We start from the raw sequence: 288358 nt of genomic DNA on the forward strand, positions 1-288358 counted from the left end.
CTGTTCCTCCTCCACGCACTCTCCCTGTAGTGCGTGCATCTAGCCCGGTGCCTCCAGTTCCGGCCCCACGCACTAAGCTACCAGTGCGTCTCCAGAGCCCTGTACACACTATATATTCTCCCCCTACTAATCCTGATGTGCTTGTCCTCAGCCCGGCGTCACCAGTGCCGGTACCACGCATCAGGGGTAGAGTAGGCTTTGAGGATACAGTGTGCCCTGTCCCTGCTCCCCGCACTAGTAGGAAGGTGCTTGTCATTAGCACGGTGCCTCCAGTTCCGGCACCACGCACCAGGTCTACAGTGCGCCATATCCGGCCAGAGCCATCCGTCTCCCCAGCGCCATCTGAGCCATCCGTCTCCCCAGCGACATCTGAGCCATCCGTCTCTCCAGCGCCATCTGAGCCATCCGTCTCCCCAGCGCCATCTGAGCCATCCGTCTCCCCAGCGCCATCTGAGCCATCCGTCTCCCCAGCGCCATCTGAGCCATCCGTCTGCCAGGAGCCTGCAAAGCCGCCCGTCTGCCATGAGCCTGCAAAGCCGCCCGTCTGCCATGAGCCTACAGAGCCGTCAGCCAGACAGGAGCCGCTAGAGCCATCAGCCAGACAGGAGCCGCTAGAGCCGTCAGCCAGACAGGATCTGCCAGAGCCGCCAACCAGACAGGATCTGCCAGAGCCGCCAACCAGACAGGATCTGCCAGAGCCGCCAACCAGACAGGATCTGCCAGAGCCGCCAACCAGACAGGATCTGCCAGAGCCGCCAACCAGACAGGATCTGCCAGAGCCGCCAACCAGACAGGATCTGCCAGAGCCGCCAGCGAGCCATGAGCAGCCAGAGCCGTCAGAGAGCCATGAGCAGCCAGAGCCGTCAGAGAGCCATGAGCAGCCAGAGCCGTCAGAGAGCCATGAGCAGCCAGAGCCGTCAGAGAGCCATGAGCAGCCAGAGCCGTCAGTGAGCCATGAGCAGCCAGAGCCGTCAGAGAGCCATGAGCAGCCAGAGCCGTCAGAGCGCCATGAGCGTCGAGAGCCGTCAGCCTGCCATGAGCGTCGAGAGCCGTCAGCCTGCCATGAGCGTCGAGAGCCGTCAGCCTGCCATGAGCGTCGAGAGCCGTCAGCCTGCCATGAGCGTCGAGAGCCGTCAGCCTGCCATGAGCGTCGAGAGCCGTCAGCCTGCCATGAGCGTCGAGAGCCGTCAGCCTGCCATGAGCGTCGAGAGCCGTCAGCCTGCCATGAGCGTCAAGAGCCGTCAGCCTGCCATGAGCGTAGAGAGCCGTCAGTCTGCCATGAGCGTCGAGAGCCGTCAGCCAGCATGGACCTGCCAGAGCCGTCCAAACAGGACCTGCCAGAGTCCTTCAGCCGGGATCTGCCCCTTGTCCCGGTGTTGCCCCTTGTCCCGGTGCTGCCCCTTGTCCCGGTGCTGCCCCTTGTCCCGGTGCTGCCCCTTGTCCCGGTGCTGCCCCTTGTCCCGGTGCTGCCCCTTGTCCCGGTGCTGCCCCTTGTCCCGGTGCTGCCCCTTGTCCCGGTGCTGCCCCTTATTCCAGTGATGGTCCTTATCCTGGTGCTGCCCCTTGTTCTGGTGCTGCCCCTTGTCCCGGTGCTACCCCTTGTCCCGGTGCTGCCCCTTGTCCTGGTGCTAGCTGTTTATTTAGGGGAAGGTAGTGTTAGGGTGGGCATTAGAAGGGGTAGAAAGAAGAGGGGAGTGACTATGGTGGTACGGGGACAGCGTCCTGAACCGGAACCACCACCGTGGTCAACTGCCCACCCGGACCCCCCCCTGGACTTTGTGCTGGTGCGCCCGGCGTTCGCACCTTGGGGGGGGGGTACTGTAACAGTCCTGACCTATTTATGTTAGTTTTTATGTGTTTATGGTCAGGGCATGTGTTTTGGGTGGGCAGTCTATGTTACCTGTTTCTATGTTGGTTTCGGTTTGCCTGGTATGGCTCTTGATTAGAGGCAGGTGGTTTGCATTTTCCTCTAATCAAGAGTCATATTTAGGTAGGGCATTATCACTGTGTGTTTGTGGGTGATTGTCTCCTGTGTCTGTGTTATGTCTTACACCATACGGGATTGTTTCGGTTGTTCGTTTCGTTTTCGGTTTATGTAGTCTGTTCCTGTGTCAGCGTGCTTCGTGTATATGTAAGTTCGGTTGTTCAGGTCTGTCTACATCGTTTTGTTATTTTGTTAGTTATATCCAGTATAGTTCGTTTTCGTCTTTGTCTATTTTGTTTATTTAATAAATCATTATGTGTTCAAACTTCGCTGCGCCTTGGTTCCCTCAATACTCCTCCTTTTCGGTTGAAGAGGAGGAGGATTATCGTAACAATATTTCAGATTTTCTAAGTGTCTTACAGCGAAAACACAATAAATCGTTATATTAGCATAGCACATAGCACATAGCAGCCCAGCATTGATTCTAGCCAAAGTGAGCGATAACGTCAACATCGCCAAAAATATATTAATTTTTTCACTAACCTTCTCAGAATTCTTCAGATGACACTCCTGTAACATCATATTACACAATCCATATAGAGTTTGATCGAAAATGTTTATATTTAGCCACCAAAATCATGGTTAGACAATGTGAAATGTAGCTCAGCTGGTCAGAAAATGTCCTTGCGCCACTTAGACAGTGATCTACTCTTATACATAAATACTCATAAACGTGACTAAAAAATATAGGGTGGACAGGGATTGATAGACAATTTAATTCTTAATACAATTGCGGAATTACATTTTTTAATTTATCCTTACTTTTCAATACAGTTTGCGCCAAGCGAAGCTACGTCAAAAAACATGGCGTCCTAAGCCACTAAAATGTTTCGACAGAAACACGATTTATCATAATAAAAATGTCCTACTTTGAGCTGTTCTTCCATCAGTATCTTGGGCAAAGGATCCTTTCTTGGGAGTAATCGTCTTTTGGTGGAAAGCTGTCCTCTTGCCATGTGGAAATGCCAACTGCGTTCGGGATGAACTGAAAAGCGTGCCCAGCTATTCACATCGTTTCAAAAATAAATGTCCCAAAATCGCACTAAACGGATATAAATTGCTATAAAACGCTTTAAATTAACTACCTTATGATGTTTTTAACTCCTATAACGAGTGAAAAGATGACCGGAGAAATATAACAGGCTAAACAGGAGCGGGTCGGTGTCCTCCACGCGCGTTACGCACCAAGAATAGACTTGCTAGCTACAGGGTTTTTTAATTTATAGGGCCTGTGAACGCGCAATCGACCCCATTGGAATCGTCATCACGTAAAGGCATCCAGGGGAAGACGTAAGAAGTGTCCGTATAGTCATAGCAATAACAGTGCCCTTTTAACTGACTTCAGAACAGTGGCCAACATTTCTGAAATCTGACTCCATGTCAGGGAAATTGCTGTAGAATGGGCTCTGTTCCACTTAGAGACTAAATTTCAACTCCTATAGAAACTATAGACTGTTTTCTATCCAATAATAATAATAATATGCATATTGTACGATCAAGGATTTTGTGGGAAGCCGTTTCAAAAATTACCCAATTAGCATAAATAGTCTCAACAGCGCCCCCATCCTCAACAGGTTTAACAACACTGAGCCTTTTTCTAAAACGTTTTGTGAGATTGGAGAACACATTGGGAGGGATCTTAGACCATTCCTTCATACATAATCTTTCCAGATCCTTGATATCCTTCATCTGCTCGTATGGACTGCTCTCTTCAATTCAAACCACATGTTTCAATGGGGTTCAAGTCTGGAGACTGAGACGTATGGACTGCCCTCTTCATTTCAAACCACATGTTTTCAATGGGGTTCAAGTCTGGAGACTGAGATTTTTATGGACTGCCCTCTTCATTTCAAACCACATGTTTTTAATGGGGTCCGAAGACTGAGAGGACCATTGTAAAATGTTGATTTTTATGTCAATTAGCCATTTATTTATGGATTTTTATTAGTGCTTGGGGTTATTGTCTTGCTGGAAGATCCACTTTTCGGCCAAGTGTCAGTCTACTGGCGGAGGCAACTAGGTTTTTGTCTAAAATGTCCTGGTACTTGGTCAAGTTCATGATGCCGTTGGCCTTAACAGGGGCCCCAGGACCAGTGGAAGCAAAATAGCCCCATAACATCAAAGATCCACTAGCATATTTTACCATAGGTATGGGGTACTTTCTGCATATGCTTCCACTGGTGTGTGTGGCCAAAGAGCTCTATTTTTAGACAAAACCTTTATAACAGGTACATTTTATGTATGTACAGGTAACTTGCCAATATAATGTAAATGAGGGATACAAAGTATATTAAAAAAAGGCGCTTCCACACAGGTGTGGTTCCTGAGTTGATTAAGCAATTAACAACACATCATGCTTAGGGTCATGTATAAAAATGCTGGGCAGGCCATTATTTTGGCTACCATGGCTATGCCGCAGTGCATTAGTGGTCACTGAATGGTTTGATGAGCGTTAAAACGATGTAAGCCATATGCCATGGCCATGTCAGTCACCAGATCTCAACTCAATTGAACAATTATGGGAGATTCTGGAGTGGCACCTGAGACAGCGTTTTCAAACACCACCAACAAAACACCAAATGATGGAATCACTCCAATAGATTTCCAGACACTTGTAGAATCTATCTCATGGTGCGTTGAATCTGTTCTGGCTTGTGGTGGCCCAATGCACTATTAAGACACTTTATGTTGGTGTTTCCTTTATTTTGGCAGGTAGTGCAAATTGGAAATAATTCAGACCCCTTGACTTTTTCATTTCCCCCCCCCTAATCAATCTACACACAATACCCCATAATGACAAATCAAAAACAGGTTTTTAGAAATGTTTGCTAATTTATAAAAAAAAAGTATTCAGGCCTTTTACTAAGCACTTGGTTAAAGCCCAATTGGCAGCGATTACAGCCCTGAGTCTTCTTGGGTATGACGCTACAAGCTTGGCACACCTGTATTTGGGGAGTTTCTCCCATTCTTCCTTGCAGATCCTCTCAAGCTCTGTCAGGTGGGATGGGGAGCGTTGCTGCACAGATATTTTCAGGTCTCTCCAGAGATGTTAGATCGGGTTCAAGTCCGGGCTCTGGCTGGGCCACTCAAGGACATTCAGAGACTTGTCCCGAAGCCACTCCTGCATTGTCTTGGCTATGTGCTTAGGGTCGTTGTCCTGTTGGAAGGTGAACCTTCGCCCGTCTGAGGTCCTGAGCAATCTGTAGCAGGTTTTCATCAAGGACCTCTCTGTACATATTTGGTCTGGGCTGATAAATCCACACTCAACAAGCTGGAGACTCTATAGGGATCCTGGCCACACAGTGCTGTACTGCGCTCCCTCTTTCTAAGGCCAGAGTGGGTCTAGAGAAGGAGGTGGAGGTAGAGGTATAAGAGGGGCATAAGAGGGACAAACTGTATACAACTACTGTATACAAAATAATAACTTATATTAATGAGACAATTGTTGCATTTGTGATCTTGAATCTACTGTACTGTATGATGCCACAACTATGATTCAATATTATACAAGATCAAGTTTATGTACAATTCTGATGAGATGCTCTCAGGAATTCTTAGTTCTACATCATCCATTTTTGGATTTATAAATTATTGATATATACCCATTGATTCTTGAAGAATATAACTTATAAACGTCTCATGAGCTTAGTTAAACCCCATCAGGACCCAAAATACGAACTTGTTTTACTCCAATGTCTGTGAACACTATTAATGTAAACAAACACTGTATAGCTTCACAGCATGGTTAAACTATACTCATGGATGGTCAGTCCTTGCATCCATGCCCTTTCATCCAAGGACATTTCTAAGTGACCCCAAACTTTTTAACAGTAGTATATGTCTATGAATTTGAGAGTGGTTACATTTCTTAAGGCCCATCCCTCAGCTTTTTACCAAAACACAGGCGGGGACCGGCTTTGTTGTTGTTTCAATGAAGGATTCTAGCTTTAAAGAGCGACTACTTTTAAAAAGCAACAAATCCCTTTGAAAATGGCCTATGTGGCATCGATATGAGTCAGTAACAGTTATTCTCGTGCCAAAATTGACTACAAAGTGTAAATAGGATAATTATGGTCATAAAGTTGAACTTTAACTTTATTTTCTTGCTTATCGTTAAACAGTCTTTGGTGTGCTTATCAAAGCACAAGGACTTTTTTCCCCACTCCTATCAATATTATTTTGATTATTAAGTCATACAAAAGTGTTATATTGAGTGAAGTTTAAAATGCATTATGTCATTGCTAAATGTGTAATGTGAAATATTCCCAGCTAGTACAGTGGATCTGGGCCGATTCCGGCTGAGAGTCGGGGCACTCGGCTGAGTCAAACTCGGCTGACATCATGTGGCCCGAGTCTAGGCCGCCTTTGGCAGTATTACTTATGGCTAGGATGCGGGGGATTGAGCTCCGGCCGATTCCGGTGTGAGTTATCTGACCCAAATGTATTACTTTGGGCTCGGGCTGATTGGGGCTACTCTCTGGCAGATGATTGCATGGGCTGCTTTATATAATTAACATTAGATTATTTCTCCATATCTTCTCGTTGTTTCTGTGATCAAAAAATACAATTAACATTTAAATGAAATTCTGCATAGTATTATAGTATTTTCATACTTTGTGCAAGGCAATTGATATGCACAAAAAAAATTGTGGCTGGAGCCTCCTGAGTGGCGCAGTGGTCTAAGACACTGTGTCACAGTGCAAACTGTGCTCCTACAGATGCTGGTTCGAGACCCGTGCCGGCCGTGACCGGGAGACCCATGAGGTGACGCGCAATTGGCCCAGCGTCGTCCGAGTTAGGGGAGGGTTTGGCCGGCCGGGATGTCCTTGTCCCATCGCACTGTAGCGACTCCTGTGGCGGGCCAAGCACATGCACGCTGACACGGTCACCAGGTGTATGGTGTTTCCTCTGACACAATAGTTTTTTTTGTGTGGATGGGTACAATTTGTATGTATAAAATAGTAATATTTAAAATGACTAAATCGGGTAATTTTGTATACATTTATTTAAATTTGCATCGGGGGGGATTCTGTTAAGATGCCGGCTGAATTCTGGTAGACGGAAACGTCCCGATGTACTTGGGCCGATTCTGGGCAGTCATTCATTTTGATTCCGGGCCGAATATGACACCCGATTCCAGGCTGATTCAATCAGTTCGGCCCCCTGGGAAGAGGGGCGCTTCTGGGCCGATTCCTCATTGCTAGCTGGGTTAACATTTAAAAATGTACACCAAAAAACCCATTTTGATTAATACATTATTTAATCAGTCGCCTTCCTGCAATCTTTGCAAGAGGGAGGGAATCTGACATAATTGGTCCTCAACTTGCAGCTTAGTAATTTCCTTCAGGGTAAGTGGGAGTTAGCCGTGAGTTAGCCTGCCACGGAGCAGGTTAGTTCCGAAGGATTCGTTACCATAGAAATTTACCTGGCTAAAGGGTGAGACACTTTCGTATGACCGGTTATCCCGAGTTGAACTCAACTGACCAAAGTTACCTCGCTAACTCCTCAAACCTCCTTCGTAGGACACCCCTCTGGTTTATGTTGAGTACTCGAAACAGTACAGTAACATCATTTCACAAAAACCCGATTCACAAGCTGGAGATTATCTGCCAGTAACTTTACAATTCTGAAAATATGTTTATTCATAATAACCACAGCATAACCTCACATCTGCAAATACAGAGTGCTGAGATGGTTTGGCTTAGGGTTGGTGTCAAAGCTGTGAATATTCTAGTCATTCTACAACAATGCCTGTGCACATGCGAGTGTGTCTGTGTGTCTATGTGCGCATGTCTTGTTCTTAAAGATACTCTTTGACATGCTTGTGTGTGTGTTTGAAAGGCATCTGCTGCCAGGATAGAGAAAGGAAGGGCTTTTTATCTGGGCTGTGAATGTGAGTGCACTTCTGGATCTGCAGCAGTCCTCACTCGCTCAGCAAAGAGTCCCCAAAGCAGAGCATAGGTCAGGGGTCAGGAGGACACAGTGAGCATAGACATGAGGGGAAAAGCTAAGACAGACATACAATGGGATATGCAAGCGATGTACTCTGATGTTTTCCTGTTGGATTTGAAACCGGGGTGCTGCTCTGACGCAATACGTGTACAGTAAATGTGCCAACCGTACGTGCCACCTCCCTTGTAGATGTTGACGTTAGCATCTTGTGTGTGAGGTTAGAGTCAGGTTTTGATGTGTCAAGAGTTATAGTATTGAATCAATAGTAGGGTGTCTTTTTTTGAAAGGTCCAATGCAGCTGTTTTTATCTCTATATCAAATAATTCCTTGGTAACAATTAAGTCCCTTCTGTGATTGTTTTCGATTAATATGGTCAAAAAGAAACCAAAAGAATCTCAGCAAAAGAAACGTCCCTTTTTCAGGAAAACGTCTTTCAAAGAAAATTCATAAAAATCCAAATGACTTCACAGATCTTCATTGTAGAGGGTTTAAACACTGTTTCCCATGCACCCGTGGAACGGTGGTTAAGACACTAACAGTTTACAGACGGCAGGCAATTAAGGTCACAGTTATGAAAATTTAGGACTAAAGAGGCCTTTCTACTGACTCTGAAAAACACCAAAAGAAAGATGCCCTGGGTCCCTGTTCATCTGTGTGAACGTGCCTTAGGCCTGCTGCAAGGAGACATGAGGACTGCAGATGTGGCCAGGGAAATAAATTGCATTGTCCGTACTGTGAGACGCCTAAGACAGCGCTACAGGGAGACAGGACAGACAGCTGATCGTCCTTAGCGGCAGACCACGAGTAACAACACCTGCATAGGATCGGTATATCCGAACATCACACCTGCGGGACAGGTACAGGATGGCAACAACAACTGCCCGAGTTACACCAGGAACGCACAATCCCTCCATCAGTGCTCAGACTGTCCTCAATAGGCTGAGAGTGGCTGGACTGAGGGCTTGTAGGCCTGTTGTAAGACAGGTCCTCACCTCACCCACCGACTGGGGAGCCAGGCCCAGCCAATCAGAATCAGTTTTCCGCAACAAAAGGGCTTTATTACAGACATAAGTACTCCTCAGTTTCATCGGCTGTCCAGGTGGCTGTTCTCAGACGATCCGGAAGGTGAAGAAGCTGGATGTGGAGGTCCTGGGCTAGCGTGGTTACCGGTTGTGAGGCCAGATGGATGAACTGCCAAATTCTATAAAACAACATTACCTTTTCTGGCAAAAGCTCTGGTGGGCATTCCTGCAGTCAGCATGCCAATTGCACACTCCCTCAAAACTTGAGTTGTTATCTGTGGCATGGTGTTGTGGGACAAAGCTTCACATTTAGAGTCGCCTTTATTTATCACCAGTACAAGGTGCACCTGTGTAATGATCATGCTGTTCAATCAGCTTCTTGATATGCCACACCTGTCAGGTGGATGGATTATCTTGGCAAAGGAGAGCGGATGTAAATAGATTTGCGCCCCAAAGAATTTAGAAATAAGCTTTTTGTGTGTATGGAACATTTCTGGGATCAGCTCATTAAACATGGGACCAACACTTTACTTTACTTTTTTTTTTTTAACCTTTCTTTAACTAGGCAAGTCAATGACCGCCTTCCAAAAGGCAAAAAGCCTCCTACGGGGACGGGGGCTGGGATTAAAAATTAAAATAAATAAATAAAACTCAACTCCACATAAAGAGAGACCTAAGACAACAACATAGCATGGCAGCAACACATGACAACACAGCATGGTAGCAACACAACATGGCAGCAGCACAACATGGTAGCAGCCCAAAACAGGGTACAAACATTATTGGGTACAGACAACAGCACAAAGGGCAAAACGGTAGAGATAACAATACATCACGCAAATCAGCCACAACTGATTATTTGTGAGGATAACATCAGGGGGAGTAGCCTTTTCTGTGTGTTTGGGATTGGTAATAATCTGAGAAAGATTTAGGGAGTCCCATTGCTTTAGTACTTGGTCAGGTGGTTTAAGCATGTCCCAGTTTAGGTCATCTAGCATGACAAATTCAGATTTAGTGTAAGGTGCCATGAGAGAACTTAGGGCAGGTAGGGTACAGGCCGGTGCTGATGGAGGACAATAAGACCCAGCAACAGTCAACGAAGAGCTATTTGAAAGTTTAATGCTTAAAACCAGCAAATCAAATTGTTTTAGGGACAGACTTGGTGGAGACAACCGCGCACTGAAGGTGATCCTTGGTAAAGATTGCAACTACCCCACCTTTGGAAGATCTGTCTTGCCGAAAAGGGTTATAACAATAAAGGTTAACATCAGTGTTCAGAACACTCTTTCTTAAACACGTCTTAGTAATGACCAACACATCTGGATTGAGGCTGTGAACCCACCCTTTCAATTGATCCATTTGAGGTAATATGTTTCTAGTGTTAACGAGCAGAAAACCCAGGCTTTTACGAGAGCAGAAATCAGTGAAACAGATAGAGTACAAGTCGGGAATTGGGGCTAGCAACTGTAGATGGGCCATGGTGTACATGCACATTTCCAGATATCATCAACAGTAATACAATCAAGGCACGGCAGAGGACAGGGGAAGCTCTGCAGTGTTGTATATTTTTGTTCAGTATATAATTCCTCTTTTATATTGTTTTTTCAGTGTCCATGGATCTCATTGGCATCGGCTAATTCGATCTTTACTTTATAGAGAAGAACAGTTACTTAGGGACAATGGAATCTACATTGTATTGTGGGGGAAGGAGTATTGACTAACTTTACGATAAGGTGGACTTGGGCATCACTATATGTAACCTAGTGTGCTTATCAGTTTTTTCCACATCTGCCTCTCCTCAGGGCACTGGGCTCTCATTCAATTGGAAATGTTTCCTGCAGCTTGCTTAGGGATTCATCAGCGCTTGTGAACTACATTCTCTGTGTTCCCTTCCATACCCGCCAATACTGCCGGGAATCGGAGTTGAGACTTGATTCCTTTTTCCTCCAGTGACTGTCTGATCGGAATTAATTGCTGGTGTTTTTTCCTGTCTGGCAGACAGGTCCTGAACAAATCGAATGACTGGTCCTGGCCCTGGATCTCCTTTCCCCCCTGTGCCCTCGGAATGTTGACTTTGCTCTGATAGTTCCATAGTTTAAAGATTACCATGCCAGGGCATCGCTCCAGATCCTCTGGCGACACATCTACGCAAGGCTCCTCCGATATCAGCTTGATCAAGTGGCTGGAAAGGTCCCATTTTTCCTCGTCCTCCGGTGAGGACAACATTCTCATATTATCTTGTCTCTCCCTATTTTCTAGCTGATCGAGTTCATCTTGTTAAGTTTGCACCTGTTTCCAGAAGGACAATTTTGTTGTCTTGTTCGTCCACGTTCCTGCCCTGTATATGGATATCTGACATGATAGACTCTACTTTCCTTTTGGGTAAATCTACTGTTTTTTAAATTTTTATATTTATTTATTTAAAAAATTATGTATATTATACCCCTTTGTCTCCCGAATTTTGTGGTATCATATTGATAGTTACAGTCTCGTCCCATCGCTGCAACTCCCGTACGATTCAGGAGAGGCGAAGGTCGTGAGCCGTGCGTCCTCCAAAACACAACCCAGCCAAGCCACAGTGCTTCTTGAGCGGGCCCGGCCCGCTACAGGAGTCACTAGTGCGTGATGGGACAAAAACATCCCTGCCGGCCAAACCCTCCCCTAACCCGGACGACGCTGGGCCAATTGTGCGTCACCCCAAGGGTCCCCCGGTCGCGGGAGATTGTAACAGTTTGTTTGTTTGTTGTGGTGAGCATTGAGAGAAGTTTAGCTATGTATTCCTGGATGTCCTTCAGCTGTTCGTTGCTCTCATTTACATCTGGAAGTTTTCTTTGTCTTTTCCTCTTCGGGAAGCCATGGAGTGTTGGGTTCTAGTCTCAGCATTGCTTTACTCACAGATTGGTTCGCTGTTGTGTATAACCGACCGCTCACTCTCTCCTGGTTACTTGTGGATATAATGATCTAAAGTCTTAATTAAAGGCTTAATTTAAACTATGTTGTCTGGCTTGTACATATTATCAGTTTTGACAGTACAAAACAGCGCTTCTATCTCCCTATGTTTCCCATCGGTATGAGCTTGCGCATGTCATGTGTAGCTTTCTCATGTTTGATTTTAGATGTTATCACATTAACTTTAAATAAGATCACATGTGAGCATTTGAAATTCATATGTTTTTCTGTAAGGGTTAAACGTTTTTATGGATGGATATTTACCCATTGTCACGTTCCTGACCTATTTCTGTTAGTTTGTTATATGTGTTAGTTGGTCAGGACGTGAGTTTGGGTGGGCATTCTATGTTTTCTGTTTCTATGTTGGTTTATGGGTTGCCTGGTATGGCTCTTAATTAGAGGCAGGTGTTTGGCGTTCCTCTAATTAAGAGTCATATTTAGGTAGGTGTTTTCACAGTGTTCGTTGTGGGTGATTGTCTCCTGTGTTTGTGTATGTCGTTACGCCACACGGGACTGGTTTCGGTTTGTTTGTTCAGTGTCATTTATGTGTAGGCTTTTTTCCCTGTTCGTGCGTTCTCGTGTGTTATGTGAGTCCGTCGTTCAGATCTGTCTACACCGTTTATTTGTTTTGTTAGTTTATTAGTCAAGTTCGTGTTTTCGTGTTTTTCCTTTAATAAATCATGTCTACAAACTCAGTTGCATTTTGGTTCGATCCCTGCTCCTCCTCTTCTGATGAAGAGGAGGAGGAAAGCCGTTACACCCATGTTCATTTGATCTGTTTGGAAGCCTTTGTTTATATACACTATATGACCAAAAGTATTTAGACACCTGCTTGTCGAGCATCTCATTCCAAAATCATGGCATTAATATGGAGTTGGTTGCTGCTATAACAGCCTCCACTCTTCTAGGATGGCTTTCCAATACATGTTGGAACATTGCTGCGGGGACTTGCTTCCATTCAGCCACAAGAACATTAGTGTGGTTGTGCACTGATGTTGGACGATTAGGCCTGGCTCGCTGTCGGCGTTCCAATTCATCACAAAGGTGTTCGATGGAGTTGAGGTCTTGGCTCTGTGCAGGCCAGTCAAGTTCGTCCACACCGATATCGACAAACCATTTCTGTATGGACCTCGCGTTGTGTAATGGGACATTTCCATGCTGAAACAGGAAAGGGCTTTCCCCAAACTGTTGCCACTAATTAGGAATAACAGAATTGTCTAGAATGTCATTGTATGCTGTCGCGTTAAGCCCGAACCATGAAAAACAGCCCCAGACCATTATTCTTCCTCCACCAAACTTTACAGTTGGCACTATGCATTCGGGCAGGTAGCATTCTCCTGTCATTCGGCAAACCCAGATTCATCTGTCGGACTGCAAGATGGTGAAGCATGATTCATCACTCCAGAGAACGCGTTTCCACTGCTCCACAGTTTAATGACGGCAAGCTTTACACCACTCCAGCCAACGCTTGGCATTGCGCATGGTGATCTTAGGCTTATGTGCGGCTGCTCGGCTATGGAAACCCATTTCCCGAAGCTCCCGACGAACAGTCCTTGTGCTGACGTTGCTTCCAGAGGCAGTTTGGAAATCGGTAGTGAGTGTTGGAACCGAGGACAGACAATTTTTACGGGTTATGCACTTCAGCACTCGGCGGTCCCGTTCTGTGAGCTTGTGTGGCCTACCACTTCGCGGCTGAGAGGTTGTTGCTCCTAAACGTTTCCACTTCACAATAACAGCACTTACAGTTGACCGGGGCCTCCAGTATTTATGCTGCAGTAGTTTATGTGTCGGGGGGCTAGGGTCAGTCTGTTATATCTGGAGTATTTCTCCTGTGTGAATTTAAGTGTGCTCTCTCTAATTCTCTCTCTTTTTCTTTCTTTCTTTCTTTCTCTCTCTCTCTCGGAGGACCATGCCTCAGGACTACCTGGCCTGATGACTCCTTGCTGTCCCCAGTCCACCTGGCCATGCTGCTGCTCCAGTTTCAACTGTTCTGCCTGCGGCTATGGAACCCTGACCTGTTCACCGGACGTGCTACCTGTCCCAGACATGCTGTTTTCAACTCTCTAGAGACAGCAGGAGTGGTAGAGATACTCTGAATGATCATCTATGAAAAGCCAACTGACATTTACTCCTGAGGTGCTGACCTGTTGCACCCTCGACAACTACTGTGATTATTATTATTTCACCCTGCTGGTCATCTATGAACATTTGAACATCTTGGCCATGTCCTGTTATAATCTCCACCTGGCACAGCCAGAAGTGGACTGGCCACCCCTCATAGCCTGGTTCCTCTCTAGGTTTCTTCCTAGGTTTTGGCCTTTCTAGGAAGTTTTTCCTAGCCACCGTGCTTCTACACTGGGTTTCTGTACAGCACTTTGTGACATCAGCTGATGTAAGAAGGGCTTTATAAATAACTTTGATTTGCCCGGGGAAGCTCTAGCAGGGCGGAAATTTCTTGAACTATTTGTTGGAAAGGTGGCATCCTATGACGGTCGGTGCCACGTTGAAAGTCACGGAGCTCTTCAGTACGGCCCATTCTACTGCCAATGTTTGTCTATAGAGATTGCATGGCCGTGTGCTCGATTTTATACACCTGTCAGCAACTGGTTTCGCTGAAATAGCCAAATCCACTAATTTGAAAGGGTGTCCACATTCTTATGTATATATAGTGTAGATATAAGACACCAAGTATTCAGTAATATGCTGTAATATGCAAATGCCTACAACCACCCTGCTTGCTCTAATCCCTTGTAGTTACAATAAAATACTGTAGAAAACAATTCTTATAGTTTAATAGTAACTCTTACTGGCATCAAGTTACTGTGAATATCTCAGTATTGTATTGGCACTATCCAGAAACAATCAGAGATATATCATAAGATTTCTTGTTGTAATTACAATTATTTTGAAGACCAATATATCCTTAACGACAACAACATTTTCAGTAACAGAAACGTTTTACTTGCTATGACTGTCATATGTGTTTTATTATCAACCTTGTTTAAATGCACTGACTAAGTTGCTAAGGACAAAAGCGCCTGCTAAATGCCCAAAATGTAAGTGTGTAAATTTGAACTTGCAAAGAACACTGGGTAATATGTTGCTGCATGGGTAATTCCAGTACTGCAAATTAGATTACAGTAATATTTATGGTACCGTAAAATGGATCACCATAAAATGTATTACAGTAGCTGGACTATACAATAAATTACGGTAATTTACTGGCCAATTGCTACCAGTAAATTACTGTACATTTTTACAGGAAATGTTTTACAGTGTAGATTGATCACTTAGTTTAGATGTTGAAATCAAGTGGCCTACCTACAGTGCCTTCAGAAAGTATTCATGCCCCTTAACTTTTTCTACAATTTGTTGTGTTACAGCCTGAATTTAAAATGGAATACATTGAGATGTTGTGTCACTGGCCTACACACAATACCCCATAATGCCAATATAATTATATTTTTAGAAATGTTTACAAATTAATAAAAAATGAAAAGCTGAAATGTCTTGAGTCAATAAGTATTCAACCCCTTTGTTATGGCAAGCGTTAATAAGTTCAGGGGTAAAAATGTGCTTAAAAGGTCACATAATAAGTTGCATAGACTCTGTGTGCAATAATAGTGTTTAACATTCTTTTTGAATGACTACCTCATCTCTGTACTGCACACGTACAATTATCCGTAAGGTCTTTCAGTCCAGCAGTTGAATCATACACAGATTCAACCACAAAGACCAGGGAGGTTTTCCAATACCTGTCACGATCGTCGTAATGAGGCAGAGTGGACCAAGGCGCAGCGTGATAGAAAGACATCTTCTTTATTATGAAGACGAAACAAACAAACAAAAACAACAAACAGATGACCGTGAAGCTATTCAAACAAATAGTGCTGACACTAAACACTACACATAGACAATTACCCACAAAACCCTACTGCCTATGGCTGCCTTAAATATGGCTCCCAATCAGAGACAATGAATGACAGCTGTCTCTGATTGAGAACCATTCAGGCAACCATAAACTCTGACGGCTCGGGACAGACGGGCAGCTCTGACGGCTCGGGACAGACGGGCAACTCTGACGGCTCGGGACAGATGGGCAGCTCTGACGGCTCGGGACAGACGGGCAGCTCTGACGGCTCTGGGCAGACAGACAGTGCAGGCGGCACTGGGCAGACGGCAGACTCTGGCCGGCTGAGGCGCACAGTAGGCCTGGTGCGTGGTACCGGAACTGGAGGTACCGGGCTAAGGACACGCACCTCAAGGCTAGTGCGGGGAGCAGCAACAGGACGCACAGGACTCCGGAGACGCACAGGAGGCATGGTGCGTGGTGCCGGAACTGGTGGTACCGGGCTGGAGACACGCACCATAGGGCTAGTGCGTGGAGGAGGAACAGGGCTCTGGAGACGCAAAGGAGGCTTGGTGCGTGGTGCTGGAACTGGTGGTACCGGGCTGAAGACACGCACCATAGGGCTAGTGCATGGAGGAGGAACAGGGTTCTGGAGACGCACAGGAGGCTTGGTGCGTGGTGTCGGAACTGGTGGTACCGGGCTGGAGACACACACCATAGGGCTAGTGCGTGGAGGAGGAACAGGGCTCTGGAGACGCACAGGAAGCCTGGTGCGTGGTGTTGGCACTGGTGGTACTGGGCTGGGGCGGGGAGGTGGCGCCGGATATACCAGACCGTGCAGGCGTACTGGCTGCCTTGAGCACCGAGCCTGCCCAACCTTACCTGGTTGTATGCTCCCCGTAGCCCGGGCTGTGTTGGCGAACCGGGGACACCATGCGTAAGGCTGGTGCCATGTATGCCGGCCTGAGGAGACGCACTGGAGACCAGACGCGTTGAGCCGGCTTCATGGCACCTTTCTCAATACCCAATCTAGCCCTGCCAGTGCAGGGAGGTGGAATAACCCGCACCAGGCTATGCACACGTACAGGAGACACCGTGCGCTCTACCGCATAACACGGTGTCTGCCCGTACTCTCGCTCTCCACGGTAAGATCGGGAAGTTGGCGCAGGTCTCCTACCTGACTTCGCCACATTACCCTTTAGCCACCCCCCAATAAATTTTTGTGCTTGACTTACAGGCTTCCTACCGCGTCGTCGTGCTGCCTCCATTCACCGGTATCCCTCCTCACACTGCTCCAGAGAATCCCAGGCGGGCTCCGGCATTCTCCCTGGGTCGATCGCCCACCTGTCGATTTCCTCCCAGGTTGTATAGCCCAGATCCTTCTCCTGCTTCCGTGCTGCCTCCTTATACCGCCGCCTCTCTGCTTTCGCTGCCTCCAGCTCAACTTTGGGGCGGCGATATTCTCCCGGTTGTGCCCAGGGTCCTCCGCTGTCCAGAATTTCCTCCCAATTCCTGTAATCCTGCGTTTGCTGCTGCTGCCTTGAATCACGCTGCTTGGTCCTTGTTTGGTGGGTATTTCTGTCATGATCGTCGTAATGAGGCAAAGTGGACCAAGGCGCAGCGTGATAGAAAGACATCTTCTTTATTATGAAGACGAAACAAACGAACAAAAACAACAAACAGACGACCGTGAAGCTATTTAAACAAATAGTGCTGACACTAAACACTACACATAGACAATTACCCACAAAAGCCTACTGCCTATGGCTGCCTTAAATATGGCTCCCAATCAGAGTCAATGAATGACAGCTGTCTCTGATTGAGAACCATTCAGGCAACCATAGACTTACCTAGACACCAACACTCAACACAAACCCATACACTCTACCAAAACCCCCTATACCATACAACCACCCCAGACGAGACAACTATACACAAACATCCCCCCTGTCACACCCTGACCTAACCAAAATATTACAGAAAACAAAGCTAACTAAGGCCAGGGCGTGACAATACCTCGCAAAGAATGGCACCTATTGGTAGATGGGTAAAAAAAATGCAGACATTGAATATCCCTTTGAGCACGGTGAAGTTATTAATTACACTTTGGATGGTGGATCAATACACCCTGTCTCTACAAAGATACAGGCGTCCTTCCTAACTCAGAGAGGATGGAAACCGCTTAGGGATTTCACCATGAGGCCAATGATGACTTTAAAACAGTTACAGAGATGAATGGCTGTGATAGGAGAAAACTGAGGATGGATCAACAACATTGTAGTTACTCCACAATAATAACCTAAATGACAGAGTGAAAAGAAGAAATGTACAGAATAAAATAATATAACAAAAAAATCACATTGTTTGCAATAAGGCACTAAAGTAAAACTGCAAAAAATATGTCAAAGAAATGTACTTTATGTCCAGAATACAATGCGTTATGTTTGGGGCAAATCCAACAAAACACATCACTGAGTACCACTCCTCATATTTTTAAGCATGGTGGTGGTTGCATTATGTTATGGGTATGCTTTTCATCGGCAAGGACATGGGGGGAGACAAGGGATACAAAGAAACGGAATAGAGCAAAGCACAGGCAAAATACTAGAGGAAAACCTGGTTCAGTCTGCTTTCCAACAAGACACTGGGAGACAAATTCACCTTTCAGCAGAACAATAACCTAAAACACAAGGACAAATCTACACTGGAGTTGCTTACCAAGACGACATTGAATGTTCCTGAGTGGCCTGGCTACAGTTTTGACTTAAATCGTCTTGAAAATCTATGGAAAGACTTGAAATAGGCTGTCTAGCAATGATCAACAACCAACTTGGCAGAGCTTGAAGAATAAAAAAATAACAATGTGCAAATATTGTACAATCCAGGTGTACAAAGCCCTTAGAGACTTACCCAGAAAGACTCACAGCTGTAATCGCTGCCAAAGATAATTGTAACATGTATAGACTCAGGGGTGTGAATACTTATGTAAATGAGATTGTTCTGTATTTCATTTTTTATAAATTAGCAAAAATGTCTAAAAACATGTTTTCACTTTGTCATTTTGGGGAGTGTAGATAGGTGAGAAAACAATATATTTAATCCATTTTGAATTCAGGCTGTAACACAACAAAGTGGAATAAGTCAAGTGGTATGAATACTTTCTGAAGGCACTGTACCTGGATAAGAAGATGCTTATTTTTCAGAAGAATAACGAGTTGCCAATTCCTTATATACATTTTTTTTTAAAGCTCATTACAAATGCATAAAACACAGAGTAAACAGCTAGCGCATAACACTCTGTCGCTAAAATGCCGCTAGCGGTAGGTTGTGGTACCTTAATGCAGTGCTGACAGAAACTCAGCATTTTTCAATGTTAATCAATGTTAATTGATACTCCCATTTAGTAGTCTGCTCTGTGTGCAATTTTGGGAACTAAGACATAAAGAGTAGGGTTGTGCCGAGTAGTCGGACAAAACGAGTATCATAATGGCTATGGGTAATTGTCCTGATACGGTTATGATCGGAGTATGTTTTCCTAATATCTTTCAATCAAGTGCAAGGTGCTACGTGGTCTAAATAACTCTAGTTAACCAGTCTGTAAAGAGAAGGGTGGGGTGTACGTTGATCCTGCTGCTCTGATTAGATAGGGCGAAGCTGTATTTCTCCATCCACTCGCTTTGCTTCATTCACCCGATCACTTCTCCTTGCATGTTTTGGTCGGTTCATTTAGATTGCTGCTGGATCCTGTTAGCCTGCTACTATGATAAATAGTAGTGAGGACGTTTGCCTCAAGCTATCCATGTGCATAGCATCTAACAAACGGGGTGAGGGTAGGGAAAAAAGATGAAACACTGATTCGCATTCTGACTGAGTGACAGCAAACTTGTCTGCCCGCTGTTGAGATCTGCACCTTTTTTGCTCTATAACTGTGCAGTATTTTGTCAACATTTAGCCTACTTAAGCATATTAAAACACTTCTGTGCTTTCTGTTCACGAGTATCATCCGATCCAATCCGACTATCAACTGTCGATCTACAGATACGATTACGAATACGAGCCTGGCCAGTCACACCCCTAATAAAGAGGGTATCATTAGAAAGGTTAAGTTCTCCATAATCGTAAAATAATGACAAGGGGAGGGGCTTGGTGTGTGTGTGGGTGTGGTAATACTGATGACTTGTCGCCACAGATGGTTTGCTTACATAGCAGGTTAGGATAACTAACATAGTTGGTTAGGAAAATTCAAGTGACAGGTAAGGTGAATTAACGTGGCAGGTTAGGAGCGCTAACACAGCAGGTTAGGTGAATTAACATAGCAGGTTAGGAAAAGGGTTAGGGTTAGGCTTAGCTGGGCCCACCAGAGATGAAACCTCTCTCATCGTCACTCCACGCCTGAATCTATTCTACCACGCCCAGAATTCTGCTCCTTTTATTCTCTGTTCCCAACGCACTAGACAACCAGTTCTTATAGCCTTTAGCCGTACCCTTATCCTACTCCTCCTCTGTTCCTCTGGTGATGTAGAGGTTAACCCAGGCCCTGTAGACCCCAGTACCACACCTATTCCCCAGGCGCTATCATTTGTTGACTTCTGTAACCGTTAACACCTTGGTTTCATGCATGTTAACATCAGAAGTTTGTTTTATTCACTGCTTAAGCACACTCCGCCAACCCTGATGTCCTAGCCGTGTCTGAATCCTGGCTTGGGAAGGCCACCAAAAATTCTGAAATTTCCATCCCCAACTACAACATTTTACGCCAAGACAGAACTGCCAAAGGGGGAGGGGTCGCAATCTACTGCAGAGATAGTCTGCAGAGTTCTGTCATGCTATCCAGGTCTGTGCCCAAACAGTTCGAGCTCCTACTTTTAAAAATCCACCTTTCCAGAAATAAGTCTCTCATTGTTGTTGCTTGCTATAGACTCCCCTCAGCCCCCAGTTGTGCCATGGACTCTATATGCGAATTGATTGCCCCCCATTTATCTTCAGAGTTCGTACTGTTAATTGACCTGAACTGGGATATGCTTACCACCCCGGCCGTCCTACAATCTAAGCTAGATGCCCTCAATCTCACACAAATGATCAAGGAACCTACCAGGTACAACCCCAAATCCATAAACACGGGCACCCTCATAGATATAATCCTGACCAAAATGTCCTCTAAATACACCTCTGCTGTCTTCAAGCAAGATCTCAGCGATCACTGCCTCATTGCCTGCATCCGTAATTGGTCCGCAGTCAAACCACCACCCCTCATCACTGTCAAACACTCCCCAAAACACTTCAGCGAGCTGGCCCAGGTATCCTGTAAGGATATTGACCACATCCTGTCAGTAGAGGATGCCTGGTTATTCTATAAAAGTGCTTTCATTAAAATCTTAAATAAGTATGCCCCATTCAAAAAATGTAGCCCTTGGTTCACTCCAGACTTGACTGACCTTGACCAGCACAAAAACATCCTGTCGCGTACTGCATTAGCATCGAATAGCCCCCGCGATATGCAACTTTTCAGGGAAGTTAGGAACCAATATACATAGTCAGTTAGGAAAGCAAAGGCTAGCTTTTCAAACAGAAATCTGCATCCTGTAGCACAAATTCCCAAAAGTTTTAGGACACTGTAAAGTCCATGGAGAATAAGAGCACCTCTTCCCGGCTGCCCACTGCACTGAGGCTAGGAAACACTGTCACCACCGATAAATCCACGATAATCGAGAATTTCAAATCAGCATTTTTCTACGGATGGCCATGCCTTCCACCTGGCTACCCCTACCCCGGCCAACAGCTCTGCACCCCCCGCAGCAACTTGCCAAAGCTCCTCCCGCGTCTCCTTCACCCAAATCCAGATAGCTGATGTTCTGAAAGAGCTGAAAATCTGGACCCGTACAAATCAGCTGGACAAGACAATCTGGACCCTTGTTGCAATCCCTATTACTAGCCTGTTCAAACTCTTTCGTATCGTCTGAGATCCCTAAAGATTGGAAAGCTGCCGTGGTCATCCCCCCCTTCTAAGGGGAAGGCATTCTAGACCCTTTCTAAAGTCTTCGACTTTAACAAACAGATCACCTACCATTTTGAATCCCACCGTACCTTCTCCGCTATGCAATCTGGTTTCAGAGCTGGTCATGGGTGCACCTCTGCCACGCTCAAGGTCCTAAACGATATCATAACCGCCATCGATAAAAGACAGTACTGTGCAGCCGTCTTCATCGACCTGGCTAAGGCTTTCGACTCTGTCAATCACCACATTCTTATCGGCAGACTCAACAGCCTTGGTTTCTCAAATGACTGCCTCGCATGGTTCACCAACTATTTCTCAGATAGAGTTCAGTGTGTCAAATCGGAGGGCCTGTTGTCCAAACCTCTGGCAGTCTCTATGGGGGTGCCACAGGGTTCAATTCTCGGGCCGACTCTTCTCCGTATTTATCAATGATAGCGCTCTTGCTGCTGGTGATTCTCTGATCCACCTCTACACAGACGACACCATTCTGTATACTTCTGGCCCTTCTTTGGACACTGTTAACAAACCTCCAGACGAGCTTCAATGCCATACATCACTCCTTTGTGGCCTCCAACTGCTCTTAAATGCAAGTAAAACTAAATGCATGCTTTTCAACCCATCGCTGCCCGCACCCGCCAACGACTTGCATCACTACTCTGGACGGTTCTGACTTAGAATATGTGGACAACTACAAATACCTAGGTGTCTGGCTAGACTGTAAACTCTCCTTCCAGACTCACATTAAGCATCTCCAATCCCAAATTTGATCTAGAATCAGCTTCCTATTTCGCAACAAAGTCTCCTTCACTCATGCTGCTAAATATATCCTCGTAAAACTGACTATCCTACCGATCCTTGACTACGGCGATGTCATTACAAAATAACCTCCAACACCCTACTCAGCAAACTGGATGTAGTCTATCACAGTGCCATCGTTTTGTCACCAAAGCCCCATGTACTATCCAGGTCATCTATAAGTCTTTGCTAGGTAAAGCCCCGCCTTATCTCATCTCACTGGTCATCATAGCAACATCCACCCGTAGCACGTGCTCCAGCAGGTATATTTTACCGGTCATCTCCAAAGCCAACTCCTCCTTTGGCCACCTTTCCTACCAGTTCTCTGCTGCCAATGACTGAAACGAATTGCAAAAATCACTGAAGCTGGAGACTTATATCTCCCTCAGTGTTAATGCTAAATTGTAATTATTTCGCCACTATGGCCTATTTATTGCCTTACCTCCCTAATCTTACTACATTTACACACACTGTATATAGATTTTTCTTTTTTCTATTGTGTTATTGACTGTACGTTTGTTTATTCCATGTGTAACTCTGTGTTGTTGCTTTTGTCGCACTGCTTTGCTTTAGTTTGGCCAGGTCGCAGTTGTAAATGAGAACTTGTTCTCAACTGGCCTACCTGGTTAAATAAAGGTGAAAAAAAGCTACAATGCTGCAGTTGTCAAGTACTGTTGTCCCCGACGCGCCCACTAGATAGAGCTGTAGGCATACTTAATCTAGCTACAATGGTAGAAACGTAAAGAAGCCATCTGTACAACGCGATATATCGCCAAGCCCTATTTTATACCTGTTCAAACAACACACTCCAGGTGGCAGTATGCACCCTTTCAGTTTGTTTACCAACTCATAGAAGAAGAATATTGACTACTACAAAATGGAGATGGCCTCAATGGCACTGATGGTGCAATGAACCTTGTCCCCAAGCTATACTGAACAAAAATGTAAATGCAACATGCAACAATTTCAAAGATTTTACTGATAAATTAATTAGGCCCTAAACTATGGATTTTTTCATGACTGGGAATATAGATATGCATTTGCTGGTCACAGTGGCGTGGATCAGAAAACCAGTCGGTATCTGGTCAGTGTGACTACCATTGCGTCATGCAGAGTGACACATCTCGCTCGCATAGAGTTGATCAGGCTGTTGATTGTGGTCTGTGGAATGTTGTCCCACTCCTCTTCAATGGCTGTGTGAAGTTGCTGGATATTGGTGGGAACTGGAACACGCTGTCATACAGGTCGATCCAGAGCATCCCAAACATGCTCAATGAGTGACATGTTTGGTGAGTATGCAGCCCATGGAAGAACTGGGACATTTTCAGCTTCCAGTAATTGTGTACAGATTCTTGCGATATGGGGCTGTGCATTATCATGCTGAAACATGAGGTGATGGCGGCTGATGAATGACAAGACAATGGGCCTCCGGATCTTGGCATGGGATCTCTGTGCATTAAAATTGCCATTGATAAAATTCAATTGTGTTCATTGTCCGTAGCTTATGCCTGCCCATACCATAACCCCATCGTCACCATAGGGCCCTCTGTTCACAACGTTGGCATCAGCAAACCGCTCGCCCACACTACGCCATACACGTACGTCCCTTACGGAAAAAAAGATTGCAGTTAGAGTGCAGTATAGCTACAGTTCAACTGCAGTACACTGCAGTTATTCTGCAAATACTGCATCTAAAACCATTTTTTTATCGCAGGAATTTTGCAGTGTAACTGCAGTTAGAGTGCAGTTATTCTGCAATTACTACTTCCAAAATTCCACAGTCGACTGCAGTTACTGCACTTTTACTGCAGTTTCAAAATGGCAATAATTTTTTGTAAGGGGTGGTCTGCGGTTGTGAGGCCCGGTTAGACATACTAACAAATTCTCTAAAACAACATTGGAGGCGGCTTATGGTAGAGAATTTAACATTAAATTATCTACCAACAGTTCTGGAGTCATTCCTGCAGTCAGCATGGCAATTACATGCTCCCTCAAAACTTGAGACATCTGTGGCATTGTGTTGTGTGACAAAAACTGCACATATTAGAGTGGCCTTTTATTGTCCCCATCACAAGGTGCATCTGTGTAATGATCATGCTGTTTAATCAACTTCTTGATATGCCACACCTGTTAGGAGGATGGAATATCTTGGCAAATGAGAAATACTCACTAACATGTAAACACATTTGTGCACAATATTTGAGAGAAATAAGCTTTTTGTGCATATGGAACATTTCTGTGATCTTTTATTTCAGCTCATGAAACATGAGACATATCCTTTACATGTTTCATTTACATTTTTGTTCAGTGTAATTGTCCATTGGCGGAAGTGTCTGGTCAACAAGATTAATTAGGCTACAAACACACCTATCAACCCCTTTTGGTTTCAACCCCATCATAAAACTCCCCCTTTGGTTTCAACCCCATCATAAAACGAACTATTGTTATACTAAAAACTCCAGCAGCTATGATTAGTCATACTTACCGTAGCTCGAGACAACGCATAGGCTGTGCCTTTACTGGATATGCGCGAATTTACCTGCTTCCAGCAGCTATTATCAGTTGGGGAAAAAACTGCCTGTGAGATAACGTGGGAGGGGCAGAGACTCGGTAAAGGGACTGAGCTTTTGAATGACATGCAGTCATATTTTATTTGTGCAGCTAAGCGGAGGAAACAAATCCTTTAGGAAAAAGCTTTTTACGCAAACTGCTCCTCCTTCCCAAGCCTTTCCGATTGTGGTCCGACTCAAACTTAAGACTGCAAAGCAGAGGCTGAGGAAAATAGGAGCGAGTCACTTCACTTCAGCGCCACCAAAGTCTCTTTCACACAACTATTCTATTAATTTGGAGGTTACTTCGTGTCAATCAAAAATCGGCTCTACATTTTGAAGAGATCGGGGAGTCACGCATGACCACCGACCCTTGAAAAGGTGTATTTTCTATCTCAACGAAAGACCGACGGTTGGATGTCAAATGGTCCATAATAACTTGCAAAATACGCACTCACTTTTGGACAGACACATGGATTCGCTCGAAAACCCTGAACTGCAAGTATGCACAGTTGTTGTATTTTGTGATTTCTATGCATAGTTCGCATGTGTATGGTAATAAATAGCAGCAAATACCTAATTTCCATTTCGCTCGTCTTGGCGACAGTAACGCCATAAAGTAAACTCCAACCGGAAGTTGGTGGAGTCGGCGTTACGTCAGGTGGTATAACCTGCTAATAAGGACGAATGTTTTTCTGTGATGTGAAACAGCTAGGTTACAGTTGTTTCAGGCATGTTACACAGTTATAACTGTAATTTGGACAAGTTGTATTTAGTTTTTGCTGAAACCCATACTTTTTCAATAAACATTATTCAAAGACAACCACCGACTGTTTGCTTAAGGTGGCATCTCATTGAATCTCAACAAGGAAACAGTCAGTGGTGGAATTTAATTAATGTTTATTGAAAAATTATGTCTTTCAGCAAACAAAAAAAGAAAGGCACTGCGACTACAGAGGACAAATATAGTTACACTACAAGGTGGTCGTTTCATAATTGGCATTTTTTTGGGCTATCGATGTAGTCGGAGCTAGATTCCACAAAGCCTGGTTTCGGCTCCATGCCGTTGGTGAAGTTCATCAGAAACTTCCTTCACCATGGAGTGCCGTTTAGTCCGCTACACTAGCCTAGGGGTTGGTGTTGATCCAAAGTTTGTCTCCCAGCCATGCTTTGATTAAGTAAATAGATGGTCTTGACCAGGTCAGTGGTACAATGAGCAAATTGCTGGAAGTAGCCTACTGGAAGCTGCACTATTTCTACTTGCCTGTCTCTTTATGAATGTAATGAATTCAATTCAGAATTTTCAATGACTACTACTCTAAAAAAAAGGTAGCAAATATATGCACTATAAAATGGCATTCAGCATTGCCTAACATCGCTGTATATTGAGTGCCTACAGCAAAATGGGTATTTTCGAGTAAATAGACATACATATCCGGTTTCTAAGTAACCAACAGAATAGTTTTATTTTTATATTCATCCTTTACATGTCCTGTGGGAATGGGTGAGAATGAAAAAAAAAGCAGCTTTGGGATGGTTGGGTGTTTTTCAGTTGCTACTAGCAACATGAGCATCTCATCCCTGTAATACAGCACTGTATATTCCCGATAAGTCAAATCAAATCAAAATGTATTTGTGAGATGTCCCGAATACAACAGTGAAATGCTAACTTACAAGCCCTTAACCAAAAATTCAGTTTTAAGAAAAATATGTGTTAAGTAAAAAATAGATAAGTAAAAAATAACATAACAAATAATTAAGGAGCAACAGTAAAATAACAGTAGCGAGGCTATATACAGGGGGTACCGGTGCAGAGTCAATGTGCAGGGGCACAGGTTAGTCGAGGTAATTGAGGTAAACTATTGTTCAAACGTTTGGGGTGACTTAGAAATGTCCTTGTTTTTGAAAGAAAAGCACATTTTTTGTCCATTAAAATAACATAAAATTGATCAGAAATACAGTGTAGACATTGTTAATGTTGTAAATGACTATTGTAGCTGGAAACTACAGATTTTTTATGGAATATCTACATAGGTGTACAGAGGCCCATAATCAGCAACCATCACTCATGTATTCCAATGGCACGTTGTGTTAGCTAATCCAAGTTTATCATTTTAAAAGGGTAATTGATCATTAGAAAACCCTTTTGCAATTATGTTAGCACAGCTGAAACTGTTGTTCTGATTGAAGAAGCAATAAACTGGCCTTCTTTAGACGAGTCAAGTATCTGGATCATCAGCATTTGTGGGTTCGATTACAGGCTCAAATGGCCAGAAACAAAGAACTTTCTTCTGAAACTTGTCAGTCTATTCTTGTTCTGAGAAATGAAGGCTATTCCATGCGATAAATTGCCAAGAAACTGAAGATCTCATACAACGCTGTATACTACTCCTTTCACAGAACAACGCAAACTGGCTCTAACCAGAATAGAAAGAGAAGTGGGAGGCCCCGGTGCACAACTGGGCAATAGGACAAGTACATTAGAGTGTCTAGTTTGAGAAACAGACGCCTCACAAGTCCTCAACTTGAAGCTTCATTAAATAGTACCCGCAAAACACCAGTCTCAACGTCACCAGAATCTTTGATCATAGCACGGTGTTACCTGCTGATAATGGTCCTTTCGTGTTATTTGTCTGTTTTCTCCTTCTGCCGAAGTCACATGGAAAAGGAGCACGGAGAAAAGGCCGATTCAAAGGATCAGACGGCAGCACCTCTTCAGATACAACAGCCAACAGCTTTGTGCGACAGGTAAGGGAAGCAGTAGCACATTGTGTTCGGCTTATCTAAAGGGAAGACACATTCCATTTACAAGGCGTTTACCACCTGGGTATCTTGGAGGTCTATGCTTTTCTGTAAAGGCAGGGATTTCAATTGTGGGCAGTGAGAATCTGAGCTGAAGTGAGAGTGTGTGGTGTGAGAGTGATCTGACTGTGTCTGTTTTAGAGATGGGGCCGTGAGTGTAACCTTAATGGAATGAATGTGATGATATCTCAAAGCATATATGATTCAATAACCGTTCATCGGACACTTATCACATCATGTCTGCACTGGATGTTTACAGCATATACTGTAATTAGAACATTCCATTTCTATGGTTTATACATAGCCAGTATGTTCAGACTGGCGTAAGAGCAAAAAATGCAAAGTCATTGATATAAATCAACGCATGTTGCAATGAAAGCCCCCGTTATAAACATAGCTTGGGTTCAGTATGTTAACGGTCTCTGTGAACTGCAGGCGGCTCTTTAGCTTTGCAGTCAAAGTGCTTGAGAGTGGCTGCTGACCCTGTGGCCTGTTATAAAGCAGACCCTCTGAGCTACACAGTGTGTATGTGAAGCACTCACCGTGTCTGGTCTTTGTTGAGCAGCGGACCCGCAGGGACAGAGTGGGAGAGACCGGGTTAAGGACAGGCGCCTCTGCCGAAATATTTCTGCCTTTTTTTGGAGGAGATTAAGATCGCCTCCTCTTTGTCGCCATTCGAAGTGGATCGGACCAATATGGCACGTTTTGGAATTGCCACCTCCTTTCTCTCAGACAGTAAAGGTGTTTGAATTGAGGCTAGGAGATGATCGCATTTGCTTTTTCCATGTGGTCATATTGCACTGACAGCTGATCAGTGAGGACCTGCTGAGTAGATTAGGGGGTGGTGATGAAGGTCTTCTCGGCAGTGATATGTCATGCCCTTCTCCCTCGACCCCCCGGGAAGACTGGTCCTGTGAAGCTGTCACACGTCCATTCCCACAGTCCCCCTGGGCATTCCAACAGGCTCATTAGGCCCACCCCCTTTAACCTCTCTCAGTCATCGTGGCTAAACTCAATTAGACGGAGAGCAGCTACAGTAACTTACATCTGAGACACAACACTGCAGGAGATACGAGGATCTAAGTGGAAATTAGGATAGGGAAGAAGAAAGAAAAGTAGGAGAGGGAAAAGAAAAAAGAGAGCGACAGGAATGTTGCTCAGTACGAGGGGTCAGACAAGTAACTGAAGTACATCTGAGACACAACCCTACTGAGAGAGATACCCAGACATGATGTAGCAAGTAGGATGGGGAGTGAGAGGAAAGTAGAGAGAGAAAGAAAAAAAAACCCAGAAAGGTTCTAACAAGATCGGACGGGCAAAGCGAAGAGCAGACACACTATCCCCTTTGAGATGTTTGCTGGAAGAGGACCCCAGGAATAGCAGCCATTCCAGGAACTCTGTTAGGAACTAACATAAATACACAGTTTTGAATTGTTCTATCATAACAGTGGTTAAGCTGACCTTCTTTCCCTCCTCCTCACGCTCTCCATCTTGTTGGACATGATTATTTTCACTTCTCACACAAGTATGAGGCTGCCGTGTTTAAAACGTTAAACTAACACCATACTGGGAACTGGGTTTCAAATATGAGGAGGAAAATGTGTTGTTTCACTAGCCTATTCATCAAGCTGTCAAGTTCCTTTTTAATCTTCTCCGACATTTTTTTTTATTGTCTAATCATCTTCCCTCTTTGTTATCAGGACTCTCACCATGCTCAGCCCCAAATGTATACATATTGAAATTAGATATATTTTTAAGACTATAATAATAGTTTTAGGTACATTTTGTGATTTATGCCATATAAATATGATATCTGTGTGAGAATGACTCTCAAAATCATGGGGGGCCACCTGGAGGTCAAGGCGCCAGGGCACGTTCCCTGCGTGCCCAGTCGGTATTCGGCCATGATTACTTCAAGTTTAGTAAGCTGGCTAGACTAACTACCAATCAAAAAATTGTTAGCTGACATGGCTAATTGAGGGACTGTCAGTGACAGACATAACAAGAGAAAAACTGCTGATTCTCGAACAAACTTCTAAATTGCACCTAGTGTATCCTAAGCGACCCTTGCTTTTTTCACTTATGCCTGGAACTGGCCCTGACGTGGAAAATACATTGGATTTGAAAAAAGTTATCAACCAGTACTGTTTTCATCTATTATGAACAAAAATATAAGTGCAACATGCAACAATTTCAATGATTTTACTGAGTTACAGTTCATTTAAGGAAATCAGTCAATTGAAATAAATTCATTAGGCCCTAATCTATGGATTTCACATGACTGGGCAGGGGCGCAGCCATTGGTGGGCCTGGGAGGACACTTGGGAGCCAGGCCCAGCCAATCAGAATTAGTTTTTCCTCACAAAAGGGCTCTATAACAGACAGAAATACTCCTCAGTTTCATCAGCTGTCCGAGTGGCTGATCTTAGACGATCCCACAGATGAATAAGCCGGATGTGGTGGTCCTGGGCAGGCGTGGTTACACGTGGTCTGCGGTTGTGAGGCCGCTTGGACATACTGCCAAATTCTCTAAAACGAAGTTGGAGGCAGCTTTGTCACGATCGTGTTGACGTGAAAGAGAGGACCAAGGCGCAACATGACTTGAATACATCTTCTTTAATTATAACGACGAAGAATAACACGTAACACTTATACACACTAACAAAAACAACAAACGATCGTGAAACTTCAAACGCAAGTGCACACACAAACTACTTACGTCGACATATACATATACAATGACCCACAAACAGCTAAAGCCTATGGCAGCCTTAAATATGGCTCCCAATTAGAGACTACCGAAATCAGCTGTCTCTAATTGAGAACCCATTCCGGCCACCATAGACTTTCCTAGACAACTACACCCAACATAGACACAGCTAGACACATACACTCAACACAAAACCATAAACTACAACCAACACCCCCTCTACCATATAATACCCCAAAATACACACATACCCCATGTCACACCCTGACCTAACTAAAATAATAAATAAAACAAATAATACTAAGGCTAGGGCGTGACATAACCCCCCCCTTAAGGTGCGAACTCCGGACGCACCAGCACATAGTCTAGGGGAGGGTCTGGGTGGGCTTCCTTCCACGGCGGCGGCTCCGGCACTGGTCGTGGTCCCCACCCCACCATAGTCATAAGGGGCAGCACCGGGATAAGGGGCAGCACCGGGATAAGGGGCAGCACCAGGATAAGGGGCAGCACCAGGATAAGGGGCAGCACCAGGATAAGGGGCAGCACCAGGATAAGGGGCAGCACCAGGATAAGGGGCAGATCCTGGCTGGATGACGGCTCCGGCGGATCCTGGTTGGACGGCTCATGGCTGGCTGACAGATCTGGCTGCTCATGGCTAGCTGACGGATCCGGCTTCTCATGGCTGGCAGACGGATCTGGACGCTCATGGCTGGCTGACAGATTTGGACGCTCATGGCTGGCTGACGGCTCTGGCAGATCCTGTCTGGTTGGCGGCTCTGGCAGATCCTGTCTGGTTGGCGGCTCTGGCAGATCCTGTCTGGTTGGCGGCTCTGGCAGATCCTGTCTGGTTGGCGGCTCTGGCAGATCCTGTCTGGTTGGCGGCTCTGGCAGATCCTGTCTGGTTGGCGGCTCTGGCAGATCCTGTCTGGTTGGCGGCTCTGGCAGATCCTGTCTGGTTGGCGGCTCTGGCAGATCCTGACTGACGAATGGCTCTAGCGGCTCCTGACTGACTAATGGCTCAGACGGCTCCTGACTGACTAATGGCTCTAACGGCTCGGGACAGACGGGCAGCTCAGACGGCACTGGGCAGACGGATGGCTCAGACGGCACTGGGCAGACGGATGGCTCAGACGGCGCTGGGCAGACGGATGGCTCAGATGGCGCTGGGGAGACGGATGGCTCAGACGGCGCTGGGGAGACGGATGGCTCAGACGGCGCTGGGGAGACGGATGGCTCTGGCCGGATGAGGCGCACTGTAGGCCTGGTGCGTGGTGCCGGAACTGGAGGCACCGGGCTAAAGCCACGCACTTTCAGGCTAGTGCGGGGAGAAGGAACAGGGCATACTGGACCCTGGGGACCCACATTAGGCCTAGTGCGTGGGGCCGGAACTGGTGGTACCGGACTGGGGACACGCATCTCAGGGCTAGTGCGGGGAGCAGCAACAGGATGCACAGAACTCTGGAGACGCACAGGAGGCTTAGTGCTTGGTGCCGGAATTGGTGGTACCGGGCTGGAGACACGCACCATAGGACGAGTGCGTGGAGGAGGAACAGGGCTCTGGAGACACACTGGAAGCCTGTTACGTGGTGTAGGCACTGGTGGAACTGAACTGGGGCGGGGAGGTGGCGCCGGAAATACCGGACCGTGCAGGCGTACTGGTTCCCTTGAACACCGAGCCTGCCCAACCTTACCTGGTTGAATGCTCCCCGTCGCCCGACCAGTGCGGGAAGGTGGAATAACCCGCACCGGGCTATGTAGGCGAACCGGGGACACCATGCGTAAGGCTGGTGCCATGTATACCGGCCCGAGGAGACGCACTGGAGACCAGACGCGTTGAGCCGGTATCATGGCACCTGGCTCAATGCCCAATCTAGCCCTACCAGTGCGGGAAGGTGGAATAACCCGCACCGGGCTATGAACACGTACAGGAGACACCGTGCGCTCTACTGCGTAACACGGTGTCTGCCCGTACTCCCGCTCTCCACGGTAAGCCTGGGAAGTGGGCGCAGGTCTCCTACCTGCCCTCGGCCCACTACCTCTTAGCCTCCCCCCCCCCCCCCAAGAAATTTTTGGGTAGTACTCGCGGGTCTCCAGCCTTGCCTCCGTGCTGCCTCCTCATATCGCCTCCTCTCGGCTTTCGCTGCCTCCAGCTCTTCACGAGGGAGGCGATATTCTCCCGGTTGCGCCCAAGGTCCCTTACCATCTAAAATCTCCTCCCATGTCCATGAATCCTTAATGCCTTACATTTACATTTAAGTCATTTAGCAGACGCTCTTATCCAGAGCGACTTACAAATTGGTGCATTCACCTTATGACATCCAGTGGAACAGCCACTTTACAATAGTGCATCTAAATCTTTTAAGGGGGGGGGGGGGGCAGAAGGATTGCTTTATCCTATCCTAGGTATTCCTTGAAGAGGTGGGGTTTCAGGTGTCGATCCTGTTGCCGCTGGTCATGTTGCTTGATCCGGATTTGGTGGGTCATTCTGTCACGATCGTGTTGACGTGAAAGAGAGGACCAAGGCGCAACATGACTTGAATACATCTTCTATAATTATAACGACGAAGAATAACACGTAACACTTATACACACTAACAAAAACAACAAACGATCGTGAAACTTCAAACGCAAGTGCACACACAAACTACTTACGTCGACATATACATATACAATGACCCACAAACAGCTAAAGCCTATGGCAGCCTTAAATATGGCTCCCAATTAGAGACAACCGAAATCAGCTGTCTCTAATTGAGAACCCATTCCGGCCACCATAGACTTTCCTAGACAACTACACCCAACATAGACACAGCTAGACACATACACTCAACACAAAACCATAAACTACAACCAACACCCCCTCTACCATATAATACCCCAAAATACACACATACCCCATGTCACACCCTGACCTAACTAAAATAATAAATAAAACAAATAATAATAAGGCCAGGGCGTGACAAGCTTATGGTAGAGAAATGAACATTCAGTTCTCTGGCAACAGCTCTGTTGGACATTCTTGCAGTCAGCATGCCAATTGCACGCTCACTCAAAACTTGAGACATCTGTGGCATTGTGTTGTGTGACAAAACTGCACATTTTAGAGTGACCTTTTATTATCCACAGCACAAGGTGCACCTGTTTAATAAGCTTCTTGATATGCCACACCTTTCAGGTGGATGCATTATCTTGGCAAAGGAGAAATGCTGACTAACAGGGATGTAAACAAACTTGTGGACAACATTTTTTGAGAAATAAGCCTTTTGTGCGTATGGAACATTTCAGTGTAGCTTATTTACCATCTCAGTTGTTTTACTTGGCGCTGGAGAAAAATGTGTCTAGAGCCAAAAACATTGGTCAATTTATTGCGATATGGATTTTTATCTATATCGCCCAGCTCTAAAACAACGTTGATTCAACCATTGTGTGCCAAGTGGGGAGTCTCTCCTATTCCTTCCAAATGCTCATATTATTTTGGGTTGCGACTTGTCTGACGTTGGTTGAGTTGGTTGAGTGCCTTCTACTCTTCTCCCATCTCCCTCAACACCACACCTGTTGCAATGGTGACTCAATCCCAGCATTCACGTGGGCGAGTGTTCAGAGTGTTCAGTACATCGGAGGCTCATCCCGGTTACTGTGCGATCGATCCATTACCGCTCTCAACTCTCGTTCCTGCAGTCAAACTGTTTCTATAAGAACAGTATTCCTTGACACATTTTTACACAGAGAGAGGGCAGACAGAGAGAGTGGGCAAAATGAGAGAAGAGAGACAGAGAAAATGGCAATCATGGAGCACAAACAACATTGTAATTACCACCAATATTTATCTGTTTTGTTTATATTTCCTTGCTATTCGTACTTCAACTATTTGCACGTTGTTCAACCACTTTACACCGCTGATAAAATAACATTTCAAATGTCTTTATCTTTTTGAGTTTAATGTTTGCTGTTAATTTCAAATAGTTTTTTTAATTGCAGTTTTATTTTGTTTCTTCTCAATTTTGTTTGTTTATTTCACCTGCTTTGGCAATGTAAACAGTCAATGATGCATAAAACTAGATTTCTGATGCTATGTATTGGCCAATAAGAGGCTTTGAAGCCACCGGTTGGCCATATTGGAACTCTTCAGAATAAATGGAATTCTACAGTATTTCAATTAAATGTTTCAAGGACAAAATTACACGTATTCCAGTTTTTTGTTGTTGTAGTGGGGACAGTAACATTATACCTTAAGGATTTTTATATTAACAAATGTTATGTTTAGTTCACATATAATTGAAACGTATACATTAAGGTGACTGTAATAGAATAAATGTGGCAAAAACGAATGTAGACATTAATAAATGCATTTCTAAAGCTTCAAAAATCTATTTTACAACGGAGGAGGAGTACCAACATGGAGGCGCGTTGGCTTCAAAACAGTGCCGCTGTTCGTCATCTAGTGTATATATTATTGGTAAACATATGTTTACCATGCCAATAAAGCTACTTTTGAATTGACAGTGTGAGACAGAGAGAGAAGAGCGAGAGGGCAAAGAAAGAATGAAAGAGGTGCCCTGTGACTCTTACTGCCCATGGGGTTTACAGTATAGGATGGAGGAGGTGGAGAGCAGTGGCGGTCTGGATCACTCAGTCAGCAGTGGGAGTAGTAGTGGTGTGGTCACTATCTGCTTTAACTCACAGCCCAGCTCTGGGGGAAGAAGGAGTAGTTTCTATAGGACTAAACTGCGTTATGGACTACATAAATAAAGTGGAACCGAGCTGAATGTCATTGAGGGGACGGTAACTGATACTGTATAAATCGCAGGGATAAAAATTTGAAGGGCATCGCAGTCTAATTTGTTTGAGATTTTAGGCCCTTTGTCCGTCCAAAATGGAATGTTTCTCAGGATGCGTCCCAAATTTCATCCGATAACCTACAAAGTGCCCTATATAGTGCACTATGATGCACCCTATGGGCCCTGGTAATACTTTGTGCACTATGTAAGTAGGGAATAGGATGCCATTTGGGATGCTGATCCTCTCTCCATACGGATAGGAGTGGAGGTAGTGGTGGTGGGGTGTCTAAAAGGCAGGGTGTGGTGTGGTCGCAGGAAACCCCTTTTTCGTTATCTTGATTACAGACTTTTTTATTTTCTTTTCATCCGCCAGATTATGTTTTCTCCCATTAATGGGGGGAAGGGGTTACGTAAGCGACGTATTGGCTATTTTCCTTATCAGATCTGGCAACCCTAGGGGGTTTTAGGTAATGGATACCAGGGACACAGACAGGGCATGGCGTAACCTAGTCGCCTCTGTTCAGGCCACTGACAACCTTATAGACCTGAGCCCTGCTGACAATGTTTAGGGATACACCAAATGTGTAGAGAATGTACCAAAGTCTCCAACTGTACTTATTTTTTGTGATCTATGAGCCAAAGACAACTGACTCGAGCATGATGCTTCTTGTTGGTTACATATGCAGTGTTTATGTATTTATCATACTAATAGAATAACCATTTATTTTAAATGCACATGAATACTAAATAAATGGCTTAGGGAAGGACGGATGGGCTGGCTGCTGCAAGCCGGGTTTACGGTAGCACGTTGTTTCACTTGGCTCCTCTGACAGTTTAAGCTACAGGCACAGAACAGCAAGACTGCCATCAGGTGGTAAGAAATAAAGAGAGTTATATGTCCATCATGACTATGAGCTAATGACTGTCAGTCAGTGTTTGCATGCATGTTTGACCTATCCTTAGAGTTGAAGTTATATGAATAGGCAGCGGCCATTTTAGCATTTATGTCTTGGTGGGGCAAACCAACAAAACATGTGGAATGCATGGCAGAAAAAGCCACCACACAACACAACCCTAAACAATACATTAATTGCACTATAATGGTGACAAACGGTGCCCACACACTGTTATGGTCCACATAAAGCTGTCTCAACAGCAGAGTCCCAACAGCAGTCCCAACACCTTACCACTGCTACATCAGCAGAGCCATGTCTGGCAGCGAACAGTTAATTCAAAACAGCCCCTGAATGACCTGCCCTGAATGACAGGTCGCCACTGGGAATAGGTACTAAACTAACTAGGAGACAAAATTAAAATAGAAAATGTTTTGTTTCTGTTGCAGTATTAGAGTAGATTGTTTCTATGTTAATAGTATGGTCATTCAGGCCAATGAATTGCATAGAATCAGGGTAATATATCCAGGAGTAACCATGTTTTGTTTATCTGAGTGCAAAATATAAGATGGATGCCTGCACAATTCTCCTTCCTTCCTCTGTCCTGTCAGGAGAGGAAGCATTGGAGAACCGTGCCCTCTGTTACACGCAGGGCAGTTTTTATCTTCAGGCACCCGCTGTTTCAGGATGTGTGGGACCCAAATGGCACCCTATTCCCAATATAGTGCAGCATTTTTGACCAGAGCCGTATGGGATCATGTCAAAAGTAGTGTACTGTATAGGGAAGAGGGTGCTATTTGGGATGCATATTCAGTGATTGATTGAGAATGTCTGCAGGGCAGACATTGACTGAAACCTGCCAAGTCGCTTTGTACTTTCCTCAGAATAATAGACAATGACATCCTTGTATCTGAATCCTCTGTGTCCTTGTATTTTTTTATCATTGTGAATCATTACTTTGGATTTCTGATAAATAGTGGTGTGCTGGTATTTTCATTAAACCTTTGGCAGCTTGTAGTATTGATACATACAGTTGAAGTCGGAAGTTTACATACACTGTCAACGTCGTGTGTATAGGTGGCAGGGAAGTCAGGCGCAGGAGAGTTAAACGAAGTTTAAATGGAGACTTTTAATAAATGTCCACATGACATGCTCCAAACACGAGAATATACATAAATCAAATAAACATGGGTACGAGGACCCGTCGCACACCTATACACCAATAAATAACACTTGACATAAAACAATCTCTGACAAACACATGAGGGGAAACAGGGGGTTAAATACACAACAGGTAATGAATGGGATTGACAACAGGTGTGTGGGAAGACAAGACAAAACCAATGGAAAATGAAAAATGGATCGATGATGGCTAGAAGGCCGGTGACGTCGACCGCCGAACACCGCCCGGACAAGGAGAGGCAACGACTTCGGCCGAAGTCGTGACATACACTTAGGTTGGAGTCATTAAAACTAATTTTTTCGACCACTCCACAAATGTCTTTGTCACGTTCGTCGTATGGAGGAAGAGAGGAGGACCAAGGCACAGCGTGATATGAATACATCTTCTATTTATTATAACGAAGAACACGTAACCAAACTTTACAAAACAACAAAATGAACGTGACGCTATATAATAAACAGTGCAGACACAGGCAACTGACACATAGACAATAACCCACGAACTACCCAATGAATATGGCTGCCTAAATATGGTTCCCAATCAGAGACAACGATAAACAGCTGCCTCTAATTGAGAACCAATCTAGGCAACCATAGACATATAACACCTAGACTAGAAAACACCCATAGACATACAAAGCCCCTTAGACAGAACCAAAACACATATATCACCCATGTCACACCCTGACCTAAACAAAATAATAAAGAAAACAAAGATAACTAAGGTCAGGGCGTGACAGTCTTGTTAACGAGCTATAGTTTTGTCAAGTCGGTTAGGACATCTACTGTGTGCATGACACAAGTAATTTTTCCAACAATTGTTTACAGACAGATTATTTCACTTATAATTCACTGTATCACAATTCCAGTGGGTCAGAGGTTTACATACACTAAGTTGACTGTGCCTTTAAACAGCTTGGAAAATTCCAGAAAATGATGTCATGGCTTTAGAAGCTTCTGATAGGCTAATTGATATCATTTGAGTTAATTGGAGGTATACCTGTGGATATATTTCAAGGCCTACCTTCAAACTCAGTGCCTATTTGCTTGACATCATGGGAAAATCAAAAGAAATCAGCCAAGACCTCAGAATTATTTTTGTCCAACAATTGTTTACAGACAGATTATTTCACTTATAATTCACTTTATCACAATTGCAGTGGGTCAGAGGTTTACATACACTAAGTTGACTGTGCCTTTAAACAGCTTGGAAAATTCCAGAAAATGATGTCATGGCTTTAGAAGCTTCTGATAGGCTAATTGATATCATTTGAGTTAATTGGAGGGATACCTGTGGATATATTTCAAGGCCTACCTTCAAACTCAGTGCCTATTTGCTTGACATCATGGGAAAATCAAAAGAAATCAGCCAAGACCTCGGAATTGTTTTTGTAGACCTCCACAAGCCTGATTCATCCTTTTGAGAAATTTCCAAACGCATGAAGGTACCACGTTCATCTGTACAAACAATAGTACACAAGTATAAACACCACGCAGGGACCACGCAGCCGTCATACCGCTCAGGAAGGAGACGCGTTCTGTCTCCTAGAGATGAACGTACTTTGGCGCCTCTGGACTGACGGGCGGCTCCTGACTGAAGGGCGGCTCCTGACTGAAGGGCGGCTCAGGCGGCTCCTGACTGAAGGACGGCTCAGGCGGCTCCTGACTGAAGGGCGGCTCAGGCGGCTCCTGACTGAAGGACGGCTCAGGCGGCTCAGGACAGACTGGCGGCTCAGGCGGCTCAGGCGGCTCAGGACAGACGGGTGGCTCAGGACAGACGGGCGGCTCAGGCGGCTCAGGACAGACGGGCGGCTCTGGCAGCTCAAGACTGGCGGGCGGCTCTGGCAGCTCCGGACTGGAGGGCAAACCTGGAGGGAGAAGACGGAGAGACAGCCTGGTGCGTGGCGCTGCCACAGGACCCACCAGGCTGGAGAGACCTACAGGAGACCTGGTGCTTGGAGGAGGCACCGGAAGGACCGGGCTGTGGGGGAGCACTGGAGCTCTGGTGCGCAGCCTTAGCACCACTCCCCCAGGCTGGATGACTAATCTAGCCCGGACCTTCCAGAGTGCAGGCACAGGTTGAACCCGGGCTGTGGGTGAGCACTGGAGATCTAGTGCATACTACGTGCACCTCTCCCTTAGGCTCAACTCCCACATTCGCCCTGCACGAGCGGAGCGCAGGCATAGGACGCACTGTACCCTCCCAGCGCCCCGGAGACACAGCACGCAGAGCCGGCGCAGGATACCCTGGACCGAAACGGCGTACCGGAGACCAGACACGCTGAGCCTGCACAATACGCCCCGGCTGGATGCCCACACTCGCATGGCACTTGCGGGGGGCTGGCCTATAGCGCTCCGGGCTATGAACGCGTACTGGCGACACCGTGCGCTTCACCGCATAACACGGTGCCTGACCAGTAACGCGCTGCTTACGATAAGCACGGGGAGTTGGCTCAGGTCTATCGCCTGACTCCACCAATCTCCCCGTGTGCCCCCCCAATTTTTTTTTGGGGGGGGGGGCTGCCTCTCGTACCTGTTGCTCTACCGTGTTCTTTTTGCCAACTCCATTCTCCTGTATCCCTCCTCGCACTGTTCCAGAGAATCCCAGACGGGCTCCGGCACTCTCCCTGGGTCGACCGACCACCTCTCTATCTCCTCCCAAGTTGTCTCATAGTCCAGTTTGCACTGCTCCAATTTACCACGCTGCTTGGTCCGGTGTTGGTGGGTGATTCTGTAACGCTTGTCGTGGTTTGAAGAAGCGGAGGAAGTGTCCATATTGTTTTAATACGAAATAATGAACACTGAACAAAAACAATAAAACGACAAACGAACACTCCTGTACGGTGAAACAAAACACAGAACAGAAACTATAATCACCCACCAAACACAATGAAAAACAGGCTACCTAAATATCGCTCCCAATCAGAGACAACGACTGACACCTGCCTCTGATTGAGAACCATACTAGGCCCAACACATAGAAATCTACCAACAGAACAAAACATAGAAAACAACATAGAATGCCCACCCCAACTCACGCCCTGACCAAACTAAGATAAAGACATAACAAAGGAACTAAGGTCAGAACGTGACAGGGTGCTTTGCTGCAGGAGGGACTGTGTCACTTCACAAAATAGATGGCATCATGAGGGAGGAAAAGTATCTGGATATATTGAAGCAAAATCTTAAGACATCAGTCAGGAAGTTAAAGCTTGGTCGCAAATGGGTCTTCCAAATGGACAATGACCCCAAGCATACTTCCAAAGTTGTGGCAAAATGGGTTAAAGACAACAAAGTTAAGGTATTGGAATGGCTATCACAAAGCCCTGGCGTCACTCCTATAGATAATGTGTGGGCAGAACTGAAAAAGCGTCTGCGAGCAAGGAGGCCTACAAACCTGACTCAGTTACACCAGCTCTGTCAGGAGGAATGGAACAAAATTCACCCAACTTATTGTGGGAAGCTTGTGGAAGGCTACCCAAAACATTTGACCCAAGTTAAACAATTTAAAGGCATTGCTACCAAATGCTAATTGACGGTATGTAAACTTCTGACCCATTCTCTCTACTATTATTCTGACATTTCACATTCTTAAAATATAGTGGTGATCTTAACTGACCTAAGACAGGGAATTTTTACTAGGATTAAGTGCCAGGAAATGTGAAAAACTGAGTTTAAATGTATTTTGCTAAGGTGTACGTAAACTTCCGACTTCAACTGTAACTGGTGGCCTCGAGTGGTATAGTAGGTCCATGTCCTGTTAGGTCCATGTCCCTGAAAGATACTCTGCACCCTCAAAACGCTACTCATTTGCATGTGTTCTCATTCAGATAGTACAGATTGTGTTGCAGAGCGGTGTATCACGACCCTCAGCTATTTGTCATGGTCACTGTGTCAGCAGAGAGTGAGTGATGATCAATTCTCTGATAGAATGTGAAAGTACCCCCCTCTTCCTCCCCCCTCCTCTACCCTCCTCCCATTGCCTCTGAAAGGTCGAGAGGTCTCTGCCTGCAATGATGCTCCTCCATCAGAACAGTGACACCTGCTACACCTGCCACAGAATGAAGCATTGACGTGATTTATCAACGCATCGAGGAAAGAATGTGCCGTGTTTAATTCTGACGAGTGAGCTCTAAAAAGGTTTACCCAGTCCAGATAGGGGATTGATATGTATTGATTGATTACAATAGATGTGAAAGCATCACTGGAGGTTATCCATACGTACTGTTACAGTGCATTCGGAAAGTATTCAGACCCCTTCCCTTTTTGCTCGTTTTGTTACGTTACAGTCTTATTCTGAAAGAGATTAAATAAAAAAATACAGCATAATGACAAAGTGAAAACAGGTTTTTAGAAATTACTACAACTAATTACTAATACTACAAATAAAAAACTTAAATACATTATTTACATATGTATTCAGACCCTTTGCTATGAGACTGAGCTCAGGTGGATCCTGTTTCCATTGATCATCCTTGAGATGTTTTTACAACTTGATTGGAGTCCACCTGTGGTAAATTCCGTCCGGCCAAACTGAGCAATTGGGGGAGAAGAGCCTTGGTCAGGGAGGTGACCAAGAACCCGATGGCCACTCTGACAGAGCTCCAGAGTTCGTCTCTGGAGATGGGAGAACCTTCCAGAAGGGCAACCATCTCTGCAGCACTATACCAAGCCTTTATGGTAGAGTGGCCAGAGGGAAGCCACTCCTCAGTAAAAGACACATGACAGCCCGCTTGGAGTTTGCCAAAAGGCACCTAAAGGACTCTCAGACCATGAGAAAAAAGATTCTCTGGTTTGATGAAACGAAGATTGAACTCTTTGGCCTGAATGCCAAGGGTCACTTCTAGAGGAAACCTGGCACCATCCCTACGGTGAAGCATGGTGGTGGCAGCATTATGCTGTGGGGATATTTTTCAGAGGCAGGGATTGAGAGACTAGTCAGGATCAAGGGAAAGATGAACGGCGCAAAGTACAGAGAGATCCTTGATGAAAACCTGCTCCAAAGCGCTCAGGACCTCAGACTGGGGCAATGGGTCACCTTCCAACAGGACAACGACCCTAAGCACACAGCCAAGACAATGCAGGAGTGGCTTCGGGATAAGCCTTTGAATGTCCTTGAGTGGCCCAGCCAGAGCTCAGACTTGAACCCGATCGAACCTGAAAATATCTGTGCTGCGACGCTCCCCATCCAACCTGACAGAGCTTAAGAGGATCTACAATGAAGAATGGGAGAAACTCCCCAAATACAGGTCTTTCAAGCTTGTAGCGTCATACCGAAGAAGACTTTGTAATCGCTGCCAAAGGTGCTTCAACAAAGTACTGAGTAAAGTGTCTGAATACTTATGTAAATGTCAAATGTTTGTTTTATATTTTTAATACATTTACAAAAATAATTCTAAAAACCTGTTTTTACTTTGTCATTACGGGGTATGTGTGTAGATTGATGAGTGAAAAAAAAACAATGTAATCCATTTTAGAATAAGGCTGTAACGTAACAAAATGTGGGAAAAGTCAAGGGGTCTGAATACTTTCCGAATGCACTGTATAGAGAATACGGTACCATTTGGGACACAGACACATTTCTTTGGTCAAACTGGCCTGGCCTGTAGAGAACTGTGTTTGCCCCTTGTCCCAGACCAGCTCTCTAGCCTACGATTTGACAGTTGTTAGTAACATTGCGATTGTCCTTGTGACAAATGGCTCTTTGGAACCTGTGGCGCGTACTGGATGGAGCAGATTGAACAAGGAGAGGGGAGCGTCACAGAGAGATTATGGCTGTGTCTCAACTGGCACCATATATGTTATAGTGCTCTGGTCAAATGTAGTACTCTATAGCCTCCCGAGTGGTGCAGTGGTCAAAGGCTGTGACACTAGAGATCCTGGTTCGAGTCCAGGTGCTGTCGCAGCTGGCCCAGCGGTATCCGGGTTCGGGCAGGGTTTGCCGGCAGGGATGTCCTTGTTCCATCATGCTCTAGCGACTCCTGTGGCGGGCGAGGTTGGCTTCCGGGTTAAGCGGGCCTTGTGTCAAGAAGCAATGCAACTTGGTTGGGTTGTGTTTCTGTGGATGGACGGCTCTCGACCTTTGCCTCTCCTGAGTCCGTATGGGAGTACAGGCGATGAGACAAGACTGTAACTACCAATTGGGGAGAAAAAGGGTAAAAAAACGAAACAAAAAAGTAGTAGTGCACTATATTGGGAATAGGGTGCCATTGGAAAATGCGCCAGAGGGGATAGCTGCCGTTTTACGGGCTCCTAACCAACTATGCTATTTTGTTTGTTTTAATCACCTTGAACTGGACAAAGATTTTTTCTTTAATGAGCCCGACTCGAAGGATATACTGCTTCCTCAAGACCAGGCCCAAATCCTTGTCATTCACGTGAAGTAAAAACGGAAATATAGGGGGCGAAGATTGGGGTGCCTTGTGAGAATTTGTCAGTGAGTGGGTAACCCACCTCTACCATCCATTCTATTGGCCAACGTGCAATCACTGGAAAATAAACTGGATGATCTCCGTTCGAGATTATCCTACCAACGGGACATTACAAACAGTAATATTTTATGTTTCACCGAGTCGTGGCTGAACGACAACATATAGAGCTGTCTGGGTATTCCGTGCATCGGCAGGACAGAACAGCTACAGTATGTCTAGTAAGACGAGGGGTGGGGGGGTGTGTCTATTTGTCAGTCACAGCTGGTGCGCGATTTCTAATATTAAAGAAGTCTTGAGGTATTGCTCGCCTAAGGTAGAGTAACTCATGACAAACTGTAGACAACACTATCTACCAAGAGTGTTTTCATCTATATTATTCGTAGCCGTCTATTTACCACCACAAACCGATGCTGGCAATAAGACCGCACTCATCGAGCTGTGTAAGGCCATAACCAAAAAAGAAGATTATAATCCAGAAGCGGCGCTACTTGTGGCTGGGGCTATTAATGCAGGCAAACTTAGCTAATTTCTACCTGCATGTCACGTCCAACCAGAGGAAAAAAAACTATAGACCACCTTTACTCCACACACAGAGACGCATACAAAGCTCTCCCTCGCCGTCCATTTGGCAAATCTGACCATAATTTTATCCTCCTGATTCCTGCTTACAAGGAAAAACTAAAGCAGGAAGTACCATTGACTCGCTCAAAACGGAAGTGGTCAGATGACGCGGATGCTACGCTACAGGACTGTTTTGTTAGCACAGACTGGAATATGTTCCGGGATTCATCCAATGACATTGAGGAGTATAGCACCTCAATAAGTGCATCGACAACAACGTCCCCACAGTGACCGTGTGTACATATCCCAACCAGAAGCCATGGATTACAGGCAACATCCATACCGAGCTAAAGGCTAGAGCTGCCGTTTTCAAGGAGCGGCAACTAATCCGGATGCTTATAAGAAATCCCACTATGCCTTCAGATGAACCATCAAACAAGCAAAGCAACAATATATAACTAAGATTGAATCATACTACAACGGCTCTGACACTCGTCGGATGAGGCAGGACTTGCAAACTTTTACGGACTACAAAGGGAAACCCAGCCGCGAGCTGCCCAGTGACGCGAGTTTACCAGATGAGCTAAACGCCTTTAATGCTAGCTTCAAGGCAAGCAACACTGAAGCGTGCATGAGAGCATCAGCTGTTCCGGACAACTGTGTGATCATGCTCTCCGTAGCCGATGTGAGCAAGACCTTTAAACAGGTCAACATTCACAAGGCCGCGGGGCCAAATGGATTACCAGGATGTGTACTCAGAGCATGCGCTGGCCAACTGGCAAGTGTCTTCACTGACATTTTCAACCTCTCTCTGACCGAGTTTGTAATGCCCAAGAAAGCGGAGGTAAGCTGCCTAAATGACTAGCGCCCCATAGCACTCACGTCGGTAGCCCCAACAGATCCACAGATGACGCAATCTCAATCGTACGTCACACTGCCCTTTCCCACCTGGACAAAAGGAACACCTATGTGAGAATGCTGTTCATTGACTGCAGCTCAGCGTTCAACACCATAGCGCCCACAAAGTTCATCACTAAGCTAAGGACCCTGGGACTAAACACCTCCCTCTGCAACTGGAACCTGGACTTCCTGATGGGCCGCCACCAGGTGTAAGGGTAGGCTTAGTCCCCTTCTGGATTCCCTGTTCACCCACGACTGCATGGCCAAGCATGACTCAAGCACCATCATTAAGTTTGCTGACAACACAACAGTGGTAGGGCCTGATCACTGACAACGACGAGACTATAGGGAGGAGGTCAGAGACCTGGCCGTGTGGTGCCAGGATAACAACCTCTCCCTCAATGTGAGCAAGACAAAGGAGCTGATTGTGGACTACAGGAAAAGGAGTGTCGAACAGACCCCCATTAACATCGATGGGGCTGTAGTGGAGCGGGTCGAGAGTTCCAAGTTCCTTGGTGTCCACATCACCAACAAACTATCATGGTCCTAACACACCAAGACAGTCGTGAAGAAAAGATTTGTTATGGGTCCCCAGATCCTCAAAAAGTTCTACAGCTGCACCATCAAGAGCATCCTGACCGGTTACATCCCCACTTGGTATGGCAGCTACTCGGCATTTGACCATAAGCCACTACAGAGGGTAGTGCGTACAGCCCAGTACATCACTGGGGCCAAGTTTCCTGCCATCCAGGACCTATATACTATGTGGTGTCAAAAAAAATGTGAAAGACTCCTGTCACCCAAGTGATAGACTGTTCTCTATGCTAGCAGTACCGGAGCGCCAAGTCTAGGTGCAAAAGGCTCCTTAACAGCTTTTTCGCCCAAGCAATAAGACTGCTGAACAATCTTTCAAATGGCCACCTGTACTATTTACATTGACTCTAAGCGGGCTGTCATGTGCCTTTTCCTGAGGAGTGGCTTCCGTCAGACTACTCTACCATAAAGGCCTTATTGGTGGAGTGCTGCAAAGATGGTTGTCCTTCTGCAAGATTCTTTAGGAACTCTAAAGCTCAGTCAGAGTGACCATCGGTTTCTTGGTCACCTCTCTGACCAAGGCCCTTCTCCCCCAATTGCTCAGTTTGGTCTTGATGGTTCCAAACTTCTTTCATTCTTGGGGACCTTCAATGCTGCAGAAATGTTTTGGTACCCTTATCAAGATCTGTGCTCGACACAGTCTTGTCTCGGAGCTCTGCGGACAATTCCTTCGAACTCATGGCTTTTGCTCTGACATGCACTGTCAACTGTGAGACCATATATAGACAGGTGTGAGCCTTTCCAAATCATGTCCAATCAATTCAATTTACCACAGGTGGACTCCAAAAAGTTGTAGAAACATCTCAAGGAGGATCAATGAAAGCAGATGCACTTGAGCTCAATTTATGAACTCAAGTGCATACTTATGTAAATAAGGTATTTCAGTTTTTTTTATTATTATTATTTTTTTTAACTGTTTTGCTCTGTCATTGTGGGGTGTTTTGTGTAGATTGCTTAGGAATGTATTTTATTCCATCCATTTTAGAATAATGTGGTAACGTAACAAAATGTGGAAAAAGTAAAGGGGTCTGAATACTTTCCGAAGTCGCTGTATATTAGCGGCAGCAGTGGAGGAGAGGAGAGAGAGACACACCGTTAGTGGCTGCCCTTTCCCCGTGGAGCGGTGTAGGGGACACCCGTGTTCACCGCTGTCTGTTTTAGTCACAGCACAGCAGATGTCATCTCTGCATACAATTAATACATTCGCCTGTATTAGCGGAATCAAACAAAGAGCAACGTTGTGCTATAAGGACGGCAGACACTGAAGACACTTGTTGATGTTTTACTGCATCGTTCGGAGCTAGTAGCATAAGCATGTCACTGCGCCCGCTATAACACCTGCTAAACTGTGTGCGCGGCCAGTAAACTTTGATTTGATTTGATTTGGATTTGAAGTGACTCCCTGGCAGAAGGAATAAAAACACAAGAGGTTTCCTGTAGAATGAAGAGAGTCTGGAGAAATGCTGTTGCTTACCCCCCCGGAGAGGAAAAAGCAGAGCGAATGTACTCATAGATACCAGCCTTTGAGACGCCGACAGGGAGAGAATTCCCATCGATGTGAGGGAGAGAACGTAAAAGAGATGGTGAGAGATAGAGAGAGGGAGGGAACAAGCATGAGGGAGAGACAGATAGTAGAGGGAGTGAGAAATAAAGAAATAAAGTTGGTGTGTGCCGTCAGGGTTGATGGAGGCAGAGGGAGAGAACGTGAGGGTAAAGCTAATGTTATAAGCTGGTAGTGCCGGTGGCCAATTGAAATTCCTTCTGTGTCTCTTCAATGCAGCGAGGAGACAATGGTAAAGATAGGAGAAACGCACAGCAACAGTCTCTCTCTCTCCCTCTCCTTCCCTATCCCTCTGTTATGCCCCTTTCCTCTCTAAGCTCCTCTCTCCGTCTCCTTTCCTATCTTTCTGTTATGCCGCTCTCCTCTCGGGGGAAGGGTAGGTTGAGAGAGAGGGGGGGGGGAGGGGTAAGGAGATGGAAGGCTTGATCACAGCAGAGACACAGCAGTGAGTATATAAGGTCTGGACTTAATCATCTGTTAGGCGGAATGCGCTGGGCAGGGCAAGGGAGGAGGAGAGGAGAGAGGGGGGGGGGGGGGAGAGGAGCAATGAAGCCAGCGTTCCACTCAGTGCTCAGACATGACTGAGCCAGAGAATCTGTGACTGCTCTCTGCACCACAGGGAGAGAGAAAGAGAGGGAGTCCTGCTACTGCTGCTGCTCTCTGCACCAGACAAACAGACACAACAAGACAAACAGTCTCTGTTCTCACCAGCCAGCCCAGCAGCCAGCTCTCTGTCTGAGCCCCTGACCACTGCCCTCTCCCTGTCAGCAAAACACTTTCTACAGAAGAGAGAGAAAGAGGAAGAAGAGAGCGAACGAGCCCCGTTGACACTTTCCTGTCCATCCATCTGACTGAACCCAAGGTGGCAGAGAGGGAGACGTGGCGAAGGCGGCGCCCCCCCATCAGGAAGAACAGCGGTCAATAAAGGACACCGGTAGCTCCACCTCCGCGTCTGAGTCAGAACCCCTGTCTGCACCGTGTGTCCCCCAGGAGCCTCTACAGGACAGTGTCACAGTACACAAACCAGAACCAAGGGAGCCAGCCAGCCACAGCAGAGAGCTGAACAGCAGCAGCACTGCAGAGGATTTGGTTAAAGCTAGACAGAGGAGCAACCCCGGGGTGCTGAAGAGAACAAGGATTTAAGGTGGGGTAACTGGCAGTGCTGTAACAGACCTGTGCCTCACTCAGAGGCACTCTACTCTCTTTGCCTCTCTGCTGTGCTGTGGGACATGTGGGCGGGCTGGAGGGCTAAGGAGGCACTGAGTCGAATTCACCGGGGAAAATGCCCTGCCGAGAGTTAGATAGAGCTTGGGTCTGTCTGTGAGGATCTAAGTGCACGTGTGGAGGGGGAGGAGGGGGGCTCGGCGTGGATACGTCTCCTCTGCTCTCTATTGCTACTCCGTCCCTCCGTCTCCTTCCTTCGTTCCCTCTCTCTCTCGCTCTCTCTCCCTCCACCTCCGCCCCTCCTCTCCTGCTCCACCCTGCGGGCAGAGTGTAAAGCCATGGACCGAGGCTGAGTGGATGCTGCTGCCTGACACGGTGTTTGTGAGGCGGCTGCCGTCCGTTCCTGAACCCCACTGGTTCCCTTCATGCCGTGCTGTGGGCTGGGCCATCGCCGGAGAGCACAGCTTCCATACGTGAGTCTGCTGCCTAATTCTCTCAATTTAGGACAGAGACAGAGAGGGAACACCGGAGGCATACTGCATACTGCATGAGTCTTAGTAATGTTCTGCTGTTGTCAACGACAGATGCACTGAGGAAACGGTTCATGTAATGACTCTTTCTAGGAATACCTGTAGCTCGTTCAAAAGTCGTGTGTATGTACGCATGCGTGTGTGTGCATGCAGGCACATGCACCTGTTTTCGGAGTGTATGTATGTACATGTTTGCCTGAAAGAGTAAACACACACACATACACACACACACACACACCTGTTTATCTGCAACCTTGCCAGATTTCTCTGCACCCTGTCTGAGATTACACGGTCTTACCGAGACCATTTTTTCCCCTCTATCGACTCTTAGCGGACCGGCAGCTCTCTCTACAGAACTCCGCTGTTTGGCATCACGTGCGCCCAGCCAGCCAACCACACTAAGAGGCAGTCGATTGATCTTTTATCCCATGTTTATATGGGGATGGACGGAGAGAGCTTAGGATGCAGTCAGTGGGTGGCACAGAGCGATGTCCACATGGCTGCAGACTCCGGGCTCGTGCTTGGCTGACGGCAGAGTTTTTAATGGACTTTACAACGTTTATGTCATCTCTCTTCTTTGTGTGTGAGCGTCTGGGCTGTAATGCTGTCTGACAGATAGAATGGGTTTAAGGGGTACAGGCTTTTCTTTTGTACTTCAGCCTAATGGAGCGCAGTGGGAGAAACGTTCAAGGGTTCCTCCTCCCTGGGATTTATGTCTGCCGAAGTGGGGGAATGGCAGGGCAGCGGCAGACTTGGTCAACATGAGACGAGGTGCAACCAAAATGTTTAAATATCGGCCATTTGTGTTGCTTTTCTCCCACAATTTGACTTTGGGCTGGTTCACGTCTCTAACAGTATCCGCTTGTCATGGAATGAGTGTTTGGGTGGACTCATGCCAAGTTATAGACAGAAGAAATAGAAGTCTCTGGGCCTGAACAGTATACTCTGACACAGTAGCAACTGTTTTTGCCACACACACGGGGACACACACCATTTATAAAACAAGGACTGCAGAGATAACAGAGATCACCATTTTATTGCATGACTACTGTCACCACTAGATGCCCCTATAGCACCTTTCAGATTAGATGTTTTATACACACACACACACACACACACACACACACACACACACACACACACACACACACACACACACACACACACACACACACACACACACACACACACACACACACACACACACACACACACACACACACACACACACACACACATTTTACACATGCACCTAGTACCACAGCTTTTATGTTACTATAATCAACTCATGATGCAATAGTGCAGGAGTGACGTTTCATTGGGTTCACCTTTGTATGAATTATGATGTCACCCCAGATCTCAGACAGAGCTTGGTTGTTAATGTGAATAGAAAGTTCTTCGAATTGGCCTATAGTATGTCGTCCCGTTACGATGCTTTCACTGGTCCAAATCAGAGCCAATCATAGCTAAGTGCTTACAGTAGGCTACATACATAGAGTGTTCGTCCCAAATTACACCCTATTCCCTATTTAGTATAGTTTAGTCACTATATGGGGAATAGGGTATAATTTAGGACAAAGCCATAGAGGTTCTACATTAATTTCGATGGACAAATTTCTCCAGTCCAATCAGCATACAGCACATGCAATGTGCTCCCAGTACAGCTGATATATCAGACAACTTAAGTCTTTTTGCTGACATAATGGTTGTAAATTATCCACTGCAACGACAACAACAAAATCCTCATTACCGCTCTTCCTCAGTGGTCTCTGTCGAAGTCAATTTGACCATGTCTGAGCGGCATGCACACTCATGCTGCTGTGGTCTGGATTAACATTTACAAAAGAGTGGATTTTAATCTGAGTGATGAGTGGATTAGTGCATGACTGCAGGCAGGGTTTAGGCTTCCTGCCCTTGGACAGCTGGAGAGATGGCTGTTGTCCTCCTCCCTACTCTGCAGGATGCTCTGAGCAGAGGCCAAGAACTCTCTGTGTGTGGGATGCTTTTAAACGTGCTAAAGGCATTCCTTGTGGAACGGTGAAACGAATAAATAATGTCATGATTTCGTTTGTGTATACACTGAGTGTGCAAAACAGTCAATCAAATCAAATCAAATTTTATTGGTCACATACACATGGTTAGCAGATGTTAATGCGAGTGTAGCGAAATGCTTGTGCTTCTAGTTCTGACCGTGCAGTAAGTAATCTAACCTAACAATTTCACAACAACTACCTTATACACACAAGTGTAAAGGAATGAATAAGAATATGTACATAAAAATATATGAATGAGTGATGGCCGAACGGCATAGGCAAGATGCAGTAGATGGTATAGAGTATAGTATATACATATGAGAGGAGTAATGTAGGGTATATAAACATGATATAAAGTGGCATTGTTTAAAGTGGCTAGTGACACATTTATTACATAGTTTCTGTCTATAGGCTGGGAGCAACAGAATGGAGTCGTGGTCAGCTTTTCCAAAAGGAGGGCGGGGGAGGGCCTTATATGCGTTGCGGAAGTTAGAAAAACAAAGACTACAATCAATGCAGCCTCAGGATATGTGGTTTCCAGTTTACATCGAGTCAAATGAAGTTCTTTCAAGGTCGTCGATGTGTCTGCTTGGGGGGGAATATACACGACTGTGATTATGATCGAAGAGAATAATCACAGTCGTGTATATTCCCTCCCAAGCAGACCAGGAGCACCCCTCCCAAGCAGACCAGGAACACCTTCCTAATATTGCGTTGCATCCCCTTTTGCGGGTCATGTACTCTACAAGGTATTGAAAGCGTTCCACATGGATGCTGGCCCATGTTGACTCCAATGTTTCCCACAGTTGTGTCAAGTTTGGCTTGATGTCCTTTGGGTGGTGGACCATTCTTGATACACCTGGGAAACTGTTGAGCGTGAAAAACCCAGCAGCGTAGCAGTTCTTGACACAAACTGGTGCGCCTGGCACCTGCTACCATACCCTGTTCAAAGGCACTTACATATTTTGTCTTGCCCATTCACCCTCTGAATGGCACACAAACACAATCCATGTCTCAATTGTCTCAAGGCTTAAACATCCTTCTTTAACCCGTCTCCTCCCCTTCATCTACACTGATTGAAGTCGATTTAACAAGTGACATCAATAAGGGATCATTGCGTTCACCTGGATTCACCAGATCAGTCTATGTCATGGAAAGAGCTGGTGTTCGTAATGTTTTGTATATTCCGTGTACACTATGGCCAAAAGTATGAAGTATGTGGTGCATATGGTGTGGTAAGAGCCCGAGCACATTCGTGTGATTCTATCTGCTTTTGAACTCTGAGACTGCTTCCTTCCGTGACACACCACTCTTTCTATGACACTCCTCTCACATGTTTCCAATATGGAAGCCCAAACCGCTGTTTCACGTCGGAAATGGGGCGGAACACAATTCCGCTCGCGATGGATATTTAGAGCACGGAGGGAGACCTTGCTGAATGGAACTCGTTCTGACTCTGACAAGCAGCAGACTAAAGGAGCATGTCAGTCTCAGACACTCGGCACGGAAACTGGGCTAATTGAAGACAGCAGGCCCAGCCTAACTGTTTTGTTCGCTCTTACTGGTTCCCATCGTGCAACGGGACTGGAGAGTAGTGCATTTGTAGCCTGTATAAGAGCTTAGCAGCACATTCAGCGTAACAGTAGTCTGGGTACTGGTCTTTTTAGCTAGAATTCCACTCCTTGCCACTCCTGTCATTTGCCAAAGACATTGGCCTTTTGTCAATCTCAACGTTCAATATGCAGACAGATTTACGGCGCAGTCGCGCCGTAAATCAACGTTATGGAACGTAAGGGAACATGAGGTGTGTGCAAATTTGTCGCAATCTAGAATTATAATTTTAAGAACAACAATAAACAATACCGTTACGACCTGCTGCGGCCATTCCCTTGTGAGAAGGCAGTGTCAATGCAAGGCCATGTCGATCAAAGTGGCAAGAGAGGACTGTAAATGAGAGAAAGATAAATAATGACACGGAAAATATTAGCCTGCAAGATTCAATCGAGATAGGTTTGCTTCAGTTGCGTACCATTAATGAGTTGCTTACATTTCTGCAATGTTGTTAGGCTCATTTCACTTATATTATTTGTCCCTCCTACCTTGGAGTCCAGACAGGATACTTTAGGATACTTTCAGAATGGACATTTGTTTTCCCAATCTGCCCACTGTAATTATAAAAAAAAACATTCAATTGAGTCTATGATGGAAACCTAGTGGTTTCTATTCTAGGCACGAAGATATTTCAACATCATAAATTGAGGTAATATGATCATAATCATTATTTTTTCAATCCATAGTTGACGCCCCTCCTAATGAAAAGGCCATCCTGCTGTGAGCTGCTGGACAGTTGACGCCCCTCCTAATGAAAAAGCCATCCTGCTGTGAGCTGCTGGACAGCACACTTGCACTTGATGTGTTTATGGATGAGAACGTGAGAACGTGAAGTAGCTCAGAGGGGAATCGGTGATTGCCTGCTTTGCAATCTGTTCCCTACGTCAACAGCCAGGGTTTCATTCAATCGGCCTAGACAGTAGGCACTATACTTTTTGTATTTCATTTATTTTACTAAATTGACACGTTTAGCAATGTTCAACTTCAATTAATTGGCACGAAACATACATCAGACATGTTGTTTTATCTCTGGCTTGCATAGCAAATGTGGAGTCAGTCACCTAAATTCACTGTAGGAGGCTGGGCTTAATATATTGGCTAGCATACAAATGGTGGATTAATAGCCCAACCTACTGAATAAATGAAATTCTAACTTACACATATGTCTTCTCTGTTTCCTTCTTTCGCAATTCATCCATCTAACCTGGCATCTCCACTGGCCTCTCTCTCTTCCATCCAATGTGTATTCCCATTTATAGCTCTTGAACCAGTAGCCTAACCAAATGCGTGTCCCAGAAGTAGCAATAAACTATAATTTGGTCACTTATTTTGAACAAAAATATTTATTTGTGATCAAATTGGCTGGTGGTAAAAATGCAATAAACGGGAATCCTCTTTTCTCCTCGCGTCTAATGTTTATGTTTACAATGACATGTATTATGTCAGAATGCTCAGTGTTTCCTAACAGTCTCATTTGCATAAACATTGTCATTGGATGATAGCTCTGAGGGATATTGAATCAGGATCAAATCTCCTCGAGCTCATTCATGATAGAATGTTCATATTTGAAGATTGCCGATAGGCCAGCCTCTTTGGCGAATGACAGGAGTGGCAAGGAGTGGAATGTAATCGCTGAACAGAGACGGCAACCAAGCCAGCGTAGCAGCAACAGAGTAGAAACTACTCATAAGGCCTGTTTCCTGGACACAGTTTAAGCCTAGTCCTGGACTAAGGGAGAATTTCAAATCAAATCAAATTGTATTGGTCACATACACGTGGTGAGCAGATGTTATTGCGAGTGTCGTGAAATGCTTGTGCTTCTAGTTCCGACAGTGCAGTGATATCAAACAAGTAATCAAACAATTCCACAACAACTACCTAATACACACAAATCTAAAGGGAGGAATAATAATATATACATATAAATATATGGATGAGCATTGACAGAGTGGCATAGGCAAGATGCAATAGATGGTATAAAATACAGTATATACATATGAGATGAGTAATGCAAGATAGGTAAACATTATTAAAGTGGCATTATTAAAGTGACTAGTGATCCATTTATTAAAGTGGCTAATGCAGTCAAGTCTGTATGTAGGCAGCAGCCTCTCTGTGTTAGTAATGGCTGTTTAACAGTCTGATGGCCCTGTTTTTCAGTCTCCCGGTCCCAGCTTTGATGCACCTGTACTGACGTCGCCTTCTGGATAGTAGCGGAGTGAACAGGCAGTGGCTTGGGTGGTTGTTGTCCTTGATGATCTTTTTGGCCTTCCTGTGCCATCGAGTGTTGTAGGTGTCCTGTAGGGCAGTTAGTTTGCCACCGGTAATGCGTTGTGCAGACCGCACCACCCTCTGGAGAGCCTTGCGGTTGTGGGCGGTGCAGTTACTGTACCAGGTGGTGATACAGCCCGACAGGATGCTCTCAATTGTGCATCTGTAAAAGTTTGTGAGGGTTTTAGGTGACATTCCATTGAAAGTGTTTATTATTTCAGGGGCTTAATCTGTGTCTAGGAAACCGCCCCTTACTTTCTCATGGGAAGTGTGGGGTTTTGATACTGTAGGTGGTTTGATGTGTGTGCTTGTGCTTTTAAAGGGTGGCTGAACTTTCTGATTTGCCTCATTTTTGGATTTGGTTCATTAAGAAATGCTAGCGGCCATGACTGAATTCAAACGTGAGTTGGTTTTGTGTGTGTGCTTCTTAAGAGTTAGCCAAATTCTTTCGCCAATTAGCTTCAACTGGCTGATGTGCTCCCGTAGAAAAATTGGTTTGACTTTGGATAGCCTATCTCCGGGGCTAGTTAGGGACCGTTAATAAATTACACAATGTAAATGAGACAGAGCATTTAAAAAAATACTTCATTTTAACTGAAACTGCAGTTAAATTCATGAATGCTAGCTGTGAGCTAATCTCCTCTGGTGAGTGTGTGGCCTGGAATTCTCAGTTTTCCAGGCTATGTGATCAGAGCCCAGAGCCGGAACGTTGGGCCACTGTGGACACTTTGTCTGGAGCTGGGCTTTCTTGGCAGCGGATGTGCGTTCCTCCACTTTTCCAGAGTGGAGTAGGGAAACATCCAGTGAAACGGGACTCCTAACGGAATGTCTTAGTTTCACAGTTTTTACAGGCTTTTTACATAATCTATCATCTCACCCTCGGACTAGTGGAAACTGTGATATATGTCTGTGGAGGCCTTGTGTGTGTGTAACATACCTCACTAAGAGTGGGTGTGATGTGGACAGATCCTGGATCAGTGGGATCTGTCTGTAGGTGCTGCTTTGTAAATAGTGCTACAGGCCTGGGTCGTATACATTAGTGGACTAATTCATGTCGGCCTCTCGCCATGTTGGCTTGCTTCTGTTTGGTTCCTAATTAATACAATCCTGGAAACAGTGGAGTAATGATGATGGCGAAGTGGCACCACTCTCCTTTGGCTCGGCTTTTACGAGATTGATGCTGAATATGTATTCGCATACTGGTGGTGTCTGGTCGGGCTCTTGAAAGTTGTAATAGTAGAATGCACAAGGTGCAATTTCGAATTTGGGTAGAGCACCTTAGAGCTATTTATAGATGTTCACCAATGCTGGACGGGGGGCCCTGATTGAAAGTTTGGGAACCCCTGACATGATAACTTATGATGCATATGAAGTTATTTTTTATCCCCCCCTCAACTAATTTCAGGAATGTCTCTGACCACTAACACGGGACATTCGCTCACTGCTGTCAGTAGAAAGCATCTGTTTGGAAAATGAGAATGCAGCCACATTTTGTAGAGTTTGCACTTTCTGACATTTTTGATTGATCGTAGGCTATTTACCAGAATGTTGGCGGACTACATTTAGTTTAACTAGTAATTGAACTACATTTTGCAGTAGCTTGGTGGTAGTTGATCTAAATTCAAACCTTGGTGGTGTCCCAGTAGTTACACCGCTACATGGTAATTAACTACTGGAACTACACACTATATTTGCACACAAAAACAAAAAAAATATGGGTGAAGTACGCACACTTTATTTTCCCGACTCCGACCTGCCTGATTCTCACCAGAAACATTGTTTTTGTGTTGAGGCAAAATTACATATGACCCCCAAAGTGATCTGTCTTGCAATTTGTAGCCTATGGCATTTCAGATTTACATATGATCATTTTCCCTATTAGTAGTTTGGATGTAGTAAACTACTTTTTCAAAGTAACTTTCGTTAAGTAAACTATACTTTTTCTTACTGCTACACTAAAGCTACGCTTATCTTCTTCCAGTGTGAAGTAATTGGTAGCTTGGTATGCTATATTTTCAGAGTAGCTTCCCCAACACTGATCATAATGACATCCAATATGGGCTGATAAGCTGTAGAAGAAATAGTCATTGCCAGCTAGGGTTGGGTGCATATTAATAGTGCTACTACCAGCGTTTCATAAATGAATACAGTAGGCTAGGTGTGATGAAAGTGCAGACAATATACACTATGTACAAAACATGAGGATCACCTTCCTAATGCGTTGCACCCCCTTTTGCCCTCAGAACAGCCTTAATTCGTCGGGGCATGGACTCTACAAGGTGTCGAAAGCATTCCACACGGATGCTGGCCCATGTTGACTCCAATGCTTCACACTGTGGTGTCAAGTTGGCTGGATATCTTTTGGTTGGTGGACCATTCTTGATACACCTGGGAAAAACCCAGCAGCGTAGCAGTTCTTGGGCACGGCTCATGCTCATTTAATAACGGACACCTCAGACCGACTGAGCATCCACAAAAGGGAACAGATGTTTCTGAGCATCCAATTAAGGGTGGGGATGTAGAGGACTCCCTCTCCTCTCCTCCATGCACTGGGAGAGGTTCATTAACCCATATGGATACTTGAGCACAATTAATTAGTGACAGACGTTAGAAATGTATTGGGGCTACATAAAAACGTTACATAAAGGCTACCATTAAACCTGAACCCATACGTTTATGGGATGGGGTTTTAATTGTTTGCTCATGATTATGTACAGTAGGTCTAGGTTGTTTAGAAGGCATTATGGAAGGTGTGTGCGTGTGAGAGCGTGCACTTCCATGCGTGTCACTATAGAGGGTAACTTAAGACCCTACACTATCCAATCTAAATGACCTAACGCAAATCAGCAGTGATAGCTGCAAAACTCAGCGACAATCTTCTCAGTTAATCTGGATTGACATGTTGTATAAACAAATAGACAGACTGCAAAGGGAAAGAGAGAGGCGGGAGGTTGAGTGAGAGAAATTGTGAGCATGAAAGAGAAGAGAGGTTTATTGAGTAAGAGAAGGACTGAAAGTGAGAGAGCGGGGGGGAAAGAGTCAATAGAAAATTGAGATACCAGATTGTGGTCAGATAGTGGGAGGGAGGGAGTGTAATTGTGTGGATAGAGGATAAGAAAAGGGAAAGGACGAAGTGTTAGAAATGAAGAGGGAAGACAAAATAACATTTAATTCCCAGTGGTTTACCCCCTCCCCATTGGCTTGTCAGAGTACCTGTCTCTATGCTGGGGTGCCGTGACAACAGGTGCCAGCCAGGCGAGAGCACATCCAATACCTTAGAGAGATGTGGGAGGAGGGAGGAAGAGAAAGATTGAGGAAGGAGGAGAGAGAAAAGAGATGTGATCGAGGAGCTTCAGCAACACAATGTAGGATGAGGATCGACTTGAAAGAGAAGGAGCGATTACTTCAGAAAGAGAGAAGAAGAAAGATGTAAGAGACACAGAATTGTCAATAGATGTGGTGCAGATATGCAGATATGGTGTCTCATCCAGAGCGGACGCTCTCTCGACTCTCTAACCCTCTCAGGACTCTGGGAGTCGGGTTGCAAAATTCCAGTAATTTCCCCCAAATTCCCAGGGTTCACAGAAATTCTGGTTTTAGGATTCCAGATTTCCTGGTTTATTCCGGATTTTGGAAAACCTGGGAATTTTGGGAAAGGAATTTTGCAACCTTATCTGGGAGTGTTGCTGATCTCTGATCTGCCTGTCTGAGGAGAACTCCATAAAACCGTCTCTGTTACCAGCAGAATCAGTGTTTTCCTCATAATACTTCCATAAGCCTACCCGCGGGAGCCACCGGCAAAGACCTGATCAGCGATTGGACGTTTGCTCCGACCACAGCAGGAGGGCGGGTTTTAAACTTGCATTGCATATTCATAGCCAGTGTAAATACATAATCAGTCCAGGAGGTTACTCAGAACTACCGGAAGGAGTAAGAAGAAGAAGTATAACTTTTTGAAGGAATTATCTAAATTTTCTCAGGTTTTGATAATGGCAACAATGGCACCACTTGGAGAATCAGGAAGGTGTTGACACCTTGTTTTCTGTTTGCGGTACTGAGATTGGATCTGTCCGCCACTCCTGACAGATGTTGAAGTCGTCTAGAACGGACAAGGATTTGGATTTGACAGTTTGCAGAAAACCCATGGCTGAGTTCCGACGTGGCCCCTTGGCCCTTACCCCCGCCCCGCTCTCACCTGCCCACCGAACAGGCACCGACTGTGGGGCTAAGAGTCGCTGAGGAAGGGTTCCTCTCCCCATCCATGCTGCCAGGCTGCTCCTGTTGCCATGCTCAAACCACCCAAGAATAAAAATGTATCCTGGGTAAGTGGGGGTATGTGCAGGCGGTGCTCTGGGATGTATGGGGTAGCGGGGGGAGGGTGTGGTGGGGATGGTGATGCAAGGCACCTTACCCATCTCTGTGCTTTATCTAGGCACTCTTAAAACACATGTACAATCACTTGTTCTACATTTGCTCTGTCAGATATCGCATTGAATCATAGCAATAGGTAAAAATGGATATTTAGAAAGTGTTTAAATCTAGATTGTGAGAGAATGAATTGTAAGGACAGTGTTCATTGTTAATTTAGTGTTCATTCTAAAAGCGGTGCTTGAGAGTTTGTTATGGAACCTCTACATCTAAGCAGAAGTCAATTGTGTTTAAATGGTGTTGTAAAAAAATCATAAAGCAGATCGTTCAGCTCTTTTGTTATAAGGAACTGCAAGTTGTATGCATTTATTTTCCTACCTAACCTATTCAAAAAGCACTATTGCTGAAATCATAGTATTTGCATGTAGTCCTGTCCGTCCATCGCCAGCTGTTATCTAAGCATGTAGTACTAATGAAAAAAGCATTCCACAGTTGACATAGTTATCATTTAAGTCTTCTAGCCCAGATTATGGTGATGACAAGTAACAAGCAACAATAACATTTGTGCTTGGGATTTTTCAAGCATTTCTATAATCTTTGGACTTGACTTGATCTGAAGGAGAATGCTGAGATTCCCACTGGTTCCCCGGAGGCAGCTGATAGTGGCGGTACTAAAGCCTGGGATAGATAGCTGTGGTTTTGGTTTGCTCCTGAGCCCATCCAATGGCTATTTTAGGGGTGGGCTTAGAGATTTTGGAATTATATAACTACTACATACCCACTTTATCAGTCCACTACTTTGTCTTTTCATGACGGCCGATGTTTGCGACAGAGTGCAACTTGTCGACTTGAAAGTCAGTGACATTGTAGATACGTGTGTGTTTTTGTGGGGAAAAGCACTGGCGGTTAATGAGTTTACTCGAAAGGGAGGTGGAAAGTTTGCCATGAGCCTCATGGTGATCAAGTCATGCGATTCATGGGAATTCTGAGAAATGTTGCAACTTTGTGTACATCGATTGTTCCCAAACTTTGGAGGTCGCGTGAGCGGTCGGCAAACATTTTTTTATTTGTATTTATTTTCAAAGAACTCAGTCCGGCATGAAATTTAATATAGACAAATTCATGTGATTTAGTTTGATGCTATATGATAAGATACGATACGATGCACTAACATTTGCCGCAATTCACACGTTCATTTTCTATTCTAAAGGGAGCTCTCGAACTTGGCCTCTCTGAGCTGGTTCTGTCTGAGCTGACTTCCTTCCTAGCTGTGTGTGTGTGTGTGTGTGTGTGTGTGTGTGTGTGTGTGTGTGTGTGTGTGTGTGTGTGTGTGTGTGTGTGTGTGTGTGTGTGTGTGTGTGTGTGTGTGTGTGTGTGTGTGTGTGTGTGTGTGTCAATGCTGTATCTAGGCACCTGAGCTGAGGCATAAGGGAAACTTGGCATCTACCACCCCACTATCACATAAGGGGGGTAATGTTTGCTCTTTGTCCCCCCACTTTTGATCTGAAATCATCATCACCCACTAATTAGTTTGAGCTATTAATGTATCAATATTTATCTTTAAAAAATGTATCTTTAAATGATACAGCACAACTTTGGATTCCACTGAGTGAAATGTTCCTGCTGCTTTGACCTTAGAAAAAGTGATTGTCGATTGATTGTTGTCCTCGTTATGAAATGATCCTCTTTAGCCTGTTTATCTAAAAATGACCACTGATTGTTTAAAGCAAAATTACCGAAACTATTTCTGATGGTGAAACTGAACAATCAAAATCAAATCTTATTTAGCCTACTGACAGATCAACATATAGCCAAAGGAGAGTCATGTAGCAGGCGGTTGCTTAGGCTACTTCATTCCAGTAAAACATCACTTTTAACAGTGCATTTAATAACAATGACCTAGCAAATTACATTGGTTGTCACTCGACTGATAAAGCCTAATATTGCGCAAGCCATTTGGCAAACATTTGAACACTGAAGGTGACAGTGAACAGTTTGATTAGGCTACCGATATTGCCTGGGTTGTTCTGATGTTGCCTGGGTTGTTCTGATATTGCCTGGGTTGTTCTGATATTGCCTGGGTTGTTCTGATGTTGCCTGGGTTGTTCGGATATTGCCTGGGTTGTTCGGATATTGCCTGGGTTGTTCGGATATTGCCTGGGTTGTACTGATATTGCCTGGGTTGTACTGATATTGCCTGGGTTGTACTGATATTGCCTGGGTTGTTCGGATATTGCCTGGGTTGTACTGATATTGCCTGGGTTGTACTGATATTGCCTGGGTTGTACTGATATTGCCTGGGTTGTACTGATATTGCCTGGGTTGTACTGATATTGCCTGGGTTGTACTGATATTGCCTGGGTTGTTCGGATATTGCCTGGGTTGTACTGATATTGCCTGGGTTGTTCTGATATTGCCTGGGTTGTTCTGATATTGCCTGGGTTGTTCGGATATTGCCTGGGTTGTTCGGATATTGCCTGGGTTGTACTGATATTGCCTGGGTTGTTCTGATGTTGCCTGGGTTGTACTGATATTGCCTGGGTTGTTCGGATATTGCCTGGGTTGTTCTGATATTGCCTGGGATGTTCTGATGTTGCCTGGGTTGTTCTGATATTGCCTGGGTTGTTCTGATGTTGCCTGGGTTGTACCGATATTGCCTGGGTTGTACCGATATTGCCTGGGTTGTTCTGATATTGCCTGGGTTGTTCGGATATTGCCTGGGTTGTTCGGATATTGCCTGGGTTGTTCTGATGTTGCCTGGGATGTTTTGATGTTGCCTGGGTTGTTCTGATATTGCCTGGGTTGTTCTGATGTTGCCTGGGATGTTCTGATATTGCCTGGGTTGTTCTGATGTTGCCTGGGTTGTTCTGATATTGCCTGGGTTGTTCTGATATTGCCTGGGTTGTTCTGATATTGCCTGGGTTGTACTGATATTGCCTGGGTTGTTCTGATGTTGCCTGGGTTGTACTGATATTGCCTGGGTTGTTCTGATGTTGCCTGGGTTGTTCTGATGTTGCCTGGGTTGTTCTGATGTTGCCTGGGTTGTTCTGATATTGCCTGGGTTGTTCGGATATTGCCTGGGTTGTTCTGATGTTGCCTGGGATGTTCTGATATTGCCTGGGTTGTTCTGATATTTGCCTGGGTTGTTCTGATATTTGCCTGGGTTGTTCTGATGTTGCCTGGGATGTTCTGATATTGCCTGGGTTGTTCGGATATTGCCTGGGTTGTTCTGATGTTGCCTGGGTTGTTCTGATATTGCCTGGGTTGTTCTGATATTTGCCTGGGTTGTTCTGATGTTGCCTGGGATGTTCTGATATTGCCTGGGTTGTTCTGATATTTGCCTGGGTTGTTCTGATGTTGCCTGGGATGTTCTGATGTTGCCTGGGATGTTCTGATATTGCCTGGGTTGTTCGGATATTGCCTGGGTTGTTCTGATGTTGCCTGGGTTGTTCTGATATTGCCTGGGTTGTACTGATATTGCCTGGGTTGTTCGGCATGCAAAATGACTTGTTGATCAATGACTCAACAGTTACATGTTTAGTTTAACACTAAATAAGAAGACGTATCAGTTGTCACAAAAGATGAGAGGTATTTTCGGAAGGTAGACAGGAAGTCATATGAGCAAAAACAATTTGTGAACCGTCGATTCGTAACGTTTGAATGGATTTTCTGATAATGCATGCTGCGTTTGGATCGGTTTGGGGTCTCACGGACAGATGCACTCACATCTTAAACATTTGAACTCGAGGACCGATGCGTATCGGCGAATCGTTACATCGTTACATACGTGTTAGCTTGTTATTAGCTTACATTTAAATTGATTTACCTTAGGGATAGTCTTGCACTGTATTTGTGTGTGTATTACAATTGTTATCTGAATATGGATTTACAAAAATGTGTCTCTGTATTATGTTCGTGTGTGTGGGAGTGTCATTTCTGACTCTGGGCCAGTGCAGATGGATCAGGGGAGATTAGAGAGAGAGAGAGAGAGTGGTTTCACTCAGATGAAATCAACTAGTTGGGGAGGGGGGAGTGGCTTAGTCTGGTGCCCGTTTACCCACAGGCCTCTGTTTCATCAGACTCTTCCTTTCTTTCTCGCTCACTCCCCCCCCCCCTCTCTCTCTCTCACTCTTGCTCTCTCTCACTTTCTCAATTCAATTCAAAGGGCTTTATTGGCATGGGAAACATATGTTTCAATTGCCAAAGCAAATGGAATGGACAATAAACAAAAGGGTGATAAACAAGGGAAACATTAGTAAACATTACACTCACAATTTTTTTTTAAAGAATATAGACATTTCAAATGTTATATTATTGGCTATGTACAGTGTTGTAACAATGTGCAAGTAGTTGAAGTATGTAAAGGGAATAGAACTAAGCAGATAGATGTAGCTGGTATTTACAATGTTGTTTGTGCTCCACTGGTTGCCCTTTTCTCATGGCAACGGGCCACAAATCTTGCTGCTGTGATTGCACAGTGCGGTATTTTGCGTAAGAGGAATGGGAGTTTATCAATGTTTGATTTGTTTTCTAATTATTTGTAGGTCTGTTTGATCTGTGGGAAATGTGTCGCTAATGTGGTCACACATTTGGCCTCTCTCAATAGCAAGGCTATGCTCACTGAGTCTGTACAAAGTCAAGGATTTTCTTAATTTGTGGTCAGTCACGGTCGTCAGGTATTCTGCCACTGTGTACTCTCTGTTTAGGGCCAGATAGCATTTCAATTTGCTCTGTTTTTTGGTTGATTCTTTCTGGTAGGTCAAATATTTATCTTTTGGCTTTCTCATAATTTGGTTGGGTCCAAATGTGTTTCTGTCCTGAGGCTCTGTGGGGTCGGTTTGTGAACAGAGCCCCAGATCCAGCTGGCTGATGGGACTCTTCTCTTGGTTCATCTCTCTGTAGGTGAGGGCTTTGTGGTGGAATGTGTGGGCATTGCTTCCTTTTGGATGGTTGTAGAATTTAACAGCTCTTTTCTGGATTTTGATAACTTGCGTGTATAGTCCTAATTCTTCTCTGCATGAATTGTTTGGGATTTTGTATATTTTTGCAGAATTCTGCATGCAGAGTCTCAATTAGGTGTTTGTCCCATTTTGTGAATAATTGGTTGGTGAGTGGACCCCAGACCTCACAACCATAGAGGGCAATGGGTTCAATAACTGATTGAAGTATTTTTAGCCAAATCCTAATTGAGATGTTGAGTTTTATGTTCATTTTGATGGCATAGAAGGCCATTCTTGCCTTGTCTCTTAGATCATTCACAGCTTTGTGGAAGTTATCTTCCTTTTTTCTTAGGCGGAGGTAGGTGTAATTCTTTGTGTGCTCTAGAGCAACATAGTCTAGATAGAATTTGTATTTGTTGTCTTGGCTACTAGACCTTTTTTGGAACATCATTATTTTAGTCTTACTGAGATTCACTGTCAGGGCCCAAGTCTGACAGAATCTGGGCAGAAGATCTAGGTGCTGCTGTGGGCTCTCCTTGGTTGGGGACAGAATCACCAGATCATCGGCAAACAGTATACATTTGATTTCTGAGTCCAGTATGGTGAGGCCGGGTGCTGCAGACTGTTCTAGTGCCCTCGCCAATTCAGTGATATATATATTGAAGTGTGGGGCTCAAGCTACATCCTTGTCTCACAAAACGACTCCACTATGTAACTGTCTTAACAAAAGACTCCACTATGCAATTATCCATTTCAATAGAATGTCACTGTGCCAACTGTTGATAGACATAGCTGGTAAATTCGCTCTGGCCATCTACTCCAATTTTTGACCACGGGTAAGATAGTCTAGCTTGCTAAATTTTGAGATATTACACGTTTCTAATTTTGACAAAGTATTTTCGTTTCAAGTTAAAATGTACTGTTAGCTAGCTAGTTAACGTTACGTGTAGGATCGTATTATTCATATTTCAGATCCATTTGCTTTGCTAGTTATAGCCTAGTGTTAGCTAGCTAACATTGAACCTGGTTGGTTAGCTACCTGCAGATTCGTGCAGGGTAGTAACGTCATGATTTGGGATTATGATTCATTGCTTAGCTAGCAAAATACTGCGCTATGCAAGTGTCTGTTTTAATACGCCACCACGGCCTCCCGGGTGGCGCAGTGGTCTAGGGCACTGCATCGCAGTGCTAGCTGCGCCACCAGAGTCTCTGGGTTCGCGCCCAGGCTCTGTCGCAGCCGGCCGCAACCGGGAGGTCCGTGGGGCGACGCACAATTGGCATAGCGTCGTCCGGGTTAGGGAGGGTTTGGACAGTAGGGATATCCTTGTCTCAGTATGTAAAAATGTAATATGTAAAAAAAATTTTTTTTTTATGTAATAAAATGTATGCACTCTACTGTAAGTCGCTCTGGATAAGAGCGTCTGCTAAATGACTAAAATGTAAATGTTAATAGAATGTCACTGCAACAACTGTTAGCCAGTTAGCTTGGGTGCTTGACTGCTGCTGTTAGGACAGAATGCTCGCATCAACCCTTAAAGAGATTGGTGGAGCTAAAGCTTAAGAGGGTGTGAATGATGCTAAATGGGTGTAGACAAAGATGAGCTCTCTAGTAGGTACCAAAACAAACAGGGCCATTTCCTCAAAAGTGAGGTTACAAGTTGATCAACTTTCAAAGCAGAATTACTTTTCCATTGTTCCTTAACCTTTCACGAGCTTCAACCCCGGATCCGGGAGCACCCCCCCCCACTGATTAGCATCGCTAGCATAGCGTCACAATTAAATAGTAGCATCTAAATATCATTAAATCACAAGAAAGATAATGAAAGATGATGAAAGATACAGATCTTGTGAATAAAGCCACCATTTCAGATTTTTAAAATGTTTTACAGGGAAGACACAATATGTAAATCGATTAGCTAAACACGTTAGCAAAAGACACCATTTTTCTTTGTCCACCATTTTTTCTCTCCACCAGTAGCTATCACCAATTCGGCTAAACTAAGATATTGATAGCCACTAACCAAGAAAAAACCTCATCAGATGACAGTCTGATAACATATTTATGGTATAGAATAGGTTTTGTTAGAAAAATGTGCATATTTCAGGTATAAATCATAGTTTGCCATTGCAGCCACCATCACAAATCTCACCAAAGCGACTAGAATTACTACAGAGAGCAACTTGTATTACCAATTTACTCATCATAAAACATTTCTTAAAAATACACAGCACATAGCAATGGAAAGACAGATCTTGTGAATTCAGACAACATTTCAGATTTTCTAAGTGTTTTACGGCGAAAACACAATAAATCGTTATATTAGCATACCACATATGCAAACGTTACCCGAGCACTGATTCAAGCCAAAGAGAGCGATAACGTAAATATCGCCAACATATATTAATTTTTTCACTAACCTTCTCAGAATTCTTCCGATGACACTCCTGTAACATCATATTACAACATACATATAGAGTTTGTTCGAAAATGTGCATATTTAGCCACCAAAATCATGGTTAGACAATGACAAAGGTAGCCCAGCTGGTCAGAAAATGTTGTGCACCATATTAGACAGTGATCTAGTCTTATACATAAATACTCATAAACTTGACTAAAAAATATAGGGTGGACAGCGATTGATAGACAATTTAATTCTTAATACAATCGCGGAATTACATTTTTTAAATTATCCTTACTTTTCAATACAGGTTGCGCCAAGCGAAGCTATAACAAACAAAATGGCGGCATAAGCGTTTAACATTTTTCGACAGAAACACGATTTATCATAATAAATTGTTCTTACTATGAGCTGTTCTTCCATCAGAATCTTGGGCAATGAATGCTTTCTTGGGTCTAATCGTCTTTTGGTCGAAAGCTGTCCTCTTGCCATGTGGAAATGCCCACTAACGTCGGGCATGAACTGGAAACGTGCCCAGCGGTTCAAAATGTCTCAGAAAGAAATGCCTCAAAATCGCACTAAACGGATATATATTGTTATAAAACGGTTCAAATTAACTACCTTATGATGCTGTTAACACCTATAAAGAGTAGAAATATGACCGGAGAAATATTACTGGCTAAACTAAAGCTTGGAAGGAGGCGAGTCCGATGTCCTTAGCGCGCCACGCGCAGGCAGCCAAAGGAAGTTACTTCTGGTATTTGGTGATTTGTAGAGGCACTGATTGCGCAATCGACTCATCACGTACTGACACCCAGGGGAAGACGTACGCAGTGTCTGTTTCTCCATAGCATTTACAGTGACCTTTAAACTGACTCCAGATCAGTGGCCAAGATGTTTGAACTCTGACTCCCTATCATGAAAAGTGCTGTAGATTGAGTTCTGTTTCACTCAGAGACAAAATTCCAACGGCTATAGAAACTAGAGAGTGTTTTCTATCCAATAATAACAATAATATGCATATTGTACGAGCAAGAATTGAGTACTAGGCAGTTTAATCTGTAGAGCAAATTATTCTAATGCGAAACAGCACCCCCTATAGTTGCAAGAAGTTAAATGCAGTGTATTGTCACGTTCCTGACCTGTTTTCCGTTGTTTTTGTATTTGTTTAGTATGGTCAGGGCGTGAGCTGGGTGGGTAGTCTATGTTATGTGTTTCTATGTTGGGTTAAATGTGTTGCCTGATATGGTTCTCAATTAGGGGCAGGTGTTTGACGTTTCCTCTGATTGAGAACCAGGTTAAACCTGTTGGGGATGGGGGCGCTGTTTAGACTATTTATGCTAATTTGGCTAATTTTTTAAACGGCTTCCCACAAAATCCTTGATCGTACAATATGCATATTATTATTATTATTGGATAGAAAACAGTCTATAGTTTCTATAGGAGTTGAAATTTTGTCTCTAAGTGGAACAGAGCCCATTCTACAGCAATTTCCCTGACATGGAGTCAGATTTGAGAAATGTTGGCCACTTTTCTGAAGTCAGTTAAAAGGGCACTGTCGTTGCTATGACTATACGGACACTTCTTACGTCTTCCCCTGGATGCCTTTACGTGATGACGATTCCAATGGGGTCGATTGCGCGTTCACAGGCACTACAAATGAAAAAAACCTTTAGCTAGCAAGTCTTTTCTTGCTGCGTAACGCGCGTGGAAGACACCGACCCTCTCCTGTTCCAAGCGTTAGTTTAGCCTGTTATATTTCTCCGGTCATCTTTTCACTCGTTATAGGAGTTACAAACATCATAAAGTAGTTAATTTAAAGCGTTTTATAGCAATTTATATCCGTTTAGTGCGATTTTGGGACATTTATTTTTGCAACGATGTGAAAAGTTGGGCACGCTTTTCAGTTCATCGCGAACGCAGTTGACATTTCCACATGGCAAGAGGACAGCTTTCCACCAAAAGACGATTTCTCCCAAGAAAGGATCCTTTGCCCAAGATACTGATGGAAGAACAGCTCAAGGTAGGACATTTTTATTATGATAAATCGTGTTTCTATCGAAACATTTTAGTGGCTTAGGACGCCATGTTTTTTGACGTAGCTTCGCTTGGCGCAAACTGTATTGAAAAGTAAGGATAAATTAAAAAATGTAATAACGCAATTGTATTAAGAATTAAATTGTCTATCAATCCCTGTCCACCCTATATTTTTTAGTCACGTTTATGAGTATTTATGTATAAGAGTAGATCACTGTCTAAGTGGCGCAAGGACATTTTCTGACCAGCTTGTCTACATTTCACATTGTCTAACCATGATTTTGGTGGCTAAATATAAACATTTTCGATCAAACTGTATATGCATGTTGTAATGTGATGTTACAGGAGTGTCATCGGAAGAATTCTGAGAAGGTTAGTGAAAAAATTAATATCTTTTGGCGATGTTGACTTTTATCGCTCACTTTGGCTAGAATCAATGCTGGGCTGCTAATTGCTATGTGCTAAGCTAATATAACGATTTATTGTGTTTTCGCTGTAAGACACTTAGAAAATCTGAAATATTGTCTGTATTCACAGGATCTGTGTCTTTCGATTCGTGTATGCTGTGTATTTTTACGAAATGTTTGATGATTAGTAGTTAGGTAAACACGTTGCTCATTGTAATTATTCTAGTCCATTTGTGATGGTGGGTGCAATTGTAAACTATGCCATCTACCTGAAATATGCACTTTTTTCTAACAAAACCTATCCCATACCATAAATATGTTATCAGACTGTCATCTAATGAGTTTTTTTGTTGGTTAGGGGCTATAAATATCTTAGTTTAGCCGAATTGGTGATGGCTACTGGTGTTGGTGGACAAATAAAAGATGGTGGATTATGCTAATGTGTTTTTAGGTAATAGATGTACATCTTTACATATTGTGTCTTCCCTGTAAAACATTTTAAAAATCGGAAATGTTGACTGGATTCACAAGATCTGTGTCTTTCATTAGCTGTATTGGACTTTAATGTGTGAAAGTTAAATATTTTAAAAAAAATATTTGTTTTGAATTTCGCGGCACTGGTTTTTCAGTGGGGGGGGGGGGGGGGGTGTGCCGCTAGCGCCACGCTGATCCTAGACAGGTTTTAAGGTAGGCTGTTCACACCGTTTGTTTGTGGGTGATTGTCTTCCGTGTCAGTGTTTGTACCACACGGGACTGTTTCGTTTGTGTAGTCTGGTCCTGTACGTGCGTTCTTCGTTGTTTGTTAAGTTCCCATGTTCAGGTCGGTCTACGTCGTTTTTGTTATTTTGTAATTTATTCAAGTGTACTTCGTGTTTCGTCTTGTCTGAATAAATTCATCATGTCTTCACAACACGCTGCGTTTTTGTCCGATGCCTACACCTCCTCTTCAGAAGAAGAGGAGGAAATCAGACGTTACATGTATGATATACAATTTTGTAGTTCTGTGTCTCTGCTTTTATCCAATGTAAAAAAAACACAATTTCAAATGTTGCTACCTAAGACTGAATCAAGGCGGTCGGTCACAATTTTCATGTATATGTTTTTGCAATTGGTTCTTTGTTAAATGGCCAAAAAGGTTGGAGAAGTGGTTTATCCATACATCTCCGTTTTAGATAGATCGCTCTTTGTGTTGTTTGTTTAGTGTGTTCCAATTTCACAGAAATGATTTGAATCTATGGATTCTTCAATCACAATGAGCTGTTTTTTGTCATGCTGTTCTTTCTTCTTTCTTAGCGTATTTCTGTATTGTTTTAGTGTTTCACCAGATTGAAAGCTAAGGTTTTCTGTGTTTTTGGTTGGATAAGTTTCTCTCTCTCTCTCTCTCTGCAGGAGTCCAATGATGAGGCAGAGATTGGCTATGATAACACAACCTCTAAACTCAAAAACCTAAACCTCACTCATTAGGGGAAAACCTATTCAGTTGCCCAACTGAATGTGTCTTCTGCATTTAACCCAACCCCTCTGAATCAGAGAGGTGCGGGGGGCTGCCTTAATCAACATCCACGCCGCCCGGGGGAACAGTGGGTTAACTGCCTTGCTCAGGAGCCGACAGACAGATTTTTACCTCGTCAGCTCGGGGATTCGATCCAGAAACCTTCCAGTTACTGGCCCAATGCTCTAACCACTAGGCTACTAAACCATTCAATGATGTAATTTATTATCATTACTTGTAACCTTTGGATAAAATGATGTTGAGCGATTGGATGTGGTGAACTTGAGGCTATACTAGCTTTATAGCATATGCTTTCAGAAATGCACTCTTGTTTTGTGGTACGCAATGCTGTTAGTTCACACTCTTGTGTGTGCTTCTCCACTTAAAAGTGTGTGTGCATGTGTGCATAAACGTGGATGTATTTTCCCTCCAGAGGGAAAACACTGCTCCACTTTTCTTCTGCCCACCCATATGGTGTGTACATGCTGCTTTCTACATTCTACCCTCATGCTGCACCGGAAGGATATGGAACAGTGCAGTAACATTTGACTGACCAAGTTGATTCGGTCTGACGTAGGATTGGATACAAGTAGAGACTCAGAGATAGAAAATGGTATATCATACACTGCAGTTGAGGAACAATGGGAAAGTATTTCTGCTTTGAAAGTTGATAAACTTGAAAACTCACTTCTGAGAAAATGGCCCTTGAATATTTTGGTACCTGCTGGAGAGCTCTTCTTTGTCTACACCCATTCAGCATCGTTCACACCCTCTTCAGCCTTAGCCCCACCCATCTCTTTAAGGATTCACATGTGAGGCCATGTACTAAACAACCAAAGATTTCAAGACTGAAGGCTGGTTTATCCTACGTCTATCGACAGTGGTCGCAGTGACATCATGAACATTCTATTGTCGTCCGACATCAAACTTGTCGTTGTCGTTATGAAAAAGTATGAACACAAAAACTACAGGCTGCGTGACATCAGCAGCCTGGTGGTCCAAAATAACATAACTAGTGCATTTTAACACCGATAAACTCACCCGTTTAAAAATGAATTTAGTATATGTCAATCTAGCAAACCAGGCAACTAAAAGCAACTTTCTAAACAATGTTTTGCTTCCTTTATGTCGTGTTGACTTAATGTTAGCTAGTTAGCTATCTGGCTAGACAGTGCAAATAATGACCATATCCTATAGCAGACAACATCTTCACTTTAGCATATTTGTCTTCATTATTACAGGAAAATAAACTCACACCAAGATCATTATTTAGAAGTTAATGGCGAGCCAATTACAGAAAACAGCTTCTACAGGAGAATTGTAAAACTTGGACACTGTCTTGTTGTCCTAACGTTATATCCTAATTTGACTTTGGTGCAGATCATGATCTGCACATAACCGTCTCTCGTAAATACATACTATTTCAAAAAAAATCAAAGTTTATTTGTCACATGCACGGGATACAGAATGTGTAGTGAAATGGTTACCTGCATAGTGGAGTCTTTTGTTTAGACATGTAGCTAGCTAGCTAAACAATGAACCATAATCCCAAATCATAACATTACTACCCTGCATGAATCTGCAGGTAGCTAACCATCCAGGTTCAATGTTAGCTAGCTAGCTAACATTAGGCTATAACTAGCAATGCTAATGGCTCTGAGATACAAATAATATTACTACGCAGATCATACATGTAACATTAGCAAGCCAGCCAGCCAGCTAATGTTAGCTAGCTTGCTAACAGTACACTTTAACTTGAACTGAAAACAACTTTCTGACAAAATCAGAAACATATAATATCTGAAAATGTAGCTAGCTAGACATCTTACCAGTATACATGGATGGACACTTTTCTCTCTCTGTCACAGATGCCATTGTTGCCCTTAGCTTGAAGATTAAATCTGGAGACGTGTTAGTTTGTTGAAAAAAAGTGGCGTTAGAAATGATCGCTTACACATACTGACTAGCTCATGTTATAGACAGAAGCGTTGTACATCGCAGACCAATCCGAATGTCACGCTGGTATGAAGGAATCGGGCGACAGGCGCAGGAATGCGTAATAGGGGTTTTCATTGACCCAAATTACAGCGTGCCATAAAAAGGCACAGGGACGAAGACCAAACAAACACGTATACGAAGCACAGGGTTGACACCCAAACAAAAGAGCGAGGAGTACCTCGGATATATACACCGGGGAGAGACCCGTAATCATCTGGACATAACAAGTGGCACGAAAGCCAAAACAACACAGCACAGGGAAGACCAACGGACATTGTAACAATAATCAACAAGACTGTGGTGAACAAAGGGCACACTTATACAATCACTAATCAAGGAATTGGGGACCAGGTGTGCGTAATGACAGTTCCGGAGGGATCCGTGACATCGAACTCATCTCTCGGCATGTCCAGCCCTTCCATTATCTCAGCCAATCATGGCTAGAGGGAAGGTCCCTGGCTTTTTCTGTGTCTAAACCAACTAGTCTCATCATTTTATTTGTATTTACAGATGGCATACAAGTTTATGCAGAAGGCATTTTTGCCCAAAAAGTTTACGTTCAAATGCATCTCCTGTGAACTAGTGACGCGCGACATACGCTTGGTTTCCTGAAACGAGTCACATGTAATCTACTATTGGGTGGAGTCTGGTCAAGTTAGCAGGGAAATCTGAAGGTGATAGAAAATAGTAGACAATCTGGACAAATCGACAATCGAATCAGGTAGTCTTCAATAGAGTTGGGCCATCATCAAATCTGCCATCTTGCCAGATACGATTCACAGATGCATTCACAGATGAAACGACAGCAAATGAACGAGCCATCAACGATTGCTCATCCCTTTCTCTGACTGACCTGACCTTCAAACCCTACCTCCATTAAACTGCATTATTACATCATGACAAAAGTCAGTTGGTGTCAGTTACCCTGACCTTCATGGACAGATATGACGCAACACAATTAAATAGTGAGTTATAGGATCTCTATGTGATGCAATCTGAATAATAGTTACAATACAAATGCAGTGATGTTTTTGGTACCTAACACTAATGGCCAGCCACATCAATAGCGCGGGGTGTGCGTCAAGGCTTTACCCCTCATTGGCCAATCAGAACATGCTCCATGGCTAAATATGCGGTTGCTTCCTGTTGTGTATTTACGGTCTTTATTTATTGCGTTGTCATTAACTCCAATGTGAGTGTTAGTCCATTATAACCTAGTTGGTTAAATAGCCTACAGAAACAAAATAACAAAATGTATGTATGCCTGTCCCATATATGGTAGAAATGTTGAACATGTTTGCAGTCTACATTGTAAGAACCGTAAATGCATGGCTTCAATATGGAAATATATTGTTAAAAATAGCATTCACACTGATATAGGTGCTAGGCCTACTGTAAATTGCATTATGTCTGACATGTCTGAGCCAAGGACATGCCAAACATTGTCAATAAGTAAGATTAAATCTACTATTGATGAGGCTTAAACAAATTGGGATTAATTCTAATCAAATTCTAATCAAAATTTAACAACAACTTGTTTTAAATAGGCTATCTAAATACAGTTACAGGCACCATAATTGCTCCCCATAAGCATATACTGTGCCTTCAAAAGTATGTGTTGCAGCCTGAATTTAAAATTGATTACATTTAAAAGTTGTGTAATGTCAAAGTGGAATTATGTTTTTTTACAAGTTCATAAAAAACAAAAAGCTGAAATGTCTTGATTCAATATCCCTTTGTTATGGCAAGGCTAAATACGAGTAAAAAATATGCTAAACAAGTCACATAATAAGTTGAATGGACTCTCTCTCTGTGTTCAATAATAGTGTTTAACCTGATTTTTGAATGACTACCTCATCTCTGTACCCCACACATATATGCTGTCAGGTCCCTCAGTCGAGCAGTGAATTTCAAACACAGATTCAACCACAAAGACCAGGGAAGTTGTCCAATGCCTCGCAAAGAAGAGCACCTATTGGTAGATGAGTACACAAAAAGAAGACATTGAATATCCCTTTGAGCATGGTGAAGTTATTCATTAGACTTTGGATGGTGGATCAATACACCCTGTCTCTACAAAGATACAGGCATATCCAGTTGCCAGAGAGGAAGGAAACCCCTCAGGGATTTCACCCTGAGGCCAATGGTGACTTTAAAACAGTAACAGTTTAATGGCTGTGATAGCAGAAAACTTAGAATGGATCAAATCAAATCGAATTTTATTTGTCACATGCGCCAAGTACAGCAGGTGTAGACCTTACAGTGAACTGCTTACTTACAATCCCCAATTCTTAACAATGCAGTTAAAAAAAATATATAAAAAAAAGACAAATAAGAAATAAAAGTAACAAATCATTAAAAAGCATCAGTAAAATAACAATAGCGAGGCTATATACAGGGGGAACTGGTACAAAGTCAATGTTCGGGGGCACCGGTTAGTCGAGGTAATTGAGGTAATATGTACATGTAGGTAGAGTTATTAAAGAGACTATACATAGATAATAACAGAGAGTAGTAGCAGTGTAAAAGAGGGGGGGGGGGGGGTAGCCATTTGATTAGATGTTCAGGAGTCCTATGGCTTGGGGGTAGAAGCTGTTTAGAAGCCTCTTGTACCTAGACTTCGCGCTCCGGCACCGCTTGCTATGCAGTAGCAGAGAGAACAGTCTATGACTAGGGTGGCTGGAGTCTTTGACAATTTTTAGGGCCTTCCTCTGACACCGCCTGGTATAGAGGTCCTGGATGGCAGGAAGCTTGGCCCCAGGGACATACTGGGCCGTTCGCACTACCCTCTGTAGTGCCTTGCGGTCGAAGGCCGAGCAGTTACCATACCAGGCAGTGATGCAACCAGTCAGGATGCTCTCGATGGTGCAGCTGTAGAAGCTTTTGAGGATCTGAGGACCCATGCCAAATCTTCTCAGTCTCCTGAGTGGGAATAGGTTTTGTCGGGCCCTCTTCTCGACTGTCTTGGTGTGCATGGACCATGTTAGTTTGTTAGTGATGTGGACACCAAGGAACTTGAAGCTCTCAACCTGCTCCACTACAGCCCCATCAATGAGAATGGGGACGTGCTCGGTCCTCCTTTTCTTGTAGTCCACAATCATCTCCTTAGTCTTAATCACATTGAGGGAAATGTTGTTGTCCAAGCACCACACGGCCAGGTCTCTGTCCTCCTCCCTACAGGCTATCTCGTCGTTGTCAGTGGTCAGGCCTAACGTTGTTGTGTCATCTGCAAACTTAATGATGGTGTTGGAGTCGTGCCTGGCCGTGCAGTCATGAGTGAACAGGGAGTACAGGAGGGGACTGAGCACGCACCCCTGAGGGGCTCCCGTGTTGAGGATCAGTGTGGTGGATGTGTTGTTACCTACCCTTAACACCTGGGGGAGGCCCGTCAGGAAGTCCAGGATCCAGTTGCAGAGGGAGGTGTTTAGTCCCAGGGTCCTTAACTTAGTGATGAGCTTTGAGGGCACTATGGTGTTGAATGCTGAGCTGTAGTCAATGAATAGCATTCTCACATAGGTGTTCCTTTTGTCCAGGTGGGAAAGGGCAGTGATAGAGATTGCATCATCTGGGAATCTGTTAGGGCAGTATACAAATTGGAGTGGGTTTAGGGTTTCTGGGATAATGGTACTGATGTGAGCCATTACCAGCCTTTCAAAGCACTTCATGGCTACAGACGTGAGTGCTACAGGTTGGTAGGCATTTAGGCAGGATACCTAATTGTTCTTGGACACAGGGACTATGGTGGTCTGCTTGAAACGTGTTGGTATTACAGACTCAGACAGGTTGAAAATGTCAGTGAAGACACTTGCCAGTTGGTCAGCGCATGCTCGGAGTACCCGTCCTGGTAATCCGTCTGGCCCTGCAGCCTTGTGAATGTTGACCTGTTTAAAGATCTTACTCACATCGGCTGCGGAGAGCGTGATCACACAGTCGTCCGGAACAGCTGATGCTCTCATGCATGTTTCAGTGTTACTTGCCTTGAAGCGATCAACAGCATTATAGTTACTCCACAATACTAACCAAAATGACAGAGTGAAAAGAAGGAAGCCTGTACAGAATAAAAATATTCCAAAACATGGTATCCTGCTTGCAATAACCCACTGAAGTAAAACTGCAAAAACAATTGCAAAGAAATTAACTTCATGTCCTGATTACAAACCATTATGTTTGGGACAAATCCAACACATCACTGTAGCACTCTTCATATTTTCAAGCATGGTGGTGGCTGCATCATGTTATGAGTATATTGTCATCAGCAAGGATTTGGGAGTTTTGTAGGATAAAAAAAACGGAATAGAGCTAAGCCCAGGCAGTATCCTAGAGGAATCCCTGGTTAAGTCTGCTTTCCAACAGACACTGGGAAACACATTCACCTTTCAGCAGGACAATAACCTAAACACAAGGCCACATCTACACTGAAAAACAAATATTTAATCCATTTAGAATTGAGGCTGTAACACAACAAAATGTTGAATAAGTCAAGGGGTAGGAATACTTTCTGAAGGCACTGTAATATTAAGGTAGACAATCGAGGCGTTTTTTCCCCAGGAGCTGGACAAAGATCCAATATAAAGAGACTGGTCCCAAGTATAATGCAGGTGTGTGAATTATGAATCATGAAAAAGCATTAGGGGAAAAACCTCAAATATTTCAAGGGACTCTCAGTAGACCATTAAAAAGCCTTTATTCATGGGCTAATTTTGCTAATGCATGGCCAGGATACAAAGACGCTATGCGAAACTGCTAAACTATTATTGATTAAGGGGAGGGTCGGCTATGCTTGGTTTTTATTCAAATGAAACAAAATTGAAGGAAACCAATAGTTTTTTATGTTTCTAAATACAAGATTCACCAGCACAAAAGGCACATCTCTCTTTCCATGGGGCATTGTGTGTCGCGTCTGGATAGGGTGCGCTTCCTCTCTCAAAATCCATACCGTTACCAACTGCGTTACCGTTAAGACCTGCTTTTGGTGGGTATTAAAGGTTGTACAGTGCAGTCGGAAAGTATTCAGACCCCTTGACTTTTTCTACATTTTGTTGCGTACAGTTTTTTCCTCATCAATCTAAACACAATATCCCATAATAACATTATTTGCACTGACTGGCCTGCATAGAGCCCTGACCTCAACCCCATCGAACACCTTTGGGATGAATTGGAACGCCGACTGCGAGCCAGGCCTAATCGCCCAACATCAGTGCCTGACCTCACTAATGCTTTTGTGGCTGAATGGAAGCAAGTCCCAGCAGCAATATTCCAACATGAAGTGGAAAGCCTTCCCAGAATAGTGGAGGCTGTTATAGCAGCAAAGGGGGGACAACTCCATATTAATGCCCATGATTTTGGATTGAGATGTTCAACGAGCAGCAGTATATATACACCTGCTCTGAAAGGCCACAGAGTCTGTAACACAACCAAGCAAGGGGCACCACCAAGCAAGCGGCACCATGAAGACCAAGGAGCTCTCCAAACAGGTCAGGGACAAGGTTGTGGAGAAGTACAGTTCAGGGTTGGGTTATATAATTTTTATTTATTTAACATCCAATAGAGCACCATCAAATCCATTATTATAAAATGGAAAGAATATGGCACCACAACAAACCTGCCAAGAGAGGGCCGCCCACCAAAACTCACGGACCAGGCAAGGAGGGCATTAATCAGAGAGGCAACAAAGAGACCAAAGATAACCCTGAAGGAGCTGCAAAGCTCCACAGTGGAGATTGGATATCTGTCCATAGGACCACTTTAAGCCGTACACTCCACAGAGCTGGGCTTTACAGAAGAGTGGCCAGAAAAAAAGCCATTGCTTAAAGACAAAAATAAACAAACACGTTTGGTGTTCGCCAAAAGGCATGTGGGAGACTCCTCAAACATATGGAGAAGGTACTCTGGTCAGATGAGACTAAAAGTGAGCTTTTTGGCCATCAAGGAAAATGTTATGTCTGGCGCAAACCCAACACCTCTCATCACCCAGAGAACACCATCCTCACAGTGAAGCATGGTGGTGGCAGCATCATACTGTGGGGATGTTTTTCATCAGCAGGGACTGGGGAACTGGTCAGAATTGAAGGAATGATGGATGGTGCTAAATACAGGGATATTCTTGAGGAAAACCTGTTTCAGTCTTCCAGAAATTTGAGACTGGGATGGAGGTTCACCTTCCAGCAGGACAATGACCCTAAGCATACTGCTAAAGCAACACTCGAGTGGTTTAAGGGAAAACATTTAAATGTTTTGGAATGGCCTTGTCAAAGCCCAGACCTCAATCCAATTGAGAATCTGTGGTATGACTTAAAGATTGCTGTACACCAACGGAACCCATCCTACTTGAAGGAGCTGGAGCAGTTTTGCCTTGAATAATGGGCAAAAATCCCAGTGGCTAGATGTGCCAAGCTTATAGAGACATACCCCAAGAGACGTGCATCTGTAATTGCTGCAAAAGGTCGCTCTATAAAGTATTGACTTTGGGGGGGGTGAATAGTTATGCACACTCAAGTTTTCAGCTTTTTTGTCATTTCTTGTTTGTTTCACAATAAAAAAATATTTTGCATCTTCAAAGTGGTAGGCATGATGTGTCAATCAAATGATACAACCCCCCCAAAAATCAATTTTAATTCCAGGTTGTAAGAAAACAAAATAGGAAAAATGCCAAGAGGGGTGAATACTGTCGCAAGGCACTGTAGCTTCATCTCTTGTTGCTTATTTCTCGTGTTTATTTGTTATACTGTACTGAACAAAAATATAAAAGCAACATACAACAATTTCATATAAGGAAGGAAATCAGTCAATTAAAAGAAGTGTATTAGGTCCTATTCTAAGAATTTCACATTACTGGGAATAGAGATATGCATCTGTTGGTTACAGATACCTTATAAAAAGGTAGGTATGTGGATCAGAAAACCAGTCAGTGTCTGGTGTGATCACCATCTCTCTCATGCAGCGCGACACATCTCCTTTGCACAGAGTTGATCAGGCTGTTGACTGTGGCCTGTGAAATGTTTTTCCACTGCTCTTCAATGGATGTGCGAAGTTGATGGATATTGGTGGGAACTGGAACACGCTGTGGTACACGTCGATCGACTGTGCATCATGTGAAATCATGTGATTTTCCACATGTGAAAGCGTTTTTTTTTGCCGCTGTACTGTTTATTATTATTATTTATCCTGCTGACAGTCACTTTCTACAAATTTAATGTACAAATACTCCTGCGTATACAGTGCCTTGCAAAAGTATTCTTCCCCCTTGGCGTTTTTCCCTTTTTGTTGCATTACAACCTGTAATTTTAATGGATTTTTATAGTCTGGTGAGTATGCAGGCCATGGAATGACTTTTCAGCTTCCAGGAATTGTGTACAGATCCTTGTGGGATCGGGCCATGTGTTACCATGCTGAAACATGAGGTGATGGCGGAGGATGAATGGCACGACAATGGGCCACGGGATCTCGTCACGATAGCTCTGTGCATTCAAATTGACATAGATAAAATGCAATGGTGTTCGTTCTCCGTAGCTTATGCCTGCCCATACCATAACCCCACCGCCACCATGGAGCACTCTGTTCACAACGCTGACATCAGCAAATCACGTGGTCTGCGGGTGTGAGGCCGGTTGGACGTACTTCCAAATTCTCTAAAACGTCATTGGAGGTGGCTTATGGTAGAGAAATTAACAAACAAGGCAGCAGCTACTCTTCCTGGGGTCCAGCTAAATTTTTCAAAACATTACAATACATTCACAACATATTAAGTGTGTGTGTGTGTGTGTGTGTGTGTGTGTGTGTGTGTGTGTGTGTGTGTGTGTGTGTGTGTGTGTGTGTGTGTGTGTGTGTGTGTGTGTGAAGTAAGTCATCCCAGTGCAGGCCGGCGGTCAGCCTGAGGTCATAGTGTATCCTTCCAGCCCAGGCGACAGATGTCACAATATCAAATTAAAGCCTAATGCCCAGCGAGCTGAAGAAAAACACTCTGGAGCAAACCATTACACCGCTGATCCTCCCTCCCTCCACACTCTCTCTCTCTCTCTCTGTCCTGTCTGCCCAGCTCTGTGTGTGTGTGTTTGTGTGTATGGGTGTGTGCACGCACACTGAACAGAGGCGCCTGCCCTGCGGTGTGTGTGTGCATCTGCCCCAGAGATCCTCAGATGGGCTCCGTCAACATGAGGCATGTCATTTCCATTTGGAGACACTCCTGAGAACGGACCTTACCGTGGCTGACCCCATCCCCGTCTCATCCCCACTGGTACTATGGAAGCGAACTGCCCAGACAGCAGAGCATCCATAGTTTTGGGATTGGTCGATTGTTATAATGGAGAACCACTTGTCAGCAGAACGTTACGTTTGAGCGTTTCATTCCGATTTGACTGAGGGTAAATAGGTTGGGTATTTTTTATGTAAGGCGTCAGCTGCTTTTACCCATGGGTCATGGTACTCTGAACAAATCCAGGGGATTTGCATAATTCATTGCAGCCGCGCTGGAACAGAGAGGGGACACAGGTGTCTCTGGCAGTCTGGGACAACGAGCATGTCAAAGAAGCCTAAGGTAAAATAACAACAGCTATTCCAAATTGTATACGTCTATCTATGTTGGTGGGATGATTAATTTCTTACCGAGATAAGTAATTATGTTCTCTTTTGTTAGGTTTACATTACTACACACTACTACATTACTTTACTTTAGTACACACTTCTTTGTTTCATATGATTGTGTTTCAGTACCTAGCTTTTGTTTAGTTTGGCCTGGATGTATGCATGTGTGTGTGTGTGTGTGTGTGTGGTGCTAGAATGTGTGTAAACTCTATCTTTTAAATGCAATGGAAAACATTTTTGCAACAGACAAGGGAAATGATCATTTCTTATTGGACAAATCCATGTAGTCCCTCCTTGTGTCAGTCCGTTTTCGTTCGTTTGGTGCCTAATGAATACGACCCAGGTATGAATGAGACCTCTCTTTGGCTGAAAGATGAGCTGTAGGCTCATCTTTCCATTTCTATCTAGCTCGAAGTACTGGGCATTGTCTTATAGCTAAACCAAAGCCTTTTCATGGTTATTTCCATAACATCACCATTGGACTTGATATTATATTTTATATAATCCTCTATTATGCTTGTTTTATGCTAAATTGATCAAAAGTGTCTTTGCCAACCAAAACACCGATAAAACAGTGTTTGTCCTTCAAGAAGAAGGATGGCAGTGGTTTCTTTCTCTGTAAATCCTGGATTGGTGCAAGCCGCTTTTAATCTCCTTACCGAGAAGCAATCATTACAAAGTGAGAAGGGGATCAGATAGACATGGAGCAATTGCGCTCGTGGGTGTTGTGTATTATGTGGGGTGTTACTCTTCTACAGAGGCTAGAGTTTCACACTGCCGTGTATCATCTTCTGTGTCATTTATTTTTGCTTGATGCTTCCCATCCCCAACTAGGGTTGCTCGTCAGTCACCCCCCAGACACCCCACCCCATTCCGGCGACCAGAGAAAATACCACTCCCCATACCACCCCTTCCCCGTGGGACTGAAAGCAAAGAAAGTAAAAAATATTAAAATAGGTATATATACTGAACCAAAATATAAACGCAACATTTAAAGTATTGGTCCCATGTATTATGATCTGAAATAAAAGATACCAGAAATGTTCCATATGCACAAAAAGTGTATTTCTCTCAAATTTTGTACACCAATATGTTTACATCCCTGTTAAAGAGCATTTCGCCAAGATAATCCATCCACCTGACAGGTGTGGCATGTCAAGAAGCTGATTAAACAGCATGATCATTACACAGGTGCACCTTGTGCTGGGAACAATAAAAGGGCACTCTAAAATATGCAGTTTTGTCACACAACACAATGTCACAGATGTCTCAGGTTTTGAGGGAGTGTGCAATTGGCATGCTGACTGCAGGAATGTCCACCAGAGCTGTTGCCAGATAATTGAATGTTCATTTCTCAACCACAAGCTGCTTCCAACGTAATTTTAGAGAATTTGACAGTATGTCCAACCGGCCTCACACCCGCAGACCATGCCAGCCAAGGACCTCCACATCCGGCTTCTTTACAAGACATGCCACCAGAGGTCTCTTCACAGTCCCCATGTCCAGAAAAATATTACATAGAGCCATGAATACATGGAACTCTATTCCACATCAAGTAACTCATGCAAGCAGTAAAATGTGATTTAAAAATCTCATACAAATACACCTTATGGAATAGCAGGGACTGTAAAGCAACACAAACATAGGCACAGACATATGCATACACACACACACGATAACATACGCACTACACACGCATGGATTATGAGTTGTAGATATGTGGTAGTAGAGTAGGGGCCTGAGTACACACACTTAATGTGTTGTGAAATCTGTTGTGAATGTATTGTAAAGTTTTTATAACTGCCTTAATTTTGATGGACCCCAGGAAGAGTAGCTGCTGCCTTGTCAGATAAGTATTCAGTAAAGATTTAAAGGTTATGAACGAGTCTGCGTCTCTCACATGGATCGACAGACCATTCCATAAAAATGTAGTTCTGTTGGAGAAAGCTCTGCTTCCAGCTGTTTGCTTAGAAATTCTCGGAACAACAAGGAGGCCTGTGTCTTGTGACCGTAGTGTACGTGTAGGTATGTATGGCAGGACCAAATCGGAGAGATTTGTAGGTTAACAGTAAAACCTTGAAATCAGCCCTAGCCTTAAAAGGAAGCTAGCGCTGGAGTTATATGATCCAATTTTGGGGTTCTAGTCAAGATTATAGCAGCCGTACTTAGCACTAGTTGAAGTTTACTCAGTGCCTATTCCAGGTAGCTGGAGAGTAGAGCATTGCGGTAGTCTAATATTGACATGACAAAAGCATTGATTTGATTTTCTGCGTCATTTTTGGACCAAAATTCTCACATTTTTGCAATTTTACAAAGATGGATAAAAAGAGATCATGAGCCACAGTAAGGCCCGAGGCGTTTACAGTTTTATTTGAGAAGACTGTACAACCATAGAGATTCATTGTCAGATCAGACAGCAGATCTCTTTGTTTCTTGGGACCTAGAACTAGCATCTCTGTTTTGTCTGAGTTTAAAAGTAAAACATTTGCCAATGGCCACTTTCTTATTTCTGAAACACAGGCTTCCAGGGTAGCAATTTTGGGGCTTCACCATGTTTAATTGAAATGGAAAGCTGTGTGTCGACTGCATAGCAGTGAAAGTTGAAATTGTGTTTCCGAATGGCATCACCAAGAGGTAGCATATATAGCGAAAACAATAGTGGTCCTATAACAGAACATTTGAGGAACACCGGAACTTACCATCGATTTGTCAGAGGACAAACCATCCACAGAGACTAACTGATATCTATCCGACAGATAACATCTAAACCAGGCAAGAACTTGTCCGCATAGACCAATTAGCGTTTCCAATCTCTCCAAAATAATGTATTTTTTATTTAACTAGGCAAGTCAGTTAAGAACAACTTCTTATTAACAATGACGGCCTAGGAACAATGGGTTAACTGCCTTGTTCAGGGGAAGAACAACAGAGTTTTTACTTTGTCAGCTCGGGAATTCGATCTAGCAACCTTTCGGTTACTGGCCCAACACTCTAACTGCTAGGCTATCTGCAGCCCAATGTAGTGATCGATGGTGTCAAAAGTGGCACTAAGGTCCAGGAGCACAGAGAGGTAATTTACCACCTTCACGAGTGCGGCCTCAGTACTGTGATTGGGTCTAAAACCAGACTAGAGTTTTTCGTATACATTATTTGTCTTCAGGAAGGCAGTGAGTTGCTGAGTAACATCTTTTTCCCCCCAAAACTTTGAAGAATAGGAGATTCGATATTAGCCGATTAGTTTTTTTGATTTTCCTGTTCAAGGTTCGGCTTTTCCAGGAGAGACTGTATTATTGCTACTTTTAGTGAGTTTGATGCACATCCAGAGGATGGGGAGCCCTTTATTATGCTCAACATAGGAGGGCCAAGCACAGGAAGTAGCTCTTTCAGTAGTTTAATTAGAATAGGGTTCAGTAGACAGCTGGAAGGTTTAGAGGCCATGACAATATTCGTGAATGTGTCAAGAGATATATCAGAAAAAAACGTGATTAATCTGAGTACAAAAATAAGACGTTGGTAAACTTATTAAATACAGAGTTTGATTAAACGTTATTAAAAAGTAAAAAGCTAAACGTTTGGCAGGTAGCCAAGTAGCAACAAACAGCACAGGATCACGGAGTCAACACAGAAGTGTGACGGAAGTGACGATAGAGTTGAGTTTGTTGTTTCCCATTCATCTATTGATTGATTCCAAAATGTGAAATACACCTCAGGAGGAATACTGTCCCATCCAGGGGATTTCTGTTTATTCATGCTATCAAATGCCCTTTTGAGTTCATTGAGAGATATTTGGGCTACCGATGAGGTGGCTTCTTCTGTTGAGAGAGGAGGAGTTCTTAATTATTTTTGAAAGACATGTACAGTTCTTTATAGACGCGGGAGAATCTTTGATTTATTTGGGTTCTGATAGTAATTCCCCTTTTTCAGATAGTAATTCCAGATTCAATAGATGCTACATCAGCTAGTTGATCAGTACTGCGTAGCTTGTTGCCAGTAAACGACTAGGACGATTACCATGGAAGTAATGGTTGAGTCTAACTCGATGGATGGCAAATTCTGCTCTCTGTCTTATCAATAATTGAAGATCTGTCTTGACTTTGGAAAGAGTAATAGCTACAGTGCCTTGCAAAAGTATTCACCCCCCTTGGCTTTTTTCTATTTTGTTTTCTTACAACCTGGAGTTAAAATAGATTTTTTGGGGGGGGTTGTATCATTTGATTTACACAACATGCCTACCACTTTGAAGATGCAAAATATTTTTTGTTGTGAAACAAACAAGAAATATGACAAAAAAACGGAAAACTTGAGTGTGCATAACTATTCACCCCCCCCCCCCCCCCCTCCCAAGTCAATACTTTGTAGAGTCACCTTTTTCAGCAATTACAGCTGCAAGCCTCTTGGGGTATGTCTCTATAAGCTTGGCACATCTAGCCACTGGTATTTTTGCCAACTTTTCAAGGTAAAACTGCTCCAGCTCCTCCAAGTAGGACGGGTTCCACTGGTGTACAGCAATCTTTAAGTCATACCACAGATTCTCAATTGGATTGAGGTCTGGGCTTTGACTAGGCCATTCCAAGACATTTAAATGTTTTCCCTTAAACCACTCGGACCAGTCCCTGCCGATGAAAATCATCCCCACAGCATGATGCTGCCACCACCATGCTTCACTGTGAGGATGGTGTTCTCTGGGTGATGATAGGTGTTGGGTTTGCGCCAGACATAGCATTTTCATTGATGGCCCAAAAGCTCGATTTTAGTCTCATCTGACCAGAGAATCTTCTTCCATATGTTTGGGGAGTCTCCCACGCCTTTTGGCGAACACCAAACGTATTTGCTTATTTTTGTCTTTAAGCAATGGCTTTTTTTCTGGCCACTCTTCCGTAAAGCCCAGCTCTGTGGAGTGTACGGCTTAAAGTGGTCCTATGGACATATACTCCAATCTCCACTGTGGAGCTTTGCAGCTCCTTCAGGGTTATCTTTGGTCTCTTTGTTGCCTCTCTGATTAATGCCCTCCTTGCCTGGTCCGTGAGTTTGTGGGCGGCCCTCTCTTGGCAGGTTTGTTGTGGTGCCATCTTCTTTACATTTTTTTATAACGCATTTGATGGTGCTCTGGGGATTTTCAATTCAAACTTTCGTATTTTTTTTATAACCCAACCCTGATCTGTACTTCTCCACAAATTGGTTGCACCAGACCTTATTTAGGGGCTTCATAGCAAAGCGGGTGAATACATATGCACGCACCACTTTTCCGTTGAAATTTTAAAAATGTTTTTTTAAACAAGTTATTTTTTTCATTTCACTTCACCAATTTGGACTATTTTATGTATGTCCATTACATGAAATGCAAATAAAAATCCTTTAAAATGACAGGTTGTAATGCAACAAAATTGGAAAAATGCCATGGGGGATGAATACTTTTGCAAGGCACTGTACGTGGTCAGAAAATAGTGTTTGTTGAGAACGCTCTATTGCAGTTAACAACATTTGCAATTATGATTACTTCTTTCAATGTGATTTATTCAACCCAGTTGCAAATGCAGTTGCATTATTTTATGTAAAAGCTTTGGTGACATCCCATAGAATCTGGTGGTCATCGACTGAATTTGTATTGATCATTATGAATTAATTTGGTTAAATTTCAAATTTGTCACAGAATGTAGTATTTTATAGTAATGAAACGTTGAAACGCAATCTTGTGGCTCTTTTAGTAGATCGTAAGATTTGAAGTTGGTGAGTGTGGTGGTCAGACAGGCTCACATGTCAAAATTCTATTTTCTTGATTAAAGAAAATAGAGATGTAGATAATAGTATGAAATCTATGTGTGAGACTGTTTTATGCCTGTCCGAGTAGAAAGTGTACCTTTTTGCATTAAGATTATGTGCATCAATTATTTTGTATACACGAGAAAATATCTTTGCTCCGCGAAAGATGACAGATAAAACTTCACCGATGTCAACTGGATTGAAGCATTCATTTGATCAATCTATTACATGATTCTGTTGAGCAAGGGTTTATCTGGTCTTCTAGCGCAACATACTGTATAATGACAAAAGAGAAGCTACATGTATCTAATTATAGACACGTTGACCAACAAATAGCCTTCCAAAATGTTGGAAATTATAAGCAGAACAAACATATCTAAATCAGACAACAACAAAAAGTCCTGCACCCCCTGTCAAAAAAAAAATCATTATGCAGTTATTGACTGTGTCCTATATGCCATTTTCTATATTTGCGCGTTAAGGTTGGGTGCAGCCTCAGATTTTCACTTTATCACATATAGTCCAGCAGTTGCAGATGGGTTACTAGCAATTGCGGGCAGGTGCGGGTGAACAAACAGCTGACCCGCTCACCACTGGTGTGTGTGCATGTGTGTGCGTGCACAGGTGTGTGTGCTTACATTTTTGAGTGAGAGTGTGTGTATTTCACGTCATAGCACCATAACAGAGACAGTCCTCCCATTCATCCAGCTAATTAATGATGGCAGTGCCATGGCAACCTGCCCTCAAACTACTAGGAGGATAGGAGTGTGTCTGTCTGTCTGTCTGATGGTAGCATCTGTGTGTGTATGTGGGTGTGTGTGTGTGTGTGTGTGTGTGTGTGTGTGTGTGTGTGTGTGTGTCTGGCATGCATGTGTGAGTGTATTTGTTTGTTTGCGTGCCAGCCCGTGCCCGATTATATCGGGACAGCAGTCCCAACTAATTTACTGGCCGAAGAGTTTTTCCTACGAGTCCATGTGGGACAGCCGATGTGTTGATGTGTTCAGTAAGCGTAAAGTGACTCTGTGTTCAGTTCAGCACAGAGTCACTGCCACACTGGTGCAGTGATCTGCATAGCAGTCTATCGTCTGGGCTAGTCTGTGCTTGTGCTTAGGCAGTGTAAGTAGCCTAGTCTCTAGTCATTAAGCATTGGGGAACTCTCCTATCCGTGCTCATGATTCTGATTTCCCTTGGGATGCTGGACAAGCCTCCAGTAGAACCAAAGCCTCCAAGAACCAAACAGCTGGTTGTCAGGGTAAGATTTTCTTTCTGATTGTTGGACATTTCTGAGAACTCATAATGGACCTAGGTATTGAGCTTTGTATGGCATTTCTGGTTAGGGTCTATTCCATATTTAAATTCTGTCAATTCGGAAAGTAAACTGAAATTCCAATTCCATTGAAATGTATTGAGGATAATTGGAATTGGACCCGATCCAGTTTATGTATAGACGAGACATTCGCTAGAATAATACATGTGGTTTAGACAGCCTGTCAGGCGTGTTGAGTTCAAATGTTCTTACAGGAGGTGTGCTCTCCGTGTTTCTCTTCCTCTCCTCCCCTTCATAGTGTTTGTTCGAGAGGTAACAGATATTTTTTCGGTAGGCCTAATAAAGGGAATAGAGTTGTTTTGACAGCCCTTGCTGAATGCACAGTGCATCAATACACAAAAGTGATTTGGAAAATGGTATGTGTAATGTAAGTGTAATTTGACATTTTAAACTTTTTCCCGCTCTATTTGGTAAGATTGGACAGATGATGAGCTTTGGCATGCTATATGTGATATTTGTTACCAAGTTGAGTGTGATTGTGTAAGTTAGCGCTTATGCTAGCAGGATGCCTGGGGGAGTACTGAAACCGCAGCAGCACAGCTCTTCTGTGACTGAGAGCTGAGAGAGACAGTAGCACAGTGAGCAGCTGGGTCTCTCTCCATTTTCCATATATTTCTCTCTCTTTCTCCCTCTTTCACGCTCTTTCTTTTTCTGTTACTCCCTCTCTGCTAGGAAATTCTCTCTGAAACCATTTGTTCATGACATAGAAATGGAATTCTAGTTATGTGGTTCATGTATTGTGATGTCATAAAGGAAAGATCAAAGGAAGTTACAGTGATTCTGTATGTTTCAGTGAAGGGTGTAGGTTATGAATGTTTAAGCTTTAACCCTGTGACAGGTCGAAAAACATGAAACCTTTATGGCAATTTAGCTAGCTAGCTTGCACTTGCTAGCTAATTTGTCCTTTTTAGCTAGCTTGCTGTTGCTAGCTAATTTGTCCTGGGATATAAACATTGAGTCGTTATTTTACCTGAAATGCACAAGATCCTCTACTCCACCAATTAATCCACACATAAAACGGTCAAACAAATCGTTTCTAGTCATCTCTCATCCTTCCAGGCTTTTTCTTCTCTTTACTTTATATTGCAATTGGCAACTTTCATAAAGTGCATAAGGTGCATTACTGCCACTGACCTCGTTCGTCTTCAGTCACCCACGTGGGAATAACCAATGAGGAGATGGCACGTGGGTACCTGCTTCTATTAACCAATGAGGAGAGGGGAGAGGCAGGACTTGCAGCACGATCTGCGTCAGAAATAGAACTGATTTCTATTTTAGCCCTTGGCAATGCAGGCGCTCGTTGGCGCGCGCGAGCAGTGTGGGTGCAATAATTGACTAACATAGATTTCTAAATTGACAACACCGAACGTGACACGAGCGCTGTATTCATGCCTGTAAGTCCATATTATGGCAAGAACACCTCAAATAAGCAAAGAGAAATGACAGTCCATCGTTACTTTAAGACATGGTCAGTCAATACGGAAAATTTCAAGAACTTTTCAAGTTTTTTCAAGTTCAGTTGCAAAAACCATCAAGCACTATGATGAAACTAGCTCTCATGATGTCCGCCACAGGAAAGGAAGACCCAGAGTTACCTCTGCTGCAGAGGATAAGTTCACTAGAGTTGTACCTCAGATTGCAGCCCAAATAAATGCTTCACAGAGTTCAAGTAACAAACACATCTCAACATCAACTGTTCAGAGGAGACTGCGAGAAACATGGTCAAATTGCTGCAAAGAAACCACTACTAAAGGATACCGATAATAAGAAGAGACTGGCTTGGGCCAAGGAACATGAGACCGGTGGAAATCTGTCCTTTGGTCTGATGAGTCCAAATTTGATAATTTTTGGTTCCAACCGCTGTGTCTTTGTAAGACGCAGAGTAGGTGAACGGATGATCTCCGCATTTACATTTAAGTCATTTAGCAGACGCTCTTATCCAGAGCGACTTACAAATTGGTGCATTCACCTAATGACATCCAGTGGAGCAGCCACTTTACAATAGTGCATCTAAATCTTTTAAGGGGGGGGGGGGGGGCAGAAGGATTGCTTTATCCTATCCTAGGTATTCCTTGAAGAGGTGGGGTTTCAGGTGTCTCCGGAAGGTGGTGATTGACTCCGCTGTCCTGGCGTCGTGAGGGAGTTTGTTCCACCATTGGGGTGCCATGTGTGGTTCCCACCATGGCACCCGCATGTGTGGTTCCCACCATGAAGCATGGAGGAGGAGGTGTATTGGTGACACTGTCCGTTACTTATTTAGAATTCAAGTCACACTTAACCAGCATGGCTACCAGAGCATTCTGCAGCGATAAGCCATCCCATCTGGTTTGCGCTTAGTGGGACTATCATTTGTTTTTCAACAGGACAATGACCCAACACACCTCCAGGCTGTGTAAGGGCTATTTGACCAAGAAGGAGAGTGATGGAGTGCTGCATCAGATGACCTGGACTACACAATCACCCGACCTCAACCCAATTGAGATGGTTTGGGATGAGTTTGACCGCAGAGTGAAGGAAAAGCAGCCAACAAGTGCTCAGCATATGTGGGAACTCCTTCAAGACTGTTGGAAAAGCATTCCAGGTGAAGCTGGTTGAGAGAATGCCAAGAGTGTGGAAAGCTGTCATCAAGGCAAAGGGTGGCTACTTTGAAGAATCTAAAATATATTTATATTTGTTTAAAATGTTTTTGGTTACCGCATGATTCGATACGTGTTTTTTCATAGTTTTGATGTCTTCATTTTATTTGGAAAAATTTTGAAAATAGTAACCATAACCATTTTAGGGGGGTTTGTGGGGGGAGGTTCATTTCATTTGTCGGGGGTTTTCAAGTCCATGCGCGGTAGAAATGTGGGAAGGTATCGTGGGGGGGGGGGGGGGGGGGGGATATTAATATGATGGGGGATTTATCAATAAAAGCGGGGCAAATACAGGAGAAGTGTATAAGCTAAATAAAACCCCTGGGAAGGGAGGGTCTGAGCTGGCAACCCTGAGATACCATAGTTACAACCTGATGCTGTGTTCAAAACAACTTGGGAAAAATAGTTTTGACAGGTCATTCCAACTCGGAATTCCAACTCGGGAACTCTTTCTAGAGCTCAGACTTTCCGACCTGAAGATCACTGATCACAAGATCATTTTTCAGAGTGCCCAGTTGTCTTGAAAGCACCATAAGTCAGTCGAGTGAACTATCGCTTCACCTCTTTTTTGCTGTAACATCTTTGGTCTGACAGACACTTACGTGACAACCAGATTGCATTGTATGATGTCCACAAACATGGCGCCACACATAGCTGGCAAATAGCTTAGAATTTGCTCGTCATAATCAGTACAACCTTCAAAAAAGGATTTTACACACATCATATGTGTCCATTACAGTCTATGCAAGAATCGCCCTGCATGTGTTGTGTTGTAGAATATCCTAGCCTATTCATTGATGTTAGGCCCTGCTTTACTGAAGTTGCGAGACATTGCAAGACAAGATATTGCAATATACAGCATTCCATTGCAAGATACAGATAGTAAGAACCGTGCACTATACCTATCTGCCTGGTGGCCGACCTGCCTGTACTGTGTCCCTCCCCTCTCTCTCCCTCCCTTGCTAGCTTTATTGCACAGAGTGTAATCTTGGAGCATTTCATTTGTATAATAAGATTGTTGGCAAGATGAAACCACCTAGGAAGCAGTGCTAGAGATGAGAGCAAACTCTCCAATAATCTAATAGAGGCCTCTTCTAGTCCATTAGTATGACACCATTGGTATTGTTGACATTATAAAAACGTCCACTCTCATTTACTGGGATTGTACAGATTTACAACGGAAGAAAACAAATAGTTCATTATGATGTATTACATCATTGTGCAATTGGTCAATTAGAGCTCTTTGGACTTGTTTGGGTGGTTAAACAAGATAGATTTGATTTTGTATGTTCAGGCTCTGTATTCACAAATCGTCACAGAGTAGGAGTGCTGATCTAGGATCAGTTTAGCTTTTTAGATAATAATGAATACAATTACACGGAGAGGGGGGCCCTGATCCTAGATCATCACTCGTACTCTGAGACGCTTAATGTATATTGTCCCTAATTTTGGGATATTGAGTCAATATGTACACTTCTGAGGTCAAAGAGGGTGTACAGAAAACGCCTTCCATGATCTATACTGTAACTCATATTGATTACCGGTGTCTCATCCACAGTGGATGGTGACACAATCTTTTCCGGGTAGTTTATTTTTGGATGGAATGGCTGCCATGTAGAGGAATGCCACAGGGCATTGCCACCTGTCCACATGATTATTTTACCCAATGAGAGCAGCCGGAATCTGAGTGGGAATGTGAGTTTTCCACTTACCACACCTTCCAGTCAGTCACCTACTCTCTCAGCATCTGTCCCAAATGGCACCCTATTCCCTGTACCCTAATGCCCTGGTCAAAAGTAATGAACCGTATAGGGAATAGGCTACCATTTGGGACACAGGCTCGGTATTGATGCAGGTGTAGGCTAACTGGGACAAGTCTCCATCTATTGTACAGGTACTTTAGAGAGGATGACGCTATGCCAGTTTTTTTGTGAGAGTTCATATTTTGTAAATATTCACCATGAGCTGTGTGGGGCAACCCATAGTATAATGTATGCACACACTACTCACCTGGATAAAAGTGTCTGCCTTTTTCTTTTATGAGCTGTTGTGGAGAGACCTCGCTGTATGCATGTAATGCTTGTTTACTGTCACTGCATCAGTATGTGTGTGAATCAATAAGCCAAAGGTAACTAGGGTACTTGTTACCCGACACTGGCAGAGCGAGTGGGCAATTGATCTATTCAAAGTTTGGCTCAACTCACACAAATGATTGATATATGTCACGCATGCACGATCGCACTCACACACACACACAATCCACTAGTTAGTCAATCACAGAGAACTCACCCACATCCTCCTAATAAAAACCCAAGAATGACTCACATACATTTTTTTCTAATAATAAAAGAGAATGTACAGAATGAAAATAATTCTTTCTCCATCACATGAAAGGCACTGGGGCAAATTGTAATCCTAAATAAGCTACATGTTACATACTCTTAGATGTTTAGGGTAGGGAAATTCTTCCAAGAATCTTCCAACTGTGATTCTGGAACACCTGGGAATTTGTGGTAAATTATTGGAATATTGCAACGCTACAGATGTTACATGAGATGAGTATGAGAATGAAGCAGTCATTCACTCCAACAACAGGAATTAGGTAGCCTAGTGGTTAGGGTGTTGGACTAGTAACCGGAAGGTTTCAAAATCGAATCCCCGAGCTGACAAGGTAAAAATCTGTCGTTCTGCCCCTGAACAAGGCAGTTACTGTTCCTAGGCCGTCATTGAAAATAAGAATTTGTTCTTAACTGACTTGCCTAGTTAAATAAAGGTAAAATAAATCAAATATGGCTAAGAGTGAGGACTCACCTCCCAGATCACACCTCCAATCTACTGTCCTCACACTATGTGTGAACTGACCTTCCCTGCGTCCCTTATTGCCTTTATAGTGAGTGTACTATTTTTACCAGAGCCCATGTGGCTCTGGTAAAAGTAGTGCACTACATAGGGAATAGTGTGCCATTTGGGACACACCTGGTCCACCTGAGGGCAGATAGAGCCTAATTAGCCATGGCCCTGCTCTCCTCTCCAGCAGCAGAGTCACCCTCGCTCACCCCAGGTTACTATTAGTTCTGCTTGTGGGCCTCTGACCATGAGATGACTAGGGCAATATGTTGAGGTATGGCACTGTTTTAAGATAGATGTTTTAGATATAGGGCCTAAGTCTGGGGAACAGTGTCTAGTCGACGTGAGCAGACCTTTGTGGTGTTAGTGTGCACTAGCGAACGAAGACGATATCCAAATCTTAGATCTGGTATAACAGGAAGTGTTATTCCAAATATATAACCAGGTTACCAGGTGTGTTCTGTAGAGTACCTCAGGGTTTTTCCTGGCTCAAAAAGGGGCTTAGGTGGTGGTCATGGATCACTGTCCTGACAAGGCAACAGTCTCTAACTCTGATCCACGTGCCCACGTGCCCAGCACACACTCTGGATTATAATCCTTGTAAAGGGGTTAAAGCAGACCAAACGTGGTCACATAATCTAGTCGGATTTACCCACCAAACACGTGGTTCTCTCCATGGCTTTCAAACATCTGGACAATGCCAGGAGGCTGAGGAGGAGTGGTGTATCATGGGATTTGCTCATCTGGTGTCACACTTTATTGCTTTTTTAGGCCTAGCTACATGGTCTGTAACCTGATTTGATCTGTGCATAAATGTGAGAAGTAAGCATATGCGACCAGGTTTTGAATGTACATGTACCCAGGAGACAGCTACCTTACTGTAGGTCCAGGGCCAGGTCCTTCTTGACCTCTTGGTCGGCCAGTCCAAGCAGATTACTATTTGTTCAGATGGTGACAAAACATAAATAGGAAAAATACCAAATGCCAAATTATAGACTGAAAACAAACAAAAGTCAGATTTTCACAGATTTTCTAGCTGGGACACTGACTGCCAATCACCTAATTTGACTGTCAGCTATAGACTGAATACAATATTGTTTACTGACTACAATATCACCCACTCTTGTGATTCTTGCTAAATATTTCATAGGTATTTGTGTACTAGTATTGTTCTGTTAGACATTTACTGCATCGCTGGAGCTAGAAACCAGTATTTCAAGGGCTCCCAAGTTGCACAGCGTTCTAAGTCACTACATCTCAGTGCTAGAGGCTTCACTACAGACCCTGGATCGATCCCAGGCTGTATCACAACCGGGCGTGATCAGGAGTCCCATAGGGTAGCGCACAGTTGTCCCAGCATCGTCCGGGTTAGGGGAGGGTTTGGCCGGGGTCATTGTAAAATAAGAATTTATGACTTGCCTAGTTAAATACAATAAAAAATGTGTTTTTGCTGCACCTGCTTTAATATCTGCAAATCTGTTCATAAAACAAATACGCTTTAATTTGATGATTAAATACAAACTGTAATGGAACAATAATTAAATAGAACAATAGGATCTCTATCTGGTTTCGGATACATGTATGTTAGGAACATTTTGTACTCAATTGGTGTTTGTTAGAACTATGTTTTAACTGTGTTTTAACTCTGATGAAAGAAAGCAAGATATGCTATATATGCTAAAAATATTTCCTCCAATTCTTTGACAACCATCACACATTTCATTATCTTGATGATTGAAACATGTTCAAAGGACATTCACCCGTTTTTGTGTCCTATTCTAAATTGATGAAGCCTCTGGTAAATGGCATATTTTCAACATAGTAAAGATAATTATTTCCTGAAGTTTGGTTTCAGGAACATGTGTTGGGCATCTACGTGCATTATGGTAAGGTCTTTAATCTGCCTCTCCTAAAAGTGTAACCTATTCAAGACATAGCCGAACACATGTAATCTCTCAGGATCACACACACACACACACACACACACACACACACACACACACACACACACACACACACACACACACACACACACACACTAAAAGCTATTGCAGCTGCTTTTGTTGCATTCTGGAATTTTCAGGCCTGCCCTGTTGGCCAGAGTTCTTACTTCCTAGCTCTGTGTGTGTGTGTGTGTGTGTGTGTGTGTGTGTGTGTGTGTGTGTGTGTGTGTGTGTGTGTGTGTGTGTGTGTGTGTGTGTGTGTGTGTGTGTGTGTGTGTGTGTGTGTGTGTGTGTGTGTGTGTGTGTGTGTGTGTGTGTGTGTGTGTGTGTGTGAGGGAGGGATTCAGGGGGCGGGGGCTTGTTTTCGGGGACTGGAGAACGGTCACAGAGCACCGAAGGAGTGTTCTCCCAGCTTGAGAAAGACAGGACAGGACTGGGTCATACAAGGGCTGAAACTCCCAACTCTCTGTGGTTCACTTGACTGTAGTTTGAAAGAGGAAGAGCAAGAGGTCTCTCCTCTATGTAGTTTCAGTGGGTTTTACTGAAAGGAGACAAGGAGTACTGAGTTTGTCTGTCTGTGCTGGGACTGGGAGGAGATGGGCAGCAGTTGATGAGTTTTTCTTCCCGAGCTGGGCAGAGGAGAGCAGAGCAACAGCAGAGCCGGTTAGGGCAGGAATGTATCTCTCTGGCAGTGAGGAGTCCGACGTGGTAAGTCCTTTAAAGTCGTCACAACACAGACACGTACTGTAAACATACTTAGCCTACATATGCTGAATCTGTATGATGCACAGATTCTGCAATACTGATCTTGTTCTTTCTCACTCTCCTCTCTGAACAATGGAGGAGAGTTCTGGAATCTTGGAGAGTTTTGTTTTTAGACCAAATTCCAAAGGGCGTAATGTTAGGCTTCCTATTTTGTTTCCTTAGAACTTTTCCTGGAAGTCAGTTTGTTGCTTGAGAGTGTCGCGACTCTGGCTCTTATGTAGCGTGCAACGGAGGTCATTTTGCGGGTAGTTTGGGCATCTTGTCTGAATTTGCATCTCAACGTTACTAGCCAAAGGTGGAAAGCTGAGTCAGTTATTAATGGCTGGTGTATAAACACCTGGGACATGGGACATGCCTGGTCCTCCGGTTACAGAGACTGTTTAGTTAGTGAACGTAAAGCCTTTCAAAAGTCGCCCCTTTCTTTAACCGCCGCTGTTCAGAACTCCTTGTATTTTGTTTCTCTGCCTCTGCTTTCTAGCGGTACGGTTTGTTCATCCAAGTCTGTCTCACTGTAAAGATCTCCGTATCATATTAATTATAGTCTGACTGTATTTTTTTCATGAAGACTATTAAAGCAACATCGACGGTAATTTGATTTAAAGAAAACATGAACGGACCATTTCGAGGTTTACTACATAGTTTTGATTCGATGAGACTTTACTGACATCCTTTTAGTGCATGCAAAACTTCTGTCGTGAATTTCTTACACTCTAGTTCATTATGCTAACTCTTTGTTTGAAACCCGTTTACTTGAATGAACGTCAGTTAGTCAGCTACAGTGCATTCGGAAAGTATTCAGACCCCTTAACTTTTTCCACATTTTGTTACATTACAGCCTTATTCTAAAACTGATTAAATAGTTTGTTTTCCTCATCAATCTACACACAATAACCCATAATGAAAAGCAAAAACAGGTTTTTAGAAATGTTTGCAAAATGTATTTAAAATACAAAAACGGAAATATCACATTTACATATGTATTCCGACCCTTTACTCAGTACTTTGTTGAAGCACCTTTGGCAGCGATTACAGCCCTGAGTCTTCTTCGGTATGACGCTACAAGCTTGGCACACCAGTATTTGGGGAGTTTCTCCCATTGTTCTCTGCAGATCCTCTCAAGCTCTGTCAGGTTGGATGAGGAGCGTCGCTGTACAGCTATTTTCAGGTCTCTCCAGAGATGTTTCGATGGGGTTCAAGTCTGGGCTCTGGCTGGATATTCCGAGACTTGTCCCGAAGCCACTCATGCGTTGTCTTGGCTGTGTGCTTAGGGTCGTTGTCCTGTTGGAAGGTGAACCTTCGCCCCAGTCTGAGGTCCTGAGCGCTCTGGAGTAGGTTTTCATCAAGGATCTCTCTGTACTTTGCTCCATTCATCTTTCCTTCCATCCTGACTAGTTTCCCAGTCCCTACCGCTGAAAAACATGCTCAGTTTTTCCGGGCGGCCAACTCTAGGAAGAGTCTTGTTGCTTCCAAACTTCTTCTATTCAAGAATGATGTATGCCACTGTGTTCTTGGGGACCTTCAATGCAGCAGAAATGTATTAGTACCCTTCCCCAGATCTGTGCCTCGACACAATCCTGTGCACGTGTGTGTGTGCACGTTTGTGTGTTTTAGAAATGTCAGTACATGCGTGTGCGTTGTGTATATATTAAATGGTGTTTGATGTGTGTGAGTATACGGTGCTGAAAGCTGGCAGAACCCTCTGTCTGTTGATGACAGTCAGAAATAGACACTAAGTCAAATGTGATTTGTCACATGTGCCGAATACAACAAGATTACACCTTACCGTGAAATGCTTTCTTAACCAATTTGTTTGAAAAAATGTGCTTAATAAACTGAAGGATAAATAGTAACACAGTAAAACAACAATAATGAGGCTATGTACATGGGGGTACCAGTTCCGAGTCAATGTGTGGGGGTACGGGGTTAGTCGAGGTAGTTGAGGTAATATGTACATGTAGCTAGGGGTATAGCGTCTATGCATAGATAGTAAACAGAGAGTAGCAGCAATGTATGTGAAGAGTGTGAAGGAATGTGAATGTGTGTGTGAAGAGTGTGTGTGTGTGTGTGTGTGTGTGTGTGTGTGTGTGTGTGTGTGTGTGTGTGTGTGTGTGTGTGTGTGTGTGTGTGTGTGTGTGTGTGTGTGTGTGTGTGTGAGTGTGTGTGTGTGTGTGTGTGTGTGTGCGTGTGTGCGTGTGGGGTCATGTCACATAAACACACTGCCATCATGCGTTATCCTCTAATAACCCATCTTACTACAAATAGTAGCCTCACATAAGACATCATGCATCCCAAATGTCTGCCTATTCCCTATTTAGTGCACTACATTTTACCAGAGCCCTATGGGCTCATTATATTGGGAATGGGGTGCCATTTGGGATGCTGACATCAACTTCTGCACTACACTAATTAACTCTGTCCATGTGAAAGGTTGGCCTTAAAGGGCATTACTGACACTGGATCATCACTAAAAATCTATTACCGTTCTGTGCTACTTTGTTTTGCGTCTGTGTCTGTGCCTCTGTCTCTGTCTGTCCTTATGAGTCTGGGAGTGTGTGTCTGTGACAGATGCTGTTGTCTATCTTCCTGCTCCCTAGTTGACTATTTGGGGCGTAAGAGAGAGATGGAGACAGACAGGGGAGTACCTGAACAGCTGTCCTTTCCCAGTCTGCTGTTCCACTCAAACTGGCCTGCAAATACCAATGACACACATATTTTAGATATGTAGATGGGGGGACATATGAGAGGGATATAGCAGAGAAAGTGAGTGGTGGAATGGGGATCGAACCGCTGCCTCCGTGTGGAATATGTGTCCTGGGGATGTATCGCGTCAAATCGGCCTCTAGAGTCCATTGCGCGCATGATACCGCTGTCGTGCAAGATGAAGCAAACAGTTAGTCGAGAGCGTAGAGGATGGGTCCACAAAGAAACTTAGCCGAGATAGAAGAGCATGTCCCGTGAGCAGAACATAAAAACGTCTGAATCCAAAAATATAGAACTGCAAGCCAAGAAGCGTGGTTCAAATGTGAAAAAAAAAAATACATGTGAAAGCATCAAATTGTCTACTTTTCACTCTCAATTTCTCAAGTTGCACTCTCTCAAGTCTTAGCACCTTTGGGTTTTAAGTTCTCTTTTTTCTCGAATGTTTTTCAGGTTGGTGGGGGGCGGGCTGAGAGGCAGGTGCGTGTCTAGAAACCTTAGATTGGTCATTTTCACTGCGGTGATGGACGAACTAACAGATGCTTGCACATGGCCAGGGTGTGGACTAGATAGCATACTGCTTTTGTCAGATTAGACTTTTCGTAGCAGGTTAGGAGAATTTATGCAGCAGGTAAGGATAATTAATGTTGCAGGATAGGAGATTTAGGTTATTGTTAGGTAAAAGGTTAGGGTTAGAATGAGCTAAAATGAAAAAATGATATTTTAGACGTTCATTTGACAAGCTGTATCCCTTCTAGCCATGACCGTTGGCCAATCCAGTGTTGCATCTTGTGATTGGTTGTGTCTTTTTGGGTGCATGACATTAAACAGATGTGCGTCTGAGCTGTCTGTTTGTTGTAACTTTAATGTGTTACAGAGTTAATGTTTAAGTTAATTCATTGAGCTGTATCTAAAGATATTTCTTTACAGTTATTTACATATGTAATTGTATTGGTTAGTATTGAATTACGCTTTTGACTGCAAGTTCCAGAATGCCTTGCGACAGGATGTAGAGAGTGAACGCGCTAGTTAAGTGCAATTAACAGGTGATTGATGGCTCCTTTGCGCTAGCATCTTACTTGCATTGCTCTGTAGAATCTAAAGTTGTTAAATGTAACGTGATCAAGAATTATTACTAAAAGAAGCTTTCATATCAGACCCGACGTCCCGAGTCATTACTTTGAAGATAGTTATTCTATACTGTTTAGCTTGCTAGCCAGCTTGAACAGTAAACACCGAGCGACTTGGGAAACACAGCTTCAACTTCATACATAAGCATAAATTAATTAGCTATACTATACCTTGAGGTGAGTGGAATCTACTTGCTAAAGTAAGTTAGCTAGCTAATTGCTTGTTAGCAAGCAACGTTTGTCTGTAAGACGGAAAGCGGACAGTCGCCTCTAGTAGGCTGGACACATAATTTTTAACATTTTTAACAATGCTTTTTTCCGGATAAAAACTAGTTCATTGCATCCAGCCCATGTAAAGGTTGTCGTAGTCGTTCTCCTCCTCAGACGAGGAGGAGCATGGATCGGACCAAGATGCGTATTGGTAAGTATTCATGATTTAATGGCAAACCAACAAAACACTACAAATTAACAAAACAACAAACGTGACTAACCTGCAACAGACCTGTGTGGCCCAAACGCTGACACAAGAACAAACACCCACAAAACACCAGTGAAACCCTGGCTGCCTTAGTATGACTCCCAATCAGAGACAAACGATACACACCTGTCTCTGATTGAGAATCATTCCAGGCCGAACACAAAAACCCAACATAGAAATAGAAACCTAGACCAACCCACCCAACTCACGCCCTGACCAACTAAAACAAATACATAACAAAGGAAAACAGGTCAGGAACGTGACAGAACCCCCCCCCCCCCCCCCCCCTGAACTCCGGGCGCACCAGCACAAAGTCTAGGGGAGGGTCTGGGTGGGCGTCTGTCCACAGTGGCGGCTCTGGCGCTGGGCGAGGTCCCTACCCCACCATAGTCACTCCCCGCTTCCGTATCCCCCTCCCAATGACCACCCTCCAACTAAACCCACCTAAATGAAGGGGCAGCATCGGGATAAGGGGCAGCACCGGGATAAGGGACGGCAGCTCCTGGCTGAGGGACTCTGGCAGGTCCTGGCTGAGGGACTCTGGCAGGTCCTGGCTGAGGGACTCTGGCAGGTCCTGGCTGAGGGACTCTGGCAGGTCCTGGCTGAGGGACTCTGGCAGGTCCTGGCTGAGGGACTCTGGCAGGTCCTGGCTGAGGGACTCTGGCAGGTCCTGGCTGAGGGACTCTGGCTGGTCCTGGCTGGACGGCTCTGGCAGGTCCTGGCTGGACGGCTCTGGCAGGTCCTGGCTGGACGGCTCTGGCTGGTCCTGGCTGGACGGCTCTGGCTGATCCTGGCTGGACGGCTCTGGCTGATCCTGGCTGAACGGCTCTGGCTGATCCTGGCTGGACGGCTCTGGCTGGTCCTGGCTGGACGGCTCTGGCAGGTCCTGGCTGGACGGCTCTGGCTGGTCCTGACTGGACGGCTCTGGCTGGTCCTGGCTGGACGGCTCTGATGGCTCGGGACAGACCAGTTTCACAATATTACCATATGTCCCAGCTACTTGCTGTAGTTTTGAAGTAATCGCGAAAAAACAGGCCTTATTTTAGGGCATTTTTCACCCTGCCAGCTCCTATTAGTTCTATTGAGCACCGTGGCACCAACTTGCCTTCCGAACGTTCTATTCCCAGCTTATTGTTCTACGTCACAATGCCTGCTTTGCTATCGTTGGCAATGAGACCTGCCCACGTTGTTTGTAGATAAAATGTAAACAACAACAACAAATTCCTCATGGAACTCCTGAGGTCGTCCCGTTGTTTCCTTTAGGGAAATATATGTGTCACGTTCCTGACCTTATTTTCCTTTGTTTAACTTTGTTTAGTTGGTCAGGACGTGAGCTGGGTGGGTAGTCTATGTTATGTGTTTCATTGTGGGGTTAAATGTGTTGCCTGATATGGTTCTCAATTAGAGGCAGGTGTTTGACGTTTCCTCTGATTGAGAACCATATTAAGGTAGGCTGTTCTCACTGTTTGTTTGTGGGTGATTGTTCCTGTGTCTGTGTCCGTTGCACTACACGGGACTGTTTCTTTTGTTCATTCGTTTGGCTAGTCTTTCCTGTTCGTGCGTTCTTCGTGTCTTTATGTAAGTTCTTATTTTCAGGTCAGTCTACGTCGTTGGTTTGTTATTTTGTTAATTATCAAGTGTGGTTCGTGTCAGTGTTCGTCTTGTCAAATAAATTAATTATGTCTACATTCAACGCTGCATTTTGGTCCGACCCTTACCCTTACCTGCCATTACTTTTGAGTTCGCAATATTTCAATCTTCGTGTTGAAGTTGGTCAACATAGCATTTCAATGTTTGTGTTATTCTATCGCTGACACAATTATAATTCGATTTACAGTGATCAGCTAACTGGTTTGTGTTTTTTTGTGACGTTGACGTGATAGGTACTGTAGGTAGAAAGAGCAGTGGAACGGAGTCCTGCTTGAGTGAAATGGCAGACGACGAGTTTTTAGTTGTAAGAAATCCCGACGTCTTGTTAATATTGAAGTGTTTGAATAAATAACTTTTCAACAAACTCTATGACGACTTGAACTGATTTCATTTGACATGGACTTGTAAATCAGTTCCGTGCTAATACACGGTGAGCATCGGACATAAAAGTTATTGTCATATGCTGTCAGCATACACAATGTCTACAGTGCATCAACTCAAGTATTCAGTGGGTCAAAACAAGTATAAATGTGAAAATGTGAACTAATCTAACTGGACATAAACTGAAAATAAGTTGTTAGTGTAATTGGGGTTAATAAAATATGAACACCGTGGCATTGCTATCACTGCCACACTGGCAGTCACGAGTCATGACCGCAGTCAAATTCCATGGTAATTAGGCTTCTCCAAGCTCTAATGCTGCTGATTGTCATTAGTAGCCTTCCAAACTTGCTAACTGCCTGGTACTCAGCACTCTATTGTCCCTCTAATCACTCTGACATCAATGCAAATGTAATCAAAAATCGAATCAAACATTTCATGAGAGCCCAGGAGCTAATGTTGTGCAACATTTCTGTAGGCTATGCAATTCAGCGATAAAACAGAGTGATGGCCTCTATTAAAAAGAGGAGGATCGCATCAGCTTTCTATAGGTTAGGCCTACTATAGTTGCAATTGCGTGAGAAAACAGAGTGAAAACAGAGTTGCGCAACATTCCTGCTCTCCAGGACCTCTATACCAGGCGGTGTCAGAGAAAGACCCCAAAAATTGCCAAAGGCTCCAGCCACCCTAGTCATACAGTTCTCTCTATTACCGCACGGCAAGCGGAGCGCTAAGTCTAGGTCCAAGAGGCTTCTAAACAGCTACCCCCAAGCCATAAGACTCCTGAACATCTAATCAAATGGCTACCAAGACTATTTGCATTGCCCCCCCCCCCTTTACGCTGCTGCTACTCTGTTTATTATCTATGCATATTCACTTTAATAACTCTATCTACATGTGCATATTACCTCAATTACCTCGAGTAACCGGTGTTCCCCCGCACATTGACTCTGTACCGGTACCCTCTGCATATAGCCTCACTACTGTCATTCTACTGCTGCTCTTTAATTATTTGTTACTTTTATTTCTTTTTTTTTAAGGTATTTTTCTTAAAACAGCATTGTTGGATAAGGGCTTATAAGTAAGCAATTCACTGTAAGGTCTACACCTGTTGTATTCGGCGCATGTGACAAATAAAATGTTATTTGATGGCCTCTATTAAAAAGAGGAGGATCTCATCAGCTTTATATAGACTAGACCTACTTTATTTATTTCTCAACTTTCCTAATATTACGCACATTGCTTCTCTTTACAACAGGAGTATAGCCTACCTAGCTGGCATGAAAATTAACCACTGGAAAATTAACCATGTATTTTTTGACATGTACAGATCATTCGGAAAGTATTCAGACCTCTCCTCTTTTTCCACATTTTGTTATTTTACAGCCTTATTCTAAAATCAATTAAATATAAATGTTCCTCAATCTTCACACAATACGCCATAATGACAAAGCAAAAACAGGTTTTAGAATTTTTGCAAATGTATTAAAAACACCAATACAGAAATACCTTATTTACAAGTATTCAGACCCTTTGCTATGAGACTTGAAATTAAGCTCAGTTGCATGCTGTTTCCATTGTTGCATGACGTTTCTACAACTTGGAGTATACCTGTGGTAAATTCAATTGATTGGACATATAAGGTCCCACAGTTGACAGTGCAAGTCAGAGAAAAAACCAAGCCATGAGGTCGAAGGAATTGTCCGTAGAGCTCCGAGACAGGATTGTGTCGAGGCACAGATCTGGGGAAGGGTACCAAAAAATATCTGCAGCGTTGAAGGTTACCCAAGAACACAGTGGCCTACATCATTTTTAAATGGAAGAAGTTTGGAACCACCAAGACTCTTACTAGAGCTGGCCACCCAGCCAAACTAAGCAATTAGGGGAGAAGGGCCTTGGTCAGGGAGGTGACCAAGAACCCAATGGTCACTCTGAGAGAGCTCCAGAGTTCCTCTGTGGAGATGGGAGAACCTTCCAGACAGAAAAAAACATCTCTGCAGCACTCCACCAATGTGGTGTTTATGGGAGAGTGGCCTGACGAAAGCCACTTCTCAGTAAAATACACAACAGCATGCGTGGAGTTTGCGCGAAAGCACCTAAAGGACATGAGAAACAAGATTCTCTGGTCTGATGAAAGCAAGATTGAACTCTATGGCCTGAATGCCATGCGTCACGTCTGGAGGAAACCTGGCACCATCCCTATGGGGAATCATGGTGGTGGCAGTATCATGCTGTGGGGATGTTTTTCAGCGGCAGGGAATGGGAGACTAGTCAGGACCGAGGGAAAGATACAGAGAGATCCTTGATGAAAACCTGCTCCAGCGCACTCAGGAACTCAGACTGGGGCAAAAGTTCACCTTTGAACAGGACAAACACCCTAAGCACACAGCCAAGACAACGCAGGAGTGGCTTCAGGACAAGTCTCTGAATTTCCTTGAGTGACCCAGCCAGAGCCCGGACTTGAACCCGATCGAACATCTCTGGAGAGACTGGAAAATAGCTGTGCAGCGACGCTCCCCATCCAACCTGACAGAGCTTGAGAGGATCTGCAGAGAAGAATGGGAGAAACCCCCCAAATACAGGTGTGCCAAGCTTTTAGCATCATAACAAAGAAGACTCAGGGCTGTAATTGCTGCCCTAGGTGCTTCAATAAAGTACTGAGTAAAGGGTCTGAATACTTATGTAAATGTGATTTTTCCGGGGGGGTTTTTGTAATACATTTCTAAAATCTAGTTTTTGCTTTGTCATTATGGGGTATTGTGTGTAGATTGATGAGGAAATCAGGCATAACATAACAAAATGTGGAAAAAGTCAAGGGGTCTGAAAACTTTCCGAATGCACTGTATAAAGACAAGATTAATTAGACAGTGCAGTTGGATTAACAAGAATGTAAGCTTTCTGCCAATATCAGATATGTCTATGTCCTGGGAAATGTTCTTGTTACTTACAACCTCACGCTAATCGCATTAGCCTACGTTAGCTCAACTGTCCCATGGACGGGAAAGCGATCCTTAAGGCAAGAAACAGTGCATGCCTTCTTTTTTTTTCGACTTCTTCAAATCATAGTCGCACACCTTATGTTGCCTATCTCATAGGCCTATATGTTATGATAAGGTGTGTATCACAACTAAAGTGGCCAAATAACGTCTTAAAATTAAGCACATTAATCCGCTTTACAAGGGGTGTAGAGCCTAACTGGCATACATACGCAGCGTGTGAGTTTCAAGTTTGGGGAAGATAATGTTCACCATAAAAATGTACCTTTATAATAAAAGCATTACATGTGTAATCACATTTATGGTCACTTTTGATAATGGTGTTTTCCGGGCTAATAGAACATGTACTCTTTCTTTCAAGGTGATGTTGCAGTTGGTTGTACAGAAATGTACAGAGATGTACAGAAATGTGTCCCTGCTTATTTAAACATTTCGCAGCCAGTCTGTCAATCCAGGTGCCCGTTCTCTCCCACCAAATAGTGGATCAAATGATTTAGTTCAGCATGATCTGAAAGAGCAATATTCATTATATAACTGTAAATGTATTTTCAATGTAAGCAAAGTAATGTCATGAATGCTGTTCTGAATGCTTAACGTAATATCTCATATATACAATAATACCATTCATTTGTTTTATTCCATGAAGGAAATTAGGTATAATTTAATAATTGCAATTACATTATAATATGTAACAATTGAATGTAATAATATTGTAATATGTAATTACATTTTTTTTTTAATAAGAATAAACAAGCTCTAATCAGGAGAGCCTCTTTTACTAGGCTAGCCTTCCTTTCTGGAGAGCATTGGGCTGCCAGTGTTGCTAGCAGCATCACGTCTGTACCGTTTTTGGTTCTGGTTCATCAAAAACCATCTTCAACTTTGTTTCTTCCTCAGTTGGTGCAGGCAAATGTTGTGTTTAGGTTGAATGCGAGAAGTCTGATTTAGCTTCTTCCTGTCCCTGCTTTTAATTCATAGAAAAAGCAATGATGAAAGGACAACAAATCCAGCAGGGGCTGCCATCTTTTTCTATGTGCAAATCTAAATTATCTTCCCCAATCTTGAATATATATGCCAGTTAGGCTCTACACCCCTTGTAAAGCGGATTAATGTGCTTAATTTTAAGATGTTATTGGATTTGAATCATGGCAATGTGAATGCAAAGAGGACTGAGACCTCAACAGAGGATAAATAAACCAGCAAGAGGTCTGAGTCTTCATTCAAAGGCAAGAACAGTGTGAATGCAAAGAGAACCGAGTTCTTTCGCTTTTTTTTTTTTACCCTTAGAGTTCACTTTAAAGAGGACTTATTTTGGTTCTTTTAAAGAGGACTATATGTGAAAACACCCTCAGACTTGCTTTAAATGAGAATGTCATGTCTATAACATACATTTTATATGTGAATTTGGTCGGGTTGCCCAAAAAGTAACATATTGCAGCTTTAATAACGGGGAGCATAGAAATTGCGCACATAGACATGCTTTCAATACCAATGTCCGATCTATAAACACACATTTCTATGTGAATTTGGTCGGGTCGCCCAAAAAGTTACATATTATTTATACAAGTTTTTTGGGGAGATAAAATGTATCAACACTGGACATGCTAACTAGTTAAAATATCCCATTGGGGATCTAGCTAATGATTAGCACAATGGTAAACGCAGGTAGGCAACCCCATGCTTCAGCCTAGTTATTTATAGCCACTATACTGCATCAGATGCTGCAGGTGATAATACTTATTGCTAATAGCATACCTATCGGCATATATTTTTCCCCATTCATTTTGTAAGGAACAGATAGAGACAGAGTTCAATTGGAGTTGAAAAGTTTTAACATCTTAGCGTTGCATTCAAGGTGACGATCCATTTTAAGACTGCAGATGGATTAAAAGAAGCAACTATGGATAACATTTTAGCCAAATAAGTGATAACATACAATGTGGGACTGAGCCAAGCTGTATTAATCCACGCCACTCGTCAGTCAGTATGGCTCAGTATCGAACAGCCTGCTGTCATTTCATGCCCGACCCTCGTCGTGGGGAGCTATCCTCCTATTAGGTTTCACTTCATCCCTTACCTAACCTACTTGTACACATTCAGTATAGAACCATCCTCTGTATAGAACCATCTTTCTAACCAAAAAGACCGCAGGTGGTCAAAGTCAATAACATGTCATCCTCTCTGCGTGACAAATGTCCTCATAACAATGTCTCCATACAGCATCAAAGCCGTTAGAGGAACTCAGTACCACCAACGATTAAGTTACGGGGGTGATTGATAGAAGTCACGGTTACCTGCAGGAAGTCCCCAGAGTGCTGAGCATAGAAGAGACCTGAGGTACTTGAAACAGAATGGACTCCTGTATCTCCTATCTCTATCAACTAAGCAGAGAACAACTTCCTCACCACATAGAAGAAGGTTAGAGGTCATTCTCTCTCATTGTAACTGACAGAGTGTCTTTTTTAACCTTTATTTAACTAGGCAAGTCAGTTAAGAACAAATTCTTATTTACAATGACGGCTTACCCAGGCCAAACCTTAACCGGGACGACACTGGGCCAATTGTGCGCCGCCCTATGGGACTCCCAATCTCAGCCGGTTGTGATACTGCCTGGAATCGAACCAGGGTCTGTAGTGACGCCTCCAGCACTGAGATGCAGTGCCTTAGACCGCTGCGCCACTCGGGAGCCCCTAAAAACTCAAAGTATGCCATTAGCGGTTTCCAATATTGGCTATTTAGTTCGTAGTCTGATCTCTCTTGGCTCCACCTCACCCCATCTCAATCAAGGGCATCTTCCCCAGTGAAAGCCTTCCCTGTCTGTTCTCACCCTGCCTCTCACTCCTCTGCCACTCCCTCCCAGTCATGCTGGTCTTCCAAGTCCTCCATCTCTACTAACCCCTCGTTAACTGAGCTAGCAAGCTACAGTTGTCTTGGTTAAATCATACTGGTAGCTATTATGTAACTATTATGTAAAACGTTTGTTCGCGAGGTGCTAGCTCACGCTAACCTAGCTTGCTTAATCAGTAGCCTACTCTGATAACTACCTTATTTGACCCTGTAAAACAACACATACAATAAAACATCTTCTTCAATATTGACATCAGATTACAACACACACATGGCTGATATGGATACGTATTACATTACAGTGGTGTTACAACACACATGGCTGCGGGGGAGCAGAATGGGCCTAAACAGCAGGAGTACAGAGTGTAATTCACACTGTCCAGACTGCTAGGACAGACACTCACAGTACTGGCAGTCATTCTAATGGTCCTGGTGTTCTGGTGTTGTCTGCTACTCTGGTGAGGATGGACAGGGAAGGACTGGGACCAGAAAACAGCCCGGGCCCATATTTTTTACTCTCTTCTTACCCTCTCAGGGGGACCCGAGAGAGTACAAAATATGAGCCCGGGCTGTTTGCTAGTCCCAGTCCTTCCCTGTCCATCCTTACTAGAGATCATTCTTCACAAAAACACACATTTAGACAAGCCCACTGGGCTAAAGATGGAGCAGCCCATCCGACATTTGCCCAAACTGCACTATGCCAATCCATTTCTGAGGATGGAACTTGAGTCCTCTCATAACCAGCCCAGCGCTCATCAATCATCCACAGGTATGCCCCGCTACACCCAGCTCCTGCCACAATATTGATGATGCAAGCACTGTAAACGAGTGCGGCACACCCCCCATGGCCCTCCCCTCTCTCCCTAACCATATTCCCTTCATCAAACCATATCCCTTCATCAGCTCCTGCCTATTAAGAGTTGATTATTCCCTCTATGCTTTCTGTAGTGCCGTGTTCCTGCATGGTCCAGTGTGCTTCTAAGCCGGCTTTAACCATCCTGGGTTGTGACTGATATGGCAGAGTATATTCCCTACATAGCGCACTACTTTTGACCAGTGGATGGCACCCTACTGCCTATATAGTGCACTGCTTTTGAGCCCTATGCACCACATAGAGAATAGGGTGCTATTTGAGACACAGTCCTGCTACCTGAGACAGTGTGGTTTTATCGAAAGCCGGAGATACCAACACCTGGATGGGATGATGCACTTATTTAAGAGGAAATCGCTTGGCACGTGGAATGCTGGGTAAACACATTCCCCTGTTCCTCACAGTTCCCTGAGTGTCACCTTGAGGTCCAAGCAGCAAAATCCTGCTCCCCCTGCCAGAGAAGCCATTACTTCAGTGCTGACCGATCTCTCCCGCGCACTCACACCTCGACACACATATGGATTATGGAAACGCGCGCATGCATGCAGGAACGCACATACACACGCGCACATGTTCATTCACTCATTCTATCAATCTCTCAATTGCCCGCTCACATTTTCTTTTTTTTTCTCCCCTTTTATTTCTCATTTTCTCTCCCTCTCTCTTACACACACCCCCTTTTTTCTCTGCTTCCGGACTTCATTATCAGTTCGAGTGTTCTAACAGTGCATCTTTTGTCATGTCTTTCTTTGTGTGCCATTGTCTCTGTGCGGTAGAAGGAGAAAGTAGTCAGAGTGTATAGGATGATGATTTGATAGTCTTTCTGTTCCTGTCAGTGATGTGACATTTACAGGCAGATGGCTGTGAAGCAGCAACCTTTTGTTCCAGCTAAAGAATGAACACAGTTACAGGATGAGTCACAAACAAACCACTCGCTCTCTTCTTCCTGGGTATATCCCAAATGGCACCCTATTCCTTGTACAGTGCACTACTTTTGACCCGGATCTGGTCAAAAGTAGTGCACCGGGTCAAAAGTAGTGCACTATGTAGGGAATAGGGTTCCATTTGGGATGCTGGCCTGTATTCCTGAATGTCAACACTGCAGTCTGTCACAGGAGACTAGAAAAAAAAGCAACAATCCAAGATACGGACATCTGATTGATGGACCAGGAAAATATATTTTCAGAGATAAAGTCATTTCCATCTTCATAGTACTGGTTCTAGGAATAGGATTTTTATTTATTTTTTTATTATTTTTTTTTAGCCCTTTTTCTCCCCAATTTCCTGGTATCCCAATTGGTAGTTACAGTCTTGTCTCATCGCTGCAACTCCTGTACGGACTTGGGAGAGGCAAAGGTCGAGAACCATGCGTCTTACGAAACACGACCTAACCAAGCCGCACTGCTTCTTGACACAATGCCCGCTTAACCCGGAAGACAGCCACACCAACGTGTCAGAGGAAACACCGTACACCTGGCGTCCGTGTCAGCGTGCATGCGCCCGGCCCGCCACTGGAGTCGCTAGTGCTCGATGGGACAAGGACATCCCTGCCTTCCAAACCCTCCCCTAACCCGGACGACGCTGGGCCAATTTTGCGCCGCCCCATGGGTCTCCCGGTCACGGCCGGCTGCGGCAGAGCCTGAATCTATGGATTAATGGACCATTTTTTTAGCGGACATAAAATTGGCAGATAAAATTGAAATATTTAAAATACAATTACCTGCATCATTTCTAATATACCGTATATATATATATATATATATATATATATATATATAAAAAAGGTGATATATATTATTTAAAAAAAAAGTGATTAGAAATGATGCAGGTAATTGCAGGTAATTGTGCCAATTTTATGTCCACTAAAAAATATGTCCATGAATCCATAGATTCAGGCTCTGAATAATAAAAAGAATAATATAAATATATATACAGTTGAAGTCTGAAGTTTACATACACTTAGGTTGGAGTCATTAAAACTCGTTTTTCAACCACTCCACAAATTTCTTGTTAACAAACTATAGTTTTGGCAAGTCGGTTAGGACATCTACTTTGTGCATGACAGAAGTCATTTTTCCAACAAATGTTTACAGACAGATTATTTCACTTATAATTCACTCTATCACAATTCTAGTGGGTCAGAAGTTTACATACACTAAGTTGACTGTGCCTTTAAACAGCTTGGAAAATTCCAAGAAAATTATGTCATGGCTTTAGAAGCTTCTGAGAGGCTAATTGACATAATTTGAGTCAATTGGAGGTATACCTGTATATGTATTTCAAGGCCTACCTTCAAACTCAGTGCCTCTTTGCTTGACATGGGAAAATCAAAAGAAATCAGCCAAGACCTGGTTCATCCTTGGGAGCAATTTCCAAACGCCTGAAGGTACCACGTTTATTTGTACAAACAATAGTACGCAAGTATAAACACCATGGGACCATGATTTATACAGCCGTCATAGCGCTCAGATAGGAGACACGTTCTGTCTCCTAGAGATGAATGTACTTTGGTGCGAAAAGTGCAAATCGATCCAAGAACAACAGCAAAGGACCTTGTGAAGATGCTGGAGGAAACCGGTACAAAAGTATCTATATCCACAGTAAAACAAGTCCTATATCGACATTACCTGGAAGGCCGCTCAGCAAGGAAGAAGCCACTGCTCCAAAACCGCCATAAAAAAAGTCAGATTACGGTTTGCAACTGCACATGGAGACAAAAATCGTACTTTTTGGAGAAATGTCCTCTGGTCTGATGAAACAAAAATAGAACTGTTTGGCCATAATGACCATCGTTATGTTTGGAGGAAAAAGGGGGAGGCTTGCAAGCCGAAGAACACCATCCCAACCGGGAAGCACGGGGGTGGCAGCATCATGTGGGGGTGCTTTGCTGCAGGAGGGACTGGTGCACTTCACAAAGTAGATGGCATCATGAGGCAGGAAAAATATGTGGATACATTGAAGCAAAATCTCAAGACATCAGTCAGGAAGTTAAAGCTTGGTCGCAAATGGGTTTTCCAAATGGACAATGATCCCAAGCATAATTCCAAAGTTGTGGCAAAATGGCTTAAGGACAACAAAGTTAAGGTATTGGGGTGGCCATCAGAAAGCCCTGACCTCAATTCTACAGAACATTTGTAGGCAGAACTGAAAAAGCTTGTGCGAGCAAGTTGGCCTACAAACCTGACTCAGTTACACCAGCTCTGTCAGGAGGAACGGGCCAAAATTCACTCGACTTATTGTGGGAAGCTTGTGGAAGGCTACATGAAACGTTTGACCCAAGGTAAACAATTTAAAGGAAATGCTACCAAATACGAATTTAGTGTATGTAAACTTCTGACCCAGTGGGACTGTGATGAAAGAAATAAAAGCTGAAATAAATCATTCTCTCTACTATTATTCTGACATACTTCTTAAAATAAAAGTGGTGATCCTAACTGACCTAAGACAGGGAATTTTTACTAGGATTAAATGTTAGGAATTGTGAAAAACTGAGTTTAAATGTATTTGGCGAAGATGTATGTAAACTGCTGACTTCAACTGTATATATATATACCGGGGACGCTCTAGCAGGGCAGAAATTTGACAAACTGACTTGTTGGAAGGCTGGCATCCTATGACAGTGGCACGTTGAAAGTCAATGAGCTCTTCAGTAAGGCCATTCTACAGCCAATGTTTGTTATTGGAGATTGCATGGCTGTGTGCTCGATTTTATATGTCAGCAAAAGGTGTGTCTGAAATAGCCAAATCCATTAATTTGAAGGTGTGTCCACATACTTTTGTATATATAGAGTATATCTTTTGGTGGAGGAGGAATAATGGTCTGGGCTGTTATTCATGGTTCGGGCTAGTCCCCTTAGTTCCAGTGAAGGGAAATCTTAGCGCTACAGCACACAGTGACATTCTAGATGATTCTGTACTTTCAACTTTGTGGTAACAGTTTGGGTAGGCCCTTTCCTGTTTCAGCATGCCAATGCACAAAGCAAGGTCCATACAGAAATGGTTTGTCGAGATTGGTGGGAAAGAACTTGACTGGCCTGTACAGAGCCCTGACCTCAACACCATCGAACACCTTTGGGAAGAATTGGAACGCCGACTGCGAGCCAGGCCTAATCGCCCCAACATCAGTGCCCGACCTCACTAATGCTCTTGTGGCTGAATGAATGCAAGTCCCTGCAGCAATGTTCCAACATCTAGTGGAAAACCTTCCCAGAAGAGTGGAGGCTGTTATAGCAGCACATGGGGAACCAACTTATTAGAGCTGTTCTTGCCATAATATGGACTTGGTCTTTTACCAAATAGGGCTATCTTGTGTATACCACCCATACCTTGTTCCAACACAACTGATTGGCTCAAATGTATTAAGAAGGAAAGAAATTCTACAATAAACGTTTAACAAGACACACCTGTTAATTGAAATTGTCATCTTGTCATCTCCCGTCTGGATTACTGCAACTCGCTGCTGGCTGGGCTCCCTGCCTGTGCCATTAAACCCCTACAACTCATCCAGAACGCCGCAGCCCGTCTGGTGTTCAACCTTCCCAAGTTCTCTCACGTCACCCCGCTCCTCCGCTCTCTCCACTGGCTTCCAGTTGAAGCTCGCATCCGCTACAAGACCATGGTGCTTGCCTACGGAGCTGTGAGGGGAACGGCACCTCAGTACCTTCAGGCTCTGATCAGGCCCTACACCCAAACAAGGGCACTGCGTTCATCCACCTCTGGCCTGCTCGCCTCCCTACCACTGAGGAAGTACAGTTCCCGCTCAGCCCAGTCAAAACTGTTCGCTGCTCTGGCACCCCAATGGTGGAACAAACTCCCTCACGACGCCAGGACAGCGGAGTCAATCACCACCTTCCGGAGACACCTGAAACCCCACCTCTTCAAGGAATACCTAGGATAAAGCAATCCTTCTGCCCCCCCCCCCCCCCCCCTTAAAAGATCTGATGCACTATTGTAAAGTGGCTGTTCCACTGGATGTCATAAGGTGAATGCACCAATTTGTAAGTCGCTCTGGATAAGAGCGTCTGCTAAATGACTTAAATGTAAATGTAATGTAAATGAAATGCATTCCAGGTGACTACCTCATGAAGCTGGTTGAGGGAATGCCAAGAGTTTCCAAAGCTGTCATCAAGGCTACTTTGAAGAATCTCAAATATAAAGTATATTTGGATTTGTTTAACACTTTTTAGTTTACTACATGATTCCATATGCGTTATTTCATAGTTTTGATGTCTTCACTATTATTCTACAATGTAGACAATAGTAAAAATCCCTTGAATGAGTAGGTGTGCCCAAACCTTTGACTGGTACTGTATATATTTGTTTATTTATTATTGTGCCCCTACCCTCGTCTCCCCTGGTTGGAGAACTTGGTGGAAAATATTACAATTCCATATATATAAAGTTTATTTCCTAATCGCACTGGACTCCAAGTGTATCGGTCAACCAATCAACCACTCCAATTTTGATTCCAACTCTTAGATGTCCACAGACTAAGCCATCTTTCCTGTACACTAACATTTTACTATTTCCTTTTGCAATACATCTGTCTGTTTTGCGTACATCCAATCTAACCGTTGCAGATGATACATTGTAGCTTATCTCAGAGCATTCTTATATTCTTAACCTTGCAGGTAGGCTACATTAGTGATGCATGCTAAAAGTGAAACCCCATAAAAAATCTGTGCATTGTTATACATTCCTGCTGGCGTGACACATTATTCCGAGCGTATTAATGAGCAGAAAATGCCAGAGATGCACTTTTCCCTTCTGCTCTTCTCTTTCTGAGGAATACTGGGAGGGCTAGAAAGCCACCGACTGTCCCGCAAGAGAGGAGAGGAGAGGGGAGCGCAGTGCCGTGATGGGAAGGAGTTATAAGGTGGAGAGAGAGGGGGGAAGTTGGAGGGAGAGAGAGGGAGAATGCGGGCAATATAATGGGAAACTAGGGGAGGGGGAGACAGAGAGGAGAGAGAGGCAGTGGGATGGGGATGTGAGGGAGAATGGAGGATGAGTAGAAGTGAGAGAGAGAGAGAGACAGAGTGGAGAGAGAGGCAGTGGGATGGGGATGTGAGGGAGAATGGAAGATGAGTAGAAGTGAGAGCGAGAGACAGACAGAGTGGAGAGAGTGTGCTCGCAGAGGGCCAGGGAAAGGGGAATAGAGGGGGCTAAGGTGTGTGGAGAGGTGAACAAGGAGTGATGGACCATGATCAGTCTGGCTTCGGAAGACTAAATCATTTGACATATATTTTTTTTATCCTTTATTTAACAAAGCTTTATTTTCAATCATTTGATGTAACATGATGGTACCTCAACTCTATTTTTAAACGGCGTACACCTTTTAGAATAACCCCTATTTTCCAGGTAATCGCTACCAATGCTTATAACATAGAGAAAACAATTGCGATTCCCCAGTGATGTGTGTATGCCCTCTTCTGAAGGGAATGCTGACGTTGCCCTGGGACTGAGGCTACTACCTACCTCTGTACAGCCCAATAGCCGTTCGATGTATGTAATTAGCCTTAGTGATTTGTGCTGTTCTAATGCGTTGACCGTCATGTGACCGCCATATGTAGCGATGGCTTGGGGCTTTGCAGGCAGAGCAGCCCAGGGGGATCAATAAGTCCATTACAGCAGACCACAGGAGCACCGCCGTCCCCCCCCCACACACACACACACACACACACACACACACACACACACACACACACACACACACACACACACACACACACACACACACACACACACACACACACACACAGGGACCCTAACGCAACATTGACTCCATCGCCATACACACACACACACACACACACACACACACACACACACACACACACACACACACACACACACACACACACACACACACACACACACACACACACACACACACACACACACACACACACACACAAGACACATGATGCACGTATGCGCACAAAAACAAACCCACCCTTCCTCCACCCCTCTCTCCCTCACTCTCTCCCCACCCTCTCTCTCTCCTCAGGGTGGCTAGAGTGACCTCTCTATGCTCTGTTCTCTAAATTCTCAGTGTGTGAGTAGGACCTTAGGGCAGCTGTGTCATGAAGCCAGAGGCTCTCGCTGTCAGACTGAGTCCATGTCAACCTCCCTCACTGGCCACTGTGCCCAGTGTTCACAGATTGACACAAGCCCGGTCTGAGGGCCCCTTACTCTGGGCAGTGGCAGTGGGCACCTAGCTCTACATGGAAAACATCTGTGCCGCGCTCTGGAGGCGAGCAACACTTCCCATCACACTAGCTCACCCCGATTAGACAAGGTTCAAGCCATGTGTGACACACACAATGCCCTGGAAGGTCGCTTCACCGAAGACGATACACTCAGCGTCAGCAATAGCATTTGGTAGAGGCTTTCGCAACAGTACTGCCTGCTCTTATTTTCATGGAACCTGTTTCACTTGAGGTGCAGTGTAGTTAGGCAACAATATATTTGTTGTTGTTGTCATGAAACTGTATATTTTCTCAGCTGTTTTTACAAGTTATATTCGGTCCATCTAAACTAGCCTGGTCCCAGATCCGTTTGTGCTCTTGCCATCGCCATTGCTCATTGTCGAGCCAAACGTGATCACACAAACAGACTGGCACTCAGGCTACATTTGAAAGTATTCCATACAGTAGGCCAATTTGTAATGGATGTTATAATTGTACATAAAACTTGCTACTTGCATAGTCATTCCAATCTGTGTCTGTCCAAATCTGAATATGACTGTGGTAATTGCCTTTGTCGACAGGCTAATTGGTCTTAACGAGCTAAAATTATATTATTTTCTCCGCCAGCCTTTCTTTTCTTGTAGGACACAGCTAAATCAGCACGTCATCTTCAACACTAGGCTTCGTCCCAAAAAGCACCCTATTCCCTATATACTGTAGTATACTACTTTTGACCAGAGCACGATGGGCCCTGGTTGAAAGCAGTGCACTTAATAAGGAATAGGGTGCTTTTTGGGACGCACACCCAGAGCTGGTTGAGGTGACCCCTGGGCGGATGGAACTATGTCATTGATTGGTTATGATAAGCAGGACTGATACGCGTGTCATATCCATTGCTGTGCGGTTAGCGGTTAGCGTCCCCTAGGGGAATGACTGCTAGCCTTTAGACAGACCGCTAAACCCATCTCAGTGCTGACGTGCATGGTGGGGACCACTGACCTCTTCCTGCTCTCCTGACCTCTGCTGACCTCACTCAAGGTCACACAGTGTAACCCTGCTCTATAATGGGGTTGCCGACCTGTTAGTCCTGGATCAGTTTCACTGTGCTCTGACTCAACCAGTTACCATTAGAGAGACGTCATCCGTAATTATCACCCCTTTCTACATCACGCCGCAAGCCAACACCACTCTAGCACTCAACGACCTGTATGGGGCCACAAACAAGCAAGAAACCGCTCACCCAGAGGCAGCGTTTCTGGTGGGCGGAGACTTTAACGCAGGGAGACGTAAAACCCTCCTACCTCACATCAACCAACACGTCTCTTGCGCCACTAGGGGCTCTAAAACTCTAGACCACTTTAATTCTACCCACAGAAACGCATACAAGGCCCTCCCTCGTCCGCTCTTCGGCAAATCTGACCATGACTCCATTCTCCTGCTTCCTGTGTATAAACAACAGCTCAAACAGGATGTACCCGTGATGCGCTCAATACGGAAGAGGTTGGATGAAGCAGACGCAAGGCTACAAGACTGTATTGCTATTACAGACTGGGATATGTTTTGGGATATCCGCGCTGGGCTAAAGGCTGGAGCTACTGCTTACAAGGAACGGGACACTGACATGGAAGCATACAAGAAAGCCCGCAACGACCTCCGACGAGACATCAAACATGCAAAAGGACAATATAGGAGGAAGGTTGCATCCTACTACACCAGCTCAGACGCTCGTTGTATGTGACAGGGCTTGCAGACGATAACGGATTGCAAAGGGAAACCCAGCCATGAGTTGCCCAGCGATGCAGAACTCCCAAACTAGCTGAATGCCTCCTATGCCCGATTCGAGGCATATAAATAACACTGTGCCTTGAATGAAAGCCCCTGTTTTTCCGGATGACTGTGTGATCTCGCTCTCAAAGCATGCGCACACTAGCTGGCAAGTGTCTTCACAGACATGTTTAATCTATCCTTGTCTCAGTTCCCAAGAGCTCCAAGGTAACCTGCCTAAATGACTATCAGCCTGTGGCACTCACATCTGTAATTATGAAGTGCTTTGAAAGGATGGTCATAACACCATCATCCCGGGCACCCTGGACCCACTCTAATTCGCATACTGCCCCAACAGATTCACAGATGACACAATCTCAAATGCACTTCACACTTCCCTCTTCCACCTGGACAAGAGGGGAAATAGCTATGTGAAATTGCACAGGACTACAGCTATTCAACACTATAGTCTTCTCCAAACTCATCTCTAAGCTAGGGCTCTGTTCTTTATTTTACTCTTATTATTATCTATCCTGATGCCTAGTGACCCTGCCTTCATGTGCATATCTACTTCAAATACCTCGTACCTCTGCACATTGATATGGTACTGGTACTCCATGTATATAGCTCCACATTGATCTGGTACTGGTACTCTCTGTATATAGCTCCAGATAGATCTGGTACTGGTACTCTCTGTATATAGCTCCACATTGATCTTGTACTGGTACTCCCTGTATATAGCTCCACAGTGATATGATACTGGTACTCCCTGTACAGTTGAAGTCGGAAGTTTACCTCCCGCTTCGCCAAATATATTTAAACTCAGTTTTTAACAATTCCTGACATTTAATCCTGGTAATAATTCCCTGTCTTAGGTCAGTTAGGACCACCACTTTATTTTAGGAATGTGATATGTCAGAATAATAGTAGAGAATTATTTATTTCAGCTTTTATTTCTTTCATCACATTCCCAGTGAGTCAGAAGTTTACATACACTCAATTAGTATTTGGTAGCATTGCCTTTAAAATATTTTACATTTCGGTCAAACTTTTCGGGTTGCCTTCCACAAGCTTCCCACAATAAGTTGGGTGAATTTTGGCCCATTCCTCCTGACAGAGTCAGGTTTGTAGGCCTCCTTGCTCGCACACACTTTTTCAGTTCTGCCCACACATTTTCTATAGAATTGAGGTCTGTGATTTGTGGTGGCCACTCCAATACCTTGACTTTGTTGTCCTTAAGCCATTTTGCCACAACTTTGGAAGTATGCTTGGGGGTCATTGTCCATTTGGAAAACCCATTTGCGACCAAGATTTAACTTCCTGACTGATGTCTTGAGATGTTGCCTCAGTATATCCACATATTTTTTCTTCCTCATAATGCCATCTGATTTGTGAAGGGCACCAGTCCCTCCTGCAGCAAAGCATCCCCACAACATGATGCTGCCACCCCCGTGCTTCACTGTTGGGATGGTGTTCTTCGGCATGCAAGTCTCCCCCTTTTTCCACCAAACATAACGATGGTCATTATGGCCAAGCAGTTCTATTTTTGTTTCATCAGACCAGAGGACATTTCTCCAAAAAGTACGATCTTTGTCCCCATGTGCAGTTGCAAACTGTAGTCTGACTTTTTTATGGTGGTTTTGGAGCAGTGGCTTCTTCCTTGCTGAGCGGCCTTTCAGGTTCTGTCGATATAGGACTCGTTTTACTGTGGATACAGATACTTTTGTACCTGTTTCCTCCAGCATCTTCACAAGGTCCTTTGCTGTTGTTCTGGGATCGATTTGCACTTTTCGCACCAAAGTACGTTCATCTCTAGGAGACAAAACGCGTCTCCTTCCTGAGCGGAATGACGGCTGTGTGGTCCCATGGTGTTTATACTTGCGTACTATTGTATGTACAAATGAACATGGTACCTTCAGGCGTTTGGAAATTGATCCCAAGGAAGAACCAGACTTGTGGAGGTGTACAATTTTTTTCTGAGGTCTTGGCTGATTTCTTTTGATTTTCCCATGATGTCAAGCAAAGAGGCACTGAGTTTGAAGGTAGGCCTTGAAATACATCCACAGGTACACCTCCAATTGACTCAAATGATAGCAATTAGCCTATCAGAAGCTTCTAAAGCCTATCAGAAGCCTATCAGAAGCCTATCAGAAGCCATGACATCATTTTATGGAATTTTTCAAGTTGTTTAAAGGCACAGTCAACTTAGTGTATGTAAACTTCTGACCCACTGGAATTGTGATACAGTGAATTACGTTACGTTATTACGTTACGTTATAATTACGTTATAAGTGAAATAATCTGTCTGTAAACAATTGTTGGAAAAATGACTTCTGTCATGCACAAAGTAGATGTCCTAACTGACTTGCCAAAACTATAGTTTGTTAACAAGACATTTGTGGAGTGGTTGAAAAAATAGTTTTAATGACTCCAACCTAAGTGTATGTAAACTTCAGACTTCAACTGTATATAGCGCCATTCTTGTGTATTTTATTTGATTCCTCGTGTTGCTATTTTACTTTTAAACTCTGTATTGTTGGGAAGGGCTCGTAAGCATGCATTTCGTGGTAAAGTCTACACCAGTTGTATTCGGCACTTGTGACAAATACAATTTGATTTGATTTAAAATATATGTGCAACATTTCATGTTTGCATCTATGAATAGATCAATGCATAGGCCCTCTGTAGGCAAACAGGCCCTCTGTATTGGGCAGCGATAATCACAGCGGAGACACCCAAACAGATAAAGGAACTGTGAGGAGGAACAGGGGAAAACAGAGAACAAGCACGGAGGGAGGGGGAGCGATACGGAAGGGAGCCAGAGAGAGAGAGAGAGATGGAGAGAGAGAGAGGGGAAGAGAGTGAGAGACAGGCAGAACCACAGAAGTAGAAACAAAATGCAAGACATCCGTTGAGAGAAAGCGAGAGAGAGTGTGGGATATATATCTTTACAGGCTAAGGAGAGCTGAGATTGCATGCAGCAGGCACCACCTAAGTAGCAGCAGTAGCATTCAAATTAGCATCCTCACACTGATCATCCAGGATCCAGGCAGGCGTGCTCTTATCTGTCCCCGAGGAAGGAGCATGGCAGCCCAGCCTGTGGACGAAGGACAACAGGGCTGGGGCTGGAGCTGGGGGACTGAGGCATGAGAAGCAGGGGAGAGAAGCAGCATCGCGGCCGCCCAGCTCACACTGGCCAGGCGGCTTCAGCACCAACGCCGGCAGATAGACTAGGCTAGAGGAGAGGCAGGCAGCTGCTGAGATTGGAGAGCTCATGTGGACAGCGTAGCAGCACCATTAACGGTAGTTGGAGCATGACATGTATCAGTAGCTTTTGACCTAACAGTAGCAACAGCAGTAGCAGGAGCAAAGGTAGCACATCTGTTGCTGCAGTATTGGCAGCCACACCAAAGGTAGTCCTAACAAAGGTAGCTTTCACAGCAAAGGTAGCCATAGCTGTGGAGGTATTCGTAACAATAGCAGTCCAGGTATCTTTAGTCATAGTAGGGATACTTAACAGTGGCCCAGGACACTGAATGACAAGTGTGACTAATGAAGGCCACCTGGATTCGGCTGCTGAGCAGATCCAAGGGAGGTCGCGTCAAGAGCTCCGATGACTGTGTAAGCCGATTATTCAAGCATGCTTCCTTTATCTCCTGTTTTTGTGTGTGTGTGCACGTTTGTGTGTGCGTGAATGTATGTGTCTGTGGATGTGTGTACTGAATGTACATCGTGGCATGTACCTGTGCGTGCCTGTATAGGGGTCAGGGGGTGGTATTGTCATGCTGCGTTAGTGATGATAAGGGTTAGTGGGCTGTCCGTCATCACTGTCAGAGGCCTCATTATGTCATCACCTCTCTCTGACCCACTGTGCTGTAACTCTCTGGGTCAGACCCCTGCTTTACTCTGGACATAATGGAATGATGGATTTAACCGTGTCAGTCACCTGAGGATACAAGGATACATGAGTTTGGTGTGGTTGGTGTGGTTGTATGTTATACTGTAGCCTAGTCCATGTGTGTATGCGTGTGCGTGTGTGCGAGTGTTTGTGTGCGTGTGTGCGCAGGGTTGGGGAGTAACTGATTACCTAAAAACGCTAACAGTAATCAGTTACATTACCAGCACATATTTTGTCATGAGATTACAGATACTTTTGAAAAACTAGTGGTTGGGGAGTAACTGATTACCCAAAAAAAACGCTAACAGTAATCAGTTACATCACCAGCAAATATTTTGTAATGAGATTACAGATACTTTTGAAAAACTAGTGGTTGGGGAGTAACTGATTACCCAAAAAAACGCTAACAGTAATCAGTTACATCACCAGCAAATATTTTGTTAAAAGATTACAGATACTTTAGAAAAACTAGATTACCGTAATTGCTGGACTATTAAGCGCACCTGAATATAAGCCGCACCCACTGAATTTAATTTATTTATTTTTTTTGTACATAAATAAGCCGCACGTGTCTATAAGCCGCAGGTGCCTACCGGTACATTGAAACAAATGAACTTTACACAGCCTTTAAACGAAACACGGCTTGTAACAAAAATAAATAGGCTTTAACGAAACACGGCTTGTAACAAAAATAAATAGGCTTTAACGAAACAGGCTTGTAACATTTTTTTTTTTTTAAATAGCAGTAAACAATAGCCTACCAAGAAAGTCCTTGGTCACTATCTTCCTCCTGTGCACTGAAACCACTGAAGTCATCTCCTTTGGTGTCGGAGTTGAATAGCCTCAGAATTGCTTCATCCGATGTTGGATCGTTTTCATTGCGCTCTCCTCACTTTCATCCGGAGGCAAACTCATCCAAGCCTCATTTTCTAGTTCGGACCATCTGCTTTTCTTTCCTCTGAAAACTTTTGTTGTCTTTTTGCACTAAGTCAGTTTCTCACGCTGCTGTTTCCAACGTCTTATCATCGACTCATTAAGGCTCCTGTGCAGCAGCACTATTTCCTTCTCCAACAGCCAGATCGATCGCCTTCAAATTGAAAGCTGCATCATATGCATTTCTCCGTGTCTTTGCCATGATGAGGGTGACAAAATGACTACCGTAATCAGAATGATGGAAAGTTTGAGCGCGCTCGATTTACGTCACATTATGTGACGGTGCTCAGTTTTTTGGCGGCATGAATTTGTGAAAGCGGGAAAAATCCATAAATTAGCCGCGTCATTGTATAAAGCGCAAGGTTCATAGCGTGGGAAAAAAGTAGCGGTTTATAGTCCGGAAATTACGGTACTTCTTGGATTACTTTAACATTCAGAAAGGATGTTTGCAAATCAAATGTATTGACACCTTTCTGTTTTCTCAATGACATCCAATTCAGCATTGAAAAAAAGCACAACGTTTGTTCCGCCTGAACGAGTCTGACCACAAGCCAGAGACCACTCTAATGACACACCACATGTATTTGATGGATCCTTTTTGTCTTCTTCTAAGGGGAAAGTAATCCATAAGTAACTGAGAGTAATCATAGGTCACTAGTAACTGTAACGGATTACATTTGGAAAGTAACCTACACAACCATGTGCAGTTGGCTCGTGCGTGCTTACGTGTGCGACTATGTGTACACGTGTGTGCATAGCTACTGTGATGGTGAGGTGTGGGTACTGAAAGTATTTCTAGGTAGGCTTTAACGAACGAGGTAAGACACCGATATCCAAAGCATTAAGCAAAATGCATGAAACATAAGCAGTGTCTCAGATAAAGAGTCGAGAGTTATTTATAGACGGTGTCTCAGGTACAACGCAGGAGAGGAAACACGGATAGCTAATGAGCAGTGTCTCATCTACAGATGTAGGATCTTAATGTGAGCCAGTTTGCTACAGCAGTAAAATGATCCTGTAGCAACAGGAAATGTCAATTATTAAGTGGATTATAATTCATGGATATTTTTTCGTGGGGGTTACAGGATGCTTGGGTAGTTTTAAATCAGCCCGGTATAGTTTGAGGTTATTTATTTTTTATTTTGAACCCAGACAGAATGCATCACCCTTCCTTCTGTTCAAAAAGCCCCTCTGAGTCTGACAATAACAAAACAGGGCTATAAACATACTGGGCTGCCTGCCCGCGTTGTAGCTTTGCAGAGTGTGTGTGTATGTGTGTGTCTGAACGTGTGCGTGTGTTCCAGCTTGCCTGTGCCTGCCTGTGTCTGCCTGTGTGTATAAATTGTGTGGTTCCGACTGTGAAGCATGGAGGAGGAGGTGTTATGGTGTGGGTGTGCTTTGCTGGTGACACTGTCAGTGATTTATTTGGAATTCAAGGCACACTTAACCAGCATGGCTACCACAGCATTCTGCAGCAATACCCCTTCTCATCTGGTTTGCGCTTAGTGGGACTATCATTTGTTTTTCATCAGGACAATGACACAAAACACACCTCCAGGCTCAAGGAAAGTGATGGAGTGCTGCATCAGATGACCTGGCCTCCACAATCACCCGACCTCAACCCAATTGAGATGGGTTGTGATGAGTTGGACGCAGAGTGAAGGGAAAGCAGCTAACAAGTGGTCAGCATATGTGGGAACTCCTTCAAGACTATTGGAAAAGCACTCCTCATGAAGCTGGTTGAGAAAATGCCAAAAGTGTGCAAAGCTGTCATTAAGGCAAAGGGTGGCTACTTTGAAGAATCTCAAATATAAAATATGTTTTGATTTGTTTAACACTTTCTTGATTACTACATGATTCCATATGTGTTATTTCATAGTTTTGATGTCTTCACTATTATTCTACAATGTAGAAAATAGTAAAAATAAAGAAAACCCTTCAATGAGTAGGTGTGTCCAAATTTTTGACTGGTACTATATCTATATATATATTATTCTACAATGTAGAAAATAGTAAGAGAGGAGAGAGAGAGAGACAGAGAGAGAGAGGGAGCTCACGTCATGGAAGACAAACCTACAGCTATAGTACACTATAGTTACTGATGTGTCCTGAGGCTATGCGAGATAGTAGGTGTCCCGCTGCTTTATGAGAAGCAGGGGAATGTCCATTTTGAAACATGCATCCAATTAGCTATTGTGATTTCTTTCTGCCTCTCCTCCCTCTGGGTTTGAACATTGTGTGAATTAGACATGTGTGCCTGTTCACTAAGTTCACTAACTAGGCTCTGATGCTCTCCGAAGATTCATTGTACCTCTGGCGTTGAGTATGGTCTCATAGTGTTTTTTACTCGTTTTTGACAGAAACCCCTCTCCCCAAAAAATAGGTCTTCTGCTTGAGTTTCAGTGAGACACTGCTGAACAAGGCAGCAGTGTCCATTGGAAACTAGTTTACCAGGAATTGTCTTCAAATCTGGACCTTTCAAACTGTGATGCCTCACTGACAGCAGGGGCATGATGTATAGATTCTGTGACAGTGAGTGTTGGTGTGTCTGATGAGTGTGAGTCTGAAGAGTTCATCTCTTGTGTGATGTTGAGGTCTGAAGAGTAAGTCTGTTGTTTGATGTTGAGGGCTGAAGAGTAAGTCTGTTGTTTGATGTTGAGGGCTGAAGAGTAAGTCTGTTGTTTGATGTTAAGATCTGAAGAGTAAGTCTGTTGTTTGATGTTAAGATTTGAAGAGTAAGTCTGTTGTTTGATGTTGAGGTCTGAAGAGTAAGTCTGTTGTTTGATGTTGAGGGCTGAAGAGTAAGTCTGCTGTTTGATGTTGAGATCTGAAGAGTGAGTCTGTTGTTTGATGTTAAGATCTGAAGAGTAAGTCTGTTGTTTGATGTTGAGGGCTGAAGAGTAAGTCTGTTGTTTGATGTTGAGGGCTGAAGAGTAAGTCTGTTGTTTGATGTTAAGATCTGAAGAGAAAGTCTGTTGATTGATGTTGAGGTCTGAAGAGTAAGTCTGTTGTTTGATGTTAAGATCTGAAGAATAAGTCTGTTGTTTGATGTTGAGGGCTGAAGAGTAAGTATGTTGTTTGATGTTGAGATCTGAAGAGTAAGTCTGTTGTTTGATGTTAAGATCTGAAGAGTAAGTCTGTTGATTGATGTTGAGGTCTGAAGAGTAAGTCTGTTGTTTGATGTTGAGGGCTGAAGAGTAAGTCTGTTGTTTGATGTTGAGGGCTGAAGAGTGAGTCTGTTGTTTGATGTTGAGGTCTGAAGAGTAAGTCTGTTGTTTGATGTTGAGGGCTGAAGGTAAGTCTGTTGTTTGATGTTGAGGGCTAAAGAGTGAGTCTGTTGTTTGATGTTGAGGGCTGAAGAGTAAGTCTGTTGTTTGATGTTGAGATCTGAAGAGTGAGTCTGTTGTTTGATGTTGAGGGCTGAGGAGTAAGTCTGTTGTTTGATGTTGAGGTCTGAAGAGTAAGTCTGTTGTTTGATGTTGATATCTGAAGAGTCAGTCTTTTGTTTGATGTTAAAATCTGAAGAGTAAGTATGTTGTTTGATGTTGAGATCTGAAGAGTAAGTCTGTTGTGTGATGTTGAGGGCTGAAGAGTAAGTCTGTTGTTTGATGTTGAGGTCTGAAGAGTAAGTTTGTTGTTTGATGTTGAGGGCTGAAGAGTAAGTCTGTTGTTTGATGTTGAGGGCTGAAGAGTAAGTCTGTTGTTTGATGTTGAGGGCTGAAGAGTAAGTATATTGTTTGATGTTAAGATCTGAAGAGTAAGTCTGTTGTTTGATGTTGAGGGCTGAAGAGTAAGTCTGTTGTTTGATGTTAAGATCTGAAGAGTAAGTCTGTTGTTTGATGTTGAGGTCTGAACAGTAAGTCTGTTGTTTGATGTTGAGGGCTGAAGAGTAATTCTGTTGTTTGATGTTGAGGGCTGAGGAGTAAGTCTGTTGTTTGATGTTGAGGTCTGAAGAGTAAGTCTGTTGTTTGATGTTGAGGGCTGAAGAGTAAGTCTGTTGTTTGATGAGGGCTGAAGAGTAAGTCTGTTGTTTGATGTTGAGGTCTGAAGAGTAAGTATATTGTTTGATGTTAAGATCTGAAGAGTAAGTATATTGTTTGATGTTAAGATCTGAAGAGTAAGTCTGTTGTTTGATGTTGAGGGCTGAAGAGTAAGTATGTTGTTTGATGTTGAGGACTGAAGAGTAAGTCTGTTGTTTGATGTTAAGATCTGAAGAGTAAGTCTGTTGTTTGATGTTAAGATCTGAAGAGTAAGTCTGTTGATTGATGTTGAGGTCTGAAGAGTAAGTCTGTTGTTTGATGTTGAGGTCTGAAGAGTAAGTATATTGTTTGATGTTAAGATCTGAAGAGTAAGTATATTGTTTGATGTTAAGATCTGAAGAGTAAGTCTGTTGTTTGATGTTGAGGGCTGAAGAGTAAGTCTGTTGATTGATGTTGAGGTCTGAAGAGTAAGTCTGTTGTTTGATGTTAAGATCTGAAGAGTAAGTCTGTTGTTTGATGTTAAGATCTGAAGAGTAAGTCTGTTGATTGATGTTGAGGTCTGAACAGTAAGTCTGTTGTTTGATGTTGAGGGCTGAAGAGTTAGTCTCTGTTGTGTGTTATTGAGGTCGGATGCGTTAATCTGTCATGTATCTTTCCTTAATGTGTATGTCCCTCCACTCTGCAGGGTTCGGCGGACTCCTACACCAGCCGTCCATCAGACTCTGATGTTTCCCTGGAGGAGGATAAGGAGGCAGTGCGACGAGAGGCAGAGCGACAGGCTCAGGCACAGCTCGAGAAGGCCAAGGTACTACACACACTCTCTCTCTCTCTCTCTCTCTCTCTCTCTCTCTCTCTCTCTCTCTCTCTCTCTCTCTCTCTCTCTCTCTCTCTCTCTCTCTCTCTCTCTCTCTCTCTCTCTCTCTCTCTCTCTCTCTCTCTCTCTCTCTCTCTCTCTCTCTCTCTCTCTCTCTCTCTCTCTCTCTCTCTCTCTCTCTCTCTCTCTCTCTCTCTCTCTCTCTCTCTCTCTCTCTCTCTCTCTCTCTCATCAGTAGCCACTCACATGCCTTTGAGCCCCTCTGTCTGACTGCACAGCTCTAATCAGCTCTACAGGCTGTTCCCAAAACACACTCTGATAGCAAACCAACACTGTCTGTCTGCCCTCCTCCCCTCAATCACCTCAGAGCAATACCAAAGTGTCAGTGATACACTGGAGTCAGCAAAACTGAGAAAAACACAGAGGGAGAGTGACAGAGGGAGAGGGAGCAACATATATAGAGTGACAGAGGGATAGAGAGCAACATATATAGAGTGAAAGAGAGAGTGACAGCGGGAGAGAGAGCAACATGTATAGAGTGAAAGAGAGAGTGGCAGAGGGAGAAAGAGCAACATTTATAGAGTGACAGAGAGAGTGACAGAGAGAGAGGGAGCAACATATATAGAGTGAAAGAGAGAGTGACAGAGGGAGAGAGAGCAACATATATAGAGTGAAAGAGAGAGTGACAGAGGGAGAGAAAGCAACATATATAGAGTGGCAGAGAGAGTGACAGAGACGGAGCAACATACTGTATATAGAGTGAAAGAGAGAGTGATAGAGGGAGAGAGAGCAACATATATAGAGTGACAGAGAGAGTGACAGAGGGAGAGAGAGCAACATATATAGAGTGAAAGAGAGTGACAGAGAGAGAGCAACATATATAGAGTGAAAGAGAGTGACAGATGGAGAGAGAGCAACATTTATAGAGTGACAGAGAGAGTGACAGATGGAGAGGGAGCAACATATATAGAGTGACAGAGAGAGTGACAGAGAGAGAGGGAACAACATATATAGAGTGAAAGAGATAGTGACAGAGGGAGAGAGAGCAACATATATAGAGTGACAGAGGGAGAGAGAGCAACATATATAGAGTGAAAGAGAGAGTGGCAGAGGGAGAGAGAGCAACATATATAGAGTGACAGAGAGATTGACAGAGAGAGAGGGAGCAACATATATAGAGTGAAAGAGAGAGTGACAGAGGGAGAGAGAGCAACATATATAGAGTGAAAGAGAGAGTGACAGAGGGAGAGAAAGCAACATATATAGAGTGAAAGAGAGAGTGCCAGAGAGAGAGAGAGCAACATATATAGAGTGGCAGAGAGAGTGACAGAGACGGAGCAACATACTGTATATAGAGTGAAAGAGAGAGTGATAGAGGGAGAGAGAGCAACATATATAGAGTGACAGAGAGAGAGGGAGCAACATATAGAGTGAATAGAGATAGTGACCGAGGGAGAGAGCAACATATATAGAGTGAAAGAGAGAGTGACAGAGGGAGAGAGAGCAACATATATAGAGTGAAAGAGAGTGACAGAGAGAGAGCAACATATATAGAGTGAAAGAGAGTGACAGATGGAGAGAGAGCATCATTTATAGAGTGACAGAGAGAGTGACAGATGGAGAGGGAGCAACATATATAGAGTGACAGAGAGAGTGACAGAGAGAGAGGGAACAACATATATAAAGTGAAAGAGATAGTGACAGAGGGAGAGAGAGCAACATATATAGAGTGAAAGAGAGAGTGACAGAGGGAGAGAGAGCAACATATATAGAGTGAAAGAGAGAGTCGCAGAGGGAGAGAGAGCAACATTTATAGAGTGACAGAGAGAGTGACAGAGAGAGAGGGAGCAACATATATAGAGTGAAAGAGAGAGTGACAGAGGGAGAGAGAGCAACATATATAGAGTGAAAGAGAGAGTGACAGAGGGAGAGAAAGCAACATATATAGAGTGAAAGAGAGAGTGCCAGAGAGAGAGAGAGCAACATATATAGAGTGGCAGAGTGACAGAGACGGAGCAACATACTGTATATAGAGTGAAAGAGAGAGTGATAGAGGGAGAGAGCAACATATATAGAGTGACAGAGAGAGAGGGAGCAACATATAGAGTGAATAGAGATAGTGACCGAGGGAGAGAGCAACATATATAGAGTGAAAGAGAGAGTGACAGAGGGAGAGAGAGCAACATATATAGAGTGAAAGAGAGAGTGACAGAGAGAGAGGGAGCAACACATACATAGTGACAGAGGGAGAGAGAGCAACATATATAGAGTGACAGAGAGAGTGACAGAGGGAGAGAGAGCAACATATATATAGTGAAAGAGAGAGAGCAACATATATAGAGTGAAAGAGAGAGTGACAGAGGGAGAGAGCGCACCATATATAGAGTGAAAGAGAGAGTGACAGAGAGAGAAGAAGCAACACACACAGAATGACAGAGGGAGAGAGAGCAACATATATAGAGTGAAAGAGAGAGAGCAACATATATAGAGTGAAAGAGAGAGTGGCAGAGGGAGAGAGAGCAACATATATAGAGTGACAGAGAGAGTGACAGAGAGAGAGGGAGCAACATATATAGAGTGAAAGAGAGAGTGACAGAGGGAGAGAGAGCAACATATATAGAGTGAAAGAGGGTGACAGAGGGAGAGAAAGCAACATATAGAGTGAAAGAGAGAGTGCCAGAGAGAGAGAGAGCAACATATATAGAGTGGCAGAGAGAGTGACAGAGAGGGAGCAAGATACTGGATATAGAGTGAAAGAGAGAGTGGCAAAGGGAGAGAGAGCAACATATATAGAGTGACAGAGAGAGTGACAGAGAGAGAGGGAGCAACATATAGAGTGAAAGAGATAGTGACCGAGGGAGAGAGCAACATATATAGAGTGAAAGAGAGAGTGACAGAGGGAGAGAGAGCAACATATATAGAGTGAAAGAGAGAGTGACAGAGAGAGAGGGAGCAACACATACATAGTGACAGAGGGAGAGAGAGCAACATATATAGAGTGACAGAGAGAGTGACAGAGGGAGAGAGAGAGCAACATATATAGAGTGAAAGAGAGAGAGCAACATATATAGAGTGAAAGAGAGAGTGACAGAGGGAGAGAGCGCAACATATATAGAGTGAAAGAGAGAGTGACAGAGAGAGAAGAAGCAACACACACAGAGTGACAGCGGGAGAGGGAGCAACATATATAGAGTGACAGAGGGAGCGAGAGCAACATATATAGAGTGAAAGAGAGAGTGACAGCGGGAGAGAGAGCAACATGTATAGAGTGAAAGAGAGAGTGGCAGAGGGAGAAAGAGCAACATATATAGAGTGACAGAGGGAGAGAGAGCAACATATATAGAGTGAAAGAGAGAGTGACAGAGGGAGAGAGAGCAACATATATAGAGTGAAAGAGAGTGACAGAGAGAGCAACATATATAGAGTGAAAGAGAGTGACAGATGGAGAGAGAGCAACATATATAGAGTGAAAGAGAGAGTGACAGAGGGAGAGAGAGCAACATATATAGAGTGAAAGAGAGAGTGACAGAGGGAGAGAGAGCAACATATATAGAGTGAAAGAGAGTGACAGAGAGAGAGCAACATATATAGAGTGAAAGAGAGTGACAGATGGAGAGAGAGCAACATATATAGAGTGAAAGAGAGAGTGACAGAGGGAGAGAGAGCAACATATATAGAGTGAAAGAGAGAGTGACAGAGGGAGAGAGAGCAACATATATAGAGTGAAAGAGAGAGTGACAGAGAGAGAAGAAGCAACACACACAGAGTGACAGCGGGAGAGGGAGCAACATATATAGAGTGACAGAGGGAGCGAGAGCAACATATATAGAGTGAAAGAGAGAGTGACAGCGGGAGAGAGAGCAACATGTATAGAGTGAAAGAGAGAGTGGCAGAGGGAGAAAGAGCAACATATATAGAGTGACAGAGGGAGAGAGAGCAACATATATAGAGTGAAAGAGAGAGTGACAGAGGGAGAGAGAGCAACATATATAGAGTGAAAGAGAGTGACAGAGAGAGAGCAACATATATAGAGTGAAAGAGAGTGACAGATGGAGAGAGAGCAACATATATAGAGTGAAAGAGAGAGTGACAGAGGGAGAGAGAGCAACATATATAGAGTGAAAGAGAGAGTGACAGAGGGAGAGAGAGCAACATATATAGAGTGAAAGAGAGTGACAGAGAGAGAGCAACATATATAGAGTGAAAGAGAGTGACAGATGGAGAGAGAGCAACATATATAGAGTGAAAGAGAGAGTGACAGAGGGAGAGAGAGCAACATATATAGAGTGAAAGAGAGAGTGACAGAGGGAGAGAGAGCAACATATATAGAGTGACAGAGAGTGACAGGGGGAGAGAGAGCAACATATATAGAGTGACAGAGAGAGTGACAGAGGGAGAGAGAGCAACATATATAGAGTGACAGAGAGAGTGACAGAGGGAGAGAGAAAATTATAGTGTTAAAGAAAGAGGGCTCTGGTTAAAAGTAGTGCCTATAGGGAATGGGGCTCAGTTTCAGACATAACCCCAGATTCAAACCAAGGCGGACCTCTCGTTTCTTCTGTAAAAATACCCCCAACAATCAATCAATGTCACCCAATTACGTACAATATGAATGTAAAATTGTCAATTGTCTAGACTTCTGAGAACTGTCCTCATTATCTATTGCATTATGCATAGGCAGTGCTGAAATGGCCATATGGCTCTGCTCATTTATGGAACCAAAAAAACCCGCTGGATTGATGAAGGTTAAGGGGACCTTAGCTCGGCACATTTTACGGGCTCCTACTTCACAGCTAGCACATTGTGCCCGCTCTGCGCGCTGTAAGGATTTATACAATTGACTTCAGAACAATTCGAAACGTTTGCTCAAGGTGAAACGAGACGAGAATCTTTATTTATGGTGCGAGATCCACCGTTGCATGCTTATGCAATGACGGTGCCAGATTACAAGTTACAAGGCGGGCACAGCAACACACAGGGCAGGTGTCTAATAACACTGTCAGTACAGGCACAGAGAAGGCTTCAGGTTAGTAGCCAATGAAATATGCATAAAATAGAGTCATGTTGACAGAGAGCGAGAGAGAAAGACAAGGAAGAGAGAGAGAGAGGACTTTGTGGTGTTAATTGGCCGTCAACCACAGCGCAACCTGCCAGGGTTCCCAGTTAAAGATCTGCCTCCTCTTAAACCTGCTATCTCGCTTTCTCTTTTCCGTCGGTCCACTCTTTATTCCATTCTCTTCCTCCCTTCTTTCCCTTTCCCTATACCCTCACTCGCTCTTCTCCAACCCCTCATTCTCTCACCGGCCTGTCCTCCCTCTATCCTATTCTCTCCCTCTTCATCCCCGTCTCTCTCTCCGCTCACTCACTCTCACCAGCCTTCTTTCTCTCCCCCTGCCTTCCCTTCTCCCACCCTCTCTCTGGCTGCGGCCAATACTGAATGCCTAATGAAGGTCTTCCTGTGTTACATTAATTGGAGGAGAGGAACAGGGTGATGGACAGGAGAGGAGCGATGAGGAGAGCAACAAGAGGATGGATGGGAGGGGAGAGATGAGGAGAGTGGAGGAACAGGGGGATGGACAGGAGAGGAACGGGGATGACAGGAGAGGAGAGGAACAGTGGGATGACAGGAGAGGAACGGGGGGATGACAGGAGAGGAGAGGAGCAGGGGGATGGACAGGAGAGGAACGGGGGGATGGACAGGAGAGGAACGGGGATGACAGGAGAGGAGAGGAACAGTGGGATGACATGAGAGGAACGGGGGGGATGACAGGAGAGGAGAGGAGCAGGGGGATGGACAGGAGAGGAGCAGGGGGATGGACAGGAGAGGAACAGGGATGACAGGAGAGGAACAGGGGGATGACAGGAGAGGAACAGGGGGATGACAGGAGAGGAACAGGGGGATGGACAGGAGAGGAGAGGAACAGTGATGACAGGAGAGGAACAGTGATGACAGGAGAGGAACAGGGGGATGACAGGAGAGGAACAGGGGGATGACAGGAGAGGAACAGGGATGACAGGAGAGGAACAGGGGGATGACAGGAGAGGAACAGTGGGATGACAGGAGAGGAACAGGGGGATGACAGGAGAGGAACAGGGGGATGACAGGAGAGGAACAGGGGGATGACAGGAGAGGAACAGGGATGACAGGAGAGGAACAGGGATGACAGGAGAGGAACAGGGGGATGACAGGAGAGGAACAGGGGGATGACAGGAGAGGAGAGGAGCAGGGGGATGGACAGGAGAGGAGCAGGGGGATGGACAGGAGAGGAACAGGGATGACAGGAGAGGAACAGGGGGATGGACAGGAGAGGAACAGGGGGATGGACAGGAGAGGACCAGGGGGATGGACAGGAGAGGAACAGGGATGACAGGAGAGGAACAGGGGGATGACAGGAGAGGAGCAGGGGGATGGACAGGAGAGGAACAGGGGAATGGACAGGAGAGGAACAGGGATGACAGGAGAGGAACAGGGGGATGACAGGAGAGGAACAGGGGGGTGACAGGAGAGGAACAGGGGGATGGACAGGAGATGAGAGGAACAGGGGGATGGACAGGAGATGAGAGGAACAGGGGGATGTATAGGAGGGGAGAGGTACAGGGAGATGCACACAGGTATCTGCATTAAAAGAAAGATTCACACATTTTGAATGCTATAATCGTTTTTGTGCATCTCTGAGCGATATTCTATCGATTTCCGGGGTCATTTCATGTTTTCACGTGTATCTAAGCTATTGCTGCTCGAGCAGGCAGAAATACAGCTAGCAGAACGAGTTTTGCATCATATGATTGGGCTAGCATGGGCTACTGACGTCACAGACCAGGTAATTGATACCTGAATGGCTAGAGAGAGAGAAGCAGTGGAGCATGAGGAAGGTAGTCCCAGTTCTCCAGACCACACAGGCACACACTACCTGACGGTGTTTTAAATTGGTACCCCATTCCATTTTATAGCGTACTACTTTCACCAGGGCCATTATGGCTCTGATCAAAAGTAGTGCATATATAGGGAACAGGGTGCCATTTGGGGGGGGGGGAACATGTGTTTTTACTGGGGAAAAATCCATTTACAGATCAAGATAAAACTGGGCAATCAGTCTAATGGTGCTCATTAATGGTAGATGGTCCCATCATGGACGTCACCAGGACCTGGCTTTCGGAGCTCTAGCCCCTAATGATTTTGGGTCAGCCCTGAATCTTTTGCGCTGCTGCAAATGGCGGAGAAAAAAAATGGTAGCTACTGAATGCGCCACTTAGTTCATAGAGCTGTGGTTACGTGAAACTCCCGAAGTCATCCGTTATAATCACGGGTAAGGTGCTGCCGGTGCGCAGCAGAGTGACGCTCCGTCAATTCTCATAATGGTGCTATGTCTCGCAAGATCACTTGATGACGAATTAGTATTCTACGTAACAAACCGAATACAATAGCATGATAATGTCAGGGTACTGTTAAACCAAAAACACCATGTTATTTATTATGTCAATTTAGCATGATTGTGATTTCTTTTGTCATGCTGTGGCTGCTCTATACTTCTATTGGTTCGGCTGGTTAGCCACCCTCACTTATATCATTCAAGGTAGGCCTAATGTATGATAAGGTAGGCCTAATTTGGTGTTTTAGGATTAACAAAATAGACCAGCAAGGAGTCATCATGCCAGGTAGTCCTGAGGCATGGTCCTAGGGCTCAGGTCCTCCGAGAGAGAGAAAGAAAGAGAGAAAGAGAGAATTAGAGAGAGCATACTTAAATTCACACAGGACACCGGATAAGACAGGAGAAGTACTCCAGATATAAGAAACTGACCCTAGCCCCCCTACACATAAACTACTGCAGCATAAATACTGGAGGCTGAGACAGGAGGGGTCAGGAGACACTGTGGCCCCATCCGATGATACCCCTGGACAGGGCCAAACAGGAAGGATATAACCCCGCCCACTTTGCCAAAGCACAGCCCCCACACCACTAGAGGGATACCTTCAACCACCAACTTACCATCCTGAGACAAGGCCGAGTATAGCCCACAAAGATCTCCACCACGGCACAACCCAATGGGGGGCACCAAACCCAGACAGGAAGATCACGTCAGTGACTCAACCCACTCAAGTGACGCACCCCTCCTAGGGACGGCATGAAAGAGCACCAGTAAGCCAGTGACAGCTTCAAAGCGCTGCTTTGAGACAAGCATGGGAACTCATATTTTTGCTTTCACTGAATCTCCGCTTGGATGTTTGGTCACAATTAGACTGGGAAATGTTATCTAAATTGAGGTGAGTGCTCATGATCATTAGTCTAGCAATTGAAAGCAATACAGATTTTCTCTCTACACACACACATCATGCCTATAGCTTACCTGGTGAGCTTCCCTGATGTTTTCCTGAACTTGTGAATACTTTTATGGTGAATCTCAGTCATTTTGTGTACTTTTGCGAATACACAAGTCATTTGACAAATTTGTTTCATTGTTTAAAAAGTTCATAAGGCCTACATCGTTTCAGTAACAACATAGCTGGAACCACTATTGGCTTCATTGACTTACTGAATTTATTCTCTTGTAATTGTAGGCTAGGCTACTTGCGGACACAACCTCAACCTTGGAACATGGAAGATAACATAGGGCTGCAGGAAGGGGTGCTGGAAGTGCTGCAGATCAATTGAAATACATTTGCCAAATTACATAATTACTCCTATGGAAATAAATGAAAGCATTGAAAATACTACACCAGCAGAATGTAGCCACAGAGGATCACTAGCTTGTTATTACAAATTGCTGTAGATTGCGTTCTGTCACATTATGAGCACATGGGCCTAGTCTACAGTCGAGAATCCTGCATTTGGGCAGCAAATATAAAACCGCTGATTGTTGAGTTGTGGCTGTCAATGAACAGCAGGCAGCAGCTAGAAGGTATTTCGCAATATTTCAAAATACAAAGGCGGGAAAAACCTGTTTGAGTAAGTGAGTACCACTGTAAAGTTGGTGGACTAAAATCTCCTCCTCATATTGTAGGCCTAAAAGCTATGTATCCACTGTTTTCATTGGCCTATGCTATTGGTTGCGTTTAAGCCATGGGTCTTTCATTTTATTGACCTCAGTATATAAATATCAGCTTGTCATTTGGATCATTTGTGTGGTAGAAATAAATATCCTTGTAATGTCTCCAGTCATGTAAAATGACGTAGAATTGCAGGAAATGACTTTAGACGAGGCACTTCTTTTCTGGGACCCACAACCCCCCCAGCCCCTGGTCTTCACGACTGAGCCCCGAATGTTACCAAACCCTGGTGACGGCCCAGGGTCCCATTAGCTAGGTGAAGGCTGAAGGTGACTGGGAAGAATTACAGTCCCTCCTCCAAGTGTTCTTGATGCCCCCTTTTCTTGGAGGAGGATTCTTACTTAACAGTCGTTGCAACATCTATGGGTTTTAATCCAGGCTTAGTGCTTTCCAGGGCCATTTGTATGGCTTCTTCAACACAGGGAAGGACTGGGACCAGAAATGAGTCTGGGCATTACAGATGTAGGATCTTAATTGGATCGCCCTGTTGCAGGAGAACTATTTCAAATGTGTAGTGTATTTGAGGCTTAAAAAGGCTTCCGAAGTTTGTAATTTCCACTTTGTAATTTCAGACTCTCCCTTTTCCCTTAAGAAAAATGTATCAACCCTTGCAAAAAAGTCCATTAATTATAATCCACATAATAATTCACATTTTCTGTTGCTGCAGGATTATTTTCCTGCTGTAGCAAACTGGCTCAAATTATGATCCAACATCTGTACACACCATGCAGGCCTCAATTATTAGCAAATTAATGATCATTCTACGCAAAAAAACACAATTTAGTTAGTTGCACTGTGCTAAAGATTGACCAGCCCTTCTGGAACTTTCCCAAACTGCCCAATGGCCAGTCAGATTTTGCTTTATCATTCCTTTGGTGTTTGCGTAACATTTTTCAAGGTTTTACATTGGGTTTATGCTGTATGAATCTCTGATATTTTTTTTGGACAAGTGGTAGGCTAAGCCATCCATTTCCCACTCCAACTCCCCTTCCCTCTCTCGTTCATCTTCAGGTAAACATTTAGCAAAGGGCCAGTGGAGATTAATGTGGGTTGTATCATTGTTCATTTGGCTTGGCTCTCCGCCGACCGCCAGTGGCCGAGGGGCTCGTCATGCTTTCACAGGCAGAGGAAATGTAATCCCGATAGGGCCATGTCCATGTTACCAACTGCCGCTACCGTTGCCACGGCCAGACTCAGCACAGATTACTATAATGTCCAATAACATTTTATGTAATTCTCGAAAACAAGTTATAAAAAAGGATATTCTTTAAGACCACGGTCAGGTTACGATTTTTTTCTCCGTCTCTTTTCTGTATTTTTTAAAGTCTTTATGTTCTAAATTCATTTTTGCAGAAAGTGCAATGCCTTACGACGGTGGGGGTGGATTTGCACGACATGTTGCTCCCTCCTGTCTCTTAGAAAGTTTGGGGGGGGGGGGGGGGGGAATTCGACCTCGTTGCATTCTCTTGCATTGGATCGATCTCTCTGTCTTAAAGCGGTTATGTCAGGCCCTAGGAGGGGAAACATTTTATTCCGTTTGTTTTATTCAGATGGACTGGCATTGCATCCCAAATCGCACCCTATTCCCTATACTTTTGGCCCTATGAGCCCTGATCAAAATGAAGTGCACTAAAAAGGGAATAGGATGCCATTTGGGACACATCCTGGATGAATGGCTGTCCCAGAGGGGAAAAGTCATAAATGATTTCATGTTGGGACCCATTGATCCAGCCATTGTACAGATTATATTTACCGATCATTCGCACAAGTACAGTTGGCTCATTGTTAGTCAGAAGGAAACGCACAAGACAAAAACAAAGCTTAGTTATGAAACTGTCTAATCACTCCAAGGCTCCAACCCTAGTTGATCTTTTTGCTCATACAGTATGTTGGTTATGTCACTAACTCATGCTGTGATGCTTTTCTCCAATTGATTCTCATCCTAGCCCATAGCAAGGTGATAGAGGAAGGGGCAGAGAATCCATACATCCCAAATGGCACTCTATTCCCTATCTAGTGCACTACTTTTGACCAGACTCTCCTCAAAAGTAACGCACTATATAGGGAATAGGGTGTCATTTGGAACGCATCCCAGCACATCAGCATGGTCATTGATAAAGAAAGAAGTGAGTGTGCGTGAGTCACAACCTGCCTGCCAGGCAGCATCTCCGACTGCAGTTATTTTTACACCTCACACAAATGGGGGAGAAAATAGCCCCGCGAATAGCACAACTCTCTTCTCAGCTATAAAAAAACATCACGCAGAATTACATTCGGGCAACGGACGCTGCCGTCTCCCCATTCCGTTGAGTTCAGCTTTGCCTCCTGATGAAGACTTATGTGAAGTGGAAACGTCGTGTACTGTATTTGAGTGCAGGATTAAAGCACTGCAGAGCAGCAGAATTAGGTGTACAGTCCTCTCATTTCTAGTGTATATCTCAGTATAACTTTTTTTCCCAGCACTGGTATTCTCAAGTTTAGGATGTGCAAATTACCCTTCTTTTCTATAATTGATTCCTCGACTCCTTGCACATTGACTTCCTGTGTCAAACGCAAACACTTGCCGCTTTCATAGCAAGCTAGCGAGGGACGGAGAGAGAGGGGAGGAGCACAGTATAGGCAGGTCGGCCAACAGACCGGCAGTCTGAACCCGTGCACTATGCCTATCTGTATCTGAGTGCTGTATCTTGTCCTTTCTTTGCTTGCAATGTCTCTCAACTTCAATTAATAGGCTAGGGTATTGAGATGAGCGAGATGTAACACTTCTTTCTCGCATATGTGCGCATGTGCACGGGTTCGCTTCAGCTTGGTAGCCAGGGCACCAAAACAGCAGAGAAGTGGATCCTCGCGCTTCAGCGCTCTTAGTTGCTGAGGAACTCGACCCACTATTACCCACAAATTGACCCACTAACATAATTTTTCAATTAGGGATTTTTCTTAAAGTTAAGGATCCCAATTCACTTTAATAGTTTGAATGTTTAAACATTGTGAAATGTTTAAACATTCACACCCATTAAGTATCATGTCTTGTGTAACCAAAACTCTTAACCTCTCCGTTTTCTTTCTTTGGCAGACTAAACCAGTTGCGTTTGCTGTCCGCACAAATGTCAACTACTGCGCCGCCAATGATGATGGCGTCCCCGTGCCGGGCATGGCCATCTCCTTTGAGGCTAAAGACTTCCTCCACGTCAAAGAGGTCAGGGGTCACAGTAATATCACATGATGATGTGGTGGAGAAGGATGATGATGATGATTATGATGATGGCGGATAACAATGATGACGATGAGGAGGAGGAGGGTGAGGTTAAATATGATTATGATAAAGGTGGTGATGATGACGATAACCATGATGACGATAACAATGATGTTGGTGATGATGAGCAAAAGGAGAAGGCTGATTTATTAACCCCTTACATCTGTCCCACTGTTGTAGAAATTTAATAATGACTGGTGGATAGGTCGCCTGGTGAAGGAAGGCTGTGAAATCGGTTTCATCCCCAGTCCTGTGAAGATCGAGAACACTCGGGTACAACACGAGCACAGAGCCAAACAGGGAAAGTTCCACTCCAGGTAGATACCAGCCCCCTCGCTCATTGAAATCATCACGGAAACGAACATGCACCTCACCCAATCATGATGCTGCCATGGAGCCAACACTTGACAGGACTCAACATTAACGCTTGTCCGCTTGCCCGGGTCAAGTAAAAGTAATTGCCTGACAAGCAGGTTATAGATTAAATGTACAGAAAAATCATGCAAAAATCACAACATCAAACTACTTCTACTTCTATGAGAATTGTATCAGAGATTGGGAGGTAAATCGCATTGGGGTATAATTATTGTAGGCCTGCTCAGACAGGCACGAGCGGTATTTCAATCATGCCGTCGCCAGATGCGTTTTTGAGATCAAAGTGAGCCTAGCTGCATTTGCACATTTATTGATATTCATTGTTAGTTAGAGAGTTATTTGCACAGTTATAGCAAATTTCTGGTCAGCAAAGAAGTCCTGGAAAAGGCATGGTGTGTGCATCACCTGTTTACCATTGCCAAAGGAGAGGGAGAGCGAGAGACATTGCCTAGCAGGTGAAATAACAGACTAACTATTTCGCTATTGGAATGTATTAATGTCATTGTCATATCCAATGTCCTAAAATACATTTCCACCGACACTCGTCTTGGCTATAACCGCAAATGGCCAACACGTAGTTGATATACACTACATGGCCAAAAGTATGTGGACAGCCCTTCAAATTAGTGGATTTGGCTATTTCAGCAACATCCGTTGCTGACATGTGTATACAATGAGCACAAAGCCATGCAATCTCCATAGACAAACATTTGCAGTAGAATGGCCCGTACTGAAGAGCTCAGTGACTTTCAACGTGGCACAGTCATAGGATGCCACCTTTCCAACAAGTTAGTTGGTCAAATTTATGCCCTGCTAGAGCTGCGCCGGTCAACCCTAAGTGCTGACATTGTGAAGTGGAAACATCTCGGAGTAACAATGGATCAGCCGCGAAGTGGTAGGCCACGCAAGCTCACAGAATGGGACCGCTGAGGCTGATGTGCGTAGTGCGTAACAATTGTCTGTTCTCGGTTGCAACACTCAATTCCGAGCTCCAAACTGCCTCTGGAAGCAACGTCAGCACAAGAACTGTTCTTCGGAAGCTTCATGAAATGGGTTTCCATGGCCGAGCATTCGCACACAAGCCTAAAATCGACATGCTCAATGCCAAGCGTCGGTTGGAGTGGTGTAAAGCTTTCCGCCATTGGACTCTGGAGCAGTGGAAACACATTATCTGGAGTGATGAATCACGCTTCACCATCTGGCAGTCCAATGGACGAATCTGGGTTTGGTGGATGCCAGGAGAACGCTACCTGTCGCAATGCATAGTGTTTCAGCATGGCAATGCCCCTGTGCACAAAGTGAGGTCCATACAGAAATAGTTTGTCGAGTTCGATGTGGAAGAACTAGACTGGCCTTCACAGAGCCCTGACCTCAACCCCATCGGGATGAATTGGAACGCCAGCTGCGAGCCAGGCCTAATCCCCCAACATCAGTGCCCGGCCTCACTAATGCTCCTGTGGCTGAACGGAAGCAAGCCCCCGCAGCAATGTTCCAACATCTGTGGAAAGCCTGCACAGAAGAGTGGAAGCTGTTATAGCAGCAAACAGGGACCAACTCCATATTAATTCCCATAATTTTGGAATGAGATGTTCGATGTGCAAGTGTCCACATACTTTGTAGGTGTGCAGTTGATGAAACCAATGCTGCATACCCCAGTTGTAAAACAGTCTCTCAAGCACTCAAAATTGTCTAGGATTCGCCTCTATTCAATACCGGCCATGTAATTCTGACAAAGTATTTTTTTTAGAGAATAGCCTAATTGACAAGTAGCCTAACTCCTATGCTGTCAACATCTCCCAACATCTCCCATCTCACTGACTATGTTAGCCTTACAAATAGAAAAACATTTTTGTTAGCTACCTCACCGACCTTAGCCATCTGATCCTTGGTTCAGTGAGTGAGGGAATTATTTTATAAGGACATAAAAAGTATTTGGTGATAATTGCAATGTTTCAGGGTGGCCAACCTTCCTCCTGGAGAGTCCAGGAGAGATACTTCAGGCTTTTGCTCCAGTCCTGCACGAACTCACCACATTGTAAAAAATCAGCTGCTCAACAGGACCTTGATAAGCTGCCTCAGGTGTGTTTGTGCAGGGTTGGACCAAAAGTCAGCACCCCCAGTAGCTCTCCAGATAATGGACCACGTGTGTTTTTATACAGTGGCCCATCAGTGAAGTATTGTATTTTGTGTGGGGTTAAGTGCCTTGCTCAAGGCCACAACGGCAGGAGATAAAATACATGGGATCAGAAACCAGCAGCCTTCCGTTCCATACAAGTGACAATAATGAATGTAATATTGTGAAGTGGTTCCTTGCATCATAGGACACAATTTTCAGTCACTGTTTGGCCCATGGTATTAAAGACCATTAATTAAAGTCCTATTTGTCCGATATGACAAGTGGCTAAAAAAGTTAATGTCAAGCCCTGCTTGAGATATCCCACACTATCAACTAGCAACACCTCAAATGTGCTGCAATGAATGATATACTGATGTGAATGATTTATCTTCGCAGTAAATCGGGAGCAAACTCCTCTACCAGTTTAGGTGAAGTGGTTCCTAACTCGCGGAAATCCACCCCCCCTTCCTCTGGTGAGTAAAGGCCATTGGAGCAGGGTTTTTGGAGCAGGGTTTTGACAGTGGTCGACATGTTTTTCACTAACACAAACTCTTTACTCTTAACACTTGAGTATTATCAAACTTCCATCGACCTCTAAAAGGGCTTGAGTATGAAGGGGGACAGAAATAGAAGACGACGGTAAGTTTTATTAGTAAGGTCATTAGTTGGACTTTACTGCTGACCTGTCATTGGTGCACGTCAGGAAATTTGACCAATCAGTAGTTAAATCAACAGGATGTAGGCCCATAGTAAAAATTTTAGAATGGTATTTTTGTTTTACTGTGGCCTTAAATGTTTGCTTAACTTATGTGCTATTGGTTACTGTCAGTGCTCTTTTTCTGTATAGTCAAACCATAGTATGACTATAGTTGGCTATGGTTTGTTTATGGTTTGTATAGTTGTTATATGTGCTGGAATAACCTGTGTATCTGTTCAGTGTTAGGTGTTCACTGTCACCTCTGTAGCCTTCTGTGTATTGCCTCTGTGTGACGGTGGCCTTGTATGTCCGTGTGCATAGCCGTTGACATAGACGCCACAGGCTTAGACCCCGAGGACAATGAGCTTCCAGTCCACCTTCGCTCCCCTAAAGTCAGTCAGCCAAACACTGTCATGTCACCCACCCTAGCCAAAGACAAACGAATGCCCTTCTTTAAGAAGGTAAACATGGCACTACGCTGGTATTCTTCCTCTACCTGTATCTCCTCTCTCCGTCCGTCCGCACGGCTACCCTTGACAACTGCCTGACCGTGGCTGCTCAGCATCACTCTGTCCAAAATCCGCTTGTCTGTCCGTTCTGTTTACCCTACGTGTCTTACTGCCGCAGTCAGTGTCTCTTCCCCCCGGCTGGGCGTTTGAGCCATTAGCACGCATGTTGCCTGTTTCTTAACGCTCTTTCTCTCTCCTCTTCCATCTGGGCTGTAGCTAAGCAGAAGCAGAAGTCGGTAAGTTAAGTTAGCATGCAGCACACACCAAACCCCCAGCAGGGCCTTGGGGGTCTGGGGGATGTGCCTCTGTGATTTCTCTGCAGTGGTTGTGGTCGTTCTGGACTCCCCTCTTACTCACTGTCGTCGCTGTGGTCTCTGTGTGTGTGTGTGTGTGCGTGATGCAGATTTAGTGGGAACTCAGCGTATCCAGCTCTTAACCAGAAGTGTATATCCACAGTAATATGAATCGCGTGTGACCTCTTTTAGAACAAATACAACAGCACTTCTTGTGTTTTTCTTATTATGAAACGACTTATGTCAATCTATTCTTATGTATAGCACTGCTATGTTTAAAACACCATTCCTAAGGAGTTAGGAACATCCCGTAAGGGCTTTCTTGGCACATGATGGGATGTGTGTGTAGGCATACCTTATACACATAACAAACACAAGCGTTCTCGGTCCTAGTCAGTCCATGTCTTGACTTGGAGCAAATCTTGTCAAACCCCAAAATCATCTCCATTCTCTTTCTTTAAACCATTTTTTATTTTTTACAATCAGCATACAAAATGGATACAGAGGTACAGTCTAATGTCCTTTCTAAGACCATACAACTATGGCAACAATAGCCACCATTTTCAATCATCTAGCAGCATGAATATTTTTGTAACAATAACCCTGTAGTCTAGGCCAGGAAAAAATGGCCTAAAATATCTGTGACTACAGTGACCGGTAGTTCTCCAGACGTGGTCAGCTTTGGCCTGCATCTAGCAGCACTTTCCCCACTCAGATGTAACAAGAGTTCCCCAGGGACCGCCAGTGACGGCAGCAGAAGAAAAATGAAAGTGAGAGAGACAGAGACAGATACAGGGAGAGAGAGAAAGAGATTGAGAGAGGAAAAGAGATGGAGACCTAGAAAGACAGAGAGCTGGAGAGAGAGAGCGAGGGGAAGGGGGGAGAGAGAGAAAGAGATGGAGAAAGAAAAAGAGATGGAGAGAGGAAAAGAGGAAAGAGATGGAGAGAGGAAAAGAGATGGAGAGAGGAAAAGAGATGGAGAGAGCGAAAGAGATGGAGAGAGGGAAAGAGATGGAGAGAGGGAAAGAGATGGAGAGAGGGAGAGAGGGAAAGAGATTGAGAGAGGGAAAGAGATGGAGAGAGGGAAATAGATGGAGAGAGGGAAAAAGATGGAGAGAGGGAAATAGATGGAGAGAGGGAAAAAGATGGAGAGAGGAAAATAAGAAAAGAGATGGAGAGAGGAAAAGAGATGGAGAGAGGAAAAGACAGGTAGACAGCAGAGAAACTAAGATATTTAAAAAAGGGTGAGATGGAGAAAAAAACTGCAAGAGCAATAGGTACACTGAACAAAAATATAAATTGTTGTTCCAATGTTTTAATGAGCTGAAATAAAAGATCCCAGAAATGTTCCATATTTCTTATCTATAAAATGTTGTGCACAAATTTGTTTACGTCTCTGTTAGTGAGCATTTCTTCTTTGCCAAGATAATCCATCCACCTGACAGGTGTGGCATATCAAGAAGTTGATTAAACATAATTATCATTACACAGGTGCACCTTGTGCTGGGAACAATAAAAGGCCACTCTAAAATGTGCAGTTTTGTCACACAACACAAGTTTTGAGGGAGCGTGGAATTGGAATGCTGACTCCAGGAATGTCCAACAGAGCTGTTGCCAGAGAATTTCATGTTAATTTCTCAACAACGTCGTTTTAGAGAATTTGGCAGTACGTCCAACCGGCCTCTCAACTGCAGACCACGTGTAACCACGCCAGCCCAGGACCTCCACATCTGGCTAATTCACCTGCGCAGTTATCTGAGACCAACCACCCAGACAGCTGATGAAACCGTGGGTTTGTACAAACAAAGAATTACTGCACAAACTGTCAGAAACCGTCTCAGGAAAGGGTCTTGACCTGACTGCAGTCCGGCGTCGTAACAGACTTCAGTGGTCAAATGCTCACCTTCCATGGCCACTGGCATGCTGGAGAATCGGATGAATCCCGGTTTCAACTGTACCGGGCAGATGGCGTCGTGTGAGCGAGTGGTTTGCTGATGTCAACATTGTGAACAGAGTAGTGGCGCTGGGGTTATGGTATATGGGCAGGCATGAGCTATGCACAACAAACACAATTGCATTTTATCAATGGCAATTTGAATGCACATGAGATACTGTGACGAGATCCTGAGGCCCATTGTCTGCCATTCATCAACCACCCTCACCTCATGTTTCAGCATGATAATACACAGCCCCATGTCGCAAGGATCTGTACACACAATTCCTGGAAGCTGAAAATGTCCCAGTTCTTCCATGGCCTGCATACTCACCAGACATGTCACTCATTGAGCATGTTTGGGATGCTCTGGATTGACGTGTACAAACAGCATGTTCCAGTTCCAGACAATATCCAGCAACTTCACACAGCCATTGAAGAGGAGTGGGACAACATGCCACAGGCCACAATCAACAGCCTGATCAACTCTATGCGAAGGAGATGTGTCGCGCTGCATGAGGCAAATGGTGGTCACACCAGATACTAACTGGTTTGATCCACGCTCTACTTTTTTTTTTAGGTATCTGTGACCAACAGATGCATATCTGTATTCACAGTTATGTGAAATCAATAGATTAGGGCCTAATTCATTTATTTGAATTGACCGATTTCTCTATATGAACTGTAACTCAGTAAAATATTTGAAATGCGTATATATTTTTGTGCAGTGTAGTTAGCAGTAATACAGAGTGGTGAAAGAAGATTAGATTACATTTGAAAACGTTATTGTCCATTAATTTTGCACAGAAGAGGAGGTAGAAGTGTGACATCTGCCTCTCTCACTCGCTTGCTCTCTCTGCTTTCATTTCCCTGCAAAGCAATGGCGCGTCTGTCTGTCAGTCTGTCTGAGTGTTCCTCATACTGCACTGTCACACCACTGTGACAGCACACGCAGATGTGGCATTAGAGGTCTACTGCCTCGCTGTCACACACACACGCGCACAGACAGATCCCTCTGAAGCTGTCACTGAGATACACTGAGCTCCTACTCTGTCGCTGTGTGACTGGGTGTTTTTTTTATTCTGCTAGTCTGCTCCTCTCTAGTTTGCATTTCTAGCCTTCTGTTGTGATTATCCCTGTTCTGACTAACGAGTTCCTCTACTGACATTTCCCTTTGAGTAGATAAGAATTGTGAAATTAGAGATTCTGCTATCTCCACACTCAACACAAGTACAGTGACTTGCAAAAGTATTCACCGCCTTGCCGTTTTTCCTATTTTGTTGCATTAAAACCTGGAATTTAAATGGATTTTAATTTGGATTTCATGTAATGGACATACACAAAATAGTCCGAATTGGTGAAGTGAAATGCAAAAAAATACTTGTTTAAAAAAACGCTAAGAAATTTAAACAGAAAAGTGGTGCATGCATATGTATTCACCCCCTTTGCTATGAAGCCCCTAAATAAGATCTGGTGCAACCAATTACCTTCAGAAGTCACATAATTAGTTAAATAAAGTCCACCTGTGTGCAGTCTAAGTGTCACATGATCTGTCACATAATCTCAGTATATATACACCTGTTCTGAAAGACCCCAGAGTCTGCACCACCACTAAGCAAGGGGCACCATGAAGACCAAGGAGCTCTCCAAACAGGTCAGGGACAAGGTTGTGGAGAAGTACAGATCAGGGTTGGGTTACAGAACAATATCAGAAACTTTGAACATCCAACGGAGCACCATTAAATCATTATTAAAAAATAGAAAGAATATGGCACTACAACAAACCTGCCAAGAGGGCCGCCCACCAAAACTCACGAACCAAGCAAGGAGGGAATTAATCAGAGAGGCAACAAAGAGACCAACTATAACCCTGAAGGAGCTGCAAAGCTCCACAGTGGAGATTGGAATATCTGTCCATAGGACCACTTTAAGCCGTACACTCCACAGAGCTGGGCTTTACGGAAGAGTGGCCAGAAAAAAGCCATTGCTCAAAGAAAAAAATAAGCAAACGTTTGGCGTTCGTCAAAAGGCATGTGGGAGATTCCCCAAACATATGAAAGAAGGTACTCTGGTCAGATTAAACTAAAATTGAGCTTTTTGGCCATCAAGGAAAATGCTGTGTCTGGCGCAAACCCAACACCTTACATCACCCAGAGATGTTTTTCATTGGCAGGGACTGGGAAACTGGTCAGAATTGAAGGAATGATGGATGGCGCTAAATACAGGGAAATTCTTGAGGGAAACCTGTTTCAGTCTTCCAGAGATTTGAGACTGGGACGGAGGTTCACCTTCCAGCAGGACAATGACCCTAAGTATACTGCTAAAACAACACTTGAGTGGTTTAAGGGGAAACATTTAAATGTCTTGGAATGGCCTAGTCAAAGCCCAGACCTCAATCCAATTGAGAATCTGTGGTATGACTTAAAGATTGCTGTACATCAGCGGAACCCATCCAACTTGAAGGAGATAGAGCAGTTTTGCCTTGAAGAATGGGCAAAAATCGCAGTGGCTAGATGTGACAAGCTTATAGAGACATACCCCAAGAGACATGCAGCTGTAATTGCTGCAAAAGGTGTCTCTACAAAGTATTGACTTGGGAGGGGGGGTGAATAGATATGCGCGCTCAAGCTCTGTTTTTTTGCCTTATTTCTTGTTTGTTTCACAATAAAACATATTTTGCATCTTCAAAGTGGTAGGCATGTTGTGTAAATCAAATGATACAAACCCCCCCAAAATCTATTTTAATTCCAGGTAGCAAAGTAGGAAAAATGCCAAGGGGGGTGAATACTTTCACAAGCCACTGTATACCTTGACTTCCACACATTGATTGATTGTTGTTCATGTTAAGCTTCTTGTCAATTCATTTAGGGGTTGGGTGAAGATAAGAGTGTTGTATTCCAAGAGCAAATACTAACAGATTATCTTAATATTTGTTCAGTGTGTGATATAATTCGGTATCATTTGTTACTTTTGAAAACAGAACTCCCCTATCTCTATGGGTCCGAACATTCTAGCTGGCATCCTTGTGTGTTGAGTGAAAACTGGGACTCGCAGTTAGGACAACTAATTTCATAGTTCCTTTCAGTTCTATTAAATGGTCTAGTGCAGGGCTTCCCAAACTGGGTCCTGCCCCTCCCCCGGGTGTACGTTATCTCATTTGCCCCAGCACTACACAGCTGATTCATATAATCAAAGCTTGATGATGAGTTAGTTTTGCTAGGCAAAAACCAAAACCAGCTCCCAGGGGTGGCCCCAGGACCGAGTTTGGGAAACCCTGGTCTAATAGGTTGTGCTTTGCTGTTCCCTGCTGGACCTAGTGTGTAATTCTGTTCATGCGTACCAAATGCCACCCTATTCACTATTAAGTGCACTACTTTTTTTTTTTTTACCAGGGCCCTGCACTGTGTAGGGAATAGGTTGCCATTTGGGATGCACCCTATGTATAATAATCTCCCTGGATGTGAAGCTGATGGTTTGTTTTCTGTCGCCGGGCAGACGGAACACATTCCTCCATACGACGTTGTGCCTTCCATGCGACCTGTGGTCCTGGTTGGACCGTCACTGAAGGGCTACGAGGTAACATAATTGTTATAAATTGATGTAAAGCTTTAATAAGAGGTTATTACTGACACTACCGCTACTACACTCACAAGGACATTCTATTTAGATCACAACGATCGCATTCCACTACGTATGTTGCCAGATCTTACATCACCTGGATAGGCGTTTTACCTGTCAGCCAACCACATCGTATGTTATAGCAATCTGTCAGTCAACGACACAGTTGATGACGTGGCACGAAACCATTGGTTGATGCATGCAATGTCTAAGCAGTGGAATGTGACCTACTTGTTAAAGGGATAGTTCACCCAAATGTTTAAATGAATATTGGTTTCCTTACCCTGTAAGCAGTCTATGGACAAGGTATGACAGCAATCCAATGAGGTGGTTTAGTTTCCCTGGCACTGTTTCCAAATATTAACGTTTTAGCATTTGTGGCACAAATCCCCTTCAAGTCATGGGACTGACATTATAATTTTTTTCACACATCATGTCCAAATCATTCGAAAGTAACTACACTTTATTGTGAAGCTCAACAAAGTCACTTATATATGATTTGTAAAATGCTACTATCCGTCCCATGACTTCAATGGGACTTGTGCAAGCAACTGCCAGGGAAACGAAACCAAACGTTGTCATACCTTGTCCATAGACTGTTTACAGGATAAGGAAACCAACGTGTAACATTGTAACAATGTGTAACATCCAGAATCCTGGTTGGAGGATTCTGGATGTCCTGCTTATTCCCTCCCGTTTCCGTGAATCTGCCAAATGGAATTTCTGGAAAACCTAGACATTTTGGAAAAGTTACTGGAATTTTGCCATCCTTCTACTTGCACTAGCACCACTACTCAACTCACTAATACATACCGTTTACACTAACTACACTTCTACTACTAGTTTACGCTGTGGACACATGGATGCAATGGCAGAGTTGAGCTTTGTCTCTGTGCATTTGTGGGAGGCAGACAGGGGCAGGGGTCTCTGGAACCTGGTGAGAACAGGACACACTAAGCTGAGGAGGATCACAGTTGTTTACAAGGCGAAGGCTGAAGTGCCCTCAGTCAATACTGAAACAACAATCTGTGCTGTGGGGATCCCTTTTTCAGCAACAAAGAGCTGGCTTTGATTCACCCGCCCATGCACACACACACACACGCACACGCACACACACACACACACACACACACACACGTCTGTTTTAATGATGGTGATTCCTAAAACGTTCACTCTGTTTTTATTGTCCCATTTGGTTTCAGGTGACAGATATGATGCAAAAAGCACTGTTTGACTTTTTGAAACACAGATTTGAGGGAAGGTAAGTTGAGCTGTCCCTGCATTCTTTTCTTCCCTCCCTCTTTCTCTCTCTCTCTGTATCCTTGTTCAGTATGCACTGCCTGAGTCCTATAGGCTGGTATTTAGTCATCCCTGGAGGTTTTGCAAGAGGGAGTGTGTAACAAGTTTGTTTGGCCTGGAGATGTGTGCTAGCTGCTACTTTAAATAGGCCCTATCCATGTCCTTAATAGGCTATAGTGGGCCCTAGTGCAGTGCAGGGTTCTCCTCAGCTCTTCTCCTCTCTGGCGGCCTGGCCACTTTCCTATCCGCAGTAGAGAAATGATTTGACAAAACATAGGATCATTAGCATATACTGTGCATTGTTTTATATCCCTCTCAAAGTGCAACCCTTTGGATAACCAACAATGAGTTTTACAAAGCATACTCTCACCACTCTCTTCCCTCTTCTACCAAACCTTGCTTAGAAATCACAAAACTCTCCCCTCTTCATTATGGACTGTGAATTTGCGGCTATGCCTTTTTGTTTCAAACTCTGTACTTTTCCCCAAGTGTTAAATATTTTATTGATACGGCTGTTTCAGAAATCAGAGCACACTCGAGTCTCTCGGTGACCAGTTATTTTCTCTCTGCCTTCCTATCAGAATATCAATCACTCGAGTCACTGCGGACATCTCTCTTGCCAAACGCTCCGTCCTCAACAACCCTAGTAAACACGCCATCATCGAGCGATCCAACACACGCTCCAACCTTGGTAAGTTTGGAAGTATGAGGCTGGGAAACCTGTGTTCTTCTAGGGCCAGTTGCATGGAGAGAAGGGAAAGAGTAAAAGATGAAAGAAAGTCTTCGGATGTTTGCCAAAAGGCACCCTATTCCCTATATAGTGCACTACTTCTGACCATGGCCCAAAGGGCTCTAGTTGAAAGTAGTGCATTATATAGGGAATAGGGTGCCATTTTGGGCGCAACCTTGGAGATGGTTATAAGATCAGATGTTGGAAGGCGAAGAATGACCTGGCCAGGCCTGTGATTAAAAAGGTTTGCTTTTGGGACGAAATAGAGAGAAACAAAGGAGAGACTAGATACCTGGTGCCAGATAACAAGGCTGATTTTACCAGGCTTAAGTAACAAGCTGCGATAACAATGAAACATGACCTCACTGAGCCAACGAAACTACGGAAGCCATGTAGCTAATCTTTGTGTTGGATCGCCGTGGTGCTCTGTAACGTTGCTCATGGGGCTGCGTCCCAAATGGCACACTTCACTTCACAGTGCACTACCTTTGACCAGAGTCGTATGGGCCCTGGTCAAAAGTAGTGCACTAAATAGGGAGTACGGTGCCATTTGGGATCCGACCTGGTGTGCCGGTTGCTCCATTACACTCTTAGAAAAAAAGGTGCCATCTACAAAACTAGAACGGTTCTTCGGCTGTCCCCATAGGAGAACCCTTTTTGGTTAGGGGTGGAATCTTTTTTTCTAAGAGAGTAGTTATGGGATAAACTCGCCCATCTTTAAAGCGAAATTAGCACTGGGAGACACTCAAAACACTGCACAAACTTTAATCTTTGTGCTCCACTTTTGACTAAAAGCTTTAACTTGAAACCAATGCAACTGGATAATTATTTTGTCACTTCAGGGACTGATGTTTTGACAGTACGCTGAACCCCGACTCTGTCTTGATGGTGATAGATACAGGGGCGAAAGTGGACTAAGCCGGTACGGTCCTGTACGGCGTCCTGGCAAAATAAATAGTAGGGGTAGGCCTATGCCTTACCGGTAAAACGTGAGCCTATTTTCACCATTTTTCAAATGAAATGTCAAGAAAACTATAAGCAATTACATAATTATTTAACATTACCGCATGTCAGCTGCATGACAATTCTTGACTTGAATTGACTTGAAAATGGGCAGTATACCCGCCAAATTGCGTTGTGGTTCACGAGAACACTAATATTTTTGTGGCCAAGACCAAAACCCGCGCATACAACAGGATACACATCAATTCTGGCTACAAGTTTAGTGGGCCTAATGACAATCGCTGAATTCTAATTATCAGACACACATCTGGACTATCAGCGCAATTTCCGACAACAAACAAATAGGGCAAGAGGTGGGGGAATCTTAGTCATGGGCAGCTCTCGATGGGCAAACACAAGCTTTATTTAATGAAATGTAATAAAAAGTGTTGCTAGGGAGATTTCCTGGACTGTTCATGATATATTTATTAGACCCAACTGGAGAAAAATGCATTTGTTAATACTGGTTACTCCCGAGTGGCGCAGCAGTCTAAGGCACTACATCTCAATGCAAGAGGCAACACTATAGTCTCTGGTTCGAATCCAGGCTGAATCACATCCAGCCGTGATTGGCAGTCCCATAGCGTCGTCCGGGTTTGGCTGGGGTAGGCCGGCATTATAAATAAGAATTTGTTCTTAACTGACTTGCCTAGTTAAATAAAGGTTAAATAAATAAATATTATACTTCCAATTTCCACACAATCCTGTAATATTATAGACGTGGCGATAGTTGCGCTTGTCATTTCTCCGTCAATATTCCATATTACAGAATGAAATTTGGCACACCGGTTGAGGACTCAATTCCTTAAATGGTCAGCAGATGGCGTTTTTCTTGCTAAAATAATCTATAAAATGTACCATTCTCCCGTCGGGTTTTTCTAAGAAGACATTTAAGAAGTTCCACTAAATTGTCAACAGTGACGCTCGAAATCCAAGAAAGTTGACATATCAGACAGAAGTGCCTTCCATTTGATTAACCGAGAAATGTGTTGTTGATGTAATTAAAAACAATATTTTCGCTGCTCTTTTACAGCAACTCATGAAGGAAAGCTAAGTAATTACACGGGGGCTAGCAGGCTAATATTTAATTGTTTGTTGAAAGAGAAACAGAAAAGATAGACAGACAGAAGCAGGATCAGAAATCATACAGTCCCATTCAAGGTGAGAAATGCAGCATGTCCTCATTGACGATATATCTGTCCTATGTACTGAGCTGTGACGTAAAACCGAAACCTGGCCATTCTTGTATCTTAGCAACAGTAGCTAACTAGTTACCTACACAAGTTATTAACTAACTAGCTAACGTTATATCTTGACAACATTGATGCTCAATATATTTTTGTTCTCAGACATATCTAAGCCATATTCAAAATAGAATTCAAGCAAGGTAAACATACAATTTCAATAATGTAGGCTAATTAGTTGACATTGTAACGCTATCTACTAGCTAGCTAGCTAGCTTGCCAGCCAGGCTCACGGGTTCACATCTAGTCTGAGCAGCCCAACTATGGCACAAGTTGGCTAGCAAGTTAACTCGTTGTGACAACATTGACCCTCAACATACTTCTTTTGTTCAATTATCTCAGCAATATTCACAGTATTATTCGAGGTAGATTAACTATCTAACATGCAGGTATGAGCTCAGATCGGCTACAAACGTTCATTTTGTTGCATCAATTCGACTTCTCCACCGTAGTTAGCTACTTTAGATAATCAAACCAATGCTCAAATTACATAGAATAGCACAATGCCGCAATAATTTAACCAAACAGAAATAGAACTTTATAGCTATGTATATTCTTACCTTGATCGTTGGTATAAGCTACTCTTTGGCCATATCTCCAATAGATATAAAGTGTCAAGGCAATGTTGTTCTGCACTACAATGGTTTTTGACTGATGTTGCAGCATCTTAGCCTGATTTATTCTCACTTTCTGGCAATTGAATAATTCAAAAACAAAGTACCTATTGAAATACAAGCAGCAGGTGATGAGACCAGTTACAGAAAGTATTACAATATCTTACCAACATGATTGTAATACAGTCATCAGTACTATTCATATTAACCTACTGGACGTCCTTAGCACAAACACACAAGAATATGAAACAAAGATTCACTTTATTTTACGTGATGATATAATGGCGAATGAATGACACATTGTTAAATGTCGTAGCTGCCGGCTGTCTGTGTTTACATCTCTCTCAGTCCAATCACCAAAGACAGCTATAGTAGAGGGAGTGAGTTTACAAGAGAAAAGGGTGGGGGGACTAGGTGGAGGTTCAGAACTCATGGAGAGTTACCCTCCTCCTGTAGCTTATCGATCAAATAGTTATTAGAATCAGGTGCACTAGATTAGGGTTGGAGAAAAACCTAAAAGACGCTATTTCTCCAGGGGAGCCCTGCATCAGGTCATGCTGGATCTTGTGTCGATGTCACGCCCTGGCCTTAGTTATCTTTGTTTTCTGTAATATTTTGGTTAGGTCAGGGTGTGACAGGGGGGATGTTTTTGTATATTTGTCTTGTCTTGGGTGGTTGTAGTGTCTAGGGGGTTTTGTTAGAGTGTATGGGTTTGTGTGGAGTGTAGGTATCTAGGTATGACTATGGTTGCCTGAATGGTTCTCAATCAGAGACAGCTGTCATTCATTTGTCTCTGATTGGGAGCCATATTTAAGGCAGCCATAGGCATTGGGCTGTTGTGGGTAATTGTCTATGTGTAAGTTGCCAGTGTCTGCACTTATTGTTTGTTATAGCTTCACGATCGTTTGTTGTTTTTGTAGTAGTTTGTATAGTGTTCGTTTTTTGTCTTCAAAATAAAAGAAGATGTATTTCTATCACGCTGCGCCTTGGTCCTCTCTTCTAAGTTACGACGATCGTGACAGAATTACCCACCAAACCAGGACCAAGCAGCGTGAAAGGAGGGAACAGCGCTTTGTGGAGGAATGGACCCGGGAAAAGGATGAGTGGAGAACAACCTGGGAAGAGATAGACAGGTGGGCGTGCGATCCAGAGAAAGTGGGATTCGCTGGAGCAGTGCGAGGAGGGTTACAGGATTATGGAGTTGGAGAAAGGAGCACGAAGGCGCGGTAGGAAGCCCTCGAGGAAACGCCAAAAATTTCTTGGGGAGGGGCACATTGGGAGTGTGGCGAGTTCAGATAGGAGATATGCGTCAACTTCCTGTGCTACCCGTGAGGACCCGAAGAAGGAACCAGAGCCAGTCGGGCTGATATTGGAGGTGAGCAATGGGAATGATACAGAGACTGTTAAGGATTTATTGGGGAGTTTGGAGGAGAGTGAAATGATGGAGCTGCTGTGTTGGTATGTGAGGCACAACATCCACCGGACAGAGCGTGTGCGGGATGTGATGTTACCTGAGTCAGCTCTCCATGCTCGTCTTGAGGTGCGTGCTAACCGTCTGGGAATGACAGTCCCACGAACCAGGCCTCCTGTACGCCTCCCTAGTCCTGCACCTCCTGTAGCAGCCCCACGTACTAGCTCTCCTGTGGCAGCCCCTCGTACCAGTCCTCCAGTTCCGGCACCACGTACCAAGCCTCCTGTGCGTCTCCAGAGCCCTGTGCGCCCTGTTCCTGCTCCCAGCACTAGCCTTGAGGTGCGTGTCCTCGGCCCAGTACCACCAGTCCCAACACCACGCATCAAGCTTCCTGTGCGTCTCCAGAGTCCAGTACGTCCTGTTCCTCCTCCCCGCACTAGCCCTGAGATGCGTTTCCCCAGCCCGGTACCACCAGTTCCGGCACCACGCACTAGGCCTAATGTGCGTCTTCAGGGTCCAGTATGCCCTGTTCCTCCTCCCCGCACTAGCCTTAAGGTGCGTGTCCTTAGCCCGGTACCTCCTGTTCTGGTACCACGCACCAGGCCTACTGTGCGCCTCAGCCGGCTAGAGTCTGCCCAGTGCCGCCTCCGCTATCCGTCTGCCCAGAGCCGTCAGAGCTGCCCGTCTGTCCCGAGCCGTCAGAGCTGCCCGTCTGTCCCGAGCCGTCAGAGCTGCCCGTCTGTCCCGAGCCGTCAGAGCTGCCCGTCTGTCCCGAGCCGTCAGAGCTGCCCGTCTGTCCCGAGCCGTCAGAGCTGCCCGTCTGTCCCGAGCCGTCAGAGCTGCCCGTCTGTCCCGAGCCGTCAGAGCTGCCCGTCTGTCCCGAGCCGTCAGAGCTGCCCGTCTGTCCCGAGCCGTCAGAGCTGCCCGTCTGTCCCGAGCCGTCAGAGCTGCCCGTCTGTCCCGAGCCGCTAGTCAGGAGCAGCCTGAACCGTCCGCCAGACAGGAGCAGCCAGAGCCGTCCGCCAGACAAGATCAGCCAGACAGGATCCGCCAGAGCCTTCCGCCAGACAGGATCAGCCAGAGCCGTCCGCCAGCCATGACCAGCCAGAGCCGTCCGCCAGCCATGACCAGCCAGAGCCGTCCGCCAGCCATGACCAGCCATAGCCGTCCGCCAGCCATGACCAGCCAGAGCCGTCCGCCAGCCATGACCAGCCAGAGCCGTCCGCCAGCCATGACCAGCCAGAGCCGTCTGCCAGCCATGACCAGCCAGAGCCGTCAGCCAGCCATGATCTGCCAGAGACGCCAATCATCCATGATCTGCCAGAGCCGCCAGCCAGCCAGGATCTGCCAGAGCCGCCAGCCAGCCAGGATCTGCCAGAGCCGCCAGCCAGCCAGGATCTGCCAGAGCCGCCAGCCAGCCAGGATGTTTTTAGAAATGTTTGCAAATGTATTGAAAATGAAATACAGAAATATCTAATTTACATAAATATTCTTTACCTCTGAATCAGCACTTTGTAGAAGCGCCTCTGGCGGCGATTACAGCTTTGAGTCGTCTTGGGTATGTCTGTATCAGCTTTGCACATTTGGATTTGGGGATTTTCTCCCATTCTTCCTTTCAGATTTTCTCAAGCTCTGTTAAGTTAGATGGGGAGCGGCGGTGAACAGCAATCTTCAAGTCTTTCCACAGATTTCAGAAGTCTCTGTTTTGGCTCTGAAGTCATTCCAGCTTTGTTTTGGCTGTATGTTTGGGGTCAATGTCCTGTTGGAATGTAAATATTTGCCCCCAGTTTAAGGTTCTTCGCACTCTGCAGCAGGTTCTCATCAAGGATTTGCCTGGATTTGGCTCCATTCATTGTTCCCTCTATCCTTACCAGTCTCCCAGTCCCTGCCACTGAAAAGAATCCCCATAGCATGATGCTGCCACCACCATACTTCATGGTAGGGATGGTGTTAGACTGTCACGATCGTGTGGAGGATTGACGGACCAAAACGCAGCAGTAGGAAAATAAGCCATATTCCTTTTAATGAATACGAAGGAAAAAATGAAACAAAAACACTTACACACTAACAAAACAAGAAAACGATCGTGAAGCTATGAACGAAGTGCACATACAGGCTACAAACGTATAACATAGACAATTACCCACATCACATGAAAGCCTATGGCTACCCTAAATATGGCTCCCAATCAGAGACAACAGAAATCAGCTGTCTCTAATTGGGAACTCATTCAGGCAACCATAGACTCTCCTAGACAACTAAACCAACATAGACAACGCTAGACACATGCACTCAACACAATCCCATACACTACACCCAACACCCCCTTTACCATATAACCACCCAAAACCTATAAAACACAAACATTCCCCATGTCACACCCTGACCTAACTAAAATAATAAAGAAAACAAAGAATACTAAGGCCAGGGCGTGACATAACCCCCCCCTTAAGGTGCGAACTCCGGGCGCACCATTACACAGTCTAGGGGAGGGTCTGGGTGGGCTTCCTTCCACGGTGGCGGCTCCGGCACTGGTCGTGGTCCCCACCCCACCACAGTCACTAACCGCCTCCTTAGCTTCCTCCAAATGACCCCCCTCCACATTAACCCCACTGAATTAAGGGGCAGTTCCGGACTAAGGGGCAGCTCCGGACTAAGGGGCAGCACCAGGGTAAGGGGCAGCACCAGGGTAAGGGAGAGCACCAGGATAAGGGGCAGCACCAGGATAAGGGGCAGCTCCGGACTAAGGAACGGCAGCTCCGGACTGAGGGACTGCAGCTCCGGACTGAGGGACGGCCCATGGCTGGCTGACGGATCTGGCTGCTCATGGCTGGCTGACGGATCTGGCTGCTCATGGCTAGCTGACGGATCTGGCTGCTCATGGCTAGCTGACGGATCTGGCTGCTCATGGCTAACTGACGGATCTGGCTGCTCATGGCTAACTGACGGATCTGGCTGCTCATGGCTAACTGACGGATCTGGCTGCTCATGGCTGGCTGACGGATCTGGCTGCTCATGGCTGGCTGACGGATCTGGCTGCTCATGGCTAGCTGACGGATCTGGCTGCTCATGGCTAGCTGACGGATCTGGCTGCTCATGGCTGGCTGACGGATCTGGCTGCTCATGGCTGGCTGACGGATCTGGCTGCTCATGGCTGGCTGACGGATCTGGCTGCTCATGGCTAGCGGACGGATCTGGCTGCTCATGGCTAGCGGACGGATCTGGCTGCTCATGGCTAGCGGACGGATCTGGCTGCTCATGGCTAGCTGACGGATCTGGCTGCTCATGGCTAGCTGACGGATCTGGCTGCTCATGGCTGGCTGACGGATCTGGCTGCTCATGGCTAGCTGACGGATCTGGCTGCTCATGGCTAGCTGACGGATCTGGCTGCTCATGGCTGGCTGACGGATCTGGCTGCTCATGGCTGGCTGACGGATCTGGCTGCTCATGGCTGGCTGACGGATCTGGCTGCTCATGGCTGGCTGGCGGCTCGGGCAGATTCTGTCTGGTTGGCGGCTCTGGCAGATCCTGTCTGGTTGGCGGCTCTGGCAGATCCTGTCTGGTTGGCGGCTCTGGCAGATCCTGTCTGGTTGGCGGCTCTGGCAGATCCTGTCTGGTTGGCGGCTCTGGCAGATCCTGTCTGGTTGGCGGCTCTGGCAGATCCTGTCTGGTTGGCGGCTCTGGCAGATCCTGTCTGGTTGGCGGCTCTGGCAGATCCTGTCTGGTTGGCGGCTCTGGCAGATCCTGACTGACGAACGGCTCTAGCGGCTCCTGACTGACGAACGGCTCTGACGGCTCGGGACAGACGGGCGGCTCTAATGGCTCGGGGCAGACGGATGGCTCAGATGGCGCTGGGTAGACGGATGGCTCAGATGGCGCTGGGTAGACGGATGGCTCAGATGGCGCTGGGTAGACGGATGGCTCAGATGGCGCTGGGTAGACGGATGGCTCAGATGGCGCTGGGTAGACGGATGGCTCAGATGGCGCTGGGTAGACGGATGGCTCAGATGGCGCTGGGTAGACGGATGGCTCAGATGGCGCTGGGTAGACGGCCAGTTCAGGCATTGCTGTGCAGACGGCAGACTCTGGCCGGCTGAGGCGCACTGTAGGCCTGGTGCGTGGTGCCGGAACTGGTGATACCGGGCTGGGGACACGCATCTCAGGGCTAGTGCGGGGAGAAGGAACAGGGCATACTGGACCCTGGGAGCACACATTAGGCTTAGTGCGTGGGGCCGGAACTGGTGGTACCGGGCTGGGGACACACATCTCAGGGCTAGTGCGGGGAAAAGGAACAGGGCATACTGGACCCTGGGAGCGCACATTAGGCCTAGTGCGTGGTGCCGGAACTGGTGGTACCGGGCTGGGGACACGCATCTCAGGGCTAGTGCGGGGAGCAGCAACAGGACGCACAGGACTCTGGGTACACACAGGAGGCTTGGTGCGTGATTTAGGCACTGGTGGTAAAGGGCTGGAGACACGCACCATAGGGCTAGTGCGTGGAGGAGGCACTGGTTGTACTGGGCTGGGGACTGTCACAGGAGAGTTAGCACATGGGGCTAATATAGGAGGTGCAGGACTAGGGAGGCGTACAGGAGGCCTGGTTCGTGGGACTGTCATTCCCAGACGGTTAGCACGCACATCAGGACGAGCATGGAGAGCTGACTCAGGTAACCTCACATCCCGCACACGCTCTGTCGGGTGGATCTTGTGCCTCACGCACCAACACAGCAGCTCCCTCATTTCACTCTCTTCCAACCTCCCCAATAAATCCTTAACAGTCTCTGCATCATTCCCATTGCTCACCTCCAATATCAGCCCGACTGGCTCAGGTTCCCTCTTAGAGTCCTCACGGGTAGCACGGGAAGTTGACGCAGTTCTCCCATCTGGACTCGCCACACTCCCCATGAGCCCCTCCCCAAGAAATTTTTGGGTATTACTCACGGGTCTCCAGCCTTGCTTCCGTGCTGCCTCCTCATATCGCCTCCTCTCGGCTTTCGCTGCCTCCAGCTCTTCACGAGGGAGGCGATATTCTCCCGGTTGTGCCCACGGCCCCTTACCATCCAGTATCTCCTCCCATGTCCAAGAATCCTGTGTAGGTGGGTCCTGTTGCCGCTCTACATGCCGCTTGATCCGATGTTGGTGGGTAATTCTGTCACGATCGTGTGGAGGATTGACGGACCAAAACGCAGCAGTAGGAAAATAAGCCATATTCCTTTTAATGAATACGAAGGAAAAAATGAAACAAAAACACTTACACACTAACAAAACAAGAAAACGATCGTGAAGCTATGAACGAAGTGCACATACAGGCTACAAACGTATAACATAGACAATTACCCACATCACATGAAAGCCTATGGCTACCCTAAATATGGCTCCCAATCAGAGACAACAGAAATCAGCTGTCTCTAATTGGGAACTCATTCAGGCAACCATAGACTCTCCTAGACAACTAAACCAACATAGACAACGCTAGACACATGCACTCAACACAATCCCATACACTACACCCAACACCCCCTTTACCATATAACCACCCAAAACCTATAAAACACAAACATTCCCCATGTCACACCCTGACCTAACTAAAATAATAAAGAAAACAAAGAATACTAAGGCCAGGGCGTGACATAGACGAGTGATGAGCTGTGCTTGGTTGTCTCCAGATAGTGCTTAGCATTTAGGCTGAAGAGTAAAATTTGTCTCATCAGATCATAGAATCTTTTGACTTATGATCTGAGTCTTTCACGAGCCTTTTTGCAAACTCCAGACGTGCTACCATGTGCCTTTTTCTCAGGAGTGGCTTCCATCTGGCCGATCTCCCAAAAAGCCCAGATTGGTGAAGTGCTGTTGAGACTGTTGTCCTTCTGGCAGGTTCTCCCATCTCAGCCAAGGAACTCTGCAGTTCTGTCAGAGTGGTCATTGGGTTCTTGGTCACCTCCCTGACCAAGGACCTTCTTGCCCGGTTGCTCATTTTGGTCGGACGGCCAGCTCTAGTCAAAGTCTTTGTAGTTCCATAATTTTTCCATTTCCCAAGGATGGAGACCACTGAGCTCTTGGAATCTTTCACCACTCTCTAAATGGTTAAATGAGTGAGAAATAGAGATGTCATTGTTGCAATAGTTTGTGACTGCCCAACATATACTAGCATCTTAAGTTGACATGTTGAATTATTTTGCCATATTATTTGATTGTATATTGTGATAATTTCCCCAATGTGGACAGTTTGTGTTACTACTTTACACAATCTTGCATTTTCACCCCATAAAATTTAGTGGAATTACACATCCGTTTTACCTCAGATTGGTGATGTTGGTATAAAAGTGTACAGTCATCACCATGACATAATATTAATTGCTTAAAACAGATCAATATCTTTGCTTTTGTACCATTGATTTTGTCACACGCTTTGGGATGAGCAGGACTTCCACTTGGATTTATTGAATTGGGACTGATAATCTGCGGCAGCCTTTCTAAAATAGTCGCTAGGCACACACCAATAGCAGCCAACCGTTGTCACTGTTGATATCCAATGCCGCGTCGTGATTCTAACAGAAAAAGTGGTCTGTTACCTTTTAAAGAAATGGCAGCACCACCGAAATCAACAACCGACAATCCAAAATATAAATATAAGCCTTCTACAAATTCTCGTCTAGCCAACAATGTTATTAGTTATTCCAAGTTTCTGTGTGGCCTTTGAGTAGTGTTAGTTTAAACAGCGCTACACCCCAAATGTTTTCCCAGTTCGAATGATTTCAGTGTGATATCGATGGAAGTGATTAACAAAGAAAGCATTGCATTACAGTTACTGTATTGGCGACGCACTTGAATCAAAATGCAACATATCAAAATGTAGCTAGCTCTCTTCTACAAATGGTCTTCTAACCAGTGATGTACACATTATTCCCAGATTCCATGTGGTGTGAGCTGTGTTAGTTTTAACCAGATGTGCAACCTCATCTCCCTCCTTTCTTGCAATTGATTTCAATGTGATATTGATGAGTCATTGACGGTGTTTAGTTTCTTTTTCCGTGTTGGCGATCCCCAAATCAAAATGCATCATTCCAAAAATGCAGCTCACTGTCCTCTGCAGGTTGTTCTCTAACCAGAGATGTAAAAAATATCTCCAGTTTCCATGTGTTTTTAAACTTGTGATTGTATGCGCTGTTTAAACTATCTGATTTCCCCCTAATCGATAGTGATTTATTGCCACTTCTCAAAACAGGGTTTTTGGTGCGTGTGCAGTTTATAAGGTGTCTACTATTGTTGCATATTAATGAGTATCTAACTTTTTGTCACGATCGTCATAATAAGTGGGTGAGAGAGAGGACCAAGGCGCAGCGGGAAATGAAGACATCTTCTTTTATTGGAGATGAAGACAAAACGAACACTATACATAAACAGAAACAAAACAACAAACGACCGTGAAGCTACAAACGTTAGTGCACAGACAAGCAACAAACGTTCAACATAGACAATTACCCACAAATGCATGATGCCCATGGCTGCCTTAAATATGGCTCCCAATCAGAGACAAATGAAAGACATCTGTCTCTGATTGAGAACCACTCAGGCAACCATAGACATACCTAGACACATTCACTCAACCATAGACATACCTAGAAACATTCACTCAACACAAAATCATACACTACACCCAACACCCCCTTTACCATATAACCACCCAAAACGACAAAACACAAACATTCCCCATGTCACACCTTGACCTACCTAAAAATAATAATGAAAACAAAGAATACTAAGGCCAGGGTGTGACACTTTTCAAGATATCACAATCTGCATATTGGTTATTGATTAGAACACGTTAAAACCTTTGATATTGGGCCTATTTATCTGTCTTGTCAACAGGAAGCAGAGATTTTCAACTAAAGTTTAGGAATTTTGTTACGTTTCCCGGCTAGAAAACCAAATAATGTCGCTCAAACAGAAGGGGGAATTAACAAAGCGTCACTGACAACAACCAACACAAAACAGTTGGGGTTTTAGGAGGGGTTCTGAAAGACACTCATGAGGGTGTCCACTGAAAGTTGACTAGCCACAACAACTGGAACCTAAAAGACACCCACCATGAGCACCCATTAAGAGGAAAATAAAATAAAAAACCAGACCAAACTTAAAGATAGGAAGCAAACCACAAAGTGGAACAAAGCAAAATAGGGAAGATCAGATTAAAAATAAAAATAAAAACATTTATAAATTATAAAAACGTAACATTCCTTTATCAAACTAGGGAGTGCCAACCCTCCACTTCTCTCAAGACAACGGGAGCATTGTGCCAACACCTTCCCACTAACGAGATGGCAACCAGCACAGGTGTAACACATACTGACTAATGAGGTGACACCAAATAGTGCTAAAGTCCAAGCTCAAAACATAAATGGACAAACCAAAACCTGAAACAATATAAATTGAACTTTCAACATGAATTGATATTGTATCAGGTAAAAACTACTGAATGATCCCAAAAACGTACTCCAATTGATTTATTTTGATATACCAGAAATCACCAAAATGGGTTTGCCCTGCCTGGTGTCTGTGTCACAGTGTGTGTCTCACTGTGTCTGTCACCAGAGTGGTACACTATACATACAAAAGTATGAGGACACCCCTTCAAATTAGTGGATTCGGCTATTTCAGCCACACCGTTGCTGACATGTGTATAAAATCGAGCACACAGCCATGCAATCTCCATAGACAAACACTGACAGTAGAATGGGCTTACTGAAGAGTTCAGTTACTTTCAACATGGCACCGTCAAAGGATGCCACCTTTCCAACAAGTGAGTTCATCAAATATGCTCACAGAACGGGACCGCTGAGTGCTGAAGCACGTAGCGTGTAAAATGAGTCTGTCCATAGTCTGGTCTCTGAATGTTCTTGAGTGGCCCAGCCAGAGCCCGGACTTGAACCCGATCTAACATACAGTGGGGCAATTGTGCAAGTTCTCCCACTTAAAAAGATGAGAGAGGCCTGTAATTTTCATCATAGGTACACTTCAACTATGACAGACAAAATGAAAAAAAAAAATCCAGAAAATCTCATTGTAGGATTTTTAATGAATTTATTTGCAAATTATGATGGAAAATAAGTATTTGGTCACCTACAAACAAGCCAGATTTCTGGCTCTCACAGACCTGTAACTTTTTCTTTAGATGCTCCTCTGTCCTCCACTCCACAAAGGGTCTGAATTCCACACATACAGTCAAAGGTTTGGACACAGCTACTCATTCAAGGGTTTTCTTTATTTTTACTATTTTCTACATTGTAAAATAATAGTGAAGACATCAAATCTATGAAATAACACATATGGAATCATGTAGTAAGCAAAAAATCATTAAACAAATAAAAAAATATTTTATATTTGAGATTCTTCAAAGTAGCCACCCTTTGCCTTGATGACAGCTTTGCACACTGCATTTTTACATTTTTAAGAACTGAGCAATAAATATAGCAGCACGAGAAAGCTGGGACCCGCTTTTAAATAGTGGCTAGTCAAAACTCTGTTTTCACATGCAATTGCACAATGACTGGGACTAAAATAACCCATGTTTCACTAGGCTCTGTTGGCTATGGGCTCTCCAACCGTGTTCAAGGGGTCTTGGGCCTATAGGCTATGTTTGGAGTTATTTGTCCACTTTAGTTGTGATACAAACCTTATCAAAACATACAGTATAGGCCTATGGGCTACGCCATATGATGCATGTGACTAGGATTTGAAAAAGTTGCCAAAAAAATGCATACGCTCTTTCTTGACTAAGATTGCATCATTCACAAGTGATAATATTCTCACCATTCAGACTATTCTCAATTTAATCTTGTCTTTACATATGCTAAATAAAATATGTGTGAAATTAGTTGTGATTAAGAATGGGCCATTATCATGCACCTGTTGGAACAGGGGCAGGGTAAAAAAATACATGTCATCTATAGGCACTTGAATAGCAAATGGAGGATGATTTCCCCGCAGTTCATTTTCATACCAGCCAGGTAGGCTACTCCGGTTGTAAATACATGCACAGTTGAGAAATAAATATTGTAGGCTCAGCCTACAGAAAGCTGGCGGGATCCTCTTTTTAATAGAGGCCATCAAAATTCTGTTTTCTCACACAATTCAAAGCATAGCCTATAGTAATGTTGCGCAACAGGAACACTTATTTTGTTCCATGATTCAAACAACTATGAGGAGCTGACAATAAAGCGCTGACTAACAGGCCATTAGCGACTGGCCGTCAGCAACTTTGGTTGGGCTATTTGTCCCTGCTGGTCATCTATGAACGTTTGACCATCTTAAAGAACAATCTGGCCTAGGGCTGACCCCAATTAGTTGACAGGTCGATTGTTTGGTCGTTAGGCTGTTGGTCGACCGAGATTGTTTTAGTCGAGCAGTAACAAATATTGTGCGTCCATCTCAGCCAATTTATGCTTGATTCGAAAATGTGGTCGGAGGCTCCATATGGAGGGTGTGACGCAATTGCGGAGCCTCCAGGGATATGCAAAGGCCAAATCAAGCTCTATACTGCATCGCCATGCGCCTTCCAAATGTAACAATGCGGAGGGCCTGGTATAGCTCTGCACTGAGATGATTGGTTGACGGTAGGTGGGGGCGGTACATCCTTTATAAACACAAACTCACTTCCTTGACAACAGCTCTGTACTGCTCGGCGAAGCGCAACAATGTATGTCATGCAGACATCGGATTGACCATGCGCCCGGATGCACAATGCACTTCTCCATCCAAAATGTGCTCTGAACTGTTTGCTTTGATTGTTAGTGTATATCAATTCCCCATTACATACAATACCGTTCAAAAGTTTGGGGTCACTTAGAAATGTCCTTGTTTTTGAAATAACAAAAAAATGTGTCCATTAAAATAACATTAAATTGATCAGAAATACAGTGTAGATAGACATTGTTAATGTTGTAAATGACTATTGTAGCTGGAAACGGCAGATTTTTTATGGAATATTGTCACGCCCTAACCATAGAGAGCTTTTATGAAATCACATATGAAAGACACCAAATTAAAGCTACACTTGTTGTGAATCCAGCCAACATGTCTGATTTCAAAAAGGATTTACGGCAAAAGCACACCTTGCGATTATGTTAGGTCAGTACATAGCCACAGAAAAACACAGCCATTTTTCCAGCCAAAGAGAGGAGTAACAAAAAGCAGAAATAGAGTTAAAATTAATCACTAACCTTTGATGATCTTCATCAGATGACACTCATAGGACTTCATGTTACACAATACATGTATGTTTTGTTCGGTAAAGTTCATATTTATATCCAAAAATCTGAGTTTAGGCGGGACGCTACTGTCTCACTTGGCCAAAAGCCAGAGAAAATGCAGCACGCCAAATGCAAATAAAATACTATAATAATCAAACCTCTATTAAATCACACATGAAAGATACCAAATTAAAGCTACACTGGTTGTGAATCCCACCAACATGTCAGAATTCAAATAGGCTTTTCGGCGAAAGCAAATGATGCTATTTTCTGAGGATAGCAACATTGTAAGCAAAGAGAGAGAAGCACGTTTCAACCCTGCAGGCATGACAAAAAAACGCAGAAATAAAAATATAATTCATGCCTTACCTTTGACGAGCTTCTGTTGTTGGCACTCCAATATGTCCCATAAACATCACAAATTGTCCTTTTGTTCGATTAATTCCGTCAATATATATCCAAAATGTACATTTATTTGGCGCGTTTGATCCAGAAAAACACCGGTTCCAACTTGCTCAAACGTGGCTACAAAATATCTCAAAGGTTACCTGTAAACTTTGCCAAAACATTTCAAACTACTTTTGTAATACAACTTTAGGTATTTTTTAACGTAAATAATCAATAAAATTGAAGACGGGATGATCTGTGTTCAATACAGGATTAAAACAAACTGTAGCATGGTTTCTGGTTACGCGCCTCAAACAAAAAGTACACTTCACTCGACTCTCGTTCTGAACAGGGCTACTTCTTCATTACACAAAGGAAAAACCCTCAACCAATTTCTCAAGACTGTTGACATCCAGTGGAAGCGGTAGGAACTGCAAGAAGGTCAATTAGAAATCTGGATTCCCAATGAAAATCCATTGAAAAGAGAGTGACCTCAAAACATTTAAAATCTGAATGGTTTGTCCTCGGGGTTTCGCCTACTAAATAAGTTATGTTATACTCACAGATATGATTCAAACAATTTTAGAAACTTCAGAGTGTTTTCTATCCAAATCTACTAATAATATGCATATCTTATCTTCTGGGGATGATGGCAGTTGAATTTGGGTATGCTTTTCATCCAAACGTGAAAATGCTGCCCCCTATCCTAGAGAAGTTAACAACCGTCACTGCCCAGCGACAGTTTCAACAAACAACAACTTTTTACCTTAATTCTTACCTTAACATAATAGTTAGTTAGCTATTTGAGTTCGAACATTCAACACTGGTACAATAATCCGAATCTCTAAAAATGATGTCCTAACATTACATAAAGGTATTCACTCCCAGTTTTCTTCTATGGTATTATGGCGGTCTGCAAACAAACGTTAGAGGTGCATGCCACCACCTACTGTACTGGAGTGTGGAGTCAATCAAAGTTTACAGACCAATTTTATTTATTTTTCTCACCTTTATTTAACCAGGTTGGCCAGTTGAGAACAAGTTCCCATTTACAACTGCAACCTGGCCAAGATAAAGCAAAGCAGTTTGACAAAAAACAACACAGTTACAAGTGGGATAACAAAAGCAGTCAATAACACAATAGAAACATCTATATACAGGGTGTGCAAATAGAGTGAGGAGGTAAGGCAATAAATAGGCCATAGCAGCGAAGTAATTATTTAGCAAATTAACACTGGAGTGATAGATGTGCAGATGATGATGTGCAAGTAGAAATACTGGTGTGCAAAAGAGCAAAAAAAAGTAAATAAAAACAATATGGGGATGAGGTAGGTAGTTGGATGGGCTATTTACAGATGGACTGTGTAAAGCTAGAGCGCGTGCTATGGGTGGGTGTTGCTATGGTGACCAGTGAGCTGAGATAAGGCGGAGCTTTACCTAGCAAAGACTTATAGATGACCTGGGGCCAGTGGGTTTGGCGACGAATATGTAGCGAGGGCAAGCCGACGAGCGCATACAGGTCGCAGTGGTGGGTGGTATATGGGGCTTTGGTGACAAAATGGATGGCACTGTGATAGACTGCGTCCAGTTTGCTGAGTAGAGTGTTGGAGGCTATTTTGTAAATGACATTGCCGAAGTCGAGGATCGGTAGGATAGTCAGTTTTACAAGGGTTGTTTTGGCACCGTCGGTGAAGGAGGCTTTGTTGCGAAATAGGAAGCCGATTCTAGATTTAATTTTGGATTGGAGATGCTTAATATGAGTCTGGAAGGAGAGTTTACAGTCTAGCCCGACACCTAGGTATTAGTATTCGTCCACATATTCTAAATCAGAACCGTCCAGAGTAGTGACGCTAGTCGGGTGGGCGGGTGCAGGCAGCGAGTCGGTTGAAGAGCATGCATTTAGTTTTACTTGCGTTTAAGAGCACTTAGAGGCCACGGAATGAGTGTTGTATGGCATTGAAGCTCATTTGGATGTTTGTTAAAACAGGGTCCAAAGAAGGGCCAGATGTATACAGAATGGTGTCGTCTGCATAGAGGTGGATCAAGGAATCACCCGCAGCAAGAGCGACATCATTGACATATACAGAGAAAAGAGTCGCCCCGAGAATTTAACCCTGTGGTACCCCCATAGAGGCCGCCTGAGGTCCGGACAACAGGCCCTCCGATTTGACACACTGAACTCTATCTGAGAAGTAGTTGGTGAACCAGGCGAGGCAGTCATTTGAGAAACCAAGACTGTTGAGTCTGCCGATAAGAATACGGTGATTGACAGAGTCGAAAGTCTTGGCCAGGTCGATGAAGACGGCTGCACAGTACTGTCTTTTATCGATGGCGGTTATGACATCTAAATGAATAAAGAAACAAACACATGCTTCACTGTTTCATCAACCATACACTCCGTACACAAGCCGTTCACGTGCTTGCCAACCAGATGTAATGATGAGTTCAATGTACAGTGTCCTAGATGCAACCAAGCAAACACAAGCTCTTCCTTCCTAATCTGACCAATGAATCTTGGTTCACCAATCACGGAGTAGTCTAGCAGTAGTTAAGCTGTTTTTGTTGAAAATCCTTATTAGTACAAAGGTCAAATTAGCTTTTGAATTTCCTTTTTTTGGAGGGAAAAGCTAATATTTCACTTTAAAATAAATGTATATCCATTGTCTTGCTAATATCTCCTTCTCTCACCGCCGCCTAACTGAAGGGCAGAATGGAAACGGATCTATGGTTTGACTTTCGTTCTCGCTCTCCCTCTCTCTGTCTGTGACTCGTCTGTCCCTCCCTCTGCCCCTCTCGTTCTCTCCTAGTAGCTGAAGTGCAGAGTGAGATAGAGCGTATCTTTGAACTGGCCCGGACCTTACAGCTGGTGGTACTGGACGCAGACACCATCAACCACCCGGCCCAACTGGGCAAGACATCCCTGGCTCCTATCATCGTCTACGTCAAGATCTCCTCTCCTAAGGTGAGGCCAAGCAATGCAAAAAAAATGGCAACTTACATTTCCATTTCACAAAATACACTTTGGTAGTTTAAACTTGACATGTCAAACTGAATGCAGTGTACTAGTGTACAGTGTGCCATAGTGTATTACATGGTTCATATTCTAATACTAACCTTTATTTTCTAGTAATGTATTCAGCCGACCTTCCATCTCACACACAGTAATATTAGTGTAATTGTGTAAAGGTAGATGCAGGCCAGGAGAACACTGGTAAACGGTCCAGTGTGAGAACAGTGAGTGACAGATTGATGAAATAAACAGAGCTGAAGTGAAAGTCTCCTACTGGTTTATGGAGGTCTATGGATGTCCCTGATGCGTTGGGGAGCAACTGGTGTATGGATGTCTTGTCACTGCTCATATCGCATTTTTCTAACTGAACGGCGTCCTGTTCGGTTTATTAAATACGGCCTGTCAGCGTTGACTTCTCCGCTCGTCTGAATGGGAGAGAGTGAAGTGAGGCGACTGATTCATCACGCTAACCTTCAGCCTTCGTGTAAATAACACCCATGATTCAAATATCCTTAAAAAAAAACGCTGGCATTTGAGTAAGATAGAAAGGGAAAGAAGGCGTCGCTGAAGGAATGTGAATTATGGCTCTAAATCAAAGTGTCGGCGGTCTGAATCGCAGTCTATTTGACCCCTCTTTTTATAGACTTCTGCTGCTGTGAATCAGTAAAATCATAGTTCTAGTGCTGATGTTAGGTTCAAGTTTCCACGTTGCTTCTACATCGGAGGTGACTTCCTCACAGTGCTGATGATGCTGTGATGTGTTGGAGTTAGTTTCGGTGCTGATGACGCTTCCATGTGATGGAGTTGACTTTCGTTGCAGTGTTGACCTGCTTTCATGTTTATAGCGTTGACGTTGTTACGGTGCTGACGGCGCCATGCCTCTCATGCCCCTCTCTCGTATGTCCCACAGGTTCTGCAGAGGCTCATCAAGTCCAGGGGGAAGTCCCAGGCTAAGCACCTCAACGTCCAGATGGTTGCCGCAGACAAACTGGCCCAATGCCCTGCCGTGAGTGTAGCCACACCACTGCCCGGAGATCACCGTTACCTGGATGACACCCACCACATACCACATCTAATACATCCTGGACATTTCATAATACCGTTTCTGTATGCAGATTGATGATTTGGGTTTGTGTGCATCAAGCCTCTATTGATACTGTAAAGGAGACTATTGCGAACTCACACTGAAAACACACACTCGAGTTACTTGAAGTCTTATGTGTATTGCTACTGAGGTTTTGAGTCGTGTGCGTATATCTCCCGGTAGGATTCTGCCCTTATATTAATAATACTGTTCTGGAATGCTTCAGAAAGACTCATATCTCCTGCCAATTCTATTTCCGTCCTTCTGTGATCTTCTTGGATATTCTTTTAGAATATGAGTGCAATCATTACAGGCTTGTGGAAAATCTGCCCTAATGTTCATCCAATAGCATCAAATCAAATGTTATTTGTCACGTGTCGAATACAACAGGCGTCGACCTTACCGTGAAATGCTTACTTACAAGCCCTTAACCAACAATACAGTTCAAGAAATGGAGTTAAGAAAATATTTACTGAATAGACTAAAGTGAAGAAAAAAAAATATGAGAAAAAACAGTAACAAGTAAATGACAATAACGAGGCTATATACAGGTGGTGGCGGTACCGAGTCAATGTGCGGGAGTACAGGTTAGTCGAGGTAATTTGTAAAGTGACTATGCATAGATAATAAACAGCGAGTAGCAGCAGTGTAAAAACAAAGGGGGGGTCAATGTCAATAGTCTAGGTGGGTTTTGATGAATTAGTCTTATGGCTTGGGGGTATAAGCTGTTATTAAGGAGCCTCTTGGTCCTAAACTTGGCGCTCCGGTACTGCTTGCCGTGCTGTAGCAGAGAGAACAGTCTATGACTTGGGTGACTGGAGACTTTGAATTTTTTGGGGGCCTTCCTCTGACATCGTGTCACGTTCGTCGTAGGAACTGAAAATATACTCAGACCAACGTGCTGCGTGATTTGGGTTCCACATGTTTAATAAAGGAAACTCACAAAAACAATAAACAGCAAACGAAATGTGAAGTCATGGGGTGCTCACAGGCAACTACACACAAACAAGATCCCACAAAAAAAACAGTGGGGAAATGGCTGCCTAAATATGATCCTCAATCAGAGACAACAATAAACAGCTGCCTCTGATTGGGAATCATACCAGGCCAACAGAGAAATAAATGCACTAGATTACCCACCCTAGTCACACCCCGACCTAACCAAAATAGAGAATAAAAAGGCTCTCTATGGTCAGGGCGTGACACATCGCCTAGTATATAGGTCGTGGATGTCAGGAAGCTTGGCCCCAGTCATGTACTGGGCCGTACGCACTACCCTCTGTAGCGCCATTGCATCCCTAGTGGGATTTAGCTTTCAACAATCTCACTGATCAGAAAATTCTTGCCAAATTAATATTTAATGCTATTAATTTTTTTTTTTTTTTTGACAGTTTTTGTCTAATTTTCGTAGTCCGAGAAGCAGGTCAGTTTCTTGCTGAAGTAATTTGGAAGTTATTCCGAAAGAATTGCGAAGTCTGTCCTTTCTTTATCACTAAGAAAAAGTAGATCCACTGTTTTAAAATCGTTATGATGCTATTCTTGGCCCATACATAGCACATAGCACGTGCTGTTTTTTAGCCCTTAAAACATCCTCCTTTCTCCCTCTCTTTATCTCTCTGTTTTCAGCCCTTAAAACACTAACAATTGAGTTTTTTCCTATCCTTCCTCTCTTTAGGGCACATAAAACACTAACAATACACTCAGAAAAGGGCTCCAAAAGGGTTCTTTGGCTGTCCCATAGGAGAGCTATTTTTGGTTCCAGGTAGAACGCTTTTGGGTTCCATGTAGAACCTTCTTGGGAAAGGGTTCTACATGGAAACCAATAATGTTCTACCTGGAACCAAAAAGGGTTCTTCAAAGAGTTATCTTATGGGGACAGCAGAAGAACCCTTTTAGGTTCTAGATAGCATCTTTTTTTTCTAAGCGTGTACTGTTTTCCCCCTCCTCCCTCCCTCTGTTTATCTCTCTATCTCTCATGTAGGAGATGTTTGACATCATCCTGGATGAGAACCAGCTGGAGGATGCGTGTGAGCACATGGCTGATTACCTGGAGGCCTACTGGAAGAGCACCCACCCCGCCAGCTGCAACCCCCCCAAACCGCTGCTGGCCACAGACGCCCTGCCCTCCAGCCCCGCTCCCGTCTCCAGCATGCAGGTACAGGTGCTGACCAGGCTTTAGGCCAACATGGGCAGCCTGCTCCAGGGCCCAGACAGGGAGAGCAGGGAGACCAGTAGCTCACTGGCCATGAGCAGCCTGTACCGCCACTGAGTCAGAGTCATGACACACTGACCACGCTAGGAAAGAGCAGGGCAGAGAGAGAGAGAGTAATAGGAATAGAGAGACGAGGAACATGACTGGCGGTGGGCCTGCTAACCATGAGTAGTCAAGATCATTAAGTCTGGAAAGTACGCTGACAACTCAGGAGCTTGTCACTTGAATTGGTTAAACACGGTGGGTTGCTATAATGAATTCCTTTGAAATAATGAATACTTCCAGGCAAAGGAATGAATAGGGTGATCACGATGTGTTTAGCATTATGCACACTTGTCAGTTTGAAAATAATGATCTATTTGAAGGTTCTGTATTTAACGGTGAGCAGCGAACAATTCGTGTGGGTAATTTGATTGATTCCGATCTGTTTCAGTTGTATTTAAAATGTCCACATCTTTTCCCCATCCATTGCTCCCCATTGGGAAATGTAAGACTGAAACTCCTGACAATGAAAGTCCTTTTGAAACTCTTGAAAATGCTGATGAAAATGCTTCTGATGAGTGAGGTTGACATGTCTGTGATTGTGGTGAGTGAGATACTCCGTCATGAGAGCTGTGTGGACTTCAGGGTTGCGTCTCAAATGGCACCCTATTCCCTATATGGTGCACTACTATAGACCAGTGCCCATAGGGCTCTGGTCAAAAGTAGTACACTAAATAGGAAATAGGGTGCCATTTGGGACTTGGGCCAAGTGTTAGTATTCCATGGGGATTCGACCTTGGTTCTGGAGACTTAAAATAATAAACCAGGCCAAATTAATCCGAAAGCAAACGGATATGAGGATTTTTAGGGAAAGTATTCTCCAGGACCATAGGCAACCTTCAATGGTTGGTTGATAACCTATATTCAACCTTTGAATGTGCAGTGCACATGTGTGTATGTGTACACGTGTGCCGTTTGAATTTCATGCATGTGGGTTTGCGTGTGTGTGAATTTGAAATATTGTCTGGAAATGTGTGTTTGATTTGCATGTGTTTGAGGGTGTGTGTTTGTCTTTTTTACTCTGCATATGCGTGTTGGTGTGTCTAACTGTACTAACAGGCGTGTTGTGTTGCTAACCCCAGGGCAGCGGGGCAGAGGAGAAAACAGGGGACAAGGCAGGACAAGGTGGGGAGAGGAAGGGCTCCAGAGAGGACCACCAGCATCACCATCACCACCACCACAGCCAGCATCAGAGCCAGGAGCAGCCAGATGGGGGGGAGGAGGAGGAGGAGAGGGAGGAGGAGGAGAGGCCCCTAAGGACAGAGTCTTCCAGGAGACCCCAGCACATCCACCACCGCTCCTCCTCCCAGCGAACTGAGCAGCACCACAACCACCACCACCATCATCATGGTGGTGGTGGCAGTGGTGGCCGGGGCAAGGGTCTCTCCCGGGGGGAGACACAGGACTCAGAGACCCCCGAGAGCCGGGAGAGCAGAGAAAGCAGAGACTCAGCGTACATAGAGCCTCTGTCTCAGCTCCTACACCAGGAGGAGGAGGAGGATTTTGGTGAGGAGTATGACGAGGAGGGGCTTGGAGATGGGGGGCACCCCCAGCAGCAGGGGCGCTACGAGGCCCAGCCCCAACCCAGGGACCATCATCATCACCACCACCACCATCACCGCGCCGGCGAGGAGGCGGGCCACAGCACAACAGGACACCACCGTTCTAAGGAGCGTAACGAGCAGGACCACAACGAGCGCAACAAGTCACGCGGTCACCACCACCATCAACGACCGGCCCGCGACCACCACCACCACCAGTACTATGACCGCGACCGGGACAGGGAGGGGGAGGTGGCCCCCAAAAAGAGGGGTGACACAGAGGACTGGGCCAGAGACCCCTATATTCACCAGTGACAGCCTAGCCCCGAGACCCCAACCCCCCACACACTGAGACAGTGGTAGGACTCACCCCCCTCTCTCTGAAACCGTTCTGTTGTCCCATCTTGCTGCTACACCTGTCTATGTATGCTTCCTTTGTAAAGGCCGTTGCATCCTTAGCAATGGCAGTATTTTTATTATATATAGTAAATAAATATATATATATATATGTGTGTGTGTGTATCGATACATAGACATTGTCGTTTATGTGTGGATATGCGTGGATCTTCTCAAATATGCATATTTTAAACCTGTGTTTGATGAAGCATGACACAACAGCAGAATTATTTTCTGTACTGAGCTGTGCTTTCTGTGACTAGCATTTAAAAAATGTATTTCAATATTTGTCAGGGTTTTTTTATTTATTTTTTGTATGCTGCCACTTAAAGAAGAATGTGTTCATTCAGACTACTGTTAGCAATGACTGAGAGGTGGGAAACCACGCAACTGGGTTAAGTGCTATATATTTGCAATTGTTTTGGGTTTAATTTAATTGTTCCTGTTTTCTTGCTTGCGTTTCAAAAAAATCTGCATTGTTCATTTTCGGTGTTTGGTCCTCTGATGTTGATGCTGCCTCTCCATCGGGCCACACCTTAGTCTGGCCTTACAAGACAAAGCGAATAGTGACATGACATTACCGTACTGTTGTTCAATTTATAAAGGGTCCAGAAACATTTTGTAACATTGATACACACTCTGTTCAGCACTTTTAGTGCAACATACTGTAGACTGAATCACATTGTTGGTGTCAGGTGTACAACTATTTTATATTTTAGAGTATAGTTATCGGGTAAAATCAATCCACTTTATTCCATGATGGTATGTCTTTTTAAGTGTAACCCTTTTTTAAGAACAGTTCCACGCAATTAGTACAGTCCAATTAGCTATAAATGTGCATTATGAGGTACCCCAAAAATATTTCCTTGAATTATATTTATTTTGATGTGTAATTGAAAATCATTCACAACCACTGAGTGAAATCAACTGGATGCTAAAGGTTTGCCTTTCTGCTAGGCTATGGTGCTCAAGAACAGTTGTAATAACCTAATTATAACAGACTCCAGCTCCAGACCAGGGCGTTACATGTGGCTTCCTAACGCTGAGCCTCAGTATCAGCAAGCCCCACATAACGCACTGGACAAGAGCTAGTTATAAGGTTTGCATTGATGATGAGGTTAGGGTCGAGTCCTTACTCGAGGAAATGTGTCTGATTTAGGTGAATGCCTGAGTTATAAGAATTAGATCCCTAGTGAGGTTTCTTAGTACAGGCTGCCCTCTGTAAGGAGGTTAGGGTATGTGCCCCAAATGTCACCCTGCTCCCTATATATAGTGCACTACTTTTGACCAGGGCCCATAGAGATCTACTCAAAAGTAGTGCACTATTTAGGGAATAGGGCACAATTTGAGATGGATCCGAGGTCACATACTCTGGCCCTCTGTTTACATTACCACCAACCAGCCAGTCCCATAGAACAATTTTCAATTTTATTTTTGCCTAAAATATTATGATTATCCATTTATATGCTACTCTAGTAGCACTACACATTTTTAAGAGTGTACATTTGTATGTACATATGTATAAATACAAAAAATAAACTTGGCAACAAAGAATTGATGTACAAGAAAATCAATTGGTCTTGGATCTATTTGAAATATGTTTCATGAAATGTCGTTTCTTACGCAGCTGTGCTGTCTGTCTTTACCGTCTGTGCGTGTGTGTCTAAAAGTAACTGCTCCCTCTGAGAATGACATTCGTAGCTGACGTTAGTACTCTGACCAGGAATGTTTTATTTTTATAAATGTTTTATTCAACTTTTATTTAATCAAGGGAGCCCATTGACACCATAGTTTCATTTTCAATAGTGCCCTCGGGACATCAAATTCAACACGAACGTTCCAATAAAAATGTATACAAATTAAAGGTTACAATTTGAAAAACTACAATTTCATCACTACAATACATTTTCACATTTGAATCGAGACAAATGCAATTCTCATTTAACTAAATCAACATTAGACTAATAAACTGCCTTAGCAGCACCAGGGACTCAAGATGCAGGGGGTTCTGCAGGTTATTCAAAAAATCACGAGGATGTACTTATTCATTCGGTGGAGACCCGAGAAACCCCAAACCCCGTGAAACGGCTTTCATCGGTGGAAGAAGGAGAGGACCAAAGCGCAGCGTGGTTAGAGTTCATCTTAATTTAATGATAACCAAAAACTGAACACTACAAATTACAAAACAACAAAAGTGAAAACCGAAACAGTTCTATCTGGTGCAGACACACAAAGACTGAAGACAACCACCCACAAAACACAATAGAACACAGGCTACCTAAATATGGTTCCCAATCAGAGACAATGACTAACACCTGCCTCTGATTGAGAACCATATCAGGCCAAACGAGAAACCCCACATAGAAACAGAAAACATAGATAATACCCACCCAACTCACGCCCTGACCACATTAAAACAAAGAAAATACAAAAGAACTATGGTCAGAACGTGACACAGGAGAATCTCCTCTTTTATGTAAGGGAAGGACATGTGCCGCTTTCCAAATTGTAGGGATAACACCACAGACAATTGTCAAGTAAAAAATATAGGTCACTGGTTCTGCAATAAGTGGGGCAGAGAGCTGCAGTAAGAAGTGATCGAGTGAATCAGCCCTACGGCTTTTTTAAACATCAATCTTTAGCAAACAACTTAGTACATCGTTGAAATGAAAATAAAGTTAGCGAGTCTGAGTTTTGTTTAAAACCTGTTAAGGCTAGGGGGTGCTGTTGTCACTATTTATGGTAATCGTGTAATTTTTGAAACGGCTTCCTACAAAATTCTTGATCGTACAATATGCATATTATTATTATTATTGGATAGAAAACAGTCTATAGTTTCTATAGGAGTTGAAATTTTGTCTCTAAGTGGAACAGAACTCATTCTACAGCAATTTCCCTGACATGGAGTCAGATTTCAGAAATTTTGGCCTCTGTTCTGGAGTCAGTTTTAAGGCCACTGTTATTCCTATGAGTATATGGACACTGCTTACGTCTTCCCCTGGATGCCTTTACGTGATGACGATTTGAATGGTGTCGATTGCACAATCACAGGCACTATAAATGAAAAAACCCTGTATGTAGGAGCTCTTTTCTTGGTGCGTCATGCGCGCGGAGGATACCGACCCACTGTTTTTCCAAGCACTAGTGAAGCCAGTTATATTTCTCCGGTCATATTTCTACTCGTTATAGGAGTTAAAAACATCATAAGGTAGTTAATTTAAAGCATTTTATAGCAATTTATATCCGTTTAGTGCGATTTTGGGACATTTATTTCTGAGACGCTGTGAATCTCTGGGCACGCTTCCAGTTCATGCCGAACGCAGTTGGCATTTCCACATGGCAAGAGGACAGCTTTCCACCAAAAGACGATTATACCCAAGAAAGGATGCTTCGCCCAAGATTCTGATGGAAGAACAGCTCAAAGTAGGAACAATTTATTATGATAAATCGTGTTTCTGTCGAAAAATGTTAGTGGCTTAGGACGCCATTTTTTTTGACTTAGCTTCGCTTGGCGCAAACTCTATTGAAAAGTAAGGATAATTAAAAAAATGTAATTCCGCGATTGTATTAAGAATTAAATTGTCTATCAATCGCTGTCCACCCTATATTTTTTAGTCACGTTTATGAGTATTTATGTATACGACTAGATCACTGTCTAATATGGCGCACGAACATTTTCTCACCAGCTGGGCTACTTTTCTCATTGTCTAACCATGATTTTGGTGGCTAAATATGCACATTTTCGAACAAACTGTCTATGTATGCTGTAATGTGATGTTACAGGAGTGTCATCTGAAGAATTCTGAGAAGGTTAGTGAAAAAATTAATATATTTTGGCGATGTTTACGTTATCGCTCTCTTTGGCTAGAATCAATGCTGGGGTAATGTTTGCACATGTGCTATGCTAATATAACGATTTATTGTGTTTTCGCTGTAAGACACTTAGAAAATCTGAAATATTGTCTGTATTCACAGGATCTGTGTCTTTCGATTAGTGTATGCTGTGTATTTTTACGAAATGTTTGATGATTAGTAGTTAGGTAAACACGTTGCTCATTGTAATTATTCTAGTCCATTTGTGACGGTGGGTGCAATTGTAACCTATGCCATCTACCTGAAATATGCACATTTTTCTAACAAAACCTATCCTATACCATAAATATGTTATCAGACTGTCATCTGATGAGTTTTTTTCTTGGTTAGGGGCTATCAATATCTTAGTTTAGCCGAATTGGTGATAGCTACTGTTGTTGGTGGACAAAGTAAAGATGGTGGATTATGCTAATGTGTTTTAAGCTAATAGATTTACATCTTTACATATTGTGTCTTCCCTGTAAAACATTTTAAAAATCGGACATGTTGGCTGGATTCACAAGATCTGTGTCTTTCATTAGCTGTATTGGACTTTAATGTGTGAAAGTTAAATATTTAAAAAAAAAAAATTTTTTGAATTTCGCGGCTCTGCCTTTTCAGTGGGGGGGGGGGGTGTGCCGCTAGCGGAACGTGTGTCCTTGAAAGGTTAACCTGTTGAGGATGGGGGCGCTGTTGTGACTATTTATGCTAATCGTGTAATTTTTGAAACGGCTTCCCACAAAGTTCTTGATCGTACAATATGCATATTATTATTATTATTGGATAGAAAACAGTCTATAGTTTCTATAGGAGTTGAAATTTTGTCTCTAAGTGGAACAGAGCCCATTCTACAGCAATTTCCCTGACATGGAGTCAGATTTCAGAAATTTTGGCCACTGTTCTGGAGTCAGTTAAAAGGGCACTGTTATTGCTATGAGTATACGGACACTGCTTACGTCTTCCCCTGGATGCCTTTACGTGATGACGATTTGAATGGGGTCGATTGCGCGTTCACAGGCACTATAAATTAAAAAAACCTGTAGCTAGCAAGTCTTTTCTTGCTGCGTAATGCGCCTGGAGGACATCGACCCGCACTTGTTCCAAGCATTAGTGGAGGGAGTAATATTACTCTGGTCATGTTTCTACTCGTTATGGGAGTTAAAAACATCATAAGGTAGTTAATTTAAAGCGTTTTATAGCAATTTATATCCGTTTAGTGCGATTTTGGGACATTTATTTCTGAAACGCTGTGAATTGCTGGGCACGCTTCCAGTTCATCCCGAACGCAGTTGGCATTTCCACATGGCAAGAGGACAGCTTTCCACCAAAAGACGATTGGACCCAAGAAAGGATCCTTTGCCCAAGATACTGATGGAAGAACAGCTCAAAGTAGGACATTTTTATTATGATAAATCGTGTTTCTGTCGAAAAATGTTAGTGGCTTAGGACGCCATGTTTTTTGACGTAGCTTCGCTTGGCGCAAACTGTATTGAAAAGTAAGGATAATTTAAAAAATGTACTTCCGCGATTGTATTAAGAATTAAATTGTCTATCAATCCCTGTCCAAACCTATATTTTTTAGTCACGTTTATGAGTATTTATGTATAAGAGTAGATCACTGTCTAATATGGCGCACGGACATTTTCTCAACCGGCTGGGCTACATTTCACATTGTCTAACCATTATTTTGGTGGCTAAATATAAACATTTTCGATCAAACTCTATATGGATTGTGTAATATGATGTTACAGGAGTGTCATCTGAAGAATTCTGAGAAGGTTAGTGAAAAAATGAATATATTTTGGCGATGTTGACTTTTATCGCTCACTTTGGCTAGAATCAATGCTGGGCTGCTATGTGCTATGTGCTATGCTAATATAACGATTTATTGTGTTTTCGCTTTAAGACACTTAGAAAATCTGAAATATTGTCTGTATTCACAGGATCTGTGTCTTTCGATTCGTGTATGCTGTGTATTTTTACGAAATGTTTGATGATTAGTAAGTAGGTAAACACGTTGCTCTAAGTAGTTTTTCTAGTCCATTTGTGACGGTGGGTGCAATTGTAACCTATGCCATCTACCTGAAATATGCACTTTTTTCTAACAAAACCTATCCCATACCATAAATATGTTATCAGACTGTCATCTGATGAGTTTTTTTCTTGGTTAGGGGCTATAAATATCTTAGTTTCGCCGAATTGGTGATAGCTACTGGTGTTGGTGGACAAATAAAAGATGGTGGATTATGCTAATGTGTTTTTAGGTAATAGATGTACATCTTTACATATTGTGTCTTCCCTGTAAAACATTTTAAAAATCGGACATGTTGACTGGATTCACAAGATCTGTGTCTTTCATTAGCTGTATTGGACTTTAATGTGTGAAAGTTAAATATTTAAAAAAAATATTTTTTTTGAATTTCGCGGCACTGGTTTTTCAGTGGGGGTGGGGGGGGAGTGCCGCTAGCGGCACTCTCATCCTAGACAGGTTAATCAAATTTGAAAAAAGTATTTTCATATAGTTCTTACACATGTGTAATTGACATAAAACTCGAAAGAATTTCGAAAAACGGTCCAGAAAGCACTTTTTTAAGGGGGTGATAAGTTTTTGCCAAAACTTTCAAAATCTCAAAATTTTACTCTTGGGTCTTGACTTGCGTTACACAAAGCCTATGAAAAATTTAGATAGAACACATTCGCCCACTATAGGAATTTTGGAGTGTTACACAGCTCATTTGCAGCATGGCATTTGCCATCAACTTTGTATGAAACACCGCCAGAAGTAGTGTACTTGTCCATCGTGTATATGCTCCGCTCGGTGCCAATAACTTGCCATGTTATTTTGTACAATTGGGGGGGGGACTTCCCTTACAGTGCTGAGTTACCTCAAGAGGATGTAGGGTTGATTAGTGATACGCACTTTCCTATCAGCTGGCAATGGAGGAGATGGGGAACAAAGTAAAAATGACATGGCTTGGGAACACCTCTCGGAACCTGGGGCCGGAAAGGGGAAGACTGGGTGAAAGCACGAGGAAGCTTTTTAGGGCTTTCATTTTTGTGGAATCCAACAGAAAAGTATCCTGGAGGCATAGAGTCAGGTGAAGAGAGAGTGGGAATTGTCATATTCTCAGACTTCGGTTTTCATGCATATATAATTATGCATAGCTTCTCACATTGTTAATACTGTTATGTTTTGTGTGTCTTTTTGTTGTTTTCCAAGTCTTATGCTCTCACTCTCTTGGGTATCAGAAGGAGAAAGTGGAGAAACTAACAGCAGCTCCAGCTGGAGGGGAGGAAGCCAACAGATTCAGCTGGAATGGCATTCTGTTGTGTGATGAGAGATCGAAATAAGAGTGTGCATTTAAAACAGAGGCTATAAGCCTAACTGTGAATGTTAATCATGTTTTATTTTTTGTTATATTATTGTTTGTCCATTTAGAAGAAATTTTCAAGTGTATGTAATGTTGAATAGTATGGAGTTAAAATTTTCAAAACGGAGGACTGTGAGATTCTGTGTTAAACTTGTTATACTCAGAATTATCGTATTTAAGGAGTGATAGAGACTGGTTTTTACATCAGAAGTTAACATAATTTTTTTTGAAATTTTATTTGAACTTAAGGTATATGTTTTGTGCATTTGGAATGTGATTTCATAGGAAGTCAAAAGTCAAAAGTCAAAAATGTCAAAAATTTGGAAAAAACGTATCACCCCCTTTAAAAAAGTGCTTTCTGGACCGTTTTTCGAAATTCGTTTGATTTTTAGGTCAATTACACATGTATAAGAACTGTATGAAAATACATTAGTCACATTTTATTATCATAATTTTTTGTAAATGTTTATTTGAATTTAAGGAATATGTTTTGTGCATTTGGAAAATGATTTCATAGAAAGTCAAAAGTCAAAAATGTCAAAAATTTGGAAAAAACGTATCACCCCCTTTAAAAAAGTGCTTTCTGGACCGTTTTTTGAAATTCGTTCGATTTTTAGGTCAATTACACATGTATAAGAACTGTATGAAGATACTTTAGTCACATTTTATTATCATATTTTTTTTTGAAATGTTTACTTGTACTTAACCTGTCTAGGATCAGCGTGGCGCTAGCGGCACCCCCCCCCCCCCCCCCACTGAAAAACCAGTGCCGCGAAATTCAAAAAAAATATTTTTTTAAAATATTTAACTTTCACACATTAAAGTCCAATACAGCTAATGAAAGACACAGATCTTATGAATCCAGTCAACATTTCCGATTTTTAAAATGTTTTACAGGGAAGACACAATATGTAAAGATGTACATCTATTACCTAAAAACACATTAGCATAATCCACCATCTTTTATTTGTCCACCAACACCAGTAGCCATCACCAATTCGGCTAAACTAAGATATTTATAGCCCCTAACCAACAAAAAAACTCATTAGATGACAGTCTGATAACATATTTATGGTATGGGATAGGTTTTGTTAGAAAAAAGTGCATATTTCAGGTATATGGCATAGTTTACAATTGCACCCACCATCACAAATGGACTAGAATAATTACAATGAGCAACGTGTTTACCTAACTACTAATCATCAAACATTTCGTAAAAATACACAGCATACACGAATCGAAAGACACAGATCCTGTGAATACAGACAATATTTCAGATTTTCTAAGTGTCTTACAGCGAAAACACAATAAATCGTTATATTAGCATAGCACATAGCACATAGCAGCCCAGCATTGATTCTAGCCAAAGTGGGCGATAACGTCAACATCGCCAAAAATATATTAATTTTTTCACTAACCTTCTCAGAATTCTTCAGATGACACTCCTGTAACATCATATTACACAATCCATATAGAGTTTGATCGAAAATGTTTATATTTAGCCACCAAAATCATGGTTAGACAATGTGAAATGTAGACAAGCTGGTAAAGAAAATGTCCTTGCGCCACTTAGACAGTGATCTACTCTTATACATAAATACTCATAAACGTGACTAAAAAATATAGGGTGGACAGGGATTGATAGACAATTTAATTCTTAATACAATTGCGTTATTACATTTTTTAATTTATCCTTACTTTTCAATACAGTTTGCGCCAAGCGAAGCTACGTCAAAAAACATGGCGTCCTAAGCCACTAAAATGTTTCGACAGAAACACGATTTATCATAATAAAAATGTCCTACCTTGAGCTGTTCTTCCATCAGTATCTTGGGCAAAGGATCCTTTCTTGGGAGAAATCGTCTTTTGGTGGAAAGCTGTCCTCTTGCCATGTGGAAAAGTCAACTGCGTTCGGGATGAACTGAAAAGCGTGCCCAACTTTTCACATCGTTGCAAAAATAAATGTCCCAAAATCGCACTAAACGGATATAAATTGCTATAAAACGCTTTAAATTAACTACCTTATGATGTTTTTAACTCCTATAACGAGTGAAAAGATGACCGGAGAAATATAACAGGCTAAACTAACGCTTGGAACAGGAGAGGGTCGGTGTCTTCCACGCGCGTTACGCAGCTCCCAAAGAATGACTAGCTTCAGAGTTTTTTCATTTGTAGGGCCTGTGAACGCGCAATCGAGCCCGTTGGAATCGTCATCACGTAAAGGCATCCAGGGGAAGACGTAAGAAGTGTCCGTATAGTCATAGCAACGACAGTGCCCTTGTCAGGGAAATTGCTGTAGAATGGGCTCTGTTCCACTTAGAGACAAAATTTCAACTCCTATAGAAACTATAGACTGTTTTCTATCCAATAATAATAATAATATGCATATTGTACGATCAAGGATTTTGTGGGAAGCCGTTTAAAAAATTAGCCACATTAGCATAAGTAGTCTAAACAGCGCCCCCATCCCCAACAGGTTAAGGAATATGTTTTGTGCATTTGCAATCTGATTTAATATGAAGTCAAAAATGTGAATAAATTACAAAAAACTTATCAACCCCTTTAAATAAGTGCTTTTTGGATTTCATAGTCGAAAATAACATTTTGTTTTTAAAAGGCCAAAATGAAGCATTTAAAACCGTTTTGAAAAATGACGCCTGGTAACCCAAAACATGAAACATAGAATATTTTTTGACTTTTTTTGGAAACCTCCTTAAATCACTCAGGCCGGACCCCCATTGACTCGAGAAGAAAAAACAAAACAAAAATTCCAGAAGAAAAAACATAGAATATTTTCTGACTTTTTTTGAAAACCTCCATAAATCACTCAGGCCAGCACACATAGATTTTTGTCCGTAGAATAGTGCTCCCAGAGCGGGTATGGAATTCTGGATGCCCCCTAAAAGCAATTTCAACCATGGCACCTGGTAACCCCCAAAAAATACCAGGTGCACGAAAAGTTTGGACTTAGAATATTTTTTGAGTTTTTTGGAAAAACTCCATAAATCACTCAGGTCATTGACTCGAGAAGAAAAAACATAAAATATTTTCAAGAAAAAAAAACAGAATATTTTTTGACTTTTTTTGAAAACCTCCATAAATCACTCAGGCCAGCACCCATTGATTTTTGCCCGTAGTATAGTGCTCCCAGAGCTGGTATGGAAGTCTGGATCCCCCCTAAAAGCATTTAAGGCTCTGTGTGTCTTTAAGCACCATACTTTTTCATTCCATCCTTGCTGTGTGTGTCTGTCTGTGTGTGTGTGTGTGAGCTTTTCTTTGACATCTGTTTAGAGAAATGACTGATTTACACTTCATGAGGGTTGCCTAATCACACACTTAAAGTTTTGGAAAGATCTGATTTTTTTAACCCTTTGAAACAGCACCTATGACCCCATTTTAAGGCACTTCCCGTTGGCACAGGAAGCTATAAGTAAACACCTATCCTGATCGGGGTATGCTTTTACAGAATCCTGAGTTTTAAGTCTGTATGTTCAAAATTGACTGATTTACATAGGGTTGAATGCACTATTTCTCTCAAACTGCAGGTTGGGTATGGCAAACACTTTTAGGGTGATATTATCACTTCCGGTTGCTCCAGGAAGCTTAGAATCAACACAGGTAGACCTCATAGTGGCCTGATGGACTGACATCAAAGACAGGTTCATAAGACATTCATAACCCACATAGGCTTCAGGTTGAATTTAGAGGTGCAGTCAATGCATTCCAATGGGGAGACATGTCATTGTAAACTGTTTGATGTAAACACCTTCTTTTAACTGTCAAGGGTTAATGCCACAAGGTCAAGGTTAGGCTTGCACGGATCGGGAGGACCTTAACCTGTTGGGGATGGGGGCGCTGTTTAGACTATTTATGCTAATGTGGCTAATTTTTTAAACGGCTTCCCACAAAATCCTTGATCGTACAATATGCATATTATTATTATTATTGGATAGAAAACAGTCTATAGTTTCTATAGGAGTTGAAATTTTGTCTCTAAGTGGAACAGAGCCCATTCTACAGCAATTTCCCTGACATGGAGTCAGATTTGAGAAACGTTGGCCACTTTTCTGAAGTCATTTAAAAGGGCTCTGTCGTTGCTATGACTATACGGACACTTCTTACGTCTTCCCCTGGATGCCTTTACGTGATGACGATTCCAACGGGCTCGATTGCTCGTTCACAGGCCCTACAAATGAAAAAAACCTTTAGCTAGCAAGTCTTTTCTTGCTGCGTAACGCGCGTGGAAGACACCGACCCTCTCCTGTTCCAAGCATTAGTTTAGCCTGTTATATTTCTCCGGTCATCTTTTCACTCGTTATAGGAGTTACAAACATCACAAAGTAGTTAATTTAAAGCGTTTTATAGCAATTTATATCCGTTTAGTGCGATTTTGGGACATTTATTTTTGCAACGATGTGAAAAGTTGGACACGCTTTTCAGTTCATCCCGAACGTAGTTGACATTTCCACATGGCAAGAGGACAGCTTTCCACCAAAAGACGATTTCTCCCAAGAAAGGATCCTTTGCCCAAGATACTGATGGAAGAACAGCTCAAGGTAGGACATTTTTATTATGATAAATCGTGTTTCTGTCGAAACATTTTAGTGGCTTAGGACGCCATGTTTTTTGACGTAGCTTCGCTTGGCGCAAACTGTATTGAAAAGTAAGGATAAATTAAAAAATGTAATAACGCAATTGTATTAAGAATTAAATTGTCTATCAATCCCTGTCCACCCTATATTTTTTAGTCACGTTTATGAGTATTTATGTATAAGAGTAGATCACTGTCTAAGTGGCGCAAGGACGTTTTCTTTACCAGCTTGTCTACATTTCACATTGTCTAACCATGATTTTGGTGGCTAAATATAAACATTTTCGATCAAACTGTATATGCATGTTGTAATGTGATGTTACAGGAGTGTCATCGGAAGAATTCTGAGAAGGTTAGTGAAAAAATTAATATCTTTTGGCGATGTTGACTTTTATCGCTCACTTTGGCTAGAATCAATGCTGGGCTGCTAATTGCTATGTGCTAAGCTAATATAACGATTTATTGTGTTTTCGCTGTAAGACACTTAGAAAATCTGAAATATTGTCTGTATTCACAGGATCTGTGTCTTTCGATTCGTGTATGCTGTGTATTTTTACGAAATGTTTGATGATTAGTAGTTAGGTAAACACGTTGCTCATTGTAATTATTCTAGTCCATTTGTGATGGTGGGTGCAATTGTAAACTATGCCATATACCTGAAATATGCACTTTTTTCTAACAAAACCTATCCCATACCATAAATATGTTATCAGACTGTCATCTAATGAGTTTTTTTGTTGGTTAGGGGCTATAAATATCTTAGTTTAGCCGAATTGGTGATGGCTACTGGTGTTGGTGGACAAATAAAAGATGGTGGAATATGCTAATGTGTTTTTAGGTAATAGATGTACATCTTTACATATTGTGTCTTCCCTGTAAAACATTTTAAAAATCGGAAATGTTGACTGGATTCATAAGATCTGTGTCTTTCATTAGCTGTATTGGACTTTAATGTGTGAAAGTTAAATATTTTAAAAAAATATTTTTTTTGAATTTCGCGGCACTGGTTTTTCAGTGGGGGGGGGGGGGGAGTGAGCGCCACGCTGATCCTAGACAGGTTAAGAACATTCCTGAGGTGAAATTGTGTTTCTAACCTTAACGGTTCTCTCTCTGTGTCCCAAAAGCAAATAAAATTGACATTGAGGTCAAAGGGTCATTTGGGTCCGTTCTCTTGTAATGGTCGCTGCGCTCAGACCGAGCGAGCTACGGTCAAGTGGGGCATCTCGTTGAACTCGGCACGGCCTGGAGATAATAGTAATGCCATTGCAGGCTTTGTGTGTCGTTAAGCACCGTACTTTTTCACTCCATCATTGCTTTGTGTGTGTGTTTGTGTGTGAGAGAGAGCTTTCCTTTGACATCTGCTTAGAGAAATGACTGATTTACAGTTCATGAGGGTTGTCTAATTACACAAATGAAGTTTTGAAAAGTTCTGACCTTTTTAACCCTTCAAAACAGAACCATGACTCCATTTTAAGGCACTTCCGGTTGGCACAGGAAGCTATAGTTAAACACATATCTTCACTGGGGTATGCTGTTACAGAATCCTGAGTTTTAAGTCTATACGTTAAGAATTGACTGATCTACATAGGGTTGAATGCAGTGATTTTCAAAATTGCAAGTCATGTATATCAGGACACTTTTTAGGGTGATTTTAACCACTTCCGGTTGCTCCAGGTAGCTTAAAATCAACACAGGTAGACCTCATAGTAGCTTGATGGATTGTTATCAAAGACAGGTTCATAAGACATTCATAACCCACATAGGCTTCAGGTTGAATTTAGAGGAGCATTCAATGTATTCCTATGGGGCGAAATGTCATTGTAAACTGTTTGATGTAAACACCTTCTTTTAACTGTGAAGGGTTAATGCCACAAGGTCAAGGTTAGGCTTGCACAGATCGGGAGGACCTTAGGATTGTTCCTGAGGTGAAATTGTGCTTCTAACCTTAACGGTTCTCTCTCTGTCTCCCAAAATCAAAGAAAATTGACATTGAGGTCAAAGGTTATTTGTGTCCTCTCTCTTGTAACGGTCGCTGCGCTCAGACCGAGCGAGCTACGGTCAAGCGGGGCATCCCGTTGAACTCGGCACGGCCTGGGGAATATGGTGATGTCATTTTAGTGGTCATTTCAGAATGCTATTTTGGTGCATTCATGGAAGGCGCTGTGAATTTTGGGCCTCCTCTGAAATATGTGATAGTTGGCTTCTAAAGGAGTTGGAAAAAGTGAGTTTGGAGTCAGATGGTATCAGTTTGGTGTCTGTAAATATCCAATTGACTGATGGACACTTGCTAGTTGACTTTTGTTGACACTTGCTAGTTGACTTGCTAGTCGACTTTTGTACAATTGCAATATGTTTCAATGCGGGGGTACCATCACCAAAATCGACATGATGAAATTTCACGCAACGAGCGATGGAGAGGAACCACTATCACTGCCCGGCCATCCTGAGGTCATCAGGACGTTGACTTTTGTATTTCTAAGGTATTTAAAGAATGCACGTTACATTTGCAATATGATTCAACATCACATCATATTGCAAATGTAACGGGCATTTGCAATATGAAAAACATCACATCATATTGCAAATGTAACGTGCATTCTCTTAAATACTTTAGAAATGCAAAAGGGAATTTTCGAGAATGCAGAAAAAAATCAAAAATGTGTCATTTTTATAAAACGGAAACCGAAAGTCCGAGACGTTTTTTTGAGTCACAAGACGTCAGGTAAGGGACCGTACATTTGCAATGGGACTTTCTTCACTAACCATACGGCTCCCGTCTCAGAGTTCCCTTAAGGTATGTATATGCTTTCACATCAATGCCTTAAAAATGTTGTTTAGAGTAAAATTACCCCAATATCTATCCTCTTTCACATGATGTATTAACCAATAAAGCAGCTAACCCAACCCAACTATGATGTTTAAAGTAGCTCCCAGACTCAACCCATCTGCATGTCTTACAGTGGAATCTAGTCTCTCTCTCTCTTTAGCTCCGCTTCCCCTGTCATCTGTTCTTCAAGCTCTCCCATTATGCAGTTGGAACCCACCTCACATGAGAACTATGCACCCACCGAGGGGAGACATGACGATATTTACCGCTGCAGGTGTTGTAAGGAGTACTGTGTGTGGACCAGACCAACACTGTCCCAACACCCCTGCCTGGTGTATCTTGATGTACACTCAATCTCCAGAATTCAGCCCGTGCCCTCAGTTATCTCCGGCTCCTCATGTGCTGCTTTCACCTGAGGATACACACACTGTAACACATGGGTCATTTCCTGACAACAAAGACTCTCCTCTTATGGCAAGATCACTAATTTGTGACATTTGATTAACAGCCCCCCCCCCCTGTACTCCCATCGGTCTCCCAGTTACAAGTTACCAAGTCATGTGGCATGAGTCCTCATAAACTGACATCCCAACAATGCTACTGAAGTAACCCCTGCTACTACTAACATGGCCCATGACTATAGGCTCCTTCAGTCCAGCATCCCTACTCTAGACGGTTCTGACTTAGAATATGTGGACAACTTCAAATAGCTAGTTGTCTGGTTAACTGTAAACTGTCCTTTCAGACTCACATTAACTTTTTAGGGATAGGGGGCAGTGTTTTGAAGTTTGGATGACTGAGGTGCCCAAAGTAAACTGCCTGTTACTCAGGCCCAGAAGCTAGGATATGCATATGCATAGTAGTAGTATTGGACAGAAAACACTCTAATGTTTAGAAAACTCTTAAAATAATGTCTGTGAGTATAACAGAACTGATTTGGCAGGCGAATCCCCGATGACAATCCATCCAGGAAATGTTTTTTTTTTGAGGTCATTGGACTTTCCAATCCTTTCTATGGGAAAGCCTAATTATTAGGACCCAGATTGCAGTTCCTATGGCTTCCACTAGATGTCAACAGAGTTTAGAAATTGTTCAATGTTTTTTTATTGAAAAATGAAGAAGTATTCGTATTCTTTCTAAGTGTCACTCAGAAGGACTCTAGTCTTTTGGTGCACGTAAATGAGTGCGTGCTCCTTGTTGTTTTTCTCCGGAATTGAAAACAGTCTATTCCGTCTTAAATTTGATCAATTATTTACATATTAGGGTACCTGAGGTTCGATTAGAAACATTGTTTGAAATGTTTGGGCCAAGTTTACAGGTTACTTTTTACATTCATTTGTAGGCATGTTGGGCGAGTTGGAACAGGTGTATTTCTGAATCAATCGTGCCAAATAAACTGACATTTTTGGGATAGAAAGAAGGACTTTCTCGAACAAAAGGACCATTTGTTATGTAACAGGGACCCTTGAGATTGCAACCAGATAAAGATCTTCAAATGTAAGGGATTTATTATATCGCTATTTCTGACTTTCGTGATGCATCTGCTTGGTTGGAAAATGTTTTGAATGCTTTTGTATGCGGGGTGCTGTCCTCAGATAATCACATGGTATGCTTTCGCCGTAAAGCCTTTTTGAAATCTGACAAAGAGGCTGGATTAACGAGAAGTTAAGGTTTCAAATGATGTAAAATACTTGTATCTTCATGAATGTTTAATATTACGAATATAGTATTTTTGAATTTCACGCTCTGCAATTTCACCGGATGTTGTCGAGGTAGGTCGCTAGCGGCACGTCTATTCCTAAAATTAAGCTTCTCCAATCCAAAAATGTAATCTAGAATTGGCTTTCTATTTCGCAACAAAGCATCCTTCACTCATGCTGCCAAACATACCCTCGTAAAACTGACCATCCTACCGATCCTCGATTTTGGCGATGTCATTTACAAAATAGCCTCCAACTCAACAAACTGGATGCAGTCTATCACAGTGCCATCCGTTTCGTCACCAAAGCCCCATATATGACCCACCACTGCGACCTGTACGGTCTCATTGGCTGGCCCTCGCTTCATACTCGTCACCAAACCCACTGGCTCCAGGTCATCTACAAGTCTTTATTAGGTAAAGCCCCACCTTATCTCAGCTCACTGGTGCCCATAGCAGCACCCACCTGTAGCACGCGCTCCAGCAGGTATATTTCACTGGTCACCCCCAAAGTCAATTCCTCATTTGGCCGCCTTTCCTTCCAGTTCTCTGCTGCCAACGACAGGAACGAACTGCAAAAATCACTGAAGCTGGAGATTCACCACTCCCTCACTAACTTTAAGCACCAGCTGTCAGAGCAGCTCACAGATCACTGCACCTGTACATAGCCCATCTGTAAATAACCCATCCAATCTAACTCATCCTCATATGGTATTTATTTATTTTGTTCCTTTGCACCCCCGTATCTCTACTTGCACATTCAATTTTTGCACATCTATCACTCCAGTGTTTAATTGCTATATTGTAATTACTTCGCCACCGTGGCCTATTTATTGCCTTACCTCCCTTATCTTACCTCAATTGCACACACTGTAATATACTTTTTCTACTGTATTATTGACTGTATGTTTGTTTATTCCATGTGTAACTCTGTGTTGTTGTATGTGCCGAACTGCTTTGCTTTATCTTGGCCAGGTCGCAGTTGTAAATGAGAACTTGTTCTCAACTAGCCTACCTGGTTAAATAAAGGTGAAAAAAAATAAAATAAAAAAATAACAATTACGGTCCCTACAGCAACTGCAGTGAGAATAACTACTGTATGTAATCTGTCAAGCGTTTTCCGGCTGTTAAAGATATTGAATGAGTTGGAAGAATATCCAACCTAACAAAACCCTAAGTCACAGGTTTCTTGAAAGTTTATCAAGGTGTCTGAAATGCCACCACTATCTCTTCTACTCTCACCATGATCTGGGTATGTGTAATGTTCAATTTAACTTCATAATATTGCCTATTGTGCATAGTTAGCTGTCCTCCCTCTCCTATGAGCCATCTCCTATAACAATATACATAGTCTCTGGGAATGATACCCCTCTACCACCCCGACCTTAATTTTTGAACCACCACAAATCTCCACTGCAGGCACGTTCCATCCCACTTAACAGCCCTATGTAAACATTCTGTCTTAAATACCTCACCTCTTGCTACAGATACATTTGCACATATATCAGTCCGTCTAACCCGTAACACACTAGTCACTACTCCTAATGCACTTCTACAGTTATAGACATAAAAATACATTCTCAAATCAATTAGTCAACATACATCAGTCCCTCCTCTGGAACAATGATCACTCTTATGTTCCACGAAACCTAAAAACATATTGACATGTTTAATAACTTCACACCACACTTGATGCAACTAAAATCGGAAAGAACAGTCCATCTGTTACGTTCTATGCCCAGGTTATGCTGGTCTCCATGCCCTCCTTCATTTTCATCCCTGGGTGTTGTATGCAATTAATTGTACCGTATCATCCAGCCATCTCTATTTATCGTTGCGATTTAACATTACAATTCTGATGACATGGTAAAACAAAAGAGAACCAAAAAAAAAACTTAATGGTTGACCCAAGCTATCATCCAGTCAGTTCTCGAACAACCCCCCTGTCTGAGGATACTTAGATAAGGTTTCTAGAGCCTCCCTAGGCCTCATCAATTTGAGCAGTGCCCCCACCCCTCACCGTTTGAAAGCAACTATCTTTTGCTGTATCCGAATCATAGCTTAAACATTTTATAAATGATCCAACCCAAATTTGGAAAAACACTTCTTAGTGCTTCCTTTGAGTCTTCTCAAACTAGCACACATCATCATGGTTAGAATGTACATTTATAAACGGGACCTTTTATTGCCGGTAATAACTCTTCCCATTACAGCTCCCCTTTGTCTCTGTTTTCTTGTCACGAGTGGCATGGTAATGAAAGATCGGTATCTCAATGCATTCTTAGTCCAAATTGTTTGCACTGTGTGTAGACCTTTCTCAATACCATACCCCCCCCTCCTCCCGGCACTTCCTCCTTCCCAACGGCACATATGTAACTCGTTCCTGTCCCATTTGATGGCCCTTGATAATGTCCCGATTTCAATATGCAAATAGATACATCTGGTTCTTGGTTAGTTAGGTTGGTTTTGTGCAAGCTACCTGTGCTGTGAAAAATGTCGGTGCTTTTTTGTATTTGGTGGTGAGCTAACATAAATATACGTGGTGTTTTCGCTGTAAAACATTTAAAAAATCGGACATGTTGGCTGGATTCACAAGATGTGTATATTTAATTTGCTGTATTGGACTTGTTAATGTGTGAAAGTTAAATATTTCTAAAAAATATCTTTTGAATTTCGCGCCCTGCACTTGGACGGGCTGTTGTCATAAGTGTACCGGCACCGCCCTGCAGCCATAAAAGGTTAACTTCTTATGGCTGCAAGGGGCAGTATTGAGTAGCCAGTTAAATCGTGCCCATTTCAAATGGCCTCGTACTCAATTCTTGCTCGTACAATGTGCATATTATTATTACTATTGGATAGAAAACACTCTCTAGTTTCTAAAACCGTTTGAATTATTTCTCTGAGTGAAACAGAACTCATTCTGCAGCACATTTCCTGACCAGGAAGTGGAATGTCAGAAATCGATGCTCTGTTCAACTTCCTACCTATACATGGGCATGATACGTAAGAGTCTACGTACACTTCATACACCTTCCCCTGGTTGTCAAGAGGCGGTGTTTTCTTGGTCTGAGGTGGAATTAAAGCTCTTTGTATGACGTGACCGTCCATTTCCTGTTTCTGGAGCGCGCGAAAGGGGACATGGATTTGCCTTCTGTTTAGCTGTCGTTATGGACGACTAACATCTCCGGTTTAGATTTTATTTGATACATGTGACCATATCATCATAAAGTATGTTTTTTCAATGTAGTTTAATCAGATTGTTGAAATTTTTTCGGGAGTTTTGCCGTGTTCCGTTCTCTGACTTTGTTGACGTTGGAGAGATCCGTGCCACTTGGCAAGTGCCCATGCTAAATCAAGAGGGAAATTTGCCGTTCCAGATCCAAACAACGACTGTTCTGGACAAAGGACACCTTGTCCAACATTCTGACGGAAGATCACCAAAAGTAAGAAGCATTTTATGATGCTATTTCTAATGTCTGTCGTGCACGTGAACTGGTCGTTGGCGCCGAAGTGTTTCTGGCTATTGTGGCTACGCTAATATAACGCTATATTGTGTTTTTGCTGTAAAACACTTGATAAATCGGAAATATTGGCTGGAATCACAAGATGCCTGTCTTTCAATTGCTGTACACTATGTATTTTTCAGAAATGTTTTATGATGAGTATTTAGTTATTTGGCGTTGGTGTCTGTAATTTTTCTGTCTGCTTTTGGTGCAATTTCTGACTGTAGCTGCAATGTAAACTATGATTATACTAACAAAACATATGCTATACAATAAATATGTTATCAGACTGTCAGCTGATGAAGTTGTTTCTGGGTTAGTGGCAATTTATATCTTTATTTGGTCGAATTTGTGATAGCTACTGATGGAGTAAGAAAAGGGTGTCTTTTGCTAACGTGGTTAGCTAATATATTTACATATTGTGTCTTCCCTGTACACCATTTAAAAAATCGGACATGTTGGCTTGATTCACAAGATGTGTACCTTTCATATGCTGTATTGGACTTGTTAATGTGTGAAAGTTAAATATTAAAAAAATATATCTTTTGAATTTCGCGCCCTGCACTTTGAGCTGGCTGTTGTCATAAGTGTACCGACGTCGGGCTTGCACGCCAAACTGGTACATTTTTTCACTAACCTTCTCAAAATTCATCAGATGACAGTCCTATAACATCATATTACACAATAAATATATTGTTTGTTCGAAAATGTGCATATTTTGCGGCACAAATTGTGGTTATACAATGTGAATACTAGGCAAAATGCAATAACAATGTCCGGAGAAATCTTGGAGATGCACCTAATCTAACCAATAACTAATCATAAACGTTACAAAAAAATACATGTTTGACAGCAAATTAAAGATAGCTTAGTTCTTAATGCAATCGCCGTGTTAGAATTCTAAAAATAACTTAATTACGACATCCAGCTTACGTTATGGCGAGAGAGCGCCCAAAATCTGGGCGCAAACTAATAGTACACATGTTCGACAGATATATGAAATAACATCATAAATGGGTCCTACTTTTGATGATCTTCCATCAGAATGTTGTACAAGGGGTCCTTTGTCCAGAACAATCGCTGTTTGGTTTTAGAACGGCCTTTTTCCCTCTCGATTTAGCAAGCAAAACTTGCCAAGTGGCGCGAAGCTCTCCATCGTCAACAAACTCAGAGAACGGAACACGGCAAAACTCCCGAAAAAATTTCAATAATCTGATTCAACTATATTGAAAAAACATACTTTACGATGATATTGTCACATTTATCAAATAAAATCAAAGCCGGAGATAATAGCCGTCTATAACGACAGCTTTTCAGAAGGCAATCCCAGGTTCCTCCTCACGTCTTCCTGAAAACAGGAAATTGGTGTCACGTCATGCCAAGAGCTCTTATTCGACCTCAGTTCAAGCTATACACTCCATATCTTCTCTCACTGCCTATTGACATCTAGTGGAAGGCGTATGAAGTGCATGTATAGTCATAAATCTCAAGCAAAATGATAGGGATGGGCCTGGAACAGAGCCTTGATTTGAGATTTTTCACTTTCTGACAGGAAGTTTGCTGCAAAATGAGTTCTGTTTTACTCACAGATATAATTCAAACGGTTTTAGAAACTTGAGAGTGTTTTCTATCCAATAGTAATAATAATATGCATATTGTACGAGCAAGAATTGAGTACGAGCCTGTTTGAAATGGGCACCTTTCATCCAAGTTACTCAATACTGCCCCTGCAGCCCAAAGAAGTTAATGCATGATAGGAATAATTTGACCACAAACAGTGTGTGTGAACCTCAAAACCCTCCCTAACCGGCTGAAGAAAGAGTGACAAAGGTGCTCAACGCAACAGTGACTTTTAACACTTCTATCTGAGTCCGAGTCATTAAAACTTGCTATGGCTAGGGCTTCCGCTAACGGAACGTTTCGACAAAATTGCAGAAATTAAATTATTATAAAAATTTAACTTTAATTAAATCAGAAGTGCAATACACCAAATGAAAGCTAAACCGCTTGTTAATCTAGCCACCGTGTCAGATTTCAAAAAGGCTTTACTGTGAAAGCAAACCATGCGATTATCGATCAGCAGACAAAACATTACGTACAGTTACCAGCCAAGTAGATTAGTCACGAAAGTCAGAAATAGCAATAAAATTAATCAATTACCTTTGAAGATGTTCTTCTTTTGGCAATACTAAAGGTCACGACGAAACAATAAATGGTTGTTTTGTTCGATAAAATCCATTTTTATAGCCTAACACGAAACATTTTGTAAACGGCTTGTGTCGTGAATTCAGTGTCCTTCAACTTTGGACGTAACATTCGATGTAATTACTCACTCTAAACGGACATTTATCTAGTCATGGTTGGTTACATTGCAATCCTCTGTTTGTTAGTAACACAGCCATACTTCATGGTTCTTTTCCCGGGACATATTGACCGAAAGGAACTGATTTAAACACACCAAACTATGACCTCATTGCGCACCAATGATATGACCAGTTCTTCGTTGATTGACTGTATTTCAGACCAATGACCACTGATCGTCTTGAAATCTAGCTTGGGAGATAGCCAATGAGCTCAGGTAAATGACAATATGTAATGGTTCTATCCGGGAACTCTAGCCTTGTGGGAAACTCGAGCGTAAACACAGCCATTCGCCATTGAAAATTCTACCAGAAGCAGCCACGCTGGTTACGCGCAGCAGTTGTCATGCCCTGACCTTAGAGATCCTTTTTATGTCTCTATTTTGGTTTGGTCAGGGCGTGAGTTGGGGTGGGCATTCTATATTTTGTGTTCTATGTTTTCTTTTCTGTGTGTTTGGCCGGGTGTGGTTCTCAATCAGAGGCAGCTGTCTATCGTTGTCTCTGATTGAGAACCATACTTAGGTAGCCTTTTCCCACCTGTGTTTTGTGGGTAATTATTTTCCGTGTGTGTTTGTGTGCACCTCGGTTTCGTCACGTTCTTTGCTGTTTACCTGTTGGTTTTTTGGTTGTTTCGGTTTCACTTTCATTCAAAGATGTGGAACAACATGCACGCTGCGCCTTGGTCGATTTATGACAGGGAGTTTGAAGATAGCGAGCGTGACAGCAGTATTGTTTTGAGAGCATTTTCAGCTGTTTTACCTGAAGAATTATGGCGAGTAAATAATCTGTAAAATCAAAGACAAAGTAAAAATATACAGATCTACATGATATTATTGAAGAAATGAATAGGGAAAGTGACAGTGAGTTACTCCAAGATGATTCGGATAGTGAGAATACTTTTGAGGAGATGTTCTTGTACGGAGAAGATGCAGTGTTGGACTGGTGAGTACCGTTGTTTGAAATGAATAATATCAAATATTATTCATTTGAGTTGTTTTGGAGATATTTTTATTTGATTTGTCATAAAAATATAATCAGTAATGAAATGTGTAATGAAATGTGTAAAGTACACATTGCTCTACATTGTGGGTGGGTGTATGTCTGTGTGTCTGTGTTTTTTACATTTTATTTTATCTAAACATGGAATGGAACAGCTCCTCACCATAGTGATTGTTTCCCTACTCTATAGAATGTGTGTCTGTCTTTATTTCACAGTCCCAGCTATTCTGATTGGGAGCCCATACTGCCAAGGTGCCCATCCCCCACTGAAGCTGGTTCATCCAGCCGGACCCCTGCTGTCTCCGGCACCACACCTACCCTCGCCCGGCCATCTAGAGGTGTGAAGTCGGTGACAAAGAAGCGGAGGAAGGGAAGTGTGGAACCTGCTGGCAGAGCGGAGGAGGGTCGTTGGCACTCTGTGCTGGAGGAGGATGTGGCCCCACCACCTCCAATATTCAGGCCAAAAAGGACACCAGGACCTCAGCTGGACGTGACCTCCAAGTATAGCCCCATGCAACTTTTTCAGTTGTTTTTCACCTCGGCAGTTGTTGATTCCCTGGTGTTGAACACTAATAAGTACGGAGCTAAGAAGCAGGAAGGCAAGACAGAGACATGGAAACCATTTCCATGTCAGATAATTTTGTTACCTTTCTATGGTCATTTACATGGATCTTGTAAAGCTAAAAACCCTGAAGGACTACTGGAAAACTGCACCCCTCTATCAACTGCCTTTCCCCACCACGGTCATGTCATGCAAAAGGTTTCTGACAATCTCACGGGCGCTTCATATCAGTGACCCAAAAGCTGATGAGGACAACAAGAAGAAGCGAGGCACGGAAAGGTTTGATAAGCTCCGCAAAATTAAACCTCTCCACCACAACATCGCTGAGGCCTGCAAGACCTATTTTCAGCCCGCCCAGAACCTTTCCATACATGAGAGGATGGTAGCCTCAAAGGCCAGAATTGGCCTAAAACAATACATGCGTAACAAACCAAGTAAATGGGGTTACAAACTGTTTGTTTTGGCTGATTCTGCGTGTGCATACACATGCAATTTTTTTGTCTATGAGGGCAAGAGCAGTTGTGCGACCGGTAAGGGACTTAGCTATGACACCGTTATGGAGTTATTAGATTTTCAGCTGCTAGGGAAGGGCTACAAACTGTTTGTGGACAACTTCTACACAAGCGCTACCCTGTTCACAGACCTGAGGAAGCTGGAGATGTGGGCCTGTGGCACCATTCGGACCAACAGAGTGGGATTTCCGAAAACCAGGGTGAATGACATGCCTAAGCGGGCTGATCGGGGTACCATGAGATGGATTCGCGAGGATGGCCTGCTCTTTATGAAGTGGATGGATACCAGAGAGAAGGTCATGTGCACCACTATCCATCACGTCCTCAGGCGTGTGAAGGGCGCTACTGGGGCATGGACCACCAACAATGTCCCCATTCCAGCTGCTGTGAAGGACTACAACAAGAGCATGGGAGGTGTGGACCTGTCAGATGCACTGATAGGCTACTATAATGTTCTCCACAAGACCATGAAATGGTACAAGGCATTGTTTTATCATTTCATTGACATTGCTGTGGTGAATGCCTTCATACTCCAGAAGGAAATGGCTAAGAGCTGTGGACAGCCCCCCATCTCACAGCTAACCTTCAGGGAGCTGCTCATCCAGGAGCTTGCTAGCTACAGCAAGTCCTCTGTAGCACCTTCTGTCCCCTCTACCTCTGTCCCTTCTGCTCCAACCAGTGGTGTTCACATACCAACATTCATCATTGCAGGCAGGAATGTGCCTCAGGGCAAAAAGTGCTCAGTAGGGAGGCTTTGTTGTGCTCTTTGCCACAAGAAATCCCCTGTCACCTGCACCACCTGTTCAGTGACCCTCTGCTTCACACCAGAAAGAGAATGCTATGGGCTATGGCATCAGCAGCACAATATTGTGTAGAGGACTTAGTGTCTTCACATTATTGTACATTGAAAGTGTAAATAGTTACCCTTGTTATTTTTTCTTTTTTTAACTATTCATTTTATATTTCCTTCAATTTCAAATATATTTTTTGGGGGGTATGTTAGAATACATTTTTTGTATTTTGTATATAGTTATTTGCATCAATGTATCACTGTACCAATTCGGCCACTTGGTTACATTTGGGAAACTTGTGAGGGACACCTGGGTGACTTCATGTTTGGCTGTTCTTGTTCATTTGAAAGATGCAACAACAGTAAAACGCAGCACAAAGAAATATCCGAAAATCGCAATATACTGATTAAACTGATATAACTCGGTTTAAAATAACAACATTATGATGTCTTTAACACCTATATCGAATAAAATCAGAGCCGGATATATCTAAGGGCTATAACGGGAGCTTTCTAGAACGCCATCCTGAGGTCTGTCTTGCGTCATGTTGAATGAAGGAAAGACTGGACCCCACGTTCCCAGTCCATTTATATGGCCTCAGATCTGCCTAGCAACTCCATTCCAATTCTCACTATTTGCTGACATCCAGGGGAAGGCGTATGCAGTGCATCTCAACCAATAGAAGACATGCAAATTAATAAACTGACCTCAGAACAGCCTGGCTGATTTCAGATTTCTCACTTGCTGACAGGAAGATTGCTCCAACTCGAGTCCTTTTTTACTCACAGATATAATTCAAACGGTTTTAGAAACTAGAGAGTGTTTTCTGTCCAATAGTAATAATAATATGCATATTGTACGAGCAAGAATTGAGTACGAGACAGTTTAATATGGGAACGAAATTTTTACAAAGTGAAAACAGCACCCCCTATTGAGAAAAGGTTAATGCAATCTGTAACGGCGTTCCTCCTCGTCATACGAAGAGGAGGAGTAGTGATTCGACCAACGTGCAGCGGGTTGTGCATACATAATAATTTATTAACACAAAGACGAAACACAAAAACAAACACTCGGAAGGATTACAAAATAACAAACCGACCTAAACAGATTTAAACTTAAGAACTTACATGTAACACGAAGAACGCACGGACAGGGAAAACAGACTACACAAAAACCGAACAAACATACCGAAACAGTTCCGTGTGGCGCAACATACACAGACACGGAAGACAACCACCCACAACGAACACTGTGAAACAACCTACCTTAATATGACTCTCAATTAGAGGAAACGCCAAACACCTGCCTCTAATTGAGAGCCATACCAGGCAACCCTTAAACCAACATAGAAACAGAAAACATAGACTACCCACCCAAATTCACGCCCTGACCAATTACACACATACCAAAACAACAGAAAACAGGTCAGGAACGTGACACAATCGCCGTGTTAGAATTCTGAAAATAACTTCATTACGACATCCAGCTTAGTTATAGCGAGAGCGTGCCTAAAATTTGGGCAAAAACTACTAGTACAACATGTTCGACAGATATATGAAATAGCATCATAAAATGGGTCCTACTTTTGATGATCTTCCATCAGAATGTTGTACAAGGGGTCCTTTGTCCAGAACAATCGTTGTTTGGTTTTAGAATGTCCTCTTCTCCAGTCAATTAGCACGGAAAGCTAGCAAAGTAGCGCAAAGCTCTCCTTCCTGAACAAAGGCACACAACGCAACACGCCTAACGTCCAGAATAAATTTCAATAATCTAATAAAACTATATTGAAAAAACATACTTTACGATGATATTGTCACATTTATATAATAAAATCAAAGCCGGAGATATTAGTCGTCTATAACGACAGCCTTTCAGAAGGCAATACCAGGTCCCTTCGCGCACGCTCCAGAAAACAGGAACTGGTGACACGTCATACAAAGAGCTTTTATTCGACCCCAGATCAAGTTATACACTCCATTTCTTCTCTCACTGCCTGTTGACATCTAGTGGAAGACGTATGAAGTGCATGTATACTAATAAATATCAAGGACATTTATAGGCAAGCCCTAGAACAGAGCATCGATTTCAGATTTTCCACTTCCTGTCAGGAAGTTTGCTGCAAAATGAGTTCTGTTTTACTCACAGATATAATTCAAACGGTTTTAGAAACTAGAGAGTGTTTTCTATCCAATAGTAATAATAATATGCATATTGTACGAGCAAGAATTGAGTACGAGGCCGTTTAAATTGGGCACGATTTTCCCCCAAAGTGAAAACAGCGCCCTCTGTCCTCAACAGGTTAACCCCTTTTGAGTCCGCTATTAAAAGTTTTGAGGCCTCTATTTTTGTGCTAGAACTCCTATAATAGAGCTTGTTCAAACCTTCATGCACACCCACACACACACACACTCACATCCTGCGCTCTCACGGCCACTGCGACTGGGCTTCCACCCTTCTTACGGGTCTGGCCACTACACTACTACACTAGGGTTTTACACTCCACAACACCACCCTATTCAGGACTTCCCCTCTCTCTATGAGATTTTACCCTCCAAAGATCTATTCTGCTCGGGACTTTATGAGATGTACCCTCCACAGATCTATTCTCCTCGAGACTAATGAGATTTACCCTGCACCGATCTATTCTTCTCGGGACTTACTCTAAACTTTATGGTACTAGCATATTCCACAAAAGTCGTAACACAATGGGCCTACTGAATAAACTCCGGCTTTCGAGTGCGGTATCCTATAATTGGTCCAGCCTACGACTCTCATCTCCACAAGATGTCAGAATTAGTGATAGCAGGTGTAGGAACTGTAGCCTACCTTATTTCTGGCGATTTTATTTGATACATGTCACCATATCATCGTAACGTATGTTTTTTCAATATAGTTTCATCAGATTATTGAAATTTTTTCGGGAGTTTTACCGTGTTCCGTTCTCTTCCGTTTGTTTACATGGAGAGATCCGTGCAACCCGGCTAGCGCTTTTGCTAAATGGAGAGAGAAAGTTGCCATTCTGAATCCAAACAACGACTCATCTGGACAAAGGACACCTTGTTCAACATTCTGATGAAAGATCAGCAAAAGTAAGACCAATTTATGATGTTATTTCATATATCTGTCGTAGTCGCCGGCGCCCAAGTGTTTCTATTGTGCTAAGCTAAGCTAATTTAACGCTACATTTTGTTTTCGCTGTAAAACACTTAATAAATCGGAAATATTGTCTGGCATCACAAGATGCCTGTCTTTCATTTACTGTACACTATGTATTTTTCAGAAATGGTTTATGATGAGTAATTAGGTATTTGACGTTGGTGTCTGTAAATATTATGGCTGCTTTCGGTGCAATTTCTGAATGTAGCTGCAATGTAACAATGATTTATACCTGAAATATGCAAATTTTTCAAAAAAAACATGCTATACAATAAATATGTTATCAGACTGTCATCTGATGAGGTTGATTCTTGGTTAGTGGCTATTTTTATCTTTATTTGGCCGAATTTGTGATAGCTACTGATGTAGTAAAAAACTGATGGAGTAATAAAAAGTGGAGTCTTTTGCTAACGTGGTTAGATAATAGATTTACATATTTTGTCTTCCCTGTAAAACATTTTAAAAATCGGACATGTTGGCTGGATTCACGAGATGTGTACCTTTCATATACTGTATTGGACTTGTTAATGTGTGAAAGTTAAATATTAAAAAAAAATATCTTTTGAATTTCGCGCCCTGCACTTGAAGTGGCTGTTGTCATAAGTGTACCGACGTCGGGATGCAGCCATAAGAAGTTTTAACCCAGAATCTAACACCAGAGATAGACGTCTATTACTGAAATGTCTGAAGGACTACGAATCAGATGTGCAATCAGTCAGTCGTAGCACAAGCTACATTTATTTCCTGTAGTTTCGTAGAAAATTAATGCGTGAACCAAGGATTAAATGTATTTTACCCGTAGCCTTTTGTACGGCACATTTTTATCTGCAAGAGAGTTAACCTGTCTAGGATCAGCGTGGCGCTAGCGGCACACCCCCCCCCCCCCCCACTGAAAAACCAGTGCCGCGAAATTCAAAAAAAATATTTTTTTAAAATATTTAACTTTCACACATTAAAGTCCAATACAGCTAATGAAAGACACAGATCTTGTGAATCCAGTCAACATTTCCGATTTTTAAAATGTTTTACAGGGAAGACACAATATGTAAAGATGTACATCTATTACCTAAAAACACATTAGCATAATCCACCATCTTTTATTTGTCCACCAACACCAGTAGCCATCACCAATTCGGCTAAACTAAGATATTTATAGCCCCTAACCAACAAAAAAACTCATTAGATGACAGTCTGATAACATATTTATGGTATGGGATAGGTTTTGTTAGAAAAAAGTGCATATTTCAGGTAGATGGCATAGTTTACAATTGCACCCACCATCACAAATGGACTAGAATAATTACAATGAGCAACGTGTTTACCTAACTACTAATCATCAAACATTTCGTAAAAATACACAGCATACACGAATCGAAAGACACAGATCCTGTGAATACAGACAATATTTCAGATTTTCTAAGTGTCTTACAGCGAAAACACAATAAATCGTTATATTAGCTTAGCACATAGCAATTAGCAGCCCAGCATTGATTCTAGCCAAAGTGAGCGATAAAAGTCAACATCGCCAAAAGATATTAATTTTTTCACTAACCTTCTCAGAATTCTTCCGATGACACTCCTGTAACATCACATTACAACATGCATATACAGTTTGATCGAAAATGTTTATATTTAGCCACCAAAATCATGGTTAGACAATGTGAAATGTAGACAAGCTGGTAAAGAAAAAGTCCTTGCGCCACTTAGACAGTGATCTACTCTTATACATAAATACTCATAAACGTGACTAAAAAATATAGGGTGGACAGGGATTGATAGACAATTTAATTCTTAATACAATTGCGTTATTACATTTTTTAATTTATCCTTACTTTTCAATACAGTTTGCGCCAAGCGAAGCTACGTCAAAAAACATGGCGTCCTAAGCCACTAAAATGTTTCGACAGAAACACGATTTATCATAATAAAAATGTCCTACCTTGAGCTGTTCTTCCATCAGTATCTTGGGCAAAGGATCCTTTCTTGGGAGAAATCGTCTTTTGGTGGAAAGCTGTCCTCTTGCCATGTGGAAATGTCAACTGCGTTCGGGATGAACTGAAAAGCGTGCCCAACTTTTCACATCGTTGCAAAAATAAATGTCCCAAAATCGCACTAAACGGATATAAATTGCTATAAAACGCTTTAAATTAACTACCTTATGATGTTTTTAACTCCTATAACGAGTGAAAAGATGACCGGAGAAATATAACAGGCTAAACTAACGCTTGGAACAGGTGCGCGCCGGTGTCCTCTAGGCTCATGACGCAGCTCCCAAAGAATGACTAGCTTCAGGGTTTTTTCATTTGTAGGGCCTGTGAACGCGCAATCGACCCCGTTGGAATCGTCATCACGTAAAGGCATCCAGGGGAAGACGTAAGAAGTGTCCGTATAGTCATAGCAACGACAGTGCCCTTTTAACTGACTTCAGAAGAGTGGCCAACATTTCTCAAATCTGACTCCATGTCAGGGAAATTGCTGTAGAATGGGCTCTGTTCCACTTAGAGACAAAATTTCAACTCCTATAGAAACTATAGACTGTTTTCTATCCAATAATAACAATAATATGCATATTGTACGATCAAGGATTTTGTGGGAAGCCGTTTCAAAAATTAGCCAAATTAGCATAAATAGTCTAAACAGCGCCCCCATCCCCAACAGGTTAAATAGGGAAATATAATAATTACGGGTCTGAGGCGAGTTAGTGATAGTTGACACAACCCACCAGTCACTCAACCCCAGCTCAGACAAGAAATCTTGCTCATTAAAACAACAAAAATGTATATTTGTAGTATTGCATGAGCGAGATTTAGGTAACTTAACATCTCTTATGCAGGCAACGGGACCAATGGTCACTGAACTCATTAGCAAATATCCCATTGGTTGTACATTTATGAGGAGCATTTGTTAGAATAATATCTAGAAAGAGTAGATTTTTCAGGGTGTTTAAAGTTGGGACGAGTTGGTTTAGTTATCAACTGAGTTAGATTTAGCTTAGAACAAATGTCGTTCAGGCTATCAGATACGGGCATCAACCAATCCAAATTAAGATCACCCACTATTAATAATTCTGTTTAGCATAGTCAGACAGCAGGTGAAGGGAGGGCGATAAATTCCCACTTGCGTCAGATAGGCATTATTACCAAGGCTCAAATTTAGAACTAGACATTCAAAATGGCATGGTAATGGATACAGAAACATTTTAGCTGCTCTTTATGTATATGGCAAACTGTAACGCTTGCCGTGGTTGGAAGAAGAGGAGGACCAAAGCGCAGCGTGGTAAGTGTCCATATTCAATTGAATAACTGAACACTAAGAATACAAAAATAACAATGTGAATGATAGAAAACGAAACAGTCCAATATGGTGAAAACACAGACACAGGAAACAACCACCCACAAAACACAAAGGAAAACAGGCTACCTAAATATGGCTCCCAATCAGAGACAACGACTGACACCTGCCTCTGGTTGGGAACCATACTAGGCCAAACACATAGAAATATAACCATAGAACAAAACATAGAATTCCCACCTCAACTCACGCTCTGACCAAACTAAAATAAAGACATAAAAAAGGAACTAAGGTCAGAATGTGACACAAACCTTGTCAGATCTAAAAACTTTATAATTAGTCAGAATCACTTCAAATTATCAGTTATAACCAGAATGTCCGCATTGGTTTGAGAAGCCAGAGTTACAATAGAATCAATTTTCGAAATCAAATTTCTGGTATTCACATGAATCAGCCCAGTCTTCTTAAACCACCTTGACACTCCCAGGTGGAGCCAGTTGACTTGTCATAATTTATTTACCTTTATTTAACTTGGCAAGTCAGTTAAGAACACATTCCTATTTTCAATGACAGCTTAGAAACAGTGGGTTAACTGCCTTGTTCAGGGGCAGAACTACAGATTTTTACCGTGTCAGTTCAGGGATTTGATCTTACAACCTTTCGCTTACTAGTCCAATGCTCTAACCACTAGGATACTTATTTGATCATTATTTGGCTAATAATGGGGTCCTCTAGGAAAATAATGTGCCAGTGTGTTAGACATGTCTGGGCAGGGGTCTCCCAAGTGACGCACCGGTCTAAGGCACTGCATCGCTGTGCTAGAGGCGTCACTACAGACCCGGGTTCGATCCTGGGCTGTATCACAACCGGCTGTGATCGGGAGTCCCGTTGGGCGGTGCACAATTGGCCCAGCTTTGTCTGGGTTAGGGGAGGGTTTGGCCGGGGGAGATCAATTTGGCTCATTACGCTCTACCGACTCCTTGTGGCAGGCCGGGCGCCTGTAGGCTGACCTCGGTGTCAGTTGAACTGTGTTTCCTCTGACACTTTGGTGTGGCTGGCTTCCGGGTTAAGCGTAGTTTGGCAGGTTATGTTTCAGAGGACGCATGACTCGACCTTCGCCTCCCGAGCCCTCTGGGGAGTTGCAGCGATGAGGCAAGATCGAAATTAGGGAGAAAAAGGGGGTAACCCCCCCTTCCAAAAAATACCCTGCCACAGTACTGGTCCCTGCAGAAAGCAGTGTATTACTTCCCATCATCTCTCTCTCTCCACAGCTCCCATAAAATACCCCAACCTGAGTCACTACTAAAGCTGCATCTCTGTTTAAGTAAATGGACAGTTTCTTTATCTTGTCACACTGCAGAATACCTATACAAAAAAAACATTTACACTGCCCCTGGGTCAGATTTAAATCACAGATAGTGGGCCCTTAGTGTCCTGTCATTGGAGCAGCCATTGTAATCACTGTTCTAGGGCCGTATAACACACAGACCCCTGCCAGCTGATGTGGCGGTTGATCGATTCTGATGGATGGGGGGGTGGAGCTGCTGCCTGCCATGTTGTCATTTCCCCCCACTGTTCTGTCCTCGATAATCTGGTTGATGGATTGATATTCCGACTGATGCTATTCCTCCTTGGAAGCCAGGGAAGGGAGGTGAGTTCAGGTTATTGTGGTCAGTCTTCTGAGTACTGAGATACTAGTAGTATGGGAGAGAGTGTGGCCTGAAACTTGAAGCCCATGTAGGCTATGCTCTCAAGTAGATTTATGTACCTTCATCGGCATTTACCATCATCTATTTGATGAAATGGACTTAAAGATGCATTGTGCAGAAATCGTTCTGCCATTTCCTTGCTAAAATTCGAATAGTTCCCCTAATTTCAGTTTACAGTCATGGCCAAAAGTTTTGAGAATGACACAAATATACATTTTCACAAAGTCTGCTGCCTCAGTTTGTATGATGGCAATTTGCATATACTCCAGAATGTTATGAAGAGTGAGCAGATGAATTGCAATTAATTGCCATGCAAATGAACTGAATCCCCTAAAAACATTTCCCTGCCACAAAAGGACGAGTTGACACGTCAATGATTCTTTCGTTAACACAGGTGTGAGTGTTGACGGGGACAAGGCTGGAGATCACTCTGCCATGCTGATTCAATCAATCAAGTTTATTTTATATAGCCCTTCGTACATCAGCTAATATCTCGAAGTGCTGTACAGAGACCCAGCCTAAAACCCCAAACAGCTAGAATGCAGGTGTAGAAGCACGGTGGCTAGGAAAAACTCCCTAGAAAGGCCAAAACCTAGGAAGAAACCTAGAGAGGAACCAGGCTATGAGGGGTGGCCAGTCCTCTTCTGGCTGTGCCGGGTGGAGATTATAACAGAACTATGCCAAGATGTTCAAAAATGTTCATAAGTGACAAGCATGGTCAAATAATAATCAAGAATAATATTCAGTTGGCTTTTCATAGCCGATCATTAAGAGTTGAAAAACAACAGGTCTGGGACAGGTGGCGGTTCCATAACCGCAGGCAGAACAGCAGCAAGGCCAGGCGGACTGGGGACAGCAAGGAGCCACCACGCCCGGCAGTCCCGACGTATGGTCCCAGGGCTCAGGTCCTCCGAGAGAAAGAAAGAGAGAAGGAGAAAATTAGAGAGAGACAAGATTTTCAAAATGTTCATAAATGACAAGCATGGTCAAATAATGATCAGGAATAAATCTGTTGGCTTTTCATAGCCGATCATTAAGAGTTGAAAACAGCAGGTCTGGGACAGGTAGGGGTTCCGTAACCGCAGGCAGAACCGTTGAAACTGGAATAGCAGCAAGGCCAGGCGGACTGGGGGCAGCAGGGAGTCGTCATGCCCGGTAGTCCTGACGAATGGTCCTAGGGCTCAGGTTCTCAGAGAGAGAAAGAAAGAGAGAACGAGAGAATTAGAGAAAGCATACTTAAATTCACACAGGACACTGGATAAGACAGGAGAAGTACTCCAGGTATAACCAACTGACCCTAGCCCCCCGACACAAACTACTGCAGCATAAATACTGGAGGCTGAGACAGGAGCGGTCAGGAGACACTGTGGCCCCATCCGAAGATACCCCCGGACAGGGCCAAATAGGAAGGATATAACCCCACCCACTTTGCCAAAGCACAGCCCCCGCACCACTGGAGGGATATCTTCAACCACCAATTTATAATCCTGAGACAAGGCCGAGTATGGCCATCAAAGATCTCCACCACAGCACAAACCAAGGGGGGGCGCCAACCCAGATTGAGTTCGAATAACAGACTGGAAGCTTCAAAAGGAGGGTGGTGCTTGGAATCATTGTTCTTCGTCTGTCAATCATGGTTAACTGCAAGGAAACACGTGCCGTCATCATTGCTTTGCACAAAAAGGTCTTCACAGGCAAGGATATTGCTGCCAGTAAGATTGCACCTAAATCAATAATTTATCGGATCATCAAGAACTTCAAGGAGAGTGGTTCAATTGTTGTGAAGAAGGCTTCAGGGCACCCAGGAAAGTCCAGCAAGCGCCAGGACCGCCTCCCGAAGTTGATTCAGCTGCGGGATCGGAGCACCACCAGTACAGTGCTTGCTCAAGAATGGCAGCTGGCAGGTGTGAGTGCATCTGCACGCACAGTGAGGCGAAGACTTTTGGAGGATGGCCTGGTGTCAAGATGGGCAGCGAAGAAGCCACTTCTTTCCAGGAAAAACATCAGGGCCCGACTGATATTGGTAATGTTGCACTTCCTAAGGCTTCCACTAGATGTCAACAGTCGTTAGAACCTTGTCTGATGCCTCTACTGTTTAGTGGGGCCGAAGGAGAGAGGATTGAGTCAGGTCTGCCGTGAGGTGACCATGCTCTGACCATGCGCGTTCACGTGAGAGCAAGTTCTGTTCCCTCGCAATTCTGAAGACACATGAATACTCCGGTTGGAACATTATTGAAGAATTATGTTAAAAACATCCTAAAGATTGATTCAATACTTTGTTTGTCATGATTTACGGGCTGTAATATAACTTTTTTAAACTTTTCGTCCGTACTTTCTGCTGGACCTGCCCGCACGTCGTGAGTTTGGAAAGTGTACTGAACGCGAGAACAACAAGGAGGAATTTGACATAAATGATGGACATTATCGAACAAAACAAACATTTATTGTTGAACTGGGATTCCTGGGAGTTCATTCTGATGAAGATCATTAAAGGTAAGTGAATGTTTATAATGTTACTTCTGACTTCTGTTGACTGCATAATATGGCGGCTATATTTGTGTCTTGATTGGGCTCTGAGCGCCGACTCAGATTATTGCATGGTTTGCTTTTTTCGTAAAGCTTTTTTGAAATCTGACACAGCGGTTGCATTAAGGTGAAGTTTATCTAACGTTCCATGTAAAACACTTGTATCTTTTAGCAATGATTATTATGAGTATTCCTGTAAATTGATGTGGCTCGCTGCAAAATCAAAGAATGTTTTGTGACTTCTGAACTTAAGGTGCCAATGTAAACTCAGGTTTTAGGATATCAATATGAACTTTACCGAACAAAACATACATGTATTGTGTAACATGAAGTCCTATGAGTGTCATCTGATGAAGATCATCAAAGGTTAGTGATTGATTTTATCTATATTTCTGCTTTTTGTGACTCCTGTCTTTGGCTGGAAAAATGGCTGTGTTATTTTGTGAATAGGCACTCAACCTAACATAATCGTTTGGTTTGATTTCGTCGTAAAGCCTTTTTGAAATCGGACAGTGGCTGGATTTACAACAAGTGTATCTTTAAAATGTTGTAAAATACATGTATGTTTGAGGAATTTTCCTTATGGGATTTTTGTTGATTTGAATTTGGTGCCCTGCAGTTTCACTGGCTGTTGAAGAGGTGGGAAGCTACCGTCTCACGTACCCTAGAGAGGTTAACAAACTATAGTTTTGGCAAGTCGGTTAGGACATCTACTTTATGCATGACATAAGTAATTTTTCCAACAATTGTTAACAGACAGATTATTTCACTTATAATTCATTCGTAACTCCAGTGGGTCAGAAGTTTACACACACTAAGGTGACTGTGCCTTTAAACAGCTTGGAAATTTCCAGAACATGATGTCATGGCTTTAGAAGCTTCTGATAGGCTAATTGACATCATTTTAGTCAATTGGAGGTGTACCTGTGGATGTATTTCAAGGCCTACCTTCAAACTCAGTGTCTCAGAAATCAGGCAAGACCTCAGAAAAAAAATTGTATACCTCCACAAGTCTGGTTCATCCTTGGAAGCAATTTCCAAACGCCTGAAGGTACCACGTTCATCTGTATAAACAATAGTACGCAAGTATAAACACCATGGGACCATGCAGCCGTCATACCGCTCAGGAAGGAGACGTGTTCTGTTTCCTAGAGATGAACATACTTTGGTGCGAAAAATGCAAATCAATCCCAGAACAACAAAAAAGGACCTTGTGAAGATGCTGGAGGAAACAGGCATAAAGGTATCTTTATTCACAGTAAAAATGAGTCCTATATCGACACAACCTGAAAGGCCATCCAGCAAGGAAGCCACTCCACTGACTACGGTTTGCAACTGCACATGGGGACAAAGATCATACTTTTTGGAGAAGTGTCCACTGATCTGATGAAAAATATATGGAACTGTTTGGTCATAATGACCATCGTTATGTTTGGAGGAAAAAGGGGGAGGCTTGCAAGCTGAAGATCACCATCCCAACCGTGAAGCACAGGAGTGGCAGCATCATGTTGTGGGGGTGCTTTGCTGGTGCACTTCACAAAATAGATGGCATCATGAGGTAAGAAAATGACCTGGATATATTGAAACAACCTCTCAAGACATCAGTCAGGAAGTTAAAGCTTGGTTGCAAATGGGTCTTCCAAATGGACAATAACCCCAAGCATACCTCCAAAGTTGTGGCAAAATGGCTTAAGGACAACAAAGTCAAGGTATTGGAGTGGCCGTCACAAAGCCCTGACTTCAATCCTATAGAAGATTTGTGGGCAGAACTGAAAAAGAGTGTGCGAGCAAGGAGGCCTACAAACCTGACTCAGTTACACCAGCTCTGTCAGGAGGAATGGGCCAAAATTCACCCAATTTATTGTGGGAAGCTTGTGGAAGGCTACCCGAAAAGTTAAACAATTTAAAGGCAATGCTACCAAATACTAATTGAATGTATGTAAACGTCTGACCCACTGGGAATGTGATGAAAGAAACAAAAGCTGAAATAAATAATTCTCTCTACTATTATTCTGACATTTCACATTCTTAAAATAAAGTGGTGATCCTAACTGACATAAGACAGGGAATTTTTACTAGGATTAAATGTCAGGAATTGTAGTAAACTGAGTTTTATTGTATTTGGATAAGGTGTATGTAAACTTCCGACTTCAACTGTATATTCAATGGTTGTAAAGATGGGGAGAGGTCTGTCTGTGATAAAGAAATGCTCTGCTTGTTTGACCCAACACTCTGCAAAGCAAGTCCTGCAGGCTCTAGTTTGATCTTATCTTGATTATTGCCATGGCTAAGCTTCCATACACTAAAATGTTACTTCTATAAATGGATCTAACAAATGGCTCTAACAATTATTGTCCAGTCATTTGTTCAAGTGCTGCAAAGAAGGACCTAGTTAAGCTGCAGATAGCACAGAACAGAGTGGCCCGTTTGTTCTTCATTGTAAGCAGACTAATATCAATATTATGCATGCCAGTCTCTCTTGGCTAAGAGTTGAGGAAAGACTGACTGCATCACTTCTTGTTTTTATAAGAAACATTCATGTGTTGGAAATAACAAACTGTTTGCATAGTCAACTTACACACACACACACACACACACACACACACACACACACACACACACACACACACACACACACACACACACACACACACACACACACACACACACACACACACACTTACCCTACCAGACATGCCACCAGGGGTCTTTTCACAGTCCCCAGGGTCAGAACAAATTCATGGAAACACACAGTATTATACAGAGCCGTGATTGCATGGAACTCCCTTCCATCTCTTATAGCGCAAGTGAACAGCAAACCTGCTTTAAAAAATAAAGCATCAGCTCATGGCACAATATCTCTCCCCATGTGACCTACTTTTTGTATTTACTGACATGTATGTGTAACTGATAGATGTACACACACTGCATGTTAAAGTTTGTAATGTCTTTTTCGTTATGTGTCGGACCCCAGTAAGACTAGCTGTCACCATTGGCGTGGGCCAATAGGGATCCTAATAAAATCCCCAAAACCTTTTTACAAAAAGTATTATACCTGTGCAAACAACACAGTCCAGGTGGCAGTATGCACCCTCTGAGTTTTGTTGCCAACTCATATTAGTAGTAGAAGAAGAAAATGTACTACTTCAAAATGGAGATGGCCGTGCTTTCACAGACGCCATAATGGGACAGATATAATGAAGCGATGTCTATCTAAGTCTCTGCTTTGGCCACATCACATCCACTACGAGTGTAAACAGAAAAGCTTCAAATCTGGTGTTGAAGAGAGAAAGATCTCGCTAGACATATTAAAGTCATGCAAATCCACCTTAAAAGGCAGTGAATTGTTAATACCTCTTATGACCCCTTTCAGCTACTTCCTGATCTCCACTTCCAGAGCCAGCAAATCCAATGTCACCACGGTAGCTGTGTCGTCACTGTTGTTATGGCAACGGCAGAACTGCGTTCGCTGATACTCACTCTCTCTGCATTTTCTCCCTTACTCCCCTCCCCTCCTCCCCTCTCTGTTTATACAACTCATCCCTACATGGCCCAGTAGGCAGCCAGACAGGCACTAAGAGGTAGATGTTGTAAACAGCACAGGGAGAGGCGTAATCACAATTCTTCCTCTCTGCAGGCTCCATGTGAAGGCAGGGAGAACCTTTTTGTTCTGACCAGGTAGGGGAGAGTTCCACTAGTCTAGTCCTGTCAGCTCTTCAGGAAATTGGCGATGAAGAAGCCGATAGTGTCCTTGTTGGCTTTGTGAGCGAGGAAGGTTGGGGTAGGGAACTCTGGCTGCTGTGTGGGGCCGTCCTTCGCCCTAGCCTCGGCCACGCTCCAGCCCAACTCTGGACTGAAACTCTGGAGGATGCCCGGTGTGCCTGTGTTAAACGAGGCTGCAGTTTGAGGCAGGGGAAGATGTTGAGGGGCCCAGGCCACCTGCTCCTCGTTTTCTGCCAGTCACAGTGCAGCTGTTGTACACCAGGACCCAACCGCATTTCAGGAGCTGTACCGCCTGCACACACACACACACAGACACACACAGACAACACACCAAGGTCACACTGACAGTAAACACTCCTTAACAGGTCCTAATCTCTCAATAGATAGAAATTGCATTGTCCAAACGCTAGTACAGCACTGTACACATACACACATATTCACCTTACTGCAGTCTTACCAGAGCCTAGATATTAAATGGCCTTCAGGAAACTCCAGTGGACACTGATGGAGCGCTTTGTGCCGCTGGGATAAGTGATGTGCTCACTATTGGACCCTAATCTCTCCACAGTAATCCATCTGCCGGCTGTACTTAAGCTTTCCATCAGAGTAGCGTAGCCCAGAGCTCTACAACAATCTGTGTTGGCAACACTGTCCTCTACTGGCCAGCACCGGTCACAGCCAATGTTATGTGAGGTAAGTATGCGTGCATGCATGTCACAGCCACTGTGTGCTTGTGTGTGTATTTGAGCGGGCATGTGTTCGAGCGTGCGTGCATGCATCTGTGTGCGTGTGTGAGACAAACTGTGCGGAAGAGCTTGCGCTGTAGAGGCTGTATCTCCTCCAGGCTCCAGGTGCAAGCCATGCTGGGGCTCTGTCCCAGACTGCTACAAGGAGCGTCCAGCAGCACCCGGACAGAACTCTCTGGAGGGAAGGGATGACCTGAAGACAGGATAAAATAAAAGTATGAATGTCTCTGAATTAGTAATCATGCCAGGCAACTAGAGGTGAGAATAACATTGAGAGCATCAAACTGGTGGCCATGTCTGTGTTCCAAATGGCACCCTATTACCTACATAGTGCACTACTTTCAAAAGTAGTGCACTACATAAGGAATTGGGTGCTAATTGTGATGCATACTATTACTCACATTCCATACTTTCAGTGTCCTGGGCCTGGTAAGTGCACACAGCCTTGGTGCTGTTGAAGCAGTGGGCTTTGAGGCAGTCCAGATGCAGCACCTTGGTGTTCTGATGGATTTGCCCCACCTTGCCTCTGATCTTATCTAGGGCCCATACCTCTCCCTGTGAGGGACAAACCAACTGAGCAACAAAGGCAAAAACAACAAAACAGGTAGCGGTTGGGAAAAGAGCCCAACATGGCACAACAGCTCCACCTTGTGGACAAATAGATCGGGACAAGTCGATGCCACGTACAAATGGAGAATATAGTGCCTTCAGAAAGCATTCACAACCTTTGACTTTTTCCACATTTTGTTGTGTTACAGTCTGAATTTAAAATGGATATGTTCTGTCACTGGCGGACACACAATACCCCATAACGTCAAAGTGGAATTATGTTTTCAGAAATGTTCACAAATTAGTACAAATTAGAAGCTGAATTGTCTCGAGTCCATAAGTATTCAACCCCTTTGTTATGGCAAGCCTAAATAAGTTAATGAGTAAAAATGTGCTTAACAAGTCACATAACAAGTTGCATGGACTCTCTCTGTGTGCAAAAAGTGTTTAACATGATTTTTAATTGACTACCTCATCTCTGTACCCCACACATACAATTGTCTGTAAGGTCCCGCAGTTGAGCAATGCATTTCAAACCAGAAAGACCAGGGAGGTTGTCCAATGCCTCGCAAAAGAAGGGAACCTATTGGTAGATGAGGGGGGGGGGGGGGGGGAGACATTGAATATCCCTTTGAGCATGGGTGAAGTTATTAATTACACTTTGGATGGTGTATCAATGCACCCAGTCACGAGAAAGATACAGGCATCCTTCCCTCCTAACTTGCCGGAGAGGAAGGAAACCACTCAGGGATTTCACCATGAGGCCAAAGGTGACTTTAAAACAGTTACAGAGTTTAATGGCTGTGATAGGAGAACTGAAGATGGATGAACAACATTGTAGTTACTCCACAATACTAACCTAATTGACAGAGTGAAAAGAAGGAAGCTTGTAAAGAAGACAAATATTAAAAAACATGCTAAAATGTTAACAATGTACCATATGTCTTATGTTTGAGGCAAATCCAACACAACACATCACTAAGTACCACTCTTCATATTTTCAAGCATGGTGTTGGCTGCATCATTTTATGGGTATTCTTGTCATCGGCAAAGGATAAAAATAAACGGAATAGAGCTAAGCACATACAAAATCCTGGAGGAAAAACTGGTTCAGTCTGCTTTCCAACAGACACTGGGAGACAAATTCACCTTTCAGCCAGAAAATAACCTAAAACCCAAAGCCAAATATACACTGGAGTTGCTTACCAAGATGACATTGAATATTCCTGGGTGGTCTAGTTACAGTTGTGACTTAAATCGGCTTGAAAATCCATACCAAGACTTGAAAATGGCTGTCTAGCAATGATCAACAACCAACTTGACAGAGCTTGAAAAAAAAATTAATAATAATAACAAATATTTTACAATCCAGGTGTGCAAAGCTCTTAGAGACTTACCCAGAAAGACTCACTGCTGTTATCACTGCCAAAGGTGATTCTAACATGTATTAACACAGGGGTGTGAATACTTGTGTAAATTAGATATTTCTGTATTTCCTTTTTAATACATTTGCAAACATTTCTAAAAACATGTTTTCACTTTGTCATTTTGGGGTATTATGTGTACATGGGTGAGAAGCAACCCCCGATTGAATCCATTTTGAATTCAGGCTGTAACACAACAAAATGTGGAACAAGTCAAGGGGTATGAATACTTTCTGAAGGCACTGTACGTTTCTATTTGTGCGTCCTGAAGTGTATACTCTTTCGCAACTTTGCACAAATCTGAAAGCATTTGGATTGGCGTAGGCATGGGCTAACACGTCAACATCCAACCCCCAAGCACAATGGATCCCAGTACCACAATTACAAGGGTAACCATTCCATTGTACTAATGTCTCTAGTGGATGCAGACCTCCAATGTACCTTTGTGGATGGTAGAGTGAGCAATGGGGGGGGGGTCTGGAACAGCTGTTCCCTCAGCCAGGCACTACAGCTCCCACCGCAGAGTGCACATGTCCCCTATGTGGTGGTATCCGATGAGGCTTTCGACTTGAAGAAGAACATCATGAAGCCATACCCAAGGGGCCAACTGACCACAGAGACCATTATCTTCAACTACAGTTGATATTTCATAAAACTGTTATGGGAAAACATTTAAAACAGACCTTAATCTACTAAAAATGTGTAGTTCATACTCACTATATACAGTATATTATATATACTCATTACTACTTTTATTTCAGATTGTCCAGTGCTATAAGTTGTGTGGAGGACTCATTTGGAGTGTTCGCAAAGCGATGTGTTCAGGACCACCATCAGTTTGGATCCAGAGAAAGTTAGAGATCTTGTCCTTGCCGCGACTGCGCTCCACAATTACCTCTGCTCTCAGAAAGTCTCCAGGATGGTCTACACACCACCAGAGATGATAATGCACCTGGTCAGTGGCGTAGAGAGGCCCCTCTACCGTCATGGAGAGTCAATGCTGGAAACCACCATTCACAAGAGAACAAGGTAATTTACAACAATAACAATGTCTACACTGTATGTCTGATCAATTTTATGTTATTTTAATGGACACAAAATGTGTTTTTCTTTCAAAACAAGGACATTTCTAAGTGACCCCAAACTTTTGACTGGTAGTGTATATACACATACGCTACCAGTCAAAAGTTTTAGAACACCAACTTATTCAAGTTTTTTTTTTTAAATTTGACTATTTTCTACATTGTAGAATAACTATGAAATAACACATATGTATTAACCAAAAAAGTGTTATACAAATCAAAATATATTTTATATTTGAGATTATTTAAATAGCCACCTTTTGCCTTGATGACAGCTTTTCACACTCGTGGCATTCTCTCAACTAGCTTTACCAGGAATGCTTTTCCAACGGTCTTGAAGGGGTTCCCACATATGCTGAGCACTTGTTGGATGCTTTTCCTTCACTCTGCGGTCCAACTCATCCCAAACCAACTCAATTTGGTTGAGGTCGTGGGGTTGTGGAGGCCAGGTCATCTGATGCAGCACTCCATTTCTCTCCTTCTTGGTAAAATAGCCCTTGATGTGTGTTGGGTCATTGTCCTGTTGAAAAACAAATGATAGTCACACTAAGCCCAAACCAGAAGGGAGGGCGAATCACTGCAGAATGGTGTGGTAGCCCTGCTGGTTAAGTGTGCCTTGAATTCTAAATAAATCACAGACAGTGTCACCACCAAAGCACCCCCATACCATAACACCTCCTCCGTGCTTTACGGTGGGAAATACTCATGCGAAGATCATCCGTTCATCCACACTGCGTCAAACAACGACATGGCAGTTAGAACCAGAAATCTCCAATTCGGACTGCAGACCAAAGGACAAATTTCCAATGGTCTAATGTCCATTGCTCCTTTTTCTTTGCCCAAGCAAGTCTCTTCTTCTTAGTGGTGTCCCTTAGTAGTGGTTTCTTTGCAGCAATTTGACCATGAAGGACAGTTGATGTTGAGATGTGTCTCTTACTTGAACTCTGTGAAGCATTTATTTTGTCTGAAATTTCTCAGGCTGTTAACTTTAATGAACTTATCCACAGCAGAGGTAACTCTGGGTCTTCCATTCCTGTGGCGGTCCTCATGAGAGCCAGTTTCATCATAGCGCTTGATGGTTTTTGCGATTGTACTTGAAGAAACTTTCAATGTTCTTGAAATTTTCTGCATTGACTGACCTTGTATTAAAGTTGTTAGAGACGATTTGGACATATTTGTAGAAAAGACTGAACATACTGAGCTCCATGTACATTTGTGTAAATATATTAAATATTAATGTATATGATGAAATATTAGGTACGTACCTTTATGATTTATATTTACCTGATTGATATACACTGCTCAAAAAAATAAAGGGAACACTTAAACACCACAATGTAACTCCAAGTCAATCAAACTTCTGTGAAATCAAACTGTCCACTTAGGAAGCAACACTGATTGACAATAAATTTCACATGCTGTTGTGCAAATGGAATAGACAAAAGGTGGAAATTATAGGCAATTAGCAAGACACCCCCCAAAACAGGAGTGATTCTGCAGGTGGTGACCACAGACCACTTCTCAGTTCCTATGCTTCCTGGCTGATGTTTTGGTCACTTTTGAATGCTGGCGGTGCTCTCACTCTAGTGGTAGCATGAGACGGAGTCTACAACCCACACAAGTGGCTCAGGTAGTGCAGTTCATCCAGGATGGCACATCAATGCGAACTGTGGCAAAAAGGTTTGCTGTGTCTGTCAGCGTAGTGTCCAGAGCATGCAGGCGCTACCAGGAGACAGGTCAGTACATCAGGAGACGTGGTGGAGGCCGTAGGAGGGCAACAACCCAGCAGCAGGACCGGTACCTCCACCTTAGTGCAAGGAGGTGCACTGCCAGAGCCCTGCAAAATGACCTCCAGCAGGCCACAAATGTGTATGTGTCTGCTCAAACGGTCAGAAACAGACTCCATGAGGGTGGTATGAGGGCCTGACGTCCACAGGTGGGGGTTGTGCTTACAGCCCAACACCGTGCAGGACGTTTGGCATTTGCCAGAGAACACCAAGATTGGCAAATTCGCCACTGGAGCCCTGTGCTCTTCACAGATGAAAGCAGGTTCACACTGAGCACATGAGCACATGTGACAGACGTGACAGAGTCTGGAGACGCCGTGGAGAACGTTCTGCTGCCTGCAACATCCTCCAGCATGACCGGTTTGGCGATGGGTCAGTCATGGTGTGGGGTGGCATTTCTTTGTGGGGACGCACAGCCCTCCATGTGCTCGCCAGAGGTAGCCTGACTGCCATTAGGTACTGAGATGAGATCCTCAGACCCCTTGTGAGACCATATGCTGACACATGCACATTTGTGGCCTGCTGGAGGTCATTTTGCAGGGCTCTGGCAGTGCACCTCCTTGCACTAAGGCGGAGGTACCGGTCCTGCTGCTGGGTTGTTGCCCTCCTACGGCCTCCTCCACGTCTCCTGATGTACTGGCCTGTCTCCTGGTAGGGCCTCCATGCTCTGGAAACTACGCTGACAGACACAGCAAACCTTTTTGCCACAGTTCGCATTGATGTGCTATCCTGGATGAACTGCACTACCTGTTCCACTTGTGTGGGTTGTAGACTCCGTCTCATGCTACCACTAGAGCGAGAGCTCCGCCAGCATTCAAAAGTGACCAAAACATCAGCCAGGAAGCATAGGAAGAGAAGTGGTCTGTGGTCACCACCTGCAGAATCACTCCTGTTTTGAGGGGTGTCTTGCTAATTGCCTATAATTTCCACTTTTTGTCTATTCCATTTGCACAACTGCATGTGAAATTTATTGTCAATCAGTGTTGCTTCCTAAGTGGACAGTTTGATTTCACAGAAGTGTGATTGACTTGGAGTTACATTGTGTTGTTTAAGTGTTCCCTTTATTTTTTTGAGCAGTGTATATTCATTTGTTGTTAGTGTAACTCAGTTTTTGGCCCCCCCTCTTGCCCATTCACTGTACTGTGTTAAGTGTGTTAGTATAAAGGCAGGAAGTTGGGCCTTCGGGGGGAGGGAGTCCTTGCTAGACACGGGAGCGGTATAGTTTTTTGACCATACAGACATACATACAGACAGGTCATATTATGTATTTTCCATATCAAGTAATCTATGCTTTAAGTTGATTGGAGAATCATTTTGTTTGTTACATATAAGAAGAATAAACATTTTTGTTGCACCATATCCCTGGATCTCATTGAATGTTTGGCCGTTTGGAAACCTTGAGTGTGGACTGTATGCGTACGAAACAACCCCGCTTCAGGCTTGGGCAGTGGCTATGGTAAAGAGGAAAGGAATCCACTACAAAAGTAATGATGGACTGTTTCTCTTTGCCTATTTGAGCTGTTCTTGCCATAATATGGACTTGGTCTTTTACCAAATAGGGATATCTTCTGTATACCTTGTCACAACACAACTGATTGGCTCAAACGCATCAAGGAAAGAATTTCCACAAATTAATTTAAGGCACACCTGTTAAGTGAAATGCATTCCAGGTGAATACCTCATGGAGCTGGTTGAGAGAATGCCAAGAGAGTGCAAAGCTGACAAGGCAATGGGTGGCTAGTTGAAGAATCTCAAGTATATGTTGATTTGATTAACACTTTTGGTTACTACTGTACATGATTCCATATGTGTTACTTAATAGTTTTGATGTCTTCACTATTATAAACCCTTGAATGAGTAGGTGTTCTAAAACATTTGACCGGTGGTGTATATATAAATCAATCTTTTGACTGGTACTGTATATAAAGGATATATATCTTCCCAAAATAGTTCGGAGCTGTGCTTTGGGTCATTGTCCTGTTGTAGGAGGAAATTGGCTCCAATTAAGCGCCGTCCACAGGGCATGGCGTTGCAAAATGGAGTGAAGCATTCCTTCTTCAGGATCCCTTTTACTCTGGACAGATCTCCCACTTTACCACCATCAAAGCACCCCCAGACTAGAGGTTGACCGATTATAATTTTTCAACGCCTATACCGATTATTGGAGGACCAAAAAAAGCCGATGCCGATTTAATCAGCCTATTTTTTTATATATATATTTGTAATAATGACGTTTACAACAATACTGAATGAACAATGAACACTTTTATTTTAACTTAATATAACACATTAATAAAATCAATTTATTCTCAAATAAATAAAGAAACATGTTCAATGTGGTTTAAATAATGCTGGAGAAGTGTTGGAGAAAGAAAGTAAAAGTGCAATTTGTGCCACGTAAAAAAGCTAACGTTTAAGTTCCTTGCTCAGAACATGGGAACATATGAAAGCTGGTGGTTCCTTTTTTTTTTTTTTTAAATAAATAAATTTGATCCCCTTTTCTCCCCAATTTTCGTGGTATCCAATCGCTAGTAATTACTATCTTTTCTCATCTCTACAACTCCCGTACGGGCTCGGGAGAGACGAAGGTCGAAAGCCATGCATCCTCCGAGGCACAACCCAACCAAGCCGCACTGCTTCTTTAACACAGCGCGCCTCCAACCCGGAAGCCAGCCGCACCAATGTGTCGGAGGAAACACCGTGCACCTGGCCCCCTTGGCTAGCGCGCACCGCGCCCAGCCCGCCACAGGAGTCGCTGGAGCGAGATGAGACAAGGAAATCCCTACCGGCCAAACCCTCCCTAACCCGGACGACGCTAGCCCAATTGTGCGTTGCCCCTCGGACCTCCCGGTCGCGGCCGGCTGCGACAGAGCCTGGGGGCGAACCCAGAGACTCTGGGGGCGCAGTTAGCACTGCGATGCAGTGCCCTAGACCACTGCGCCACCCGGGAGGCCCTGCTGGTGGTTCCTTTTAACATGAGTCTCCAGGTAAGAAGTTTTAGGTTGTAGTTATTATAGGACTATTTCTCTCTATACCATTTGTATTTCATATACCTTTGACTATTGGATGTTCTAATAGGTACTTTAGTATTGTCAGCCTAATCTCGGGAGTTGATAGGCTTGAAGTCATAAACAGCTTGAAGCATTGCGAAGAGCTGCTGGCAAACGCAGGAAAGTGCTGTTTGAATGGATGCTGACAAGCCTGCTGCAGCCTACCACCGCTCAGTTAGACTGCACTATCAAATCATAGACTTAATTAATTATAATATAATAACACACAGAAATACGAGCCTTTGGTCATTAATATGGTCAAATCCGGAAACTATCATTTCGAAAACAACTTTAAGTGAAATACAGAACCGTTCCGTATTTTATCTAAAGATGGCATCCATAAGTCTAAATACTGCTGTTACATTGCACAACCTTCAATGTTATGTCATAATTATGTACAGTCTGGCAAATTAATTACGGTCTTTGTTAGGAAGAAATGGTCTTCCAATTCCAAAATGGAATGGATGGCACATATCCATCCAGGCATGGATCATATATCAACCGCAGTATTAAAAGGTAATGTTAATTTATTTATACCCGTCTACCTTTCTCCTTAGCAAGCTAACGTTCATTTTAATTGGAAAGTTGGCAAAGCAAGTTAGCATGCTATTTTCAACTAGGAAACGTTGACTTTTAGCAGTTAATAACTGCACGAACGGCCATTAGTTGAAAAAACTTGAACTTTGGTTAGATTGAGAGTGCTTTATTGCCAGAAATGGTGTTAATGAGGTGTACATGTGCCCTAGTGACTGACACCGTCGATTATTTAGCCTCGCCGTCTTTGGCGCCCTTTCTATTGACAATAAATAGAAAGGGCGCAACAGACGGTGAAGCTAAATTATTGATGGTGTCAGTCATTGTCTACAATCTTAGCTAGGCAAGCAAAGATTAACTAAGATATTCAATATGGGAGACAATTTAGCGTTATCGTTAGTTTAATTAGTTTGCACTATCTTTTGGTTTAAAGAAATTGACGTCAACGTAAATGATATACTGGTAGTCTAATTTTGTTAGCTAACATTAGCTAGCTTGGTAAATCATTCCTGCATTAACTGGAAAGGAAAGACAGTATGCTAATGTACCATGACCTATATCAACCTGACACTTTGCGTCTATAAACTATGATTTAGTTGCTAAATACTTAACTATTTACCATGGGGTTAAATGTGTTTTTCAGCTGCATAAGCACAGACATGCTGACCAGCCTATCTAAGGAGGATTTACGTGATCTCTTTCCTGGGCCAGAGCACTTCTTCAGGAAAACCATTTGGAGATTTACTCTTGGTGAAAATGAGGTAATGTTAGATTTTGACATTTGGGAGACATGTAGTTTAACTATGCAGTTTCCTGTTATCAAATTAGCAGTACATCATTGCAGTACATGTATCTAAATATGTAGTTGTTTTGGTGTTTGCTGTTAGGTTGTTGTTACAGTGTGGTGTTCTTTTTTTATTTATAATTACCATTGAATATGGTATGTCTATAGTATGTCTTACACAGGGTCAAGAATCAGACCTGTGTAGACCAGGCACCTCCTCTAGGACCTGTGATTTCAGCCCCACTCCCACCCCTTCCACTCTCCACCCCCCCATTCCTCCACCCTCCTGTCCCCTCCATCCCCCACCCCTCTCCAAACCCAAGAGACCAACATGGTGCCACTAGAACCGTGCAGCTTGTCAGCGCACAGTATGTCTTATGCACAGACACAGAGTTGGAGCAATCAAGAAGCACCTTTTCTGAAAAACAGCTTGCTGGACAAGGAGACTAGATCCTTTCCAAAGATCTTCTCTGTCGACTAATCAGGAATACAGTAACAAGCATGATTTCCATTAAGAGAGCAGCAGGGGATGACTTCCAGTATCCATGCAGCCGTGAACTCACTGTAATGGCGAAGCGTCTCATAGAGTACTACCCAATGCTGTGGGACAGATCTACAACCAGTGGAGCTGAGTGGGTAAGTCACTACTCAGGTATTCAACACATGTTTCCAAACACAGCACTGTTGGATACCTGGCAGCCAACGTGCAAACATCTGACACTCAAAATAGGAGGGATGTGCTTCATCCAGATCAATCAGGGCAACGTGTGTCTGCTTGTATCGTTTCATTTCTGGATTCGATTTTGTTTAATGTGATTTATAACACAAACATTTTTTTGTTTGTTAGGAATCTGTGAAGAAGCAGCTTTTGAAAAGGATTCAGAATGTGACAAACCCCCCAAAAGAAGCAGGGAGCAACCCCTTCAAGAAAGAGGCCACAAAGCCTTAGATTTCAGAGCAGCCAGGAGATGTCCACTGATGAGACTGATGAATCCACCTCCTCAACCCTGACCTTGGAGAGATCCCCACAATCTAGATGCAGCACCCCAGAGGTTGAACAGTTGGGTGTTAAGTACACACATTGAAATAGTGGATAGTGTTTCCGTATAAATAAAACTTCTACTACTACACTAAATGAGGGACTAGAAAAAAAGTGACTATTCAGTCTTCAGTGTTTCCTGTGGAATGAGATGTTTAGTGGGGGGGGGGGGGGGGGGGGGGGGGAGTTAGTACCAGTGGAATCACAGGTCTTAATTTTTTATTTAAGTCTACATTTTTAAATGTTAATTGGTCGGGTTTGCTATGTTTTCTGGCATCAGAAACTACTGAGAGCCTACAGAACCAGACAAGACATTATAGAACTCTACAGGAGATGTATAAAACTCTACAGGAGTTGTACAAAACCAAGGCCAGACCCAACCAGAAGGATGTTTCCCAGCTCCTGGACCTTGAATTCCAAGCAAGACGGGCCTTCATCGACTCTGATGCTACTAAGGAGCAGGACAGGCCTACCAAGATACTTCAAGCGTATCCCTGCTTCAGAGAACTGGATCATGTAAGCAAATGTATTAATTTTAAGTAGGCCTATGCTTCTTTAGCCTGGTTAACACCAGACCGAATCTCAAATGAGATATGGTGTGGGAACTGAGCTTCGTGAAAAGCCATAGCAGGGATGGGGGTAAACTACTTCGGGCAAATGTAAAACAGTGAGCTCGCGAGAATTCGGTCCAGGCTAAAGCTTCCTACGCCTCCAGCTATATAGACAGAGTCTTACACTGTCTGTCTGTGTCAGGTTATGGATGAACTCCGGCGGTTCCTCGATCCAGGGAACTCCTGCTTCATACCTGAACTGAAGACCCACTGAGGGACCTTTTACAACAAGGCACAGTTTTATGGAGTGTTCTAAAAGGTCATGAAGCCACCGCTGCTGGACAAATGTAATTGCTGGCTCTGTAGACAGTGGAGAATCGCATGAACGAATTCATTTTTGTTTAAATAACTGGCTGCAGTAACTCAAATGAAACTATTTTAGTTTTTAACAGTGAAGCACTCAATCGCTATGATGAAGGCTTTACCAGATATGTTCCCATAACCTGTGGCTCCACCGAAGAAGTTAGGACATGCAAGTGAGGCAATGCTTCACATCCTTGAGGTAAGAAATGTGTGCATGTATTAGAATTTTCATTACTCAACCATAACATACAAAGAGTGTGAGTTGTCTTTGTGGTCATATTTGTTTTTCTCTTTGTGTCAGTCTGCAGAACACCTTTCTTCAGGCGAGACCACTCTTCAGCCCTGTCGTGATTGTCTGCGACACCAACTGCGTACTGGCCATTGGAACCATGCCTGTGGTGACCTTCCCAAAAGAGAACATCTATGCCAGCGTGACGTATCTCATGGCGTGTTATTACGCCTTTCACCTCACATATCCCAAGTGCATTGCGACACTCCTCTCTGTGCTGCAGACAGAAGTCCTCTCGGACGCCATCCACGACCGGGACATGACTTCTTCATATAAAAAGGATATGGCCGAGTGGAAAAAGTTCATTACTGACTAGGGTTGCACAATACCATTTTTTCATTTCCGGTCCCGATAACAGAACTGTGTGTATTGGCCCATCCAAAAACCGATCCGATAACCTTTAATAAATAGGCAGGCCGTTTGTTGTTTATTATAAGAAGGTTTAAAGCACTGTTATGTTTGTTATCTTCCCATTGGTCTTACATTTTCACCTTGACCACCAATGCCTTTTGTTGTTTTTGCATCCTTTGTTCTGCCCATATCAGCCTCTGGATATACTGAGTCCTCAATAAAGAAGTGAAAAGAAATTAGATTAATTCTTTCTTTAAGCAAGCCAATGTCCTTTCTAGTAGTACAAGTATATTTATCTTAGTCAGGATTACTTATTTTAAGCACAATATGCTATTTTTCTGTAAATTCCTGGGAATATTGCCTTATTTCAAGACGATTGCAATAGCATTGGATTTTAAATTTAAGCACTTTTTCCTACATATTGAGAAGATATTTCTTAAATATTTTCTTCGTATCCAGACAAATGTACTTGTTTTTAGTGTAGTTGTACTAGTTTTAAGATATATTTACTAAACATATAGCCTTATTTCAAGATGATGGCACTAGCATTTGCTAAATTTAAGCACATCTTCCCACATATTCAGAAAATTATTCTTAAATCTTTTCTTTGTATCCAGACAAAATACTTGTTCTTAGTCTGAACACACAAGGTTTAAGATATCTGTGCGTTCTTTGAGAGTAGATATTTTTACTTGTTTAAAAAATCTTGGCAAGTAAAATGTTCCTGTTCTGTTGGCAGATCATTTTGCTTATTTTATGTAATATTTCCCTCATTTTATTGCTTTTTTTCTTATTTTTGAGAGCTGACTTTTTGCAGTGTGTCATAATTATGTAAAATTCTGGCAAATTAGTTCGCAACGAGCCAGGCGGCCCAAACTGTTGCATATACCCTGACTCTGCGTGCAATGAACGCAAGAGAAGTGACACAATTTCCCTAGTTAAAAGAAAATTATGTTAGCAGGCAATACTAACTAAATATGCAGGTTTAAAAATCTATACTTTCCTATTGATTTTAAGAAAGGTGTTGATGTTTATGGTTAGGTACACATTGGTGCAACGACAGTGCTTTTTTTGCGAATGCCCTTGTTAAATCACCCGTTTGGCGAAGTAGGCTGTGGTTCAGTGATAAATTAACAGGCACTGCATCGATTATATGCAATGCAGGACAAGCTAGATAAACTAGTAATATCATCAACCATGTGTAGTTACTAGTGATTATGTTAAGATAGAATATTTTATAAGATAAGTTTAATGCTAGCTAGCACCTTACCTTGGCTCCTTGCTGCATTCGCATAACAGGTTGTCAGCCTGCCACGCAGTCTCCTTGTGGGGTGCAATGTAATCAGCCATAATCGGTGTCCAAAAATGCCGATTACCGATTGTTATGAAAATTTGAAATCGGCCATTCCGATTAATCGGTCGACCTCTACCCCAGACCATCACATTGCCTCCACCATGCTTGACAGTTGGCATCAAGCACTCCTCCAGCATCTTTTCATTTTTTCTGCGTCTCATGAATGTTCTTCTTTGTGATGCAAACACCTCAAACTTAGATGTCTGTCCATAACATCTTTTATTTTTATTGGCCAGTCTGCGATATGGCTTTTTCTTTGCAACTCTGCCTAGAAGGCCAGCATCCCGGATTTGCCTCTTCAATGTTGACGTTGAGACTGATGTTTTGCGGGTACTATTTAATGAATTTCCAGTGGAGGACTTGTGAGGCGTCTGTTTCTCAAACTAGACACACTAATGTACTTGTCCTCTTTCTCAGTTGTGCACCGGGGCCTTCCACTCCTCTTTCTATTCTGGTTAGGGCCAGTTTGCGCTGTTCTGTGAAGGGAGAAGTACACAGTGTTGTATGAGATCTTCCGTTTCTTGGCAATTTCTCGCATGGAATAGCCTTAATTTCTCAGAACAAGAATAGCCTGATGAGTTGCAGAAGAAAGTTATTTGTTTCTGGACATTTTGAGACTGTACTCGAAGCCACAAATGCTGATGCTCCAGATACTCAACTAGTCTAAAGAAGGCCAATATTGCTTCTTTAATCAGAACAACCGTTTACAGATGTGCTAACATAATGGCAAAAGGGTTTTCAAATGATCAATTAGCCTTTTAAAATGATAAACTTGGATTAGCTAACACAACGTGCCATTGGAACACAGGAGTGATGGTTGCTGATAATGGGCCTCTGTACGCCTATGTAGATATTCCATAAAAAAATCTGCCGTTTCCAGCTGCAATGGTCATTTACAACATCAACACTGTATTCTTGAACAATTTAATGTTATTTTAATGGACCAAAAATGTGCTTTTCTTTAAAAAACAAGGACATTTCTGAGGGGAACGTGTTTCACCTGTGCTGGCCCAGGTGATATTTAGAGTGGCTGGCCCAATGCTTCAGTTGTCTAGAGAGATGTGGAGGGTTTACACCTTTAGTTGGCGCTCCGTATTTGATGTCTAGAAAAGCCACCTTTTATCTGATCTTCCCTGTTTTTGTTTTCCGCCACTTGTTCTTTTACTTCCTGTTTTTAAGTTTGGTGTGGGAATTTATTTTGTTTGCTGCCTCTTGGCCACATTTAGTGGGTGTTCATGGTCGGTGTCTTAGGCTCTGTTCCAGTGGTTGTTGCTAGTAAACTTTCAGAACCCATCCTAAAACTCCACCTCCTCCAGTTTTGCTTGTCAGTAACTTTTTGTTAGTTCCCCCTTCCTGCTGGGGAATGTAACCAGTGTCATTACTAGTTAGGCACTACCGATGCTGAGTGTTCTTTGCCAGCCCATTTAAATAGGAATTAAAATGAATGAGTTGTCTTCCATCTCTGTGTGGGAGAACGCAACTTAATTTGACAACAATTTTAGACATGATTATCATGCGTCTAGTCAGTCCCAACTTAGTTCATTCAGATTTGGTTAAAATGACTAAATGAAAATAAGAATTGTCCACTAGGTGGTGACATTGCACTGTCAGTCAGTTTTATAGGGCCAAGGGTATTTAGGATGTTAGGCTTCCATAGCAAAAAAAATGCCTACACCCAAATATTGACCTCCACTGTTAAAATGGTTCACTGATGAGACTTTCATAGACCCATGCATATTGCTTGTGTGTGCATGACTGAGCACTTCTGTCCCTATTAACAAGGAGCATTTAGCTTTATGGAGGCTTACGCCACATCTTGCTTCGGGATGCGCCCAAATGGCACCATATTTACTATATAGTGCACTACTTTTGACCAGGGCCAATAGGGCGCACTGTCAGTCAGTTTTATAGGGCCAAGGGTATTTAGGATGTTAGGCTTCCATAGCAAAAAAAATGCCTACACCCAAATATTGACCTCCACTGTTAAAATGGTTCACTGATGAGACTTTCATAGACCCATGCATATTGCTTGTGTGTGCATGACTGAGCACTTCTGTCCCTATTAACAAGGAGCATTTAGCTTTATGGAGGCTTACGCCACATCTTGCTTCGGGATGCGCCCAAATGGCACCATATTTACTATATAGTGCACTACTTTTGACCAGGGCCAATAGGGCTCTGGTCGAAAGTAGTACACCATATAGAGAATAGGGTGCCATTTGGGAGGCAAGCCCGAGTACGTAAGACAGAGCGTCTTGTCAGGGGAAATTAGTTCTCTGATCAATGGGGGCCACTTAGAGTATTTATTACAGGCAGATCTTTAAAGAAAAATTCCACCACAAAAACTGCAGGCTTTGCAATACTAGCTGTGCAAGAAAATAATTTGTGACAGACCCACAGTTTTCCAAATTGTTTGGGAAATATGCAGCAGCACCCTGTTCAATGTGACTATTGCTGCAACCCCTTTCGAATATCAGGAGGGAGGAAGGGTTTTAATTCCATTCAGACAATTCAGCTTATTTCAAGCACAATTAACTTGCGACGGATGCTTTTCTACCGCAGGCAGAAATGCATTTATTCTGGATCATTGTCCAGACCCATAGATGCCATTAATCATGTTTCTATGCCTTCGCCTGCTTTCTTCAGGGGTGTCCAAAATGTGCTAAAAGAAAGACCAATGCTATATTATGGGATATTACAGATGGATTTCATGGAATGTGTCAGAGCCAAGTTTGTTTGACTTCCATTGGGGAACATTACTTTTACAACTAACTAGGTTACACTACAATTAAAAGTGTCGTTACTTTTGCGTTAGCAAAAACAGAAAATCCTCAAATGCCTTGTGCGTGTTGGTCATTCTTATGCCCAGTCGAGGGCGCACAATACTTTAGAATGGCTTGCCTGCTTGGTACTTGCGGGATATTCAAAGTGGAATATTCTGCTAAGCACAAAGAGTTGTCAATGTGCCACACTGTCAGCAGCACTGATGCAATTGGACATCATGGTAGCTCAAGACCTAGATCTCTCAGATTTCCTAATAGTTGTATTAGTAAATTAAACTGTGTACGTTTTAGTAAATTGAACCGTGTATATGGCAATAAAATGTTTTTTTTATCACTTTATTTGGACTTTGAAGATCAGCAGGCTATATTGAAATGTAACTGTTCCACAAAAAATGCATGAAGGAGGAGAAATGTATACATTATATTAATGAACAGCCTATGTCCAAGGGTTCTAATGAAATTCCATATTAAACTATTGAAATGTTGGATGAATGCAAAGAAGTATTGCAACACAACAAAATTATATCTTGATAAATTCAACGCATCAAAAGAACATTGTCTATAAATCAAAACCAATTGTATATGGCTTCCATATCACTTCCATTGAAAAACTGTTTGCCCTGCAGCCAATTCTGTCGAATCAAAAGAATTTGTAAAAAACAATCAGATTTCGACAGAAATATGGCTGAGACTCAAAGAATTCAAGGAGACGGGGTACAGAAATTGTCAGATTAATACTGCCATAGAGAAAATTCAAAACAAAACAAGACATGACCTTTTTCAAGGTCAGTTTCGCAAAAATAAGCATTATTGAGTTCCAACTACCTACTATTCAAAGTTCTCTGAACTAATTAAGGGAATCGTTCACAAACATTGGCACATTCTAAGGTCCAATGATTGTATCAGTAATGTGTTTTCGGACCTTCCCTTGGTCGTGTTCTCGCGGGGCAGAAACCTCAGAGATCAATTGGTAAACTCTGATTTGTAACGGCACTTGTAGATCCTTCAAACAAGATCCTTCAAACACCCCCAAACAGGGAAACTGATCCCAATCATAGGTGTTATCACATGCTCCACTAAGGCAGTTATTTATCTTATAACTTGTCTTTGTGGTAAAAAATGATGTTGGTAAAACAAAGCACAAATTAAAAGTACGTATCTCAGAGCATCGTAGCATCATTAGGTGCAAAAACTCGACTTACCCAGTTGCGGCCCACTTTTTGGAAGAAAACCACTCGATTTCCTCTCTACGTTATATTGGCATCGAACATGTCACCCTCCCTAGGAGAGGGGGTGACCTCGACAATTTGTTAAAACGAGAGGCTGCCTGGATCTTTAATTTAAAGACCCTAGCTCCCTTCGGTCTCAACGTAGACTTTGATCTGAAGCCATTCTTGCGATTATTGTGATTTTGCCATTGTAAATGTTTGTAGGCTTATGTAGCGAAATTCTATCTATGATCGTACGCTATCCATTTATGTTTTTTGGATGCTATTTTAATACATGAGAATTAACCAACGTTATCAGACTGGCCATGATTACAGACACCTGTGTGTGTCTTTTGACACTATTTAAATGAGTCATCTCGCAGTGTTTGTCATTATACCCTGATGAAGACAGTTTGTCTGTCGAAACATTAGACATAAATAATTTTGCATCTGAGCTCCTAGAGTGTAAGGCTTTCCTTTATTTATTTTTTTTAAGCGTGGTTGTAGTCAGAATTGTAAGCAGTAATATTGTTCCTCTATTCTCCGGTATTTCTCCTCGTAGTATCGCCGTTCCTTCTGCACTGTTTCCACCTGCTTCCATGCCAAGGTCTTGTCCCCTGCCATTACCTCCTCCCAGGTCCAGAATGTCCTCCACTCATTTTTCTCCTGGGTCCATGATGTCCACTCCTCTTTATCACGCTGCTTGGTCCTTTTATGGTGGGTTATTCTGTCACGTTCGTCGTAACGAGGAGACCAAGGCGCAGCGTGATTGGAATACATTCTTCTTTAAATTAAACGAAGAACACTTAAACTAACAAAACGAACATGAAGCTATAAACAACTAGTGCTGACATGCAACTGCACATAGACAATAACCCACAAAACCTAAATGGAAACCTAAATAGGATCCCCAATCAGAGACAACGATAAACAGCTGCCTCTGATTGGGAACCAATTCAGGCCACCATAGACCTACAATAACCTAGACTTTCAAAAACCCCATAGATCCCCCAAAAATAAAACAATTAAATAGACAACACAAAACACGCATACCCACCCACGTCACACCCTGACCTGACCACAATAATACAGAAAACATATATAACTAAAGTCAGGGTGTGACACAGCTGGAGAACTGCAGGGTAATCCCTGGAGATATGACCAATAGATATTGTCTTGCTAATAACAGGGTTGATAATATATCTGTTAGAATATCCAATGGGCTTTTATATAATTTTATATAATCGCTTTGGTTAAGAAATAACAATATTTTGGAGATGTTTTCAAGTAATGTAAAATGAGTGAAAAAAAAGGCCATTCTTGAACATGGGGTGAGACATTGTTACTGATTTGTAAATAAAGCCAGTTTGTTATTTAGAATATTTTATTTCTGTTTTAGAGGGAGAGAAACCAAAACCTACCGTCATCTATCTCATGGGGTCTCCCAGTCAAGGCCAGCACAGGTATTGAACTAGCATCTGTAACAACACAGATTGCACTGCTATGCAGTGTCTTAGACCGTTGCACCACTGTGAGGCGCTGTACAATGTGATCGGTCGGGAGTGGGCTACACTACTACAGTAAGAGCAAAACAATCCTAACAAAATAAAATAATAAAAACCTTAAGTCGTGCACAATCATCAGTTTCTATTTAGGTTCATGTCGCCCATTCATTGTCAGTTAGAGACACAGTAGACCCAAAACCATTATCAGTGCTCTATCCCCCATACGCTGGTCTGGAGCAATGAAGTGGTGACGCAGGGTACCGTACTAAACCACAAATTACCTCTAAGTACCGCAGCATAATCGAAAACGTTTAGTTGAGCAACCACTGTATACAGTTTTAGTACTACACGATACATTTGAGAGAAAAAAAACACTCTAGACAGGATTACCTAGACATACTGACCAACTCAAATAGACAGAAGCGTGCTATATGGCAGATCAATCCCAACTGATCTCGCGTTATGTCAAGCCCACTCATTATCTCAGCCAATCATGGTTAGCGGGAAAGTTGTCTTTTTCTGTGGCTAAACCAACTAGGCTCGTAGTTTAACTTCTCTAGGATATGTGGGACGATAGCGTCCCACTTGGCCAAAATCCAGAAGAAATGTAGCGCAACAAATTCAAATATATTACTAGAAAATTCAATCTTTCATGAAATCACACATGAAAGACACCAAATTAAAGCTACACGTGTTGTGAATCCAGCCAACATGTCTGATTTCAAAAAGGATTTACGGGGAAAGCACACCAAACAATTATGTTAGCTCAGTACATAGCCACAGAAAAACACAGCCATTTTCCCAGCAAAAGATAGTAGTAACAAAAAACAGAAATAGAGATAAAATTAATCACTAACCTTTGAACATCTTCATCAGATGACACTCATATGACATCATGTTACACAATACATTTATGTTTTGTTCGATAATGTGCATATTTATATCCACAAATCTCGGTTTACATTGGCGCCATGTTCAGAAATGAATGTCCATTGCTTGTGTTTCTTGGCCCAAGCAAGTCTCTTCTTCTTATTGGTGTCCTTTAGTAGTGGTTTCTTTGCAGCAATTTGACCATGAAGGCCTGATTTACGCAGTCCTTCTGAACAGTTGATGTTGAGATGTGTCTGTTACTTGAACTCCGTGAAGCATTTATTTGGGCTGTAATTTCTGAGGCTGATAACTGTAGTGAAGTTATCGCTGTGCTCCCGAGTGGTGCAGCGGTCTAAGGCTCTGCATCTTAGTCACTACAGACACCCTGGTCTGAATTCAGGCTGTATCACAACCGGCTGTGATTGGGAGTACCATAAGGGCGGGGCACAATTGGCCCAGTGTCTTCTAGGTTTGGCTGTCATTGTAAATAAGAATTTGTTCTGACTTGCCTAGTTAAATAAAGGTCAAATAAATAAATAAAAATGTCGACAACAGAGGCAGCTCTGGGTTTTCCTTTCCTGTGGTGGTTTCCAGTTTGCAGTTCCATCATAGCACTTGATGGGTTTTGCCACTACACTTTAGAAACGTTTTAAAAGTTCTTGTTCTGTTCTGGAATGACTGACCTTCATGTCTTTAAAGTAATGATGGACTGTCGTTTCTCTTTGCTTATTTAAGTTGTTTATGCTAACCTTAGCTAGCTAAGTTAGATCAGTAAATCAGATTCTGCACGTGCCAGAGAAACAGCAAACAGTAGCTAGGTAGTTGTGAGTTTAGCTATCTAATCATTCAGGACTGCACATCTGAGAGAGCACAGGAGATATTTGTTGACTCGAAGAGCTAGAAACAGTTAGAACGCAGATGAGCACAGACTAACAGCGTTTGCATTAATTATTTTACTATCTAGTGCATTAGTACACCTCAAAAAGAGCTAGAACCAGGTGTTGGAGCTGAAGGTATTTAACAATCGTTTTATTTGGAACAGAGCCATTACCAGCTAGATCTTGGAATTTGTTTCTGAGTGACAATGAGGACAAAGCAGGGTTCCCACAACCCCTGGGCCAAATTTGGATCTTGGGTGGTTTCATTCGGCCCCTCAAGTTTTCTGAGAAAAATTATGTTTTTGTTATGTTTTAAATTTGTATTTAAGAAATCCCTTCAAGTATCCACGCATAATAGAGACACACGGGATCATATACAAATGTAAGCAAGGTTTGAAATGATTGTTTTAGTCAAACATTTTATTCGTTCTGGCTTCTTGCGGTTCATTTGCAGTCTACAAATTGCTTGTAATTATATTACGGACCCACGGCTGTACAAGGATAATGAGATGGGGGAGGGGGGAGGGGGGGGGGGGGGGGCAGTCCAGGCACACACAAAAACGACTTTCCGGTGAAACCCTTCAGTTTTCCCTGTGCTGTTGTTTTTGGTTCGTTAATGACTTATCATGATTTATTTTTCGAAGCTGTGCTCGCATATTACAGATGGTGCATTTCTTTATCATTTTTCCTATGAGGGGGCTCGACATGGTCTTCCATGTGCAATCAAAGGCATTAGATCGATGTAAGAGGACTCTTAGTCCTAACACAATGCCAGTTTTTGCCTAGACACTGCTAAGATTTTTGTCAATTATGTCATCCAGCTTTGTTACCATCACCCTCAACAGTTGAGATGGCTCCACTAGCCTAGCGTCCTCAGTGTAGAGCTTCCTTTTGATAAAGGTTGTTACATCAGAAGATCCTTTTGCATAGTTATGCTCAGAACCGATGTGGAACAGCTGCCTCTCGCATGCCTTCCAGTCATAGATGATTGGCTCTTTCTGCACCTCATATGCAAGCCATCCGCTTATATAGCTCCCTTCAAACAATCACCATCTGCATCCCTTTTGGCAGTGTTGATCTGTTTATTTTGAAATAATATTTGTGTATAATACAAACACCTCTTTAAAGTTGTTTACCATTGTAATTGCTGTAGGGTCACTGTCTGAAGCAGTGGGAAGATGCAACTGGCGATGACCAGTGTAGGATTCGGCCTGCATAATCGGGACTGGGGCTGGAGGCACGAGGTGTAGGAGAAGTGAAGTAGTGTCTTTGCCGTGGAGTAGTAGGTCGTCAATTGAAGCACTTTTCAATGCTGCAGAAAACTCTTTGGCAGAGGGGTTGATTCTGTGCTCACCTTTCCCCCTAATAACTAAGAACAGATTCTAGAAAAATAATACAACGAAAACATTAAGCGTTTAAAATACCCTCTGATCTTTCATCTCCTTTAATTGTTGTCATCTGAAGGTGAATGCAGGAGAGGAAGGCCCAAGAAAACATGTCAGAGAACATTGGAGACTGATCACCAACAGCAACCAGCACAATGTAGTGAGCTGCGGGTCCCGACAGAGATCAGTGTGAGGTAGTCAGCATCTTTCATGCTCCGGGTGGGAGCTAGCGGTCAGACAGACTACTTTTGGATTATTCTGTCCCGTAGACTATTTGCAAACAGTCGTCCTTCAGCTTTGTATGTGTTAGCCTACATTGTATTGGATGTCACGCTGGCATAAAGGGTCGGGAGACAGGCGCAGGAATGCGTAATATATATATATTTTTATTACAGCGTGCCGTGTAAAGGCACCGGAACGAAGACCAAACAAACACGTATACAACACACAGGGTAGAAACCCAAACAAAAGAGCTAGGAATACCTCGAATAAATACAAAATCGCACAACGATTATCACACGAAACGAGACCAGTAATCATCTGCACAGTATACGTGGCACAAAAGCCAAAACAACATAGCACAGGTACTCACACGAACCAACGGACATTGGAACAATAATCGACAGGAAAATGGTAAAAGAAGGGCACAGTTATACAATTACTAATCAATGGGTATAGGGACCAGGTGTGCGTAATGACAGTTCCGGAGGGATCCGTGACATTGGAATGGAGTTGGGTTTGGGAACTCTAATTCAATGTAAGAATCATTACGCTAAACATGATATTACATTACAATTCACCTCGAAGCTGTCCTGATTTAAGTTTGGCTGTGCACAGACATTTTAAAGCATTTTCCTCTGCTTCATTCATTATTTTTAGGACACTGTACGGTTAGTTTGAAGCCTTGCTGGCGTGGTGGACTAGTTCCTGACCTAAAAATAAAAGGGTGAATATTTTTTATGGTCCAGTTTTGGTTGTATTATACTGTGTCAATTACACAGGAGGTTGTTATCATCTTAATTGGGGAGAATGGGCTTGTGGTGGTATCAAATAGAAAAACGTATTTACATAAGTATTCAGACCCTTTGCTATGAGACTCAAAATTGAGCTCAGGTGCATCCTGTTTACATTGATCATCCTTCAGATGTCACGATCGTCGTCAGGGTGGAAATGACCGGACCAAGGTGCAGGGTGGTGAGCGTACATTTTCCTTTATTTTTAAATGTCGCCAACAAAACAATAAACAACAAAGAACGAACGTGAAGCTCCGTAAGGCTATACATGCATTAACGTAGACAACTACCCACAACTAAGGTGGAAAACAGGCTGCCTAAGTATGATTCCCAATCAGAGACAACGATAGACAGCTGTCCCTGATTGAGAACCATACCCGGCCAAAACATAGAAAAAGAAAACATAGAAATAAAGAAACTAGAATGCCCACCCTAGTCAAAACCTGGCCCAACCAAAATAGAGAATTAAAGCCTCTCTATGGCCAGGGCGTGACATCAGATGTTTCTACAATTTGATTGGTGTCCACCTGTGGTAAATTCAATTGATTGGACATGATTTGGAAAGGCACACACCTGTCTATATAAGGTCCCACAGTTAACAGTGCATGTCAAAGCAAAAACCAAGCCATGAGGTCGAAGGAATTGTCCTTAGAGCTCCGAGACAGGATTGTGTCGAGGCACAGATCTGAGGAAGGATACCAAGCATTTCTGCAGCATTGAAGGTCCCCAAGAACACAGTGACCTCCATCATTCTTAAATGGAAGAAGTTTGGAACCACCAAGACTCTTCCTAGAGCTGTCCGCCCGGCCAAACTAAGCTATCAAGGTAGAAGGGAGGTGACCAAGAACCCGATGGTCACTCTGATGATGCTCTAGAGTTCTTCTGTGGACATGGGAGAACCTTCCAGAAGTACAACCATCTCTGCAGCACTCCATCAATCAGGATTTTATGGTAGAGTGGCCAGATGGAAGCCACTCCTCAGTAAAAGGTACATGACAGCTTGCTTGGAGTTTGCCAAAAGGCAGCTAAAGAACTCTCAGACCATGAGAAATAAGATTCTCTGGTCTGTTGAAATCAATAATGCCCAGCGCCAAGCCTGAATGCTAAGCATCACGTCTGGAGGAAATCTGTCACCATCCCTAAGGTGAAGCATGGTGGTGGCAGCATCATGCTGTGGGAATTTTTTGTAGCGGCAGGGACTGGAAGACTAGTCAGGATCGAGGGAAAGACGAAGAGAGCAAAGTACAGAGAGGTCCTTGATGATAACCTGCTCCAGAGCACTCAGGACCTCAGACTGGGGCGAAGGTTCACCTTCCAACAGGACAACAACCCTAAGCATACAGCCAAGACAATGCAGGAGTGGCTTCGAGACAAGTCTCTGAATGTCCTTGAGTGGCCCAGCCAGAGCCCGGACATGAACCCGATCGAACATCTCTGGAAAGACCTGAAAATAGCTGTGCAGCGACGATCACTTGAGAGGATCTCCAGTGAAGAATGAGAGAAACTCCACAAATACAGGTGTGCCAAGCTTGTAGCATCATACTCAAGGCTGTAATCGCTGCCAAAGGCGCTTCAACAAAGTACTGAGTATAGGGTCTGAATACTTATGTAAATGTGTTCAGTTCAGGATTTTCTTTTAAACAACAGATTTTGCTTTGTCATTATGGGGTATTGTGTGTAGATTGCTGAGTGTTAAACTATTTAATACATTTTAGAATAAGGCTTTAACGTAACAACATGTGAAAAGGTCAAGGGGTCTGAATACTTTCCAAATGTACTTTGGTTTTCATGTGTTTAATGCCATTCCATTTGCGTCGTTCCAGCCATTATCATGAGGCATCCTCCCCTCAGCACCCTCCACTGGTCAAATAGTGTCTAGCGGTCAGAATGGGAGTCCAAATAGTACTGCATCACAGGAGTAATACAATCTTGGTTTCTACAAAGCGTGTCAGTAAGTGGGTCTTAGTCTGGAAGGGCTTGAGGTTGAAGAAGCATGACATATTTAATATGTATTCATTTTAAATCAACTTGCTTAAATAACTATGTCCATCATATTGCTTCCTGAAGGAAGTCCAACTTGAAGCTGTTCTCGCCTGAGAGCCCTCCTTCATGGATTTCTATCCCAGCAAGAGATGGAAGGAAAAGGCTTGTGTTGGTTTGATAGTGATTTCTATGTACAAGGTTTTCAACTGTGTAATACACCCTGTACTGATTGCATTTACATTTTATTGAACATACCCTCAGTTTAGAATGTCAAACAACTTGTAAATTTTTTCAAGAAATTTGCTGTGCATTCCATCTCAGGCAGTTTTGAGTAAATAAAGCATTCGTTAGTACTACTACATCATTTTTACTACATTACGTTTTATGATGTTCCATCTTCCCATGTCAAAACCTATTTATACTTGAATCGTTATGTGGTAGTACAGGATTTGTAAATGATTGTATTTGCAGATATTATGATGGACTCTGTTAAATAGCATATGTTAATGTACTTATTTACCTGCAGAGACAGTGTGGCATGTTTGTGAAGGGTGCTAGACGAATGTGTTTGTCCGTCAGCTTTGGCGCCATCCTGATTGGGTGCCTTTTGTCCGTGTTGTAAGACGACACCAGATGGTCCCGAAGGATTTCATCATCTCCGATTTGGTAAGTTAAAAGGAATGACAGCAGTCAATTTTAATCGTTAAAAATGTATATTTTCTATTTAATTGTAATTCTAACAATTTTGAATCTACCTTCATCCGATGCTGCTTGAAGTTGTTCCGTAGTGCGGAACATCAAAGATGATGGAGATGTTGTGGTTTTCAACTGTGGTGCAGTGTGCCACGTCAGTGTGGTCCTCAGCGTTTAGACTTGCTCTAAGGAGTTATATGGACTTCACATTACAGGGTGACTGGTCACACACCACATTGATGACCTGTCGCATTTCAAGTAATTACTGTACATTCCAAATGTATAGTAGTGATGAAACTGGAGTATTGTATATAGACATTGTTAGATAGTCAGTCCTATGCTTTTTAGTCTCTTTATTGCCTCAGCCACAATGTCAGTGGTCTCTTGGGCTGGCGTTGCCAATTTAGCCAAATGCCTGCGTGGGAGACGTAAACAAGACAGAGGTAAGTGAATGAAGTGTCTTATTAGGGAGTGGAATTTCAGCAACGTTAAACAGTAGTCGTGTCGTTGTCTGATAGCTCGGTCACATAATTTACCTGTTTCCATTTCGATGTGACACTCCTAACCATAGCAACCATTGCCTGATTGGAAACATCGGACTTGATTGTTAAGCCGTCGACGGCGTCCCTTTCGCAATTGTAATCTAGATGGGGTTTTTTTATTGCCCATTTCCTCAAAGTTGAGGGACACGTTTCTTTGTGTTGTATTTCTGACTCGGAGGTCCATCTTCTCGATGACACGGTCAAGGAATCCGGGCATCAAAATAAAAGAATAATGAATACCATCTTTTAGATCATTTCTGGAAACATGCAGTCCATCAAATGAATCCTCTTGTAAGAGCAGGCTAGATAGGGATGGCGGGGAGAAAAAATCTGCAGAAATCTACGTGGAAGAACTGTGGTGGTACAGCTGTATTTCAAGTTGTTTTATCTCCACTGAGAACCTCCACCCTCTCTTATTTCTCTGCACACTGCACTGTAGTTTGAAGTCTTTTAGTTGTGGAGATAGCAACTCCATGGCCTCCAACATTGGATCTTGTTTTGTTCTACAAACTATGACGAGTATACTGTAGATGCATGATGATGAAATCCCCATATAATTGTGTAATCAATCCTATTGTTGTCTATGTGAAGATAGCATACGTGTTACTCCAATCTATAAGATGACGACTTAGTTGGTTTTGATAGCTTTTAGTCTTGAGGCATGCCTGCTTTGCATTTGCTGTCGTTTCTCAGGAACTGTATTCTCTGAGATTAATTTTGTGAGATTTTTGTTTCAATGGGTGTGCAATCAATCACTGTAAGTGTATTATTATTATTATTATTATACTATAGACCTTCAATTGGATGATGGCCTCCTCCTGCATGACACCTGTGCTACATGCTCCTTCCTGTATGCTCGTGAATACGCCACCTCTGTCACCTGAGCCTCCTCCTGTATGCTTGTGAGGATGCCTCCTCTGTCTCCTTTTAGTCTACTACGCCGTGCATCTGTTGCAGATTGAGGGGTGGGATTCCCGCAATTTATTCTGGTAAGTACTGCCTCGCAGGACAGTGTCTTCTGTAAACCCTGTTGAAAGAGATACATTTTTACCAGAAAAGTATCATATGACTGAAATGTATTTGTATTGATAAAGGGAGTAGCGGTACCTTAATCAGAATAAAACACTCTTCAAAGTGCACCTCGCACACAGCAAAAACCCCTTTATTCAGGTCCTCAAAGGACTTCTGCAGACTGATGTCCGTACGCCTGATGTTTGTCAACCACATCTTCCTCCTGAGTATTTGCAAGAGCAACTTCTACCCCTTTCAGGAGCAGGAGAGACCTCTGCAGTTTCTGGGAATCTACAACACCAGTTGTTTTTAACCTCTTCTCTGGTACTCCCAGCCATTGTTTATATAGGCTCGTGTTTAGTTTTAAGTTTATGATTGTGTTCTCGATCCATGTTCTCTCATTTCTCTACACTACACTGAAGTTTTAAGAAGCCCTTTAGATGCTCGTAAACCTGAGGACACCTCCCCCATGTTACCCGAACCTCCTGCAGACCACCCGAACTACATTTGGTGTCATCTGCTGGAGTTGAGTCTATGCTCATGGTCTCCTTTTCTATTTCTCACCTCTGCTCTAGTTTCTGTTGGATGTTGGTCTATGCTTAAGGTCTCCTGTTTTGTAGTGGTTGTTATAACATCTGTGGTAGTTTAGTGTAGTTTGTAGATAGTTTATGGTTATGTCCTCTATCCCTGTTATTCACCCTGATTGATTGTTTTTAATAGTATTCTACAGTTAATTTAAACGGCAGCCATGTCGTTTTTCTCTCTGTGTGTGTGAGAGGAGTGTGACGTAGACTCCAGAAGTCATCAGAAAGGCAGCCTTTCTTGCTACTCCTTTGACCAGTACCCAAATGAGGACCTTACTGTCACGCCCTGACCTTAGTTATCTTCGTTTTCTTTATTATTTTGGTTAGGTCGGGGTGTGACGAGTGTGGTATGTGTGTTTTTGTCTTGTCTAGGGTTTTGGGTATGTCTAGGCGTGTGTGTGTGTAGTCTAGGCATTATGTAGGTCTATGGTGGCCTAGATTGGTTCTTAATCAGAGGCAGCTGTTTATCGTTGTCTCTGATTGGGGATCCTATTAAGGTTGCCATTTTCCAGTTTGGTTTGTGGGTGATTGTCTATGTGATGTTGCATGTCTGCAATTGTTATATTTAGCGTCACTTTTGTTATTTTGTATTAATTTGTTTATTCTTCGTTATAATTAAAGAAGATGTATTCACATCACTCTGCGCTTTGGTCTCCTTCCTACGACGAACGTGACACTTACGTTGTTACCGATCGTGTCCTGCTATTGTTAGTAGTTTTATGTGGACTCCATCCCTGTAGTCACGCTCCTACTCTTCAATCAAAATGTAAACTTTCCTCTGTGTGAGATACAACCATTGCCTGATTAGCAACACCCCCAATAACTAAGAACATACTATAGAAAAAAGACCCACACATTATCCTACCCTATGAAACATTTTCAGTGGCTGCCCTCTTAAACCGCCTGATTTACCTTTGGAAGCAATGCTCTAATTCTACACATGGTGTATGTCTGTCTGTCTTCCGATTTAGAGGGGATGCGTGCACAACTTGTTCTTCCAGGTTGTGATCAAATGCCCCACATGCATGGTTTAGGTATGTTCCATGTTAACATGCATTTAATGTTTGTTAAATGTACATCCTTTTGAATTTTGTCTATTTTCGGAACATGCATATAATTATAGTAGACTATTTGATGGTATTCTGACCTAATCTGATCATAGGGCAACAGCACAAATGTAGTTGCCTATAAAATGTTTTACAGACATCTACCATAACATTTACAGACATCTACCTTAAGGTACCTAATGGTGTTCTACGGCACAATAAATTGCTTTGCAATGACCCAATGTCGCAAATGATGGCTTCTATTGATTGTGCAGCATACCCTGGGGTGGCCTTGGATGTCATATAGCTGGACACGTTGGTCAACTAACGTTAGCTAGCCATGCTAGCTATAGTTTTGTTTCATTACTGGCAGCTAGCATGTTTTATCTATCAGTGAACATTGCTTTAGTGATTGATTAGATGGGCCAGGTTTCCTCCAGACATGACACTTGGCATTCAGGCCAAAGAGTTCAATATTGGGCTCGTCTTCCTCCTCGTCTGAAGAGGAGCATGGATCGGACCAAAACGCAGCGTGGGTTGAATACATATCTTTTCATTAAAGCAACGAAGACGAAAAATACACTTGACAAAATACAAAACAAATAAACGACGTGAACGAACGAAAACAGTACCGTGTGGCGCACAAACACAGACACGGCAACAATCACCCACAAACAAAAAGTGAGAACAGCCTACCTTAATATGGTTCCTAATCAGAGGAAACGTAAAACACCTGCTCCTGATTGAGAACCATATCAGGCTAGTTGAATGAACCCAACTTAGAAACACATAACATAGAATGCCCACCCAGCTCACGTCCTGACCAACTAAACAAGACTAAACAAAGGAAAATAAGGTCAGGAACGTGACATCAGACCAGAGAATCTTGTTTCTCATGTTCGTAGAGTCTTTAGGTGCCCTTCGGCAAACAACAAGCAGACTGTCATGTGCCTTTTATTGAGGAGTGGCTTCCGTCTGGCCACTCTACCATAAAGGCCTGATTGGTGGAGGGTTGCAGAGATGGTTGTCCTTCTGGAAGGTTGTCCCATCTCCACAGTGGAACTCTGGAGCTCTTTGAGTGACCATCGGGTTCTTGGTCACCTCCCTGACCAAGGCCCTTCTCCCCCGATTGCTCAGTTTGGCCAGCTCTAGGAAGAGTCTTGGTGGTTGCAAACTTCATCCATTTAAGAATGATGGAGGCCACTGTGCTCTTGGGGACCTTCAATTCTTCAAAAATGTGTTGGTACCCTTCCCCAGATCCGTGCCCGGACACAATCCTGTCTCGGGGGCTCTACGGACAATTCCTTCGACCTCATGGCTTGGTTTTTTCTGCACTGCACTGCCAACTGTATATGGACAGGTGTGTGCCTTTCCAAATCATGTCCAATCAATATAATTTACCAATCAAGTTGTAGAAACATCTCAAGGATGATCAATGGAAACAGGATGCACCTGAGCACAATTTTGAGTCTGTATGTAAATACATTTTTTTCAGTTTTTTTATTTGTAATAAATTTCCAAAAATACATTTTTTACCGGTTTTCACTTTGTCATTATGGGTTATTGTGTGTAGATTGATGGGGATATTATTTAACCTTTACTTAACACCCATCCCGGATCCGGGAGCATCCTCATCAGTAAAAGCTGACTAGCATAGCCTAGCATAGCGCCACAAGTAAATAATAGCATATAAATGTCATGAAATCACAAGTCCAATACAGCAAATGAAAGATAAACATCTTGTGAAACCAGCCATCATTTCCAATTTTTAAAATGTTTTACAGCGAAAACACTATGTATTTCTATTAGATAACCACAACTCAACTGCATATTTTCACCATGTTTCTACCGCATAGGTAGCTATCACAAACCGACCAAATAGAGATATGATTAGTCACTAACCAAGAAACAACTTCATCAGATGACAGTATTATAACATGTTATACAATATATTTATGTTTTGTTCGAAAATGTGCAAATTTGAGGTATAAATCATAGTTTTACATTGCAGCTACCATCAAAAATATCACCAAAGCAGCCAGAATAATTACAGAGAGCAACGTGAAATACCTAAATACTCATCATAAAACATTTATGAAAAATACATGGTGTACAGCAAATGAAAGATAAACATCTTGTGAATCCAGCCAATATTTCTGATTTTTTTAAGTGTTTTACAGGGAAAAAACAATATAGCATTATATTAGCTTACCACAATAGCCAAACACACAAATGCATTTATTAGCAGCAAAAGGTAGCTATCGCAAAAACCAGCAAAAGATATAAAATTAATCACTAACCTTGGACAACTTCATCAGATGACAGTCTTATAACATCAGGTTATACAATACACTTGTGTTTTGTTCGAAAATGTGCATATTTAGAGCTGCAAACCGTGGTTATACATTGTGAAAATGTAGCAGCATTTCCCCAGAATGTCAGGAGATATTTTGGACACTCACCTAATCTGACCAAAGAACTCATCATAAACTTTACTAAAAAATACATGTTGGACAGCAAATGAAAGATACACTGGTTCTTAATGCAACCGCCGTGTTAGATTTAAAAAAAATAACTTTACCATAACAAACAGCTTGCGAGACAGCTTGCGAGACAGTGCCCGCCAAAACGGCAGAGAATAGAAATAACATTTTCCACAGAAATACGAAATAACATCATAAATTGTTCTTACTTTTGCTGAGCTTCCATCAGAATCTTGTACAAGGAGTCCTTGGTCCAGAATAAATTGTTGTTTGGTTTTAGAATGTCATTTTCTTCTGTCGAATTCGATCCACAAGGCTAGCCAAGGTTGATAACGTTCCCATATTCTCTCGACGCAAAGAACGGAGATCCCCAAAAGTCCAAATAAACGTTGAATAAACTGATAGAACTCGGTTGAAAAAACCTGCTTTGATGTTATTATCACATGTATCAAATAAAATCAGAGCCGGAGATATTCGACGTCTATACAGAACATTATCAGAAGACAGTATCGAGGGGCTTCCCGCGCCTTGGTAGACAAAGGAAATTCTGGATACGTCATTCCAAGAGCTCTTGTTCGACCTCAGATCAAGCTAGACACACCATTCCACCTTCCACTGCCTGTTGACATCTAGTGGAAGGCGTATGCAGTGCATGCATATCGATAAATATAAGGCAATTGAATAGGCAGGCCCTGGAACAGAGCCTCGTTTTCAGATTTTTCACTTCCTATCTGGAAGTTTGCTGCCAAAGGAGTTCTGTTTCACTCACATATATAATTCAAACAGCTTTAGAAACTTGAGAGTGTTTTCTATCCAATAGTATTAATAATATGCATATTGTATGATCTAGAAAAGAGTACCAGGCCGTTTAAATTGGGCACGATTTTTTCCAAAGTGAAAATAGCGTCCCCCTATTGACAAGAAGTTTTAATCAGTTTTAGAATAAGGCTGTAACGTAACAAAATGTGGAAAAAGTCAAGGGGTTTGAATAATTTCCGAAAGCACTGTATGTGCTAATGAATCTACTGGTATAGTGTGTCCATCTTTGAATGCATTTTCTCAAACTCTTTAGGGACTGTTGTGATAGATTCACTTCAAATTTGGTATTTTGACTGTCTTCTAGTCCATGAGAAGATTGTTTATGATTATTTTAAGCATTAGCGTTACATAGTCAAACAAGTTCATTGTTAGTAGTGTCACAAGCCGGCTCTGTCACGTTCCTGACCTGTTTTTCCTTTCTCTTGTATTATTTTAGTTGGTCAGGGCGTGAGTTGGGGTGGGTTGTCGATGTGTTTGTTCTATGTTGGGATGTTTGTGTTCGGCCGGGTATGATTCTCAATCAGAGACAGCTGTCAATCGTTGTCCCTGATTGAGAATAATACTTAGGCAGCCTGTGATTCACGTGGTTGCTGTGGGTGGTTGTATCGCGTGTCTGTATTAGCACCACACGGGACTGTTTGCGGTTTGTCACGTTTGTTGGTTTTTGTATGTTAAGTGTTCAGTCTGTTTTCATTAATATCATGGACACTAACCACTCTGCATATTGGTCTGATCCTTCTCGCCTCTCCTCCTCGTCCGAGGAGGAGGATTACGACGATCGTTACAGGGTCATAGCCTGTGAGGGGGGGACACGAACAACGAACAAATGAGGGGACACGAACAACAGGTATAGGCCAATTAAAAGTGTTCTTTATTATAAACAAAACTTAACTTTAAACTAAGAAAAAGGAATGAGGTGTGGAAGTATCATAATGTAAGGTGTATGTAAAGTGCATGGATGCATGAATATGTGTGTGTGAACATGACTGAGTGAAAACTATGCAAAGCTACAAAGGAACAAACAAAACATGATCATACCTGGAGGAGCAGAGAGAGAGAGAGAGATTAGTGAAGCAGCAGTTTTATACCCTGAGCCCAGGTGACTCCAATCACTAACGACCCTCCTCTGCCTGCAGGAGGAACCGCCCCCTGCACTGCAGAGGAGGAGCCGTGACAGTAGTTCCTTCATTTTAAAGTTATCAATGACAAACTTAACATGGTTCATCAAAGGGGGAGGAGGGAGGAGGAGGAGGAGTTGCAATCTACTGCAGAGATAGCCTGCAAAGTTCTGTCATACTTTCCAAGTCTATGCCCAAACAGTTCGAACTTCTAATTTTAAAAATTAATCTCTCCAGAAAAAAGTCTCTCACTGTTGCCGCCTGCTACCGACCCCCCTCAGCTCCCAGCTGTGCCCTGGACACCATCTGTGAATTGATCGCTCCCCATCTAGCTTCAGAGTTTGTTCTGTTAGGTGACCTAAACTGGGATATGCTTAACTTCTTGGAACTATAGGGGGTGCTGTTCCGCATTAGCATATTTGTGTCTCCAAATTAAACTGCCTCGTGCTAAATTCTTGATCGTACAATATGCATATTATTGTTATTATTGGATAGAAAACACCTTCTAGTTTCTATAGAAGTTGAAATTTTGTCTCTGAGTGGTACAGAACAATTTCTACAGCACTTTTCATGACAGGGTTCAGATTTCAAATTTTTTTACCTCTGATCTGGGGTCTGTTTTTAAGGCGACAGTGAATGCTATGAAGAAACCGACACTGCCTACGTCTTCCTCTGGGTGTCTGTACGTCATCACGCTTTCAATGGAATCGATGGGATATTCACAGCCAGTATAAAAGACCAAAATGTATAGAGACCGCCCTTTCTCGTCGTGCGCCTGAAGCGTGAAGGGCATCGGACCTGCCTCGTTCCAAATCGTTTTCTAACCAGCAATATTTCTCCGGTCATGTTTTTACTCGTTTTAGGTGTTAAAAACATCATAATGTAGTTAATTTGAACCGTTTTATAGCAATTTATATCCGTTTAGTGCGATTTTGAAGGAATTTATTTGTTGTGCACTCTGAAACTTTGGACACGTTTTGGGGTGTCGGTCGTTGGTGGTGGACATTTCGAAGGACAGAGGACATCTATCGACCAAAAGACGTTTATAACATAGAAAGGATACATTGCCCAAGAATCTGATGGAAGAACAGCTCAAAGTAAGCAATATTTAATATGATAAATCGTGTTTCTGTCGAAATATTTTAAACGCATATTTCGCCATTTTGTTTGGTATAGCTTCACTTGGCGAACCCTGTATTGAAAAGTAAGGATAATTTTAAAAATGTAAATCAGCGGTTGCATTAAGAACTAATTTGTCTTTCGATTCCTGTAAACCCTGTATTTTTTAGTCAAGTATATGATTAGCTATTAATTAAACTAGATCACTCTGAAAGATGGCGACCGACATTTTCAGGCTTGTTTTGCTACTATTTTCATTGTGTAACCACGGTTTTGTATGGTTAAATATGCACCTTTTCGAACAAACTGTATATGTATATTGTAAAATGATGTTACAGGAGTGTCATCGGAAGAATTCTGAGAAGGTTAGTGAAAAAATTAATATCTTTTGGCGATGTTGACTTTTATCGCTCACTTTGGCTAGAATCAATGCTGGGCTGCTATGTGCTATGTGCTATGCTAATATAACGATTTATTGTGTTTTCGCTGTAAGACACTTAGAAAATCTGAAATATTGTCTGTATTCACAGGATCTGTGTCTTTCGATTAGTGTATGCTGTGTATTTTTACGAAATGTTTGATGATTAGTAGTTAGGTAAACACGTTGCTCATTGTAATTATTCTAGTCCATTTGTGACGGTGGGTGCAATTGTAACCTATGGCAGCTACCTGAAATATGCACATTTTTCTAACAAAACCTATCCCATACCATAAATATGTTATCAGACTGTCATCTGATGAGTTTTTTTCTTGGTTAGGGGCTATAAATATCTTAGTTTAGCCGAATTGGTGATAGCTACTGGTGTTGGTGGACAAATAAAAGATGGTGGATTATGCTAATGTGTTTTTAGCTAATAGATTTACATCTTTACATATTGTGTCTTCCCTGTAAAACATTTTAAAAATCTGAAATGGTGGCTTTATTCACAAGATCTGTATCTTTCATCTGGTGTCTTGGACTTGTGATTTAATGATATTTAGATGCTACTATCTACTTGTGAAGCTATGCTAGCTATGCTAAACAGTGTGTGGGGGGTGGGGGGTGCTCCCGGATCCGGGTTTCTGAGGCAGTAGAGGTTAACACCCCGGCAGTCCTACAATCTAAGCTTGATGCCCTCAATCTCACACAAATCATCAAGGAACCCACCAGGTACAACCCTAAATCCGTAAACATGGGCACCCTAATAGACATTATCCTGACCAACTTGCCCTCCAAATACACCTCTGCTGTCTTCAATCAAGATCTCAGCGATCACTGCCTCATTGCCTGTATCCGCCACGGGTCCACGGTCAAACGACCACCCCTCATCACTGTCAAACGCTCCCTGAAACACTTCTGCGAGCAGGCCTTTCTAATCGACCTGGCCCGGGTACCCTGGAAGGATATTGACCTCATCCCGTCAGTTGAGGATGCCTGGTCATTCTTTAAAAGTTACTTCCTCACCATATTAGACAAGCATGCTCCGTTCAAAAAATGCAGAACCAAGAACAGATATAGCCCTTGGTTCACTCCAGACCTGACTGCCCTCGACCAGCACAAAAACATCCTGTGGCGAACTGCGATAGCATCGAAGAGCCCCCGTGATATGCAACTGTTCAGGGAAGTCAGGAACCAATACACACAGTCAGTCAGGAAAGCAAAGGCCAGCTTTTTCAAGCAGAAATTTGCATCCTGTAGCTCTAACTCCAAAAAGTTCTGGGATACTGTAAAGTCCATGGAAAACAAGAGGACCTCCTCCCAGCTGCCCACTGCACTGAGGCTAGATAACACGGTCACCACTGATAAGTCCGTGATAATCGAAAACTTCAACAAACATTTCTCAATGGCTGGCCATGCCTTCCACCTGGCGACTCCAACCTTGGCCAGCAGCCCCGCCCGGCCCGCTGCTACTCGCCCAAGCCTCCCCAGCTTCTCCTTTACCCATATCCAGATAGCAGATGTTCTGAAAGAGCTGGAAAATCTGGACCCATACAAATCAGCTGGGCTTGACAATCTGGACCCCCTATTTCTGAAACTGTCCGCCGCCATTGTCGCACCCCCTATTACCAGCCTGTTCAACCTCTCCTTCGTATCATCTGAGATCCCCAAGGATTGGAAAGCTGCCGCTGTCATTCCGCTCTTCAAAGGGGGAGACACCCTGGACCCAAACTGTTACAGACCTATATCCATCCTGCCCTGCCTAGCTAAGGTCTTCGAAAGCCAAGTCAACAAACAGATCACTGACCATCTCGAATCCCACCGTACCTTCTCCGCTGTGCAATCCGGTTTCCGAGCCGGTCACGGGTGCACCTCAGCCACGCTCAAGGTACTAAACGATATCATAACCGCCATCGATAAAAGACATTACTGTGCAGCCGTCTTCATCGACCTGGCCAAGGCTTTCGACTCTGTCAATCACCATATTCTTATCGGCAGACTCAATAGCCTCGGTTTTTCTAATGACTGCCTTGCCTGGTTCACCAACTACTTTGCAGACAGTTCAGTGTGTCAAGTGTGTCAAATCGGTGTGTCAAGTGTGTCAAATCGGAGGGCATGTTGTCCGGTCCTCTTGCAGTCTCTATGGGGGTACCACAGGGTTGAATTCTCGGGCCGACTCTTTTCTCTGTATACATCAATGATGTTGCTCTTGCTGCGGGCGATTCCCTGATCCACCTCTACGCAAACAACACCATTCTGTATACTTCCGGCCCTTCCCTGGACACTGTGCTATCTAACCTCCAAACGAGCTTCAATGCCATACAACACTCCTTCCGTGGCCTCCAACTGCTCTTAAATGCTAGTAAAACCAAATGCATGCTTTTCAACCGTTCGCTGCCTGCACCCGCACACCCGACTAGCATCACCACCCTGGACGGTTCCGACCTAGAATATGTGGACATCTATAAGTACCTAGGTGTCTGGCTAGACTGCAAACTCTCCTTCCAGACTCATATCAAACATCTCCAATCCAAAATCAAATCTAGAGTCGGCTTTCTATTCCGGAACAAAGCCTCCTTCACTCACGCCGCCAAACTTACCCTAGTAAAACTGACTATCCTACCGATCCTCGACTTCGGCGATGTCATCTACAAAATAGCTTCCAATACTCTACTCAGCAAACTGGATGCAGTTTATCACAGTGCCATCCGTTTTGTTACTAAAGCACCTTATACGACCCACCACTGCGACCTGTATGCCCTAGTCGGCTGGCCCTCGCTACATGTTCGTCGTCAGACCCACTGGCTCCAGGTCATCTACAAGGCTATGCTAGGTAAAGTGCCGCCTTATCTCAGTTCACTGGTCACGATGGCTACACCCACCCGTAGCACGCGCTCCAGCAGGTGTATCTCACTGATCATCCCTAAAGCCAAAACCTCATTTGGACGCCTTTCCTTCCAGTTCTCTGCTGCCTGCGACTGGAACGAATTGCAAAAATCTCTGAAGTTGGAGACTTTTATCTCCCTCAACAACTTTAAAAATCTGCTATCCGAGCAGCTAACCGATCGCTGCAGCTGTACATAGTCCATCTGTAAACTACCCACCCAATTTACCTACCTCACCCCCATACTGCTTTTATTTATTTACTTTTCTGCTCTTTTGCACACCAGTATCTCTTCTTGCACATGATCATCTGATGATTTATCACTCCAGTGTTAAACTGCTAAATTGTAATTATTCGATTTATTGCCTACCTCAAGCCTTTTGCACACATTGTATATAGATTCTCTTTTTCCTACCATGTTATTGACTTGTTTATTGTTTACTCCATGTGTAACTCTGTGTTGTTGTCTGTTCACACTGCTATGCTTTATCTTGGCCAGGTCGCAGTTGCAAATGAGAACTTGTTCTCAACTAGCCTACCTGGTTAAATAAAGGTGAAATAAAATAAAAAAATGTTAGGCCATTCTCGAGTGGATTTACAAAGGATTTAAATGGACACGTAAAATCTGATTTCATGATTTATCAATAACCCATCTCTTCTTGAGAATACAGGGGGTGCTATTTCGCATTAGCATAATTGCCTCTACAGACTAAACTGCCTCTTATTCAATTATTGCTGTTACTATATGCATATAACCATATAGCATTGGATAGAAAACAAGCTATGGTTTCTAAAACCGTTCCAATTGAGTCTCTGAGTCAAACACAGGTCATTTCACAGCACTTTCCCTGAGCCTGAAAAAGATTGCAAGATGTGTATGCTCGCTTCAAAGCTCTGCCTATATATGGTCACGCCACCTATGACCCGAATGACACTTCCTTCTTCTTCCCCTGGGTGTCTGGAAGACGTCAGAGGAGAAATTTTTTGTTTATCTTGTACTGACGTGAAATAAGACTTATTTCTTTAGCGTGACCGACAACTTCCGGTTTCTGAGATGCGCGTTTTCAGAGGTGGCATTGTCTTTTGTTATGCTGACGTTACGGATGAAAACTATCTCCGTGTCGAAGTTTGTTTCATACATGTGACCATATCACCGTAATGTATGTTTTTTCAATAAGCTTTTCATAAGCTTTTCTCAAACTAAGTTAGGGCCTACATACCAAATTCGGTGTTATTTGGACTCATGGTTCATGAGGATGTTTTTCCAAGATGGAGGAAAGTCTTTTCTGACAGACCTTACGGATCCTTGAGTCAAATTTGTTCAGCATGAGGAATGACACCTCCGTACACAGTTTCATGGGCCTCATTTATAGCCATTGCGTAAATTTTACACTAAATATCTGTGTGTGTCATTTCTGAAAAGACGCATGCACAACAATATTGAGATTTATAAACGTGGCGCGTGCAATACATACACGTTTCCGTTATAAATCAGACCCTTCGTAAAACTGCCTGAAGGAGCATTTTATTGACAGAAAAACACCCATCATTCACCTTTAACGCTCTGATTTGCTATATTCTTTGGATGTATCGGAATTCAGCCAAGACAGTATCTAAAGGAAGTGAAGTCACTTTTGCAGTGAAGTTCGCTGTATCGGACCGTTCATGGAAGAAAAACTGTTGCAGATTGCTGTGGACCAGTAAACAGATCATTTGATTTCAATGTTTTGCATTTACCTCTTCCCAAACCGAAATATTCTGCACTGCCAGCGAAGTCTGAAACTTTGTTTACTTGGAAAACATTTAAAACTACAGTAGCCTACAGTGGTAGACACACTCCATTGCAACAGATCAACTGTCCGTTCGCCTGTACAATTCTACTGTTTAGGATGCATAGAGCCAAAACGTCCAATTATAATAGCCTATCTAATAGTCCCAATTACATGAGAGATGGTAATTTGTTATATGGCTACTTTGGGTAAATGAACTCACCATTGCCAGAAAATATTAGGAATTTCTTCTGTAATGGTTATGATATATATTGTCAACCCCAAAAATGTGACATTACAGTATTTAGACGTAGCCTATAAACAGCAAAGAAAAAGGGGAACTTTGTCTGTTCTACCGTTAAACTGTGCTTCAGATCGGATCGCATAGTGTGAAATACTTGAAATATACACTGAGTGTACAAAACATTAGGAACACCTTCCTAATATTGTGTTGTTTGCCTTTTTGCCCTCAGAACAGTCTCAATTCTTTGGGGGATGGACTTTACAAGGTGTGCAAAGTGTTCCACAGGGACGTTGACTCCAATGCTTCCCACACTTGTGTCATGTTGGTTGGTAGTGGATCTCTTCTTCGAATAGATTGCGCCATCTCATCCCACAGATGCTCATTTGGATTGAGATCTGGTGACTGAGCAGACCGCTGCAGTAAGCTGAATACACTGTCGTGTTCGTGGAAATAATTCTGGAAAATCCTAGCCTTGTAACATCCTGCTGAAAAAATGATAATTTAGAAGATGGATACACTTCTGCCATGAAGGGATGCACCTGATTGGCAATGATGTTCAGATATCCTGTGACATTCAAACATTGCTCCGCTTTTATCAAGGGGCTCAACGTGTCCCATGAAAACACACCCCACACCGTAACATCACCAGCCTGCAATGTTGACACGCGGCATGATGAATGCATGTACTCATGTGGTTCTCTCTATACTGTTTCCCAACCCTAGTCCTAGACTACCCCTAACAGTACACATTTTCATTGTAGCCCTGGCCAAGCACGCCTGATTCAACTTGTCAACTAATCATCAAGCCCTCAATGAGTTGAATGTGGTGTGTTTGTACAGGGCTACGATGAAAATGTGTACTGTAGGGGGTACGCTAGGACCAGGATTGGGAAAAGACGTTGGTCGTCGGCTGCATACCTCATTCGTGGCAAGGTACGACGCGCTGTGCATTCTTTTATAGGTCTTTGGGCACCTATGTTGTACAGGACTGTCATTTGACTAACTGTAGACCGTCTGTTGCTCTGCACAATTCATCAGCCTCCTTTGTCCTCTTTCTTCAATGACCCATTTTTGACCACTGGCCTGCCGTTGGCTGGATGTCCTTTGGGTGGTGGACCATTCTTGATACATACAGGAAACTGTTGAGGTTAAAAACCCAGCAGCGCTGCAGTTCTTGACACACTCACTCACTACTACCATACCCCGTTCAAATGCACTTAAATCTTTTGTCTTGATCATTCACCCTCTGAATGGCACACATGCACAATCCATGTCTCAAAGCTTAAATAGCCTTCTTTAACCTGTCTCCTCCCCTTCGTCTGCACTGATTGAAGTGGATTTAACAGGTGACATCAATAAGGGATCATAGCTTTCAGCTGGTCAGTCTATGCCAATGAAAGAGCAGATGTTCCTAAGGTTTTGTACACTCGGTGTATGTACAAAATGATCCTCTTTCCCCAAAAGCATCATGGTCATGACTTTCTTACATGAAAGGGGAGGTTTACTTGGCCCCAGACAATCAATCTGCTATCAACTGAAGTTTCAATTATGGGATTTTTTTTTGCTTTAACCCTATGTATCTAGCAGTCTTATTTGTATCTGTTCAATGCCTCAGTTTATTTCATAAACTATATTCGATATACGGCTGTACAGATTCCTGGTTGAGATTCCAGCTGTTGTCAACCCCCATATTGCCCCTTTCTTCCAAAATCTCACCGAGTTTATATGAAGACCTCTACTGAGGTAAGTACACACACACGGCTTGATACGTCCCTTGTCACCTGTCTTTTTACCCACAGAGTAACAGACCTTGTGCTCCCTGTCTCTCATACTATGCTTTATTTATCTATGCTTGTCCTAGGGGTGAGAAGAGCTGACGAATCCAAACCGAGGGTTGTACCGTTGTGTGTTTTCAACGCCTCTGAACCCCTTTACCCTGGATATAGTTTGCTCCTGGAAATAGATCTAGGATTGTAACCAAACCCAATTTTAACTTCACCCCCCTCTCTCTCTCTCTTACTTTGTCTCTCTCTACCACACACACACAGGCACTATCATTTTAAAATCAGTGTTGTAATGATGCTCTTCTTTGGTTATAAGTGTTAGCTGTTGTTACTTCTAGTAACAATTCTGTTAACAATTTTAATACATCTATTCTATGTAGAAATGCATTTTTTTTCATATATTTTGATTTCAGGGAGAATTTCACTGTGAATGTACAACATTATACTGGCAGCATCACTGTAATTTTGCTTTACAGTAGAAGTGCTGTAATATATTTCACAGCACTATTTTCCATACTGTAAAACGTATTCCAGCTGGGCTGGAACAAAAGCCTGCACACACTGTCAGACTTGTTGACCATACCTGGTGTGTTATCCCAGGGAGCTACTTGTCCATTGTTATTCCAGGGAGCTACTGTGTGCAGAGCATATTTCTCCCTTTGCATTTTCGGGCACTTATAATGACTAATGAATTAGATTTGCCTTGTAATGGTAACCTCACACAAAGGTTTCAATCATCAACAATATTCCTCTGTATTTATATATATAAATGTTCCTTTCAATAATGATTTAATCATCAACCATGCAGATACAGAATAAAGTGTTCCCATTAATATTTATGTTCATTTTCTCACCCTTCTATGCTCCAAGATGATTACATAGCCTGTACCAACGATTAATTCCCCCCAAAAAATCAATTTGGGTAAAATGTGTTAGCTGGTGTGACATTTCCCTTGTCACAAAAGTGCCCATTTTTAGCCTTTCTTATTCATTCTCTGATTTCATTAGCATTTGTTAGGATCCCCACCTCTTCTCGGTGATTAGATTACCTTCCCAGAACAGACAAACCATCACCCCAGAGCACAGCCTAACCACCTGACCTGCTATCTCCTCCTTGTCATCACTTCTGCATGTGTCCGTGGATAGATCCACACTGCTCCTCCGTTATACACTACACGACCAAACGTTTGTGGACACCTGCTTTTTGAACATCTCATTCCAAAATCATTGGCATTAATATTGAGTTCGTCCCTCCCTTTGCTGCTATAACAGCCTCCACTCTTCTGGGAAAAATGTTCCACTAGATGTTGGGACTTGCTTCCATTCAGCCACAAGAGCATTAGTGAGGTCGGGCACTGATGTTGGGCGATTAGGCCTGGCTCAAAGTCAACTTTTGGAATGAATTGGAATGCTTTCTTCGGAGTTGAGGTCATGGCTCTGTGCAGGCCAGTCAAGTTCTTCCACACCTATCTCAACAAACCATAGCGCTAAGATTTCCCTTCACTGGAACTAAGGGGCCGAGCCTGAACCATGAAAACAGCCCCAAACCATTATTCCTCCATCACTAAACATTACAGTTGGCACTAACCATTGGGGCAGGTAACCTCTCCTGGCATCCGCCAAACCCAGATTTCTCCGTCGGACTGCCAGATGGTGAAGTGTGATTCATCATTCATCACTAAAGAGACCGCGTTTCCACTGCTGCAGAGTCCAATGCCGGCGAGCTTTACAGCACTCCAACTGACGCTTGTTATTGCACATGTGATCTTAGGCTTGTGTGCGGCTGCTCAGCTATGAAAACTAATTTCATGAAGCTCCCGACGAACAGTTCTTATGCTGATGTTGCTTCTAGGGGCAGTTTGGAACTCGATAGTGAGTGTTGCAACCAAGGACAGACAATTTTTACGCACCACGTGCTTCAGCATTCATCTGTCCTTTTCTTGTGTGGCCTACCACTTCACGGTTGAGCCGTTGTTGCTCCACTTCACAATAACAGTACTTACAGTTGACCGGGGCAGCTCTAATAGGGAAGAAATTTGACGAACTGACTTATTGGAAAGGTGGCATCGTATGACGGTGCTACGTTGAAAGTCACTGTGCTCTACAGTAAGGTCATTCTACTGTCGATTTTTGTCTATGGAGATTGCATTGCTGTGTGCTTGATACACCTGTCAGCAACGGGTGTGGCTGATCTAGCCGGATCCACTCATTTGAAGGGGTGTCCACATACTTTTTTATGTACAGTTGAAGTCGGAATTTTACATATATTTAGGTTGGAGTCATTAAAAATCGTTTTTCAACAACTCACCTAATTTCTTGTTAACAAACTATAGTTTTGGCAAGTCAGTCAGGACATCTACCTTGTGCATGACACAAGTAATTTTTCCAAGAATTGTTTACAGACAGATTATTTCACTTATAATTCACTGTATCACAATTCCAGTGGGTCAGAGGTTTACAAACACTAAGTTGACGGTGCTTTTAAACAGCTTGGAAAATTTCAGAAAATGATGTCATGGCTTTAGAAGCTTCTGATTGGCTAATTGACATAATTTGAGTCAATTGGAGGTGTACCTGTGGATGTATTTCAAGGCCTACCTTCAAACTCAGTGCCTCTTTGCTTGACATCATGGGAAAATCAAAAGAAATCAGCCAAGACCTCAGAAAGAAACTCCCTTTCTTCCCCAGTCGTCATTGTTCCTGTTCCACATCGGTGCGCTGTTTGCATTTCTTGTTTCGTTCATTTATTATTTAAATGTATTCACTCCCTGAACTTGCTTCCTGACTCTCAGCGTACATCGTTACAGCTATCGTGGCATTTATATATTTGCAGAAATCCATTCAGGTGTATTTTGTGGCTTTTGGCAAATGCTTTCTAATGATCTAAAGCAGGGGTTCTTAAACTTTTCCCCTTTAAAACATCTTATGGCTGAAGGGGCAGTATTTAGTAGCTTGGATGAAAGGTGCCCATATCAAAAGGCCTGCTCCTCAGTCATAGTTCCTAATATTTGCATATTATTAGTAGTATTGGATAGAAAACACTCTAAAGTTTCTAAAACTGTTTGAATTATGTCTGTGAGATTAACAGAACTGATATTGGCAGGCAAAATCCTGAGTTGAAATCAAAACAGGAAGTCAGAAATCTGAGCCTGTGTGTATTCACCAGAGTCCCTAAAGAAATCCACTTGAGCTGTTAATGATGTTGCACTGCCTAGGGGTTCCACTAGATGTCAACAATCAATAGAAATTTCAATGAGACTTCTATGATGTTGTGGGAGAGAATGAGAGCAGAATCAGTCAGGTGTCCATCAAGCAGCCATTTCCTGATCATGCTTTTTCTTCATGCAAGCCACTCACGTTCCATTGCTCACGCAGACAAGAACGAATACTCCGGTTGGAACTTTATTGAAGCTATATGTTAAAAACATCCTAATGATTGATTCAGTACTTAGTTTGAAATGTTTCTTCGAAGGGTAATATCACATTTTAAAGTTTTTGTCCGATATAAAGCTGACCAGAATTAGCGTTTGGATATGTAAACCAGACGCGCTAACAAAAGAAGGTATTTGGACATAAATAACGGATTTTTTCGAACAAAACAAACAGTTATTGTGGACCTGGGATTCCTGGTGTGCTTTCTGATCTAGATCATCAAAGGTAATGGAATATTTATCATGTATTTTATTGTTTATAGTGACGCCATCTTTGCAGCTGTTGTATGCTAGTTTTGAGCCCCGTCTCAGATTATAGCGTGCATTTCTTTTGCCGTAAAGTTTTTTTGAAATCTGACATAGCGGATGCATTAAAGAGAGGTATATCTATAATTCAATGTGTATAACTTGTATTTTCATCTATATTTATGATGAGTATTTCTGTTGAAACGATGGGCTATGCAAAGTCACTTGATGTTTTTGCATTTAGTGAATCTTGTCGCCTCAATGTAAACTCAGATTTTTTTATATAAATATGAATTTAATCAAACAAAACATGCATGTGTTGTGTAACATGAAGTCCTATGAGTGTCATCTGATGAAAATAATCGAAGGTTAGTGGTTAATTTTATCTCTATTCTGTTTTTTGTAAAGCTATCTTTAGCTGGAAAAAAATGGCTATTATTATTGTGGTTTTGTGGTGACCTAACATAATCGTTTGTAGTGCTTTCGCTGAAAAGCCTATTTGAAATCGGACACTTTGGTGGGATTAACAACAAGATTACCTTTAAAATGATATAAGACACATGAATGTCTGAGGAATGTTAATTCTGAGATTTCTGTTGTTTTGAATTTGGCGCCCTGCACTTGGACTGGCTGTTGTCATATCGGTCCAGTTATCGGGACTGCAGCCATAAGAAGATAAAAACACTCTTACATAACTGTCTAGGTTGGAACTGTTGCGGTTTAAAATACAATAAATCATTTCATTCTGACCTGGAATATATGGATTGATCACATCACACAGATGTATAACAGAACACACACAGGCTTTTTGATCGTGCAAACCTAAGTAACACTACAGATAAAATTAAAAAAATCAGGCCTACTGTACATCTTACTGTATAAATGATTGTTGATAGAAAGTCTAGGTTGGAACTGCTGCTGTTAAAATGCATATGTTTTATTCTGAACTGGAATAAACTGATCATATCACACAGATGTAGACCAGAAAACACACACATACACACAGTCCTAATGAGAGGTGTGTGGCTGGTTGAAGTTTTCAACAAGCATGTCTATTCTGGGCTCTGCTTTAGACAGTACAACACTGAGGTCATGCTCGGCATCGACACCGTTTCTGTCCTTCAGAACCCTGATTTGCAGAGGTATGTGGTGCCAAACTGGATCAGAACATCTGCTTTCTCAGTCAGGCAGCAGACCACTTCCTGCTGCAGATGAGCAACTGTGTGAGTGTTTGCCCAAAATAGCATCTTGCTTCAATCAGTTTATTCCAGTTCAGAATAAAAATTATTACTTGCAACAGTTCCAACCTAGACTTTTTTTTCAACAATTTCTACAGTAAAATGTACAGTAGGCCTGAATTTTTCATCTTCATTTCACGTTCCTGACCTTATTTCCCTTGTTTTGTATTTATTTAGTATGGTCAGGGCGTGAGTTGGGGTGGGTTGTCTATGTGTGTTTTTCTATGTTGGGATTTTGTGTTCGGCCTGGTATGATTCTCAATCAGAGGCAGCTGTCAATTGTTGTCCCTGATTGAGAATCATACTTAGGCAGCCGGGGTTTCACGTTTGGTTTGTGGGTGTTTGTTTCCTGTGTTAGTGTTTGTGCCACACGGGACTGTTACGGTTAGTTTGTTTGTTATTTTGTATCGTGTCTTGTTTTCGTGTTATTAAAATCATGGAAACTTACCACTCTGCACATTGGTCCTCCGATCCTTCTCGCCTCTCCTCGTCCGAGGAGGAGGAAGAAATAGACTGCAGTTACACTTCATCTGTACTGTTTCTTAGGGTTGCACTATCAGTAGCTAGTTAGCTTGCTTTGGCTAACATTAGCTATTCGCTGTGCAACATTACAAGGCCAGGGGATTGTTTGAAAGATAAACTCACATCTACTACTATGAGAGATAGTACTCCCTTATTTCTGCTTATCATCATCACCTGTTATAAAATGACAACAATGCCTTGTTAGTTGACTTACTTTTCCACTCTCGAAGCACTTTTTCCTGAAGCATTCTGCCCTGTTCTGAAATAATTCCCTGGGTTTACCGTCATGTTGTGCCTGGATGTTTGGTCAGGACGTGTCGTTTTATTAATTTGTTAATTTTGAGAGACTCATTACTAAGCACTTCCCCACACAAAACATATTGTGTGCTACGCTCCTCGTTATTTCTCAAAGTTTGTATTGAAGGGACAAAAATTAATCACTGTATATGCGTTTCATGACGATTGAGCTCAGTCAGAACTTGTTTCTAGCATGAGTCCATTTCATGACAGCTGTGAGTGATGGCAACAAGTCAGTGGCTTAAACCACAGTGCTGCAGCATGTGGGTTGCGGAATCATCTTCAAGAAAACTGCAGAAAAAAGATACGGTAAACCGCAAAGCACACATTCATCTCCCTCTACCTCTCCCACTCCCACTTGGCTGCTGCCAAACTGAGCTGAGAGCGCACTGAACCGAGAGCGTAGTTGCACTTGGCCAAATCAATTCCAATAATTAATTAACTAATTATACATTTCCGTCGTAACCCACCGTTAATAGGTACGTGGGTCGCGACTAATACTTTAAGAAACGCTGAACTAAAGTTGCGCTGTTGCAACTGCCTGTAAGAACACAGTCCAGTTCAAAGTGAATGATGGCAGGTCCGTGTGGTAAAAAGGCTTATTTGCATACAAGCCTACTGTAACTCTGGTTTGCTATGGCACACCAGTCTGCGTAGACTCAGGTCCTGGGCAAAGACAGATGGTTTTATTTACTGCAGTGTGGTCCCGTGTGGCTCAGTTGGTAGAGCATGGCGCTTGCAACGCCAGGGTTGTGGGGTCGTTTCCCACGAGGGGCCAGTACAAAAAAAAAAAAGAAAAAAAGATGAATGTATGTACTTGTAAGTTGCTCTGGATAAGAGCGTCTGCTAAATGACTTAAATGTAATGTAAATGCAGTGTCTATTAATTGTCCAAACGCACGGCCACTTCCCACTCTATATTGCTATAGATTTATCACAAATGATTTAGTATATGTAATTCCCAAGCATTCTAAGAATTGATGAAAATAGGAAAATGACCATAACTAAGTGCTCACTTCTCAGAAAATGTTTTTAAAATAACTAGTCATATTTTTCCTGGGTGTGTGTATATGTAATATTTCACTGGCAATCAAGAATAGAAATTGCATTTCCACAGCAGTAGAGTCCTACTGCTAAACCAATTGTTTGACCTGGTCTGTGCATAGATGGTAATGTAAGGGTTAAAAAAAGCAATATTGGACTGTGATGTTTTCTTTGGATGCAAACATGTGTGCACTTTGAGAAGAGGGAGAGAGGGTGTAAACTTGTGATGGGAATGGATTTTCATTACCTTCTTTAATTGGCATTGAGTCTGATCTTTCACCATGGAAATTACACTCTAGATAAAATATCTTTACAAAAGGCTTTCTCCCTATGCAGTTTGTCATTTTGTTTTGTATACTGCTCTCGTGTCAAATTATTTTGATGTTGACTGATATTATTCACATCTAAATCCTTGTTAAAATCGACACAAGACCGTGAGGCTCCCATTTTGCCTCTGCCCTATCCTAAACTGTAACTCCAGCAGTTGAGCACACTGAAAAATATAGGCCTGAGATTTAATCTTCCAGTTTCACAATGGAGCCTTTGTGCAAACAAATTAAATGCCCACAATCTGAATCTCAATCTCAAACAGAACCTTCAACTTGATATCCCAACAAAAGACTGAAGAAAAGTGCAAACCAAAGGGGATTCGAGACAGTCATACAACTGCTTTCTCGCCTTAAAATAATTGTCTTCTGAAGAAACAGCCTTTGACATAACAATCGATGCACAATTAATTGTGCAGAATTTAGAATTCATTTCGGAAAGAGCTTTCATGCAGTATAACGTCCTCTCTTAAACCTCATTCGACGGGAAGCTTTGTAAAATGTGCCACCTCTGATCATTTATCCTCCTCCTCCAGTTCCCTCTGCAGTTGCTTTAAAGTGGCCGGAAGTGGCAGACACCAGGCAATGCTGGTGATTGGGAGGAGGTAGCTGGGGTCAGAGGACATGGGGTGAGTGTGGTCATGCAGAATTCAGATCTTGAATAGAGAAAAGCAGACACTGACAGTAGGTGCGGATAATACCGCTTGGCATGCGCAGGCAGGCTGGAGCTGGGGGCGCCTGGGCAGCTTGCAACAAAACGTGGCTGAAATCGTCAATGAGACTTCGTTGTAACCCGGACCTGTCATGGGTGAATTCCCCTGAATTGCTCTGTGTTATCTCGAACTCTGGATAAAGGGGGGGAATAAACAGTGTTCTTAACAGAATGGGCTGTGGTAAAGAGTAGCTATGCTGCTGGTGCTGGAATGATTTGCTCAGACCCTGCTCCCTGCCTCAAGATATGAACAGGCTCACCTGTATCCTTGTTGTATCATTTTCCATATACCCAGCCATCACCATGTCTTGAGACAATCTCGAGATATGTCTTAGAAAGTGAAGACGTCTTCAAGACAGTCTATACGTAGACACCAGTGGCAGTCGGTGCTGTTTAAGATGAGGAGGACATAGTTTTTTTTTATGAGCATGGCCTTATTTCTATTAAAGCATATTGGATGACTGTCATTCATTTTCCACCCAGACTAAAACCCCAGCAAGCATTGCAAATGTAGAAGCACGGTGGTTAGGACAAACTCCCAAACTCTAGGAAGAAACCTAGAGAAGAACCAGGCTCTGATGGGTGGCCAGTCTTCTTCTGGCTGTGCCGGGTGAAGAGTACAGTATATGGGCATTAAGGCCAGATTGTTCTTCAAGATGTTCAAAAGTTCATAGATGACCAGCAGGGTCAAATAATCACAGTGGTTGTAGAGGGTACAATAGTTCAGCAACTCAGGAGTAATTGTGAGTTGGCTTTTCATAGCCAAGTTTTCAGAGGTCGAGACAGCAGGTGCGGTAGAGAAAGACGGAGAGTCGAAAAGAGCAGGTCAGAGAGAAGGTAACTCGTCTGGTAAACAGGACAGGGTTCCATAGCTGCAGGCAGAACAGCTGAAACTGGAGTTGCAGCTAGACCAGTTAGACTGGGGACAGCCAGTTTCATAATATGACCATATTTCCCAGCTGTTTGCCGTCAATTTGAAGTAATCGCGAAAAAACAGGCCTTATTTTAGTGCATTTTTCACCCTGCCAGCTCCTATTAGTTCTATTGAGCACCGTGGCATCAACTCGCCTTCTAAACGTTCTATTCCCAGCTTATTGTTCAACGTCAGAATACCTGCTTTGCTATTGTTGGCAAAGAGACCTGCTCACATTGTTTTATAGTTCAAATGTAAACAACAAAAAAATGATATTGGAACTCTGTGGTCTTCCCATTGTTTCCTATGGGGGTCTATTTCGCCAAATATCTCACTGTGTATATTTTGATTTATTTCAAGTCAGGCACCATTTTAAATCAGGAGAATCTCCTCTTTGTAATTATGTAAGTCTGGGCATCGATCGCTAGACCAGAAATAGTCAGACGTTTTTATTTTTTATTAAAGGTTGAATAGTCTATTGTTCAGCTATTAGCCCCCCTCCCCAACTTGCAACGAATTGTTGTTTTTCCCATCGCGTTCCTTTCCCTCTTCCATGCTCTCTCTCTATCCATCTGTCTCTCGTCTGCAGGTATATTTTTATCTGAGAGAGGAAGCCAGTTTCGTCATCGCCACCTCACCCACTCTTAAGATAACTTTCGGGCCAACTGGGGGCTCAATGCTGGTTAGGAGACACCAAAATTGTGATGAACTGAAAGAATATTAGGGTAGCACTGTGTTTCATAAATCATATGCTGTCTGCCGCTATTCTTACCTCTTTCCCTTTCTGTCTTCTACACCTCTCTCCCCATCTTGTCTTTCTTCCTCGTTTTATAATGCACACCATATGTGCATTGAAGTACAGATAGAACTTGTATTTATAATATAATATTACAATTATCATAATTATAATGCATGTACAGTTGAAGTCGGAAGTTTACATACACTTAGGTTGGAGTCATTAAAGCTCGATTTTCAACCACTCCACAAATTTCTTGTTAACAAACTATTGCTTTGGGAAGTTGGTTAGGACATCTACTTTGTTCATGACACAAGTCATTTTTCCAAGAATTGTTTACAGACAGATTATTTCACATATAGTTCACTGTATCACAATTACAGTAGGTCAAAAGTTTACACACACTAAGTTGACTGTGCCTTTAAACAGCTTGGAAAATTCCAGAAAATTATGTCATGGTTTTAGAAGCTTCTGATAGGCTAATTGACATAATTTTAGTCAATTGGAGGTACACCTGTGGATGTATTTCAAGGCCTACCGTCAAACTCAGTGCCTCTTTGCTTGACATCATGCGAAAATCAAAAGAAGTCAGCCAAGACCCCAGAAAAACAATTGTAGACCTCCACAAGTCTGGTTCATCCTTGGGAGCAATTTCCAAACGCTTAATAGGTAATAGTACACAAGTTTAAACACCATGGGACCATGCAGCCATCATACCGCTCAGGAAGGAGACACGTTCTGTCTCCTAGAGATGAACGTACTTTGGTGCGAAAAGTGCAAATCAATCCCAGAACAAAAGCAAAGGGCTTTGTGAAGATGCTGGAGGAAACCGGTACAAAAGTATCTATATCCACAGTAAAACTAGTCCTATATCGACATAACCTGAAAGGACGCTCAGCAAGGAAGAAGCCACAGTTCCAAAACCACCATAAAAAAGCCAGACTATGGTTTGCAACTGCACATGGGGACAAAGATTGTACTTTTTGGAGAAATGTCCTCTGATCTGATGAAACAAAAATATAACTGTTTGGCCATAATGACCATCGTTATGTTTTGAGGAAAAAGGGGGATGCTTGCAAGCCAAAGAACACCGTCCCAACCGTGAAGCACGGGTGTGGCAGCATCATGTGGGGGTGCTTTGCTGCAGGAGGGTCTGGTGCACTTCACAAAATAGATGGAATCATGAGGCAGGAAAATTATGTGGATATATTGAAGCAACATCTCAAGACATCAGTCAGGAAGTTAAAGCTTGGTCGCAAATGGGTCTTCCAAATGGACAATGACACCAAGCAGGCTTCCAAAGTTGTGGCAAAATGGCTTAAGGACAACAAAGTCAAGGTATTAGAGTAGCCATCACAAAGTCTTGACCTCAATCCTATAGACAAGTTGTGGGCAGAACTGAAAAAGCCTGTGTGAGCAAGGAGGCCTACAAACCTGACTCAGTTACACCAGCTCTGTCAGGAGGAATGGGCCAAAATTCACCCAAATTATTGTGGGAAGCTTGTGGAAGGCTACCCGAAAAGGTTGACCCAAGTTAAACAATTTAAATGCAATGCTACCAAATACTAACTGAGTGTATGTAAACTTCTGACCCACTAGGAATGTGATGAAATAAATAAAAGCTCAAATAAATCATTCTCTCAACTACTTTTCTGGCATTTCACATTCTTAAAATAAGGTGGTGATCCTAACTGACCTAGGACAGGGAATTTTTACTAGGATTAAATGTCAGGAATTGTGAAAAACTGAGTTTAAATGTGTTTGGTTAAGGAGTATGTAAACTTCCGACTTATACTGTATTATGTATTTATAACACCTGGATATGAACTTCTTTCAATAAAGCGTTTCACATGCTTCACTGGTTGAAATTAAGTATCTCATTGAAATACTATCCTGTGTCCTCAGATTAATGCAGATGAATGAAGTTAGATATGCATTGTTTGTTTTCTGTATATTTGAATTGCAAATCAATCATGTTTCTAGTCTATTGCATAGTTACAATGTGTCATCATTGATGTCCCAGGAGCAGGAGTGGTAAACACTGTTGAAGTGTAAAATTGTAATACATACATGCAGGCATAGCATCATTCAAATAGAGTTTGATGTGACTGAAAAAGAATGTCTCAGAGATTCATACCTGAACTGTACCTTTATTTGCCAAGGAAGAGTACATGATCAGTGAATATATTCAATGTACAGGCTACAATGTGGGAATCTCATGCATGGAAATAACAACAGTACATGTATATAGGACTTGCATCCTTAGCACAATAAAGTTATTATAATCTACTCTATCCATAGGCTTTATTAATGCAATTCAGACTTGAAGTTGATACAACAGCTATGATAGCTGAGGTTCATAGATTGTTATGAATATTAGTTCACGTTTTAGGGTCCATACACAGATCGGCTACATACTGTAGCTAGCTACACATCCATAGGCATACAGTTATTTTTATCCTCCACTACACAATAAGCAAGTAAATAGTTAGCTAGCTATGTTACTTCAGCTGTATTGCAAGGCAAGCTTACACAATTGTACATTCAATTTGCAGTAAATGCTTTAGCTAGCTAGATTCTTTACATCCACTGCTTCACAAAACGACAGCCTGGTTTGCTGCTAAACAACACAAATTACAAATTAATTATCCTGTCATAACACTAGCTAGCTGACTAATGTTAGCTAGTCAGATGACTTGCTAAATAGCGATTTTCGTAAAGTAACTTTATGACAAAATAATCTGCACAAACATTTGTCTCCACATTAACTAACATATTCCTCTCAATTGTACATGTTTTGCTTGACTTGTTATGACATACATTTGGTTCCACAGTAATGTTTTGTCAGCCATCTTTGTTGAAGAACACCACCAAGGCCCAGTGGCTCGTGTCAGAATTGGTCATTGGAACCACTCGATATGATTGGTCATATAAAAACCTTTGGACCCAAATGCATTATGAGTTCTCTAACTCCCCCTTGTGGTTGTCTGGAGCAATGATGCCGTGACGCTGGGTACCTCCTCAGTTCCGCGTGCAAGTTCGCAACTTTTAAAGGAGGAACCACTGTAGAAGGGCCAATCACAGGAAGTAGCTCTTTCAGTAGTTTAGTTGGAATAGGATCCAGTATGCAGCTTGAGGATTTAGAGACCATGACTGTTGTCATGAATTAGTCAAGAGATACAGGATTAAAAAACTTGATTGTCTCCATTGATCCTAGGTGTTGTGGCAGTGTTGTGCGGACAACTGAGATTTGGAGAAATATGCAGTTCAAAGAGGAGTCTGTAATTTGCTTTTCATCAAAGAAGTTCATGAATTCACCACTGCTGAAGTGAAAGCCATCCTCTCTTGTGGAATGCTGCTTTTTAGTTATCTTTGCAACGGTATCAAAAATACATTTTGTATTGTTCTTATTCCCCTCAAATTAGGTGGAGCGACAGTTCTGTTCCAATTTTCTGGAAGCTTGCTTCAGGACTCTCTGTACATACCAGGAAGCAATTTCTTGAGAAAAATGTTTTTCTTTGTTTTTAGGGGTGCGACTGCATCTAGTGTATTACGCAAGGTTAAATTTAGATCCTCAGTTAGGTGGTTAACCATTTTTTTCATTCTGACGTCCTTGGGTAGTTGGAGGGAGTTTGGAAAGGCATCTAGGAATCTTTGTGTTCTCCCAGAATTTATGGCACGGCTTTTGATGATCCTTAGTTGGGGTCTGATCAGATTATTTGTTGCGATTGCAAACGTAAGAAACTGGTGGTCCGATAGTTCAGGATTATGCGGAAAAACATTTAGATTCACTATCTATTCCACGGGACAAAACTAGATCCAGGGTATGACTGTGGCAATGAGCAGGTCCGGAGACATGTTGGACAAAACCCACTGAGTCGATGATGGCTCCGAAAGCCTTTTGGAGTGGGTCTGTGGACTTTTCCATGTGAATATTAAAGTCACCAAAAATGTGAATATTATCTGCTATGACTACAAGGTCTGATAGGAATTCAGGGAGGAACGCTGTATATGGCCCAGGAGGCCTGTAAACAGTAGCTATACAAAGTGATTGAATAGGCTGCAAAGATTTCATGACTTGAAGCTCAAAAGACAAAACCAGTATTTTTTTTATATATTTATTGAAATTTGCTGTCGTAAACATTAGCAACACCTTCACCTTTGCGGGACACGCGGGGGGATATGGTCACTAATGTAACCAGGAGGAGAGGCCCCATTTAACACAGTAAATTAATCAGGTTTGAGACGTGTCAGTCGCACATCAATATTATGATCAGTGATTAGTTCAATGACTATGACCGCCTTGGAAGTAAGGGATCTAACATTACAGTTTTTTCCAACTGCTTACACACACAATCTTTTCATGTCACACGATTTTTGAAACCTCTCACTCAAAGTGCAAAACTACACACCAAATACCCAAAACCATAAGCTATTTCTCAGCCTTTGACTCAGTTGTCAATTGCATAAAACACTTTTTTCAAAACGATACACACAATTCTCTACCTAAAACACAAAAATCTAACAGGAAGTGACTTGCTTTCCTTTTCCAAACACAACCAATCAAAATGCTACACTTATTCACCAGGTCACACACACACTCCTCACATGTGCAAACACTAATAGCTTAACTGATCACTAACCAATCACTGCTTTACTGTAGTATAGGCCTATAAATAGGTCAAAGGTCAGATGACCTGTTTTGAACAATGGATGCCAACAATGGACAGAGAGCAAGAGGAGTAGGAGGGAGAGGAAGAGGAAGAAGAGGACGAGGGCAAAGAAGAGAAGGAAGGAGAGCCATCTCTGATGAGATTAGGGCAACACTTGTTGATCATGTGATCAACCACGGTTTGACCATGAGAGAGGCTGGACTGAGAGTCCAGCCCAACTTGAGTCGATTTACAGTGGCGTCCATAATTTGAACCTTCAGAAATGACAACAGGTATGCAACTATCTAATGACTATTTTAGCATTACAGTAATGTACTGTAAAATACGTATGACTGCATAGTATTGCATAAACATTTGTAACTCTAAGCCATCCATTTACTGCACTGCATTGAATGAACGAGGTTGGTTATCATGCTCTACTACATTTTGTTGTACATTGTTTACAGTTCCTATGCTGAACACATACTGTGTTTGAATTCTGTACAGAGTGGAAAGGCAAAGACATCATGGAGGACGAGGATGCTTGTTTACAGATGTACAAGAGACTGCAATTATAAATATGGTTTTGGCCAACAACGCAATTAGGATTCGAGAGATAAGAGAGCATATCTTGAATAATGACACCATATTTAACAACATCAATGCTGTAAACCTGTCGAGCATACAACGCATCCTCCAACGGCACCGAGTGACGATGAAACAACTTTACAAGGTGCCATTTGAGAGAAACTCTGACAGAGTCAAGAATATGCGACATGACTTTGTAGAGGTATGTATGCAACACTACTTCCAGTACTTCAGACATACCATATTTACTCATCTGTATATCCTTTTGTCTGTTACAGAGAGTATTGGAGCTGGATGCCCATGTAATTCGCCATGATTTTATTTATGTGGATGAGGTTGGCTTCAACCTCACCAAAACCAGGCGCCGCGGAAGAAATGTAATAGGACAGAGGGCAATTACCAATGTCCCTGGACAGTGTGGGGGTAATATAACTGTGTGCTGCCATCACTCAAAACGGGGTCCTCCATCACAATGCCACACTGGGTCCGTACAACACCGGCCATATGCTTACTTTTCTGGATGCAATTTACACAATGCTTGTCCCTGATCCAGATCAGTAGCCTGCTAGATTTGTGGTTTTATGGGACAATGTTAGTTTTCACCGGGCTGTTCTGGTCCAAAACCCGTTTGCCACCCATCCACAATTTGTAGTTTTGTACCTACCCCCATATTCACCTTTTCTAAATCCCATAGAGGAATTCTTCTCAGCCTGGCGCTGGAAAGTGTATGATCGCCAACCCTATGCCCGCATGCCGCTTCTCCAGGCAATGGAGGACACATGTGGGGACATAGAGGTTGCCTCTGTCCAAGGTTGGATACGCCATGCTAGGAGATACTTCCCTCGATGTTTGGCAAGAGAAAACGTATATTGTGATGTGGACGAAGTATTGTGGCCAGACCCTGGCCGGAGAAGAGATGAAGCGTAGCTTAGCACTGGTGACTGCCCCCCCCCCCGTAACAATTCCTGGACTGAACCCACACACACAATTGTGTTCTTTACTGTATTCTAAAGAATATACTTTTAGTTTACATATGTTTATGGTTTTGTTGTATGCTACTGTATACAACAGTAATGTTTGGCCTAATAAATATTTTCTGTTTCTACATTGCATTGGTGTTTACAGTGTACTTATTACCCCTCTCAGCAGATTACTTTCACTGTAGAACATTGTATTGAAATGTAGATATAAGCCTATGAAAGACCAAAGAGCTTTAGATTTAGAACAACAGTGTTTACATGGTATATCCAAACATGTAATTTAACTAGACAAGTCATTTAAGAACAAATTCTTATCTTACAATGAAGGCCTCCCCTAACCCGGACGACGCTGGGCCAATTGTGCGCCGCCCTATGGGACTCCCGATCACGGAAAAAATTAAAATCATTAAAGCGCATTTAGAAATGCGTGCTTCTACACCTGCATTCTAGCTGTTTGGGGTTTTAGGCTGGGTTTCTGTACAGCACTTCGAGATATTATCTGATGTACGAAGGGCTATATAAAATAAAATTGATTGATTGATGTACTATTATGAAAGCAGTGTTTGCCATTTGATGCAGATGCTTCATTCTGACATGTGTTTATGGCATTTTGAAGGAGATGTGAGGCATTTTTGCATTTTGTGTGTGCAGTTTTGGTAATTGTGTGTAGAGTTTTGAAAAAGTGTGTAAGCAGTTGGAAGAAAATGTAAGTAGCCCTATTTTGAGATGTGAGCTATCACAATCTCTTTCAATAATGACAGGACTGAAGAGGTCTTGATTCCAGTGAGAATGCTAAGGCTCCCGAGTGACGCAGCGGTCTAAGGAACTGCATCTCAGTGGTAGATGTGTCACTACAGACCCTAGTTCGTTCCCGGGCTGTATTACAACCAGCCGTGATCGGGAGTCCCATAGGGCGGCGCACAATTGGCCCAGCGTCGTCCGGGTTAGGGGAGGCCTTCATTGTAAGATAAGAATTTGTTCTTAAATGACTTGTCTAGTTAAATAAAGGTTATATTAAAAAATAAGGCGAACACCGCCATGTTTTGTTTTGCTCAACCTAGAGGCACAGACACGGTCTCAATGGGGATAGCTGAGCTGACTACACTGACTGTGCTAGTGGCAGACTCCACTAAGCTGGCAGGCTGGCTAACAGCCTGCTGCCTGGCCTGCACCCTATCTCAATAAGTGCCCTGTCTGTGTTGATAGATAAGATGAGAGCACCCCTCCAGCTAGGTTGGAGTCCATCACTCCTCAGTAGGCCAGGCTTCATCCTGTTTGTGGGTGAGTCCCAGAAAGAGTGCAAATTATCTACAAATTTTCAATTTTGGGAGAGGCAGAAAACAGTTTCCAACCAGTGACTGAGTTGTGAGACTGCTGTAAAGCTCAACACGCTGCCTCACTGGGAGAGGGCCAGAGACAATTACTCAATGTCGTCACATATTTCTAGCTAATTTACATGCTGAAGCTACATTGCGCTGTGTGACCTCTGACTGTTTCATCCTAACATTGTTGGTGCCGACGTGGATAACAATATCCCTATACTCTCTACACTCGCCAGTTTTAGCCTTATCCAGCACCATTTTTACATTAGCCTTAACGTCGGTAGCCCTGCCCCCTGGTAAACAGTGTATGATCGCTGGGTGATTCTTTTTCAGTCTAATACTGCGGGTAATGGAGTTGTCAATGACTAGGGTTTTCAATTTGTCAGAGCTAATGGTGGGAGGCTTCGGCGGCTCAGACAACGTAATGTGTAGGGGAGAGACCTGAGAAGGCTCAGCCTCTGACTCATTGCTTAATGTGGAGAACCGATGGAAAGATTCATGGAGAGACACCAGTTGAGCGTGAGGACAGCATTTCTTTCTAGAAGCCTTGAGAGAATTGTCCGGCTGCGGGGACTGTGCGAGGGAGATTTATACTACTATCTGTACTTACTGGCGGCACAGACGCTGTTTCATCCTTTCCTACACTTAAATTGCCCTTGCCTGAAGATTGCATCTGAAGCTGTGTTTGCTATCCTCACCATAAGGCGAGAGTTCTCCTGTATATTATGAGTACAGCGACTGCAATTGGATAGCATAGTGTTAATGTTACTACTTAACTTTTTCGGCTGGTGGAGGTCCTGTAGAACCATGTCCAGATAAAGCGTCCCGGGGTGAAAAAGTTGAATGGAAAAAAAGTAGAGTGAGGAAAAAACTAAAACGTTTGTCAGATAGCCAAGTAGCAGCAAACAGCACAGCGGCACGGAGACAAGCCCGGAAGTTGATCATCGCTTTGTAGAAGCACCTTTGGCAGCAATTACAGCTGTGAATCTTTCTGGGTAAGTCTCTAAGAGCTTTGCACACCTGGATTGTGCAACATCTGCACATTATTTGTTGATTTTTGATCATTGCTCGGTCACTTTGGAGCATTCACTATCTTCTTGGTAAGCAACTCCAGTGTAGATTTGGCCTTGTGTTTTAGGTTATTGTCCTTCTGAAAGGTGAATTCATCTCCCAGTGAGTGGTGGAAAGCAGACAACCAGGTTTCCCTCTAGGATTTTGCCTGTGCCATTCCATTTATTTTTTACCCTGAAAAACACCAAAATCCTGAATTTAACGATTACAAGTATGCCCATAACATGATGCAGCCACCAATATGCTTGAAAATATGGAGTAATGTGAACACTAAGTAATGTGTTGAATTGGATTTGCCCCAAACATAACACTTTGTATTCAGGACCAAAACATTTTTTTTGCAGTATTACTTTGTTGCAAACAGGATGCATGTTTTGGAATATTTTTATACTCAGTCTTCCTTCTTTTTACAGCCATTAAACTCTGTAACTGTTTTAAAGTCACCATTGGCCTCATGGTGAAACCACTGAGTGGTTTCCTTCCTCTCTGGCAACTGATTAGGCTTGTATCATTGTAGTGACTAGGTGTATCGATACACAATCCAAAGTGTAATAAATAACTTAACCATGCTCAAAGAGATATTCAATGTCTGCTTTTTTTTATCCATATTCCAATAGGTGCCCTTCTTTGTGAGGCATTGGAAAACCTCCTTGGTCTTTGTGGTTGAATCTGTGTTTGAAATTCACTGCTCTACATAGGGACCTTACAGATAATTGTACTGTATATGTGGGGTACAGAGATGAGGTAGTCATTCAAAAATCATGTAAAACACTATTATTTTACACAGAGTGAGTCCTTGCAACTTATTTTGTGGAAACTTATGTATGCTTGTCATTTACCCTTTGTTTTAACTAGGCAAGTCAATTAAAAACACATTCTTATTTTACAATTCTTTACGTTCTAACCCGGTCAAGCCTTCCCCTAACCCGGACGACGCTGGGCAAATTGTGTGCCGCCCTATGGGACTCCTGATCATGGACAGTTGTGATACAGCCCAGGATCGAACCAGGGTCTGTAGTGACGCCTCTAGCACTAAGAGGCAGTGTGTTAGACCGCTGTGCCACTCGGAGCATTTCAGCTTTTACATTTTTATTAATAATAATTAAAAAAAAACATAATTCCACTTTGACATGATGGGGTATTGTGTGTAGTCCATTTTGGATTCAGACTGTAACACAACAAAATGTGGAAAAAGTCAAGGCGTGTGAATACTTTGTGAAGTAGCAAGTAGTTGCAAAGTTGCGATTTAGTTAAAATGCTAAAGTTGTCGGTGATGAGATTCAAACACACAATCTTTGGGTTGCTAGACGTTCGTGTTTTACGCTCAACCACCCTCCTTTCGTTTATTTTGCCTTTAGGAATCTTCTATCTTATGTAACCATATCAACCATAACATACTAACTTGAGTGTCCCGGATTTACGTTTACTATGTCTAGTCTATGAGACGAGTCTGAGTGACTAGGCATCAGGATAAATAATAAGAAGAGAAAATTAAAGAACAGAGTAGCAGCAGCATATGATGAGTGTAAAGGTTTAAGTGTTTGTGCTGTGTGTGTGTGTGTGTGTGTGTGTGTGTGTGTGTGTGTGTGTGTGTGTGTGTGTGTGTGTGTGTGTGTGTGTGTGTGTGTGTGTGTGTGTGTGTGTGTGTGTGTGTGTGTGTGTGTGTGTGTGTGTGTGTGTGTGTGTGTGTGTGTGCGCGCGCGCCTATGTAGTGAATGTGTAGGTTTGGTGTGAGAGTGTCAGTATAGTGTGTGTGTTTATATAGTGTGTATATAGTCTTGTGAGTGTGCATAGAGTCAGTGCACCATAGGGTCAGTAGAGATAGTCCGGGTAACTGGCTATTTAGCAGCATTATGGCTTGGGTTCGAAGCTGTCTCGGAGCCTTTTGGTCCGAGAGCCGATGCTCCGGTCCAGTTTGCCAGATGGTAGCAGATTGAACAGTCAATGACGTGGGTGGCTGGAGTGTTTGGTAATTTTTCAGGCCTTCCTCTGACACAGCCTGATATAGATGTCCTGGATGGCAGAGTGCTCGGCCCCAGTGATGTACTGGGCTATCGGCACCATCCTCTGTAGTGCTTTGCGGTCGAGGGAGGTGCATTTGCCATACCAATTTGTGATGTGTCATGACCAGCCTTTCAAAGCACTTCACAATTACAGATGTGAGTGCTAGAGGGCGATAGTCATTTATTCCTTCGTTAGTTACAGCGAGCAAAGACAACCAGCAACATCAATCATAGTTAACGAGTTTTTTATGTTATTCCGCCATTGCCACACACATATACTCACACACACTCAGAACCCCATCAATACATCTTCTTTTTTTCATATATATATATATATATATATTATATATATATATTATAATTATACATTTTATACAAAACGTACACATTTCATCATCAAGCAATGTCAATTCACAAATGTCAATTCATCTTTGTCTTCAAATAGTAAATTGTGAACATATCGAAACAAACCTCAGCAACTCAATGAGTCAGTCTTGGATCACCACTGAATATTCAATCTTTCTGAAGGCCTCTTCATGATTTGCACACCTTTTTCAGCCTTTCCGTTACTTTTAGGATATAGCGGACTAGAGGTTATATGTCTGAACTCATAACGCTCTTGCAAACATCTTAAACTTACTGCAAGCAAACTGAGGGGCATTAAAAGAAAGCGCCACTAAGGGAATCCCATGCCAAGCAAAAAAATATTTTAAGTGCACAATGACAGTCTTTGATGTTGTGATGGACAAGAGTGCGATTTCAAGGTAATTTGACAAGTAGTCGATAGTCAACAAATAGTCCTTACCATTGCAGTGAAACAAGTCGACTCCAACCTTCTCCCAGGCTGTGGTGGGTACCTCTCCAATAACCATGGGATCCTTGGGCTGTCTAATGAAATTTGAGACATATGTCACAATTTCCCACCATTTGCTCAATGTCAGAATTTATATTTGGCCAATAAAAGGATTCTCTGGCCCTTTGCTTACATTTCTCAGTTCCCAGATGTCCTTCATGTACTCTATTTAGCATCTCCTGATGCATTGAAGTAGGTATCACCATTCTGTTATTCTTCAACAGCACACCATTGACCACTGACAGCGGGGAAGTACTGTTTACACAAGCCTTTTTGCCAGCCATTTTCCAGATTATGGATCACCTTGCAAAGAATGGGATCTGTTGTGGTCTCTTCAGCTATTCTCCTTATTTGTTGCATGGAAACAGGAAGTAACTCCATGACCATATCCACATGCGGAGCAACCTCCTCCTCCAGAGTCCTTGAGAGGGCATCTGCTACCACTAAAGTTGACCCAGGCACACAGGTTTGAACAAAATCATAGGGTTGCAACCTCATCATTATCCTTTGAAGATGAGGAGGCATGTCATTCCGATGTTTTAGAGAGATTGGAATAAGGGGTTTATGGTCTGTTTCTAAAATCACCGTTGGTACGCCATAAATGTAACAGTGAAACTTATCACAACTAACACTAACACTCCTTTTCTATTTGAGCATAACGCTTAATTTGAGCATAACGCATAAACGTGCCGTGTGGAAGGAAATTTGCAACACAAAGAGACATGGAGGAGAGTGAACGTGACACAGACCACGGAGACATGGAGCTCGTACCTAGAAGAGGGGCTACTTCAGTCGCATGTATGAAATGTATGAAATGTCTGACAAGGACCGGAAAACCGTCCTCTGCAAAATATTCCGCAGGCCGGTCCTGACAACAGGCTCAAACACATCTAACCTCCTTTACCACCTACGCAAGAATCATGTGAAACAGTACGGAGAGAGTCTACGGATGAGACCCAAAAAAGTAGAGTTGAGTGCTCAAAACAAACCCCCGACTCAGCCATGGCAAGAGGCTTTTGCCCGCGGCACACCATGTGGCAAAGAATCATGAAGATGGAAGGAGATATCAGCTGTCGTTACAACTTACATCTGCAAAGACATGGCCCCAATTTACATGTTCGAGAAACGGGGATTTCGTGATTTGGTGCCAACACTCGACCCAAGGTACCAATGCAAATTGATATGTGACACGTGTTAATGCCAAAATAACATGAAAAACAAGCAAGCCCCCAAAAATACAAATATATATTTTAGGTCTATATTTATTTTGTTTGCAACTATAGTTGAAGTGTTTTCTATTTACGTTTTTAGATTTTATACATTCATATTTTGTATGTTGTTACATGCTTAGTTGAACATTTTCACAAAGGTTTTAAATAAAAGGAGAAATAATCTAAATGAGTAAGTACCTTTTATTTTTTGAGTGTACTTCAAAATGTAAAAAGAAATAGGCCTTTACATGTGGTCATTTTATATAAACTATTTATTCATTGAATTTACAGAGAATATGCTAGATCGTGATATGCATCGTTATCGGGATATGAAATGACCTACAGTTGAAGTCAAAGTTTACATACACCTTAGCCAAATACATTTAAACTCAGTTTTTCACAATTCCTGACATTTAATCCTAGTAAAATGCCCTGTCTTAGGTCAGTTAGGATCACCACTTTATTTTCAGAATGTGAAATGTCAGAATAATAGTAGAGAGAATTATTTCTTTCAGCTTTTATTTATTTCATCACATTCCCAGTGGGTCAGAAGTTTACATACACGCAATTAGTATTTGGTAGCATTGCCTTTAAATGGTCTAACTTGGGTCAAACGTTTCGAGTTGCCTTCCACAAGCTTCCCACAATAAATTGGGTGAATTTTGGTCCATTCCTCTTGACAGAGCTGGTGTAATTGAGTCAGGTTTGTAGGCCTCCTTGCTCGCACACGCTTTTTCAGTTCTGCCCATGTAACGGATGTGAAATGGCTAGCTAGTTAGCGGGTACGCGCTAGTAGCGTTTCAATCAGATACGTCACTTGCTCTGAAACCTAGAAGTAGTGTTGCCCCTTGCTCTGCAAGGGCCGCGGCCTTTGTGGAGCGATGGGTAACGACGCTTCGTGGGTGTCAGTTGTTGATGTGTGCAGAGGGTCCCTGGTTCGTGCCCGTGTCGGGGCGAGGGGACGGTTTAACGTTATACTGTTACATTGATGCTGTTGACCCGGATCACTGGTTGCTGCGGAAAAGGAGGAGGTTGAAAGGGGCGTGAGTGTAACGGATGTGAAATGGCTAGCTAGTTAGCGGGTACGCGCTAGTAGCGTTTCAATCAGTTATGTCACTTGCTCTGAAACATAGAAGTAGTGTTGCTGGTTCGCGCCCGTGTCGGGGCGAGGGGACGGTTTGAAGTTATACTGTTACACCCACAAATTTTCAATAGGAATGAGGTCAGGACTTTGTGATGGGCACTCCTTTGTTGTCCTTAAGCAATTTTGCCACAACTTTGGAAGTATGCTTGGGGTCATTGTCCATTTGGAAGACCCATTTGCGACCAAGCTTCCTGACTGATGTCTTGAGATGTTGCTTCAATATATCCACATAATTTTCCTGCCTCATGAGGCCATCTATTTTGTGAAGTGCACCAGACCCTCCTGCAGCAAAGCACCCCCACAACATGATGCTGCCACCCCCTTGCTTCACGGTTGGAATGGTGTTCTTCGGCTTGCAAGCCTCCCCCTTTTTCCTCCAAACATAACAATGGTCATTATGTCCAAACAGTTTTATTTTTGTTTCATCAGACCAGAGGACATTTCTCCAAAAAGTACGAGCTTTGTCCTCATGTGCAATTCCAAACCGTAGTCTGGCTTTTTTATGGTGGTTTTGGAGCAGTGGCCTCTTCCTTGCTGTGCGGCCTTTCAGGTTATGTCGATATAGGACTAGTTTTACTGTGGATATAGATACTTTTGTACCTGTTTCCTCCAGAATCTTCACAAGGTCCTTTGCTGTTGTTCTGGGATTGATTTGCACTTTTCGCACCAAAGTACGTTAATCTCTAGGAGACAGAACGTGTCTCCTTCCTGAGCAGTATGACGGCTGCGTGGTCCCATGGTGTTTATACTTGCGTACTATTGTTTGTACAGATGAACATGTTACCTTCAGGCGTTTGGAAATTGCTCCCAAGGACGAACCAGACTTGTGGAGGTCTATAATTCTGGCTGATTTCTTTTGATTTTCCCATGATGTCAAGCAAAGAGGCACTGGATTTGAAGGTATGCCTTGAAATACATCCGCAGGTACACCTCCAATTGAATAAAATTATGTCAATAGCCTATCAGAAGCTTCTAAAGCCACGACATAATTTTCTGGAATTTTTCAAGCTGTTTAAAGGCACAGTCAACTTAGTGTATGTAAACTTCTGACCCACTGGAATTGTGATACAGTGAACCATATGTGAAATAATCTGTCAGTAAACAATTATTAGAAAAATGACTTGTGTCATGCACAAAGTAGATGTCCTAACCAACTTACCAAAACTATACTTTGTTAACAAGACGTTTGTGGAGTGGTTGAAAAACAAGTTCTATTGACTCCAACCTAAGTGTATGTAAACTTCCAACTTTAACTGTATCTGTTCACACCACCTGTTCACCTGTGAGAAGAATAACATGTTTTCACCTCACGTAGGAATTGCACTTTGACATGAAAAACTTTCACGTGAAAATCTAACTGACATGTGGAATTGCACTTTGACATGTAAAAAAACTAGAAATGTTGCATCCCCATGTCATATTTATGTTCACATGTGTAGTTTCATGTCGTCACGTTATGACATCAACTTCACATAAGGCCACGTGAGATCCCATGTGAAACATATTACTCTAAAGGATCTCAAGACAAAGGTGATCGCTGGGTATGCATCATGTGTATTACAGAGCTCAGGGATGTCTGGCCTCACATCTCTTTACAGCTGAGAGCATTTGCAAATAGAGTTCATAGTGCTCAGACTGAGATTGCACTCAGACTTCTGCTGTGTTTCCGAGAAAGGTATTGTTGTCTGGTGGCTATAGCCTGTGACTTTGGAAAAGTATCTGTGGAGCAAAGAAATTTTATATCAAAGTAATATATTCTGTTCACAGTAGTCACAGGCTGTATCTGAGGCGTTCAGAGGTGCTGATCGACAACACAGTGGGGGGGGGGGGGGGGGGGGGGGAGTGCCCTTGGGGGTCTTGCTCAGGTAAAAACTGATAAATCTGTTTTGACAGGTTAAAAACAGCTCCCCAGGGGGGGACCATGAGGGAAACTCGGGGGAGGAAACGTTCTTTCTCTGAGAAGCATTCTGGACACGCTTCAACGTAAACCTGTAAACAAAGTTTCCATGTCATGCTGACGGTGGTCACCTTTTGAACCTTTAATTCTGTGAATTTCCTTCACATGAGGAACCCATCCCAATAGAGGTTTGAGGAAACAGACATTTATCTACACATCTCACATTATTGGCTACACATGTAGAAGTACAAGACAGAAGTCTATTGTACCTTCTCTTCTCATTTGATGGCATTAACAGGAGGAGTTTAATGTCCAATTGGAGCAGAGGCAATTGTAAATTAATGGCAATCCATTAGCGCTTAGCTAACGGAAAACAATTTAATCACTTCAGATTAGCCGCCTGCCTTTACCTTCATTTCTCACCGTTCTATAATTGCTGTTAACGTGAGAATGGAACTACGCCAGCCATATAATTATCCTAATGCGAATTCGGAGAGGGCTACAAGACATGGCTAATGAGACAACTGTGAAAAAGAATGTGCACTGAACAAAAATATAAATGCAACATGTAAATTATTGGTCCCATGTTTCATGAGCTGAAATAAAAGATCACATAAATGTTCCATAAGCACAAAAGGCTTATTTGTTTACTTCGGTGTTAGTGAGCATTTCTCCTTTGCCAAAATAATCCATCCACCTGACAGGTGTGGCATGTCAAGAAGCTGATTAAACAGCATGATCATTACAGAGGTGCACCTTGTGCTGGGGACAATAAAAGGCCACTCTAAAATGTGCAGTTTTGTCACAACAATCCCACATATTTCTCAGGTTTTGAGGGCAGGAATGTCCACCAGAGCGGTTGCCAGAGATGTGAATGTTCATTTCTCTACCATAAGCCACCTCTGCAGACCATGTGTAACCATGCCAGCCCAGGACCTCCATATCCGGCTTCTTCACTTGTGGGATCATCTGAGAACAGCTACCCGGACAGCTTTTTAAATTGTGGGTTTGCACAACCAAAGAATTTCTGCACAAACTGTCAGAAACCATCTCATGGAAGCTCATCTGCGTCGTCATCACCAGGGTTTTGATCTGACTGCAGTTTGTCGTCGTAACTGACTTCAGTGGGCAAACAGAGGATAGTGCGTACGGCCCAGTACATCACCGGGGCCAAGCTTCTTGCCATCCAGGACCTTTATACCAGGCGGTGTCAGAGGAAGGCCCTGGAAATTGTAAAAGTCTCCAGCCACCCTAGTCAATGACTGTTCTCTCTGCTTCCGCACGGCAAGCGGTACCGGAGCGCTAAGTCTAGGACCAAGAGGCTTCAATACAGCTTCTACCCCCAAGCCATAAGACTCCTGAACAGCTAATCAAATGGCTACCAGACTATTTGCATTGCCACCTACATGTATGTATTACCTCAATTATCTCGACACCGGTGCCCCTGCACATTGACTCTGTACCAGTATCCCCTGTATATAGCCCCGCTATTGTTATTTACTGCTACTCTATAATTATGTTATTCTTATGTCTTACTGCTTTTGGGGGGGTATTTTCTTAAAACTGCATTGTTAGTTAAGGGCTTGTAAGTAAGCATTTCACTGTAAGGTCTACAGATGTTGTATTCGGCGCATGTGACAAATACAATTTGATTTGATTTGAAATGCTCACGTTCGATGGCCACTGGCATGCTGGAGAACTGTGCTCTTCATGGATGAATCCCTGGTTTCAACTGTACCGGGCAGATGGCAGACAGCATGGCAGTATGGCATTGTGTGAGCAAGCGGTTTGCTGATGTCAACGTTGTGAACAGAGTACCCCATGGTGGCGGTGGGGTTATGGTATGGGCAGGCATAAGCTACAGACAACAAACACAATTGCATTTTATACGTCAGCACCACAACTGTTTGTAGGGAGCTTCATGAAATCGGTTTCCATGGCCGAGCAGCCGCACTGCACACAAGCCTAAAATCACCATGCGCAATGCCAAGCATTGGCAGGAGTGGTGTAAAGCTTACCGCCATTGGACGCTGGAGCAGTGGAAATGCACTCTCTGGAGTGATGAATCACGCTTTAACATCTGGCAGTACGACGGACGAATCTAGGTTTGGCCGATGCCACGCTAGCTGCCCCAATGCATAGTAAGGTTTGGTGAAGGAGGAATACTGGTCTTGGGCTGTTTTTCATGGTTTGGGCTAGGCCCCTTAGTTCCATTGAAGGGAAATCTTAACACTACAGCATACAATTACATTCTAGACGATTCTGTGCTTCCAACTTTGTCGCAGCAGTTTGGGAAGATCCTTTCCTGCTTCAGCATGACAATGCCCTGTGCAGAAAGCGAGGTCCATACAGAAATGGTTTGTCGAGATCGGTGTGGATGAATTGACTGGCCTGCACAGAGCCCTGACCTCAATCCCATCGAACACCTTTGGGATGAATTGGAACGGCGACTGTGAGCCAGGCCTAATCGCCCAACATCAGCGCCCAACATCACTAATGATCTTGTGGCTGAATGGGACTCCAATTGAATGCCCGACAAAACAGTTATCAACATACTTTTGGACATGTAGTGTATGTATCTGTGACCAACAGATGCATATCTGCATTCCCAGTCATGTGAAATCCATAGATTGTATTTATTTCAATTGACTGATTCCCTTATGTATTTATTTCAATTGACTGATTCCCTTATATGAACTGTACCACAGTAAAATCTTAGAAATTGTTGTGTTTACATCTTCGTTCAGTGTATATCCAATTCTTCGACCCGGCTTGCTGAATGATTTCTTTAAACACTTTCCCTGTACTTTATTGTGTTTTTCTATTAATAGCATAGAGTAACCAGCCCCGGGCTAAGACATGTTAGTTCTTGCGCTGGTTGCTCGACATTTTCTTTCTCTCCAGTATTGAATAGTTAACAGTCCGGTTGAAATATTATCGATTATTGATGTTAAAAACAACCTGAGGATTGATTATAAAAAATGTTTGACATGTTTCTGGTCAAGCCTTGATGACTTGCCTAAGGCTGTGGAATACTGAACATAACCCGCCAAACAAATGAAGGTATTTTGATATAAAAAAATCTTTAGCGAACAAAAGCAACATTTATTGTGTAACTGAGAGTCTCGTGAGTGCAAACATCCGAAGATCAAAGGTAAGTGATTAATTGTATTGCTTTTTTGGCTTTCGTGACCAATCTACATGGCTGCTAGGTGTTCTTAATGTTTTGTCTAGTGATCGATAAACTCACAAACGCTTGGATTGCTTTCGCTGTAAAGCATATTTTCAAAATCTGACACGATAGGTGGATTAACAACAAGCTAAGCTGTGTTTTGTTATATTTCACTTGTGATTTCATGAAAATAAATATTTGTAGTATTTTTTATTTATTTGGAGATCTGCAATTCAGCGGTTGTTTACTAAAATGATCCTGCGAAAGGGATCCGTGCGTCAAGAAGTTAATAAACAAATTAGGCACATTTGGGCAGTCATGATACAACATTTTTAACAGAAATGCAATGGTTCGTTGGATCAGACTAAAACTATGCACATACACTGCTGCCATCTAGTGGCCAATATATAAACTGCATCTGGGCTGGAATAATACATTATGTCCTTTCCCTTGCATTTCAAAGATGATGGTACAATTTTTTTCTTTGTATTATCTTTTACCAGATCTAATGTGTTATATTCTCCTACATTCCTTTCACATTTCCACAAACTTTAAAGTGTTTACTTTCAAATGGTAGCAAGAAAATGCATATCCTTGCTTCAGGGCCTGAGCTACAGGCAGTTAGATTTGGGTATGTCATTTTAGGTGAAAATTGAAAACAAGGGTCCGACCTGGAAGAGTGTTTTGAATACTGATGTTAACCTTTCTGGTTATAACCTTTTTCGGCAAGACAGATCTTCCAAAGGTGGGGGAGTGGCAATCTTTACCAAGGATCACCTTCAGTGCTCAGTTGTCTCCACCAAGTCTGTCACCAAACAATGTTATTTGCTGGTTTTAAGAATTAAACTTTAAAATGTCTCTTTGCTTAAACCGCCTTACCAAGTCCTAAAGCCATGGGACTCCCTAAATCTTTCTCAGATTATGACTCCAATCACCCATAAATGGCTACTCTACTCAATGTTATCCTCACAAATAATCCTGATAAGTATCAGTCTGGTGTTTTCTGTAATGACCTTAGTGATCACTGTTTTATAGCCTGTGTTCGTAATGGCTGCTCAGTGACACGACCTGTCCTGATTTGTCATATACTCTTGCTAAAAAACTTTAATGACCAAGCCTTCCTTCATGAACTGGCACCTGTAAAATTGTATAGAATCAGCTTGATCACCTCTGTCGAAGAAGCTTGGACCTTATTTTTTTATATTTTCTGTGGTATTGTTAACAAACACGCCCACATAAAGAAAATGAGAATTAAAAACAGGTTCATCCCTTGGTTCGACTGTTATCTGCAGAGTTACTCCACCTCAAGAATTGCTTTTGGCGAAAGGCTCGGCACACGCATACTCGTTGGGGCTGCTTTGTGTGATGCATTGTTGTCTCTGCCTTCTTGCCCTTTGTGCTGTTGTCTGTGCCCAATAATGTTTGTGCCATGTTTTGTGCTGCCACCATGTGGTGTTGCTACCATGCTGTTGTCGCCTTGCTATGTTGTTGTCTTAGGTCTCTCTTTATTTAGTGTTGTGTTGTCTCTCTTTTTGCAATGTGTGTTTTGTCCTATATTTATATTGTATTTCTTTTTTATTTATTTTATTTATTTTTATTTATTTTTTAATCCCAGGCCCCCATCCCCGCAGGAGGCCTTTTGCCTTTTGGTAGGCCGTTTTGGTAGGCCGTCATTGTAAATAATAATTGGTTCTTAATAAAAATAAATAAAAAACATTCCAATGCTAAATTGTATTTTCATCCAGCAACTATCAGGAAATAACACTGATCACATTTTCACACTTTTATAGTGTTTCATCAGCTGTTGTACAATATGATATAAAACACAGGAAAACATTTTTTTTTGACTGCACTGGGCCTTTAATTAATCCTGTAAGAGTCCTACTTCCACTGACTTCAAGCTTACTTTTAAGGGACATTTTCTCAGCTGTCTGCAATACAGGTACTGAATGATTGAAGTATTAAATATGTGTTAAACATGGGCTTTGTTACACAAAAAGCAGCAGTTGACTACCCCATTGTCAACACATTCATTAAATCAGTAGATCTATATCAATATCCTTATAAATACCATATAAAGTTGCGGCCAAATATATTGGCACCTTTGCGCTTTTAAGTAACTCCCTATTTCTTCTAAAATAAGTTGAAATAAATGTTTAGTCTCCACACCTTGTTATTGGATTT

The 288358-nt window shown here is 43.0% G+C and overlaps 1 protein-coding gene across 11 annotated transcripts; it reads left to right on the top strand.

Annotated features, from left to right (window-relative positions):
- Positions 1-24841: 24841 nt before the first annotated feature.
- Positions 24842-177873, top strand: LOC129822769 (voltage-dependent L-type calcium channel subunit beta-2-like). 11 transcript variants are annotated; one of them, XM_055881158.1, is made up of 14 exons: positions 24842-25598; positions 27752-27844; positions 128114-128233; positions 140362-140484; positions 140722-140858; positions 143429-143505; positions 144051-144190; positions 149960-150040; positions 151285-151343; positions 151963-152072; positions 170829-170980; positions 171939-172034; positions 174094-174267; positions 175449-177873. In XM_055881158.1, exons 1-14 carry the CDS (start codon positions 25521-25523, stop codon positions 176220-176222), a joined length of 2214 nt encoding a protein of 737 aa, XP_055737133.1. In that variant the 5' UTR covers positions 24842-25520; the 3' UTR covers positions 176223-177873. The 11 variants fall into 11 exon arrangements, with proteins under 11 accessions (XP_055737133.1, XP_055737132.1, XP_055737137.1 ...); XM_055881157.1 differs by having other exon boundaries at positions 24844-25598; positions 170826-170980; XM_055881162.1 differs by lacking the exon at positions 144051-144190 and adding an exon at positions 144455-144474 and having other exon boundaries at positions 24866-25598.
- Positions 177874-288358: the final 110485 nt, after the last annotated feature.

Source organism: Salvelinus fontinalis, chromosome 25 (assembly GCF_029448725.1).
Source record: "Salvelinus fontinalis isolate EN_2023a chromosome 25, ASM2944872v1, whole genome shotgun sequence".
Lineage (NCBI taxonomy): Eukaryota > Metazoa > Chordata > Actinopteri > Salmoniformes > Salmonidae > Salvelinus > Salvelinus fontinalis.

Bases quoted from the DNA above. Each gene is read 5' to 3' on its own strand.
- LOC129822769 (XM_055881157.1), top strand. From the start codon at position 25,521: ATGGTCCATAATAACTTGCAAAATACGCACTCACTTTTGGACAGACAC. The intron at 25,599-27,751 runs GTATGCACAGTT...CTTCTGCCGAAG, and splicing joins TCGAAAACCCTGAACTGCAA to TCACATGGAAAAGGAGCACG. The intron at 128,234-140,361 runs GTACTACACACA...TTTCTTTGGCAG, and splicing joins CACAGCTCGAGAAGGCCAAG to ACTAAACCAGTTGCGTTTGC.